Raw genomic sequence first — 288358 nt, forward strand, 5'->3', positions numbered from 1 at the left:
AGTCAAAATCTAACAAGCAGTTTGTCTACTAAGTTGCTTAATGAATTCATGTGTGGTGGAAATGTCCTTTTATGTATGATGACAGTAACTCTGTAATGACATTTTCTCTTTGTCTGAAAGAGAAAACTGCGATCAAAAAACGGAAAAGAGGAATGGTTTTTAGGAAGGAAGTTTACCTCAACACTAGCTAGTAAGGTGATGCTAGATGGAACCTCTAATTTAAATGTAAAAAATACGTAAGATTTAAAATACTATAATCCTTCGTAAAAATGTCTGTATGTAAAGCTTGTTTCCAACAATTTTGTAATTAGCTTTAAGTTTCATGTGTTTGTATACGTATGCAAATGTTCTACGTGAAAGTGCAAACATGACTGATCAAAATGTGTGAATCAGAAAAGTCATGACGCAGTATAGTGGTAAAGTGCAACGCAATTAAAGTGTTACATAGCTCAAATCAATGAGACACCCACCTACTGAAAAAATTATGTGCTCTGTACCGTCAAAAGTAGGCTCTTCGAGAGCACAAATTTTATCTGCAAACTGGGAGGAGTCCACTGAATAACGAGGCCAAGACTTACTAGTGGAACAATAAGGCGTCGATGGCGAGGGCATGCGGTACTCACCTCAGATACTGGGATAATTACGTCGGGCGTGGATGTTCCGGCGGGTTCTTGAGGCGACGCATATCCGTGCTGTCATCGGAATCTGCGTATTACATAGGCAACATTAAGAAGAACCTGTCTCGGACTTCGAGCTGTTGCAAGAGCAGTTGGTGTGCGGGCTCGCACGGTACCGTGAACGAGTAAAGACAATGAGACGACTACTCGAACGATGAATAATAGCTGTGGCCAGGTATACTGCAAGTGGCAGTCAAATCCAGAAGTGCACCCAACCAGTGGCGCCAACAAGAACAATCGATTTTTTCCTTTCTGCTGCAGTCAATAAGGACCTTATATAATCCAACAATATTAATCGCTTAATTTACAAAACTTAATAAAGGAAGAACGAGAAATAAAAATGTCCTATACTCCTTTTTGTTATCTACTGACCCGAGAAAGGGAAGTGAAAATTTCACATGTATTTATATGTCTAGGTACTGTAACATTAAGATAGTTTCTCAAATATGTAGCAGGTGGAGTGTTAAACTGTAACGAAATATCACACTTCCACAAGAATTGGATAATCTATTTATGTAATTTATATCTGATTCTCATTTGTTTATTTTTGTCTTAGTGGTAGAAAGCAATATTAGGAGCTAAGTTATGATCAAAGCGGCTCCCATCATAATTAATTAAACATATCACCAGATGTTCCGAGAGAACAGATTAAGATAACAAAAGGCTGAAAAAAGAGGCTCTGCCCGTATGACCTTAGTAATTATGACACACTGCCTACCCGGAAGTATCTGCATTCGTAAATTTTTAGTGATAACGAAAAACTTTATCTGTAAGTACTATGTGCTTCATATCGTTGTATACATTACACAGTATGAGGCAGATGTGGCAGTTATTTTTAAGTTGATTCAAAGACGCGCTCTCTGGCCGTTACATAGCGATAACATCTATGACAACGATAAAAGAAAGCGAGACCAGATATGATTACAAATGAACAATCCAGTACGGTCTAATTAATTAGTAGCTCTCTGTATGTCTGTGTCGTGATCTGAAAGGGACTAGAGGCATGTGTAAAAACTGTATGCTCGCCAAGTATTATTAACCTTGTGTGAATGTATTACGTATAAAGGTTGTGTGTGAAAATATGTTCAGGACAGTTTTAAGAAGTTGTTGAATATTTATTCATTAGTCCGAGAAAGCGTATCGTAACAAATCTTTGGACGGTCGTGACGACTTGCAGGAACACCAGTAATAATGGAGGGGGACACCGACGTGTCACCGCAGCTTTGAAGAGGTATAAGAAATTATCTGAAGAAGGGGCATAAGAATATTCTTAACTTTTATATCTGTTTTTGTTGTCGTGGTCTTCAATCCTGAGACTGGTTTGATGCAGCTCTCCTTGCTACTCTATCCTGTGCAAGCTTCTTCATCTCCAATTAACTACTGCGACCTACATCCTTCTCAATCTACTTAGTGTGTTCATCTCTTGGTCTCCCTCTACGATTTTTACCCTCCGCGCTGCCCTCCGATGCTAAATTTGTAATCCCTTGATGCCTCAGAACATGTCCTACCAACCGGTCCCTTCTTCTTGTCAATTTGTGCCAAAAACTCCTCTTCTCCCCAATTCTATTCAATACCTCCTCATTAGTTATGTGATCTACCCATCTAATCTTCAGCATTCTTCTGTAGCACCACATTTCGAAAGCTTCTATTCTCTTCTTGTCTAAACTATTTATCGTCCATGTTTCACTTCCGTACATGGCCACACTCCATACAAATACTTTCAGAAACTACTTCCTGACACTTAAATCTATACTCGATGTTAACAAATTTCTCTTCTTCAGAACCGTTTTCCTTGCCATTGCCAGTCTACATTTTATATCCTCTCTACTTCGACCATCATCAGTTATATTGCTCCCCAAATAGCAAAACTCCTTTACTACTTGAAGTGTCTCATTTCCTAATCTAACTCCCTCAGCATCGCCGGCCGCGGTGGTCTCGCGGTTCTGCCTCGCGCATGGATGTGTGTGATGTCCTTAGGTTAGTTAGGTTCAAGCAGTTCTAAGTTCTAGGGGACTGGTGACCACAGCTGTTAAGTCCCATAGTGCTCAGAGCCATTTGAACCATCCCTCAGCATCACCCGACTTAATTCGACTACATTCCATTATCCTCGTTTTGCCTTTGTTGATGTTCATCTTACATCCTCCTTTCAAGACCCTGTCCATTCCGTTCAACTGCTCTTCTAAGTCCGTTGCTGTCTCTGACAGAATTACAATGTCATCGGCGAACCTCAAAGTTTTTATTTCTTCTCAACGGATTTTAATACCTACTCCGAATTTTTCTTTTGTTTCCTTTAGTGCTTGGTCAATATACCTATGTATTCATATCGAAAACTTATTACTCATTTTTTTCTGCATTAGCTACGGTGACTTCAGGTAACCGAAACCTCTCCTTTATCCGATAATATATTTCTGAATAATCTCTTTAAATAATATTTCTCTTATCATTCCCAATAATTTTCCTACTAATGGCGACCGAACAGTGACCGTGATCCCCCAAAACTTTACGTGTAAGAACAACAAAATTAGAAAGCAAACTGACTGAAATTCCGTGACGCTGTTTGCACAAACTTCAGGTGTCTCTAATTTCGGTATGTGGCTTTTTAAAATTATTCTGAACTCCGGTTATAATGTTAACCCTGTCCACGGTTTCCTTTTGGTCTTAAATTGTGGACAAAAACTTCTGAGCTAGCTTATTTAAGTCAACAGACAAGTCTGTGCATAGATATCTCTCCAGATCGCCACACAGATCCGCGCGTAACTTTGCGTTCAAATCGTCAAACTTCTCTGTTAAGTCATTCTGCAAATCTATGGGCAAATTATGCATCTTCCGCTATTACTTTGGGAAAAAATGCTCCTTGGAGTCGCTTGTGAGTTGATTTCATCTACTTTGATAATGTTACATGGCCCATCAGTACATTTCCCTTCCCACATTGGTTGAGTTTTAATAAAATTCATGACTAAAACTCATTGTCGGATACAGAAAATCCTTAAGGAGGGGGCGCTAAATAGATTTTGAGTTAATTTCACCGTAATAAAAAATAATCAAGTCACTTGCAAAGCTTAAGAAAGTTTCATTTAAACTGATTATACACATATACATGACAATGCCATCTTATGGTTTTAAAAAGTTACAAATGTGGTTCTCTTCCTTAAATGACGAATTCTATGCGCCTATTCTTCCTGGCAAATTGGTTAATTACGGCGATGGTGGCAAAGCGGGTGACCCCCACATGTATCCGCCACTGCTAAAACCGCGGATATCCAAGAGCTTGTGGTTCACTAGCATTTGTCGCCTGGCTACGCACAGCGACGTTTTCTATATCTATGGGTATTTCACTATTCTGAACAACAACTTTACTGACTGGTTCCATATTGACATATTTAAAAAATTCTTCGTTAAAGTATATTACAAGACTTTTAAAAACTATTTACACTTTGCCTTATGCTCCACGTAATATTGAAGCAATTGTTTAGATCAACAATACTACCTCTGATAGAAATAATAACCACAGTTCCACAATTTTTAGAATAGGGCATGGTCTGGATTTAGTACTGATAGAAACGCTACCAAACGTAATTATGCAAGCTTAATAACTGGATGGTTCCTACCGTTGTTGCAAAATGATTGTGTGCATATTTTTCGCAGTTTGCCTCCAGTATATTATTAGGATAATTTTCTTCTGCAGCTTTTTTTTACGTACTTGCCTTTACTACTTCTTTTTTTTTACGTACTTACCTTTACTACTCGTCTCATTTCATCCATAGTAGTTGCAAACATGAAACTCAAAAATAAAGTACTATTAGTACATTTGCGTTGTATGCAATATAACACTTTTATCTACTCACTTATATGTAGCCAGCTGAAGTTGAGGCGACGTCATTTAGTTATTTTTTCCTTGCAGTTTGTACAGATAACGGTAAGTCTTTGAAGATATGTGGGAAGGTAAGTCTTTGAAGATATGTGGGAAGGGCGACAAACCGGACAGCAGCTATTGTTACGTTCACATGTAACACTATCAGTTATGATTAATGTCTGGTAAAGTAATGTTTGCAGAAGTTACCGCTTTGCCTCGTTTCTTGTTAATAGCAGGAGCTTCGGAATCGTCTTCTGCGGCCTGCCTTTTACTATATAAATAAATTTCTTCTGAACGTGTTACGTCGATAAGCCATCGTCTTCGTGATACACAATTTGTGTAGAAGGAATGATAATGGATGTTGGTTTTTCCTTGTACTAAGTAAAACCCCACTCCAAACTTGTAATAAACACTGTATTGAATACTTTTTGATAAAAGTTTACACTTTTCTCTTCACTTAAAAGACGGAGCATCTCCAAAAAAACATCCTACCATGGATGCATCCGAAAGAAGAGAAGTGATTAATGAAAGAAAACTGTTAACAAATGAAGATAAAAAAATTGAAATTACTGAGTTACATTTATTCTATACCACATGTTATATGTATAATCTTGTTGGCTTAAGAAAGAGGGAGACAAACAATTAAAAAAATTAGTCTTTTTGGTATCCCAGTTTATGTACACTACGAAACACAAACACATTCTAATCGGAGAAATGGTTCAATGCCCATTTTGCAACGCGACAAAAAATTCCGTAGAAAAACGCCAGGATTCTGTTGCATAAATTGAGACATTCGATTAGCACCACTGGAAGCTCCTTCGCAGGAATTTTTACACTAGATGACCGGTGAAATTCCAGAATCAGAACGATTTCTTCAAAATATGTAAGTGTACAACGTCTACTTCCAAATGACATCTTTCGGTGTCACTTCAATCAACAGTAACAGAAACGAAATCGATTATGTTTTGTCTTTTTTTCATCCCAGGACAAATCTACCACAACTTGGTCTGTTACTACGACTACTCAACAAAGATCATAAATTTCTGCAACTACATTTCATCGGAAATGAAGAAACAGAAATTGATCAATGATGCACAAATACCAGTAGATTGAGATGAGGAGTAGTCCAAGGTGTAGAGAGGATCTCACACAAATGCAGGGTTATTACAAATGATTGAAGCGATTTCACAGTTCTACAATAACTTTATTATTTGAGATACTTTCACAATGCTTTGCACACACATACAAAAACTCATAAACTTTTTAGGCATTCACAAATGTTCGATATGCTCCTTTAGTGATGCGGCAGACATCAAGCCGTTAATCAAGTTCCTCCCACACTCAGTGCAGCATGTCCCTATCAATGAGTTCGAAAGCATCGTTGATGCGAGCTCGCAGCTCTGGCACGTTTCTTGGTAGAGGAGGTTTAAACGCTGAATCTTTCACATAACTCCACAGAAAGAAATCGCATGGGGTTAAGTCGCGAGAGTGTGGAGGCCATGACATGAGTTGCTGGTCATGGTCTCCACCACGACCGATCCATCGGTTTTCCAATCTCCTGTTTAAGAAATGCCGAACATTATGATGGAAGTGCGGTGGAGCACCATCCTGTTGAAAGATGAAGTCGGCGCTGTCGGTCTCCAGTTGTGGCATGAGCCAATTTTCCAGCATGTCCAGATACACGTGTCCTGTAACTTTTTTTTTTTTTTTTTGCAGAAGAAAAAGGGGCCGTAAACTTTAAACCGTGAGATTGCACAAAACACGTTAACTTTTAGTGAATTGCGAATTTGATGCACGAATGCGTGAGGATTCTCTATCGCCCAGATTCGCACATTGTGTCTGTTCACTTCACCATTAAGAAAAAATGTTGCTTCATCACTGAAAACAAGTTTCGCACTGAACGCATCCTCTTCCATGACCTGTTGCAACCGCGCCGAAAATTCAAAGCGTTTGACTTTGTCATCGTGTGTCAGGGCTTGTAGCAATTATAAACGGTAAGGCTTCTGCTTTTGCCTTTTCCGTAAGATTTCCCAAACCGTCGACTGTGCTACGTTTAGCACCCTGCTTGCTTTATTCGTCGACTTCCGCGGGCTACGCGTGAAACTTGCCCGCACGCGTTCAACCGTTTCTTTGCTCACTGCAGGTCGACCCGTTGATTTCCCCTTACACAGGCACCCAGAAGCTTTAAACTGCGCATACCATCGCCGAATGAAGTCAGCAGTTGGTGGATCTTTGTTGAACTTCGTCCTGAAGTGTAGTTGCACTGTTATGACTGACTGGTGTGAGTGCATTTCAAGTATGATATACGCTTTCTCGGCTCCTGTCGCCATTTTGTTTCACTGCGCTCTCGAGCGCTCTGGCGGCAGAAACCTGAAGTGCGGCTTTAGCCGAACAATACTTTATGAGTTTTTCTACGTATCTGTAGTGTGTCGTGACCATATGTCAATGAATGGAGCTACAGTGAATTTATGAAATCGCTTCAATCATTTGTAATAGCCCTGTACAATCAACTGATTCACATTTTCAAAACAGCACTAGACCTAATGATTTCTGATGACTATAAAGTTATAATTCGAGACGACAAAAGACCACCTGGAGAACACAAACGTCATTTTCATGCACCTCAGATAGACAAATTCGCCATTGTAATTGTGGACAATGAAAACACTAGCCGTAATAGTACAACGAAGAAGAGAACTACAACGCATTGCAGAATCAAACCATTCATATAATGCTCTCCAATACGCGTTAATATTTCTTCACGGAGAGAGCAGATATCATTTTAATGTGAAACAAATCCAAGTGGAAATAGGTGTACAAACAAACAAAAAAGTCACCTCCAAGGAGTTGTATGTCTACCACTTAATGATCAGAGGCAATGAAACACACAATTAAATTCTCAACACTCGCCGTTATTCCAACAATTCTTGGTAGATACATGTGCAAAAATAGAAGCGGACGGATGCTTTACATATGACTGATTAGAATAGATTTACTTTCATTCCAATTGAACCGTAGTGAGGAGGTCCTCCAGGATGTGGAACATGTCAGAAAAACAACAATACATGACAAGTATTTACAGTTAAAACAAATAAGCCAATGTACCATTCCACAGGTCCACGTTTTTAATGAACACTATATGAAACAGTCATTTTACAAATACCAATGCACTGAATTTAAAATAAAGAAGTTTTTTATTTATAAGCTAATAATCATGTAATACAACTACTATAATACTTATTTACAATGTACACATTACTGCACTGAAATGGTGCAGAAGTTAGATTGTACTTACACACACACACACACACACACACACACACACACACACACACACACACTGAATCAGAAGAAATTACGCACGGAAGAATACATCCACTTCCAGATGCAAACGTAAATTACGGAAACATTGACACATTGGAAAAATGATAATCTTGCCCTCAGCATACATAGGACGTTCGCGACACACGCACGAATACAATCAAGACGCCATGACCTACACAAGAAAACGTGGACGACCTCACCTCTTCAGAATATTCACAGGAAACTCAACTCGTCATGGGCACAAATCGAAGAACAACTAAGACACGGACAGGCCTCCATGCATCGAAGCGTTGTAATATCCAGAGTTTTCCGACAAGAGCAAGTGAGATTTATTGAAGTCATCACAGAATACCACATCTTTTGAACAGTTAAAAAGAGGACTCCTTTGCTCACACAATCTCATACGCCTACACGACGGAATTCATCCCCCGGATATCGACAAAATCATCCAGTCTGAATTTCCCAATCCACAAGAAGATTGAAACTGTACGACATTGTAGTGAAAAACATAATTCGCTGACAGTCCACCATGTATGAGTGAGGTATATGTAGAAAAACGTACACAAAATCATACTTGGACGACACAGAAACCGGAGTTGATGGCTATCCTAAATACAGAAGACGATCACACGAAACGGTGGCTTCACAGCAAATATCCGAATACGAGGCAGCACTTAACTGTAAATAGATACTCAATGGATAGTACCATATAACACACTACTTTCCAAAAGGTTTCAGGTACACATAAACGTATAATACTGTAATGCAGTGAAATCCACCAAATATGTAAGTATGTGAACAAAGGCAGAACCAGGACAATATTTCAAATAGCCAAGGACATCGAATACCAAAAGAGAAATGACGAGATCCTTATGTACTAAATGGAAAGATACATCAACGGTAACGAAGAAGTGTGGTGGATTTCCTTTTTCCCCAAACGCGAACACAAATCATCTTTGCAACATCTAGTAATACATTTGGAGAATGGACAGAGAATTTACTTCACAAAAGACGCCACCAGAAAAATTGCAAGCTAACCACCTCAGAACACAACATTAACAGCTCTCTACCAACTGTGCCAAACAGATCCATTCGTGAAAACATTACTATATGTCGACGCCCTAACTGTTATACGCGAAACACAAGAAGAAAAATCTTTCAACTGCGAAAACAAGGAATTTCAGTAGAAGACCGTCTAGGAATCATGAAACCTGGCACACTGGGCCGAGGATATACCATACAGCCAAATAACGCAGACTGTTTCTATCTCCAGATGTTGCTACACGAAATACGTGAACCAACAAGTTTCACTGATCTCAAGAGTGTTGACAGTTATCTATGCCTGCCGTACAGAGAAGCATGCCAACGCTTAGGAGCACTGGAAAGCGAGAACCACCGGGAATTAACACAAGAAGCCTCACTCACAGCCTCATTTGAACAAATGAGAGATTTATTCGCCATAATTCTAACAACATGTAACCTACCGAATGCAAAACAGCTGTGGGACTTCTTCAAAGAAACTATGAGTGATGACATACTGTACCAAATCCGATCAAGTCATCCTAAATGTTTAACAATAAACAACCAGACTTAAGTACAGCTTGCGCTGAAAGCACCACGAAAAGATGCCATCAGTATGTTTAGCTTCGAAATTCGAAAGGAAAAACTGGATCGACGGACTACTTCAATACATTGTTCACAACAAACCACTCCTGAACTGCAATCAAAAGGAAATTTACGTCGTTATTATCAATCGGATCGACAACAACACTGTCGGAATTGCTCGAACAGTGCGCGGGTATACTGCCGGTTCATATTGTCCAACGGACACAATATTTCGGCGATCCGACATGTCGTCATCGTCAGGTGCGCTGACGAACTGAGCTCCTGAGGGCGGGCGGCCGATTTAAAACCCCTCCCCCCGGGGGCCACTCTCTTCGCCGTCCGCGCCCGCGCGCCAGCGGTCGCAAAGGCGTACGCGTCGGAATCTGTTGTAGCGTCGATGTGCTTGCTACATCCGCCCTGGTCGCCAGTTCGTACTTCTTGCTGAGAGTCTTGCCTGACGATGGCGACATGTCTGATCGCCGAAATATTGTGCCCGTTGGGACCCTATGAACCGGCAGTATACCAGAGGGCTGTTCGAGCAACAAATACGCCGGGAGAAACTGAAGAATCACACTGTCAGAATTGTTTATTTTTACGCACAAGGCAGTACCTGGAAAACGTTTCTAATAAATCTATTGCCGCCGGAAATACCTGCTAAACAACACATCGTACTTCTACTGACATTATCAGGCATTGCTGCCACACTCATGGAAGGAGGACGAAAAGCCCATTGCGCCCTACAACTACCGTTGAATATCCGGAGAACAATTTCCGCGCATGTAAAATCTCAAAAGCATCAGGACGGGGTGAACTTCTAAAGCAACCCTAATTTATCTTCTGGTACAAATGCTCAATGACACATAAAAGTCACTCGAAGCCATGGACAGAACGTTACTGGATTTGCGAGGAAACTCTCATGTGACGGGAAGAGCTTTACTCATACTATCAGGAGATTTTCGACAAACACTTCCATCTATCCACAAGTCAACACACGCAGATGAAATCAATGCATGCTTTAAAAAAATCATATTTCTGGCCAAACACACAACTACTGTGACTAACAAAAGATATGAGAGCTGAACTATCGAAAGGCGAAACAACAGTACATTTTTCTCAACATCTTCTACAAATAGGTGAAGGCACATATTCTACTGATCGGACGACCAGCCTCATTAAATTCAACAGCGATTTCTGCAACATAGTTGAGCCGTGGCGCTTGTTACTGGCCCGCCAGTCTCTTGAATGTCCATTATCGATCCTTCGATGTTTCTTATCTTTGCTTGCCTTGTTGGTTTCCGCATTCGCGGGGCGATTGGCAGTTGACGTTTGCTCTGGTTAACTGCTGACACGCCGCGAGGTACGAGGTGGGAAGCAACCAAGTATAGGTTGAGTTAGTTGTATGCGGTCTACCGGTTCAGGATGGAGGATATGTGTTGGCTGCCTGCCTGTCTGCTCTCCTGATTTTGCTCGCCGTGCCTAGAGACCTCCTAGCTTGGGTTGCTGCCTTGTGTATCCTACACGAACCATACTGGACGTCCAGCAGAAGTTAAGCAGCCTTGTGTTTCTTTTAAACAAAAGGAGCAAGTGTATAAGACTTTTTGTAACCAATATTGGTGGCCTCGTAAGTGTGGCCTTAGCGTTTACACTGCCTTTGGGGAGAGCTAATTCTTTTAAATTTAAATAGTTGGGGTTCCCTGTCCTTATAATCTTTTGGGGTTTTATTTGAATTTTCTCTTTGGGGTTCCTTCCTTGTACTTGGTTAAATGTTTACTTGTATAGTGGGAAGTGACTCCTGGTCAAAAGTCGGAGAAGGTGTTTGGTGTCACTGCCGCCTCTGGCATTCGTCTTTTCAATTAAGTGTTGTCATTCCTTCGAGCGACATGGTGTCACTCCTCGTTAATTAATGCTGGCTTATGTGTACTTAATTTTGAACTGGTCATTTGAATTAACATTCCGGTGCGCAGTATAGCACTAAGGCAACCTCATTGTATACCACCTTGTGCCCCAGTCTAGTACCTTAATTTTCAGTGACACGAGTTAGCTCCACTACCAGTTTTACTGATGTGCTCCCTTCAAAATCTTGTCTTGTATAAGTTTGCCCCATGTGTGTCTGGGAACATAGAGAAGAACTTTAGAGTGACTTCAGTGCTAGTCAGTTAACGGAATCTTCATTTTGGCTTGGCTTCCACTGAAGAGTTTGAGTGGAGCGTAATGTGTTTGATATGTTATTCATTTAATTACTGTAAGTTTATTTAATAATGTGGAGCAAGACATTTAAAGACTGTTGGTATTAACTCCCCTAGTTGCTGGGTGTTGCTAATTTGTTCCAAATGGCCTACTACTTATTCAATGGCAAGGCTGTTGATTAGTTTGTTACTCTGAGTACAAATCCATGCTATTTATTTGTTGCTGAAATTGTTTAAGCGTCTGTGTCGTGATTCAATCACTAGCTACGTGTTTGAGCTAAACTGATATAAACCTTACACTGCCTCCTTAAAATTTGTTCCCAGAAGAAACCCTTAAGAGAACTAAGTTTTGTCACTGCTTATGTTAACCTTTACTGGGAGCAATATTCCATGTAGTTAAATTTTGTCTTAAAATGTGTATTTCTCTGATGTAATAAACGAGTGATAAAAGAAAAAAGCAAAGGGGCCTGGTCCTTCCTATTGTGTCCGTTTTGTAACACGTATCAATAGTCACTGCTGAAAACTAATTCATCGACCAAATTTATCCAGACACTGTTCACAACCATACCAATCCAGACTGGCTATTTGAAAGGGTAATTTTGGCAACTAAAATAATATTGTCGAGGATATCGGCTTTAATATTCAAATGAAAATTTCTGGTGAAGAGTGATTGTACAAACCGATCGATGTGGTGGTAAACGTTGAAGGAAGCGTGCAGTTCCCTATAGAATATCTTAAAAGATCATAAATGTTCAGGAAAGTGTGATCTTCGATACAGAATACCTACATTCTTTGCAAGTACCAGAAATGCCATTAAACTGTCTTCAACTTAAAATTGGGACTCCGATAATACTACTCAGAAATCTCAACTCAACAAAACTATGTAAAGGAACAAGGATGATAGTAAAACAGTTATTGAATGACACAGTCGAAGTCAAACTTATGACTGGAAGGTATGAAGAACACATTATTTACATGCAGAATACCACTGATTGTTACTGAACTGCCATTCCAATATAAAAGACTGCAAATTCCAATCAAATTATCCTACAGTTTTACAGTAACAAAGTGCAAGGACAAGCTTTAAAATATTGTGGCATCAGTCTTAAAGACTCCTGCTTCTCTCATGGTAACTATATGCAGCTTGCTCCTGAGTAGTAAATTCCTAAAATTTGTACATACATACCCCAGATAACAAAATGAAAAATGTTTTTCATTAACAGGTATTATAAATACTCTGAAGCGCCAAAGAAACTGGCATAGGCATGTGTATTCAAATACAAGGACATGTAAACAGGCAGAATACGGCACTGCAGTTGGCAATGCCTATATACAAGTTGTTAGAGCGGTTACTGCTACTACAATGGCAGGTCATCAAGATTTAAGTAAGTTTGAACATGGTGTTATAGCTGACACATGAGCGATGGGACACAGTATCTCCATGGTAGTGATGAAGTAGGGATTTTCCTGTATGTCCATTTCATGAGTGTCTGTCAATATCAGGAACCTGATAAGACTTCAAATATCCGACGTCGATGTGGCCAAAAAATATCCTGCAAGAACGGGACCAACCACGACTGAAGAAAATCAATCAAAGTGACAGAAATGCAACCCTTCCGCAAATTGCTGCAGATTTCAATGCTGGGCCATCAACAAGCGTCAGTGTGCAAACCACTCAAAGAAACATCATAGATATGGGCTTTTGGAGCCAAAGGCCCACTTGTGTACCCTTGATGACTGCACGACAAAAAGTTTTACGCCTCACCTGTGCCCATCAACACTGACATTGGACTGTTGATGACTGGAAATATGTTGCCTGGTAGGACGAGTCTCGTTTCAGATTCTATCGAGCAGATGGACCTCTATGGGTATGGAGACAACTGTATGAATCCATGGACCCTGCTTCTCAACATGGGACTGTTCAAGGTGGTAAAGGCTTTGTAATGGTGTGGGGCATGTGTGATCGGGGTGATTTGGGAAGCCTGATACATCTAGATATGACTCTGATGGGTGACACCTATGTAAGCATCCTGTCTGATCTCCTACATTCAAATTCACGTCCATTGTGCATTCCGATGGTCTTCAGCAATTCCAGTAGGACAATGCCACACCCCAGACGCCTGGAATTGCTACAGAGTGGCTCCAGGAACACTCCTCTGAGTGGTACTCTCCAGACATGATCATTATTGAGCATATCTGGAATGCATTGCAACATGCTGTTCAAAAGAGATCTCCTTTTGTACTCCAACTGATTTATGGACAGCCCTGCAGGATTCATGGTGTCAGTTCCCTCCAGCACTACTTCAGACATTAGTTGCGCCCATGTCACATTTTGTTGCTGCACTTCTGAATGCCCGCAGTGGCCCTACACGATATTAGGCAGGTGTCCCAGTTTCTTTGCCTCTTCAGTGTAGTTACAAAATGTTTTCAATAAAATTTTATTACCTCTTATACATTAACAAGCACTGTAAATAGTTAGAATATGTTTTCAATAATTTTTTTACCTCTTATACTTTAAACTTTATCCTTTTATTTCAACTACCACACAACCTCATATCAACTCCTTGAACGAAGACAGGTACCCCAGCCAGTTTGTTATAAAAAAAAGACACTTCCTACAACTTCTGCCTGTGCTGTCCATCTTCTGAGTAAGCCGTCCTACTCAAGTGTACACTTCTAAAAGCTGGAGGTGTGCAGGAGGTGATCGATCCTCATTATTCCAGAGGGTAGGGGAGAGGGAGAAGGGGTTTCCACTATTTTTAGTACATGTAACACCTATAGAGTTATGACATTGAATATAAGTCTCACAGTTGCCTATAGGGCTTCCCTTGGGTGATCTTGATTAATTCCCAGTGGTTCCCTGAAGTAGAGAGTGGGGTACCAATGAGCCCAAGTGTATGATCTGACATCAGTCATGTAAAATGACACCAGATGTGATTAGAGTGTTATCTCATGCTGTACATTAATTGTAATCCTATTAACAGCTATCGTAGCTGTGATCACATTTTGGTCAACAACTTTTACAAATACGCGATAGCGCGTATTCCACTGACCAGAAAACTGCCCTCATTAGACTCAACATTGATTTCTGAAACAGACAAACAAAACAGAATTCTAAAATACCTTCTTTCGCAGTCTCTGTGTATAAGACAAATGTTCAAGTTATAATTTCCTGACAGAGACAGGATCGGATGCTTCCTTTTATCCTCTCAGCATCCTGTGTGTTCGAAGACAACCAACACCAGTACAGTTCCCCACTGTCAACAACTCAGTAATTAAGACGTTTGGCGAGAAAACTATATAACTATTATTTCGACTGAGTAAGAAGTAACAATTAAAGAGAAGAAATGATGTCTGTGTACTCGCCAGTGAGTCCTGTGACGTCACCTTAGAATTCGCCGACCCCCTGTGCTTATAAACTCGACTCATGAGTCCCTGCTGCAACCCAATTGTCACTAGAGTCTGTTGGTGGGTACAAATGGATTCCACTTGATCATAATGGAGAGTGAGTACATGAGTTTGCAATTATAACTGCAGACTTACAGCATTCCCACTGCATATGGAACCATTTTGAAAGAGATTTCCGTCATTAGACTAAATGACTATTCATTTATTTCACAGAATCACGATTTCGCTTTAAAGCTATTTTCAAGTGCAAGATGAAATCGCTTTCACAGAATCACGATTTCGCTTTATAGCCATTTTCAAGTGCAAGATGAAATCTCGCAAAAGTCTGATGTACTGAATGACGGAATCAAAGTATATATCAGTGTAATGACTGATTGGTTAGCAATAAATATTTTTCTATTGATATATACATCTACATAGATAAAACAGCTTTGAAGTATGCTATAAATTTATTTTAATATTTAATATCTATTCAGAGAATGTAGAACAATAACATTGACATTGAAAGGGTACAGTATCGCCCAACATTGAAATTGGTAAAACATTCTTCGTTGTTCTTGTCAGAACAACATATTTTTTGTAATAGTAACTCAATTTCACTTAATACACCGAAGCCGGATATCAATGTAGGAAGGAAGGACAATTTATTTATTTAATTGATCACATCTGCACTCCCACAAAATAAATCCCTACATCCAATTTGGTGAGATCTGTGAAGTGAATGAATGTATGGTAGTATGCTAACAGCAGATGGTGAATGTGCAATATATGATCATCTTTGAGACGGTCCTTTGGTCACCTTTGGTGGAACCAAAGATGTGAAATTTACCTGAGCTTTGAGCACCTGAAATGTGGCTGATCAATACGGGAGCAAGGTGCTCCCCCACCTCGGCAGAGGTGCGAGATGACCTGAAGAATGGCAATGTTTCAGCACTCTGACGCTGGATCTTGCGTTGGTAAGACCTGTCTTAGGTGTTCTCCGTGAAGACACAAGGGTGGAGACAATGGTACACATGTGAAATACTTAATAGTAGTTTGGAATAATTATTTCTCTCTTTCAGGAACTTTTGGAGGGAGAATTAAATGTCAGGCAGGTAATATTAAGGGGATCGTAGTACTCTTCAGAAGTGAGCAACAATCACAATGAAACCACGTGTAGCAATAAGTTGAAATACTTGCGAGTGCTAGTAAAAAGTTGAAATACTTCCGAGTGCTAGTACTAAGTTGAAATACTTCTGAGTGCTAGTACTAAGTTGAAATACATCCAAGTGCTAAAGTTAAGCTGAATTACTGGCGTATTTACTATAAGTTGGAAATATTTAAGAATTGGTGTGTACAGGACTTGATATTAGAGACAAGCACTTCCAAAGCTGAAAGTGAAGTGATTCTAGCGTTGTGACTATTCTCTGTGATGTATTCTATGTTGCCAGTGTGATGTATTTTATGTAATTTAAGTATGTGTGGTTTGCATGGGAGAGTAGCAAGGGAGGTTCAGTGGCAGTGGGTTATGCATGTTCCTTTTCGTACCGCTCGGTCTGGAGGAAATTTTCGTGATGATGGGTGTAAGAGTCGAAGTGTGAGATATTGCAAAAGATCCACCATCCTATCCAGAAAGTGCACTGTAGCGTTAGATAATTGTGAGACCATAAGATAGAGAATCACCAATGTAAAGCCATGCCCACTGGGAGGAGTTTCTCATGTGTAATTGTTGTATAAAATGTAATGGTGTGTTTAGATTATCTTTGAATCATAATAGAATTTATCGGAATAAGAAAGATAGTGAAAAGAAAAATATTGGTGGCCTTGTTCTTCTAATAGTGTGTAGTAATGATATCCAGAATTTATAATGTGTGCGCCATTCATATTCAGTGCGATGGCCACGTGTTGAACAAAGCCGTTGGGTAAGAAAGAAAATGTGGTATTGCCAGAGCGTAGTGGGCAGTCAGAGTTGTGTAAATTACTAATAGTCAGATGTGCGTTATCCGTTTCCATTGCGTAATATTCAAACAGGAGAATAATTTGTAGCATAGTTGTGGGTACTAGAGCTCATAATCAGTCATTGATGTTACTTGAGAAAAAAGAAATCCACTCGCTTGGTAGACCACTCATCTTGCAGGCCTGACTGCTTGATGCCACAGTATGAGCAAGGCATGTCGGTGCCTCTCAACATATACACATTTTCGAGATGTTACCGATTTTATTACCACCATAAAACATGACATGAGGATGAAATACAATCTCTAAGTGGTGGTTCACTATTTAAATAAAATATAGAAACGTATCATAAGCTATACAACTCGCCGTTAATCCATAAAAGCAAGTTTGAATGACCAAATGAATATAGGAGTAGTGCACTTTTTTGTTGCAGTGATGTAACAGTGACATTGCTCTGTGTCCACTATTTGCTTGTTGCAGCACATATGTTTTCTCGTGGTGGGATGGAATAAACAAGAATATAATTATGTTGTTTGCATTGGACGAAATTTATATGCTTTCCATCTGCATCAAAAACTATAGTGTGGAACGTATTCCAGATATCACTCCACCAGTTATATAACACATTTGAATTTGTGTACATTGTGTCAATTAATTTTCATCTTACAAACAACAGTTTTGCAAAACAGCCTAATTCTAGATTACTAAACCTTTGTAAAATTTGTGACTGCAGTTGGTACTGTAAACTGAGTGAACTTTACTCCAACTTGTGCAACACACAGGAAAAAAATTATCTTACTCCGGAAATTATGCTGAAGATGCTTAAAATCCAGGTGCTCTTTACTCTTTGCTAGTAATCTAAGTCGGTCACATTGGTTTCCAACTTTGTTTTCGTTGTGGGAGCATTGTTACAAGTAATACTCCCTCTCTTCTCATGGTAAAGTAGTGTAACAACTTTCTTATCTGTGAATCTTATTTAAAATAAAACAGCATTATCCCTTTAATAAAACTTAATTTCTGTGTTGTTTTGTACAACATTTCGAACTTACATTTCATATTATGAATATGTTATCTCGGATAATTTTGTCCCACGTCAAAATTGTTCCAGATTCAATTAAATACAGTTAGGCACGTACTCATGGTGCAAATTTCAAGTGCAGAATATTTTAAGACACTGCCTAAGGATGTGTTTCCAAGCTTGCTTCAAGGCAACAAAGAAAACATTTTAGAGTTTAGATGTGGTATATATCCTTTTGATACAAATGGAGTTCTGAAAAAATTGCCTGCTACTGAAATATATGTGAATGTTAAGTGTAACAGTGAAGCACTCCTTGAAATGGTAATTAGTAAGAGAGCAAAGGATACACCTTCTGTAAGAATAAAAATGATATTGGTAAGAGTGGAGTCTGAAAAAGAAATCACCCTTGCAAATTTGGAACTGCAAGCTCTTGACTCGCCTGTAAATAAGTAGAGGACAAAGGTAAGAAGGCTAAGAAAAAATAACAGGTGTATCAGCTCCTTTAATGAGGAGTCTGACTTCAGTGTTCATAATTATACAAGTGATGAAGTGGACTGTGGTGAGGAAGTCTGTGACTGTAGTGAGAACCCTACACAAAAAGCCTATGAATCATGGAAAGAAGACCTGAAAGAAAGTAGCTATATTGCTGTCAGAGGTATACTTAGTTGTTGGGTACCACCTATCTTCTTTGACGCATGATTTAGTTGCACTGTGCCACAGTGTGTTGTACACTGTCATCGAGCCACAATGTCTTTGTTTTCAAGTGAAAGTGAAATGTTGTAGAGAGCGCAGTGTACAAAGAGGTGGCATGGTCTAGCAGTTCAGTTATGTGGTGGCAATGTGTTTGTGAAGTATGTTATTTTGTAACTTAGTATGCTACAGTTGTCATGATGTGGAGTGCACGAAATTTTGTGGTAGCACAATGGAATGTATTGTGCAGGATGTATGTAAAACAAAATATTTTATAAAATTTTAAGTGTACTCTTAGGTACCTGCATAACCACTGAGTAAGTGGATAAATGTTTTTAGTTAAATCGTGGTAGAAGGTAGGTGGATAAATGTTTATTAATATATCAAACATGTAACTCAATTATTAATAAACGCTGATTCACCTATCTTCACCCATATTTAATAAAAACTTCAATCCCTCTAGCTTCTCCCATGTTTTAATCAGAAACATTGATCCACCTACCTTCTTCCATGATTTAATTGCAAAAAACATTGAACCATTTGTCATGTTTTATAGAAAACTGCCTTTTTCTGGGTTCTGCCTTCTTGTACTACCCGATTCATCATTCCTCATATTAACTTCCCACCATTAACTATGCATACAATTTCTAACTGCAACACACAACAGAAAAGCCACCGACACCATAAATGCACTTTTACTGTACAGTTAAGGTATACAGGTGAACTGGAAATTGGAATACCATTTTTAGTAACTGGATGGGGAGGATGGAAGAGGGGAGATTTACTGGCATCCTGGTGTAGGATTGAGCTATGGAGGTGAATTGGAGATGGGGATACTGGCTTTTGTAGCTGTGTGTGGGTGTGGGTGTTGAGTGTGATTATTGGTATCCTGGTCTAGGATATAGCTATGTATGTGAACTGGTGACCGACATACCGGATTTTGTATTTGTGGGGAGGGTTTTTTGGCATCCCAGTTTGTACTAGGGTTGAGATGTATAAGTGAACTGGAGAACAGGATAATAGATTTTGTAGTTGTGGAGGAGGGGGTTTTTAGTATCCTGATGTACGGTGGAGCTATATAGGTTAACTAGAGACTGTGATACTGTGTTCATATAATGTTTTTGTATGGTTTGTCGTTGTTTTCGGAATTTCGAAAATTTTGTTTTTTTTTCAGAATGTTGCGTATTGAAAGGTGTTGTTACTGTAAATGAATTTTTAGTTTTCCCCTGCCCATAACCCCATTTTTTTCCTGCAGTTGTCCCGCAAATTTCATAGCATTTTGTCAGTGTGTTGGTTCACGTGGTATTTTTTTAGGTGTTATGATCGAGGTTTTGATTGCCATATTTGATATTCTTGAAATAGGGGTTTTTCGCATGGTGATAACTTCATTGGTCAAGACAGATGGGTGGTTTTGTCACAGAAGATGGAACCAAGAAAGTTAGAATGATGTGCATTGACAAAACTACAGAGTTATGGAAGTGGCCAGCAAAAGTGAAACAAGATGCAATGACAATGATTTTTCAGATATAAAAAGGAGAATAAATCAACCCAGACCAATTAGGAGAGGATATTACTCTGTTTTGGTACTGGCTAGCTTTATTCTTTACCAAACTCATAACGATATTTCCCCTGTTTATGTTACAATTCTATGTATAGCATTTTCATTCAATAAAATATTCAGTGAAGTTCAAGCACATGACATTAACTGATCTTTTCATGCTTGACCTTATCTTAAGGAAATTGCATTAATGTTACTTCCTTATAGTTTATGAATAAGTTTGATGAATAGATCAAAAAATATTTTCCAAAAAATAAAAGTGTGAAAGTGCTGAAGTTGTGCTACAGTGGGGCAGCATTTGCCCATTTATGAAAAAACAGGTTTTTTCCAAACAATAATTATTAATTATGCCCTCTGAATCAATACATATACAGAAAACCCTCTGTATCATTACATATACAGAAAACCGCCATTTTTACCAGAGAATTTTTTGCAAAAACGAAGAACATAAAAACTCCTCTATTTAAAAACCACAAAAAGTGGGCCAAAAGTCGCATAGTTTATGTCACCAGTTCACAGTTGTCACCAATCTGCTTTGTTAATACAGGGTGTAACACAGAACATGTAGTTATTTTGTAAGTGACATACTATCAGAAACTTTATAATATTAATCAACTAGAGCATAAGTTATAAACTATGACTTCATTTGAATAAAATATAGAGTGGTAAAAGTTACGATGGTTTAGTAGTAATGTAACATTGCCTCCTTTCCTCTCCTCCTTTAGTGTTCCAGGGTTAAAGGCCATCTGATTCCAATAATCAATCATTTCTCCTTGTCAGTGCTATTTCACTGCAGCAAGATCGTGTACTCATCTACAACACTAACAATAAGTCACAACTGCAGTAAGAATGAGTCGACGAGTATGAAGCAACTGCTTCGCCACAGTTGTCAGATGCATCTTTCTCGCAGACTGAAGGGAATGCAGCAAGCCTGTTCGCATTGCTGCAATAGTGGCGCCTTGATCTTTAAAGTATACAGCCCGAACATCAGACTTCTACTCTCTCCCTTTCTGATCTCTTATAACTAGAGTTCGGGTTTTGCATATCATTTTATTACAGTACCTGGTGTTTTATCTCTACGAATTATGATGTTTTGGAAGTACTAGGTTACTTTAAATTCAAATTTAAAAAGCATACATTTGCATATTTTTGGCGTTTGAGCATATTAATGTTATATTTAGAGGAAATGGCCGTAAATATGTATATTTTTGACATTTAGAGGTCATAATGAGGTTCCTTTTGTTCCCTGACAACCGAAGGACTTGCCAGAATATTAGGCCAATAAATTTCCAAAATGAGGTAGTATGGGACAAGCCATCAGAATAAAAGCCTTTCAGGTAAACGTGGGTAGCTTATGGAGGGACATAGCCTTGTGTTTCCACTTAGGTAGTCTCTTGGATAAGAACCCTAAAGACTTGTGATGGTTCACTGTTGCAAGAAGGATTATCAGAGTAGAAATGTGCTTCGGTATTTGTTGCCCGCAGTTAATGTATGTTCAGGTCACTCATCTGATCTCTGCAGTGCGCCAACAATGTCCTACTGTAAGGTGTCAGGCAAATCCAACACCTTCCATGAAAACCCTGACATGATAAGCAAATCCAGTAGTATGTCACATAGCCCCGAATAAATCGTGACATTAAATTAACCAAAGTAATACGTGTAACGAGTGAGCAAATGGAATACCACAGACTAACACAAGAATGCCTAAATGCATGTTGTACCTTCCCACCATAAGGCAGACGCAGTTCCGAGGGGAGAAACGAGGACAGAAGCCGAGAGCAGAACCGTATTAAGCTAGAAGGCCCTACGATAAGGGACGGACTGGACACCCACGCCGCCAGCTAACCACTAGCGCCACACAACCCGCACGTTTTAGCGTGAGACTTTTTTGTGTCTCTGTTACGTCAAGGACCACCCCACAGCCCCTGTTAAAAGCTAGAGCCCTCCAGAAAAACAGTATAGATCTTACGATAACACAAAAAGGGCCACTACCACCCGCAAGTTTTAGTGTGAGACTTTTTCGCGTCTCAGGTACGTCAAGGACCACCCCCCAGCCCCTGTTAAAAGCTAGAGCCCTCCAGAAGAACAGTATAGATCTTACGATAACGCTAAAAGGACCACGCCAGCTGCAGGTTTTAGCGTGAGACTTTTTAGCGTCTCTGTTATGTTGCAAACTTTAAAAAAATTGCCCCACAACGAAAAGTATAACGTTTCTCATTGGATAGACAGAATCTTTGTAGACAGAATCTGATTGGTCAGATGAAAACACAGCCAGATAGTTTTTTTTAAAACCAACTTCGGTAAATTGTAGTAAGGAGAAGTTAGGAGAGTTAGTTCCGAGATGGCGAGGTGAGCGGAGCCGTGCTGCCCGCCACTGCCCTGACGCTGCCTAAACACCGACAAGTTAGAGGAGAGTGAGTTCCGAGACGGCGAGCTGGATGGCTGGTGCGCCGGCCGCTGTCGCCCTGACGCTGCCTAAACACCGACAAGGTAATGAACGCACGCGTTGCCGCATTTTTGAGCTCATAAGGCTTCACTCAGAACTGCAGAAGTCTCATCTGTTACACCCCTCTTTTTGCGTAATACTAGTGTCAATCGTAAATTAAAGCTCATGGTGTTCACATTTGCCACCTGAAGTAAAAATCTGAATCACGATGATTTCTCTGTTATATAGTTATTGAAAAGCCACATCAGCCACTGTAATTTACGACAAGTTAGATAAGTAATTAAAGATAATTGATGGTCACTGTAGACTATTTTGATAGTTTTCTCTTTTGTGAAACTTAAATTAAACCTAGATTATTGATGTGATGTGGCGTAGGTCATCCTTCGATGGATTGTAGAACTTGGAAACCCATTCAGGGAATATTCGTTCACATTTTTGTTGAACGCAGCTGGTTTTTATCATCCTGTATTAAAACATTTCCTTTTATCAATAGTGCAATTTATAAACAATGTTTTGTGAGTAGAATAAAATTTCCAATGGTAAATTTAACTGCTTTTTCGACGTTATTTTAAAAGCTAACTAAAAATAGGAAAGCCTTGAACCCTTTCCACTAAATTTAGTTAGTATTAAGATTCTTTTACAGGGAGTGCAGTGGAGCTGACGCTGAGATCATCTAGTATTTGGTTATATCATCGCTAGTCTCACTGAACTCTTCTGAATTCTACATGTCATGTGTGGTCTGGCGTCTCCTTACCAGCAACAGGTCCCAGGTTCAAACTAGTCAATTCCTTAAAAAAACACACTCAGAGCGTAGTTGCGCGAAAGTGGTAGGGAGACACGATATAGAACAAACAGACACCACCATGAATGATTAGACTACTAGTTACTGTTGACATTTCGGAATATGAATCATTCTTGCATGTGTCTCTGAGCTGTTCACGTTGGCTGTTTTCTACCTTCTTCAAATTACGAATATACACAGGCCAAGAACCAATAACTTATGGAAATAGATTGGGAGCGATTGTGCTTTCACAACGGATTGAAAAGTAATATTCTGCCAACTATGCGAAAAGAGGTAAGTTCAATTTTGTTTTTTTCGTTTTCTATAATTTTTCCAAGATATTAAGTTCATTTGTAAATTTTCATCCATGTTTTCTATGAACAAAAGGGAAGGAACAAAAAAACCTTTAGGACTTACTTTGGGCGTTCTGGCAAATAAAAAAAAGAAATGTTGAATGTTGTGAGAGGATAGAAGTTCCAGTTTTCAGAAACTTATTTGCAGTCTTAATTGACTTTTTTGAGAGACTATCTTGCAGGTACACACTGTCCTCTTACATTTTTGTACAATTGTACATACTTATTAATATTTATTTACTTCTCCAACGCTTTAGGTCACGGTTGAGAAAATTTTTTATCTGGATGAGCATAAAAAGAACAATGTAACCAAGACACGGTTTAGAACTTCACAGCAACCATTGATCTCCTCATTTTCGAAGCATATGGACCACAAAAATGAGTTCAATGGAGATCTTCAGGAGGCTTTAATAAAATCAAACATCCCCTTGAATAAGCTGGAGGTCCATACACAGGGAAAGATATTCCTCATGAGTCAACGCTCAGAATGAACTATGTGGACCCACTGTATGAAAAGGTAAGGTTTTCAGTAATTTTTATGAATGTAGGTATGTGAAAGTCAATGGATATAATTTAGTATATACATGGGCCAAAATAATTGTCGTTTAATTTGAAAAAACTCGAAAAATTTAAATTATGTTTGAGTGTTTATTTTGGTAAAATTAACACTGTTACTTGAATGTAAAAAAACTAAGTTTAAAGTGAGTGAAGTTTTTCAGGAAAGGAAAAGACAAATGAGGAAATGACTTGAGAAGGAGCATGTCATAGTTGGAAAACTCTCTGCTGATGAGGATGCACGAGGACACCCTCGTACTGTACAAAGAAGTGGAATGAAAGACACACGCCACAACTGCATACACAGTGCAGGAAGCAGTGTGTAAGTTACGCCAATATTGAATAGTTTCAAATAACAGTTTTTCACATCGTATCTCGAGCCAGTAATTAGTTTTTCACATCATGCCACGAGCCAATAATAAAATAACAAAAATTTTGTAAAATCTTTTGATTTTCTTTCGAGGCGCGCTCTGAAGAAGTGAAGATCTGAAACTTGGGGAGAACAAGGATTTGGGCATTGTGACAGATTGTATTGTATTGTATTGTATGGTAACCGGGGACCCAGAAACAACTGAGAGGCTTCGACCCCATCGCAGCTGCATTTGTCCATAACCCCACGACGACTACCACAGTCCAATTCATCCCTCTGCCACCCCACACCAAACCCAAGGTTATTGTGTGGTTTGGCCACCAGTGGACCCCCCTGGGAACGTCTCACACCAGACGAGTGTAGCCCCCATGTTTGAGTGGTAGAGTAATGGTGGTGTATGTGTACATGGAGAACTTGTTTGTGCAGCAATCGCTGACATAGTGAACCTGAGGCGGAATAAGGGGAACCAGCCCGCATTTGCCGAGGCAGATGGAAAACCGCCTAAAAACCATCCACAGCTGGCCAGTTCACCAGACCTCAACACAAATCCGCCAGGCAGATTCGTGGACCAGGTGCTCCTTCCCTGCCTGAAAGCCGTGTGTTAGACCGCACAGCCAACCGGACGAGCTATTGTGACAGATAGTGCTATATATATGCTGAAGGTCGTGGAGTGTCTCTGGGTGTTTGGCCCTAAAATTATTCACCTCATGTGTCTGGCTCATGGCATCTATTGAGTCGCTGAAGAGTTCTGAGCCACATTGCAAGAGGTCAACAGCTTTATATCTTCTTCAAAGAAGGTTATCATCAAGGCACAAAGTCGAGTGATAGACTTCTCACCTGTCTGTCATCTGCCACCTGAACCAGTCTTGACAAGGTGGGGAACATGGATTTCAGCTGCAAACTGTTATGCAGAAAACCCCAGAAAAGTTGAAGAGGCATGGATGCGTCTGTAGTTCTGGATAAATTAAATAAGCAAAGAAAACAAACAACACAGAATTCCAATATTAAGCTTATTTCTCCGTACACCAGTTTTCAGCTTGAAACCAACATTCACTAGATTACTACTTTATTGTTCCAGTTCCTAAAGGGCTTTGAAGATAGCGTAAATTAAGCCATACAAAAAGCCAAGGATGCTCTGAAGAATTCAAGCCTATTTTTCATGCTAGCACACTTGGGTGGCCTTCCAGACCTAATTGAGAAACGTGAGACTAGTAACATGGAAGGCAGTGGCTCTCATCGAAGGAATGAGGACACATAGCAAAAGTTGGCCAGGTCCGATTGCTGAGAGACTTAGAAGAAAATTGGACGCAGTTCTTCATAGAAATCCTGGTTGGCCTACGATTCGGAAGATCGCTCAGTTACTGGAAGGAGAGAAACACTCCGAAAATCTGAATGATTTTACGTCGTCTGATGCCGCAGCTCTTAAATTTCTATTTGTAGTGTCATGTGATGTTGAACGATCATTTTCAAGATTGAAAATATTATTATCTGACTACAGAAAAAAAATTAAGTAGAGAATATGGAAAAATGTCAGTAGGTCAAACAAATTCTAGTTTTTAGAGTTTACCAAACTGATCGTGGAAGTACATATATTATACTTAATTTTATTTATTGATTTATAGCCATTATTGAAAGTATTTGATGGTTATTCGTTAATTATCTCAAGTAAGATGCTTATTTTAAAGAATTTATCTAAGAGAAACTCATAATTAATGAATTTTATCTGCATATTGGAAGCCATATACTGGTAGTAAGAGCATATTTTAACGGCATATTTCGAGGTGTTTTGGCGCATATTTCGTGGGTGTTAAGTGCCTATCGATCCGAACACAACTTATAATAACGCAAATTTACTGTAGCAGGTAATCATTAGCAATATATCTAATGCTTATCTGAACATCAGCTGTTCTGTCTCATAAAACGATATGACACTCTCTTTCCTCCTGACTACCACATTGGGTCTTCTGCATTTTATTTTGGAAATGTTGGCCGTTTTTCAGCTTTACCTTTGATATCTATGTCAAATAACGTTGATGATAACAGCAACAACAAATTTTTTCTAATGTCTGTGTTTTGTGTTTACAGTCACTTTAAAATTTTGTTTTTACCAGAATGTAATTCATACCTATGATCAGAAATCTGAATTTCGAATCCCATGCTAAATCTGTGGTAGCTAGTTTGGATTTGTCATTCGATCACTGTTAATAAAAACTTATATTGTACCTAGAGTCTGTTCTTGTGGGAAATTCATTTCCCTGTTAAATTTTATTAAAGTAGATTTCGAATGACATAAAATTACAGTAAGGAAAACGATATATTCGTTTTCTTATTTCAGTTCGTTCCGAAGACCTTCCTACGAAATTTTGTGCTAAATCTCATGATTTTCGACATTTGACTTATTTATTATGTTTTACATCATGATTCAATGTTCAGTTCTGGTGATCTACGTTGATAAAGGGCAACAAAAACAGGCGTTACAAGGCGGGAAGCCGAATCTCGTTATCCCACTTTGCGACTATTGTTTCAGCTTCTATTCGTAGCTTCATGTGCAGCTATATTCATCAAGTTATCGTGTTACATGCCTCCAGAAATAAACAAGTTATGAGTGTACAGAAAATTAAAATTTTACTTAATCGTCGTATGTTCTTCGTAATTACAAAGTTACGGTAAAGAATATGGGGTTACTGCGTTCGTATTATCGTTATTGTGCTGTAAGACTTTTGAACAAACAATTACTTTAACACTTGCACTACGAAATAAAAATAGGCGTTTTTTTTCTTGCTGTTTATCTTGATTTCCACCAGTGATCGAGGAAGAGAACATTGGTGACGCAGGGGTATCATCTTTATTTATGACCTCTTTGAAGTGTGGTGATGATTGCTGTAGCGTTGTTGCTTGTTAGGTACTGCGGCGTAAGATTGTGATTTGTGTAAGTATTATCTAATTGATATAAACAAATACATCTTTGTGATGGAAGCGGTATAATTAGCATCTTATTAAGTTTATTATTTCAGCTTCTACCGTATAAGTCGACAGGTTGTATTGTGAATAGCAGGATCTGCGGATCCGGTGTCCTGTACATTGCTTGATTATTGTTAAGTTACAGGTAAAAATAAACAGTAAATGAGTACATCAGAAGTAAGCAGCAATGAGGGTGCGCCCCAGAAACTTACATCTAAGGTAATTATGTCAGCATTGAGTGGAAGGAAAACAATTTGATGCTAGCCGCTTTCGTGGATTACTGTAGAGGCATTGGCATGACTAACCGAACCATAGCTTATTTTTTTTCTGCCAGAAATTGTATATCCTTATGCTGTAAAGATTGTAAATATTAGCTGCCGTTTTTTAACTGTCAGACATTGTAAAAGGGAAGTCTTTCGCGTTGAAATTTAGAGATTTTTTTTACACCTTTGATACCAATGTTTTACTGTCTGCCAGGCATTACATTTAAAATAATCAGCCATTTTGTTGTGTTTTTATTGGAATGGGTATATTGGTGGCGGGTACTACTTACAGGTTTTACCCGTTGGTCTAGTTCCATTTCTACATAGGGCGAGGAAAAATGACTGTATATACCTAAATCTCACGTCATCCTCTAGAAACCAGTATAGTGCAGATCGGACAAACAGTAATTTGTGCATAATTTCACCTGGTCTCCAAATTTTACGAAAATGACACATTCTTCCAAAGATTTTATCTATCCGTCTGTTCACACTTTCGTATGAATTATATTATCTTGGTTTGTTTTGAGAACCATACTTAGTCATCTGCTGTCATGCATGGCGCTTTAAGAATCCAATCACTGTTGTATTCTATAATTGGTAGCACATGTGTCCAATGTGTGATTTAGCACTGATGCACTGCACTTTTCTAGAATATTCCCAACACATTGAAGTCCTTGATTCACCTTCCACACTCTTTCATACTATTTCATTTTTACTCTTTCATACTATTCCGTGTTGCATAGCATTGCATATATGAATCATGTCAAAAGTTCGAAAAGTTAGCTATTTCCAGTCTCATAATCGTGTAGAATTGTCTTCCTAGATTGATAGTGGTTCATCAGATTGAAGGCCTTCACCTTGTTTTTTAAAAAGAAATTATTTCTCACAAACGTATTCTATATAGACGATGTGTGTACTTGGAACATTTGCCGGAAGGTGTAATCTCAGATGTGGGCGTGTGTCTGCCAGCAACTATAGAATGCACTGAGTGGAAATGTATGCTTATTGTAGCTCTTGTTTGTATGAATCACGCTTGCCTCCTAGTTTCTGGCACGATCATATATTCCTTTTTACCTATATTGGCAATAACAGTTGTTAACATATATTTGTTTCATGGACAGCTATCACAGCAGCAAACAATAAGACGCAAGTTTGGCACTCCTTTCTTGTGTTCAATGTTGTCATATCTCTCTGATATCTCAAAAGTTTGTTACCATAGCCAGTTGCAGGCAACGGTAATGTAACAATGTGATTATGTTGTTGCTCTCTCTCTCTCTCTCTCTCTCTCTCTCTCTCTCTCTCTCTCTCTCTCTCTCTCTCTCTCTGTGTGTGTGTGTGTGTGTGTGTGTGTGTGTGTGTGTGTGTGTGTGTGTGTGTGTGTGTGTGTGTGTGTTTTGTGTGAGGTAAAGCCTGAAGCTAGTTGCATAAATGTGCAACAGATTGATTTTGGTAGAACCTTCCTGGCAAGCAAACTTCATACTGCGCAGTGACAGGAAGCACGTGAATTTATAAAGAACTGAAATCACAACTGTTACTGCTGCAACTGTATTGTGCTTACTGGTCAAGGCGAATATCAAACATCGCCCACTTCCATGTTCGACTGCCGATTACTTTCTTTTAAGCAAGGGATAGATAGATGGTTGAATGGGTGATGGTAGCTAACGTCATATGGTTCACTGTTTATGGCATCACACTGTGTATCGAATATAGACCTGTGGTTTGGATATAAGCATGTTTTAAAGAGGTTCAAATGATATTGTGATTACATCGGACACAATTTCTCAACGTGTAATTTTGAAGATCAGAGAAAGATTTGCCCTGTTACTCTTGGAAAAGAATGTATATTCTTGCAGATTGATATGATGTTGCGTTCTGTTACTGAAGGTAAATATGTTAAAGTAGGGGTAAACTGAATTGATGTGATACAACCCATTGGCTTTTACCAGTGATGTCATATTTTACTTACAGATATTAATGTCTTTATTCCCAAGCTGTAGATGATAAATCGTTCATCTTCTGTGGTATAGTGTCATTGAAAATAAAGATAGGGCTAGATGTTGTGTACAGTTTTTGTTGCTTGTATTAAATCATTTGTTTGTTCCAATTCATTTGGTACTTATTTTCATTCTTAACGAGTTTGATATTTTTGAAGAATTGTTTTTCATTCTGGACAATTTTTACTTTTGTGTTTGTTTGTCAGTATGGATTTATCCATTCCTATGAATATGGAAGACTTTAGAAGCATGGTTTGTCAACTGCACTATAGAATACAAATTTTACAGGTGTCGCTTTTTTCGACTTCCCTAGCACTGCTGTTGCTGAGATATCTTTCAGTCTAGTACTATTTGAGGTGAAAAGTCCAACATACGAAAAGTTTGTATCCCATACTTCAGTCAACCTATATAGATTGACAGAAGAATATTATACTATTGCTAGCAATGATGAAAAAAGCGACATATGTAACATTGGCATCCTGTATCTTAGTTGAACTAAGAAGGTAGTATCCTGTTCTTCATTTGACCTATATGGGTTAACTAAGGTACGAGACACAAATCTACGTATGTAGTTAGTTTCACCTTTGCTAGCAAGATGTAGGTCAACTGAAGTATGGGATACAAATTTTTCTTGCGTCGAATTTGTCACCTTCACTAGGACTAGTATCCTATTCTTCAGTTGACCGAAGTAGGTCAACTGAAGCACGGGATACATATTTAAATGTTGTAGGTTTTTATTTGCTGTCACTAGTACTACTATAATAATTTTCAGTTGATTCTATTAGTATCGGAGGTGGAAAAAAAATTGTGATATACAAACTTTATGTATGTCGCACCCCTTTCCCCTGCCGCCGCCTTCATTTATGTCAACTGAGGTATGGGATGTCAGTGTTACGTACTTCAATTTTTTTTTCTCTTTGCTAACTGTAGTATCCTATTCTTCAGTTGATCTATATAGGCCAACTGAAGTATGGGAGACAGATTTTACATATGTCCGTATTTTTGCCTTTTGTTAGTGCTAGTATCAACTGAAGAATATGGTGGTGGTAGTAGTAGCAGCAGAGGCCAAAAAAGCAACACCTGTAAAATTTGTATCCCATACTTCAGTTGACCTGGATAGGTCAAATGAAGAACGGGATACTAGCATTTGCGAAGGCGAAGAAGTTGACATACGTTAAATAAGTATGGGATACAGCTCATATGTGTCAACTAAGGCACACCATGCTAACATCACTTCTGTCCCTATTTTTTCTTTCTTATTTGCATTAATATCTCATTCTTAAGTTGAGCTATGTAGCTCAACTGAAGTATAGGATACTAGGACTCAAAGAAGCAATATACTTAGTGTTTAAAATATGAATGTACTTGATATGTTTCTACCATCTGATTTCTCTGTCCTGCGTTCTTTTGTTTCTCAACATTCATCCTTGCTGTTAAATCTGTACAATACATAATCTGTGGTAACTTCTGACATCATTGGTAAAAGCCGATGGACTTTATCCAATTCTTCAGTAATCCGCAAAGTAGGATAGCAGTCGGAAAAGAAAGCAGACTGAAACTAGAACTGAGTAGCAGGTCTCATTCTTGCATTTCTTGGGACATGTGTAAGATCCTGGTTGGATTGTGGCTTCCTTGTTTATGGATCCATACAAGCCTCATACCTCAAGATGTTAGAAGCTGTATGTCATGAGAGTATCAGGTTGTGATATGTGGCCCACAGTCTGGCCCAGTTTTGAATCTGTGTGTAACAGTTGTGTAATCTCCACCCCAAATGTAGTGATACCTCCTCATGGCAAGACAGGCCTCGTAGATACTAGCATTACTTTAATCATTGGTATTAGTTTATCAATTCTTTAGGCTTTGAGCAGTTAAGGAATAGGTCACATGTCACCAAGCCATTCAGGATCCATACTAAAGAATCAGGGTAAGGAGCCTGGGGTCAACAGAAGTGTCCGATCCCACGTGTTGGCTTTGACCCATGACATAAGGGTGTTTTGTGTGACGTCATGAGAGTGCGGAGTTTGGTTTGTGAATGTGGCGTGTTTGTAGATGTCATCGTGTTGTGGTTTGTTGTGCCCTCTGGTGGTATGTTCAGGGCTTTCGTTTGTGTAGTGTAATGGGCTCAGTTAGCTCTTGGCTCATTATCCAGAATTGTTAGTGTTGGCTGTGTTTGTAGTGGAATTCGTTTCATTGAGTTAACGATTTTGTGGTTTTGTGTGAAGGTTAATGTAGTGTTGTTCGCTGTATGTCGTGTGGTAATTTTAGAAAAATTAATCGGCTGTTGTTTTTGTTCAGGAATGGATATGACGGATAAAATTAATATTGCGTGTTTGAAGGATATGGTGGGGAATACTGGTTTGGAACTGAAAGTTTTTGCAGCTGTTCGGTTTAATTGCCGAGGTCATGAAGTGCTCTATTTATGGCGAAAAAATGAAGTTGGCTAAAGTTCCAGCATCTCGGACCAGGGGACGGTTATGTGTGGCGCTGTCTAAAGGATGACATTTGCCGTTCCATACGGCGTGGTTCCTGGTTCGAGAAGTCTAGGTTGGGCATGCGCGAGATTGTACTGGCGAATTATTTTTGTTATAGATCCCCACACAGTTTTCGCGCACATGAGACTTCTGTGAGTGAGAGGAGTGTGTTTGATTGGTTTTCTTTTTGCCGTGAAGTGTGTTCAGAGTTCATTAAGCACAGGTGTAAGGGGGGGGGGGGGCATGGGGTTGTTGTGGATGTGGACGAGTCGCATATTGAGAAAAGGAAGTATGGGAGGGATAAGTCTGTGGTTGGTGTGTGGGGGGGGGGGGGAGCTGTTGTACTGTGGGGTGGGTGTTCTGAATGTGTTTTTAGGGTTGTTGAAGGGAGGTCTAAGGCGGAATTAGTGGGGTTAATTGAGGAGTACATAGAACCAGGGTCCACAGTAGTTTCAGATGCATTTTCTTCATATAGGGGTTGGGTGAGAGGGGATTCAATCATTTAGTCGTTAACCATAGCTTAGAGTTCAAAAATTATGAGATGGGGGCTTGCACAAATACAATAGAGGGGATGGGGGGGGGGGGGCTGTTAAGTCAGTTCTTGGGAGGGGGAAGAGGCGCTCTTCCAACCTTCAGTCTCATTTAGATGGGTACTGTTCTCGGAAGAGTGCCCCTGAGGGCTTTTTTTTTTTTTTTTTTTTTTTTTTTTTTTTTTTTTTTTTTTTTTTTTTTTTTTTAAAGGGCTGCTATGGAAATGTTTAGGTCAAAAGTGGTTGGTTAGGGTGGTTTGGGTAGGTGGGTGGCTCAGGGTGAGGTGGGTGGTTTATTTCGAGTTAGTGTGTTTGTGGGGAGGGGGGGGGGGGGAGTGCGTTGGTTTGTGTTTTAGTTGTGGAGGATCTATTTTGTTGAGTTGTAGTGTATGATTGAGATTTTTTGTGTTGCATTTGGTTTTTGTTTATGGGTTTTTTATTTTGGGGTGAGGACGAAGGTTGGGTTGATTGGGTGGGGCTTGAAGTGTGGGTGGGTCGGGTCTTTCTTTTGGTTGAGTATTTTTTTGTTGGTGTGTGGGTGGGTGGGTACGCGTGCGTGCGTTTGTGTGCCTGTGTATGATTGTGGTAGCCAACCTATTTTGTCTCGCCGGAACTTTGTTGCGGTAAGTTTTTATTTTTTTGTTTTTAGTGTCTGTTTGTTGGGGTCTAGGGATGTGTTTTATTGAAATGTGTGGCTGTGAATGTTGGTATTGGTATCGGGAGATGTTTTTGAGCAACATAGGTTAAGGGAAGTGTTCGATCCCAATTTATGGGATTGGGAGCTGCTGTTGAGCTGTATAGGTCAAGGGAAGTGTTTGATTCCAGATGATAGTGTTTAGTGGTATTTGGGGAGTTTTGTGATGTCGGTTTTTTCGTCTTTTTGCGTGGTTTGGTATGGGGGTGGGTGTCAAAATTTGTTTATATTTAGTTTGTCCCCACCCAAAGAAACCCCATTTCCCGCGCTTGTCCCGTTAGTGTCATTAGGCTTTTTGTGGAATGTGTGTGTGTGTGTGTGTGTGTGTGTGTGTGTGTGTGTGTGTGTGTGTGTGTGTGTGTGTGTGTTTAAACTTGACAGGATGCAAGAAATTTTGTACTCCGGAATACATTTTTAAGCTACTTTTCTTCAATTGTAAGAGATTATCACTAGTTAGTTACGTGCATGGATGGGTCTAAGCAGGGGAATACACTCATTTAGTCAGCTGTTTTCTCTGTGTTTTCAAGAGTTTCCCCCCAGAACAGTAACACATGAGGAATTGTCACAGTGCAGATGAGGAGTCGTTACAATAGAAAGTTTCTCGCCTTCTTTTAATTTTTGGGTACCCTGCAGTTTGTATTAAGATATATTCAGTAGAAAAAATTCAAACACTCGGAACTTGTCTAATGGCAGGTGCAAAACAAAGACAAGGAGGTGGTGCTCTTCAGGGAACTGTGACTATCAGAATGTGAGGAATTGATGTAGCTAACATAGCAGACAAGGAAGTTCTGTAGTTAAGGTGTTTGTGATTCAGTGTCAACTGCTTGGACGCTGCCATCTCATTTTCAGAGAGAAGGATCATGCGCCGGGGGGTAAGAAACATGGTTGGAGGTGGTAAACCACTAACTGCAGTCGGTCCAATCGACCACTTGGATGTGGTGAATTTAAGCCAGCCACACCAATGGAAGGATGTGATGCTCACCAAGTTGATTGTAGGCCACTGTCCTTTGATAGTAGGGTGATTCACCAATGTGTGGAACACACTTCCTGTATAACATTTTTGACAGTTTAATATGCTGGCGTAACAGCAACCCTCAGCTTGCCTGGAGATCTGTCTACCATACTAAACAACAACAGAATAGCGTAAGAAATAATTCAAAATTTTGTGATATGTTGAGTACTTAATGTGCAGAACATAGGATGTACAATAACCATGAGTAGGGGGCTAGGCCTCTGTTTTTTTATTAAGTGGACAGCTATCTACATGTAACAAGTTGTTTTAGCAATTTTATGCTATTGATTTTTGTTCCAGTAAGTAGCATCTCATGTTAGATCAGTGCAGTTTTCTTCAGCAACAAAGACACTAGTGCGTGGAGACACTAATTAACTACCCTCTGTGATAAAGTGAGCTGAATATTTTCATTGTTACAAGACATACATTTGAATGTTTGGTGGTTACACGACAAGCTTACTGAACCTCACATTCATATCGACATAGCGTGGCATTGTGAAGGAAACAGCTTACATGTGCTTGTGGGGAATCGCAACAACAATTTGGCTTGCGAAAACAGCCACTGTTAAACTAAAAGATCTGTCTGTTGATATCTGTAAGGACACTGACCATGCTGTAGAGCTGTCATCAGGTGAATAGTAACAAAATATTGAATTCATATTGGAATATACAGTGTGTCAGTGACAACTGTTGACACTGTACCATTGTGACATAGGTGAAATCAAGACGAACAAATTGATACAGAATACTTGTGCTGTATCAAGCCAGGGATACTGTCAAAAATTGGCCCACTAAAGCCACGGTTATGTTTAAGTTGAATTGTAAATGTAATTAGTTTTTGCGTAATATTTACAAACATTATGTTTTCTTTCATTATACTCAGGGAAACTGTAGATGAATAATGTTAATGAAACAGCCAAAAAAATCTGGTTGTGTAAGATAGCAAGAGGATATTGAAAACCTTGTAGGTCAATGTGAGACTTGTTTCCCAACTGAATAGGTAGCAGGTCCTTTGCCTCTCCATTTTCTGCAATCCTTTGCTTCCTTCTTAAGGCTGCTGTATGTTGTACCGTCCATCACGTCATCCTGTATCTGAAATCTCTTCCTTTACTCGCTTCCTTTTCCTTTTTACATAACCTTCTAAAACTCTTTTTATCAGTCCGTTGTTATTTCTTAATATATGTCCAATCCAAATTCTTTTTCTCCTTTTTATTACAGCTAGTAACTGTCTCTTCTCTCCCACTCTTCTCAGTACTTTTCATTTTTTACTCTGTCCATCCAACTTATTCTTTCCATCCTCCACCATGTCCGCATCTCAAAAGTGCCCTATATCAAATTGTTCACCTCAATTTATGCTACACCACAGTTTTTCATTGTAGATAAGTTCTCTCTTACGTGCTGTATATCACTAGATACTATACAGGGTGGAGGAAACCACCTCGTAATATGGGCAAAGCAGGGAAGGAGATGTCAAAATATGCAAAAAAATTTCTGATTTCGCAGAAATGCACTGTTACGGAGCTACTTCCATAACACGACAGCCAATTTGCGATGAGTACTCAGAGGTGTGTGCATTTGAATAAAGTTGCTTAGGCTAACACCTATTGTGCTAAAGAGCATACTTGAAGATAATGGTTTCAGCTGAACAGTCAAGAGTAGACAATTTTTAAATTCTTTGCACAGTTGGGTACATTAGACACAAATTTCTGCGGTGTTTACCAGTTGAAGCTATAATCACTTTAATGCCATTAATTTATCTCTATACAGGTTGTTTCCGTAAGAGCACGCAAAAATTTAACAGGATGTAGAGGATGCTCCATTGAACACTTTGAGGCTGAGGACCAAGGGTTGTAGCAGCCAGCTTAAAGAGATAATAGGAATAAAATCACTTTACTGTGTACTTTTTTATTTATGTTAGTTACAGTTAACTGCAAATAACATCATTGACACAATGAATGTACCATTTGTGCTGTATCTTTCAAAATGTGCTGAAACTGATGGCCATCAACCTCAATGCAAGCAAGACATTGGCAAACAAGATTCTGATTTACCCTGACAAATATCCCTGGTGTGCTTCATATCACGTCACATGGAGCTCCCATACTGGCAATTAATTCCATCTCCATATCCACTGGTTTATCATGCACGAGTGACTTAAGATGTTCCCACAGGAAATAATCAAGGGGATTCAGGTCAGGTGACCTTGCATGCCATGGAATAGGATCTCCCCTTCCAATCTAGCGACTAGGAACTACAGCATTGAGATGGTTGCGGACATCCACATTGAAGTGAGGCAGTGCACAGTCATGTTGTATCAACACCCCTTGCAAACAGACAAGGGTGCATTCTCCAACTCAGATCACTGCTCGAATCTCTATTTTTTTTCTTTTTTCTTTTCTTTTTTAACAATTTTTGCAAACAACAGAGCCAGGTCACTGCCACAGCTCTCTTCCAAGAGCACTGACGTGGCACGTGCTTAACAGGCAACAGTCCAGTGAATATCACATGAACAACTCATTGCACTAGTGCTGACCTTTCATGGGGATTCTGAGAACTTTTCAAACCGCCCTTTTATATTAAGTGCGAAATTTTATACTGCAGCAGCTGAATACTATGATTTGCACACACCCATGAATTATTGGTACCGGAAGACAAACAATAAAACATTCCCTATATCATATCCTCGCAGTGGCTGTACTTCTTACCCTTCTGTCCCTCAGATAAACAGTCAACTTTACTTGGCTCATGGCTGAATTCACCAATGTCAATGAAAATTAAGCATGTCTTAAAATACACTACTGGAAAATGAAAATTTTATCAACCCGACAGAAATTGTGTTGAAGATGTGTACAGCAAATGATCATGCCAACATTCATATGCATCTGAGAACAGTCGATAGTGCATATGAAGTATCAGTGCTAGTAACCTGTGTATCCTCCTTTGCAATACTGCAGTAATGCGGGATACAGTTCTCCCATGGGGACAATCATGGTATGACAAATGTAGTCTTGCATAATTGCTTGCAATGCTATTTTCACCTGGTGCCTCAATTGGACCAGATCTCGTCTGTCTGTCTTGCATATGTTTCATGCAGTCCCAAACAAGCTCAATGGATACACGGATATGGTGATTGTGATGGAGCATGTTGGGTGGCATGGAATAACCGTGGACATGCAATGTCATCTTGGAAAAGTATCTCTCCTTGTTGCTGCATGAATGGTAGCGTGATGGGTTGAAGGACATTTTTGATGTACCGTGCACTTTTCAAGGTACCCTCTGATCACCAGAGGAGAGGGACCATTTTAACATACGGCTTCTGATGCTGGGTGTTGACTCTTTGTGCTTCTGTCGTATACACTCAGGATGATGGTGCCACACACATGTACAATCAGTATGGCACCAAGGGAAGTAATGACTCTCATCACTGAAGACAACTAGTCTCCATTTGTCCTTCCATAAGCACCTATTGTGACACCACTGGAGGCAGGCTACACTATGTTGGAGAGTGAGTGGAAGATGCCTTGATGCCATGCAGGATCATAGCCCTGCTTCATGGAAATGGTTGAGAATGGTCTCCCCTGGTACTGTACAAAAAGCACAAGAAGGCAGCATAGGTGTGTGTTAAATTACCAATTCCTGGCTGAATTTACTTACAAGATTATGATTTATTGCTGGTTATAAATGACTTCTCCAATCAATTTTCTTCCATTTTAAAGAAGTACAGTTGTCACCAGATGCATTTGAAAATCTAAACAATAATATATTATTATTCAGCACAAAAGCTGTTTAAGGATACACAAGCAGTGGCTTGTAATTTAAGAATACCTTTCATAAACATTATCCGAAGTTCGAACTTTGGCTAGGGCTTAAGGAGGTACAAACTTGGGGCCCATATCTCCTACAGGCTGTATAAATAGAACCAAGGGAGGTATCAAACAGGAACTTTGTACATGTCCGTTCAAGACATTGTGGAACCTTACCATAAAATTTAATTAGTTTCAGAAATGGTCAAGTGGGAACCCCAGGTCCACTTGCATGGAATGACCCTAATGTCACAATTTTGTGAAAACAAATTTAGTAAATTCAGACTACTTAGGATTTCTGGTCAGATTAGTTAGTTAAATTTTACTTTTGAATTCACTGAACATTTTTCACACTGCTCTATGTCCCAAATTTGTTGTCAAGTTATGATGCGGCCTGATGGCATTTGTGCCAAGTTCTTTTTTTTCATTTTCCAGTAATGTATCACTGTGTAGTGTATCACTGCAAGTATTTTTGTTTGTTACTGAGCAGGAAAACTACACTTACGAAGTTCTCAACATTAGTAGATGCTTACGGATTGAGCTGTTAGTTGCAAATATGGCTGCGAATTGTGGGCTGCTATCTTGGCAACCACTGTGGTAGCCAGTGGTATAGTGTGTAGTGAGGTTGTGTCAGTCTAAATGAAAAGGAATCTGAGTGTTGGAAGCATAAAGTGTAGGACAAACATAATAATCAGTTGGTTTTTGTAGACTATGTACCACAGGATCTGTAGTGGCAGAGTACTTACGAGGGAACTTAAAATACCATGGGTACATTTTGTGACAGTGCTGTTTTAGAGGGGTGTCCAGCGGACAAGCTGAAGAATGAGAGAGATAAGATCAGAACTGGCCCATGTGATGATATACTTTCTCCTGAAAAACACTTAGATCAGCTACACAACTGACTAGAAGGCAGCATCTTAAACGTTTCATGTAACTGACAAGGACTTTTTGAAACAGTTATTGGAGAGAAGATAATTAGTGTTCATAAGGCAGTTACAACGTAATTGTGAGTATAGGTGTTACAAGAAATGTTGAGGAAGATATTAAAATGTTTTGACTTAGCAAGAGTGGCAGGAAATAATTTGCAAAGTATCTGGGCGACACCATTAAATATTCAGTTGTGATAAAGATCTTAAGAACAAACAAGTAAAATTTGAAAGCTATGTGAAATGTGCCGTAGCCTGGTATATGCCAAGCAAAATTATCAGGGATGGGAATGACACACTGTGGTTCAATAAGCTATGTTAAAAATTTGCTCCAGTGCAATGGGACCTGTGTCAGGCTTTAGGCTAATCAGTTTGGTTGACAAACAATAGCCAAAGGAAAGCAAAGTAATCATAAGGAGAGCAGTGTGAAAAATGTTCAGTGAATTCAAAAGTAAAATTTAACTAACTAATCTGACCAGAAATCCTAAGAAGTCTGAGTTTACTAAATTTGTTTTCCCAGAATCGTGACATTAGGGTCATACCATGCAAGTGGACCTGGGGTTCCCACTAGACCATTTCTGAAACTAATTAAATTTTATGGTAAGGTTCCACAATGTCTTGAATGGACATGTACAAAGTTCCTTTTTGACATCTCCTTTGGTTCTATTTATACAGCCTGTAGGAGATATGGGCCCCAAGTTTGTACCTCCTTAAGCCCTAGTCAAAATTCGAACTTCGGATAACTTTTATGAAAGGTATTCTTAACTTACAAGCCACTGCTTGTGTATACTTACACAGCTTTTGTGCTGAATAATAATGTTATTGGTTAGATTTTCACATGCATCTGGTGACAGTTGTACTTCTTTAAAATGGAAGAAAATTCATTGGGGAGGTCATTTATAACCAGCAATAAATCATAATTTTATGGGCAAATTCAGCCAGGAATTGGTAATTCAACACACAGCTATGCTGCCTTCTTGTGCTTTTTGTACAGTAACCTCTGTCCTCTTCTGTGAAAATGTATGCACCTGCAGATTTGATGAAAACATTTTGAGTGGTTCTGGGGGCCCATATCTCAACTGTGTGTTTTTTCATCTTATATCCTGAAAGAGAATGATTTAAGCTTCAGTATATAGTTCAATTTTAAACGCATGTCTATTTATGGATGACATTACCCCCAAATGGTTTTGTAAATTCATTATTGAATTTTTTCTTACATTGACAGTGTTGAAAACATTGCCAAAACATTGTTGAAGGAATGTGTTTTCTTTGAACTTCCAAATCCTCTCTGGCATTCATGTGATTAGATTGCTCTTAGGAAGTTTTAAGTGTGCACTAATTTGTGTATTGTCGGTTTTGCCAAATGAATGGAGAAGTGCTGGATACTTGTTCTTTGGTGGTCAAGGTGGCACTGACTGTCATAAGTCTTTGGCATTTTACTTTGTTGCATGAAAATGCAGATGTAATTTCCAAAGTGAGTTGGTTGTTGGTGTGCTATAGATTGAGTTGACAGTAGATGTTGTGCATCTCTTCTTCACTGTTTGAAAAGGTAACAAAAATGGCATCTATCTACTGAAGACAGCATTTGGGGCAAAACAATACGAACTGGTGGTGTACTGATCATTCAGCTACTTCCACAAGGATTTCTACTGCTCCTGGTGGGAATGGTGATTCCATAGTTCCACCATTCCTCTGTTCATAAAAATTTTGTTTTCCACGTGAAATAGGTTGTTACTAGGCAGTGATGCTCAATCTCACAGATGTCAGAGGTTGTAAATTACTGTGGAGTATTGACAGTCTCCTCTACTGGTACATTTCTGAACGTGGATGTGATGGTGAAGCAAACTATCAGTCCAGGATTATAGTGGAGCGGCACAACTTAGCAGATGAAAGCTGTGAGTTGGCAGGTGCCACAGTGCTGCTTTATGCTCAGTTACAGTGGGGTCATGGAGCAGTGTGGCAGCCAGCAAGTTCACATCACTGCGTGACAAATGTGCAAGCCGGCCAATCAGTGGCCTTTCTCAAACAGTATTAATGACACTGCATGGTTAAAACATTAGTTTCTCATAGCTTTAATCATTAGCCTGCACGATGAACTGCATATCATTTTGTTAATCATCATAGTTACATTAAACTACTGTAAGAAAGCCAAATAGTTTGCAATGAAAAATAGAGGTTGGTGTGAATTTGCATGTGGTACTCATTACGTCATATGTTGCCATGTACCAAATGTATTTGAAATATTGAACCTATTCTTTAAACTGTGGATGAAATCTACAACTCACTCCATTCTGGAGAAAATGGATTGCATATAGCACTCCATTCACTCACATGCCCACACAGTAACACAAGAATGAAATAATCGTAACACTTTTGTATTTCATAAATGGTTTGAGGTACTGAAACAAGATTTTGGCAAATGATAACATGCAGTAAGGAGAGCAGATTGCTATATTGTTACTATGTGTAACTTCCTCACCTAGTGCAGTAAAATGCAAGATGCTGCAGATGTATTTCATGATAATGCATTTTTCTAAGGGTCATTGACAGCTGGTGAAATGAAAATTGTTACAGGTTCTTAGAAAGATTCACAATAGGATTCACAGCTGTTGTAAGAATTGTGGAGTCAATTACCAAAGCTTAGGATTGCCTCCACCCACTCTACATGAGTGTGTCTTCTAAAAATGGTTTTCCAAATGTCGTACATTATTTATATAGCATACAGAACTTTCCAGATGGAGTCAGTGAAGTTGACAGAAAATACATTTGTCTAAAATGCCCAGAAAATTCTGGTACAGTGTTATATAGTTATAAATGCTTTCAGTCGTATTACAGGCAGTTGCAGATTCCCACTGGCAATTAATTATAATCGATGTTGGGGGAAGGAAAGCGAAAGTGGTAGGTTTCAGTTTAGTGTGTATCATGTGATGCAAGAAGGGGAACTTTAAATATTCAGCCAGACTCCCCACTACCAAAGGCATCAGGTGTGTTGCCTTTTGTATACATTAGAGGTAAGGCATATCCAAAGATTAGGCAATCCATTGTTGAGGCATTTGTTTCAAATATTACAGTTGACATGGTTTAGATCTGGGAAAGAACGTCTCGCCAAATCATTTTCCATACTCCTATGATTAATTGAATGTCCCTTTGAACTATTGAGCACTCTTTTTTTGTCATCAGTCTACTGACTGGTTTGATGCAGCCCGCCACGAATTCCTTTCCTGTGCTAACCTCTTCATCTCAGAGTAGCACTTGCAACCTACGTCCTCAATTATTTGCTTGACGTATTCCAATCTCTGCCTTCCTCTACAGTTTTTGCCCTCTACAGCTCCCTCTGGTACCATGGAAGTCATTCCCTCATGTCTTAGCAGATGTCCTATCATCCTGCCCCTTCTCCTTATCAGTGTTTTTCACATATTCCTTTCCTCTCCGATTCTGCGTAGAACCTCCTCATTCCTTACCTTATCAGTCCACTTAATTTCAACATTCGTCTATAGCACCACATCTCAAATGCTTCGATTCTCTTCTGTTCCGGTTTTCCCACAGTCCATGTTTCACTACCATACAATGCTGTACTCCAGACATACATCCTCAGAAATTTCTTCCTCAAATTAAGGCCAGTATTTGATATTAGTAGACTTCTCTTTGCCAGAAATGCCTTTTTTGCCATAGCGAGTCTGCTTTTGATGTCCTCCTTGCTCGGCCCGTCATTGGTTATTTTACTGCCTAGGTAGCAGAATTCCTTTACTTCATTGACTTCGTGACCATCAATCCTGATGTTAAGTTTCTCGCTCTTCTCATTTCTACTACTCCTCATTACCTTCGTCTTTCTCCAATTTACTCTCAAACCGTACTGTGTACTCATTAGACTGTTCATTCCGTTCAGCAGATCATTTAATTCTTCTCAACTTTCACTCAGGATAGCAATGTCATCAGCGAATCGTATCGTTGATATCCTTTCACCTTGTATTTTAATTCCACTCCTGAACCTTTCTTTTATTTCCATCATTGCTTCCTCGATGTAAAGATTGAAGCGTAGGGGCGAAAGGCTACAGCCTTGTCTTACTCCCTTCTTAATACGAGCACTTCGTTCTTGATCGTGCACTCTTATTATTCCCTCTTGGTTGTTGTACATATTGTATATGACCCGTCTCTCCCTATAGCTTACCCCTACTTTTTTCAGAATCTTGAACAGCTTGCCCCATTTTATATTGTCGAACGCTTTTTCCAGGTCGACAAATACTATGAACGTGTCTTGATTTTTCTTTAGCCTTTCGTTGATTATTCAATCTTTTTCTCATGGTAACCTCCCCCTTGGTAGTCCCCTCACGGATATCCGAATGGGGGACTATTCCGGAATCTTTTGCCAATAGAGAGATCATCATGACACTTCTTCAACTACAGGCCACATGTCCTGTGGATACACGTTACGTGTCTTTAATGCAGTGGTTTCCATTGCCTTCTGCATCCTCATGTCGTTGATCATTGCTGATTCTTCCGCCTTTAGGGGCAATTTCCCACCACTAGGACAAGAGAGTGCCATGAACCTCTATCCGCTCCTCTGCCCTCTTTGACAAGGCCGTTGACAGAATGAGGCTGACTTCTTATGCCGGAAGTCTTCGGCCGCCAATGCTGATTATTTATCAAAATTTAGGCAGTGGCGGAGATCGAACCTGGGACCGAAGACGTTTTGATTATGAATCAAAGACGCTACCCCTAGACCACGGGTCCCTTAATGAGCACTAAGTGAAGCATATTTTGGAAGCCAGTAGAAACTTCACCAAATTTGCTGATGATATTGAAATTTGTATATGTTCTCCATTACACTGTCATTGACCTAGAAGGATCTGTCAGTGTTGATGAGCAACATATGGTTTAAATCGAGCATGCTATGCAAGGCACTTACCAGACAGAATGAAACTTTTAACAGGGCTTCTATGAAGCTGTCAGAATGACATGATTTTGAAAACTTTTTCTCACATAATGAAACATGATTTTCATGTGCATGTCAGCTATGCCACTGCAACTTTGTTACCACCTCTCATTTTAAAACAATGAAAGAAATCAGAGATTAAGGACATATATGTTATTGTAGTTTGTAATTCTGCTGCACCTCATTACATAACTTGTCCAGAATGAATTAGTTGATAATTTTTCCATGGGTTGCACAAAGGATGCCAAGTAAAAGCAGCTGCTATCAAGGCTTCGGCTGATTGCATTTTTTCAGCAGTACAACAAAAGAAACAAGAGTGCCACAATGGTAGTGACTTCAGCAAGAGCTGAATACTGCCGTTGTTGCCCAAATGCAACCAGAGTCGCCCTAATTCTCTGATCACCACTCTCAGAACTGCACTGCTCTGCTTACAGCACTACTGTAATAATGCACACTTAATAGCACTGACTTGTTATGCCAGTGCTGCTCTGGTAGTGCCATGCCTCTCCACTATAACCACAGTGTAAGGTCCATAGAGATGACATGCTTATCTTGTAGAATTAAAATGCAGTGCAGTCCCTAACAAAATGACTTTGTCGCCTACAGACCAAGAAATACATTTCTACAGGAAAGGATCCATCGTATACACTCCAATATTTGATGTCAAAATCAGATGCACTTTTTCATCACAGGAAGATGAAGCAGCAAAGTAGTTAAGTTAGACAAGCATTGGACGGTGGTGTTAACCTTTCTAGCTATACTCCTAGTGACATTGCCACAGAAATCCTGTCCAAGAGTGAGAGTTTCACCATAGCATCTAAATGTTTTTCTAAACATGATGATATGTTACCAACTGAATCTTCATTAAACCACCTCTGAAGCTGAGGTAGAAAAAGTTTGTCAAGACACTGTGATAATCATGACTCGCACAAATCTACCAAAGCTAGCCTCACAAAAGGAGGCCAAAATGCTAATGTGAAACTGACAGACAACTGTGAACAATATAAGGAGAAGATAAATTGGCACTTACTGTAAAAATGACGTGTTAAATTGCAGTCAGTCACAATGAAAAGACACTCGCACGTCAGCTTTTGGTGGAAGTCTTTGTCAGAAAAGGAAAAACACACACACACACACACACACACACACACACACACACACACACACGACCGACATCTCCGGACTGGAATGCATTCTGGTCCGAGTTGCTGCAGATAGCGGTCATTTATGTGTAAGGTGTGCTTACTCGTGTGTGTGTGTGTGTGTGTGTGTGTGTGTGTGTGTGTGTGTGTGTGTGTGTGTGTGTGTGTGTGTGTTCGCAACTTAATCTCTCATCTTTACAGTAAATAGAAATCTATCTTACCCTTATATTGTTGATATTCTGACTGGTTGTTTACTTTTTTGATATACAACTGTGGTATAGTTATGATGGAAGCAGACAAGGGCAACTCTGCCATTGTAATGGGCATGACTGATTACAACATAATTGGGCCTGGTGGTCTAGTGGTAGTGTGCGCTGGAAACCAAAAGGTCTCGGGATCGAATCCCAGTTGGACCACTTTTTTTTGTGTGCCTTTAACCTAGCATTCACTTCTCAATAATATGGAGATTTGCCAGAAAGGACATATGGTTCAAATTCCATGTTAAAACTGCAGGGCCTCTCTCCTCAAACGGTGACTGGGGTAGATTAGGGAAATGCAAGTTGCAAAAGGGAGACTTAAAACATGCCATTGACACGCATGACATTATTGTTAGACGACATAATGCGGGATCTACTCTGTGAACCTATCTGCAAGCAACTTAAGGGAGATCCCAAGGTTGAGATGACCGGTGCAACACAGGAGGCACCACCTAGAATATTGAACTAAAATCCAAAAACAAGAACACAGTAAGGTATTGGTGGCAGAATGATGTTTGAAGAGAAATTCTGTAATATTGGGCTTGAAAAAGAAACAGATTGAACTCGTGTTAGGTCTAATGACAAGCCATGGGAACTCGACACTTTAGAGAAATAAGCTGGTAAATGCAGACAATGTGGTGTGGGGGATGAAATTCCACCACATTTAATCTTCCAATGTCAAAAACTGGAGGTCAAAAGACAAAGGAATATTTTGGTCACTAATTCCTAAATAGAATGTTTCTAATAAAGACCGAGTATTGGGTTTCCTACTTCTATTAAAGGATACTGGCTGGTTTTAGTAGAATGGCAGTGAGTGATACCGTACAATAAACATAATTTTTGTGCAGGCAACATGGGGCAGAGACCACTGACGACTGTTTTGTGTCCTTGATTAAATTTAACCAAACAAATCTATCACATACATTTGGAGACCTACCTGCCGATGATAACACTAACTCAAAAACTCTATCATCTGGTAGGCCTCAATTATTTGTCTGGAACTTTGTCTACTTCATCGCACTTTTGTGATGAAAAGATATGAGAGGTGTTAGAAATTGTAAAGAAGCGTCTCAGCATGAGTCTTGTCAATTGGTATTGGCACCAGTCATCTTGGTTGCCAGCAGTAGCACGCCTGTGAGCCAACAAAATATGTGAGGTGCCCCACCAATTGCAGTATTATACATAGCATCCAAAGGCACATAACATACGAAGTTGTTTCAGATGCCAGCTGCAAATCACATTTGTAACACAGTAGTTCAGTGTGGTTGTAGACTTGCGGCTACCAGCCAATAAGAATTAAAATAAGTCACTATCATCAATTAAAGTTGTCAATTCCTGCCTCCATACAAGTCATCCAATCAAAACAATCGAAGTGATCTTTCTGACAAACTGACTCTACCAGAGGAATGAAATTACTCCTATATAAGATGAGCCTGGCACTAACCCAGTAGTAAAAAATTCCTGATGAAGGCCACTTGCATGAGTGGCCAGTATGTTAGTTTTATAGACATGACATAATTACCTACCTGGAAATGTTTTATTCAAGGTAACACATAATTTTGTGTTGGAGATCAAGGATCTGTTTCTCATTCCTCATCTTCATATTGACAATGTGAACTCACCAGTTGTTATAAATTTTTCTTCTACATAGATAACAGAGTATTCCAAACTGCATAAAATATGCCATTCCTTGACCTAATGCATGTTGCGGGGTCACTAGAAAAGAAATTGTTTCAAAACAGCATCACTTTAGTGAAATGTTCTTTCATGGCTGTAGTTGCCCTTGTTTATGTAAATACATACCTTCCCAAATTCTAGGAGGATCATATTTTCACACCAGTTAGAATTAATGGAAAATGGTCTCTTGAACATTTTAATATTGCAACCTGTCGATAAGACATGAGCTCAATTGTTGTTTCGTAGACCTTAGCATTGCTGCCTTTTTCTATGCTTTATAATAGATGCCTGTTTCTAAATAAATAAAGATTTTTTGTGGCATGAGTTAGGATCTTGTTGTGGTATTTTTTAAGTTTTTATAAGTCTATGAAAATTTTAAGGGTTTACAATTTGAAAAGTGTTCTTCGGAGTGTTTGCCAACAACGTGTTTGATTTAGAGCTGTGACTCTTAAAATGCTAATGTATTAACAAGTTCTCTTATGGCCATTGCAGATTTTTATGAAATTTTGTATGAACAATCACACATGTTCACTATAAACATTAGTGAAGTTTCATGATCATTAATTCAATACTCACAGATACATAGTCATTTGTTTGACCCCATAGTGCAGCCTATTAGCATTGAACCCACAAATTTTCAGCCACTGTGAGACACAATGTCTCCAGTTATTTTTTTTATAAAGAAACAAAACTAGGTAGTTTTTTACAACTTTTTACACTCTGTTAAGCAAAACAATGACAAATATTCCCTGAGCAATGTGCGTATGGATAATTTGAAGCAAAGTAGGCCACGAAATAATCATTTGAAAAAAATGTGAAATGTAGCTTTTCCATCTAAGGAAGTGATTGTGGGATAAACCTGAAAATTTGCGCACTTGCAGAGCTGAATGCTGTTGAGATGTCATTAAAAAAAAAAACCTCAAGCTTGTATTCCAGTCATCAGACCTTTGATATTGCCCTCCTCTGCCCGGAGTACTAAAGAGTTGCAGAAAATAATAAAAAAATTCAGATTTGAGTACCTATGGAATGTGGGCCCATTTTCAGCACACCTCCATGGCAGTGGTCTTTTTTTGGGGGGGGGGGGGGACTTCCATTCTTGCATTGCAAAACCAAGTAGCTTTTTAGGTGGTGTAGAACATTGTCTTTCTAATGAAAACTCTTTATAAGAGTATTATCTGTAAAAAATGGGCTAAAAACTGTCATTTGTGACAATTTTTAGAAAAATGTCATTTTTGCCTTCCAGTTCGTAAACTATCGGAAAACAGTAGGAGAATGAAATTTTATATTCTAAGACCTTGTATCAGTAAGTTGTTATATACAAAGTTTCGTGTGTCTCCCACAATTACTTCCAGAGATATAAAAAACTAAAGTTCTCAGGTTTTTAGAATGTCTGTTTTTTCAGCCGACTTTGCTTCTAATTATCCGTATGCAAATCGCTCATGAAATATTTATTATTTTGCTTAAGAGAGTGCAAAAAGTTGTACAAGATTACGTAATTTTGTTTCAAGAAAATACTACTGGAGATATTATGTCTCAAAACTTATGGGGGTGCTGCCAATAGCTGCGTTTTATAGTTAAAAATAATGGCTATATCTTAGCTGATATGAAATTGGTGAATGTAAAACTTTCCCAATGTTCATTGGGAACAGGTGCGAATGTTCATACAAAATTTCATCAAAATCTGTGATGGTTATGTGGGAACTTTCAGAAATTAGATCACTTGTCATGTAATGGCCCGGTTAGTTGATAATGATAAGCCATCAAATTTGTGTCACCAGGCTTTAGACGTAATTCAGTTTGAAGACTGCTAAATGTCTCAGTCTTTATTTAGAGTATTTGCGATGTTCAGCAGTAAACAGATTAAAAATGTGATATGTATGCTTATAGATCTTTAAAAATCACATTAGTGCTAGTATTGAATATCAACTTGGTGAAAAATTATTTTCTGTGTTTAAAGTTACATTCATTTATCTGTATGATGCATGTTTATGCATGCTAGTGTATGTGACATAAAAGAACAGCTGCTGGAACAGCTACATAATTTGGGTCATGATCGTTTCTAATCGTGCTTTCTCTCTTTTAGGCACTTAAGGCATCTGCAATTGCAACAATGGACATAAAATCCTTTCTTCATCATTTGTGCAACAAGCGAAAAACTGAACCTCAGTTTGAGGTTAGGTTAACAGGTACATACACTCTTTTTCACTTACGTTGTTTGTTGAAATTTGCAGAAGTACTTTGATTTGATATCCTGTAAAGAAAATAGATCATACGTTGCATTTTAAAGGTAAAGTCTCCTTGCTGCCTAGTAGTTTTATGTAATATTTTTATTAATTGTACTCTATTATATTGGTGTAAATCTGAGAAAGGGTTGCTCGTAAGCAAGTTGGGTGAAGGACACAGGTGATTGCTTAATTTGAACGTTAGTGTTATGTCTATACTAGTGACAGAAGACTGAGAATGCGTTAAAACAATGTGGGAAGAATAACGTTCAAAATGCAGAAAAACACGCATATGTTCCATAAATACAGCGGTAGTGCTACCTCCATGTGACCAGATCAGAGGAAACATCGATGCCAACTAAGAACAGGAACAACCATCCCACTGACCATGCCTTAAAGTAAAGAAGTCGAAAAACATCCGGGAAAATAAAACAAAGTACAGCGAAAAAAGGCAACAATCAGATTTATACCATAGAGCACAAGCTGGTTTGGTTTGTAAGTACAGTTTGAGGGCACTAACTATTTGAGTCCCAACAATATGACAAATATAATTATAAATTTTCTCACAAAATTTACCCCCTCAAGTGCACTGTACACCTCCGTGCCTCCGCCCCCCTCCGTACCTCTCCGACCCACTCCCCCCCTCCATACCTGCCCTGTACCTACCCCTCACTTGGTACCTCCTCCCCCCTCCGAACTTCATCCCTACCTCATCCCCCCATCTGTAACTCCAACCCCCTCGGTACTCCACCCCCCCCCCCATACCTCGACCATCTGTAACACGAACCCCCTCGGTACTCCACCCCCCCATACCTCGACCATCTGTAACTCCAACCCCTTCAGTACTCCACCCCCCCCCCCCCCCCCCCCATACCTCGACCCCTATTTGTACTGGATCCCCCCAGTACCTTATCCCCTCCAGTACAGGTTCCCCTCTCCCACCCCGTCTGCACCAAACCCCGTCTGCTGCCCAGTCTGCTCCACCCCCCTGCCCCGTCTGCACTGCCCCTCCTACCCCTTGCACCTTGCACCACCCCTCCATACCCCCGTCCCCCCTCTGCCACCACTCCATACCCCCGTCCCCCCTCTGCCACCACTCCATACCCCCGTCCCCCCTCTGCCACCACTCCATACCCCCGTCCCCCCTCTGCCACCACTCCATCAGACCCACGCCCTCCCCCATGCCGTCCCTTGCCACTCCTGCTCCCCCACACCTCCCATCGCTCCCACACCCCCCTCACTCCCCCAAATCTACCCTCACTCCCACCCCCGTCGCCCCCCATGGTCCCCCAAGCCCCCCATGGCCCCCCGTCGCACCCATGGCCCCCCCCCCCTCCGTCGCCCCCCATGCCCCCCAATCTCCTGCACTCCTCCCCTCATTCACTCACCCCATGCCCTCCCCTCACTCCTCCTCTGCTACACTCCCTTACTTTGGTCCAGAAAGAGGTTCAATGTTCAGGAGCATACTTTTTCAAAAAATTGGCAGCAACCATTAAAAACTTAGTTTCATGTTAAGCACAGTTGAAACAGAGTTTGAAACTCTTTTTGGTAGGCAGCTCCTACTGTATAGATGAATATCTCAACAGCAACTCTTAGACCAACTTAAGTAAAAATGTCTGTTGGCTATCAGTTTTTCAGCCCTTGGTCACAACAGTCAAGATTAGGTATTTTGTGTATGATAAATTTATTGAAAGTGCGTAACTGTATTTCATTCTGATGATGTATTACCTCTGTAAATATTAGCAGTTCCAGTTTATGGTAATGTATTCCCATATCTTTACTATCTTGTGATCAATGATCAGGGAAGTGTGTATTATATTCTGATGTTTTAAGTTTTTTCTGTTATACTTTCTGATGTTCCACAACCATGCAAATCATCTCACTTTTGGGTCTATAGAATTGAAACTGAATCTAATCTAATCTGCTTGATGTTTGATGTCTTCCAGGACCTAGGCACCGGCAAAGGTTTCTTTGTGAAGTTCGTGTTGAGGGATTTGATTATGTTGGTGCTGGAAACTCAACAAACAAGAAAGATGCACAAGTTAACGCTGCAAGAGACTTTGTACAGTACTTAGTACGTCAAGGAATTGTAAATGCAAAGGATGTACCTGCAGATGTAAGTATGAGAGCTCACCATGATATTCTTATAAAGAAATAATGAAACAGAGATCACAGTTTAACAACAACTTTTAAGAACAAGTACATGTGTGCCATTCAGGAGGTGGTAAGAATGAAACTAGAGAAGCACTGGGGCAGTGCCTTATTATAAGCTACGGTCGCAGGTTCGAATCCTGCCTCGGGCATCGATGTGTGTGATGTCCTTAGGTTAGTTAGGTTTAAGTAGTTCAAAGTTCTATGGGACTAATGACCACAGCAGTTGAGTCCCATAGTGCTCAGAGCCATTTGAACTTTATTATAATGTGTGTAAACACCACTACTCCTCCAAAACTAATGTAGCATTAGATAATACCTGGCTGAAGAAATTGAAGACATGGTGTGTTTACATTCTCGAAACAGAGAAGGGATCTAGTAATAGCATATGAGCCCACATTTTTACAAGTGGAATAGTTTCGCATGCACACATTTACATGCCAATGCTGTACATAACTAATTATAGATGGATACTGTAGTTTTACAATACTCACAGTATTACTTTGTCAGCATTTGCTGTGCCTTAAATGGGAATCCAAATTTTGTCTGAATAAACCACTGATAATTTTAAATCTTATGCTTAATTTTTGATACAAATCTGATGTAGTTTGCCTTCTTTAAAACTGATTCCTCATTCACACATGAGAAACTGTGTATTCTGGCACCTTTAAATAATTTTTTCTTACAGTGGGGGGGGGGGGGGGGACAACAACTACTACTCTATTCTGGGGATTGGAGGAAGAACTTATTGGTGGTTAAAGTGTTGGCTATCTCTCAGTAAAACCATTTACTGTGGTGGACCTTCATACAAGGGACATTCTCAAAAAGCAGACACAATGATTTACTGACCATTCGTTAAAATGGTATTTATCTTTGGAAAGATGAAATAGCCATGAAAGCACGGTATTAGACTAGCATGCTAGGGGTGCTGGGTTCGCCACAAATCGAGTGGCAATTTTTACTTCTATCAGTTGTGAAGGTATAAGGGCATTCAATGAAATAAACAAAATTTTGGACAGTAGTAGTTCCCTCAGCGGGTTTTATAATTGAGCAAGTGTATCGAGTTCAAATTAGGATTCATCACAGTGAAGTTACTTTTTATTAATTGAAATAGTAATAAGATTCTGGTTTCAGTTGGTCGTATATTTTATGTTTGAGATATTCCGGGAGCTTATTGTGACAACGCAAAGTTTCTATTCGACATGCTTGCATCATCACCAGTACTTCCTTAGTCTGTAATGACTTATGCTTTGTCATGGAGACCTTTGTGAAATTCTGTGGTTTGGGCTTCCCAACAATAATCAACATGTTTTTGATGTATGTCCCAAGACATGAGACAGTCTGCATAGAGACTGTACAGAATCACCAGATTGTAAGATCTAGTGTAATACTATAAATGAGTTCTCCTGTTGATAGTAAATCCAGTCAGTGTTTGAGATTTCGCCTTTCACGTTGTAGTCAATTTTATTCTATGGAGACTGATCCTCCGAATTTTTCATCCCATCTGAAAAATAGTTTCTGTTAAAATCGCAAAATACTCATTGGTTGCTACTATCACTTCTTCATTTAATGCAAATTTTCTTCCCAGGAAGCCAAAGTTTCAAATTTGGGAACATGAAGCAGTCACTTGGGGGCTGAGTGTGTTCAGTTCAGTTGGTGAGGAACCAGTTCATGCACTTTTCACCATTGTTATTGCTGATGTATGGGATGATGCATTTTCCTGGTGAAAAGTACTTTTTTGTGTACAAACCTTGGTCCTTTTCTTCCCCTCCAGCCAGTGCAAGTTTCAAATGATTCTGCAGTGTACCTTCATAGGGTCCAATAATTGTTCTATCTTTTTCCACATAACGCACACAGCTTCTTTGTAGCCAATTGTCTGTGCAGTGTATTATGCACTTGGGATTAGTTAAGATGCCTACTTTCTTAATAATCAGACAAATTTTTACTCGATGGTGTTGCATTACCATATCATGGACTTTGTTAATGGTTTCCTATGTGGTGACTGCAATTGAATGGCCAATATGGGCTTAGTCTTCAGTCCTTGTCTGACCTCATTTAAGTTCATTAACCCAAAAGTAAAAGGTGCAGAGTTGCACAAACTTCATCCAATTCACCATTCAGTCTGTTCTCCAATTCCCATGCTCAGTGTCGTGTGCTCTCGGTGTCAGAGTTTATTTGCTAGTCTTAAAGTCATGTTCTATGTGACAATCTGTGCATTTTTTGCAAAGTTAATATTTTCTTGCATTGTTATATCATAGAAATTGCTGCCTAGTAACACATTTATATTTCTCATCAATGGCATATTTATTGTGTGCACTTAGCAGCCTTTCAGTTCTACTCATCTCACCACCATGTCTCTCCTACTGTAGTTTGAGGAACATCAACTTACTCAGGTGTAACATTTTGCTTGCATGTTCCACGTGGATTCACATTTGCATTGTCATTGTTTTCTCCTTATAATTACCAATAAATTTATGTTCATTATCAGCAGGAGATGGGACTTGGATGAAATGACTAAACCAGAGGTTCTACAGAGTTTTCAGGAGAGCATTAGGGAACACTTGACAGGAATAGCGGAAAGAAGTACAGTAGAAGAAGAATGGGTAGCTCTGAGGGATGAAGTAGTGAAGGTAGCAGTGGATCAACTAGGTAAAAAGACGAGGGCTAGTAGAAATTCTTGGGTAACAGAAGAAATATTGAATTTAATTAATGAAAGAAGACAATACAAAAATGCAGTAAATGAAGGAGACAAAAAGGAATACAAACACCACAAAAATGAGGTCGACATGAAGTACAAAATGGCTAAATGGGGATGTCTAGAGGACACATGTGAGGATATAGAGGCTTATCTGACTAGGGGTAAGATGGATACTGCCTACAGAAAAATGAAAGAGACCTTTGGAGAAAAGAGCACCACTTGCATGAATATCAAGAGCTCAGATGGAAACCCAGGTCTGAGCAAAGAAGGGAAAGCAGAAAGGTGGAAGGAGTATATAGAGGGTCTATACAAGGGCGATGTATATGAGGACAATATTATGGAAATGGAAGAGGATGTAGATGAAGATAAAATGGGAGATACGATACTGCATGAAGAATTTGTCAGAGCACTTAAAGACCTGAGTTGAAACAAGGCCCCAGGAGTAGACAACATTCCATTAGAACTACTGACGGTCTTGGGAGAGCCAGTCCTGACAAAACTCTACCATCTGGTGAGCAAGATGTATGCGACAGGCGAAATACACTCAGACTTCAAGAAGAATATAATTATTCCAATCCCAAAGAAGGCAGGTGTTGACTGTTACCCAACTATCAGTTTAATAAGTCACAGCTGCAAAATGCTAACACGAATTCTTTACAGACGAATGGAAAAACTTGTAGAAGCCGGCCTCGGGGAAGATCAGTTTGGATTCCGTAGAAATATTGGAACACGAGAGGCAATACTAATCTTACGACTTATCTTAGAAGAAAGATTAAGGAAAGGCAAACCTAAGTTTCTAGCATTTGTAGACTTAGAGAAAGCTTTTGACAATGTTGACTGGAGTACTCTCTTTCAAATTCTAAAGGTGGCAGGGGTAAAATACGGGGAGTGAAATGCAATTTACAATTTGTACAGAAACCAGATGACAGTTACGGGTCAAGGGGCATGAAAGGGAAGCAGTGGTTGTGAAGGGAGTGCTACAGGGTTGTAGCCTGCCCCCGATGTTATTAGATCTGTATATTCAGCAAGCAGTAAAGGAAACAAAAATTCGGAGTATTATTAAAATGCATGGAGAAGAAATAGAAACTTTGAGGTTCGCCGATGACATTGTAATTCTGTGATAGACAGCTAAGAACTTGGAAGAGCAGTTGAACGGAATGGACAGGGTCTTGAAAGGAGGATATAAGATGAACATCAAAAAAAGCAAAATGAGGACAATGGAATTTAGTCGAATTAAGTTGGGTGATGCTGATGGAATTAAATTAGGAAATGAGACACTTAAAGTAGTAAAGGAGTTTTGCTATTTGGGGATCAAAATAACTGATGATGGTCGAAGTAGAGAGGATATAAAATGTAAACTGGCAATGGCAAGGAAAGCGTTTCTGAAGAAGAGAAATTTGTTAACATCGAGTATAGATTTAAGTGTGAGGAAGTCATTTCTGATAGTATTTGTATGGAGTGCAGCCATGCATGGAAGTGAAACATCGACGATAAATAGTTTGGGACAAGAAGAGAATAGAAGCTTTCAAAATGTGGTGCTACAGAAGAATGCTGAAGATTAGCTGGGTAGATCACATAATTAATGAGGTGGCACTGAATAGAATTGGGGAGAAGAGGAGTTTGTGGCACAACGGATCACAAATTTAGCATTGGAGGGAAGCGTGGAGTGCTTAGGTATCAGAGACTTTAACAATGGACACTTGAGCTTCTTCCTGTGGTATCCATCTCTTTAGTCGAATCCATGGTACCTCTAAAATAAAAAAGTTCCCACATGTTGTAACCCAGTTAATTCCTTCCCCTCCCCTCTTAATCCCCTTCGACTCCCCTCTTTTGAATCCCCTTCGACTCCCCTCTTTTGAATCCCCTTCGACTCCCCTCTTTTTAATCCCCTTCGACTCCCCTCTTTTTAATCCCCTTCGACTCCCCTCTTTTTAATCCCCTTCGACTCCCCTCTTTTTAATCCCCGTCGACTCCCCTCTTTTTAATCCCCATCGACTCCCCTCTTTTTAAACCCCGTCGACTCCCCTCTTTTTAAACCCCGTCGACTCCCCTCTTTTTAAACCCCTTCGACTCCCCTCTTTTTAAACCCCTTCGACTCCCCTCTTTTTAAACCCCTTCGACTCCCCTCTTTTTAAACCCCTTCGACTCCCCTCTTTTTAAACCCCTTCGACTCCCCTCTTTTTAAACCCCTTCGACTCCCCTCTTTTTAAACCCCTTCGACTCCCCTCTTTTTAAACCCCTTCGACTCCCCTCTTTTTAAACCCCTTCGACTCCCCTCTTTTTAAACCCCTTCGACTCCCCTCTTTTTAAACCCCTTCGACTCCCCTCTTTTTAAACCCCTTCGACTCCCCTCTTTTTAAACCCCTTCGACTCCCCTCTTTTTAAACCCCTTCGACTCCCCTCTTTTTAAACCCCTTCGACTCCCCTCTTTTTAAACCCCTTCGACTCCCCTCTTTTTAAACCCCTTCGACTCCCCTCTTTTTAAACCCCTTCGACTCCCCTCTTTTTAAACCCCTTCGACTCCCCTCTTTTTAAACCCCTTCGACTCCCCTCTTTTTAAACCCCTTCGACTCCCCTCTTTTTAAACCCCTTCGACTCCCCTCTTTTTAAACCCCTTCGACTCCCCTCTTTTTAAACCCCTTCGACTCCCCTCTTTTTAAACCCCTTCGACTCCCCTCTTTTTAAACCCCTTCGACTCCCCTCTTTTTAATCCCCTTCGACTCCCCTCTTTTTAATCCCCTTCGACTCCCCTCTTTTTAATCCCCTTCGACTCCCCTCTTTTTAATCCCCTCTCGACTCCCCTCTTTTTAATCCCCTCTCGACTCCCCTCTTTTTAATCCCCTCTCGACTCCCCTCTTTTTAATCCCCTCTCGACTCCCCTCTTTTTAATCCCCTCTCGACTCCCCTCTTTTTAATCCCACTCGACTCCCCTCTTTTTAATCCCACTCGACTCCCCTCTTTTTAATCCCACTCGACTCCCCTCTTTTTAATCCCACTCGACTCCCCTCTTTTTAATCCCACTCGACTCCCCTCTTTTTAATCCCACTCGACTCCCCTCTTTTTAATCCCCTTCGACTCCCCTCTTTTTAATCCCCTTCGACTCCCCTCTTTTTAATCCCCTTCGACTCCCCTCTTTTTAATCCCCTTCGACTCCCCTCTTTTTAATCCCCTCTCGACTCCCCTCTTTTTAATCCCCTCTCGACTCCCCTCTTTTTAATCCCCTCTCGACTCCCCTCTTTTTAATCCCCTCTCGACTCCCCTCTTTTTAATCCCCTCTCGACTCCCCTCTTTTTAATCCCCTCTCGACTCCCCTCTTTTTAATCCCCTCTCGACTCCCCTCTTTTTAATCCCCTCTCGACTCCCCTCTTTTTAATCCCCTCTCGACTCCCCTCTTTTTAATCCCCTCTCGACTCCCCTCTTTTTAATCCCCTCTCGACTCCCCTCTTTTTAATCCCCTCTCGACTCCCCTCTTTTTAATCCCCTCTCGACTCCCCTCTTTTTAATCCCCTCTCGACTCCCCTCTTTTTAATCCCCTCTCGACTCCCCTCTTTTTAATCCCCTCTCGACTCCCCTCTTTTTAATCCCCTCTCGACTCCCCTCTTTTTAATCCCCTCTCGACTCCCCTCTTTTTAATCCCCTCTCGACTCCCCTCTTTTTAATCCCCTCTCGACTCCCCTCTTTTTAATCCCCTCTCGACTCCCCTCTTTTTAATCCCCTCTCGACTCCCCTCTTTTTAATCCCCTCTCGACTCCCCTCTTTTTAATCCCCTCTCGACTCCCCTCTTTTTAATCCCCTCTCGACTCCCCTCTTTTTAATCCCCTCTCGACTCCCCTCTTTTTAATCCCCTCTCGACTCCCCTCTTTTTAATCCCCTCTCGACTCCCCTCTTTTTAATCCCCTCTCGACTCCCCTCTTTTTAATCCCCTCTCGACTCCCCTCTTTTTAATCCCCTCTCGACTCCCCTCTTTTTAATCCCCTCTCGACTCCCCTCTTTTTAATCCCCTCTCGACTCCCCTCTTTTTAATCCCCTCTCGACTCCCCTCTTTTTAATCCCCTCTCGACTCCCCTCTTTTTAATTCCCTCTCGACTCCCCTCTTTTTAATCCCCTCTCGACTCCCCTCTTTTTAATCCCCTCTCGACTCCCCTCTTTTTAATCCCCTCTCGACTCCCCTCTTTTTAATCCCCTCTCGAATCCCCTCTTTTTAATCCCCTCTCGACTCCCCTCTTTTTAATCCCCTCTCGACTCCCCTCTTTTTAATCCCCTCTCGACTCCCCTCTTTTTAATCCCCTTCGACACCCCTCTTTTTAATCCCCTTCGACTCCCCTCTTTTTCATTCCCTTCGACTCCCCTCTTTTTCATTCCCTTCGACACCCCTCTTTTCTATTCCCTTCGCTTCCCCTCCACACTTTTTCATTCTCATCCCCACCCCTCTTTTACCTTCCCCTCCTATCTTTTTGCTTCCCTTTTTTTTCTTCCCGTACCTTCTCTTTCTTCCCGTACCTTCTCTTTCATTTCCTCCCCCTCACTTTCACTATCCTCCCCCTCACTTTCACTTTCCTTCCCCTCTTTCGACTTTCCTTCCCCTCTCTTTCGACTTTCCTTCCCCCCCCCTCTTTCGACTTTCCTTCCCCCCCCCCCTCTTTCGACTTTCCTTCCCCCCCCCCCTCTTTCGACTTTCCTTCCCCCCCCCCTCTTTCGACTTTCCTTCCCCCCCCCTCTTTCGACTTTCCTTCCCCCCCCCTCTTTCGACTTTCCTTCCCCCCCTCTTTCGACTTTCCTTTCCCCCCCTCTTTCGACTTTCATTCCCCCCCCCCCCTCTTTCGACTTTCCTTCCCCCCCCCTCTTTCGACTTTCCTTTCCCCCCTCTTTCGACTTTCCTTTCCCCCCTCTTTCAACTTGTCCTCCCCTCTCTTTCTCTTCCTCCCCCTTTACCTTCCTCGACTCTCCTCCGCTCCCCGTGTTTCCTATCCTTCCCTGCCTATCTTTGCTTTACCTCCCCTCCCCTGCCGCTCTATTTCCTCTACTTCCCCTCCCCTGCCCCTCTATTTCCTCTACTTCCCCTCCCCTGCCCCTCTATTTCCTCTACTTCCCCTCCCCTGCCCCTCTATTTCCTCTACTTCCCCTCCCCTGCCCCTCTATTTCCTCTACTTCCCCTCCCCTGCCCCTCTATTTCCTCTACTTCCCCTCCCCTGCCCCTCTATTTCCTCTACTTCCCCTCTTTTTCCTCTACTTCGCCTCCTCTGCCCCTCTTTTCCTCTACTTCCCCTCCCCTGCCACTCCTTTTGCTTTGCGACCCCTCCCCCTCTTTTTCCTCTGCCTCCCCTCCCCTCCACTGCCCCTCTTTTTCCTCTACTTTCCCTCCACTGCCCCACTTTTTCCTCTACTTTCCCTCCACTGCCCCTCTTTTTCCTCTACTTTCCCTCCACTGCCCCTCTTTTTCCTCTACTTTCCCTCCACTGCCCCTCTTTTTCCTCTACTTTCCCTCCACTGCCCCTCTTTTTCCTCTACTTTCCCTCCACTGCCCCTCTTTTTCCTCTACTTCCCCTCCACTGCCCCTCTTTTTCCTCTACTTCCCCTCCCCTGCCCCTCTTTTTCCTCTACTTCCCCTCCCCTGGCCCTCTTTTCATTCCCTTGCCCCACCCCTTTTTGCCTCCCCCTTTCTCCCTTTAGTGATTAAACTTCCACAATTGATGAAATGTTCAGATATATTATGCCGGGTTTGAACGGATTTTGCTTAGACCCCAACATTTCGTCCCCATCTGTAGAAAAGGATGAAATATTGTGTTTTAATGTGAAATGAATTTAATTGTGATATTTGCGATGGTGAATGTTTTCATTTTGTACGTAAACTTCCTGCATTAATTTTTTGCCTCAAGGACACCTCACTTTAGAACACAAAATGTTGGTATACTCATAGAATTCTTTATTTCTCTTGATTTTTGTGATAAGCATGATTTATTTGTTGTGCAACATGCATGTCAGTTCACAATGCATGAGAAAATTAAGGAACCCAGAATACAGAAAATGATAAATATCTTACACCATAAGGCTGTCACTGACAAATGCTTAAATTCTAACAAAATCTACATGTGTGGTTTTTTACTGCATTCAGTTATATGCTAATATTTCCCCCCTTAAAACATTGCCAGATAACTTAGTTCTGAATATTACATACATAATAGGCCATCCTGCTTAGGTTTTCCGTGATTTCCCTAAATCGCTATAGGCAGATGCCGGGATGGTTCCTGTGAAAGGGCACAGCCGATTTCCTTCCCAATCCTTCCCTAACCCGAGCTTGCGCTCCGTCTCTAATGACTTTGTTGTCGACGGGACGTTAAACACTAACCACCACCACCTACATACATAATAAAAATCAAGGTTTTTCATTTTTCTTAAAGTTAGATGGTTTAAAAAGTTCGTTGTACTTTCTGAATTCACATTTTAATATTTCCAGTAAAGTAGAAACTACACACAGTATTGATTACCACAAAGTTAATTTGGTTGATGACATATAAACTACCAGAATCGTCATCAAAATTTATTTTGAATAGAAAATTAATGTATTCAAATATTAATGGGACACACTTTTATTGGTAAAGACATTTCAGAATAATTCTTTTAATTTCACATACCAGAAATACCATCTCCTTTTTTATTACTCATATGTCTTATTTCAAACACTCAATAATATAATGATGCTCTTCAATGAACTTAAATTTCATAATTTAATTTCGTTTTCTAATAGCTTTGACAATTTATTGATCAACTTTAGGTTGGCCTTCCTGCAGCAGCAGCAGCAGCTGCAGAGGTGAAGGAGGAGGCTGATGGACATAAGCAGCCTGCCGGTCCAGTTCACCAAGTTTTCCAGCCAGGAATGGGTCCAAGTGAGTTTGGAGAGGCTTACAGGCCTTACAACAGGGAAGGTCCTTTCACTGTAATTGACAGGATAGCTGAGCAGAAAAAAGTTGAAGAGGTGAGTTCATTTTCTTCATTGTCATGAAATAATTTTCAAGTGTCACAGATAATTTTATAAAAACCATTATTATTTTGACAAAAGTTTACAGCACACAGCTATTCTACACACATTGCAGTGAGTGATAATGTAATGATAGTTACTTAACAATGTGTGGTTACTATTGCGTGTGGAGGATAAAAAGACAAAGGATTTGCCAACTCGTGTGGAGCATGTGTCAGTTTCAAGTAAAAGAGGCCTCATATTAGAGGAGTTAATATATATGATGCTAAACAACAGTCTTAAAAGATTGTGAGGGTGCCACAGGCTAGGTTGTGCTGAGAAATAATATTACGAAAAAAATTTGATACACTGTGCCGTTTCCAAGCTGAAGTTGTTTAGCCACATCGGCAAATTCAAGTGGCTCTCCAGATACATGTAGTGTCAGGTGTTATCATAGCATAGATGATAGCATACTTGTCTTTTCAGCATCTGGTTCAGGTGTGATCCTTGTCTTCGTCCACTGTCGAATTTTTGTATCTTTTCTTGTTTGGTTTTAGAAAGCCAAGTACAGAACTTATTTGACGACGCTTTCTCTGACAGATTGCTTCTATCACAAGAGTACAGTCCACTATCCTACAATATCTGTCAGACCGTTAACAAGAATGGCTATTCAGAAAGCAAGTACAATGTGTTCTCCTGACAAATAGAAGATTACAGCACAAGGCAAACATAACATTAAGATTATATTCTTCGTTAAAGACCTATAAAGTCAACTGGCAACTTACATTTACAGTATTGGGTACAGACATTGCGACGGGTCAGGCTCTTATCGCGCAGTTTCCTTTCCCTGAAAGAAAATCCACCTACCTCGTTTCTTAGGTAGTTGCTGCACTCGCCTCTCCTGATAGCAGCTACTGGAAAAATTGCAGAAAAGCAGTGTTGAAGAAACTGCAATTTAATAGCCGCTCACCGGAGGCCGCGATACATGTTTGCTGAAATACAATCTATGAGCAATCTTCCTAAATAAATTGAGTTATTGGAATGGTAGTAATTGTTTACTCAAACGAGAACGCGAAGTTGGTAATTCTATTTAAGCTCTTTATTGTCTTTAAGCCTGATCATCAGCCCGCTAATCTACGTTTGAAGAAAGTTCAGTTCACAATTCTACCCACACTCAAACCCCGCCAGAATTAGCTTTCAAAGTTACGGAATTTACTTAACTGCAACACAGACGATTTTCTAACATACACGTTTGCAGTCGATGTTCAATAATAGTTCGTTTTTTAACGTTAATGCTCGCCATAAGCACTTAGTAAAAGTTTACGAAGTACCGCCACGCTTTTAATTATTAAAGTTACTCGCGTCTTTCGCGGAACGAAAAGTCACAACTCGCTCAAACTCACACTACGCGTTACTGGACTCTTCCAGTCTCAAATCGCACAGTACCGAACCGATGAAGCCGTTTTATGACTTCATTTTACACATTATTCGCGAGGACACATCAAGCATGTCTCTTCTCGATCACAGTTCCTTCGCGACTCCTCATCCACTCGCGACTCACTCTCCTAGTCTGCTAACCGTCCTCGCATCTCATTGGCTCACACATCACACAGCCAATCAGAATTAACTCTTTGGGTGCGCCTCGCGCCAAAATCTAGCACGCACCAGCCATGACTTCTGAATCATTTACGTCATGATTTCTTGTTACACAAAATTTACTGTATAATTTAACAAACCGAAAGGAAAACTAGACTTTACTTTATTTCCAGAAATTATTTAAATACTCGCGAACGTTCTGGCTGCTTGTACAATACCATACACTCTTGGACATCCGACATTCACTAAGATGGGGAACCACTGGCGACTCTGTTCCCACGGTTACATCGTCTGAACACTTGCGAGTTCCAACCTAGATTTTATACACTTGCAAAGAATGGCGAATGTCCCTCTTTCATTCACTCAGGCACACTCATTCACTCTCACCTACTCATATAAAATAACTGTTCACAAAAATTCAAAACATTTATGGTTTTAACAAAGTTATAGGTGAATTTCTAAAAGTAAAATTCTCAAAATAAATACAAAAGCACGGAAGGTGATTTTGTTTCATAGTTGGATGGTCACTGAAGGTGATCTATACATAATGGTATTTATTTAGACTCGAAAATTGTAGAAATTTGCGTTTTCTGTAAGATTTTTCTAATTTCCAAAATATGCAGGTTTCAAAGCTCAAATTTGGATGACTTATTTTTATTCATAACAGAAACTAGTATATTAACTTTTAATTTCCTCAGGTTCCTCAGTTAGAAGTTATTAAAGATGAAAGTTCCACGTTATACACGCGGCTAGTTAGCGCACAGGTCTTACATTCTCACGGTACAGACATGCCATATGGTCGTGACGTCAGACGAACGGACACCGGTAATCTGCCCGCTACAGCACATATGCTAATCTGATGGCTACTTTACAGTCTGTCTACATTTCACAGTAAATATTTGATAGAAAACTGTGCGCTCGCACTAGTTGCGACGCCACACACCTCCTGAGGAAACTAAATTTTTTCATTCATGACAAACTTTTAGTTTTCTAAAAAAATTTCTACTAAAGATTTACTCAAACAGCTATTTAACATTTATAGTTCCTGTACATCAATCATCCACTTATACCTAGGGCTGACGACCTACAAAACATCTTATATCTAAACATGCACTTTTATCATCATTCAAAAAAAAAAAATTTTCAGATTACAAAAATCTATTTACAAATTCCTGAAAGAGAAAACAAACCTAAATACTATCTTGATGTACGTCACACGCACACTAACACTACTATCGCTATGGTGAGCGTCACTTTTTTACCACTTACACTTAAGATTTTGATAGCACTCGTAGTTCGACCGGGTCCTGCTTGGGAGGTCCATTTCAAGTCTCGTGCTACCACCTCTGTTTACTTCGGCGCACCTGAAACATCAGCTGGCCTCAGTTCCCTTTCTAACTGCTACGTCTTAACCTACAGCAGCGATAAATGGCGCTATCTGCTTGACTCTAAAGTCTCATATTTTTGATAAAATTTACTTTACAGTATGTACAATTTTCAAAAAAATTTTTTTTTTTTTTTTTTTTTTTTTTTTTTTTTTTTTTTTTTTTTTAAGTGAAAAGTGGATTGACTTTCCTAATGCAGTACCGAAGTGGCACATTTACTCTTTAATTACTTCTTCATCTCATAATCAAACAAGTTATGGTTACATAAGAAATACTAAGAAAAACAATTCCTACAAATAGTTCACAAATACATAATAAATCTCCGCCAGCACTGGTGACTCTCCAGTTCCTGTACAATACACAACAATATAAAATATACACAAAATTATCAATATTACAATTCTGTCTCCAGGCAATCTCCTGTAGTCCTGTATCATAAATTAAACACTGAAAAATACATATTTACTTATTCATTTATCAACACTACAATCCTTATACTAATCTCTACGACAAACTTGGGGAGCTTTGTGTGTCTCTGGTCAAAAATGGAATCGATGTCATGGGTACTTTCCTCATCTCACATATCTGGAGTTACTTCAATTTCTTGTCAACACCAGGTTTTCTCTAGTCACATTCGGGTTTAATTTACAACTCTCATACTCATACTTCACACACTCAGGTTAGTATTTGTTAAAGCGTTTCCTACTAATCTGCGAAACCTCGTTACCTATACTTTCTAACATACATCCACCTCCTGAGTTACCAACGTCGCCTCAGCTCTGTTTACATTCGTAGCCTCACTTCCTTTTGTTTACAAACATCTCCTCTGTTTACCAACAAACGCCACCTCTGGTTACCAACATTAAGCTTTTTATTTACTCACCTTCGTAGCCTCACTTTTTCCTAATATCGAGCTAGCCAAACACTATGCTCATTCTTTCTCCTTTTCTCACATATTTCTCTTCATTTCACAGTCAGTCCTGCTGCACTGTCCCTTTAACTTAACTTCCTTTACCCCTTTGACAGTCAACCTTGTTGCACTGTACCTTTACTCATTTTACCACTAAATCACCTCCTGAGGCTCTGACTTCATTGAACAGACAGTTTTGCTGTACTGCTCCATTTCCTTTCCTAAACATTAGCTTAATGCTACGTCTTAACATATCGTTCTGTTACTTAACAAACAGCTTCAATGTTCGTCACCATATTTTCTGAGGCTCTTACATTTCTTAGTTATTTTACCTTTCTAAGGGCATTACTCACACCTTAGGCCAAACATTTACTTTACTGAGACTTATTACTTATCTGAGGTATCTTAATCCTTTTTGATTTTCTCTTACACTCATTCCTTACGCTTAACCTATACTGCACTGAGGTTCTTTCCTACTCATTACTTAAACACTTTATCACTTAAAAACTACGATAGAGAAGAAGGAAAGACGATAGAATTTTAGTTCTGAATGAAAGAAGAGGTAGGTTGACAATACGGAAAAGAAAGTGGAAGAAATATTGTCAAACGACTCGAGACCTAGTGCTCGTCACGCACTTAGCTCTGCAAAGAGTGCAAAGCTCTCTGAGGTATCTACTCACTCCTGGCCACGTCTCTCTTTTGAACATATCTTTTCAAATCCACAATGTTCCTAAGCCCTAACACCTTATGTGATTTCACAAACTCCAGTCTATAAGCATTTGGGTGAGGCTTCTCTACGATTCTAAATGGGCCCACGTACTCATCGGTAAACTTCTTTGTTTCTGACGTAAGTTTCTTAGATCTTTCCCTAGTTTTTACTAGCACTAGATCCCCTACCTGAAAACTAGTGGGATCAGCTCTTGCGTCATGCCTTCTCTTTCTTTCCAGGGCCTTCTTTCTTATATTAATACGTGCCAGTCTCTCCTTCTCTTCGATGGCTATGTCTGTGAGATTTGGAAACTCGACCAGGTCGAATAAAATATTATTCGGCCTAATGTCACACATTAGCTCTACTGGTGCATATCCTGTGGCTTCATGCTTCAGATGGTTTATTACTTCTTCGAAGTATTCAATATAATTGGCCCAAGCGGAGTGTTTTTTATGACAATATGTTCTACACAATCTGTTTAACTCCTTCATAATTCGCTCACACATGTTCCCTTGAGGAAAGTACGCGGAGATTTTTATGTGATCGATACCTCTCTGTTGTAAACATTCACTAAATTTCTTAGAGATAAACTGGGGCCCATTGTCTGACAATATTGCCTTTGGCACTCCTATCTTCCCAAAATAGTCCTTCTCCAACTTATTCACTAATACTTTAGAGTTGGCTTTCTTAATTGGGTAAAATTTTACGTACTTAGTAAACCCATCCACCATCACAAACACATATTCACATCCCCCTCTAGACACTGGTAGTGGACCAAATAAATCTACAGCTACTAAATCCAGCCGATTTTGTGGTTCTACTGAATACATCTGTCCTTGGATAGTTCTATTGTTGGCCCTAACTTTCTGGCAACGATCACAGGATTCTAATCGCTGTTGCACCCTTCTCCACATATTATCAAAAATTACCACTTCACTTAACTTAGCTATACATTTACGAGCGCCATAATGCCCATACTTACAATGTACGTAGTCTATAAGTGCATCTACATGTTGCTCCGGAAAACATATTTTCCAATTCTCCTCACTGTCTTTCCTGCGCCTAAATAAGACATCTTTATGCACTTTATAGTAGACCAGTAATTTTGGGTAGTCTGGATGACCTAATCTACTCTTTACTAATTTAATGTTGTCATCCTGGTTCTGTTCCCTCCGTAGGTTCTTACAAATGCGCTTAATTAAGCCATCGTCCTGGAGCTGCATGATGGCCAACATTACTTCATTATTATCGGTATTTCTTAAAGATTTCCCTTCTTGTCCTGTATCTTTCACACTTCTTGATAAGGCGTCCGCCACGATGTTCTCGGAACCCTTAATGTATATCATCTTATAATTAAATTGCTGTAAATACAGGGACCACCTTCTTAATCTAGCATGTTTTAGCTGACATGAGTCTAAATATGTAAGGGCACTATGGTCTGTGTAGATCCAAATTTCATGTCCTAAAAGGTACTTTTCAAATTTTTGCAGGCCGAAAATAACAGCTAATGCTTCAAGTTCAGATATACTATAATTTTTCTCGGATTGTTGCAATGACCTGCTCGCAAAGGCTATGGTCTTGTGGACTTCCTCTTCTCCTTCTTTTTCCAACTGAAATAGTTCAACTCCTAACCCGTAACCACAAGCATCAGATCCCAGACAAAATGGTTTCGAAAAATCGGGATGGTTCAAAATCTTACTATTAATAAGAGCTTCTTTCAATTCTTCAAACGCCTTCTGACACTCAGAAGTCCATTTATAAACTACATTTTTCTTTAAGAGTTCTCGCAGGCACGGTGCATTGAATAATTGTCCAGACACAAATTTTCTATAAAACCCAAACAAACCAAACATCCCCTTTAATGCTTTACGTGTTGTAGGTGCAGCATAATCCCTTATTGCTCTAATCTTTTCTGGATCCGGCATGATACCATCGCCACTCACTATGTGCCCCAAGAATTTAATTTCTTTCTTCACAAATTCAGTTTTGTCTAGCTTCAATTTCATACCCCCCAATTTTATGGCCCTCAATACTTCATCCAATAACATACAGTGTTCCTCCCACGTTGGTGTCGATATCAAAACGTCGTCTACATACACTGTAATTCTTCTTAGTAGATGGTCCCCTAATACCTGCGACATAGCTCTTACAAAGGCACATACACTTATATTTAAACCAAACGGCACCACCTTATACTGATAACATCTACCTTCGAATAAGAATGCCGTGTACTTTCTTGATTCCTTTGCTAACGGTAGGTTCCAATATCCACAGGTCACATCCATGGATGTAAAGAACTTAGCACCTTTAAACTTTTGTAGCAGTTCTTCAATATTCTCCGGACGGTCACTCTCAGGTAGTACTATTTTGTTTAATGCTCGAGCATCCAACACTAGTCTAATTGAGCCATCCTTCTTAGGAACTATGACTAGCGGGTTATTGTACACACTAACAGCCCTTTCAATAATTCCCCACTCTAACATATTTTGAATTAAGTCACGTACTGCCTCCTTATGTACTTCTGGGATTGCAAATGGTTTTTTGAAGAAATGAGCGTCTTTCTGCACTGTCAAAAAACACTCATAATCCTTTACTAGCCCTGGTTGATCTGAGAAAACCTCGGCATGTTTGACTAGTATTTGTCTTAAATCGTTTTTCCTTGCTTCATCAATATCAATTAATTCTAGTAATTTCTCCTCGATCCTATTTCTGACACTCACAAGCTCAGACGGATCCTCTACTTTTTTGCCACCGTACTCATTATAGCCCTCCAAGAATTTCTCTGTTTTACAAATACATATAGGAAAATCATTCTGCTCAGGATCCTCACATAGCTGCTTACCGATGAAAGGTATAGTAATTAGTTTACCCTTAATTTTTACCATAACATCATTGGTAGAAAAATTCACCCATCCTTCATATTTATTCAAAAAGTCAGCCCCCACCAATATGTCTACACTCAGTCCATTTATAACTAAGAAGTTCTGTCTTATTTCTACTTCCTTAAATGCTATGGGTAGAAACACTTCCTGTTTTACTGTCTTCTTAGTCTTACCGGTTGCTACTACAATGTTCAAGCCACTTACTGGCATCTTAACAATCTGTTTACTGTTAGGGAGTTCATTTACCAAGTTCTGGGATACTGCACAGACTTCCGATCCAGTATCTATCAAACATTTAACTGGTTCATTTAATACTCTTAGCTCTACTATCGGTTGCCCTAAGTACTCTTTATTTATTTTGGGTTCTGCTTCCTCCAATAAATCTTGCACAATTTCTCTCCTTTCGAAGCCTGTCTTTTGGGTGGCAATCACATTCACACTTACAGGGTTTATTTCATGCTTATTATCACCCTCAATTCTAGTGGCAGCTCCTATTAGCCTATCCACTATTGCTAAGTCAAAACATTTTTCCAATGTTTCCCCCTCTTTCTCATTAACCTCCTTTTCTACGACCCTATCCAAGGCGTCGTCATTAACCTCTACCTCCTCCTCTAATCTATCCTCTTCTTCGTAACTATCTACAACATCAATTATCTTATCAAGCACAGTCACAACCCTGCCATTATTACTGTTCTCACCCCTATCCGACAGCTCTTCATTAGTTTTACTGTGCATAATGTCTTTCTGATTATTACCCTTATAACTAGTACTTAGTTCTTCAATAAGTGGCTTCTTATGATTATTCTTACAGTTAATTGGTTCATTAACCTCCACTTGACTTAAAGCTACTATCTCTGTCTGTTTTACGTTATCCTCCCTAAATTTTGTAGCAACACCATTTATGTTAGGTGGTCGTTCAGGCTGCTTTCTTATGAATGGTTTTGCCAGCGGATTTAACTTTAAACGCTGTTGCCTACGATCGCCAGCACACTCGTAGACAATTAATGGTTTTCCGAGCGCGGTGCGTCATCACTATGCCTCCAGCTGACCGCCTCACCTCCTGACATCTGTCGGCCGCTGTCATACTGCTCGCGTTCATTGAACCTGTTAACATATGTTCTTCCTCTACCACGTGAACTGCCACGGTATCCGCCGCCTCTCTGAACACCCATCCTATTAATGTTTACATCCGCGCGATTGTCATTCTGCCTAGCAGGCGGGCGATGCTCCCTCCTCATGTTTTCTTCTTCTTTTTGGACGGATTCAACCCTTTCTAAATACTGTACGAACTTGTCAATGTTATCTCGGGGCGCAGATATGATCTTAGTTTTCCAGTTCCACGGTAGCTTATTTTCTACCCCTAATATGATCTGTTCTGTTTCTAACTTATTACTAAGGTAGGACAGAGTTGTTACCCACCTTTGAACAAATCGTTTGATGCCCTCTCTCTTGGGGTCATACTTCTCTCCCGACCAGAACCGATTAAGAACATCCATCTGCTTTCTCTTTCCCCAGTATTCCTCAAAGAACGCTAATTTAAATTCTGACAATTTCGCGTATTTTTCAGAGGCTAAATTCCCCCATACTCTGGCCTCTCCCATCAAATTTGAAGTGATAAAGCCTATCTTTTGTTTATCGCTCCATACTTTCGGCAAAACGTCTTCAAAATCGTTCCAAAATTCTCTGGGGTGCATGTTCTTACTTGGGTCAAATTTTAAAAACTGTCTGTGGGTAACATACGCAACCTCGGTAGATTCAATTATTCCACTGGAAATTATACTACCACTATGGTTAGAAACACACTGTTCTACTTTGGTTAGTCTGCATTCATGCCCACAAAGTTGCTCATTCACACTTTCACTGAAATGGCTTATGTGAGTCTCTAAATTATTGACCTTATTTACAACTTGCTCTCCAAGTTTCTCACACCGAATTTTGGTATCATTTACTTTACATTCTAAGGCGGCATGATTAATTTCATTGGAATTCTCTACCACTTTTATGTGCTCACATACTTTATCTAATTCTGCATCAACATGGGATTTAAATTGCTGTTGATCCTCAGTAACCTGTTCGATTCGTGTCGTCAATTCACTTTGCACTTGAACAATATTTTCTGTACATTCTAGTTTAACCTGCTGTATTTCAACATTTACTTTACTACTGAGCACTGCTAAATCTTGCTTCCAACAGTCTCTGAGATCGGATATTTTGGAATCTAAATCAGCGCCCATTTTAGTCATCTCATTACTTAAATCAGATCCTAATTTAGACATTTTTGAATCCATTTTACTTGACATATTAGTTTCCATTTGTGACATATTAGTTTCCAATTTTGATATACTGGAATCCATCTTACTTGACATATTGGAATCCAACACGTTCATCTTAGTTAATAGATTCATCAGCATACTGGCGACATTATCCTTCGCCCCCTCATTTGCTGATACAATGTCCCTATTAACATTAACTACCGGCATGGGTAACTGTAACTCACTGGGCACTGACATATTTGGATCTGACTCCAAACTATAATTAACATAGGATGAATCAGTCAAACTACTACTGAAATTGGGTTGAGACACGTCTAAACTAAAATTCATGGGGTCATTTTCCCCTGTCTCCATCCCACTATCACAACTTAGTTCCGCCTTTTTGTCACTTGGTTGAAACTCAGCCATTTTTCTCAGTTTGACTCCACAAACACACAAAGTTTTCAAAAGCACTGTACTTAACTTTGTGCTTCGGCGTGCTGCGTTGCTGCTAGATGAAACTGCGGGTCCGTTCACCATACACTGCAATGCTGTACCAGTTTCCGGGCCCCCGCTCGAATCAGCGCTGCCAACTGCCACTGCTGTCGTCGCCTCTGCGTAGTCTCCGTAGCTCGTCGTCTGCCAGACGCCGTCGTAGACTGCTATTCCAATCGGCGCGTAGTCACCGAAAAATTCTTCCGTTCCGTACAACACATTACAGTTCACGGACACTTTCACTGTCCTTCCTATTCACGTGGCGATATCAATTTGTACGCTACACAGTTCCTACACATAGCGAGCACTTCTGTATTGTCCGGTAATTGTCACTACTGTTTTTTTTGAAATTCACTGGAATTTACTATTTTTATTTCCCGGCCGATGCACCACTTGCGACGGGTCAGGCTCTTATCGCGCAGTTTCCTTTCCCTGAAAGAAAATCCACCTACCTCGTTTCTTAGGTAGTTGCTGCACTCGCCTCTCCTGATAGCAGCTACTGGAAAAATTGCAGAAAAGCAGTGTTGAAGAAACTGCAATTTAATAGCCGCTCACCGGAGGCCGCGATACATGTTTGCTGAAATACAATCTATGAGCAATCTTCCTAAATAAATTGAGTTATTGGAATGGTAGTAATTGTTTACTCAAACGAGAACGCGAAGTTGGTAATTCTATTTAAGCTCTTTATTGTCTTTAAGCCTGATCATCAGCCCGCTAATCTACGTTTGAAGAAAGTTCAGTTCACAATTCTACCCACACTCAAACCCCGCCAGAATTAGCTTTCAAAGTTACGGAATTTACTTAACTGCAACACAGACGATTTTCTAACATACACGTTTGCAGTCGATGTTCAATAATAGTTCGTTTTTTAACGTTAATGCTCGCCATAAGCACTTAGTAAAAGTTTACGAAGTACCGCCACGCTTTTAATTATTAAAGTTACTCGCGTCTTTCGCGGAACGAAAAGTCACAACTCGCTCAAACTCACACTACGCGTTACTGGACTCTTCCAGTCTCAAATCGCACAGTACCGAACCGATGAAGCCGTTTTATGACTTCATTTTACACATTATTCGCGAGGACACATCAAGCATGTCTCTTCTCGATCACAGTTCCTTCGCGACTCCTCATCCACTCGCGACTCACTCTCCTAGTCTGCTAACCGTCCTCGCATCTCATTGGCTCACACATCACACAGCCAATCAGAATTAACTCTTTGGGTGCGCCTCGCGCCAAAATCTAGCACGCACCAGCCATGACTTCTGAATCATTTACGTCATGATTTCTTGTTACACAAAATTTACTGTATAATTTAACAAACCGAAAGGAAAACTAGACTTTACTTTATTTCCAGAAATTATTTAAATACTCGCGAACGTTCTGGCTGCTTGTACAATACCATACACTCTTGGACATCCGACATTCACTAAGATGGGGAACCACTGGCGACTCTGTTCCCACGGTTACATCGTCTGAACACTTGCGAGTTCCAACCTAGATTTTATACACTTGCAAAGAATGGCGAATGTCCCTCTTTCATTCACTCAGGCACACTCATTCACTCTCACCTACTCATATAAAATAACTGTTCACAAAAATTCAAAACATTTATGGTTTTAACAAAGTTATAGGTGAATTTCTAAAAGTAAAATTCTCAAAATAAATACAAAAGCACGGAAGGTGATTTTGTTTCATAGTTGGATGGTCACTGAAGGTGATCTATACATAATGGTATTTATTTAGACTCGAAAATTGTAGAAATTTGCGTTTTCTGTAAGATTTTTCTAATTTCCAAAATATGCAGGTTTCAAAGCTCAAATTTGGATGACTTATTTTTATTCATAACAGAAACTAGTATATTAACTTTTAATTTCCTCAGGTTCCTCAGTTAGAAGTTATTAAAGATGAAAGTTCCACGTTATACACGCGGCTAGTTAGCGCACAGGTCTTACATTCTCACGGTACAGACATGCCATATGGTCGTGACGTCAGACGAACGGACACCGGTAATCTGCCCGCTACAGCACATATGCTAATCTGATGGCTACTTTACAGTCTGTCTACATTTCACAGTAAATATTTGATAGAAAACTGTGCGCTCGCACTAGTTGCGACGCCACACGACATGACTCCCAGTACATATGCCACACAAAACACTTCTAACAGATGAGTAGTGCATCTGTGAACAATATGGTTTGCAGAAACACCCATCTCACCCACTACCACATCCCAACCACTGATTATGACAGTCACTTTCCAAAGCAAGGTACACTCCATCTGCAATTCCCTTGGAGAAGAAGGGATGTGATCCAGAGTCCACATAAATGACAACCCACAGATTCAGCTGAATGTAAAAAAAAAAAAAAAAAAAAAAAAAAAAAAAATTACTGGAATAGTGCTTGGCAATGACACTCACCAGGGTAATATCCAGAGTGATTGCATCAACTGTTATTTGTTCTTAGATCAGACTTAGCTTGATGCTTCAACAGAACATGAACATAGAGATGATGATGATGTTGTTGTGCAACTGTATAGAAAATTGAGTGTAAATAAGATATAGACATGGAAGTTACGTATCTCGAAATAGAAATGTAGCTTGTTATTAAAATACAGTCAGAAATATCTATGAAAAATACATTTCAGAACTATAAATTCCAATGAAAACAAATTAAAGAAGTCATTGAGTCAATGGGTTTAGACAGGTACAGGTAATAGTCACTAGTTCTCTACCAGTAGTCCATGTTAAGTGTTACTGAGGTAACTTTAAATCATTTCATTACGTCAGTGAAATGAGATAAGTGAAATGAGTCTCCTTATTCAAGATCAAATCAAAACTTGAAAAAGAAGAAAATAGCAGTTATTCACTGTGCATTGGTCTTTTAATTTCACAGTCTGTAGTGAACTGGTTATCAAAAGTTATAAGAGGAAAAAAATTTTCCAAAAATTAACTCGAGCCAGTGGTTCTCTGCTACAAATATATGAGTTTCAATAAAAATATGTTATGGTCTTCAGTCCAGAGACTGGTTTAATGCAACTCTCCATGCTACTCTATCCTGTGCAAGCTTCATCATCTCCCAGTACCTACTGCAACCTACATCCTTCTGAATCTGCCTAGTGTATTCATCTCTTGGTCTCCCTCTACAATTTTTACCCTCCACACTGCCCTCCCTCCCCCACGCCCCCCCTCTCCCCCTGCGGGTCCGGGGGTTAGAATAGGCCCGAGGTATTCCTGCCTGTCGTAAGAGGCGACTAAAAGGAGTCCCTCCCCCCTCAAGGGGGTAGTTAGCGCCTGCGTCCGGAGACGGACGGTTTCACGACTTATATTTGCGTTCATTTTGGTTTTTCACTTCTTCTTGTTTCTTCCTTCCTTTGGTTGGTTCCTTTCTTTGTTCTTCTCCATCTCACTGTCTTACTTACTCTTCTCCTTGCCTTCTTCTCCTTGCCTTCTTCTCCTTGCCTTCTTCTCCTTGCCTTCTTCTCCTTGCCTTCTTCTCCTTGCCTTCTTCTCCTTGCTTGCCTTCTTCTCCTTGCTTGCCTTCTTCTCCTTGCTTGCCTTCTTCTCCTTGCTTGCCTTCTTCTCCTTGCTTGCCTTCTTCTCCTTGCTTGCCTTCTTCTCCTTGCTTGCCTTCTTCTCCTTGCTTGCCTTCTTCTCCTTGCTTGCCTTCTTCTCCTTGCTTGCCTTCTTCTCCTTGCTTGCCTTCTTCTCCTTGCTTGCCTTCTTCTCCTTGCTTGCCTTCTTCTCCTTGCTTGCCTTCTTCTCCTTGCTTGCCTTCTTCTCCTTGCTTGCCTTCTTCTCCTTGCTTGCCCTCTTCTCCTTGCTTGCCCTCTTCTCCTTGCTTGCCCTCTTCTCCTTGCTTGCCCTCTTCTCCTTGCTTGCCCTCTTCTCCTTGCTTGCCCTCTTCTCCTTGCTTGCCCTCTTCTCCTTGCTTGCCCTCTTCTCCTTGCTTGCCCTCTTCTCCTTGCTTGCCCTCTTCTCCTTGCTTGCCCTCTTCTCCTTGCTTGCCCTCTTCTCCTTGCTTGCCCTCTTCTCCTTGCTTGCCCTCTTCTCCTTGCTTGCCCTCTTCTCCTTGCTTGCCCTCTTCTCCTTGCTTGCCCTCTTCTCCTTGCTTGCCCTCTTCTCCTTGCTTGCCCTCTTCTCCTTGCTTGCCCTCTTCTCCTTGCTTGCCCTCTTCTCCTTGCTTGCCCTCTTCTCCTTGCTTGCCCTCTTCTCCTTGCTTGCCCTCTTCTCCTTGCTTGCCCTCTTCTCCTTGCTTGCCCTCTTCTCCTTGCTTGCCCTCTTCTCCTTGCTTGCCCTCTTCTCCTTGCTTGCCCTCTTCTCCTTGCTTGCCCTCTTCTCCTTGCTTGCCCTCTTCTCCTTGCTTGCCCTCTTCTCCTTGCTTGCCCTCTTCTCCTTGCTTGCCCTCTTCTCCTTGCTTGCCCTCTTCTCCTTGCTTGCCCTCTTCTCCTTGCTTGCCCTCTTCTCCTTGCTTGCCCTCTTCTCCTTGCTTGCCCTCTTCTCCTTGCTTGCCCTCTTCTCCTTGCTTGCCCTCTTCTCCTTGCTTGCCCTCTTCTCCTTGCTTGCCCTCTTCTCCTTGCTTGCCCTCTTCTCCTTGCTTGCCCTCTTCTCCTTGCTTGCCCTCTTCTCCTTGCTTGCCCTCTTCTCCTTGCTTGCCCTCTTCTCCTTGCTTGCCCTCTTCTCCTTGCTTGCCCTCTTCTCCTTGCTTGCCCTCTTCTCCTTGCTTGCCCTCTTCTCCTTGCTTGCCCTCTTCTCCTTGCTTGCCCTCTTCTCCTTGCTTGCCCTCTTCTCCCTGCCCTCTTCTCCCTGCCTTCTTCTCCCTGCCTTCTTCTCCTTGCCTTCTCTGGTCTCCGCCTCGGTGTTTGAGACAGTCTGTCCTTTCTTTCCCTCTCTCCTTTCTTTTTCTTCTTCCTTCCTCCCTGTGCGTGCCTGAAGGCCAACCCACGCATTCGTACGCGTAGCAGGTGACGGGGTAACGCGTAATTCCTCGCCCTGGGTAGACAAGTAAGGCATGCACATAACCCCTGGTAAAGGCCAGGCCCAGGGAGGGGTGATTGCCTGAGCTGACACCTTCCGACCATGCCGATTGGTCCCTCCGTCCGTTTCTCGGGAGGTGTGACCTGAGGTGTGAACAATCACCTAAGGCGGGAGTGCCCTCTGAGTGGGTCCCCACAAGGAAGGAGCGCGCCATCGGAGACGCTGGCAGTCATGGGGGATTCCTCCGCAATGGATTTCTCTTCTTCTTCTTCTTCCCTCTCGACTTCTGCCCACAAACGAAAACTTGACCAGCCACCAGTGACAAAAGTACTACCGCCTGCCCCACAGTTCCTCGTAGTTTCTCGATCTGAGGACAGAAAGGATTTTTCCTCTGTCAACCCTTTCGTTATCCAGAAGGGCGTAGATGCCATAGCTGGATCTGTCAAGTCTTGTACCAGGTTGCGTAATGGTACCTTGTTACTAGAAACTGAGAGCGCCTTTCAGGCACAAAAACTGCTTCGGGCCACACTCCTGTACACGTTCCCTGTCCGGGTGGAGGCTCACCGCACTTTGAATTCGTCTTGTGGTGTGGTCTATACTAGATCACTCAACGGATTGACTGACGAGGAGATTCAGTTTTTCCTCGCTGAGCAGGGTGTGACAGCTGTCCGTAGGGTCATGAAAAAGGTCAACAATGACCTTGTACCGACCCGGACACATTTCTTGACCTCTGATAGTGTTTAGCTGCCGTCGCGCATCAAGGCGGGCTACGAGGTTATTTCTGTTCGCCCCTATGTCCCGACACCTACGTGATGCTACCAGTGTCAGCGTTTTAATCACACTCGCCATTCTTGTTCCAATGCGGCTACATGTGTGACTTGTGGCAGGGATGCCCATGAGGGTCACTGTCCACCTCCGTCTCCTCGCTGTGTGAACTGTCGTGGTGACCATGCAGTGTCGTCCCGCGACTGTCCCGTCTACAAGGAAGAACGCTGTATCCAAGAAATTCGGGTCAAATAGAAAGTCTCCACCTCGACTGCTCGCAAGCTATTCGCTAGTAGAAAGCCCACGTTGCTCCCAGCGGGGAAGTACAGTACTGTCCTCGCCTCTCCTCGGACTACCAGGGAGGTGGCGACGCAGACATGCGATCTGACCTTCAGCACTACAGTCGTCCGTTCGGCCAGTGCTAAGATTGCCCGGTCGACGTCTCCTCTTCCTCCTGTCGCCCCTCCGACACAAGCACCTTTATCAGCTTCTGCCAGGACGAAGACCCAGAAGTCAGAAGCACGGGCCTTCAAGAAAGAGCCGTCTCGTGCAGACCTTCTACGTACCTCGAACCCTCAGCCATCGACCAATCCTTCCACAAAACGACCTTCCAAGAAGGCTCATAGGAAGCACAGTTCTCCTTCCCCACCACGGTGCATTTCTTCTCCTGCGCCCCCCAGCGGTTGCCGCCCCAGGCAGTCATCCGTTTCGCCTGGCCGCACAGCTGGTAGCCGACCATCTGGCCGTTCACCAGCGGAGGAAGCTCCCCCTCCCGGCCATCTTCACAAGATGGCCGATGAACCTATAGAACAAATGGACGATGACTGTCCGCCTTCTGCTAGCGGCGGCAGTGCTCGCTCGAAGCCGAGCCCTCAGCGGCCTTGGAGATGACCCCTTCTTGCATCTTCTTCTTCTTCTCACGATGGCACTTATTCACTGGAATATTCGCAGCCTTCGTTCCAACCGAGAGGACTTGAAATTGCTGCTCCGCTCGCACCGCCCGCTCGTCGTAGCCCTCCAGGAAACGAAGGTACGCCCATGCGATCAAATTGCCTTGGCACACTACACCTCTGAGTGTTTTGACTTACCCCTTGTGGCAGGTATTCCGGCTCATGGAGGGGTTATGTTGCTGGTCCGGGATGATATCTACTATGATCCCATTACATTGCACACCGGCCTGCAGGCAGTTGCCGTCCGCATTACTCTCCCCAATTTTACATTTTCCATCTGTACCGTTTACACTACATCGTCGTCTGCTGTTACCAGGGCAGACATGCTGCAAATTATTGCTCAGCTCCCTGCACCATTTTTTTAAACTGGAGACTTCAGTGCTCACCATCCTCTTTGGGGCTCTCCAGCATCCTGTCTTAGGGGCTCCCTGTTAGCAGACGTTTTCAACCAGCTCAATCTTGTCTGCCTCAATACTGGCGCCCCTACTTTCCATTCAGACACCTCTCACACCTATTCCCATTTAGACCTCTCTGTATGTACTACCCAACTTGCACGCCGGTTTGAGTGGTATGCGCTTTCTGATACATATTCGAGCGACCACTTCCCGTGTGTTATCCATCTTCTGCATCATAGCCCCTCTCCGTGCTCAACTAGTTGGAACATCTCCAAAGCAGACTGGGGGCTCTTCACTTCCAGGGCGACCTTTCAGGATCAAACCTTCACAAGCTGCGATAGTCAGGCCGCACACCTCACGGAAGTCATTCTCACTGCTGCTGAATATTCCATCCCTCACACTACTTCTTCTCCACGCCGCGTACCGGTCCCCTGGTGGACCGCAGCTTATAGAGACGCCTTATGTGCTCGTCGACGTGCTTTACGCACCTTTAAACGCCACCCTACAGTGGCGAATTGTATCAATTATAAAAGATTACGTGCGCAGTGTCGTCATATTTTTAAAGAAAGCAAGAAAGCCAGCTGGGCTGCTTTCACAAGCACCTTCAACAGTTCTACTCCTTCTGTTGTCTGGGGTAGCCTGCGCCGGCTATCTGGCACTAAAGTCCACTCACCAGTTTCTGGCTTGACGGTCGCGAATGACGTCCTTGTGGCCCCTGAGGATGTCTCCAATGCCTTCGGCCGCTTTTTCGCAGATGTTTCGAGCTCCACCCATTACCCCCCCCCCCCCCCCCCCCTGCTTTCCTCCCCCGAAAACAGGCAGAGGAGGCTCGGCCACCTAATTTCCACTCCTCAAATTGTGAAAACTACAATGCCCCATTCACCATGCGGGAACTCAAAAATGCACTTGCCCGGTCACGGTCCTCCGCTCCAGGGCCTGATTCTATTCATATTCAGATGCTGAAGAACCTTTCTCCTGCGGGTAAAGGTTTCGTTCTTCGTACTTACAATCGCATCTGGATTGAGGGACATGTTCCCGCATGCTGGCACGAGTCTATTGTTGTACCGATTCCTAAGCTGGGGAAGGACAAGCACTTGCCTTCCAGTTATCGACCCATCTCACTTACCAGCTGTGTCTGTAAGGTGATGGAGCGAATGGTTAACTCTCGTTTGGTTTGGCTGCTCGAATCTCGACGCCTACTTACCAATGTACAATGTGGATTTCGTAGGCGCTGCTCTGCTGTTGACCATCTGGTTAGCTTGTCGACCTTCATTTTGAATAACTTCTTGCGGAATTGCCCGACCGCGACTGTGTTCTTTGATTTGGAGAAGGCTTACGACACCTGTTGGAGGGCGGGCATTCTCCGCACCATGCATTCATGGGGCTTTCGTGGTCGCCTCCCTCTTTTTATTCGTTCCTTTTTAATGGATCGACAGTTCAGGGTACGTGTAGGTTCTGTCCTGTCGGACACCTTTCGCCAGGAGAATGGGGTGCCACAGAGCTCCATTTTGAGCATCGCTCTCTTCACCATAGCGATCAATCCAATAATGGATTGCCTCCCAGATGATGTACCAGGCTCCCTTTTTGTGGACGATTTTACCATCTATTGCAGCGCGCAGCGTACATGTTTCCTGGAGCGCTGTCTTCAGCGTTCTCTTGACCGTCTTTACTCCTGGAGTGTCGCCAATGGCTTCCGTTTTTCTGCCGAGAAAACGGTCTGTATTAACTTCTGGCGCTACAAAGAGTTTTTCCCACCGTCCTTAAGACTCGGCCCCGTTGCTCTCCCATTCGTGGAGACAACAAAATTTTTAGGTCTTACATTTGACAGGAAACCTAGTTGGTCTCCACATGTGTCCTATTTGGCTGCACGTTGTACCCGTTCTCTAAATGTCCCCCGTGTTCTCAGTGGCACGTCATGGGGAGCCGATCGAACCGTCCTACTTCACCTATATCGGTCGATCGTCCGCTCCAAGCTGGATTATGGGTGCTTTGTATACTCCTCCGCACGGCCGTCCATCTTATGCCGCCTCAACTCCATACAACATTGGGGTTTACGGCTTGCGATCGAAGCGTTTTATACTAGTCCTGACGAGAGTCTTCATGCTGAAGCCGGTGAATTGCCACTCACCTACCAGCGCGATATACTGCTTTGTCGTTATGCCTGTCGGCTTCTGTCAATGCCCGACCACCCATTTTATCGTTCCTTTTTTGACGACTCTCTCGACCGTCAATGCGGGTTGTATGTCTCTGCCCTGCTACCCCCTGGAGTTAGCTTTCATCGCCTCCTTCAACACCTTGATTTTTCACTCCCTGCAACCTTTAGAGTGGGCGACAGCCACACGCCACCTTGGCTCCAGGCTCAGGTTCGCGTTCACCTTGACCTCCGCTCGCTCCCAAAGGAGGTTACCCCTGGTTCAGTGTACCACTCCAGTTTTGTCGAACTTCGTTCGAAGTTCATTAATATGACCTTCATTTATACAGATGGCTCTAAGACCAATGACGGGGTCGGGTGTTTTTTTATTGTCGGGACACAAAGTTTCAAATACCGGCTACATGGCCATTGTTCGGTCTTCACAGCTGAGCTCTTTGCCCTCTACCAGGCTGTTCTTTACGTCTGCCGCCACCGACATTCTGCTTATGTCATCTGCTCCGATTCTCTGAGCGCCATCCAGAGCCTCAGTGATCTGTATCCGGTTCACCCTTTCGTGCACCGGATCCAACGCTCTCTTCAGCAGCTGGTGGACGACGGGTCTCCAGTTAGCTTTATGTGGGTTCCTGGCCATGTCAGTATCCCTGGGAACAAAGCTGCAGATGCCGCGGCCAAGGCTGCGGTCCTCCAGCCTCGGACGGCTTTATGTTGTGTCCCTTCATCAGATTGTAGCACTGTCATTTGTCGGCGCATTTTATCGCTGTGGCATGCCGATTGGGCTGCACTTAGGGACAGCAAGCTTTGGGCCTTGAAACCTCTTCCCGTAGCTTGGACGTCGTCCTCACGTCGTCCTCGGCGGGAGTAGGTCGTTTTGGCCCGGCTACGAATTGGACACTGCCAGTTCAGCCATCGCCATTTGCTGACGGCAGCGCCGGCGCCGTTCTGTCCATGGGGGCAATTGCTGATGGTCCGCCACATTTTAACGTCCTGTCCGGATTTTACTACGCTGTGTCTTGATCTTGGCCTGCCATGTACTCTGGATGCCATTTTAGCGGATGACCCAGGAGCTGCTGTTGGCCTTCTTCGTTTTATCAACTTGACACACCTGTCTAAGGACGTTTGATTATGCTGTAGTTTTTTAATCCTATGCCTGTTAATACGTCTTTTATAGTGTTGTCCCTTTTAGTTGAGAGCAATGCATGTGATAATGCCTACGACAGTTGATGCTATGACCACCAGGGTTTCCACAACCACCCATGGAAGTAGCATACCAGCCTTTTCCTGAATGGCTCCGAAGAGGAGAAGTATGCCACAGATAGCCTGGATAATAGCAAACACGAGTGTTACTATTAGCTGTGTCTTGGTAACTTTAGTCTTGTAGGGTAGCGCTTTATTCACTGTCCTGGTTAAACTGCCATCACTGTCCTTCAGTCCAAAATCATTGTCTAATTTCTCAGCTGTATCTCTAAGTTGCTTCTCAATATCTGTATGTACAAGGCTGTTAAAGTTATCTATGGCTAAATTTAGATCTTCATCATCATACTGATGGGTGTGCAAACTATTCGCTGTTGTTGCAATCTGCACAAGGCTCGCAATCACATACAAGATGACAATGATGATGGTGCCCGTCTTCAGGGAACACCCACAGCAACATTGGTTCAGAACTGCCATGTCTGCAACTCTTTCTGGTTTTCTGATGGGGACGTAGCTCTTGTCTATGACGAGCTCGGGATGTTGCAGAGGAATGGGACGAAGCCCAGCGTTCCAGACAGCACGGCAACGGAAACTGCCCTCCAATCGTAAATTGGTGATGCTTTGATGCCTCAGAACATGTCCTACCAAGCGATCCCTTCTTCTAGTCAGTTTGTGCCACAAATTTCTCTTCTCTCCATCTATTCAATACCTCCTCATTCGTTATGTGATCTTCCCATCTGATCTTCAGCATTCTTCTGTAGCACCACATTTCAAAAGCTTCTATTTTCATCTTGTCCGAACTATTTATTGTCTGTATTTCACTTAAGTACATGGCTACACTCCATACAAATACTTTCAGAAACGACTTCCTGAAACTTAAATCTATACTCGATGTTAACAAATTTCTCTTCTTCAGAAACGCTTTCCTTGCCATTGGCAGTCGACATTTTATATCTTCTCTACTTCGACCATCATCAGTTATTTTGCTCCCAAATAGCAAAACTCCTTTACTACTTTAAGTGTCTCATTTCCTAATCTAATTCCCTCAGCACCACCACCTTTCAAGACACTGTCTATTCCATTCAACTGCTCTTCCAGATCCTTTGCTGTCTCTGGCAGACTGGTTTCTGTACAAATTTTAAATAGCCTTTCGCTCCCTGTATTTTACCCCTGCCACCTTTAGAATTTGAGAGTACTCCAGTCAACATTGTCAAACGCTTTCTCTAAGTCTACAAATGCTAGAAATGTAGGTTTGCCTTTCCTTAATCTTTCTTCTAAGATAAGTCGTAAGGTCAGTATTGCCTCTTGTGTTCCAATATTTCTACGGAATCCAAACTGATATACCCCGAGGGCGGCTCCTACCAGTTTTTCCTTTTGTCTGTAAAGAATTCGTGTTAGTATTTTGCAGCTGTGACTTATTAAACTGATAGTTGGGTAATTTTCACATCTGTCAACACCTGCTTTCTTTGGGCTTGGAATTATTATATTCTTCTTGAAGTCTGAGGGAATTTCCCCTGTCTCATACATCTTTCTCATCAGATTGTAGAATTTTGTCAGGGCTGGCTCTCCCAAGGCTATCAGTAGTTCTAATGGAATGTTGTCTACTCCCTGGGCCTTGTTTCTACTTAGGTCTTTCAGTGCTCTGTCAAACTTTTTGCACAGTATCATATCTTCTGTTTCATCTTCATCTACATTCTCTATCATTTCTATAGTATTGTTCTCAAGTACGAGGGCTATCCACAAAGTACATTGCGTTTTCATTTGTGTCCGTTAGGGGCGGGGCTAGCGTGGCCATCTTGGTGTCATGGCATTCCGCCGATCAGTCTGCATCCTACCGTGGTATTGAGAGGTTTGTGCTGTACTCCGTTGAGTTACTGTGACAGTTTGAAATGTCAGCGTTAATTGAAAATGCCGCAAAGTGTGAAGTGCGTGCTGTAATGAGGTTTCTGACTGCAAAAAACTGTACACCGATAGAAATCTATTGGCAGCTTTGTGTAGTGTATGGGGACAACATAATCACCGAAGTTGGAGTGCGTCAATGACTCATAAAATTTAAAAATGCTTGAACTAACGTTCACAATGACGAGCGAAGTGGAAGACCCAGCATAGTGACCGCCGGACTTGTCAAAAAAAGGCGATGCCGCGGTCCATGAAAACTGTAATTTCACAATAACGGAACTCTCTAAGAGTTTTTCACGAGGTTTGTTGCACGAAATCATTACCGGAAAGCTTGGTTACCACAAGTTTTGTGCAAGATGGATACCAAAAATCTTGACAGAGATTCACAAAAATCAGCGAATGGCTGCAGCGTTAACGTTTTTGGATGCTTACGAGAAAGATGGCGACTCATTACTCGATCGCTTCATTATTGGTGATGAAACATGGGTTAAGCGTGTGAACTGAAAGACAGAATTGCAGTCAATTCATTGGGGGCACACAAATTCCCCCCCAAAACCCAAGAAATGCATGCAGACAATGTCGGCAAGGAAGGTGATGGCGACTGTCTTTTGGTATTTTTGTGGATTTCCTGGGAAGAGGCACTACAATAAACTCTCAAAGGTATTGCCAAACTCTGCACATCCTCAGAAGAGCAATATAAAACAAGCACAGGGGAAAGTTGGGGTCAAAGATCTTGCTGATTCATGACAACGCCCGGGCCCACACGGCAAATGCCACTCGTGAAGTTCTCGAATATTTTAAGTGGGGGTTGTTTCCTCATCCTTTGTACAGTCCCAACCTGGCACCGAGCGACTTCCACTTATTCCCGGCAATGAAGAAGTGGTTGGCTGTGCAGCGTTTTGATGATGACGCACAGCTTCAAGAAGAGGTAACTATGTGGTTGAAGGCGCAGGCAGCCGAATTTTACGACAAAGGAGTTTCCAAGCTCGTCCATCGCTACGATAAGTGCCTTAATTTAAATGGCAACTATGTAGAAAATTAGTATTTAATTGTGGCTTTCATCTTTATATAATAAAAAAATTTCCAATACTTCATTTATTTTTAATTCCAAAACGCAATGTACTTTGTGGATAGCCCTCGTACATCGCCCTTGCATAGACCCTCTATATACTCCTTCCACCTTTCTGCTTTCCCTTCTTTGCTTAGAACTGGGTTTCCATCTGAGCTCTTGATATTCATACAAGTCGTTCTCTTTTCTCCAAAGGTCTCTTTAATTTTCCTGTAGGCAGTATCTATCTTGCCCTAGTGATACATGCCTCTACATCCTTACATGTGTCCTTTAGCCATCCCTGCCTAGCCATTTCGCACTTCCTGTTGATCTCATTTTTGACGCGTTTGTTTCCTTTTTGCCTTCTTTATTTACTGCATTTTTACACTGTCTCCTTTCATCAATTAAATTCGATATATTTTCTGTTACCCAAGGATTTCTACTAGCCCTCGTCTTTTTACCTACTTTATCCTCTGCCGCCTTCACTATTTCATCTCTCAAAGCTACCCATTCTTCTTCTTCTTCTTCTTCTTCTTCTTCTTCTTCTTCTTCTACTGTAGTTCTTGCCCCCATTCTTGTCAAGTGTTTTCTAATGCTCTCTCTGAAACTCCCTACTGCCTCTAGTTCTGTGAGTTTATCCAGGTCTCATCTCCTTAAATTCCCACCTTTTTGCAGTTTCTTCGCTTTTAATCTGCAGTTCGTGACCAATAGATAGTGGTCAGAGTCCACATCTGCCCCTGGAAATGTCTTCAAATTTAAAACCTGGTTCCTAAATCTCTGTCTCACCATTATGTAATCTATCTGAAACCTACTTGTATCTCCAGGCCTCTTCCATGTATGCAACCTTCTTTCATGATTCTTGAACAAAGTGTTAGCTATGATTAAGTTCTGCTGTGTGCAAAATTCTACCAGGCGGCTTCCTCTTTCATTCCTTACCCCCATTCCATATTCACCTACTACGTTTCCTTCTCTTCCTTTTCCTACTACCGAATTCCAGTCACCCATGACTACTAAATTTTCGTCTCCCTTCACTATCTGAATAATTTCTTTTATCTCATTATACATTTCGTCAATCTCTTCGTCATCTGCGGAGCTAGTTGTCATATATACTTGTAATACTGTGGTAGGCGTGGGCTTCATATCTATCTTGGCTACAATAATGTGTTCAGAATGCTGTTTGTAGCAACATACCCGCATTCCTATTTTTTTATTCAATATTAAGCCTACTCCTGCATTACCCCTTTTTGATTTTGTATTTATAACCCTGTATTCACCTGACCAGAACTCTTATTCCTCCTACCACCGAACTTCATGAATTCCCACTATATCCAACTTTAACCTATCCGTTTCTCTTTTTAAATTATCTAACCTACCTGCCTGATTAATGGATCTGACATTCCACACTCCGATCTGTAGAACACCAGTTTTCTTTCTCATGGTGACATGGTCCTGAGTAGTCCCCACCTGGAGATCCGAATGGGAGACCATTTTACCTCTGGAATATTTTACCGAAGAGGACACCATCATCATTTAACCATACAGTAAAGCTGCATGCCCTCTGGAAAAATAACGGCTGTAGTTTCCCCTTGCTTTCAGCCGTTTGCAGTAACAGCACAGCAAGGCCGTTTTGGTTAGTGTTACAAGGCCAGATCAGTCAATCGTCCAGACTGTTGCTCCTACAAAAACAAATTGGAATAAAACTAAGGAGCACATAGTGGTGTAATCAAAAGTTATTGATAAATCAATAATCACAAGACATGCCATGTGAATATATACTGGGTGATCAGAAACAGTCTTAAAAGCTGATAAGTGTTGCAGGCTTGGTTGTGTTGAGAAGTAATTGTTAAGAAAAAAATGTGGTGTGTTGCACCATTTCCGAGTTAATTAGCATTGAAGTTAGCCTATCAGGCCATTGTGTACTCAAATACAAGCGACCTGCCAGAGACAGTGTCGCCAAACATGTTCTGTAAACTCCATCACCACCACCAGTTGTGCACCCCGTCACACCTACAGCACCTGTGTGAAACTGGTGGCAGTAATGATTGTGTGGAGATAACAGTGTAATGTCATAGCCATTCTTAATGTATACAATACTTATGGAAGAATAAAATTGCTAAGACCCTGGATTAACACATCATTGACAATATTTCACTGAAAGTGCAAGATCAAGGACAGCACCACATGGAAAACACAAGAAACATCTGCTTTTGCCAGATGGAGCCTGCAGTGGCCGAGTACATCATGACAAAAGGCGTATTTGAACTGTTTAAGGTAGTTTGTCATGGCAGTGGGGTGTGGAAGTCTGTGATTAAACAGGCTGTGGAAATAATGACAAACCTATATCTTATAACGGCAGCAATTTCCTCAAGAGTTTTACGTACAAAGCTGCATTGTCACTATTTTAACACCACTCCTACCTTACAATGCCCTCGAGGCATGACACCACTAGAAGTCAATGTCCATTTCCCCCTGTTCACCACCACCACCACCACACTTGTTCAAACAAAACATCTCCATAGGCTTGCAGTTGGTATGCCTGCTGCTGTATCATGAGACAGGGGCCTTGGACCAGGTTATGTAAAGGGTAACTTCCCAAAAATTGCCAGTACTTGAAGAAAAAACATTATGTAGAGGTGCCAATGTTACTAGACTGATTACGTAAAAAGATTTCGGAAGTAAAATTCAAACAGGAAGCCATCATTCTTGTTAATTGCATTGTTGTCTGTAGTAACTGAACTGTTGTTCTGTATAGCTTTTTGAAGCCACCTCCATAATACACACAAAACAGCATATTGAATAAATTTGTTACTTAAGCCACAAATAAGAAAATATGCATGTAAGGTGATTTGGGTATCATAAGACTAAAGAAATGGGAGTCTGTTTTTATTCAGTAAAATTGTGTGGTCTTTTCTGATAATAAAAATGAATTATGCGTGTATGTTCCTTCATCGTTTTCATGTTTAAATGCTTTTTTAAAGCAGACACAGTGCAGATATTATGTGCTATGATGGATCTTCCACTGCCACCTATCAAGTTGGAGGTGTATTATAAACGTATGCATAATTCCCTAAGAGAAGTTGCTGAAGCATTTATGCAGAAAAAATGGGCTGTAGGTATGTCGTTCTGCTGATACTGCTGCTGCATTGGGGGTTTCTTTGCAGAAGAGGCTACACGTATCTGAATGGAGGCGCTGGTCTATCAGTGGCTGATAAACCGTTGCCACAGTTGTTCCAAGAAAGTAAATGAACACAAATGTGACAAAACTTTGAAGGTTTCAGTGTTGATATTGAAAGCAATGGGCAGTCTCTTTTTAACTTGGTGTGTGATGCATTCTGTGTCTTGACTGGTGACTCAAAAGACTTTAATAGTGTCTGGTAAATCATATGGTGAAACTGATTTTTTTTAATGTGCCAAATAGAATGGAGGAAGACTTGGAAAACTATACAAGGGTATGGCTGGAATAAAATTCTCTGGTGGGAAAGCAACTGGTGACCAAGACACTCTCCAAATCAGAAATAGAAAACCTCACAGATTATTATGGTCTGGGTGTCAGGAGAAACAGTGAATGTTAGTGAGAAGAGAAAAGTTATTTGAGAAGCTCTGTTTCACAGAATATCCACTGAAGAGCATTCACAGCATGGTGTCTGCCCAAAAGGAAATACTTCATGGTGCAAGTAAAAAAGCTGTGAATCAAGTAGACAAAAACAGACACATGCACTCGACTGTGCCAGAAACTGTCATGATAGAACTAATGCCAATGTATAGAGACGTTTCACATTCCAAACATCTGTAAAAATGTTTACATGGCAAAATACAGAATCCAAATGAAAGTTTCAATAGTTGCATTTGAGAGCACTTGCCAAAAATTGTTTTTGTTGACATGTCAGCTTTTCAGATTGGTGTGATGGATATTGTAATATTTTTTAATGATATATTAATAAGCAGACTAGAAACCATGAACAGACTAGACATCAAAACTGGGGACAGCATGAAAAATGGGCTTCTATGAGTGGACAGGCAACGTGTTGCTGAAGCTGAAAAAGCTGCTGAAAGCACGACAAAGGAGGCCAGAATAGCAAAATAAAGAAACCTGAAGAAGATGAAAAGGACACTTAAAATCTACAAGATTATGGAACTGGAATGTTTTGACGTGTTTTTATTTAGAAGAAAATGATATGAGAGTCTGGTTTGTTTCCCATTCCAGTGTTTTTACATTCTTCCATATTAATCAATGTTTTTGCATACTTAAATATCATTATCTCATCCAATATTAGAACTATAAAAACAAAATTTTCCATGAATAATAATAAAGTTTTTGCCTACACAGTGCGCCAGATTATTCAACAGTGTATTAAATATGTCTTAAATTATTATGAGGAAAAAAAAATTAGACTTTCATAAAAATACATGAAACAAGATACTTGTAACTATTCCTGCTCTATTTTGTTAATGAGAGAATAATTAAAAGAATAAAATTCATTTTGAACTTTTATTTTGAACCGTATGGAATGACAGTGCACATAACTAAACTTATCCCAATTCATTGTGTAAGATGATAATCAGTTTCCATTCATTTATAAATTCCACAGTAGGTAATTTTTGTCACATAGAGGTTACAATGTACTGATTAACAATATTATGAAAGGGACAGATTGCTACTCAGAATAAAGATGACAGGTAGGCTCGATGAAAAGACAGTTACTCTCATGCATATCTAGGACAGGTGGCAAGGCTACACCAGATGCAACACTGGGAGGGGAAGGGAGTGGTAAAGGTGAGGAGCGCAGAAGGGAAAAGATTGACTGATGTGTTGGATGGGAGCAATGTACAATGAGGGTGAGGGGACATGAATTGGGAGGAGGTGATAGGTCAGAGGGGTTGGAAACTATTGGATTGAAATGATTGTAGGTTACTCTAGGTTGAAGCTGGGATAATTTCAGGTTCAGGGATGTGTCATAAGGATCAGTACTGTCTGCACAGTTCAGAAAAGTTGGTAGTGGAGGGGAGGATGCAGATGACCTGGGTTGAGAAGCAGCCATGGAAATCAAGCACGTTGCAGTTAGCTGCATATTGAACCACAAGTTGGTCCACTTTGCATTTGGCCACAGTTTAGCAATGGTCATTCATCCTGGTGGATGGCTTATTGCTAGTCTCTTCAGTACAGAAAGCTGTGCAACGATAGCAGCGGACCTGGTATATGATATGGCTTTACATGTGGTACAGCCGGTGATGGGGTTTGAAATGTTAAAATTTATTTGTAGTTCTTTTTATGAATCTGTGAAATTTAAATAATAAACTAGGAAGATTGTGTCAGGACTGGAATAGGAAGTGCTGGGTGGATAGATTGTGCAGGTCTTGCACGTCGGTCTTCTATAGGGATATGATCCTTGTGGCAATGAGTTTGGATTGGGGGGTGATGTAGCAATGGACAAGGATGTTGTGGAGGTTGCTTGGGCAGTGGAAGACCACTTTAGGAGAGGTGGTAAGTTTATTTGGTCAAATATCCCCCATGTAAATCAAAGCTCTGAAGTATGTGGTTCAGTTGTTTCAGTGTGGTGTGTTACATTGTGTCATAGGGGGCGCTCATTTGTGGCTGGTTCATGGCAGTGTTTGTGGACTAGATCTGGGGTATAGTGCCTGTCTGTGAAGGCTTTGGTGAGACCTTCAGCATATTGGGTGAGGGAGTTTTTGCACTGCAGATTTATTGTCCCAGGTGGACCGACTGTATGGGTGGGACTTTTTTGATATGGAAGGAATGGAAGCTGCCACAATCAAAGTTACTGTTGATGGTTATTGGGTTTAATGTGGACAAAGCTGTGAATGGAGCCATCAGAGTGGAGATGGAGAACATCCTGGAAGGGGGCACACTGGGTTGAGGAGAAGTAGGTGAATCGGATGGGGGAGCAGGTGTTGTGGTTGTGAAGGAATGCAGATAAGATGTCTTTTCCTTGAGTCCAGATCACGAAGATGTCAGTAGACCAGAAGAAGATTGGGAGTATGGGATTTGGGAGGGTAGGAATATTTTCTCTAGATGGCCTATAAATAGGTTGGTATAGGAGGGATTGCTGTAGGGTGCCCATGGCAGTACAGTATGGTGTACGTGAGGAATGATGTAGTGGCTTTGGAGTCTGAAGGACATTGGCAGAGGTATTGTTCAACATTGTGAGCATGAACAGTGTTGGTGTCCAGGGAGTAAAGGGGTGGAGATTCAGTGGAGGAAGTGCTTGGAATATTTGGCATATTTGTGCGTGTTCTTACATATTTGTAAATAAAATAGAAAGAAACTTCCACATGGGAAAAATATATTAAAAACAAAGATTCCAAGACTTACTAAGCGGGAAAGTGCTGGTAGACAGGCACAATAAAATAAAACACACACACACACACACACACACACACACACACACACACACACACACACACACACACACACACAAAATTTCGAGCTTTCGCAACCGGCGGCTGCTTCGTCAGGAAAGAGGGAAGGAAAAGGAAAGATGAAAGGATGTGGGTTTTAAGGGAGAGGGTAAGGAGTCATTCCAATCCCGGGAGCGGAAAGACTTACCTTAGGGGGAAAAAAGGATAGGTATATAATCGCGCGCACACGCACACGCACACGCGCACGCGCACACACACACACACACACACACACACACACACACACACACACAGTGTGTTATTTTATTGTGCCTGTCTACCGGCGCTTTCCCGCTTGGTAAGTCTTGGAATCTTTGTTTTTAATATATTCTTACATATTTGTGCATTTTTATGTATTTGTACATGTTTCTGCATGTCTGTACATATTTTTACATGTCTATTTCTGTTATCCAGCTCCACTCACAACCACCTAATTCTTTCATTTGCACATGTCGTACGTAATTTCCCTTTTCCCCGGTGCCATACCTGTCACAATGGACGTCTGCTCCAGCTTTCTGCACCAGTCCAGAAAAGGATCCCTTTCAATGGCTAAAACCAGCTCCACATTCTGTTCTTTTAATGCTGCCTTAACTGTTGTTAATCTTCTTACCAAAATCCTCAGGCCCCAGAAGTTTGTCATATTTAAAGGCCTCACTTACAGTCCTACACCCAGATTTATGCATATTGAATTGGTCAAAGACATATCCTTCTCCCGGTCGTTGCTGTGAAAACTTCTTTGCCACCAATACCTCCAACCAAAGCCAACTTAATCCCAATGTTAACCCCTGCCTGTCATGGTTCATACACCACCAGTCAACTGTGATTCTCTTCCATCCCACATGATAAATTCCTTATCACATTCCACTAATTCCTTACCTCCATCTTGTTCTCATCCTTCCCTGGGTCATGCGACTGAACTGCCGGATTGCTCTGTTACTAAAACAGGTATATTTTCAACCGACTTGGTTGTTTTGCCCCTTCCACTGACAGAATGACCCGCTTCCTAATTCTGTATGTGTATCACAAATACGGACTTGTAGCTATCAAGCTTTTGTGCTTACTGCTACGTGTATTAACAGTAATTAGCATGGTCCTAATGGTAAGAGATAGTGGTGAATTCAAGTTGTTAATATTTGAATACAGCAGAGCTGCCACACTCTAAGTTCACTTTTACTCCGCTATTACCCTCGCCTTTGCTTAACATTAACTATGTGCAGCTTGGACCTTGCTAAGCTATTGAATTCACTTGAGTGTACTTTTCGACTGTTACTCGCCAGTATTTACCTAAGGATTAAAGCACACTTCTAACCAGACTATGACCCAAAGAGCTGTGATGATCCATGGCCTACAGTGCCCTACAGTTCACATGGAAACACTGCCTACCTGACCCACTTAACTTTGTAGTGAGCTTAAGTATCTAATCATCACTGCTAGCAGCAGTGGGTAATCCTTCCAGCACGATGAGAACAGCAGACTTATCATCAAAGCCTCCTGAAAATATATAAAACTGCAGTCATCAGCTCTGAAGGAGCAAAACAATAAATCAATTTTGTGCTCGTTTCAAAGTGAAACGGCTTGAGTTAAATTTAAACTTAATTTTGAATATTTCTATTACTGATCAGTCAAGATGAATCAACAAAGCAAATACTCTTTCAATTTCTGCTTGTTGACTTTTGATAATTACTACCATGGAAATTTATACAGCTTGGCTTAGCAAAATTCTATCTTTCAATTTTATTTAATGATTTTGAATATTACTCTTGGAACAGTTAATATAGAATTATTTAAGAAAAGTTGCTTGAAAAGCTAGTCAGAAAAATTTAAGTTAACTATAAAGTGGCGACTATGGTTTACCCTTCCACTAGTTTATTAAAATAGTTTAGTGTTTAAGCAAATTATATCTATTACCCTGGAGTTAATACCAGTCGTAATGATTCATCAACTAGTGCTTAACAACATTAAATTATACAGTAATAACTTACAATTAACAACAAAAAGCATTAAGTCTGAGAGCTTACCGTATTTAGTCGAATCTAAGCTGCACCTGAAAAATGAGACTCGAAATCAAGGAAAAAATATTTTCCTGAATCTAAGGTGCACCTGAAATTTGAGACTTGAAATTCAAGGGGAGAGAAAAGTTTTAGGCTGCCCCTGCAAATCGAAACAAAGCTGCTACAGTAGTTTGCTTCGAGTCATAAGCTTAGCATTTAAGCTTTACCAGGTAGCCATTGCTATGCGTCAGGTGCTCCGTCCGTATTTATATGGGTACCCTTCCTTTTTCTCATGCTTCGTCTGGTTTGAATTGATTGCTTATTTTTCTTTGATCCGATAAGTGCCGTTGTCTTTGTTATAGGTGCTTACGTTACTCTAAGCTGAAAATGCATTACTGTACTGTGTCATGCATTGTTTGTCGCATTCTGATGATGAGTGTTTACGGGCTGTCGCCGCTCGCGGCATGGCTTGATTTTGTGCGCGCTATCGCCGCTTACAATAGAAAAAAGAGGAATTGTCTCATGAGCGAAACAATGGCAAGAGACTGCTATTTGTTGTTACTTACGCTGCTGCTTTCTTTGATACTGATCAGCAAGAACCAAGTAATAGACTGCGTATGATAGAAGATGTTCTGAACGAGAGTTCAGGGAAAATTTTTCTCAGTTGGAAAATCTTTGCAAATGCCTCTTTAGTACATTACATTCTGCACAGAAATTAGTCATCTCAGATTTAAAAATCTTGTCAATTGCCGTGCTTCATTTATGTCTGTATTACTATTAGGCATAAGAATAATACAAATATAAACACGACATGATATGTATATTCTTCCGCATTTGCTGTTGTCTCACTCTATAGTTTCGTAGTTTATTAGGCAGACAGGATTTAAATGAGATAGCAGCAAACACGAAAGAATACATGGCAAAATGTTTATATTTGTATTATTCTTATGGTGAAGAGAATACTGCATGTGATTCACAATTCATAAAATTTCCTATTAGCAACCATCTCTTCTCACGGGTAGGAAAAAATTCAGAATGTAGAGTTGGCCGTATTGACAAACATCCCAAACAGTCTTGCCAGTCGGATTTTCGTAGTACATTGAAATGCTGCTACATTCGAAGATGGACAATACGGGATTTGTATTTATTTCTTTGGATAATGTATGAAAATGCAGTGGTCGATACTTGGGGCAGAGAAAAAAGCTCGTCTTCCACCTTTATTTTTTTAATTTATTTACTGACGCAGAGGCTATGGTGCCAGTATTTATCTATGTGCCTGCAAAGCATGCCTGTGTAGCGCTACATATATTTGACAGCAGGAGTTAGTTGTGGCGGCACCTACCAACATTTTTTCAGAACTTTCGCTTACTTTTGCACTGAATTCAAAGCTGCAGGCGGTTTCTTGGATTACAAAAACCGGAAAAAATGTGCGGCTTAGATTCGAGTAAATACGGTAGTGTGTTGGCTGACAGATAGCGTGGCAATGCCTTTTTGCTTCTTCTTGCTGGCCTCAGCTCGCACTAACTCCAGGTTTTGACAAGAGATGGCATCAGGATGCACGCCCTGGCCGTCTCACGCCAGTGGACTCGCTTTTGATGCACGATACTCCAAATTACTGGTAGTCTACGATCATTTCAGTACTGTTAGCCACTTCATAAGAATGCCAACCTTTCAGTACAAGAAAGGACAGTCATACACAGCCTGAAAATAGATCCTGACCCAATCATCCTAACTGTAGACAAAAGTTCCAGCACTGTAATTATGAATCACAGTGACTACCTGCATGTAAGAATATTTTAACTTTAGTGATTAATATCAGTTTGGTAGTGAACTTTAAAAATCACGGTGCCTGCAGTTACAAACAGATTGTTTAATGGCAACATTTTTTGGATATTCAAACTCAGGTTTACTTTGTTTACTCTTTCTTTCTTCTCAATTTTAATTTGTGGATCTTTCTTTTACTCTTCTCGTTGTTCATTTTATGATGTAGGCTCTCAATTTAAAATTATTCAAATCATTAGTAATTCGAATAGCCACACTATTGATATTTGCCAGCTAATTTTATGTTTCTTGGGAATTCAAACTACCATGGCAACACAGTGTCCCCCCTCCCCAAACAAAACATATAAATTTGGCTGCACAAGTTGAAATAGGAAAGTTCCTTTTCATTTTAGCTACAGCCTTCAACTACATTATTTCTGAAAAATGAATAATAAAAGTATTCTATTCAAATGAATAATAACAGTATACTATTCAGAGCAGTACTTTTGCCCTACCAAACAAAGATTATATCTGTTACATTTCAACCTTGATCTGGCTAATCTCTTTTCAAGCAACATGACTCTTGTTCAAATGAAATTTCTCTTGTGTTATTCACTTAACTTGGGCTTGGAAAAATGCTATTATTTGGTATAATTTGTCCTAAAATGCAGCTGCTTTTTGAACATGTGCCAGTTCTGAATGGCAGATAAAAGCCAACTCTTCGTGTTACTAAGCAAAGGAACAAAACTTTTTTTTTCCCTCTTTACAATGGCAGACATAATTTCATAAGCATAAACAGTGATGTTTGAGGGCAGCTTTATTATTATTCTTCTTTTCATAGCAGGATGGATTATTCTCTGAAATTTGGAGGCTACCGTAATTACAGCACACTTTTCCCTACTTTAGATGGCTCTGTTGCTAGTCAGATGATGTCATCTCGTGTGCAGCTCTGTTCTTGTTTTCATCTCTAATTAAATACAAAAGTAACAAAATAATTTAACACTTATACATACTTTGAACATTACTGAATCTTTATGCATTCTTTTTCCATTACTGACAAAGAAACACTGAAGAGCTCTTTTAAAACATGAAAATGAGATGTTGTAACTTTCATGCAGATAAGATACTGGTATTTATCTGCCCAGCACACTTAAGCAATGAAAAAATACTGAAATAATGTTTCATGTTAGAATTTTACACTTTAATGGCTTCAGGAAATGTTTTATTTGCCAGCTTTTAAGTCGTCAGTTTTTAAATTATGTAAATAATATTTTTAGTTTAATTGTTAGGTATATTTGTAGGAAAACTTACTGCATTGAATAGTGCTGAAAACCATATTTGTATGTCACAGGCTGAGGAATTGGATGTCAATGCAAGCATACATGGGAACTGGACTCTGGAAAATGCAAAATCAAAACTTCATCAGTTTTTGCAGATGAATCGACTTCAGGCAGACTATAAATATACTCCTGTAGGACCAGATCATACAAGGTAATACATACATTATTTCAAGTGTTTCCTTACATAGTGTTCAGCAGGTTCAGGACTCCTTAATGACTAACTGCAGTGCAACACCATGATAACGAATTTATTTAAACATAATCCAGCAAGTGTAGAACTGCTGGGTCATGTTGCAATTTGTATGACATACTCATTGCATTTCCAGCCCTTCAGCAGAGTCGCTGGAGGGATGGAAACAGTCTCATAGATGTGTTAATTCTGTTTGTTAGCATGCAATGTAAATGAAAATTTTTCAATTGACACATGATGTTAATCATACACAATTTCGCAGCCTATAATGATCAGCTGTGACCATCTTTTAATTCTGATAGACCGGATATTAGTTCATTAAAAATTTGTGTTTGAATTGTCATTTGCTTCTCTCTCTCTCTCTCTCTCTCTCTCTCTCTCTCTCTCTCTCTCTCTCTAGCATTACTCAAACACTGTATCACAACCCTTAATAACTAACAAATAAATAGTAGGTGTGTCATGAGAGTCGTTTTATGTTCATGCAAGAGTAAGTTTCTTTTATTTCCTGGCCTATGTTCATAAGTTCCTATTGAAGAGTCTTACATAATAAATTTGAAAAATTTGTTTATCATACTCATTCCACAATAAAAAAATGTACATAATTCATGTGTTTGCTTTTTGCGTCTAGGGAAAAAATCATATGTAGGGGTGTCGAGAAAATTTGAATCATACTTTGATGTGCCTTAAAGGGGAAAAATTGAGATATTTGGCTCTCACTATTGCACTAAAAAGAGGAAAGAAATCTCCTACTAACAAACTTAAGTAGAAGCTGATTAAGGACCTTTGCTAATGACATTACAATGTTTACATTGGGTCAGTAGCTTACTGAGTGATAAATGCAACTGTAAAGGTTTGTAGTTTAATCTCATGTAGGTGCTATGATTTTTTTGGTCTGTTATTGCTTGTTTTATATGACAATAATTTGTTAATACGAAAAAGCCAGGTTGCGCACCGGTTTGGACTTCTCTACTTGTAGGTGCGTGAGCAGTCAGTTCAAAAGATTTAAGGAGAGAGGGAGGCAAAAGGCATACTATCTCCAATAGGATCATGCGTAGTAAAACTCTGCATTGTTCAAAAAAGTATTGGATCTAGGCCAGCTTTACTTTTACTTAATAGTAGTCAATTTATTGAAGTGTAGTTCATTGAACATAATAAAACTTTGACAACCAAATAATTTCATTTCAGCAGTATATGTGATCACTATTATGTCTCATACAGTTTATTATACTGCCTACCATACAATCACAATTAACAAAAGCACAAAGTAGTCCTTAAACAATATGTGTATATTTCAAAACCACTGAAACTGATTTGACAGCAGTTGAGAATATTGTATCATCAGTGCTTGTGTCATACACAAAGGTCACATAATTACTTGAAATCACCTTTATGCATATTAGGGGGCTGATGTGACTAGCCACATATCACAATTCAGTGCTCATATTATCTGTATTATTTTTCACTTTTCTTTGCAAAAGATTTCACTTGTAGCGGAAGAGCAGAGAGAAAAACTTAACAGAAAACAGCATTCACACTACCTTTTGACCACTAGCTTTTTTCTAGCAATAGTGGTACACACACACACACACACACACACACACACACACACACACACACACACACACACACACAAGTGTACACTACAATGGCCATGATAAGACTGAAGTACATGCATTTTTCTAGTAGTGCCTACAGAAATTGAGTTTCTTTATTGTTGGTAGAAAGCAGTCTGGAAAGTTTCTTGACTCTGCTCAGTAGTACGTTGAACAAGCAATCACATTAAATAATACAAAAACATGAATCCTAGTGCTTTGATTATCTACTTGGGAGAATTATTCATTGTAGAATATTTTTACAACTCTGGTTTTACCTGTACAGTTCGCGTTTTAAACTGGCTATAGTTTTTGACTTTTTCATGTTCTTTTCTGCATGGAATAGTTGCTGTTTGATCATAAATTGTTTGATACTTTCATATGTTGTTGCCTTTGTGATGTGTAGTCTCCAGAGTACTAAATGTGCACCCATCCAGCAAGAAGCCTACATTAAGTTGCTCAATTGCTTGATATACGATATGTAGCTTCCAACCATTGCATACTTACAGTCGTGTTCTTTCCATTCTCATTATTAGAAAAAAATTGATTGCATTGAAATGAAATTTAGTTGGCCATTAAATCTGTGGCAAAGTTGTGAAGGATATCATTGGTACAGTCTGTATGTGTTCATAACTACCCATAATCTTTCCACTGCTTCATGCCTTACGTGAAATTCATCACCACAGAGCTGGATATATACTGAGATATCAATACTAAAAATGCTGCATGCTGTCGCACAATAATGGTTTTATATTGCAATTATTCCACATGGATCGCAGCTGCAAAATATTTGTGTACAAGTAATCAGTAAAATATTTGCTCCAGTTTCTTCACTATCAGTATTTTTGCTTGGGGAAGTTGTGCAATACTTCATTACGCAAATCTACACCGCTGCAATTCTTGCAGTTCTTGTGCTTAAAAGATATATTTTCTTTGCTGTTTGGTAGTTAATTTTCTTGTTATTAAATGATCATCTTTGTGAGGTAGTTCTCTCCTAAATATGTTCACATGACTCCATAAAAAGATCTTCTGTTGTCTATATTAGTTTATTTCAGTTTCTCTTCCCATTTTTAAGTGAGTATTTTTCCTAGGCAATTCCATTGATAATGATTGTGATAGTGAGGATTTTGATCAGTGAATGATCTGTGAGCCAGCAAAAATGTCAAGGAGTTTGACATTGATATAAAAACTTTTCTTCTTGTATGTTGCCAAAAAATTAGGTCATCTTTTTGTACAAGATAATATTATGTCAATGTAAAGCTATCATCAACCTGAACATCTCTTTGAACTGTGCAGTGCTTTACTGGGTCTAATCCCATTAGAGGTTGTGATGCTACTGCTTCTTTTCTGTTGTTTTATTCATTCCAAATTAGTAATGGTGTTGACTAGACTGTGGGTCATCAGATAGAAACACTACTAATCACAGGTTGAAAAGTCATGCTACAGTAAGTATCGTATGTTAGAGTATAACAATATTGTGAAAAGGAAAATTGCATATCTCCATATAGCGGAGATGCCAAATCACAGAGACACAACAGAGAGACACTCTCAATATTAGCTTTCAGCCAACAAGGCCTTTGCCCATTCAACAATGCCCCCCCCCCACACACTCTCTCTCTCTCTCTCTCTCTCTCTCTCTCTCTCTCTCTCTCTCTCTCTCTCTCTCTCTGTGTGTGTGTGTGTGTGTGTGTGTGTGTGTGTGTGTGTGTGTGTGTGTGTGTGTCACATTGTCCTGCTGAAATTGCCCAAGTCTGTAGGAATGCACAATCGAATGAATGGATGCAGGTGATCAAGGCAGGATGCTTATGTATGTGTCACCTGTCAGAGCTATATCTAGATGTATCAGGAGTTCCATATCATTCCAGCTGCACACTCCATGCACCATTACAGAGCTTCCACCAGCCTGAACAGTCCCCTGCTGACATGAAGGGTCCAGTGAATCATGAGGTTGTCTCCATAGACAAACACGTCCACCCACTCGATACAGTTTGAAATGAGACTTGTCCAACCAGGCAAAATGTTTCCAATCAACAACACTCCAATGTCAGTGTTGATGGGCCGAGGCGAGGCATAAAGTTTTGTGTCGTGCAGTCAAGGGTACACAAGTGGGCCTTTGGCTCCAAAAGCCCACATCGATGATGTTTTGTTGAATTGTTCGCATGCTGAAACTTGTTGATGAGCCAGGATTGAACTGTGCAGCAATTTGCAGAAGGGTTGCACTTCTGTCACATAGAACAATTCCCTTCAGTTGTCTTTGGTCCCATTCTTGCAGGATCTTTTTCCACCTGCAGTGATGTCGGAGTTTGATGTTTTACCAGATTCCTGATATTCACGTTACACTGGTGAAATGATTGTATAGGAAAATCCTCATTTCATTGCTACCTTGGAGTTGCTGTGTCCACCGCTCTTGCGCCGACTATAACACCACGTTTAAACCCACTTAAATCTTGATAACCAGCCATTGCAGCACCAGTAACCAATCTAACAACTCCACCAGACACTTGTCTTACATAAGCGTTGCCGACCACAGTACCATATTCTTCCTGTTTACATATCTCTGTGTTCGAATACGCATGCCTTACCAGTTTCTTTGTTGCATCAGTGTAGAATATAGTCCAGGCAGAGGATTGAGATTAGTTCACTAATTGAAGAATACAGTCTGTTAAGTAAAATCATGGTGAGATTAATTGGTAGAAAAAATTTGACAACAAACTAAAATGTATACATAACGTCATATAGGAATCAAAGAAAAATACAATCACAGTAAATAGTACAACCAGTCAGCAGCAGCATCAATAATAGCTGACACCTCTGAGGGGTGCTTGAAGCCAAGTTTTCCCCATATTTACAGGGAAGAGACCTTCAAATGCCTCAAATTTACAGTGACAGCAGTTTCATAGCGAATTTTGCTTGTGTTCATTTTTTCCACATTCGGAGTCAATTTACTGATTGAGCCACATTCTTGAAAAAATCATCCACATTTTTAACCAATTTATAGTGTGTTACCAACTTTTATACAAATGACTTTGATTCCGCATATGTTTGGACACGGTGACATGACTCAGTTTTGGATCTTTGGGGTGGTTACAGAGAAACACTATCTCAAAATGCAATGCATAAGCTGCGTTCGTATGTTTTCTTGTGTATCTCAGTCAAGAATTCAAAGTAAGCTAATGCTTTATGGACATTGCAAGAACAACAAAGTTTCTCTCTATTGGACTGTGAAAGAACTAAGGCGATATCTTTTACCATCTGTGTGTAATACCAACCACACTCTTACTTGACAGGTTGTAAGAACACATAGCAGAAGCACTTTTCACATAAATAACAGTGGTCTGTAAAAAAGTTAATTGGCTCAATCATTTACAAAAATAGTTTCAACCAAATTGATTGATTGTTTTAGTGCATGTTAGATATAGTGTGTGTGTGTGTGTGTGTGTGTGTGTGTGTGTGTGTGTGTGTGTGTGTGTGTGTGTGTGTTTGGTCAGTTTAAATGCATGAGATTTTATCCGCATTCATTTGTTTCAGTGCATGTAAGGGCACTGATAACATTGCTGTTGTGTGCCCATAAGCTTTACACACTCACACACACACACACACACACACACACACACACACACACACACACACACACCAAAAATTGAGGTTGAAAAACGGGAATATGACACCAGGAATTGTGTGTTAGCTCTTGGTTCAAAATCATTTATATTTACACATTCATGTTTATAACATCTTGCCTTGGTCTCTCACCTATTTACTTATTCACTTGAGTGTTTCTGTGCTTTGTTTTTATTTGTAATCTACTTCTGAGACACATCTTACCACATTCCAACATGTCTGCTAGTGTAGGTGAGTTCCACTTGTCTTGATATCCTCTTCCCACCGGTGAAATGTTGTGACGAAAGTGCTCTTCATGCGCATTTTTCACAGCCTACAAATGGAAAGAAGTCAAGATGAGAGTTCAAGAAGTGGATCTTGAGTGACTTATTACAACCTAGCTCGTGGTACATCCTCAGAAGTTCATTAATAGCTGAAATGTAATTTTCAGTTCTTCTATTTTCCAAGAAATTGTGAACAACATTTTTGAAGGCTTGCCGAGCTGCTTCATTTTGTCCTTCAGTGACCCTATTAAAAATTCTATCTTTAGATAGTTCTCGGATCTGTTGTCCAATGAAGATTCCCACTTCGGTTTTAGCATCACTGAAATTTGAGAATTTTCTCTTTAGTGCTTAAGGGCATCTCCTTGATTCATCAATTTAAGTACATTCTTCGAAGTCCTAATTGCTTGTGTGAAGGTGGCAAGAAGATTTTGTCATGGGACAGGAAGTGTAGTGTGTATTCTTTTGCCCAGATTCTATCATTTTCCTTTCAGGCAGATCCTTTGTTTGTGGTGTGATTTTCTGTCACTACTGTCCCACTCCCAAAATAATCAGGAATATTTGGTATGTCCTAACCACATTTTGAGTATTATATTAATGACCTTTAGATCCTCACATTTCTGCTGTTGATAGATTTTATAATTTAATTTTTAAGAAGCAGTTTTTTTCATTTTCATAGCTCTTCTTCCTATGTACAGTTTGAGGTACAGGAACAGGTGTCACTGTTTATCCATTGTGAAACAAAACAGCTTTCAAGCTTCACTTAGAGGAGCCAGTGAAAAGTCTCCAGTCTTTCAGATTATCCTCCAGTCTCAAAGATGCTATCAGACCATTTTCATCATTGCACACAAAAATGTTGTTTTCCACTTCAAAGAAGGGTGTTATATCTCTCGCTTGATGTCTATATACAAGCATTTCACATTTTTTCCTAGTAGTTACCACTGCTGACACCTGGAGCCAAGAAGTTTGACCTTGCTTTTTGGTAACTTCAGATCATGAATTAAATCATTAAGTTGTTTTTGAGAAATTTTGTTTGGTCTACAGGGCAAGATCGATGCTGATCTATGGTCTGGATTTTGCTGTAGACTCAGGCTGTTATTTGCATTTACCCTGCACACCTTAATCATATTCTTGGACATAACGTCACAGAGGGATGGAAAGAGAGATCTGCTCCATGTGGTACTGATCATGTAGCTTATGTCCAACTTGGATATGCTGTTGTACACTTCTTCTTTTAAATCTGAGGTACCCCCACTCAAAAACAACATTCACTGATACGGTTTGAAGGTTCTCACTATGTCATGAGTACTGTGAGTGGCACTGAGTTTACTGTTTTGTTTTAACTAACAGAGAGATTTGCCTCACATGTATTACAGCAAATATTAGGTGCTCAGGATTTATCCTCATTTATTTTACAGTAAAAATAATAGTAATGTGCTCTTTGTATTGATGGAGTAAATTAAAGTAATTGAGAAGTAAGTCACTTCTGTGCACGTATAGCAAAAGTTATTCGCACTGTTAACATATGTGTGAGGCATGTTAAAGTTGAATTAACCTGAAATGTTAACAAAGTAAATTTGTTTAAGAAAATTAAGATTATGAATATGTTCTTTGCACCCATGAAGGTAAATGAATGTTTGTGTTTTAGTTCTTACTTAGCAGTGGAAATTTAATTTCAGACGCAAAAAATAGCTAGAAAGTTGAGCAGATAGGTTCTTGAAGCACAGCAAGGGATATTTTTGTAAATGCTGTGGCTTCTCTAGGAACAAAATATGGCACACTCACCATTGACAGCCTTTATATGTAGCAATAAAGAAATTACCAACATTGCAAAATTTCTGTCTCCCATAAAATTAATTTCTCTCTCCCCCCCCCCCCCCCCCCCCACACTCTCCCTCTCTCCCACCCCTATTTTTTTTACGAAATGACAGCTAAGTAAACATTTCAAAAATTATATTTGTTCATTTCACATCAAAATGAATAATTCTATTTTTAAACTAGGAGTTTTGCTATTTGGGGAGCAAAATATCTGATGATGGTCGAAGTAGAGAGAATATAAAATTTAGACTGGTAATGGCAAGGAAAGCGTTTCTGAAGAAGAGAAATTTGTTAACATAGAGTATAGATTTAAGTGTCAGGAAGTCATTTCTGAAAGTATTTGTGTGGAATGTAGCCATGTATGGAAGTGAAACATGGGCGATCAATAGTTTGGACAAGAAGAGAACAGAAGCTTTTGAAATGTGGTGCTACAGAAGAATGCTGAAGATTAGATGGGTAGATCACATAACTAATGAGGAAGTATTGAATAGGATTGGGGAGAAGAGACGTTTTTGGCACAAATTGACAAGAAGAAGGGACCGGTTGGTAGGACATGTTCTGAGGCATCAAGGGATCACCAATTTAGTATTGTAGGGTAGTGTGGAGGGTAAAAATCGTAGAGGGAGACCAAGAGATGAATACATTAAGCAGATTCAGAAGGATGTAGGTTGCAGTAGGTACTGTGAGATGAAGAAGCTTGCGCAGGATAGAGTAGCATGGAGAGCTGCATCAAACCAGTCTCAGGACTGAAGACCAAAACAACAATACTGGAGACCTGTTACCTTTTTATCTTGCAGTACAAAAATCTACCTGCTGCACCAGCTTCAACATTTATGAGTCCAGTATATGTGATTCCACAAAAGTCAATGTTTGCCTTATATGGTTAACCAGTAACTTGACCAGCACAATCTGTGGCGTCCATATCAGCATTGTGCAAGTTGGGTATTAAGTAATTGTAGGGTACTTGGTCACTGTTATAAGCAAGGATGACCTAATTCTGCATCAGTTCTGGTGGTACGAAAGTAGCATTTTACACAACTGTAGGTAAGATGATTCCTCCAAGAACCACCTCCATAATTGCATATTACACACACACACACACACACACACACACACACACACACACAGTTCCTGCCCTGCCCCCGCCCCCCCCCCCCTTCCTCTCTCTCTCTCTCTCTCTCTCTCTCTCTCTCTCTCTCTCTCTCTCTCTCTCTGAAACGTTTAGGTGTTTTTACAACAATATTTATTTGTTTTCACCGCAGTTTAAGTACTAAATAATTTCTCAGTTAATAAACATACTTTTATGCATAATAGTCTTTATGTAATAACGTTAATTTTAAGATGTGTACGTAGACTCAAAATTGGCAGTTTATCATTTACAGCAGTCGCTCATAGATGTCACCAGCTTAAGAGAGCTTAGAGCTCTCGTTTCAGACATTTGCACATAGTGTGTCTATTGTGGTACAGTAACTCGGTGGTTATGAATTTTATAGTGTGTGTGTGTGTGTGTGTGTGTGTGTGTGTGTGTGTGTGTGTGTGTGTGTGTGTGTGTGTGTGTGTGTGTGTGAGAGAGAGAGAGAGAGAGGGAGAGAGGGAGGGAGGGAGAGTTTGGAAGAATCTGTACAGCAGGGGCTGTGAAGCAATCATTGAAGTGAGGTTCACTATGACACTAACTATTCCCTCTACTGACTCTCCACAGTTCCCATCCCTGTACGTTCCGGTGTTTTGCTTGTCACAGTTGATGCCGTGTCTCTTTGTCCTAACGTCTATAATATCCATGGCGCTGCCACCTTTAAGCACTGCCTTTCCCATGCTAGTTCAATGTACGTGTAAAATATACGAGTAACTGGTAACCAAACATTGCTTAGTGTTGGCATGTATTTGATTTCAGTGAATTCAGTAGCATCATATAGTCTTAAGGGGTGCTTCAGCAATTTCTGTCTCTGCAATATGTGAGGGTTATTTGGATAGTAAGATATGAAACTAACGTCGCACACACACTGAAATGTGCATGCGCACAGACTCCCGGCATGCCTTGCTCGTCAATGCCATTTGAATTGGTATTGTTGCAGTGTGCTGTTCACAATGTCAGTTCAGTATATTTAAAACTATTGATCAACCCATTGACTGTGAAATTTGCTCAGTAATCTGGGCTTTGGCTGTGGCGAATGTTGCAACAGCAAAAATTGACAGATTAGTTAGGTGTATGTCACCATTGCAATGACAGAGCACAGTGCTTATGTGAGTGAGAGTTTCCAAGGACAGACAGGAAAATGTGCATGATGAACAGCAATCAATGATCTCAGAATATTTGGTCAAAGATGTGAAAACAGACAATGTGCAATTTCAGCTTTAGCACTGGAATATCTGAATGTGGGTAGGATAACATTACACAAAATTGTCTCAGAAAAGTTGCACTTCCACAATTGTGTGCATTTCGTGTTCCCAGTCTACTTATTGAAAAACCCAAAATGGAAAGAACAACTTGTGCTCTTGATCATTTAGACCCAAATCATAAGGAAGGTGATAAATTTTTAGAGAATATTATCATAGGGGACAAGATGTTGGTTTCCCGCATGACTGCAGAGTCTTAAATGTCATCAGTGGAACAGTCACACAACGTCATCAAAGTCAAGGTGAAGCAAACAATCACAACACACAAAGTTATCACAATGAAGTCTTGATAGACATGGAGTCTAGTTAGTAGAGTTTATGCTGCAAGGGATAACAATACCATTTCGCTTACTACACTGCGTTGATTAAACTTATTTGTGCAATGCGGAATAAGCACCGTGGCCTGCTGATGTCTGGAATTTGTTTGCTGCATGAAAATCCCAGATCCCATTCTAACATTAATCCTCAAAATCTTATCAGATGTTTTGGATGGGAACAGATTTTTCACTGATGATAGAATCCAGACTTGGTGTTGAGTGATTTTCACTTGTTCTCCTGCTTAAAGGTGGTTCTCAGCAGCAAGTGCTTTGCAACAGATGACTAATGAAAGTAGTAGTTACATACTGGTTATCCTCAAAAGAGAGAGACATATATGACTTACAGGTACAAAAGCTTTTAGAATGCTATGACAAATGTTTAAGCAACCATAGAAATTGGAACTATGTAGAGAAATGGAGATGTGAGGCATTAAATAAAAACTTCTTTTGAAAAAATCTGTGGTGGTTTGTTTTATAAGAAATTGGATCTTACTTTCTGAATAGCCCTTGTAGTTTATTATTATACTTTACCATTTTTTGTTTTTATCCAGCCTCCCACCCCCTCCTGCATAGCATTTTCAGATATTGTGGTCACGGGGCTGAAATGAGAGGTGAGTTGTTGAGATTAAAGTTAATTCTTCACAAGAACATTGGTCTGGCAGGTTCATTAAAAAATTATACATTGGATCTGTATTATAAAATCTGTTTCAAATAAACACTGTTGTGACCCTGTATGTCAACCAAACTTATAAGTACAGAAATTTACTGCATATAGCAATAGTAAATGCTGTATTATGCTCATTTCTGTTTGCAGTAACACGCTAACCAGGTCAGAATTTGTGACAGATTAGTAAGACAACTGTGTCTGGTTAACAAGCTACTAGGAGGAACACAAAGTATGGTAAATAGCTGGCTCTATTTTTATGTAATGCAAATAAGACCTTAGAGTGGATCTTTCCAGTTAAAAGATCTAATAATGTTAGCTCATTTTGTGAATTCAATAAATGTCTGCTGCTCTTGTCTGCCTGTATAAACATACATTACAATTGCCTGTATAAACATATATTACAATTGCCTGCATCTGTAATAGATTCCATTCAGCCACTTGCGTATGTGCAGTTTTACAGGTAACACGAGAAAATCTGTTGAACTCGTTGCTGAAGATAGCAGTTAACATTTTTGTTCATACCAAAACAACAAACAAACAAAAAAGTTACCTTGGAGCCAGTATATAACACTAAATTAAAGTGTCTAATAACTGAATAATGAAAATGGCACTTAAGAAATGGACCAATAAAAGTATAGGACCCAAAGGTTTTGAGCAAACTATGACTTCCAAAACAGTTCAGACTTCCATTGTGAGCTAAAGATAATGACTGGAAAAGAGTGGTAGTGTACTGCATAATACTAAAGTGAGTGAAAGTAAATTAGAGCTTGGTCTCTACACCGGTACAAGAAACAAAATTTTGGAGAGAAGAAAGATTGCTTCTTGTAATAGTATCCATTTGTGTGCGAGAGCTATAGTCAACATCTACTCAGTTAATGCTGTACCTCTTGTGAGACCAAGTTAGGGAGACATGGCTCTTCCTCTAGAGCGATATTTTGCACTAAAGCCCTCTTACGTAATTCCTGTAAAGCAGTCATTGTTGCTACCAATGCTTCAAAGTTTTTGAAGTCTGTGTCTCACACATTGCCAATAATGACACACATTTACATGGTTCTCACTTCGTAATTATGTGCAATTTTTTCATACATACCTAAGTTGACAGCCAGTCATAAAGTGTAATGGATGAACTCCACTAATATTGGAAACAGGATGCCATTCTGTGGTATTTATGAATTACTTAGTTAATTTTTTCAAAGATAAACATTTACTTCTCTGAAATAATAACCACCACCACCACCACAACCTCCTTTGCGTTTTTAAACTTTTGTCTGTTTCACAGATTTTCCATGAACTTCTCTAACCACAGTTTATTATTATAAAATTTTCCTACCAAAGTTTTTTCACATCTTATAGTTCAATTTTCTGGTGAGCAATTCTTGCTCACTCATTATCACTTCTTTTCACTTGTCTATAATCATGATTTTCATTAGAATTTTTCTACCGTTTTTTGCTTGGCTTCCTTTTTTCACCTTCTGCTTTATTTTTGCTGATGCAACCATCTCTAATACTCCAAACCTCCTTTCTTGCCACGATAGTCCTTCCTTCTCATCCCATCTGGTTAGTGTCCTTTTACCTAGAGTTCTGGGTGACTCTTCCAAACTCTCTCCATTTCCGGAATGTTGCCAGTCTTCCCCCCCCCCCCCCCCCCTCCCCCCACCTTTCACTTCAACCCTCTTGCTGGAAAAAGAAGCCACTGGCTCTGAAAGAGTGCAAATTTCCTTAACTTTTATACACTGAAGCGCCAAAGAAAGTGGTACAGCTGCCTAATATTGTGTAGGCCCCCTGCGAGCATGCAGAAGTGCCACAACACAATGTGGCATAGACTTGAGTCATGTCTGAAGGGACACCATAGATCCATAAGAGTATGAGGGGGTGGAGATCTCTTCTCAACAGCACATTGCAAGGCATCCCAGATTTGCTCACTAAATAATGTTCATGTCTGGGGAGTCCACTCTGTAGCAATTCTGGACGTGTGGGATGTGATGCAGGTGATCAGACTGGATGCTTATGTATGTGTCACTTTTCAGTCGTATCTAGACATATCAGGGGTCCCATATAACTCCAACTGTACACGCCTCATATCATTACAGAGCCTCCACCAGCTTGAACAGGCCTCTGCTTACACGCTGGGTCCAGGGAATCAAGTGGTTGCCTTTATTCACTTACATGTTCATACACTCAATACAATTTGAAACGAGACTTGTCCGACAAGGAAACATGTTTCCAGTAATCAACAGGCCAATCAGGAAACATGTTTCCAGTAATCAACAGTCCAATGTTAGTGTTGATGGGCCAGCAACGTATAAAGTTCTGTGTCGTGCAGTCATCAAGGGCACAAGAGTGGGCCTTTGGCTACAAAAGCCCAAATCGATAATGTTTTGTTGAATGGTTCGGACGCTGATACTTACTATTGAGCCAGCATTGAAATCTGCAGCAATTTGCAGAATGGTTATGATTCTCTTCAGTTGTTGTTGGTCCCATTCTCGCAGGATCTTTTTCCGGCCGCAGTGATGTCAGAGATTTGATGTTTTACTGGATTCTTGATATTCATGGTACACTCGTCAAATGGTTATGCGGGAAAATCTCCACTTCATCTCTACCTAGGAGATGCTGTGTCTCATTGCTCGTATGCCGACTATAACACCGTGTTCAAACTCACTTAAATCTTTATAACCAGCCATTGCAGCAGTAGTAACTGCGCCAGACAGTTGTTGTCTTTGGCATTACTAACTGCAGTGTCATATTCTGCCTGTTGACATCTCTCTGCATTTGAATGTGCATGCAGATACCAGTTTCTTTGACACTTCAGTGAATGTGTGTGTTTTTTCCTGCTGCGGCTTTGTGAGTAGAATTTTTATCTATCCAGTTACATTTATTTTCACTGTATCATGAAATATTTGGTATTGCAGCAATGTTTTGTAGCAAGTGTGTAGGATTCACTTCAGAATAATCACTGTAGCAATGCGAAAGATACTAGAGAGTAAGTATTGTACTTAATATCAAAAGAAAAGAATTTCTTGAAAAGCTAGTACAGATTTTTTTGTGTATTAATAGTAACAGTGTCCAGTTGTGAATTTAGAATGCACACGTGCATGTGCGCGCGCGCACTCACACACACACACACACACACACACACACACACACACTGCAACATCTTAAATTAACCAGTTGTCATACATTTGATATGAATCTGACAAGTTACATATTGCAGAAACCACACAGAATATTTCTTTATAAGTAAAACTTGTACCAATAAATGTTATTTTGAAATTGCAGTTAACTTGTAACTTCATTCTCTTTTTAAGTACAGTTAAATTTTCCAATATTATCCGTATGAAGATATACCAAGTATTTTCATGGTGTTGCACTGCAGTGATCAGGAGCTTCAGTGCTATACAGCCTGAACCTGGCTACTGATAACCACTCCAAAATTTATGGTAAGTGTTTTGTTTTCACTATATTTCTTCAGATGTTGATTCTTTCTTCAAAACTTTATTTCATCCCATTACAAATTATGAACCTGAATAAAATATTAATTTGCATTTTTCTATTTTTTAGGAGTTTCGTTGCTGAGATGAGCTTTTACGTGAAGCAGCTTGGCCGAAGTAAGTTCATTAAATTCTATTGGCTTAACTGTGTTTGCACCTGGGAGTGAGGCACTTTGATTGGCTTATCATTATTAGTCAGTGCGTAATTGGGATTGGTAGCATATGCACTGCAGGTCTGAAAGCATTGGCAGTGTGATGTGTTTTCCTTGTCCACCACTGTGCTTGTTTACTGTAACCAGGATGTTTCTGAAAATGGATGATGGGGAATAATATCATGATTGAGTGGTAAATGACACCTATTTTGTTATCAACTTTTGTTGATACTGCTAAGGTAGTTCAGTGATAGTGGAGAACCATATTAAGAGTGGACTATAGTGAAAAATCCCCTTTTTACACTTTTCAAGGGACTTTTAAAATTGTGTAAATATAGGAACATATGATTGGTGGAAATTAATTTTTAAGCATGTCCTTTTTAAATTATATAAATTGGGTTGACATTTAATTTGAAACTCGTAGTCTTACATAAGTGTTAAACTTCATGACTTCATGGTTAGTTCATACTTTTTTACCAAAAATCCTAGACATGTAGTTTTTCAATTTCCTGTGGTAATTGCATTCCAGTTTCTGTTTGTCAAGATTAGAAGTGTGGCCTTACTTTCATATACCTTCGCCAAAGGTGCATACCAAAAGTTTTTGGTACTTCTGTCTCATGTGTTACCTACAGTTCCTAAATGTATTCTAAAGATGCTCAACAAGGCAGAAGGTGTCAATAAAGGTTCTGCTGTAATTATTGCAACCTAGATTTTTTTTTTTTTTCAACTGAAAACTTAATGTTTATCATTGGCAACTTACCACCTGTTCAGAGCAAGCCCTACCCAACACCTTGGTCAGTGATGTAACTACGAACCACACTACACACAACAGTTGTTGCCAATGATGCAACCATGATCCACGCTACACACAACATAGTTATTGTTAGATATACAGTGTAAGAAGACAAAGCACTAATGGCATGAATTGTTCTAACGTTTAATGACTTCTAATGGTTCAGAACTAGGGGCCCAGGGTTCAAGAAAGCTAATCACATGATGTTTGTAAAGACTAATTAAAAGCCAATATCTTGCTAGTATCAGTTTAGAACAATTAGATTGTTCTTGTTTTCCTATCTCTCCATGAGAATTGTTTCAGTAAGTGTAAATGGCAGCAAATTTATAATTGTCATAATGCTGAAACATGTATGGATTAACATTATGAATATAGATGATTTGAAGGGACTGCTAGAAGGAAAACATCAATTTCAACATTGTAGCATTACAGATATGAGAGAACTGCATAATTGCAGCAAAAGAATCCATTAGCAGCAACAGTACTTCTGCTTGTTGGTGGGGCTGGGGTTTATGTGGGGGCAGGGGAGAGTGTTAGCAAGTACAAATCAGTTGAATTGGACTGTGTTAGTGGTACAACTGCTAAGGCTGTTTTCCTATGAAAAACTTTTATATGTGTTATATTGTAAAATAAGTATAACTGCTCAACCTGTAGGTATGTTGTTTGTATTTCACAGAGCTGTACTAGGGTGGTCCTATTGGAGGTAGTATGCCATTGTCTGCCTCATTCCTTAGAACTGACATGCAGCATAAGTAGGGGTGTTTACAGTTTCACATGAACATGGAAAATTAGTGCAACTAGACATGTTAAAAAAATTACTGTAGGCATAGTGAATAGAAGAGAAAGTGTGCACACCTCTAGTACACCAGTTCTGCTGTAAGATTTCAGTTACTCTGCTTGTGACCTGTGTTACGCAGCACACAGACTGACTCATTCTTGAAATTTATACAATGAAATGAAAAGTATGTGGACTTAATTAGCTTACCACATGGACATCAGTTGTCAGCTAGTTTAGATAATTTCCGCACAGTTTTGGAAGTTTTTGAAGATTTTGGCTCCTTTTGAATTTTTTTAATGCCCGTGAAAAAACAGAATTTCATGTAATGAAGAATCAGTTCGGGAACAGTGTCTGATGTACGATCTGTGCAGCATCCAATGTTTGATATTTCCAAACTATTTGAACATTCATAAAAGATGTTGCCCCATAAACTGCCATCAAGGAGCTTACAGTGCCAATATTTTCCACCTGCCTAAGGACATGGAAGGTGGTTACGTGAGCAATTTCTTTCAAATAGAATAGCCATAATCTCCAACAGATGTAAGCAAAGATATTGGCATGTCAGATGAATTCCCACTTCAAAGGCACGAACATTTGGGGCATTTTGTGACTCATCATACTTTGTGTACCACATAACCTGTCAAATATAAAATAAATATTACGTTGCTGTATATGAAGCATTTGAAAGGGAATAAAAGTGTTTAAAAATGAGATTGACAGGCAAAGCAAAATGGCTAAACAGAAAAGTCTAGAGGACAAATATAAAGATTCGGAAGCGTATTTCAGTAGGGGAAAGATACATACTGTCTACAGGAAAATTACAAGAGGCTTTTGGGGAAAAGAGAAGCAGCTGTATATCAAGAGCTCAGATGGAAAACCAGACCTAAGCAAAGAAGGGAAAACGGAAATGTGGAAGGAGAATATAGAGGGTCTATGCAAGGGAGATGAACTTGAAGGCAATATTATAGAAAGTGAAGTGGACGTAAATGAAGATGAGATGGGAGAAATTATACAGTGAGAAGAATTTGTCCTAGCTCTGAAAAATCTAAGTCGAAACAAGGTCTCAGAGGTAGACGATATTCCTTCAGAACTACTGATAGCCTTGGGAGAGCCAGCCATTGACAAAACTCTTCTGTCTGGTGTGCAAGATGTATAAGACAGACGAAATACTTTAAGAAGAATGTAGTAATTCAAATTCCAAAGAAAGCAGTTGCTGACAGGTGTGAAAATTGCCAAACTATCAGTTTAATAAATCATGGTTGCAAAATAATGAAAGAAATTCTTTACAGAAGAATGGAAAAACTGGTGGAAGCCAAACTTGGGGAAGATCAGTTTGGATTGTGGAGAAATGTAGGCACATGCAAGGTAACACTGACCCTGCAACTTATATTACAAGCACAACAAAAATAATGGAATACAGTCTAATTAAACCAGGGAAAATGAGACACTTAAAGTGGTAGATGAGTTTTGCTATTTGGGCAGCAAAATAACTGATGATGATGATGGTCAAAGTAGAGAGGATATAAAACATAGACATGTAATGGCTAGAAAAGCAGAAGAAAAATTTAACATCTAATATAGATTTAAGTGTTAGGAAGTCTTTTCTGAAGATATTTGTATGGAGTGTTGCCATGTACAGAAGTGAAATGTGGACAACAAAATAGTTTAGACAATAAGAGAATATTAGCTTTTGAAATGTGGTGCTATAGAAGAATGTTGAAGAGTAGATGAGTTGATCAAGTAACTAATGACAAGATACTGAATGGATTTGGCTAGACAAGAAATTCGTGGCACAACTTGGCTAAAAGAAGGAATCAGTTGATAGGACACATTCTGAGACATCAAGGGCTTCTCAATTTAGTATTGGAGGGAAGAGAGAGAGAGGGGGGAGGGGGGGGCGACGAATCATATAGGAAGATCAGTAGATGAATTCAGTAATCAGATTCAGAAGATTGTGGGTTGCAGTAGTTTTTTGGAGTTGAACTGCTCCCACAACTATCAGACTCAATGATATTTGTTATCATACTACACTAATTATTTTGATAGATCACTTGTGAACAACAAGGTCTTTTGGGAGTGTATAAAACATTATCTCATGGCACTTTTTTTTTTATTTAGTGTATCTATCTTACAGCAAGGATTGACTGGACACTCCCCACTCTGTGTAGTTAAGTAACTTGGTTCTTTTTTAATGTCATACAGCATTCAAAATCTTCCTATTTGTCTTATTTTGACTTGATTGGAGGTGATTTATTTGCAGTACTTGTCATAGTTATTTTCCTCATTCTTATCATTTTTTATCTCTTGCATTCTCAGAAATACTCTTCATTCATCACTCTGCCCGTTGATTTCATTTTAAACATTTTCCTCCACAACCACATTTCAGAATTACCCAAGTATTTCTCCTCTTTCTGTCAGCGTATGGTTCACTGTTGTATAATACTGCACCCTAGACAAAATATTCACAAAATGTCTTTCTTATTTCTGTTGGAATTCCTTTTGCTCTAAACAGATCTCTCACCCTCTCAGAAGCTCCTTTATCCATATACAGAGGGTGTACAAAATACGGAAACACCAACACCAAAACCACAACACATGACCATGCCTGTTACAGTGTAGGAAACCCGCTAGCATTCAAAACAGCTTCCAGTCATCTTGGAATGTATAAATACAGGCACTGTATGGTTCTCAAGAAAATCTTACACCATTCTTCCTGAAAAACAGTGGTAAGTTCAGGTAACAATGATGGAGGTGGATAGTGATCGCACATCTTTTTCTCCAAAGTAAACCACAAATAATATTGAGATCTGGTGACTGAAAGCTGGGATAAAAGCAACAATGCACACTCGTGTTCACAAAGTCAGTCCGGTACTATGTGAGCTGTATGAACACAGGCCATATTGCCTTGGAAGACTAGAGCCACAATTAAAGAACAAACATTGTACCATGGTATAGACCTGTTCAGCCAGAATGGTCACATAATTGATGGCAGTAATGCAGCCTTGCAGCACAACAATGAGGCCCATAGAATACTGTGATATGGCTACCCAAATCACCGAACGCCCACAATGTTTCACCCTTGGGACATAAACTCAGCCAGAAGTTGGAAACAGTGTGAAACAAAACTCATCCAACCAAATATGACTTCCTTCCGTTATTCCACAGTCCAGGATTTATGGCTTAGGTACCACATTTTCCCATTATAGGCGTTTTCATCTCTGGTGAGTTGTTTTGGATACCAGCTCTTCCTGCATTTCCATGCTTATGGAGGTTCCTGCAATTTGTTTTGGTGCTGACAAGGTTCCATAGTGCAATATTCAATACTGCAGTGACTCTTCCAGCTGCCACCCCCTTATTTTTCATTGCAATCCTCTTCAATGTCCAACCCTCATGCTCACTCATAAGAGACTTCCGTCTGTGTTGTGGCTTAGTAGATGTTTTTCTGCTTTTCCTGCATGAAGTTTAGTTCTTTGATTTAGTGCCTCTTGAAACACCAAACACTTGGGCTACCTTGGTTACAGAAGCACCCCCAATACTGGCCCTGACAATTGGCCCATATTCAAATTCAATTAGCACTAACGTAATGCACTCACAAAGACACAGAACACTATTCCAATAATGAATGACACTTGCAACGTCTTTAGGGCATTGCACAGGTGTCGTTTGTGTTGTGAACAGTAAATCCGGAAGGCTTGGCTTGCATCTGTATATAAAGTTCAGTTAAAGGAGTAACAGGGAACATACTACAGCCTGTTTGAAATCACTGTTTTATTGAGAATTGCAGTTACGTGAAGATATGCACGAGTCCACGCGTGACGACGTTCTTGGCTGATCTGGGTTTTTTCCCCAGTTGTCCTGAAGATCCAGTTAGCAGACGAATTAAGCATGGCTGACAGTCAGACATTTGTAGGAAGACTGGAGTGGAAGAGATGTATTCATGGAACAAATTTCCACTATTCAATTCTTGAGTGTGCTTAAAGCTATATATTATTCATTAACCCAGACCCAAAGAAACACTGCCAGCGTTCTCAGTCTGAGAAAAGCTAAGGACAGAGTATTGAGATGTGTAGAAATTAAGTGAAAATAATTATGTGACAGCTAATGGATAGTTTGGAACCCATGTTGTGGTGCAATTTACTGTCTCTCTAAATGCAGTGATATTGCTGTTGATGTGTAGGGTCATGTGTCATTGGGAGTGTGATTTGCTGAAAGTATGGGACTGAAGGCTGAAGATGATGTGAAGCTAACAGCCCAGCAATGACAAGCCTTCTTTCAGGTCCCCTCTGGTGAGATTAAGTCTTCTCTGAATAGGTACTGTACATCGAAGTCTCCCAACAAAAGGATCCATCAATGTACGAAGTTTGTATAACACTTTGGTTGAATACAATTGGGGATCAAAAGTATCTGGACACGTGGCTGAAAATAACTTAAAAGTTCATGGTGCCCTCCATTGGCAATGCTGGAATTCAATATACTGTTCGCCCACCCTTATCCTTGATGACAGCTTCTACCCTCGCAGGCATACATTCAATCAGGTGCTGGAAGGTTTCTTGGGGAATGGCAGCCCATTCTTCACAGAATGCTGCACTGAGGAGAGGTTTCGATGTCGTTTGGTGAGGCCTGACCTGAAGTCGGTGTTCGGAAGCATCCCAAAGGTGTTCTATAGGATTAAGGTCAGGACTCTGTGCAGGCCAGTCCATTACAGGGATGTTATTGTCGTGTAACCCCTACGCCATAGGCCGTGCATTATGAACAGGTGCTCGATCATGTTGAAATATGCAGTCGCCGTCCCCGAATTGCTCTTGAACAGTAGGAAGCAAGAAGGTGCTTAAAACATCAATGTAGGCATGTTCTGTGATAGTGCAATGCAAAACAATAAAGGGTGCAAGCCCCCTCCATGAGAAACATGACCACACCATAACACCACCGCCCACAAATTTTTCTGTTGGTCCTACATACGCTGGCAGATGATGTTCACTGAGCATTCATCATACCCACACCCTGCCATAAGATCGCCACCTTGAATACCGTGATTCGTCACTTCACACAACATTTTTCCACAGTTCAATTGACCAATGTTCACATTCCTTACACAGAGTGAGGTGTCGTTTGGCATTTACCGGCATGATGTGTGGCTTACGAGCAGCCAGTCGACCATGAAATCCACGTTTTCTCACCTCCTGCCTAAATTGCAGTGAATCTCGATGCAGTTTTGAATTCATGTGTGATGTTTGCCTATTACACATTATGACCCTCTTCAACTGTCGGCGGTCTCTGTCAGTCAATGGATGAGGTCGACCTGTATGGTTTTGTGCTGTACATGTCCCTTCACTTTTCCACTTCAATATCACATCAGAATCAGTGGACCTGGGGAGTTTAGGGAGTGTGGAAATACAGACGTATGACACAAGTGACACCAGATCACGTGACCCCATTTGAAGCCCGTGAGTTCTGTGGAGCGCCTCATTCTGGTCTTTCACAATGTCTAATGACTACTGAGGTCACTGATATGGAATACCTGGCATTAGGTGACAGCACAATGCACCTTATATGAAAAACGTATGATTTTGTGGGTGTCCGGATACTTTTGATAACATGGTGTATAAAAATCCTAAGCTGTCACTCTTACAGAAGCTGCATGAACAGAAATACAATTTTTCTTTATACATCATGATGTGGCCTCACACCAAGGAGTAGTCAGGAAATGCCAATTGGTGGCCAGTCCATAGTTACTTAGGGACTAATTTTTTCAGATGGCAGCACAGTTATGACAAGTATGTTATAAATAGTAAGTAATACAAATATGATGGCATGTAGTGTTTTCTCTCTTAATATCAATTTTAATAAAGGAAGAAGTAATACATTTATAATAACAACAGAGAATTCACGCTAGAACATATTACACGTGTGAAGATAGATTGATCCTACTCATCAAATAGAGAAGTTTCTGTGTGGTGGATGGACAGCAATGTTTGTTTTTGTTATTGGGCAAAAAGTTGTCATCAATCAAATTAATTTATTGTCATTTATACAAACCGGGTGACTGCAGCACTTCTTCAATTTCGTGACTGCTGATCGATCCTCACACACATTAGTCATTAATAATTGTGTATACTCATTATAATTCTATTAAATGTTTTAGTCAACATGTTTATTATGAATTAAGTCAAAATAACATCAAGTTGTACTGCAAGAATGTAAAAAGGGTTTTAATAAACTGATGTGTATTTTAGCTGTTACAGGAAGAGAGACAGGATCAAACAAACAGTCGGCTTCCAAAAGCTGTGCCTTGTCCATTGTGCGGCAGCTATTCCATTTGGGTGTGATCGAAGCATTCAGTGGGACACTTAAAAGAAATAAAGAAACAGAACAATTACCACCATATGAAGTTAATATCAGTCCTGAGCTGGAATCTCAGATATTTGATGTTCTTGATGGATTAAATATAAAACCAGTTAATTTAGTAAGTACTCATTATTTACTCAGTGACCAATTAATAACTACACAGAAAACTGTGAACTAGTATGAGCAGCATATTAAAGCATTATCATAGCCAAGATAGATACAAGTTGTTAGTAGTAAAAGCTTATACACTGATTAGCTCCACAGATGAAGAAATTGGAAGAAAGTATGACAAGATAGAAATAAAGTAGTCTGCCATGGTGGTGTACAGCATGTACTATGAGCAGGGGTAAGTGAAACAGAGGAGAAACTTGTGAAAGAAATTAAAGCTGGGGAAGAAGAAATAAGTCATTATACAGCAAATAGCTGCTTTTATATGTATTTTTATTTATGCTGTATGCATTTGGTTGAATTGGTGAAATGCATATTTAAATCTTCTGTTAGCAAATCATTAAAAACATCTGACTACAGTTCAATGTTCAGCTGCTTTCATATTCTCCTGCCCCAGTCTTCAGTGTTTATAATCGTGGCACAAACCCTTTTTCTTTATATTTTGTGCAAAACCAGCACAGTATCTGTTACTGAAAAGGTGTAAGGTTCCAGAATGAAATTTTCACTCTGCAGTGTAATTAAAGCCGTGAGGACGGGGCACGAGTCGTGCTTGGGAATCTCAGTTGGTAGAGCACTTGCCCACGAATGGCAAAGATCCCGAGTTAGAGTCTCGGCCCGGCACACAGTTTTCATCTGCTAGGAAGTTTCATATCAGTGCACACTCCGCTACAGAGTGAAAATTTCATTCTGCAAACATCCCCTAGGCTGTGGCCAAGCCATGTCTCCGCAATATCCTTTCTTCCAGGAGTGCTAGTTCTGCAAGGTATGCAGGAGAGCTTCTGCGAAGTTTGGAAGGTAGGAGACGAGGTACTGGTGGAATTAAAGCTGTGAGGACAGGGTGAGAGTCGTGCTTGGGTAGCTCACTTGGTTGAGCACTTACCCGTGAAAGGCAAAGGTCCCGAGTTCAATTTTCGGCCCGACACACAGTTTTAATCTGCCAGGAAGGTTCAAGTGCAAGGTTTTCTATTTGCATTCCATCCTGTCAGACAGTAAAGGATTTGGAAAATTAGTTGAATATATAGTATCTCTCGAAAAGAGATTATAAAATGACGATCTTCTTTCTTATTCTTTTACTTGAATTTAAACCCATGTCTTCACGCGATTTGCTTGTTATTCTTGGTTTTTCCTTTTTAGTGGCCTGTTGTCCCTTCTATCAGAATCAAGTGAGATGGTGCATGCATTGCTTAAGAACCTGCACTTGCATTCAGGAGACTAAGGGTTCAGATCCCTTTCTGCACATACAGTTGTAGGTTTTTTGCAGTTTCCATTAATTGTTCTAAGAACATTTTTTTTATTTTACAACTTTAATAGAATCTGTTCCTTTCCTGTCTAATAAACAATTAGGATGAATACATAACTGGGCACTATTGCATAAGCAACTAACCTGTGCTCAGACAACCAAAATTACTATAAATTATCTCAGAAAAAGATATTTGTGTATCCTGCATAGAATGTGGGTGCAACTTTTTTATTTGTGAACCAAATTTAATCAATTTGGTGTCATTGAAAAGATAAAATGGTCAACTATGATATAATGTGATTAAATTTTTTCCAAGGTACTTTTCACCAAAATCAAGTTTCTCTCTCTTAATTCGTGTTTCACTTAATCCATATTATCATATTATTCAACATCAAAAAATGAGAAATTTAGCAGAATTTTTGCTAAAGAAAAACTCCACAAATACTTATGTTAGCACCAACATTAGCATCAACTGCATAGAATATAGAAGAATCCTATATTTTTTATTCCTACTGAAAATATGATAAATAAGTTGCGAGAACTACTAAAAGATAAGATGATGGTATTTTGTCAAAAAGAAACTATAAAATGCGAAGCAGAATAGGTAAGGATGCAGAAACAAATATCCAGACTGTTCTTAGTGTGATGATAATATAAGTTGAATTTCTGTTAATAAAATGGACATCTATCTGTCCCTTCAGAAAATTGCAAAAGAGTGTATGAGACAAAAAGACTCAAGTTTCCTTCTGATGAAATTGCTTTATCAAAGTTTTTGTGAGCTGAGCCCAGAAGAATGTCACAGTAAGCAGTCACAGACTGCAGAGCATATGCGTATACATTTGTTGCTAAAATGTAAAACTGATTACGCACACTGTACGTGGAAAAGGATCATATACTGACTCTTTACAGAAATTTGTTTACAATCTGGAAAATGAGGCTCGTATGCTGCACCTCTGTTCTGAGTGCCGCAAAGAATGTGAAATGCTTCATTTTTTACTGGAGCTGAAATCCATACAAGATTTTGAAAATGTTACTGTCAAACATTGGACCCAAACTGTTTGGCCTATATTGGATGCATTAAAGAAGGCAACCAATGAATTTATTGAGTATGTTACCAGAAACAAAACTTGACACATCATTACATATTGAAATATATGTATGTTACTTTAACCCATTAAGCCCCAAATTAATTTTTTTTAAATTGAATTTTTTATTCCTTAATTATAATGTACATAGTGTATGAACCACATAAGTACAAAAACAGCCAAAGAATATTTATACATGCTGATATAATGGCCGTCCTCAAAATAGGACGCTGGGATCTAACAGTATCGTATAGCATACTAAACTGTATTCAAGTCTTAACTATTTATTTCTTGTGAAATGGTACAAAACACTTAACACACAGTGTTACACGGCATTTAACACAATGTTTTTGATTTCCCCATTGCATTTACCTCTTACCCATCTTCTTTGTGTGCTGTTTTTGTCAATCATATGACCAATTCCATAAAAATTGATGACTGGTATCACTCTCAACTTACTAGATTGGTATTCCATTGGACGTCCAATATTCAGTCTTCGTGTCCAATTTCAGGTATGTAACTGTAACAGCACGTCTGAAATCCAGTAAATCCAGTGCATTTTTCCCATTTACTAGTCTGTAGAAGAGCCAGGCGTTCATGAGGGCCATTTGCAGCATAAGTGTAAATAGGACCCAGTACCATTTTTTCCCTCTAATTACCGTCGCATATTTTCCAGCTGACCAGTCATAGTGGTCAACACCTCCCATGTACGTGTTATACGACTTCAAAACGCCAGGTTATTGCAATTGTGTCTTCTTACTTGCTTGTCTACTGTACCGTGTAGTTGCTCCCAAAGGTTCAACTTCGTCAAAATTTGTACCAATTGTAACGTATCTGTTGTCGTGCCATCGCACAAATAAGACTTCACCATTCCTGCCGAACTGGTAGCCATAGTTTCCTCAAACTATCGTTCATTACTGCTCAGTAGTGGACAGTCACCAACTCGATTCTCTCTGACAGTCCCAATTGCTTGAAAACCCAAATTTCTCAGATGAATCAGAAGATCGCTACTAGTGAAGAAATTGTCAAAGTACACACAATGATTCTCCGGTTTTTCAATGCAGTCCAGCATGTTTAGGACTACTCTTGATCCCAATAGTAGGTCATCCCTTGCAGTATCTTCTGGATCTTTTCCACAGTATAAATCAAATTTGAAACAGTTGCCACTTGCTCCACAAAGAGACCATAACTTATAGCCAAACTAATAGGCTTGCCTCGGATAAGCTGTTTCAGCCCACTTTGTCCATAGTATTTGACTATCATTTCGTCAATTGACAAATTTCTTCTATTTCTTCGTTAGTGAGGTATCTATCTCGTCTGAAGGCCATAATAATCTATATAAAATTAAATGAAATAAAATGTAATAAAATAAAGTGAAGTGAAAGAATAATACATTAGCACAAACTACAGAAAAGGGAATGTGTAAATACCTCTGTCCATCTGGAGCTGTATTATTTACTAATGGGTAACACATTCATAAATATACTTACATAATACGCTGTAAATTTCAAAGTAACTTCATATCCTGTAGTATATATATGTAAAAGAGGAGTCGTTACTTACCTCAGCAACAAAATATGGTAAAATTACCACGTTCTAAAAAGAAAATAAATCGGCAGTAACTGAGTTTCATATTCGAACGTGCAGCAATGCAAATAACTGAAATGATAACCCCAAGTCCCAGTGTCCTATTTCAAGTACACCAAATTATATAATAATGGAAAACAATGAATATAACTCCAATTGAGCTAACAATGCGAGTAGTTTAAAAGAAATATTGTTGACTATAAATAATCACAAAAATATTGTTGCCACATATTTCAAATATTACTAAATTGTCGATAAAGTAAATACCAGTAATAATGAAAAGTGTGCCTTAGTATTCAATAATTAATTAATGGTAGGATTTATTGCTTTTAATTTCCTGTAAGCATACATTTGTTATAAAAAGCATCAACAAATGACATAGAACAGTAATAGTTGCAAATTAATAATTTATTGTGTATTTATAAATAAATATGTGCCCTGTCCTCAAAATATGACACTGGTACTTAATGGGTTAAAATCAAGCAAGGAAGAAACACTTTTTGATAAATCATGCATCATTATAGTGGATTTTGCAGAAAACTGTGTTATGGTTGCTTCAGTATGCTGCAGGAGGATTTCATTGGCAGAACATTCAAGTTACCCTTAAGTCTTCTGGTGTGTATTATGAAACAGAGGTTTGCATTAAATCAGTGTTGTGCTGTTTAAGCGACTGTTTGCACTATGTTGCAAACACATTCCATGTTTTCTAGAAAACAGCTCTCGCTTAGAAATGGACCGAACATCACACATCCAACATGTCATTTACTTAAATTATGTTAGTTCTACACACTATAAATGCTTTAAGAAATTTGTGAATTTGTGACATCACAACCAAGATCATTAGATAATTGCAGAATGAAATTTTTTTGCCACTAGTCACTGCAAAAATGTGTGTGATGGAGTTGGTCATCCTGTTAAAAGTTTAGCAACAAGTTCAAGTTTACCTCATCTAAATGATAATCACATTTTAAGCCCAAAAGATCTGTTTACATTTGCCACAACTCGTGTTCCTGGAATACAAACATTTTATGTTAAGACAAAGATGATGATAGAATTTAACAAACTGGTTCTACCATTCCTGGGACAAGATTGATCTTTTTTTCTTAGCCACTGAATGAAATTAGGTTGGTGAAAAATGTTTCATCGTCTACTTAATCCATAAAAATTCGTCTTGAGCTTCAGAACGAAACCTTCATCACGCATAAAGAATAAATGTTAATTGCCGCTATCTGCAATAACCAATTCTGCTGTTGGAAATTTCTTGAGATCAGAGAAAATATAGAGATGCAAAGATCAAATCCCTGAGACCAAGTGGACTTTTATTAGTTTGTGTCCATTTCCTGGTGAGGGGTGCTGGATTCCATCTGAAAGTATTTTAATGACTTTGCCTGATCGTCGCACAAGCACTAATCATTTATATATTTTCAGATCAGATTCTGTATTCTCCATTGATAACTTCTTTAAAACAATGAACACTTCTTAGGATGTTACGGATATATTTTATGTGCACTGAAAGTAATTTCTTGTACACTAGCTAAGAGTCACAAAATGAAATGAATATTCTTTTATTTATGTTATTTGTTTGAAATTACTAAACAGAACAAACTACTTTCTCATATTTCTATGTTGAAAATGGCAATAGGCAGTATGTGAAACAAAAATTAAAATGGTGAAACTTGGCAAAAAAATTCCTGAAATTGCAAAAAAAAAAGGGGGGGGGCTGAAAGAAATTTTATAAGCCAACCCACCTTTGCTACCAACGCCAGTTCATGAAGACAAATTCAGGAAAAAATACTTTTAACTTTTGTTACTTCTTACACCAATTATTCAAAAACATCTGTGGTGTGAGGGCAACAAGATTTCCTTATATGCAATGATTTTCATATGAAATGAGCTGGAATGGAGCATGGCTCCCATTGTGGTGCCACATTGCAATTCATTCTCCTCTTCCTTAATAAGTCCCCATGTGCACATCTCTGTTGCTCACTGAATAAACCTCGGTTATTTAGTATTTCTTGCATTTAAATGTTTTACAACCACAAATCAAAACTGCTTACACTAATAATGTAAGCTTTCTTTCAACCATATCATAAACTTAGCTTTGAAAATCGTGTTCAGTTATCCAAAAGTACTGTATGCTATATTTACTCTTCCAGTTAACTCTGTAACTGCCCCTGTAGGGGCTGAGTTGAAATGACATAAAAGTAGATGCTCATCAATTTATCTATGAATACCTTGTTAACTTGTACACATTTTATTATTGTGTGTCAGCTGTAAATTACTTTAGTTTTACTGTAATTGATTTTCAGATATGCTTTCAAAACTGATTTGAGTTTCGGATATATTGTTGAAAGTTTTTCTGCAGTAGATGTAAACAGTAAAATGTTATCAGCAAAACAAAGGTAGTTCATGCATATTCCATTAACATGAATTCCTTCTTCTTTACAGCTAAAAGGTCTGCAAAATTCATTTACAACTGCTGCAAATAGTCTTCATGGTGGAACATCTTAGTCTGATTGTTCTTCCAGTTCTAAATTTCTCATAATTTTTTCATTTATTAGTGCAAAACTATACAATATAATCTTAAAACTATGATCTAATATTAATGATTAAGAGAATTCACACTTTGTGAGTCAAATGTTCAGCGGTCAGAATGACATGGTCATTCACTGAAAATGATTCTTTCACATCATAGGCTTCCCTTTGATTACTCCAAACCAACTAGTGTTCAGTCCTGCCTTGCCCCACATTCACAAAGTTCATTCCTCATACTTCAAAGTTAATTTTACACTTTGTCACTCCTATTGTCAGTTTGTCGAGGGTCTTTAAAGTCCCTTATTACAGATGCCAGCCGGTTGGTTGCTTCCTTTTTGCTGTTTGTAATCCTTCACAAGACATTTTCTCCACATCTGTTTGATGGGGTTCTGCTTAGTTGGAATTAGTACTGTTGTAAGAAGGAAGCTTTTTCTGGGTTTGTCATGATAGGAAAGAAAGAGTTCCACTTGCTACTTCCTTTTGATCTCTAATGCTATGTGACGTCATACGTCTTGAAGTGCTGCCACCAATTGAAAGATAATTATTGAGGGGACTTTGTCTTAGGCACTCTGTGACTATGTAGCCTTTCTCATAGAGCGCCATAACAACTTGACTAGAATGTGCAGAGTTCCTCCAGACAGGAGCGACATACTCATTCTTATTGTCTAATGAAACTCTTGCCATCTGTTTAATAGCTGCCTTGTTCTGGTTAGTATTTTATTTAACTTTGCTCTCTGTATATGTACATCATTTTTGGCTGTTTGCACCAATGCAGGGTATTTATAAATTACTTATACAAAAGTAACCATTAATTGTGAAAAAGGTAACTAACTTGCAGAAATGTTTGGTACAGCACTGAATGTTTTATATACAAATATTGTATGTGGCTACCTTTTGTAACACAGTAAATATCCAATCTGTGATCAGTTTCCTGCCATATCCCAAGAAGCAAGCCTTGATGTATGATAACTGCTTGTGTTACCCATTGTCACAGCGTATCGATATTTTCCGGAAGTTGAGGAACAAACACACTGTCTTTAATGTAACCCCCTACAAAGAAGTCCATTGGGTTTAAACGAGGTGATCATGGTTGCCAGGATATTATTCAACCATATCCAGTCAAAGTTGGCATATCCCTGTGGAGATGCATGACAACTTGATGATGATGATGATGCCGTCATTAATAACAGTTTGTCTTTGAGCTGGTGGCTTGTGATATGTAGTCCTGAATCGTCTATAAACTGTAGTAGTGGATTTGGATTCATGAAACTATAAACAACACTGAGCACTTCTGCATCATACCTATTTCTCAATTAAAGGCTTCTATTGTGTAACTACTTTAGAAACACACAGTGCTTCTGTTCAGTAGTAAACTTTTTGTTGTCTCTCTCTATAGGTCTTGAACTTGTTGAATATAATCTGGTACACCTCCCAACATTTAAATTATTTTCTGCACTTCTGATTTCCCAACTGATGAGTTTGATCTTTTGCTTTTTAAAAATGATTTGGGATCATCTAATTTTGTACAGTTTCTGTACTATTTGAAAATATGTATTAAGTTACATTTGTAGTTCTATTATATCTTTACGAAGTTCATGTGCGTAACATATGACCTCAGTTATTTCTGGTGTGATATACAAGTTTCCCACTAAAATATCATTCTCACTTCAGTATGCCCAGTAGAAATAAGCACCAAGTGCCAGCTTCAGTTACAACTAGAAATAGAATAATACTATATTTCATAACTTTCTATGTCTGGATTTAATAAATCTGTAATAACTTACAGCCTGCAAGTTCAGAAAATCCTGTGTCCTTGGTTACTGATCATGTTCTTGAAGAATTCATTACTGCAAAACCTCAGTCTGCTGGTGTAGTGCCTTGGTCTCCACCGCAACCAAATTGGAATGCCTGGACCAGCTGTAATATTGATGAAGGACCCTTAGCAACTGTAAGTAGTGTTGTTAAACTGTTACTTTAGCGAAATAGAAATAATGAATTCTGTTCTGACTAAAGAACTATTTTGATGTAAGTTTACAAGCATTTACTCGTGCATACCAAGGTTTTCATTTATCTTGCATACCAAGGTTTTCATTTATCTGCGTTAAGGATTCCTTATAGTCACGACAAGAGATGGTGCACAATCGATAGCAGATTGTGTTTCACAAATGAGAACGTTGATCCACTTTGGCTTGGAAATCAGTATGTGCTATTTATAAGGTGACAGTAAAACATTGGAAAGAAGAGAAAGAAAATGAAGACATTGAGTAAAGCAATGCATTAGAGAAAAGAAACAAAGGAAATCTGAGATAGTTTATGGAATGGAGGAAAAAGTGTTAGACAAAATCAAACCTCGTACAATAACTAAATTTATCACACCCTATGAAACTCACTCCCACCAACATCTAAAGAGATCTGAAACCCAGTCATGAACCTGTCCTCCAAAAGCCTCAGTCCCACAGAAAGGTCAGCTCTTTTCAAAGGCCATACCTTTTGCCCTACTCCCAAATTCAAATATGCTTAGAGACTATGTCTCTCCTTCTCCCTGCAGTGGAAACACTTTTTTTGCCACCAACTGTCAATTGGATTCAACCCAAAGCCAATATTGAACCCTGCCTGACTCGGTTCACTCCTCCATCCAACTGTAATCCGCCCTTTGTGTACACAAATCACTCCCTGTTGACATTCCAAAATTTCTTAACCTCAAACCTTGCCTCGTCATAATTCACCAAACATCTGAAGAAAGAACTACGCTCCACCACTTACAAACTGATCCCAACCTTGTAATCCTACCTGCCGACAAAGGCTCCACCGTTGTGGTTATGAACAACAGGGAGTACATGGCAGTGGGACTCTGCCAGCTGTGAGATATGTCCACCTACAAATCCTCCTACAGTGACCTTAAAGCCCATTAACCCTACCACTCAGGACACCCCATTGTGGCTGGCTACACTGATCCCACTGAGAGAATCCCTCATTTCACAGATCAACACCTTCAGCCTATTGCCCATAACTTATCCTCCTGCATAAGAGACTCCAACTATTTCCTCCACAGATTCTTCACAGTTCTGTTCCTTTATCACCCGGCACCATGCTGGTCACTCCCTCTACACTATCATCCATAATGCCATGGCCTTTGTGCTGTTGAACACTAACTTTCTCAGTACCAAACTGATTCCAAATGTACAACCTCCTTCCTGCTCACCATAAAGAGCTATATCCTCACCCACCATTATTTTACCTTTGAAGGCATCACCCACAAACAAATCTACGGTTCCGTAATGGGCACCAGCATGGCACCAACTTATGCCATACTCTTCATGGCTAATCTATAGGAATCCTTCCTAACTACACCAAATCCCAAACCCCTCACCTGGCTCACATTCACTGATGACACCTTTGTGATCTTGACCAAAGGTGAGAACACCCTATACACTTTCCACCAGACACACCTACTCCTCCATTCACTTCACCTGGTCCTCAACCCAACATGCCAGCTTCTCATTGTTAACCCCCACCTCAAGGATGACTCATCAATACCTCTAACCACATCAAACCTACAAACCTCCTCCACTTCAATGGCTGCCATCCATTCCAAAGTCCTTACATACATTTTAGCCATCCGAAGTTGTCACATCCGTAAAGATGAGCAGTCTCTGCCCAAATGTGTCAGTGGGTCTCACTGAGGCCTTCACAGACTGATATTACCCTCCCAACCCTGTCCAGAAATAATCTCCCATGCCCTGCCACCTCCTACATTCACACTGTAAGTCACAAAGGGGCGTTCCCCTCGTGACTCAGTACCATCCAGGACTGGAGCAACTGAAACACTCTCTGTGCCAGGATTTCGACTACCTCTTGTTATGCCTTGAAATGAGTAATATCCTGCTCACTATCCTCCCCATCCCACCCTCAGTGGTATTCTGTCGTCCACTGGATGCATGCAGTATGCTTATCCATCTGTATTCCGACCCCGTTCCCAACCCCTTGACCGAGCAAGGTGGTGCAGTGGCTACCACACTGGACTCGCATTCGTGTGGACGGTGGTTCAACCCCGCATCCGGCCATCCTGCTTCACGTTTTCCGTGATTTCCCTAAATCGCTCTAGGCAAATACTGGGATGGTTCCTTTGAAAGGGCACGGCTGACTTCGTTCCCCAACTTTCTCTAATCCCATGACACCAGTGATCTCCCTGTCTGGTCTCCTCCTCTCTCTCCCCCCCCCCCCCCCCAAACAACCCAACCTCTTGATTCATGGCTCACATCCCTTTAACAGATTTAGATGCAAGATGTTTCACATATATCCTCCCACTATCTCCTACACCAGTCTGGTCACAGGCATCTTCTATCTCATCAAAGGCAGGGCTATCTGTGAAAGCAGTCGTATGATCTGCACACTAAATTGCAACCACTGTGCTGCTCTCTGTTTGGGCAGGACAACTAACAAGCTGTCTGTCCACATAAATGGCCTCTGCAAACTGTGGCCGGCAGACATCTGGACTACCCAGTTGCCGAACATGTTACCCAACACAGTGTGCTTAACTTCAATGGGTACTTCACAGCCTGTGCTGTCAGGATCCTTCATAGCAGCACCAGTTTCTTTAATATGCACAGGTGGGGACTGTTCCTACAACATATTCTTCGGATGCATAACACCTGGCCTCTGCCTTTGCTAGTCTCTGCCCTCACCTTACCTATCTGCAGTTCCTTAGTTGCTATAAAAGTTCTGGCAACTGCAGCAGTAAAGTGGCTAGGGACATGAACTGCCATTTAGGAACATGAACTGCCATTTTCTCATTCATTTTGTGGAACAAACAGGGAGGCAAATGACTGTCAGTGAGTTTTAACGGAATTATGCCCCCCCTGCCCCCCTTCTCCAAAGGAAAAACAGCTGAAATAAGGTCTTTAAGTCGTAGTCTGGAAATGCTTGACTACACTTTGATTACTAGCTCCCTGATAACATTCAAGAGACTATCCTACATTACATTTCAGTCACTGATGAGGTCTGTATTGTAAGAATATATTAAGCCTGATTAACACTGAGCATACAAACATCACCAGTTATAATGCATTCTCTCGTGAGCGGATGGTGGACAGGTGTGAGCTAACGACATTGTCATGTTTGGTTTGTAGGAGCTCACTTGCTGTCCAGTGTGTGTCTTAACATTCCTGAAATTGATCTTCTCTTTGAAGTGTTTCTTCTTCGTAAGGGTAACATACTCTCTCTATAATGTTGCTTCCCCTTCAGTGCTTTGCCTACTCGGTGAGAAAAATTTTAGTGGTGAATGCATAATCTCAATGTTTGCAAGATAAAATACTTGTTCTGTTATGTTCCCTTCCATTCACGACTGTGTAAATGCTCTTCTAACTGGCAGTAAGTAATAGAAATGATTAGCAGAGGGCACTAACCAGTTGTTTGCTTTAGTCTGGTATGCAATGGAGTGAACATAGGTGAACATGAGTTCTCTCATGTAAGTAGTGGGCCAGTACAAGTAGAGAATATTTGGTCATGTTTGGTATGCAGTGGTTGGTGCTCACTCGTGTTCAGGTGGTGGTTGGTCTTCCAGTGAAGTGTTGAAAGGGGCTAATGCCCTCTCCATTTTGACGCTAACAGCACAGAGACCATTTTTCTGCTGTTTTGCATGCCAACTGCTTTACATTGATCGTTAGTAATTAATGCTTTGCTTTTAAAGTTCCCCCTCAAGTGTAAGAGGAGCCAGTGAAAGTCATAAACAGCCAAGTTTGAAGTTGTTTTCGAATAGTGCTAAAGAATGCCATAACTGCAGTTTTGTATTAAGTGCGCTACTTCCTCACATTTCACTCTTCAATATAAATTCAGATCCCTACATTCTTATTTTTCTGCTCCATTTCGCTTACTTACTAAAAAACAGCAGGAAGAATAATCCAATATCAGCAACAAATATTTGTAGCTACAGATAGTGCTTTTATGGAGTTAGGATAAATACCACAAAAATTTTGTTTAAAAATGCAACATCCATAATGTTAGCACTCTAAAACACATTATCTCATTTTTTCCCTTCCCTTCAATGTGATTGCTTGTTCACAGGTAAAAACAAATTGTAATGAAGTCTGGCGAATTGTCGGTCAAAGCTCATTTGCATTTGTTTGCTTCCATTCGCTGCAGTGTAGATGAGGCTTTACACTTATTCACCCATTTTTGTTTCTGTTCTTTTGAGTATATAGCATGCTTTTAGAACCTGGAAATGGTATCGTGAAGATTTTCTCTTTTTCGAAACATGTCTTAATAGACTTTTTAAATGAAATTATTGCCCCCATTTGACTGAAACTTTTTATTATTTACTTACTTCAGTATACCAATGTTGACTGTAGAGCCATTTTCAAGCACAAGGTGAAAATTGAAATAATTTTCGTTAAATTGCATTTATAAAATGTTATTACACTATGCTTTGCAATTCATTATCCATATGTTATATTGGTTTCAATTTTCACTTTGTACTAGATGGCTTTACAACCAAAAACATAAAAAAAAAAACTTTGAGGTTTGCCATTGGTATTGTAATTCTGTCAGAGAAAGCAAGGGACTTAGAAGAGCAGTTGAACGGAATGGGCAATGTCTTGAAAGGAGGGTATCAGATGGGTATCAACAAAAGCAAAACAAGGGTACTGGAATGTAGTCGAATTAAATTGGGCAACGCCAAGGGAATTACATTAAGGAATGAAGTACTTAAAGTAGTAGATGCGTTTTGCTGTGTGGGCAGCAAACTAACGGATAATGGTAAAAGCAGAGGGGATATAAAATTCAGACTGGCAATGGCAAGGAAGGCATTTCTGAAAAAGGGAAAATGTAGTGCTACAGAAGATTAGATTGGCATGTTGTGTAACCATTGAAGAGGTACGGAATAGAATCTGGGAGACAGATTTATGGCTTAACTCAACTAAAAGAAGGGAATGATTGAGATGATGCATTCTGAGACATCAAGGGATCACCAGCTTAGCATTGGAGTGAAGTGCAGGGGGTAAAAATTGTAGTGAGGCAGACCAAGGGATGAATACAGTAAGCAGGTCCAAAACAATGGAGGTTGCAGTAGTCATTAAGAGATGAAGACACTTGCATGGGGTATAGTAGTGTGGAGATTTGGATACAACAACAGCAATAAAAATTTAGTCAAGTGTTGGCAATAGTTTCATTTAAAAATGACTTCATGCACTTTATAATTTACTAAAAATGCTTAGATATATGTGGAAATAATGATATAAATTTTTCAGCGTGTCGGTCATGTACAATAAGCTGAGCTATGCCTGTAAATGGGTAAAGAATCTTTTCATAGTAGTTCCACATAAACAAAAGTCTTTCTCTTGTTGTAGATTTATGCTTACCAATTAATAATACCACATCTGATCGCTGTATCCACTTACAAAATATTGACCGTGTCCACCATTCCTTTTGTAATCTTATCTTAATAACTCCAAAGTACACGGGTGAGTTTCTTGGATTTTTATATATTATGTACTGCCTGGAATAACAACTCAGTTTTTTACTGGTGAATTACTATAATATTATTTCTTCTACACACATAAAATATAGACTTTTTTCTTATTCTCACGACCAAAATGGCTACTGCCAATTTCGCTGTAAAATAACGTGTGTCTACCTTCATTCATTAACAGAGAGCAAGATCTTTCTCGTACCGAAAAACAAGAAAAACATCTAAAGTTTTTTAACATTTGAAAATCAAAACTACATTGCTCTATGCTGGGCTACCACTTCACCTTTTCTCTTTGCTTTTGGGGGAAAAAAAATGAAAACATAAAAGCAAGAAATGCAAAAGGTACATAATAGCTTCCTGTGCAGGAAGCACAGTTACCCTGTTACACCTGCATCTAACAGCAACAAAATATAGTGAGGATCCCATACTTAGGATTCTTTATTAATTCTTAATTGCAATTTATGTATTTTTTCATCTGAATTCAAGCTGCACTTCTGTAACCTTTCTTCATGTTTGACAAGAAATCTGAACATTTTTAGTTCAGATGTTCTGTGTTTGTTCATATGCTTGCAGGCACTCAGCATGATGATCCGATTCACAGGTCTCTCTGCCTCTGAAACAGTTGTTCTTCACAGATCTGAGACAGTGGCAAGACACTTTGGGCTGCTTGTGCTCGGCATGGTTGCCACGTATTTCATTGAATGAAGTGCCATCTAATTGGTGATGTCACAAGTAAGGGCGTGATACAGTCACCACATTTTGGCTTTCCTCTGACGAGCGTTGTCTGTCAGAGGAATTGGACAGGCAGCCTGTTTCTGATGTGATCTAGAGTACTAGTCTTGAATCTATTATTTGTTGCAGTAGATAAAGCATCATGATGCTTGACTACAGAATCAGTAGCTCCGTAACTTAAACCGTCAGACGCTTTCAACATTGCACATGTCTCTGTCACTGATTTTTGTCTAATTTGCTGAAAATGCATTTTGAAGTGGACAAAGATAATCTGTCACTAAATTCAGTTACTAATCGTTATCAAAAAATAATCAGTTCTGTGAGTGGTATTCTTGACTCACCATTGTTCACAAAGTGCAAGTGATACCCTTTTACAATGTTTTCATATTGATTATGCATGCAAAACTACCGGCCCAGCCCAGCTTCACACAGGTACCATTATCTACCTGTGGCCAGACAACTTATCTGGTGCAGCATATTTTGTTTGCAGGACACTGCTTAGAGTCATAAATGAAATTCAGAGAACAACTTTAATTAAAGGAATATCACCGTTTCCTAACAGCTTATGGCGTGTGAACAGCTCACACCAAGAAATTTGTCCAGTGGCATGAACGTTTTGTCTTCTATATTGGTTAAAAATATTTGATTATTTCAAATTATAAGTCTTAAATTACAGTGGAATGATGAGGTGGTTATCTTTTCATTATTGGTCATATTCATTACAATACTTCAAAATTTAGTAACTCACTGTCCACTGTTCTAAGAATCTTAGGGAAACAGAAATTGGCAGTCATAAATTGTCGTCGTACTTCAAAATGCGTTACTCTACTGTCTGTGGAACCATTTTGAAATGCTGTCTGTTCATCCACAATAAATATGAGTCTCATTTAGAAAGATTGTGCCCATATGTTTACGATCTTCAAAAGGCCTAAATGCCTTTCTCACCAAGTGGAGATTCATTTACCAATCTACTGTACAATTTGGAAGTGTCTAAACAAATAATCTGTTTCCCCACCACACAATGAATCATATTCACCCCTATGTTTAAAGGAAAGCAGAAAGTTGGTCATCTATCACACTGCTTTAAAACTTTCTTTATGTAAATGAAGCAAAACCTGCATCTCACACTGACGTACATTTTCGCAAAATTATTTACTTAATGCATAAAGAATTGCCGCCCCCTCCCAATGAACCATGGACCTTGCCATTGGTGGCGAGGCTTGCGTGCCTCAGCAATACAGATGTCCGTATCGTAGGTGCAACCACAATGGAGGGATATCTGTTGAGAGGCCAGGCAAACGTGTGGTTCCTGAAGAGTGGGAGCAGCATTTCCAGTAGTTGCAGGGGCAACAGTCTGGGTGATTGACTGATCTGGCCTTGTAACACTAACCAAAACGACCTTGCTGTGCTGGTACTGTCAACGGCTGAAAGCAAGGGGGAAACTACAGCCGTAATATTTCCCATGGTCATGAAGCTTTACTGTATGGTTAAATGATGATGGCGTCCTCTTGGGTAAAAAATTGCTTAGGTAAAATAGTTCCCCATTCGGATCTCCGGGCGAGGACTACTCAAGAGGACATCGTTATCAGGAGAAAGAAAACTGGCGTTCTGTGGATCGGAGCATGGAATGTCAAATCCCTTAATCGGGCAGGTAGGTTAGAAAACTTAAAAATGGAAATGGATAGGTTAAAGTTAGATATCGTAGGAACTAGTGAAGTTCGGTGGCAGGAGGAACAAGACTTTGGGTCAGGTGAATACAGGGCTATAAATACAAAATCAAATAGGGGTAATGCAGGAGTAGGTTTAATAATGAATAAAAAAATTGGAGTGCGGGTAAGCTACTACAAACAGCATAGTGAACGCATCATTGTGGCCAAGACAGAGACGAAGCTCACACCTACTACAATAGTACAAGTTTATACGCCAACTAGCTCTGCAGATGAAGAAGAAATTGATGAAATGTATGACGCAATAAAAGAAATTATTCAGGTAGTGAAGGGAGACGAAAATTTAATAGTCAATACACAGACTGGAATTTGAGAGTAGGAAAAGGGAGAGAAGGAAATATAGGTGGTGAATGTGGATTGGGGGAAAGGAAGCTATCTGGTAGAATTTTGCACAGAGCATAACTTAATCATAGCTAACACTTGGTTCAAGAATCATAAAAGAAAGTTGTACACATGGAAGAATCCTGGAAATACTAGAAGGTATCAGATAGATTATGTAATGGTAAGACAGAAATTTAGGAATCAGGTATTAAATTGTAAGAAATTTTCAGGAGCAGGTGTGGACTCTGACCACAATCTATTGGTTATGAACTGTAGATTAAAACTGAAGAAACTGCAACTGCAAAAATGTGGGAATTTAAGGAGATGGGACCTGGACAAACTGATTAAACCAGAGGTCGTACAGAGTTTCAGGGAGAGCATAAGGGAACAATTGTCACAAATGGGGGGAAGAAATACAGTAGAAGAAGAATGGGTAGCTCTGAGGGATGAAGTAGTGAAGGCAGCAGAGTATCAAGTAGGTAAAAAGACAAGGGATAGTAGAAATCCTTGGGTAACAGAAGAAATATTGAATTTAATTGATGAAAGGAGAAAATATAAAAATGCAGTTAATGAAGCAGGCAAAAAGGAATACAAACGTCTCAAAAATGATATCAACAGGAGGTGCAAAATGGCTAAGCAGGCATGGCTGGAGGACAAATGTAAGGATGTAGAGGCTTATCTCACTAGGGGTAAGATAGATACTGCCTACAGGAAAATTAAAGAGACCTTTGGAGAAAAGAGAACCTCTTACATGAATATCAAGAGCTCAGATAGAAACCCAGTTCTAAGCAAAGAAGGGAAAGCAGAAAGGTGGAAGGAGTATATAGAGGGTCTATACAATGGCGACATACTTGAGGACAATATTCTGGAAATGCAAGAGAATGTAGATGAAGACAAAATGGAAGATGCAATACTGTGTGAAGAGTTTGACAGAGCACTGAAAGACCTGAGTCGAAACAAGGTCCCAGGAGTAGACAGCATTCCATTAGAACTACTGGCGGCCTTGGGAGAGCCAGTCCTGACAAAACTCTTCAATCTGGTGAACAAGATGTATGAGACAGGTGAAATGCCCTCAGACTTCAAGAAGAATATAATTATCCCAAGCCCAAAGAAAGCAGGTGTTGACAGATGTGAAAATTACCCAACTATCAGTTTAATAAGCCACAGATGCAAAATACTAACACGAATTCTTTACAGGCAAATGGAAAAACTGGTAGAAGCCGACCTCAGGAGAGATCAGTTTGGATTCCATAGAAATATTGGAGCACTGGAGGCAATACTGATCTTAAGACTTACCTTACAAGAAAGATTAAGGAAAGGCAAAGCTATGTTTCTAGCATTTGTAGACTTAGAGAAAGCTTTTGACAATGTTGACTGGAGTACTTTCTTTCAAATTCTAAAGGTGGCAGGGGTAAAATACAGGGAGCAAAAGGCTATTTACAATTTGTACAGAAACCAGATGGTAGTTATAAGAGTCGAGGGGCATGAAAGGGAAGCAGTGGTTGGGAAGGGAGTGAGACAGAGTTGTAGTCTCTCCCCGATGTTATTCAATCTGTATACTGAGCAAGCAGTAAAGGAAACAAAAGAAAAATTCTGAGTAGGTATTAAAATCCATGGAGAAGAAATAAAAACTTTAAGGTTCGCCGATGACATTGTAATTCTGTCAGAGACAGCAAAGGACTTGGAAGAGCAGTTGAATGGAATGGATAGTGTCTTGAAAAGAGGATATAAGATGAACATCAACAAAAGCAAAACGAGGATAATGGAATGTAGTCGAATTAAGTCGGTTGATGGTGAGGGAATTAGATTAAGAAATGACACACTTAAAGTAGTAAAGGAGTTTCGCTATTTGGGGAGCAAAAAACTGATGATGGTCGAAGTAGAGAAGATATAAAATGTAGACTGGCAATGGCAAGGAAAGAATTTCTGGAGAAGAGAAATTTGTTAACATTGAGTATAGATTTAAGTGTCAGGAAGCCGTTTTTGAAAGTATTTGTATGGAGTGTAGCCATGTATGGAAGTGAAACATTGACGATAAAGAGTTTGGACAAGAAGAGAATAGAAGCTTTCGAAATGTGGTGCTACAGAAGAATGCTGAAGATTAGATGGGTAGCTCACATAACTAATGAGGAAGTATTAAATAGAATTGGGGAGAAGAGGAGTTTGTGGCACAACTTGAAAAGAAGAAGGGACCGGTTGGTAGGACATGTTCTGAGGCATCAAGGGATCACAAATTTAGCATTGGAGGGCAGTGTGGAGGATAAAAATCGTAGAGGGAGACAAAGAGATGAGTACGCTAAGCAGATTCAGAAGGATGTAGGTTGCAGTAAGTACTGGGAGATGAAGAAGCTTGCTGTCCGTCAGTCAGCTATATGTGTGTGTCTGTTATTCCGAACTTATCACCATCTTGGAATGACTGTATTTTTTGCAGTATAAAACCACACTCATGTGTGCTCCAAATCCCTGTTCACAATGGATACTGGTTTTGGCCAAGCAGCTGACAGCTGTTGTAGTTTTTATTTTTCTTCTCACTAGGATACAGAGGCTCAGTCTGAAACCCAAACAAGGAAGCAAATTCTATGTGAATTTTTTTAGTGATTGTGCAGATTACAATGAAGTCAAGTTAATTTCTGTTATTGGCAAGAAACATACAGTAAATTTTATATTCTTGACATTACAGGCTAACATGGATGGAGTGAGTGAAGACCTACAGAAAAGTTTTCGGGAAAGAATGCAAAATGATACTGCTCTACAGAATATGGTAAAAGAACGTAACACATTGCCTGTTGCGTCATGTAAATCTCAGATAATGGAGGCCATTAATGAACATCCTGTGGTCATTATTAGGGGCAACACAGGTTGTGGAAAGACCACACAGGTGAAACGTTTTTACTTATTGTCGCAGTCATAAGTTTTTTTCCTTCTAATTGAATATTGTGTAACAGGTTTCCCCATTACCATTTAATTTCAGGTTTGTCAGTATATTCTGGATGACTATATTCAGGCAGGTCAGGGAGCATATTGTAATATAGTTATAACCCAGCCTCGTCGAATTTCTGCTGTTTCTGTAGCAGATCGTGTTTCTAATGAACGAGGAGAACCGTTGGGAAATAGTGTGGGCTATAGTGTGAGATTTGAATCCTGTCTGCCTCGTCCATATGGAGCAATTATGTTCTGTACAGTTGGTAAGTTTACTTCACTGAGTTTCATCAATGTTATTGTTTTCATGTACATATTAGCAGTATTTACCTACAATGTTTAATATAACATTCCATCCTTATTTTTCCATTGTTTGATATGTAATATATGTAATATTTAAAGACTCTGTTTCCATTAACAGGAGTTCTGCTAAGGAAGCTGGAAAATGGCCTGCGAGGTGTATCTCATGTAATTGTTGATGAAATTCATGAAAGAGATGTCAACTCAGACTTCATAATGGTTGTGTTAAGGGACATGATCCATACATACCCTGATCTCAGACTTATTCTCATGTCAGCAACGATTGATACAACACTTTTTAGCGAGTATTTCAACAACTGTCCAGTAATTGAAATTCCTGGGCGAGCTTACCCAGTACAAGGTAATATTAAAATATGATAAGATGGATATGATAAGATGGCTGCTAAGACATTTTCAAATAGTTTGAACTTGTAGAACCTGTGGGGAAGACAGTTTCTGATAGTTGCATTGGTTTTTTTTTCTTCCAGAGTATTTCCTTGAGGATAGCATACAAATGTTAAATTTTGTTCCACCACTGGACAATCGCAAGAAACGTAAAGACAAAGATGATTCTGAATTAACTGGCGAGGATCAGGATGAAAACTTAAATAAAGTGATATCAAATGAATACTCACCACAGACACGGAATGCTATGGCACAGCTTAGTGAGAAGGAAATAAGTTTTGAACTTATAGAGGTATGTTGGTTCTTTCATGATGTAGTTGTAACTATACTTAATGTTTCTGCTTAGAAAATTTAGTACTGCTTTGAGGATTACAGGGTAAGTGTAAGCTTATTGCTGTGTGAGAACTGCAGAATGATAATTACTGTGTGCTTACTGACCTACTTTTTTTCCCTTTTTTTTCACTTGTAAGAACAAAATTATACTTTATTATACTGTTATATGAGGAGAAGTCAAAAAGTGAAGGGGCCTTTGAGAAAATGAATATTTATTCTAATGATAGAAAACTGAAACGTACAGTATTTTTCAAAGTAATCTCTCTGCATTAAACGCTCTCCAGTGTTTCACAAATTTTTTATCTCGCCTGAACGAAAGTTTTTTGGTTTCTCCTGTAACCAATTTTACACTGCATCAGTGATTTCTGCATCGGTTGCAAATCTTCTTCCCCCGAGTGCTTCCTTCAGTGGTCCATACATATGGAAATCGCTTGGAGCCAGGTCTGGACTGTATGGTGGTGTTCCAGCAATTCGAATCCCAACTCCTTGATTGTTTCAGCCATACCTTTGGCAGAATGTGGCTGAACATTATCTTGCTGCAGGATGACACCTTTTCACAGTTTTCTGTGACATTTGGATGTGATTGCAGGGTTCAGATTAGTTTGCAGCACATTACAATAGTTCTCACTGTTCACAGTTTCACAGGTTGAACACCTTCTGCAACCAAAAAGTGAATCACTACCCTCATTTCTTTCTTTTTGGTGCAAATTGACAACGGAGCTGCAGTGTTTTGTGGTCTGCTACAGCAGGGTGACTAACATGGGAATAAGAATGATATGTTACATAGAATTGTTGTAGACAGCTGTACTTCAGTCTTGGATACCAGCAGTGTTACCAAACCCTACAGGGAGAAATTGCCAAAGTCCCTTTACATTTTGCTTTCCCCTCTTATATTGGTTGTGTTTTCCATGCTGCATAGATTTTACTTGTAGTTCATTGTTCATCCTTTGGTGGTGATATGTATGACTTGCAAGACCCACTGTTTTGAGGGCTATCTTGTCTTCAGTGTATAATGTTGGATCCACTCTGTAGTCACATGAAGGCACCAGAGATGCTTTGGATTATGCTTTGCCTTTTCCAGGCACTGCAAATTCCTTATGTGGTGCAAGACCTCAGATTCGTTACTTGGCAGGAGGTGACAGCTGGAATATATAGCTTGTATGTATTGGTATTGGAGGCGGGGGGGGGGGGGGGGGGGTGTTAATCTTTGCAGTGGACTCACATTGTCATGCGTGTGTTTAGTTGCATCTGCATAGAGAGGTGTGGTTTGACATTGATAGGAGTTAGACTTTGAAGGTAGCAACTGATAGACGAGGAAAACTATGTTCAAGAAGGAATTTTTGGGGAGGTCAGGCAAGGAATGTTTGAAAGAAATTAGTGGGCACTTTCCTTCAAGTCTTAGTTGAAAGTTCTTTCAGTGTGCCAGTTCAAAGTAGTTTTGTTTTCAAACGAGCTTTCGTTGTTGAGTCACTGTGTTACTTCAAGGACAAGGAATGATGTCATTGCCTTGGATATCACATTTGAGTGCAGAAGACTTAGGATGAGGGCAGACTGAAGAAGTCTGAATGACCACAGATCATATTCCAGATACTGATGTACATGAAGAATCCAAACAGAACAATATGTAATTTTAGGTGAGAACATTTCACCTCAAGAATATTATTTGTTCTTTCTATCATATTCTGTGATGAAAACATGAAGAAACAAGCTAATCTGTATTCCCAGCATTGCAGAAAGACGTTACGAAGCATGGAATCCCCTTTCCTTCATGTACATTGAACGCGCTTTATGCTTCGTGGTGAAACATTTTGTGAAAAAAAAATTGTTGCTTTCTCACAAATTTTGTTCCTGTAGACCAATTTTTCTTCTTTTTTTAAAAAAATGAGGTTATATAAACATTGCTTTATCGAAGTATATATTAAGTTGAGAACACATGCTTAATTGCTTTCAGCAGTTGATGCCTCTTCCTTTGATTGTTGTAACTGGCTGAAAATCAGATGTTGATAGAAGGATAATTCCATTAATGTAGCCCACACAGTATATAGAGTTGAATTTTTCATTTTTGATGTGATTAAAAAGTTATTGTTAGTGGCTAGTTACAGACACACTAGATTTTTTTAAATGCAAGCCAATGAATAGTTGCATACTGCACTTATTCATAGTTATTGCTGTAAAGTTCTAGTGCAGTAAACCTAACCTCAACCACATAATTAGTAATGTTTAGTATGGGATGATGATGATGAAGATCTTCGTAGTTCCAGAGTTAAATGCTATGTAAAGTGGCAGCACTGCCCCACTGGAATAACACAGTGATTTTCAAGTTGAGCAGACACACCAAAATTAAAGAATATTGTTGTGGTTGGCAGGAGAGCCAACACCGCGTTTCCAAAGGAGGCTGAAATGCACGCGTTTTTAGCTCACGAAGGCTGGCGTGAGGTTTGGAACATGACAAGGGAATTAGAATTGAGAAAAATGGACGTAGCTGGTGGAATACTTAACTTTAATCCATTAAGGACGAACGTCGCTCTTGACATTACGTGATGCAGTATCAATAACAACTGATAATGGCGCCTTGCTAGGTCGTAGCAAATAACGTAGCTGAAGGCTATGCTAACTATAGTCTCGGCAAATGAGACAGTATTTAGTCAGTGAACCATCGCTAGCAAAGTCGGCTGTACAACTGGGGCGAGTGCTAGGAAGTCTCTCTAGACGTGCTGTGTGGCGGCGCTCGGTCTGCAATCACCGATAGTGGCAACACGCGGGTCCGACGTATACTACCGGACTGCGGCCGATTTAAAGGCTACCACCTAGCAAGTGTGGTGTCTGGCAGTGATACCACATTCCTCCCCCGCAAATCGGCGTACGGTTGTGGCAGAAGTCTGTCGCCTGCCGCAAGGAGGACCGTCTGTTGACGTATGCGATGAGGTGGGGAGCCTAACAACAGGCGAGGCTGTGCCACACGCACCATGCCATTCGGACCGCGGGGAGCTAGAAAACGCCCGAAAACCTGCTCCAGGGTGCACGCCAACATGCGGTGTATGTGCCCGTAGAGAGACAGGAGGGGCCGAAGGGTCGAGCTCCATTGGGCCAGGGCACCCGATGGGCGAAGACGACATATGGTCCGGAGCGGGCAAGAGTTCCATGTCGGAGGACAACTGGTCACGGGAAGCGATCGGCGGTGCGTGACCCAGTGAGGCGCCCGGTGGTTGCAGCGACGCGTCCACTCCTGGCGTCGGCGGCGGGAGAACAGGTGGCGGCGGCGGCGCATCGCCATGGGGCAAAATGGAAGGCAGCGTCGGTAACACCTGGGGCTGAGGCGAGCCAGTAAATGGGTCCCCGTGGCGCTGACTGGACGGCACCGTCGCTGAAAGCAGACGGCGAAGGACAGATCCCGTGCAACGACAGAGGCACAGCAGATTGAGATGCCGACACACCTCACCAGAGGCCCCCAAAACCAGATACATAGCGTGGCCAAGGCAGCGAAGAATGCGCCCTTCGAGCCAACACCGTGAACCTCGATAGTGGCGATAGTAGACAACATCACCTGGAGACAAAGCAGGTGTGTGCCGCTGCACACGAACCTGATGCGGCGGATGTAGCAAAAACATCAAGGTTCGATGATGACGACCGTGGAGCAACTCAGCCGACGAGCAACCATCTCGGGGCTGAGAGCGATACGAGGACAAAAAGAGCAATAACGCGTCCTCCCGAGAATGCGACTCTTTCAACTTCAACATCTGTGACTTGAAAGTCCTGACCAATCGTTCAGCGGAACCGTTTGACTGTGGCGAAAATGGTGTGGACATCAGGTGTTGAATACCATTGGCCTTGCAGAATGACTGAAATTCTGCGGACATGAATTGTGGGCTATTGTCGGAAACAATAGTCTGTGGAAGACCTTCAATGCAAAAGATAGCGGATAACTCTTGGATGGCGGAAGATGACATCGTGGAAGACATCCGGACAACAAAAGGAAAATTACTGAATGAATCTACCACAACCAACCATCGAGCATTCCAGAATGGACCAGCAAATTCGATGTGTAAGTGTTGCCTAGGGGAAGTGGCAACGCAACAGCAAAACACCACATCATACAAAAAGTCTCTCCTTGTGAGCAAAAATCGGCGAAGCAACGGGTCCCCGATCCGTGACTTTGACAAGGGCCATTGCGTAGCAACAAAACGCAGAACGCGAGAAAGGACAGGGTCGGCAGCTGTGTCTGTAACTACACGACGAAAATCAATCGGAAAAGATTCGACCACGTCATCGGTTTCCGCATCAATGAACATGCAAGCAAGTTCTGAGGAATCGAATGCCCTATCCTCAGCAACAGGCAAGTGGGACAACGCATCGGCGTTTCCGTGCTTAGCAGTGGACCGATAAAAGATATCGTAGTGGTACTGCGAGAGGAAAATAGACCAGCGAATGAATTTGTGCGCTGTACATGGAGGTACAGGCTTGGTCGGATGAAAAAGCGATGTCAAAGGTTTGTGGTCTGTGATTATGGTAAAGTGGCGACCATACAAGAAATCATGAAACTTTGTAACACCAAATACGAGAGCCAATGCTTCTTTCTCGATCTGTGAATAATTTCTTTGCGCAGACAAGAGCAATTTGGACGCAAAGGCTATAGGGCGATCGTGCCATCCATCTTTGTGCACAAGCACAGCACCGATCCCGAATTCCGATGCATCCACCATCAACAAGACAGACTTCTGGGAATCGAATGGTGTAAGGCAAGTATTGGAAAGCAATGCCAGATTTCAACTGGCGAAAGGAGAGTTCGCATTCCGCCGTCCAGACGAACGGAACACCTTTACGGCGTAAGTGATGAAGCGGAGCTGAAATAAAATAGGCGTGTGGTATATAACGGTCATAATAATTAATTTTTCCCAGCACACTCTGTAGCCGCTTCAAATTATGCGGCTAAGGCAAGTCTTGTATGGCACGGAGGTGTGTGGGACTGGGATGGATGCCTTGGGCATTGAGTACGTGGCCCAAGTATGGCAAGTCACGAGCAAAAAACACACACTTGTCCTACCGCAAGCGAAGAAAATTTTGTCGCAAGACCTGAAATAATGTTCTGAGATTGGCCAAATGTTCTTCTTCCGTCGTTCCAGAGATCACAATATCGTCCAGATAATTTGCTGCAGTAGGGACCGACGCACAAACAGTTTGTAGATATTGCTGAAACAATGCACACCCGAATGACAGTCGTTTGAATCGACACAAACCAAGATGCGTGTTAACCACCAAAACGCTGGGATTCTTTGTCCACCGGTATTTGCAAGTACGCATCTGCTAGGTCCAAATTCGAAAAATATTTACCGGGGCACAGTTTGTCAAAAAAATCTGCTGGGCGGGGTACAGGATAAGTTGCAATCACTAGTTGTGGATTCACTGTTGCCTTGAAGTCCACACAAAGTCTCAATTTGCCGGAAGGTTTTGGCAAAATTAGTAAGGGTGGTGACCATAGAGGAGCCTGCACACGTTCAATTACACCTTGTGATTCCAAATCGTGTAATGTTTTTGCGACCTCATCACGCAATGCGTGGGGAACATCGCGAGCTCTGAAAAATTTTGGTTGCGCGTTTACTTTCAGTTTTTCCAAATGTGCATTATAGTTCTTAGCGCAACTGGGGCCCGGTCCAAAAATGTCTGCAAATTCTTCACATAAACGAGAAACATTGTCTGAAGGCACCGTCTGGTTCACTGATAGGACCTGATTTACTATAGACAAGTTAAACAACTGAAACAAATCGAAACCAAACAAGTTCACTGCAGAAGAAGAACGAAGGACGTAAAATGACACAAGTTTTGTTTGTCCTTTGTATGTTGCAAGAAGGCTGCACTGTCCTAACACAGGGATATCTTGACCGGAATAACTAGCTAACTTAACATTTGCAGCACGCAACGGACGTGTGCCCAGCAGTTTGCAAGTGTCTTGATTGATCAGTGAAACTGCAGCTCCGGTATCGAGCTGGAATGGTATCACTTTGCCGTTAATGGCCAAGTCTACAAAACGTTTATAGTCCTGCTGACGACAAGAGCGATTGTCTCGTGAAACGTGAACTGACACTGGTACACAATCACTTGCGACCTGACGGGAGTTCCGGCGATGTCGACGCACTCTAATTTCGGGACGAACACAGTCACTGTTAGTGAGAGCGGCACTGGGTGGAGTGGAATGAACTACATGAATTTCCATGGGCGAAGTATCGCGAGCCTGAGTATCCTTGGGTCGATTCTGATTCCGGCGCGAAGCAAAGGGCCTGGAACGGTTTTGAGCTTCTAATCTGAGCTTTTTCTGGCAAACACTCTGAACATGTCCTTTATAAAAGCAAATAACTTGGCGTGAATGGCAATTCTCATGCGAATGTTTAGCAGCACACCGCGGGCATGATTTGATCACTGCATTTGATTGCTGGCGCAGCACACGTGGCTGAGAGCCTGGCGCGGCCGGGCGCGAGGGCTGTTTACTGCTCCATGCAGCTCGCCCGGCAGGACGGTTGACCTGACACACTGCTGGCGAAGTTTCAAATGATTCCTGAGCAAAGTCAAGTATGTCCTACCGATCCAATATGTCCATCACTTGTTGAGGGGAGGGATTGACTAGTTTCAAAATGTGTTCCCTTATACGAACATCAGAAACGTTCTGTGCAATTGCATCACGTACCATGTCACTGGTGGTGACATCAGCAACTGATGGCAACCAGTGCTTCCAGTAGATCATGGGATGGTCTCTTCCAATCAGTAGGCACTCCTCCTGAGATACACACTGAGTACACATTTGATTCTTCGTCCTCTCATGGCACAATTGCTGTAGGAGGGCCCATAATTGGTCGAAAATTGGTACAGTCTACTGCTAAAAGCCCCTTTCTCCCATCTTTTGGTGCCCTGTCTTTGACAGAGGAGAGACTGTTACATTAGCAGGAGATGCAAATCTAAATGACTCTGTCTCATCTTTGGGAGACAATGCCTCAGATCTGTTTGTTAAAAGTGTAAGACTGTCTTGTTGGTCATTGGCCACATCCTTATTTGCGAAATAGCTTCATGTCTTGGAACAGTTCACTACCCACTATTGGCGTGATGACTTGGTGCCAGACCAATGTTCTCTGTGGAACATGACAGCTGGCAAGCTCTCTGGCATATTCGCAACAGGAGTTTGTTCTTTCCATCACCAATGCAATTGGTCAATGTAGCTTCCATCTACACTCCTGGAAATTGAAATAAGAACACCGTGAATTCATTGTCCCAGGAAGGGGAAACTTTATTGACACATTCCTGGGGTCAGATACATCACATGATCACACTGACAGAACCACTGGCACATAGACACAGGCAACAGAGCATGTACAATGTCGGCACTAGTACTGTGTATATCCACCTTTCGCAGCAATGCAGGCTGCTATTCTCCCATGGAGACGATCGTAGGGATGCTGGATGTAGTCCTGTGGAACGGCTTGCCATGCCATTTCCACCTGGCGCCTCAGTTGGACCAGCGTTCGTGCTGGACGTGCAGACCGCGTGAGACGACGCTTCATCCAGTCCCAAACATGCTCAATGGGGGACAGATCGGGAGATCTTGCTGGCCAGGGTAGTTGACTTACACCTTCTAGAGCACGTTGGGGGGCACGGGATACATGCGGATGTGCATTGTCCTGTTGGAACAGCAAGTTCCCTTGCCGGTCTAGGAATGGTAGAACGATGGGTTCGATGACGGTTTAGATGTACCGTGCACTATTCAGTGTCCCCTCGCCGATCACCAGAGGTGTACGGCCAGTGTAGGAGATCGCTCCCCACACCATGATGCCGGGTGTTGGCCCTGTGTGCCTCGGTCGTATGCAGTCCTGATTGTGGCGCTCACCTGCACGGCGCCAAACACGCATACGACCATCATTGGCACCAAGGCAGAAGTGACTCTCATCGCTGCAGACGACACGTCTCCATTCGTCACTCCATTCACGCCTGTCGCGACACCACTGGAGGCGGGCTGCACGATGTTGGGGCGTGAGCGGAAGACGGCCTAACGGTGTGCGGGACCGTAGCCCAGCTTCATGGAGACGGTTGCGAATGGTCCTCGCCGATACTCCAGGAGCAACAGTGTCCCTAATTTGCTGGAAAGTGGCGGTGCGGTCCCCTACGGCACTGCGTAGGATCCTACGGTTTTGGCGTGCATCCGTGCGTCGCTGCAGTCCGGTCCCAGGTCGACGGGCATGTGCACCTTCCGCCGACCACTGGCGACAACATCGATGTACTGTGGAGACCTCACGCCCCACCACGTGTTGAGCAATTCGGCGGTACGTCCACCCGGCCTCCCGCATGCCCACTATACGCCCTCGCTCAAAGTCCGTCAACTGCACATACGGTTCACGTCCACGCTGTCGCGGCATGCTACCAGTGTTAAAGACTGCGATGGAGCTCCGTATGCCACGGCAAACTGGCTGACACTGACGGCGGCGGTGCACAAATGCTGCGCAGCTAACGCCATTCGACGGCCAACACCGCGGTTCCTGGTGTGTCCGCTGTGCCGTGCGTGTGATCATTGCTTGTACAGCCCTCTTGCAGTGTCCGGAGCAAGTATGGTGGGTCTGACACACCGGTGTCAATGTGTTCTTTTTTCCATTTCCAGGAGTGTATTTGTGAACAGCAAGCGAAGTTTCATCGCAATCCCCCAGTGGCCACAATTGTAGCTATATCTGCTTGTGCACTGAGCTCTTTCAAAGAGAAAAGTAGATGATTTAAAGCCAAAACCAGATAATGCTTAAAAATGAGCACTACTAATAAGTATTTCACCACATAATGCTAAATTATCCTGTAGGCAATAATTTTTGTTCTTTGTGACACTGCTAAACAATATGTAGCAACAACAGTAATCTAAACCTGTTAAACTTGCACTGAGGCTCTGCCGTATGTCATACCTCAATTTGACATATGTTTTAGCAGTTGATTTGCACAAGAAATAACCAAGTTCCAGCAAGTAATGGTGTGGCATGGTTTCTTGGTTCCCATCGTGTAATTGTAGCTGCAAATCAAAAGGCTTATTATTCATTTTTGACCGGTTACTGAGGGTTTATTGCATACATAGCATGCCTTGGATGTCACCCATGATTCGTCCTGGTACTAAGATTACTTCTAGACTGTAAGAAATACACACTACGTACTCAAAAGTACCCAGACACACCTATATAATGTGGAATTTAGCATTATGTGTCATGAGAGGTGTAGCCAGTAATATAGATGGAAGTGGAGAGTATAACGTCTCTAATAGAGAAGCAGTAACAGCAGAATAAATTGGTCCCCAGAGTTCAGTGACTTCGAACACTGACTAGTCATTGGATACTGCCCAAATAACATATCCGTAACATTTTTGAATCCTTCTAAAACTATCCAAGTTGACTGTTGATAGTATGATTGGGAACTGAAAATTAAGGAAAAACCACAGGTAAACCAAGAATCACTCATGAGTGCCAAAGTGCTACCAGCAGTCAATCTAGCACAGTAATAGTGTGTATGGTGTGAAAAATACTGGAGTACCAAGGTCAAGCAGCTCCTTAAAAAGCCACAAATTTCCTTATTAGTTGTAAGCAAAGTTTGAGAGGGTTTAAAGGGTGATGCCACTGGACAGTGAAGACTGGAAATGGGTGATTTAGAGTGATACCATGTCACAAACATTAATAATTTAAGGTATATGTAAATTGCAGTTTAAGTTGCTGTTAAGAAATGTTTTAATTTTTACTTCCAGTTACATTCTGTGAACTCCCGTAAGTGGCAAGTCTTGAGGACCTTGCCGAGACTGTTGATACATGTGAACAGTTTCAGTAGCATGTGGTTTTTGGAAGGGAATAGTAGCACTGTCTTCCCCAATTGTTGATCACAATGCTGTTGAACTGTTGTCTCAAAAACTAACATTCCTTTCCATTTTTATCAGTTAATTCTGGTCACTTCTGGTAACATGGATGGGCATACTCTGTAGGACCTAGGGAATTGTCATGTGTTAAAGACAGTGTGTGGACCAACCATTTTACCATGATGTCTGATTTGAAGACTGACGAAATATTTTCATAATTCAATCTTTGTCAGCTGGTGAAATGGTTGCATAGTAGAGTCAGTGAAAGATCACCTCCCACAGGTGGCAGCGCTGTTGCCAGCTTTCAGCTGTGAATTGCAAATGGGGGCAGGCAAGGTGAAAGAATAGTCTTACAGAATTATGAAGATACTGAGGCAGTGCTATAGAGACTTATACTAGTTTGGTTGTTTGCTTAAGATAGACACAGGAAACAGCTACTTCAAGCCCACTGCTAGTGTCATGGATCTTCTTTCACCACCTGTGCTACAGAAAGCTTTAGTCAAGTTGAAGTAGTAGTAGTAAAAGTCAGTAAAATAAAAAATAAAAAAATAGTTGAGGCATTGGTCTTTGCATTGACAAACCCATGCTTCGAAACAGTTTCTTACCTGCCCTTTTCCATAGATTCACTGCTGTATAACATTAACAAGAGTCTGCCTCCTGTTCTTATAAAATTTTTGGGCAGAAAAAATTTTTGTCGTATTAAGATTCTGTTTTATTCATAGTTACAAAAACTGTAAATGCTTTTCTGAAGTAATAAAAAATTTGGATGTTGTAGAACCAAATGCATTGAGCTAAAGGATCTTTGGAGACATTTTTGTTTTTGTAAAAGATATTTTCCATACTTTACAAAAACTTGTCAATCCATCTTCACACCAGCACAGCCATTAATCTACATTTTTATAATGAGTATTGTATTACAATAAGAATCCTGATTGGAATATTGGAATGGATATACAAGGGGTCCCAGGAAGGATAGTCAATATTCAGGGATATGATACAAACAACAATTTGTAACAGAAAACTTCATATGGCATATGCCCTGTCCCGAATGGTTTCAGAGATAGAACACATTAACTGGGATATATGTTTTTATTTATTTTCTGTATTACTCAATACATTTTCAGGTGTACACATGTAAATTAGTGAAATGTTCAAATATCCCACTGACAATCTCAGTGCATATGTACACTCTTGTGAGACGATATTGCATTGCTTGTATGAGGGCCTCTGGACATTCCCTAATAAGGGCAGCACTTCAGTGATGCGACCAAGTGGTTCATCTTGCTTATTCACCTTTCATTTGTATGTCTTGGACTTCATCTGACTCCATGAACAAAAATCAGATGGCATAAAGTCTGGCGATCTTGATGGTTAGTTAATTATACTACAGTGACCAAGAGGTAGGGTGGGTAACACACAAACGTGTGTGCCAGTAGACAAAAAACAAATGTACAATAAGTGTTCTGTCTCAGAAAGCATTCAGATCAGGGCATATGAACATATGAAGTTCTTTCCTTCAGTTGAGCATTTGTGTCAGACCGGCTTTGGTGGCCGAGCGGTTCTAGGCGCTTCAGTCCCGAACTGCGCGACTGCTACGGTCGCAGGTTAGAATCCTGCCTCAGGCATGGATGTGTGTAATGTTTTAGGTTAGTTAGGTTTAAGTAGTTCTAAGTTCTAGCGGACTGATGACCTCAGATGTTAAGTCCCATAGTGCTCAGAGCCATTTTTAGCATTCGTGTCATATACTTGAATATTGACCATTCCTCCTGGGATACTGTGTAGAGACAAAACACAAACAGTGGGCACATGAATAAGGAGGGTTTGTGTACTCAGTGCTCTCAAGAAGTAATTTAAAATTGAAGTTGTGCTTGTTCGTAAGACTGTCATTTGCTTAATATTTCAACAAAGAATTTTCTTCTTTTATGACATACGGTTCGGTTGCTGATTGAGTGTAACTTGGTACCAATGAATCCTCACAAAGAAATTTAAGTTAATGCTTTGGATTGTATGATAATGTCATGTTTTGTTTAAAATTGCTGTTTCACTTTTCACGAACAGGGACTGCTGAAATACATTAAAGGACTGGATATTCCTGGAGCTGTATTAATTTTTCTTCCTGGATGGAATTTAATATTTGCTCTGATGCGGCATTTGCAGCAGCATCCTGTGTTCGGTAAGTGTCTTGAAATAAGCATTACATTTTAATCAATTTACAGCAATTAAAATGTTTCACAGTAAACATTTTTACAAGTACAAATAAAAATGTCAGTGGCAGAAGAGTAATGTGATAAAGGTGCAGAAGCCTATGTTAACTTTGACATCTCAGAAATTGATAAATTTTCTTAGAGTTCAGAAGGGAAAGCTAACCTGTGGAGCTGGTCAAGCTAGAACACGCGGATCAGATGGTGGTAAGCGGCTAAGCACAGTAACTGAATATTTATTGGTTTACTTAGTTTACACTGGTGTACAGAAAATTTATATTTTCTTTTTCTTAAAATATTAAAACCAATAATCCTTAAAACGTTAATATCATGCAAAAATATTATAACATAACATCTTTTAAAAAATTTAAAAGAAATTTCTGAAATACTAAATTAACCAAAATTTCCCTTCATTTTAACTTTAGAACTAATAACCTTTAAACAAAATATTATAGTAATCCAAAGTATTTAGAATAATCACTAAAATTGTAGATTGCTCAGGTTTCCTTTTCGTTTAAACATTAAAACCAGTATCCTTCAAAATTCGAAACCATCCAAGGTGTTCTTTCTAAACCTAGTAAGCTTAAGTTCAGAAGCTCTTTCACTTAGTGCCCCATAACTGGCCACAGGGATACTCAGTTGTGAATGACTTCATTCCAGTCAAGCAATCTGGTTGTGAGAAAGCAAAGGTTGCAGTAGTTACAGAATAACTAATAACAAATTTAATTGTAATTTTCTGAAGCATACACATCTCCTTTCATCAGTACATGGCTCATTTTACGGCATTCCCAAGCTAAGGACAAACTCATAAATAACAAATTATCACTTTCAGTCCTAACTAACTTTACGTTCATCGTGTCACTTGAACATGAGGCAATTTGGAGCAAATACAGTTTAACACCTTGATAGGATTGATTGTAGTCACAGAAATTAACTAACTCCCTCAATTGCAAATTTTGGCCAGTGGAACGTGCAAACTTGTACCCACATCACGAAGTGCTCTGAAGCTCACATCACTTCTCAAGAATATCATACATACAGTTCAACATGATTTACGCACCCGGAAAGTCTAAATCAGAAATGCATCCAATTTACCACATATACGTGGAAATTTGCAGATCAGTGCCAGGGTACAATGTTGTGACACTACAGTCAATGAGTAGCCCTACTTGCTCTTTGGCACAACATCCCACATGACGTGTCCCATAGGAAATAGGAAATATGCTCCCAAGACTTGCTAACCGAAAACAGCTCAATTCACAGAATAAAGCTGCATACAATTGGAGTTGCATACAATTGAATTGCTACATCTAGCCAAGGCGAATGGCCCAGTTTAAATTCAAATTTGAATGCTGACACCGACCAAAATCTGAAAGAGTCCAAAGCACTAATATCAATGTGATGTGCTCCTTGCCATCCACTGAGTAAACAGCAACCTCTGGGCCGCTGACCCCTCATTCGAACAATGCTGTATCATCCCCGCACTTGCAATCCACAACTAGCATGTGCCCGGCTGTTGCTACATGGCTTACTCTGCTCTCTGTCATCCAGTCAGTCAGTCACCACAGGATCGCCTGGTGCACACGTAGAACTGCTGTCCACGTTTGGCATCTCTGACCACAGAACAATTTTTCTTTGTGTAAAAGTGTGCTGATGCCAGAAATTGATAGTCACATGTATACGTCCCAGAAGTACGAACTGAAAATCATATGGCCGTATCAGATAATGTGCATTTGACAGTGTTGTATGCATTATTTATCTGGTGGATTTTAGCACCACCTTTTATGTGTGACGTTCAGTTGTGTCAAAAATCTTAGCAACAAATTAATGTTAATTTTGTTGACTGATCTGTGATCTGTGCAATACTGGTAGTGTCCATGGCAAAGTTTTTGGAATCATCACAAGTTCTTCAACATGTGAGAGAACGAGTGTGTAGGCTACAGAATAATAGATATACAGTAACAAAAAGCGGTATGAAAATTTTGAATGTTTGAAGTGGTTAGACATTCTCTAAAACCCAACAGGTTTAGTGCTGATCACTCTGTAAAAATAAATGGAAGATTTTCTTTTCAAACAAATGCTCAAAACATTCTGTTTGCACAACCAACCATTTTTCTTAAATTGACGACAAAATGCTGTGCCAAGTAGTGTTCTTTCTGACATTCTTTTCTACGTGCAACTGCCACTGCAACATTGCTACTTCTCAGCTCATCAGTTCACTGCCAAATGTGTAATTTTCCAGCTCTTGGGTAATATTTAAGTTTCATTGTATGTCTCAAATATTTCTCATATTAGAAAATAAAAAAACTACCCAGGAGCGAGTAGCACTTGTGCACTGAGGGTTCCGTACAAATTTAATTGTACACATAAACAGTTCATCCATTCTGGGAATCAAGAATATCCTTCTGTTTGGCCTATTATTGATATTTATACTGTCAAGATATTGGTCCCAGAGTTTTCAAGACTTGAGTATATATTAATGTCAATAATATAGATAAAGTCATGTGAAATGCAGGCAACACTTATTGTAATCAGTAGTTTTGAATTCAATTGGGATCCAGTCAGCCTGAATGCAGAACTACCAATTTTTTATTTCAAGTTCGGCATCAGATACCAAATGACAAATGAAAAAGTGTGTGTGTGTGTGTGTGTGTGTGTGTGTGTGTGTGTGTGTGTGTGTGTGTGTGTGTGTGTGGGTGGGTGGACAAATTCAGTCAGTTAACAAAGGACCACCCATGTGCAATATAATTACAGATTTACAGTTTTCAGATTCTTTGCCTTTGGTTGTAATGTGAATCCTACTTTTTGCCAAATTTCTTGATTCTAGACCAAAGGGAGGTACTCTACATGTTTCAATGAGTGAGTTTGAGAGTATCAAAATGTGACATAAATGCCCATATCCTTTTACTGCATTGACTTAGAAGCTTCAGTTTGTTACGCCATCAAGGGACTATAGAAATCAGAACATGACACAAATGTCAACTTGATATGTCTATCCATTCATGAGAAAAGGATTTTTAAGTCGGGCAGAAAGACAGGCAGATGGACAACAAGGTGATCCTATAATGGTTCCATTTTTTCCAATTGAAGTTTGTAACACTAATAAGTGAAAGTTGAGTGTCTGTCTCTAATTCTCTCACATTGTTCAGTTATGAGGCGTATTACAAATGTTAACACCTGTTATAGCATTACTCATAGGCATTGAGCAGGACTGAGAAGGGTAATTGTTCAAGTACACACACACACACACACACACACACACACACGTGCATGTTTCTGTACCCGTATATGGTGCTGGCTGGACTCAAGATTACAGCATTCAGCAGGTGGACTGGATTGAGATTGGTAGAGGGGAGAGAGGCAGGAGACAGGAAAAAGGATTGCAGATGGGTAGATGGAAGCTCAGAGAGAGGCAGCCAGTTTGCTGGTTAGGAATGTGAGAGGGAGGGGTGGCGGGTGCACAGGCCAGGCATGTGATGCACTGGTGTAAGTGCCATTGGGGAGCAGTGCACAATAAAGGTGACATGGAGGCATGAATTGATAGGGATGATGGGACACAGAAATGAGAAACTGTTGGGTGGAGGAACAGAGGGTTAAAGGAGATTGAGACCAGGAGAGTTACAGGAGCAAAGGACATGTGCAAGGATAACTCCCATCTGCATAGTTCAGAAAAGCTGGAAGTGGAGTGAAGGATCAAGATGGCGCGGGTTGCAAAGCACTCATTTAAACTGAGCCCCTTATGCTCAGCTGCCTGTTGAGAGTCTGGGTGGTCAATTTTATCCTTGACCAGTTTGGTGGTGGCCATCCACTCTGATGGACAGCTGGTTGGTTGTCATACCGACATATAAAGCTGTCCAGTGACTGCAACAGAGTCAGTGTATGGCGACTGCTTTCACAGATAGCCCTACCACTGATGGAGTGGGATAAGCCTGTGACAAGGCTGGAGTAGGAATTGTTGGGTGGGTGGATTAGGCAGGTCTTAGGCCTTGGTCTCCCACAGGGCTATGTTCCCATTGGCAAGTGGTTGGGAGTGGGAGTGACATGCAGATGGTCTAAGAAGTTGCATAGATTTGGTGGGGAGGATATTGTGTTGGATCTCAGTCATTTCGGGGTATGATGATACTAAGCTCTGGCTAAGGATATGATTCAGTTGCTCCAGCCCAGAGTGTGATACTGGGTGATGAGAGGGACACTGCTTTGTGACTGATTCTCAGGAGTGATGGGGTTATTAGGGAGTAGTGCCTGTCTGTGAAGGCCCTCATGAGACCTTCAGGATACTGGGCATGGTAACTCTCACCACATGCTGTTCCCAGGTGGTCAGGCTGTATTTGATTGCTTGGTGTGAAAGAGATGATAGCTGTCAACATGCAGATAGTGTTTGTGGTTAATGGCTTTAGTATAGACAGATCTGTTGATGAAGCCATCTGAAAGATGGAGCAGTGTCCAGAAACATGGTGTGGAGGGATTGAGGAGGACTGATTGAAGCAGATATGAGAGAAGGTGTTCAGGTTGTGAAGGACTGAGTATAGGTTATCTTGGCCCTGAGTCCATAATGTGAAGATATCAGTGAACCTGATTCAGACAAGGGGCATGGGTTTTGGGAAGCTAGAAAGGTTTCCTCTAGAAGGTCCATATAAGGGTGCAATGTGGGTGCACATGGATGGAAAATTGAGAGAGAGAGAGAGAGAGAGAGAGAGAGAGAGAGAGAGAGAGAGAGAGAAGTGATAATATGTGTGTATGTTAAACCCCCTCCCTCAAAAACATTTCTCTTCTTCATACCTTGTTCTCAATGGAGAAACATCTACAGACGTTAAAGTATCCTCTGGCATGCCACAGGGGAGTGTTATGGGACCATTGCTTTTCACAATATATATAAATGACCTAGTAGATAGTGTCGGAAGTTCCATGCGGCTTTTCGCGGATGATGCTGTAGTATACAGAGAAGTTGCAGCATTAGAAAATTGCAGCGAAATGCAGGAAGATCTGCAGCGAATAGGCACTTGGTGCAGGGAGTGGCAACTGACCCTTAACATAGACAAATGTAATGTATTGCGAATACATAGAAAGAAGGATCCTTTATTGTATGATTATATGATAGCGGAACAAACATTGGTAGCAGTTACTTCTGTAAAATATCTGGGAGTATGCGTGCGGAACGATTTGAAGTGAAATGATCATATAACATTAATTGTTGGTAAGGTGGGTGCCAGGTTGAGATTCATTGGGAAAATCCCTTAGAAAATGCAGTCCATCAACAAAGGAGGTGGGTTACAAAACACTGGTTCGACCTATACTTGAGTATTGCTCATCAGTGTGGGATCCGTACCAGGTCGGATTGACAGAAGTGTCAGACTCTGCAAGAGAGGCACTCTGCTTCGCTTTGTAGCTTGTTGTCCTGGTTTCGAGAGGGGGGTGTTTCTGGATGAGGTATCGAATATATTGCTTCCCCCTACTTATACCTCCCAAGGAGATCACGAATGTAAAATTAGAGAGATTCTAGTGTGCACGGAGGCTTTCCGGCAGTTGTTCTTCCCGCAAACCATACACGACTGGAACAGGAAAGGGAGGTAATGACAGGGTCTGTAAAGTGCCCTCCAGCACACATCGTTGGGTGGCTTGCAGAGTATAAATGTAGGTAGATAGACAGCTCCCCATGCGTACATACCTCCTCTGTGTTATCACAGGTGACGTGTCACTGATCTCATTTGTGCTAAGATTGCAGTACACTTGAGGTGCCTATTTGCTTCCTTCGCCCTGAGTGGAATGCATAAGTTCTAATAAATTTTCACCAACCTGCAGTCTTCTATAGTTGTTGCCCCTTGCACAGAAAACAGCATGTAGGCGGTGAATCCATAATCTTGAGGCTGTAAGACACTCTTAGCATAGAACTGTTATTTTAGAAATAAATTTCCAATCAGTTTGTTTATATGGGATGCCACTCGCTTTTTATTGGCAGAACACGAGAAACTGCAGAATTACATTCCGCTTTAGAGCCACAGATACTTTCTATTTTTCAACAAAATAATTAACTGTGTATTTCTGTAATTACGGTCACACGGTTCTCAACTAGACATTGTAGGTTAATTCTTAACGGATACAGCAGCAGACAACATGTTCATTCTCGGAGACTGCCGAACGAGCTCTAAATGTGCAGCCGAACCATTTCGCCCGCCATCCAAGTTGGACACAATCCGAAGATTGCCAAATTGCTTAGTCTGCCATTTTGTTTTGCAGTTTATTATTCTGCTGGTTATTAATACTTATAAAATAACGGAATGCTAACACACTATTGAAAGATGCTTTAATTTGAAATTCAAGTAAATATGCTGTTTAATTTTTCAAATATTAATAATAGAAGGTTGCCATTTTGGTGCCTAACTTCCGAACACAGCAGCCAATCGTGGAGCAGGGCCACAGTTTAGGCAGTCTGTCTCACTATACCTGTACCGAACAAACCATATGTCATCAGTACCTCACACCAACTGCTGCCTTCTCAGCTGCTCTAAAAAGAGCTGCTTGTGGCCGAATATGATGGTTGCAAAGCCAGAAATATTACATTGCTCGAAGGAGAATTTTTCAAGGTAGTCGGTAAAATGTATGGAGAAAGGGTGATGTGGTTTGGTGTCTGAAGTGCATTGGAGAGGTAGTGTTGGATTGTTGCAAGTCCATGGCCATGAGGGATTTCCTAGTATAGGGAGAGGCAGGGTGTATACATGGTGAAGGAAAAAAAATTCCCGGATGTTTCCTGGGTTTTCCAGTTGAAAATACACTTTCTCTCAGGTGAAAATACACTTTTTCCCGTTTTAAGGGACAGTATTTTTTTCCTTGGCACTGGAAAACTTATCAATCCTTAGAATGTTTATGGTTTTCTACACAGAGGTAGAAATTGCTGGCATTTTAGAAAACGAAACCCAGTGGGAAAAAAAACACGTTTTGGAAAGATCTTTGATGTGCAGCAACATGTACGGTGCATTTTTTCGTGTTACGGATGTATAAATTTGAATTCCACAATGAAATAGAGATTGCAATGCGCTTTTGTAAGCCAGTCATGGCTCATGTCACGTGATCTCGCCAGCTGATGACAGCATAGGACACGTGATGTAGTCAAGCAATAGGAAGATCACTCTTACGTAGTGCGAACACACAAAAAAGAAAAGTTAATGGTTTAAATTAATATACATACTGTTGCTACAAGAATAACAAAGCTTTCACAAATGATATTGGTCTCAAAGATTAAGCTGCAAGAGAAGCTAAGCATCCACATGTAATGCTGATCTTTTTGCGTGTGTTACACTTAAAATACATCGCACAAATGTGCCAGTAAAATTTGTAATACCAACGTAAATGTCTGATCTTCTGGGCTCAAAATTCTTCTAGATGGTTTTCCTCAAAGAGTTGATTTTTAAATGAGAGTTAAATGCTCTGTGATTTAAGAAATTCATCGTACATTCTCACGCATAGTTCAACTTGTGTAAAAGGAAATTTACTTTGAAAGTAAAACGTTTCAAGCCACCATTCGCAGTATTCACCAGTGACCTGTTGGAAATTGGTTTGTTTCAGTAGTTGCCAGAGAGCGCCAGATAACAAGCGTCACTGCGCGTGCGCAGCTATGATGACGCAGGAAGTTCGCGTCTTTGTACATGTAAAATGTTAAAAGATATTGCTTTATGTCATAAAAGAAACAAGACATCAAAGGATACTTCAAGAGCATCGGAATTGCGTGAACCATACTAAAATGCATAATTTGGCTTAAAGTCCACAATCGTTATGTCCAGATTCGGATGTAAATTTTCTTGAGTGCCAGTACTGTATTATCTCATGTTTGGTTCTTTATTATGGCATAATGCCATATGAGCTAGAAGATGGAAAACGTGCTCTTGAAATGCAGCGAACAATTGAAACTAGCCAACAGTGTGAAATTAAACAAATAAATTGACTGCCTCTGTGCAAAAGATTAATAAAAGCCAAATCTCTTTAGGAAACCGACAAAAATTTCATTGTTTTGCGAGACGATTAATGCTTGACTGTCAGAAAGGTGGAAATAAAATCTGAAACTAACAACATATTTTAGCCTTTCGTAATTATGTGAATGTATTTTAATTCATGTGGTAGCTCCCGGCCACAGAAGTCCGTTTTGTTTTCATTTAATGTGAGAGCAATAATCGAAGAGGAAACAGCAAAATCACTAAACGTAAACACAGGTCACATGGAGACTACCCACCTCCCCACTACAACTCAGACTGCTCTAGTGCTCTGTGAATCAGCCCTGGATCTACAATACTTCTGAACCGGAGAAATTTAGACAGTGGCACCCAGCCACACATCTGTAGCCAGAAGCGGGAGGAGGTACTACTCATACGCGACTCAACTGCGCATGCACAAGAGCCCACTCACAACTGCTCAAATGAATCTAATGTAAACAGCTGTCACGTCACGTTCATCGGAGGAAATTTGTTGTTAGGAAGCACTTCATAGTCTTCCTAAAGCCTTTGACACACTTTGGTTGACAGGCGCTTGTACGAGCACTGTATTTTGTTGTTCTATATGGCACATTTCCTTTGTGACTGCAGAAGCAGGATACAGTAATATCCTTCATTAGAGTATTGGTTCTTACCAGTCAAAATAACAAAAATTTAACTGGTAACTAAAACAATGACAAATTCCTGGGTCGTATACACCCTGGAGATGGCATCAGCAGTATTGAGAAGGGATCCAGATGGTAAAAGCTTCAAGATGGTGTAGAGTTGGCATTGCAATATGCTGGACCAAGTACATTAGTGTAGATAGCTGCAATCACTGAACAGGTTTTCATGTCGATATGATAACTATCTGTCCATCAGAGTGGATGGCCACGACCAAACTGCAGTCAAGAACAAAATTGACCAGCCAGTCACACAATATGTTGCTGAGCACAAGATGCCCAGTTTCAGTGAGTGCTTTCCACCTGGGCGATTTGGATCCATCACCATCCAACACATTCTTTGCTCCCATAGCCCTCTTGGCCTCATTCTCCATTAATCATCTGTTCCTCCACACAACTGTTTCCCATTTCTGTGTCCCACCACCCCTCCCAATTTGTGTCCCCATGTCACCTTTATTGTGCGCTGCTCCCCACTGGCATTTACACCAGTGTATCTGCTACCCATCCCTCCCACTTTCCTAGTCCGCAAACTGGCTGCCTCTCTTTGAGCTGCCATCTACGCACCTGCAATCCATTTGCCTTTCTCCTGCTCTCTCTCCCTCTACCAATCTCACTCTGGTTCACCTGCTGAATGCTCCAACTGTGAATCCAGCCAGCACCATATAGGGGCAAAGGAATATGGATATGTGCATGCGTGTGTATGCACTTTATCACAAGAAAGGATTCCTTCCAGAACATACCCAGTTTTTTTGTGAGCCTGTCTACGACTCAACGCTTCTGCTTTTTGGTTACCGGTTCAGTTGCCATCTTTGCTCCTGCATTCCTAGCTGGGAAATGGCGCCCCACCATCCCTCCAACCCACTAGTTACCCACCTCAAAGCCCTTCTTCCTGCCTCCAACTGCTCATAACCGACCTGGTGCTTTCATTTTGCTGTCACATGTCTAAAAGTCCTTAAACCGGTATTATATGACACGTCCTTCACTCTCATAACCTTCCTGGCTTCATTCTCCATTAACCCACTGTCCTTCCTCCCAACAGTTTGCCCTTCCTCTACCCTGTCTCCCCGTCCTACTTCACATCTGCACGTCACCTTCATCATGCACCACTCCCCACCTGTTGTGACATCCATAAATCACATACGTAACTGTTGCAGTTCCCACCATACCTCATGCATTCCTAGCTAGCTAAAAGGCTACCTCCGTCCAACCCACTAGCTGCTCACCCCAAATCCTTCTATCTGCCACCCACCACTCTCCCCCTGTACACACTCAACCCCTTCCACCCCAGTTCACCTGCTGAAGTTCAATCCTGGCACTGAGAGTACAGCTGCCACCACATTAGGGAACAAGTGTGTGTGTGTGTGTGTGTGTGTGTGTGTGTGTGTGTGTGTGTGTGTGTGTGTGTGTGTTTACTTTTGTTTTTCAGTGATTTGTCTTCTTTACTCCTAAATTATTCAGAAGTATTTTGATTCTGTCGTAACTGACCTGATGCTGTCATTATGTTGTCACATATCTGAAGGTACTTAAAGCCAGTATTAGACAACAGACCTATCGTTTACAAGTCTACACCAGCACCCCAAGAGTAAGTACTCGGAACCACAGACTAGTTTACATTGGTCACATCATTGAGTGTGAAGGTCGATATTTTTGTAAAACCAGTGCCTCAAGAATATGTACTCGGAACCACAGACTAGTTAGTTTACATTGGTTATGTCATTGAGTGTGAAAGTTGATTTTTTTGTAAAACTGCTATTTACTCACATTGAAACGTCTAAGAGGTTTACCGTCATACTTATTAAGCAGTTATTATTGTTTTGTGCAGTTATAATGAAATCATGTTACGATTGTACAGAATTATTGACTGATGTATTTATTTTATGTCATACTGGTACAAGCAAATTAGTATCGAATTTTACATTGCACAGTGTTTTAGACATGGATGTAATTATTTATACTGCATTTGTCATGACAGTGTCTGCCTTAGTTGTTAGGAGAATGGAAGAGTGATGACGTAATGCCAGTAAGGAATTGGATGACCCTGGCTGAAAAAAAGGGACAAAGGCAGGGAGGAGTTGAGGCTTGAAGATCCACAGGAAAATAGGAAGTTCGTCAGAATGATGGCGCCTTGCCGATCATATATGATGGGTTGTGACTGTGATGACACAGTAATAAGGGAAACTGTTTCATAGTAGTGTGACTTCAAAGATGGAAAATTGATTTTACAGTCCTCACTGGTCTCAGCCGACACAGCTGCCCTGGCTCTTGCAGCTATTCTGTCAATGCTGTATAAAACAAAAGATGCAATCAAATCAAGCACATGCAGTACTTTCACCAATTGAGCTGATACTTACACATAATGAAAGTAAAATTGTGCACACAAATATATCAAACATACAGACTCAGTATAAAACATTTGTAGACATACTTTATAGTGGAACAGGGTATTTAAAGGATCTGATTTAAGATTAAACATCTTTCCTTGCTGTAAATCTCAATAACCCCGTTTGTACCTTCTTTGTTTTATTCTATTTTTAAGATAAGTACCTATCATCAGATGGACAGCTTTTCTCACGGGCAATGCAAAAAACGAGAATTTTTGTTTTTTTATTGCCGTGTTTATAAAAATTTACAGAAAAAAATGTAGATTATATCTGTCAATAGCCAAAAGTGTCTTCAAGACTTGTCTACTGAGTATAAGTAAAAACAATAACAAAGCAAGCCTGCATGAAATACTGCTTTCTGGGCATGCACTCGTACATCTCTTCTACTGGTCATGCGCAGATCCACGACAGAATAGAATGGCTTCTGTTTCTCGCCAATGGATAAACAGTCTGCTGAAATGGCAAATTTTCCAGTTCACTCATTCTGCCACCAGGTGCCAGAAAATCTACACATGACTTGTACATAATAGGTGTGTCATGTATCACCAACTTAACCCCCTATCTGACTTCAGAAATATTCTAAGTGGTATTATTATTATTATTTCATATACAATACTGTAAGAAAAAGCAACTATATTCACAAATTTTTGTGTGTTTTATTTTCTTTTCATGTATTCATTGTTAAGAGATTTTTACTGTGTGGTATTTCCTGAAGTAAGGTGTTATCCAAATAGGAACGTTGGAGGCTTCACAAAAATTCTGTGTTTCTCTTCTTGTACATTTCTTGACAAATTCTCTTGCGTTTGAACAAGTATTTCATTGTTCCACCAAGTAAGATATTTTCTCCATTGACAGAATGGTTTTTGGGAAATGACATGCTGATAGCTAAATGTGTTGCAGATTTTGTTGTAGCTGCACGTAGGAGAGCAGTAAGTACAATCAAGCCAATTATTTGCGTCAGAGAACAGCCCAGAAACGTTTCTTCAACAATCATGCACTTTAAATACCAGCATATTTTCCAACAGTCAAACATAGGTATGTCAAGTTGATGAGAAACACTAGCTCAGAAAATTGCACAAAAATTGATGTGAACGAAATCTATACGCCCGACATGGAAGTTAGGTAAACTGCAGATGGAAATGGCTAACAGATTACGAAACACAGAAAGATAGATCTGTGCACTAGTTAACCAGGGATATAAGGGGCTTAATCCTTTGGTATATGAGATATGTATCCTTCACAGCAAGGCTGACCCTGTTGTGACATGCTACATATAATATTTTGTTGGAATGTTGTGTTAATGTCATAATATTTTGTTTTCCAGGAGGCTCTGCATATTCAATAATACCATTGCACTCACAGCTGCCAAGAGAAGACCAGCGCCGTGTATTTGAGCCTGTTCCAGATGGTGTTACAAAGGTAAGAAAAACATTTTCTGTGTGTGGGAGCTTAGAGAGAGTTGTGGAGGCTGCAGCAGATAGAGTCGGTTTTACAATTAGTGTTTAACAGATCAGTTCATTGTGAGTGAAAGTGGCTAAATAACTAAAGAAGCTTTTTAGGAAAAGCATAGATGGCTACTCACTGTAAAGATGACAAGTTGGTTTGCAGACAGACACAATGAAGAGGCTGTTACAGATTGAGCTTTTGGTTAAAGCCACCTTCAGAAAGGAAACACACATACACGCATGTGTGTGCACCCACATACGCACATGCACACGCAAGCAAGCAAGAACACTTCATGTGTCTGGCCAGAAGCCAGCCAGAGATAGCAGTCGTGTGTGTTTGCTTGGGTGTGTGCACTCGTGTGTTCGCGCGAGACCGCGATCGTGTGTTAGAGCGCGTGCGTGTGTTTGCGCATGTTCTTCCCATAATGTTGTTGATATCCCAACCTGAACTTTTCATTGTTTTAAGTAGCTCATTAACAGTTAAATTGGCTGAGAAATTGTAATCAAGAACAACAAAGGACATAGTGAAATTAAAAACTAGTGCAGTAACAGACAATAACAGATGTGTGAAACTAAGTCCCCATCAAGTAGCTTAATTTTGATGCAACATACCTGTGCAACCTTGTGGACTCCCTTCCTAACCTCGTCCAAGGGTGGAATTACATGGTATTAAATGAAGCTGGGTATGATTTCTCTAGCATGACTAATTATTTGTCCAGTGAGCTTAATAATGTGAAAAGATACACCCTGAAGAGGATACAGAAACAACAGTTCATTTGATAAAGCTCATCATGACTATTACTCATAATGTAAAGTGTGTGTAAATATTTGCATCAACTATGCAGGTGCCATCAGGTCACACACACAGTAAATAATGTTTTTTTTTCTTTTTTGTCTGCAGATAATTCTTTCAACGAATATAGCAGAGACGTCAATCACCATTAATGATGTCGTATTTGTGATTGACAGTGGCAAAGCAAAAATGAAGTTATTTACGTCACATAATAATATGACTAACTATGCAACTGTTTGGGCATCGAAAACTAATTTAGAGCAACGAAAGGGAAGAGCTGGTCGTGTTCGACCTGGCTTCTGCTTCCATTTATTGAGCAAGGTAATTACTAAATTTTTCTACAGAATTTAGTCTCATTCACTAATTGTCAATATTTTTGTTATTAATTCAGTTTCTCTTTTAAAATGATAAAGGCTCGCTTTGAAAAATTGGATGAGCATATGACGCCAGAAATGTTCCGTACTCCTTTACACGAGTTGGCACTGTCAATAAAACTACTACGTTTGGGAGCAATAGCACAGTTTCTTAGCAAGGCAATTCAGCCTCCACCTATTGATGCTGTAATTGAAGCTGAAGTCTTGCTTAGAGGTTGGTAAAAAATATTATAAATATAGTATAGGAAAAATATGTTCAGAATATTTTGATAACTGTCTATGATGTAGTTCCATAAGGCTATGAACTTCTCACTTTATGTGCAGAGATGATCGTGTTTCTTTAACTAATAAGTGAAATGTTGACCCTTTCATGTTTTGTCATTGTTCACATTGTTTTGTGAAGTCTTTTCCATATTATCCCCTGGAGAAAAATCTGAGGAATACTGACAAAAGCATATCATCTGATGAGCATCAAAATTGTGAAAAGTTCGAGTTGTGAATTATAAGAATTGTATTACTACCACCATTGTAGCTAGTATGAGGGGTAATCATAAGTCTTAAATGATGACATCAGAAGACAATAAACATACATAATTAAGTTTTTGTTTGCAAGTACATGCCTGCCGTCCTGTTAACATTGAAATCTCCATGCCACAGTACCGTAGCACACTTTTACAGGGGCAAAACCAAAATGGCACGACCCATTGATAAAGTGGATTATCATATGATAGTTCATTTTTGGCAGCAGCAGAAATATTGTAGTTATGTTATTAAGGCCAATCTGTTTGGGTAAAGGCACGATTTGAATGGATCTAACTCAGTTACAACGTTTTTGCTACTCCTGAAAACTAATTTCTCCACAATACAGCACTATATCGGTAGGTTGTGCTGTTTTATTTTGGTTCCTTGAGTGGCATGCTTCGTACTGCAGCATGTAGGATTCATTGTGCAGCAGGACTACAAAAAGTTAACTTGAAACAAACAAAAAATTTCATTGTGTAACTTCAGTTGTTCATGTCATAATTAAAACATTAGAGAAGATAAACTTCTTTGCCAAGATCTCTAATAATAACATTTATTCTTGATAACCGGTTTTGGTAATCAGTGTTACCATCTTCAGATCTAGATAGTGTTTATACAGTGTGACTACATACAAAGCAATTGTAATCCACAGTATTAGATACAGTATTAAAGAAAACAGAATAACCTATACCTATCTCATGAATTGGCAGGTATGTAACAGATGAGAAGGCTGATGCACTGGCATGTCAAAATTAAAACAACTATACACACAGTTATTAATCACATACAACTATATTGTCACACTTACAACAGAGTACACCATTGCAGCCAGGGTGCTGCTGGACAGGCAAGCAGTTACCAGTGAAGGATAGGCATTGACAAGTGGACTGACAGGTGTCACTAGTGTAAAATCATTTACGTGATTAGCTTACTATGTGCTAGTTAGGATAAAAATAAATCTAAAAACATGTTTAAAAATTATTGCCAATTTGTAATTAAAACAGAGTAAAACTTACTCCTGTAGCACTACTTCTACAAGGTCCCTATGTAGAAGCTGAATTTGTTTGGTAAAGTTACCACAAACTGATATACAATAGGTTACTTAACACAAGATTTAAGAGTTTACAAAAACGACAGACACAAGTACAAAGCCATTAAAATATTTAAATTTTACTTATCTTAAAAATTTAGATGTAAAATTCAATCTGTAGCAGTGTATGCTATGGTTACATTCAAAGTAACAGGAGTGTACTCAAATAGCAACGTAGTAAAAATAAAAATACGAAGTTTTAAAAAAATTATAAAGAGAGTTATCAGCACGGATTACTCACTTCTTTTGGGTAACCATCCATGCTGTAGAAAAACATGAATGAAAACCACATGAACCAAAACAGTAATGATAACAGCAATAATGGCAACACACTGATTTCAGCCACTGTAATTATATTATTACGTGAATGCTATTAATGTGGAAAAGGTTTAAAGGCATGTTTAAAAAAATATGTATATTGCCAAATATTTATTATTTGCAGAAGCTAAAAGATTATTCTTGTTGCACTTATCAAGTAATGTATCTATAAAGAGGCTGGATTAATATTTGATGCAGTTACCACAACTGATATCCAAGTGATTGCCCCCTCGAGATGAGTAAATGAAATGATAATTGAAGCTTTGACTACTTTTGTAGCCAGTGTAGTTTTCACTATACTATTAAGTAAAAATATGTTGTAGCAAGTCCCTTATTTCCTCACAGTATGCTTATCTTAAAAAGAGGCCATATTTTTGTTCCAGAAATGAAGTGCTTAGATAAAAATGATGAACTTACTCCATTGGGCCGAATACTGGCTAAGTTGCCTATTGAGCCAAGACTTGGTAAGATGATGATACTGGGGAATATGTTTTTCTGTGGTGATGCACTAGCAACCATGGCCGCCAACAGCTCGACCTTTCCAGAAGTGTTTGTTACTGGTGAGCCTCTTTTTTTTAAATATATATATAGGTAACATTAAAGTTTCTCATCTAATATTCACCTTCATCTAGCTTATTCAGAAGATTTATACTAATGTAGATATATTACAGTTTCCTTAGATCAGGAAAAATGCGAGACTTACTTCTCCATTACAGACCTGCCAATTATCTGCTCGTCCAGTTGAGCTGTTTCTGAAACTTCCTGGCAGGTTAAAACTGTGTGCCCGACCGAGACTCGAACTCGGGACCTTTGCCTTTCGCGGGCAAGTGCTCTACCAACTGAGCTACCGAAGCACGACTCACGCCCGGTACTCACAGCTTTACTTCTGCCAGTATCCGTCTCCTACCTTCCAAACTTTACAGAAGCTCTTCTGCGAAACATGCAGAACTAGCACTCCTGAAAGAAAGGATATTGTGGAGACATGGCTTAGCCACAGCCTGGGGGATGTTTCCAGAATGAGATTTTCACTCTGCAGCGGAGTGTGCGCTGATATGAAACTTCCTGGCAGGTTAAAACTGTGTGCCCGACCGAGACTCGAACTCGGGACCTTTGCCTTTCGCGGGCAAGTGCTCTACCATCTGAGCTACCGAAGCACGACTCACGCCCGGTACTCACAGCTTTACTTCTGCCAGTATCCGTCTCCTACCTTCCAAACTTTACAGAAGCTCTTCTGCGAAACATGCAGAACTAGCACTCCTGAAAGAAAGGATATTGTGGAGACATGGCTTAGCCACAGCCTGGGGGATGTTTCCAGAATGAGATTTTCACTCTGCAGCGGAGTGTGCGCTGATATGAAACTTCCTGGCAGGTTAAAACTGTGTGCCCGACCGAGACTCGAACTCGGGACCTTTGCCTTTCGCGGGCAAGTGCCCTACCAACTGAGCTACCGAAGCACGATTCACGCCCGGTACTCACAGCTTTACTTCTCCCAGTATCCGTCTCCTACCTTCCAAACTTTACAGAAGCTCTTCTGCGAAACATGCAGAACTAGCACTCCTGAAAGAAAGGATATTGTGGAGACATGGCTTAGCCACAGCCTGGGGGATGTTTCCAGAATGAGATTTTCACTCTGCAGCGGAGTGTGCGCTGATATGAAACTTCCTGGCAGGTTAAAACTGTGTGCCCGACCGAGACTCGAACTCGGGACCTTTGCCTTTCGCGGGCAAGTGCCCTACCAACTGAGCTACCGAAGCACGATTCACGCCCGGTACTCACAGCTTTACTTCTGCCAGTATCCGTCTCCTACCTTCCAAACTTTACAGAAGCTCTTCTGCGAAACATGCAGAACTAGCACTCCTGAAAGAAAGGATATTGTGGAGACATGGCTTAGCCACAGCCTGGGGGATGTTTCCAGAATGAGATTTTCACTCTGCAGCGGAGTGTGCGCTGATATGAAACTTCCTGGCAGGTTAAAACTGTGTGCCCGACCGAGACTCGAACTCGGGACCTTTGCCTTTCGCGGGCAAGTGCCCTACCAACTGAGCTACCGAAGCACGATTCACGCCCGGTACTCACAGCTTTACTTCTGCCAGTATCCGTCTCCTACCTTCCAAACTTTACAGAAGCTCTTCTGCGAAACATGCAGAACTAGCACTCCTGAAAGAAAGGATATTGTGGAGACATGGCTTAGCCACAGCCTGGGGGATGTTTCCAGAATGAGATTTTCACTCTGCAGCGGAGTGTGCGCTGATATGAAACTTCCTGGCAGGTTAAAACTGTGTGCCCGACCGAGACTCGAACTCGGGACCTTTGCCTTTCGCGGGCAAGTGCTCTACCAACTGAGCTACTGAAGCACGACTCACGCCCGGTACTCACAGCTTTACTTCTGCCAGTATCCGTCTCCTACCTTCCAAACTTGTTTCTGTTGACTGTGATGTTAAGAGTCTAAGATTTTGTCTTTAATGCTTTCTCTTGTAATACTTGGTCTATACTTATTCACTTGCATGGTGCTGCTTATCAAGTTCATTGAGAAGCTGAATGAGCAGTGGATCTACTCGGCTTTGGTTAAATTTTAATTGCAGCACTGTTACAAAGAAAAAAACATTGTGCATGTAAGAGTGAGGTCTTTGATTTCATTATGCAAGCTTTAGGAATGGTGGAGAGCTGTATAAAATGTGGAGTTCCAATGAGGAGCCCTTTACCACCTATTATTGCCAATCTCTTCATGGAAGATTTTAAAGACTGTGTACTGGAGTCACTGCCATTGAAACCTGTGTGGTGTTTGACATCATGGAAGTGAGAATTTAAACAGACTTTTGGAAAGTTTGAATTGAGTCCACCCAAACATTCACTTCATGATGCAGGTGGGAAAGAATGGCTACCTTGCCTTCCTTGTAGTGTTGATCAGGAGGAAGGTTGACAGGCCATTTATAAGAATCCATCTCACACTGATTTGTATCTTCTGGCCGATAATTATCACCATCAATCTCAGCATGACAAGATAACTACTATCATGATTTCTAGCAGAAAGTGGTTTTCATTGTTTCTTGTGAAATTTAGTCGGTAGTTTGGGATTTACTATTCAGTGTAAATGTCTTATCACAATTAATTAAAATTTAAGAGGGAATAGGTTTACATATGTGACAAGTCATATTTCCACAACTGTAGCTTGTGGGTGTTCAGTTAGCATCACTGTGACAATGAGTCCGCAAGAATATAAGACAAGAATGAAAATATGTATATCCCGTATAGTAATAAACTTAGCAATACACTTGTTGCAAAGAAACTGCAAATTTTATTCAGGAAGTAATAAGGTGACCTCTGTCTGTATAGATGTTCGGTTGAGTAAGAAGTTAGTTCAGTCTGCACAGTTGAAAGAAAACTATTAAACAAAGTTTTAGAAAGAAGTGGATGAGGACGCCAAACTCTATGGTATTTTAGGGACTAGTTCAATGAGTAACAACCTTTATGAAGTGTGTGCTTCTGTTTTGTTGAATTTTGTGCCTCATAAGTAATTAAACGGCTCTAAAAATGTGATGAAATTACATGTTTGTTGTTGTTGTTGTTGTTGTTGTTGTTGTTGTTGTGGTAGTCTTCAGTCCTGAGACTGGTTTGATGCAGCACTACATGCTACTCTATCCTGTGCAAGCTTCCTCATCTCCCAGTACCTACTGCAACCTACATCCTTCTGATTCTGCTTAGTGTAGTCATCTCTTGATCTCCCTCTACGGTTTTTACCCTCCACACGGCCCTCCAATACTAAATTGGTGATCCCTTGATGCCTCTGAACATGTCCTACCAACCAATCGCTTCTTCTGGTCAAGTTGTGCCACAAACTTCTCTTCTCCCCAATCCTATTCAATACTTCTTCATTAGTTATGTGATCTACCCATCTAATCTTCAGCATTCTTCTGTAGCACCACATTTCGGAAGCTTCTATTCTCTTCTTGTCCAAACTATTTATTGTCCATGTTTCACTTCCATACATGGCTACACTCCATACAAATACTTTCAGAAACGACTTCCTGACACTTAAATCTATACTCAATGTTAACAAATTTCTCTTCTTCAGAAATTCTTTCCTTGCCATTGCCAGTCTACATTTTATATCTTCTCTACTTCGACCATCATCAGTTTTTTGCTCCCCAAATAGCGAAACTCCTTTACTACTTTAAGTGTCTCATTTCCTAATTTAATTCCATCAGCATCACCCAACTTAATTCGACTAAATTCCATTGTCCTCATTTTGCTTTTTTTGATTGTCATCTTATATCCTCCTTTCAAGACACTATCAATTGCATTCAACTGCTCTTTCAAGTCCTTTGCTGGCTCTGACAGAATTACGATGTCATCGGCGAACCTTAAAGTTTTTATTTCTTCTCCATGGATCGGGGATAGACTACAGCCCTGTCTCACTCCCTTCCCAACCACTGCTTCCCTTTCATGTCCCTCAACTCTTATAACTGCCATCTGGTTTCTGTACAAATTGTAAACAGCCTTTCGCTCCCTGTATTTTACCCCTGCCACCTTCAGAATTTGAAAGAGAGTATTCCAGTCAACATTGTCAAAAGCTTTCTCTAAGTCTACAAATGCTAGAAATGTAGGTTTGCCCTTCCTTAATCTAGCTTCTAAGATAAGTCGTAGGGTGAGTATTGCCTCCAGTGTTCCAACATTTCTACGGAATCCAAACTGATCTTCCCCGAGGTCGGCTTCTACCAGTTTTTCCATTCATCTGTAAAGAATTCGCGTTAGTATTTTGCAGCCGTGACTTATTAAACTGATAGTTGGGTAACAGTCAGCACCTGCCTTCTTTGGGATTGGAATAATTATATTCTTCTTGAAGTCTGAGGGTATTTCGCCTGTTGCATACACCTTGGTCACCAGATTGTAGAGTTTTGTCAGGACTGGCTCTCCCAAGGCCGTCAGTAGTTCCAATGGAATGTTGTCTACTCCGGGGCCTTGTTTCGACTCACGTCTGTACAGTAATAATTTCGAAAGGGGATGCAACAAGTACTTTCTAATGCTTAGTATTTTTTAATGAAATGTTTCTGTTCATGGTAGTTGGTAGAGAAAGTATGAGTTACCATGTGTTACAGATAAATTTTGTATGCTGTATAAGTATTAAATAATGTGCAGTTTCCTATTACTGGCAGCCTGTTAGATTAATGGTCTTATACTTTCAGGCATGGACAATCGCCGTTTGACATACCAACAAAAAGCATTTGCTGGTGGTAGGCATTCAGATCATATTGCTATGCTCAATGCATTCCAAGCATGGGAAGATGTACGCATGAATGGTGAACAAGCTGAAATCGCTTTTTGTGAGCACAAGTTGTTGTCGATGCCCACATTACGTGTAACATGGGAGGCAAAGGTGAGTCTCTCTCTCTCTCTCTCTCTCTCTCTCTCTCTCTCTCTCTCTCTCTCCTCACACACACACACACACACACACACACACACACACACACACACACACACACACAAAATCATCAAATTGAATGCCATCTATGAGACCAATAGATGTGTATCAACTGTTGGGTTGACAAATTCTGAACTGTGTGTAAGACAGAATGTGGACATTGGTTGCACGTGTGTGTGTTTTTATGTATTAATATGATGTAAATTCATTGTGCCTTTCTACCGGCGCTTTCCCGCTTGGTAAGTCTTGGAATCTTTGTTTTTAATATATTTTTATGTTTTAACGTTGATTTAATTTTATTTGTTTCATCATCTTGTATTTTCATCCATGTGATTGCTTTATTTATTTCTATTTCTCATATTGCACCCCCCCCCCCCCCCACACACACACACACACACGTGCAACCAATGTCCACATGCGCACGCGCTAGTGTTATTTGTGAGTTGTGCTAGTGGGAGTGTGTGTGTGTGTGTGGGGGGGGGGGGGGGGGGGGGGGGGGTTGATGAAGGCTTTAATTGTGAGTCTTTTTGTTGTCCTATCTGTGACTTAGCATCTCTGTTATATGGTGAGTAGAAACTTTCCTTCTTGTAATATTGTTATTTTCCCTCTTAGATTTCCATTGTTTGGCTTCATTCAGTTAATTCATTTAAATAGTTTTTTTATTTTTCTTTGTCATGTAATTATAATCATCATATTAACTTTCCATTTGCTCTCATTTTTCTATCATTCTTTTTCCACATGGAATTTTTGTTCATGTGATTTTAATTATTTTTATGTATTAACGTTGATTTAATTTTATTTGTTTCATCATCTTGTATTTTCATCCATGTAATTGCTTTATTTATTTCTATTTCTCATATTGCTTGAATTTCATTATGCTTATAATCCATTCTTTTAGTTCAGTATTCATCTGCATTATTTTGTCCCTAGTGTGATAGGAATTTAATTGTTTGTATGATGATTACCATCCAAAAAAAACATACATATTGTAACTAAAAATAAATTTTGGCACCATTGCTTTGTCAGTATAGATAGGTTATTTGATCTTTGTGTTTTTGGCTGATAGATCAGCATTATTAAGTGTTTAAATATTATGATAGGTAAGTAAAAATAATGAAATTCACATGCACAAAACTACCAAGTGGAAAATAATTCTAGGAATAAAAATGAGGGCAGGTGAAAAAGTTGATATGACGCTTCAAATGATGTGCCAGTCAATAGAAATAATTTAAACCAATTAACTGAATAGAAATACGGATCATTGTCATTTCGATAAAAGTTTCAAACTAAAGAAATTGAAAGCACTTGATGAAATTCAAACCCAAAATGTTCTGCATGCAAGGACTGTACTCAATAGATTACTCTATACAATCAGTCCTTACAGCATTCCTTTTTTTAAAGCTGTAGAGCATCAAGCAAAATTATGATTTTTTAAAATTATTTGTAAATGAGGACCCACGAGAGTGAGCAGCTGCAGGATGTGACACATGGGGGCCTTAACCTGCATAACTGTAAAGATGGTTTCAAAACATCGATGGCACCACTGGGAAGTTCCCTGTTTAAGAAGGCAAGAAGAAGCAAATGGCACTGAGGATACGATTATTGTATGAGGGAAGTGTAAGTTGTTTGATAGTTGGAGGGAAGAGAACAGTATGGTGGAAGTGGACAGATGGTCTGAAACAAGAAGGAATTGCTCTACCTTTATTACTTTCCGTAGCTGTGGAGTATCGTGTAATACACACGGGGGCAAGAGAGATGGGAAGCAGCTTTGTTTCTGCTTGATTTATGGGTCAGTATAGAAAAAAATTGATGTTTGGTAAGAAGTGCAAGGGCGTGGCCTAAAATTTAACACAAAGAACTGTGAGTTGGTAGGCACGAAAAGGAAAAAAGGACAGACCTACAGTAAACGTGACATTGTAGGCAAGCAGCTGAAAATGGTGGAAAATTTAAAGTACTTGAGTAAGATAAAGTAGGAAAACGAAAGAAATGGCAAAAGTGAGTGAGTTTACAAGGCAAGCTGAAATCTTTATGAAGAGTTTGAGAGGAATTACATGGGACAAATAAGTGAAGTAAAATACTCAATAAGTCAGAAATGTGTTACAAAATAGAAAAGATGAGACATGAAAATGTTAGGAAGAGAACACATAAGGATCACCAGCAAGGTAATATTGAGTGAAAAAGTTAAATATTTAGTGAAAAAGTTAAAATTATTTGTGGATGTAAAGTGTGTTTGAGAAGAGGATGGCTAGAAAAATGTGTAAGATGAAGATGGAAGGCAAGAGACCAAAGGGAAGGCCAAGTTATAAAGTGAATGAAAAGAGTAGAAGGGGAAGCATTCATAAGAGAGAGGACTGGGCCATAAGATTGACAAAGATGTGGTCGTAAGGGCAGAAAGGATGTGGTCGTGAGGGCAGAGAAGGTGGCGAGTCTTGGGGTCTTAGCAAACTCCCCCACTATTGGGGAAATTAGGATGATGTAGGTTTGACTTTTCTGTTACATGTTTGTTTAACTCTAAACATGCCAAAACATTTTTTTAGGATTCTAATTTACTTCGGTGTATTTGCTTTTCATCAATCACTTACTAAATTTCCAGAATCAGCTTAAGGATTTACTGCAGTCAATTGGGTTTCCAGAGGAATCAATGGCTCCTCAGCCTCTGAACTTCAGTGGACCTGACCCAAAACTTGATATGGTAACAGCCCTGATGTGTATGGGGTTGTACCCAAATGTGTGCTATCATAAGGATAAGAGGAAGGTATGTTTAATTTGATTCACTTTCTGATGTCTGAAAAAAAAATAAATAAATAAATAAACACATTGTCTAGATAAGAGGAAAACTACCAAATGTGAATTCTCAATATATATATGACACACACATTTGCTTGAAACAGTATTAGTCCTAGTCCATCAAACTTATTGCTACTATTGTATTTCTACATTATCAGCAGCTCTATACTTTCCTGGAAGTTGGAAGTAACATTGAAATGGATTTACAAATTAAAAACTTGACACTTCCAATGTCATATGTATTTTTTAATGACTGTAATTATCTTACTTCAACCAGTATCTCACCAGGATTTAGAGTTCCTGGTTACATTTACATGGGATGCAGTAAAGGTACTGCAATCCACTATTTGTGATTTGATACTTGTTTTTCTATAGGAATAACATGTGTCCTTTAGTAATTAAAATACACCATCATAGGGATTCTTGTTGTTGTGGTCTTCAATCCTGAGACTGGTTTGATGCAGCTCTCCATGCTACTCTATCCTGTGCAAGCTTCATCATCTCCCAGTACCCACTGCAACCCACATCCTTCTGAATCTGCTTAGTGTAGTCATCTCTTGGTCTCCCTCTGCAATTTTTACCCTCTACGCTGCCCTCCTACACTAAATTGGTGATCCCTTGATGCCTCAGAACATGTCCTGCCAACCGATCCCTTCTTCTGGTCAAGTTGTGCCACAAACTTCTCTTCTCCCCAATCCTATTCAATACTTCCTCATTAGTTATGTGATCTACCCATCTAATCTTCAGCATTCTTCTGTAGCACCACATTTCTAAAGCTTCTATTCTCTTCTTGTCCAAACTAGTTATCGTCAATGTTTCACTTCCATACATGGCTACACTCCATACAAATACTTTCAGAAATGACTTCCTCACACTTAAATCTATACTCGATGTTAACAAATTTCTCTTCTTCAGAAACACTTTCCTTGCCATTGCTAGTCTACACTTCATATCCTCCCTACTTCGACCATCATCAGTTATTTTGCTCACCAAATAACAAAACTCCTTTACTACTTTAAGTGTCTCATTTCCTAATCTAATTCCCTCAGCACCACCCGACTTAATTCGACTACATTCCATTATCGTTGTTTTGCTTTTGTTGGTGTTCATCTTATATCCTCCTTTCAAGACACTATGAATTCCATTCAACTGCTCTTCCAAGTCCTTTGCTGTCTCTGACAGAATTACGATGTCATCGGCGAACCTTAAAGTTTTTATTTCTTCTCCATGGATCGGGGATAGACTACAGCCCTGTCTCACTCCCTTCCCAACCACTGCTTCCCTTTCATGTCCCTCGACTCTTATAACTGCCATCTGGTTTCTGTACAAATTGTAAACAGCCTTTCACTCCCTGTATTTTACCCCTGCCACCTTTAGAATTTGAAAGAGAGTATTCCAGTCACATTGTCAAAAGCTTTCTCAAAGTCTACAAATGCTAGAAACATAGGTTTGCCCTTCCTTAATCTAGCTTCTAAGATAAGTCGTGAAGTCAGTACTGCCTCACGTGTTCCAACATTTGTACGGAATCCAAACCGATCTTCCCCGAGGTCGGCTTCTACCAGTTCTTCCATTCGTCTGTAAAGAATTCACGTTAGTATTTTGCAGCTGTGACTTATTAAACCAATAGTTCGGTAATTTTCACATCTGTCAACACCTGCTTTCTTTGGGCTTGGAATTATTATATTCTTCTTGAAGTCTGAGGGTATTTCGCCTGTCTCGTACATCTTGCTCACCAGATAGTAAAGTTTTGTCAGGACTGGCTCTCCAAAGGCCACCAGTAGTTCCAATGGAATGTTGTCTACTCCGGGGGCCTTGTTTCTACTCAGGTCTTTCAGTGCTCTGTCAAACTACACGCAGTATCATATCTCCCATTTCATCTTCATCTACATCCTCTTCCATTTCCATAATATTGTTCTCAAGTACATCGCCCTTGTATAGACCCTCTATATACTCCTTCCACCTTTCTGCTTTCCCTTCTTTGCTTAGAAGAGCTCTTGATGTTCATACGAGTGGTTCTCTTATCTGCAAAGGCCTCTTTAATTTTCCTGTAGACAGTATCTACATTACCCCTAGTGAGATAACCCTCCACATCCTTACATTTGTCCTCTAGCCATCCCTGCTTAGCCATTTTGCACTTCCTGTCGATCTCATTTTTGAGACGTTTGTATTCCTTTTTGCCTGCTTCATTTACTGCATTTCTATATTTTCTCCTTTCATCAATTAAATTCAATATTTCTTCTGTTACCCAAGGATTTCTACTAGCCCTTGTCTTTTTACCTACTTGATCCTCTGCTGCCTTCACTACTTCATCCCTCAAAGCTATCAATTCTTCTTCTACTGTATTTCTTTCCCCCATTTGTGACAGTTGTTCCCTTATGCTCTCCCTGAAACTCTGTACGACCTCAGTTTGTGCAGGTCCCATCTCCTTAAATTCCCACATTTTTGCAGTTGCAGTTTCTTCAGTTTTAATCTACAGTTCACAACCAATAGATTGTGGTCAGAGTCCACATCTGCCCCTGGAAATGTCTTACAATTTAAAACCTGGTTCCTAAATCTCTGTCTTACCATTACATAATCTATCTGATACCTTTTAGTATCTCCAGGCTTCTTCCATGTATACAGCCTTCTTTTATGATTCTTGAACCAAGTGGTACCTATGATTAAGTTGTGCTCTGTGCAAAATTCTACCAGGTGGCTTCCTCTTTCATTTCTTTGCCCCAGTCCATATTCACCTACTACGTTTCCTTCTCTCTCTTTTCTTACTACCAAATTCCAGTCACCCATGACTATTAAATTTTCATCTCCCTTCACTATCGGAATAATTTCTTTTATTTGATCATACATTTCTTCAATTTCTTTGTCGTCTGCAGAGCTATTTGGCATATAAACTTGTACTACCGTAGTAGGTGTGGGCTTCAAAGCTATCTTGGCAACAATAATGCGTTCACTATGCTGTTTGTAGTAGCTTACCCGCATTCCTATTTTCCTATTCATTATTAAACCTACTCCTGCATTACCCCTATTTGATTTTGTATTTATAACCCTGTAGTCACCTGACCAAAAGTATTGTTCCTCCTGCCACCGAACTTCACTAATTCCCACTATATCAAACCTTAACTTATCTATTTCTCTTTTTAAATTTTCTAACCTACCTACCCGATTAAGGGATCTGACATTCCACGCTCCGATCTGTAGAACGCCAGTTTTCTTTCTCCTGATAACGACATCCTCTTGAGTAGTCCCCGCCCGGAGATCCGAATGGGGGACCATTTTACCTCTGGAATATTTTACCCAAGAGGACGCCATCATCATTTAATCATACAGTAAAGCTGCATGCCCTCGGGAAAAAGTACGGCCGTAGTTTCCCCTTGCTTTCAGCCATTTGCAGTACCAGCACAGCAAGGCTATTTTGGTTAGTCCAGATCAGTCAATCATGCAGACTGTTGCCCCAGCAAAGGCTGCTGCCCTTCTTCAGGAACCACGTATTTCTCTGGCCTCTCAACAGATACCCCTCCGTTGTGGTTGCACATACAGTACGGCTATCTGTATCGCTGAGGCACGCAAACCTCCCCACCAACGGCAAGTTCCATGGTTCATGGGGGGAGGATCATAGGGATACTCCCATACAAAAAGTTTTCTGTGAAAAATATGTTTTTGATTATAGATACTAAAAGCTTCCACAAGGTGTTTTGTTTTCTCTCTGTCTCTTTAAGTATTGCTCATTTAAAGTGCCTTTTTGCCGCATGGATGTACTGCCTCCTTGTCACAAGTTTACATGAAGATTCAAATGGGTAGAGGACCAATGACCGTGTAGTTTGTCCACTTTAACCCTTCAGAAAACTGCATAATATGTGTTCCCAAACAAACTTTTATTTTATTGCACTAATTTAACTAATTTTGTATTTATATTTCTTATTGCAGAAGTTGCTGTAAAGATGCCATAAACTGATTCCCATTTAAGACTTTTCCCCTTAATACATTCTTTACTCATGACCACCTCAAGAATGTTTTGGCAAGATGTTACAATATTGCTCATTCTTGTATTGCCCATAGTGCTCACACACTTCCGGTTATTTAACTACATTAATTCTGATGGTTACCTTACACTCCAATTCAGATTTTTAAAGAACCTAAAAGTTCATCATGAGCATTAATAAAAATAATTTTTGCTAATACAAATAATAGCTGTCTGAGCTCGTTTACAAAATAATTGACATTGTTCTTATGGTCACTTTTAGAATCTTCAAATTACATTCGAGTCTTCTCATGGTGAACCTTCTTTGTATTCTCTTTCTTCATGGGTGTGTGTCTCCACCTTCATCACTGTGTTCTCTTATCTCTGTCACACAGAGGCTTTATTTCATTTCTGTACACAATAAATCCCATTAATCTCACTCTGTTGGCACACCATTCCCACTCTAAAGAGGGACTACACATTCCAGACTGGGCGGGCAATCGGTTGCATTCTAGATAGTCATGCTTTTTGTGCAACGGTGTGCCTGGGGAATAATGATGCTAGTTTTATTTTTATTTTCCTAGTAATCTTCCTCTTCCATATAAATACAACCTGATGCCACCATGTTCTCATACTGAAGCCACTGTTACTCATTTCCTCCAACTATTTGAGGTCATCCTCTGTTTTTACAGAATTGCTATTAAGGAACACTGTTTTACATCTGTGGAGCAGTCAAATATTATACACTCAGTAGAACCAATCCCAGGATCAAAAATATATGGCACTGTACCTAATCCCATAAATATTATAAATGTGAAAGTTATGTGTGTGAGAATGTATGTTAGACCTTCACCCAACACCCAGGCTACCTTTTATTCGAAAAAGAAAAACTGTCTCCGTGGGAAGGGTAATACGAATAAAACATAATCACTGAAGCTTAACTGCCAAATGAATGCATTAGCGAAGAGATAGGTTTTTAAAAGTTTTGACAAATAAAATGTATTGGATTGATATTATTGTGATTCTTAAACAGTGACTTGATTTTTCTATTTGCATTTGAATAATTTATAATTTTTTGTGGATTTTATTTGCTTCTAGTTCAGAAGAATTAATGTTGAGAACTTGGATTGTGGAAGTGTATTGGATTGTGATACTATCATGATTGATAAAAATTGTTTTTATTTCCCCTTTGGATTTCAGTAATTTCTAGTTTCTTTAGTGATTTCAACTTTTTCTACATATCGAAAGTGAGCTTTTCACGCATTGAAGTCGCTTTTCTGTTACATTTGAGTTATTCGCAGTCTTTTTGGTTATTTTGTTGTTTCTTTCCTTCATTCAATTGGGCATTTGTTTTGGATTACCGAATGTGTCATCTATTTGGTTGTGTTTTTGCCGGTGTAGTTACTTATTATATTAGGTTGTTTGGATCAAATCTCTTTCGACATCAGTTTCTGTTTAGCAATTGCTGTTTGAATTTCTAATTACTGGCAACATAAGTCTAATATCTCACATAGCTCAGAAAGAGCTCAAGCTATGAAGATAGCTAGACAGCAACCATCATTTGTTCATGCTGAACAGCAGAGAATTCAGCAGGCGGAGCGTCAGGAAAAAAAGCGGCTGAAACCTTGGAGCAGGCTGCTGTTCGGCATCAGTAGAATGCTAAACGCATTTGCATCTCAGCGTGCACCTGAGGCATCAGAGAAGTCCTATCCTCAATGCCATTATACAGCAGAATGCGTAGCATCTTGGAATGCTTTGAGACAGCTGAAGATCCACCTTCTCTGTGTCAGGAGAATGAAACATGCATGGCAGTGCGTGCCCTGAAACAGTCGAAGAGGCATACGCACGTTTACTTGCTGTTGCCCAACGAAAAGTTCAATGTCTGCAAATATTTGCATTGAGTACCTGGGGATTTTTTAAAAAAAAGTGCTTTTGACTTTGATCCAACTATAGATTACACTAACCACAGGCTCATCAAAATTGACTATATGAACAAGGCACACAGATTTTGTGGAGAGGAAATGGTGGGAATGTGTTACTCTGGGGGGGGGGGGGGGGGGTATGGAAGATAATGAGGCGGAATCTGATAGACATTAGCAAATTATTCAGGGAGTTGAATGGGTAACAGTACTAAAAATACACAAAAGTTCTGCATCATCACATTGTGTTGATGTATGAGTTTAATACAGCTCTTGAGAGCTGCAAGGTGGTGATCCATGAGGATCACATGCCGAGTGAGCAGCACGCACGCCACTACAATGTGCCAGCCACAGCTGAAGTCATGACTGCATTTGCGAGTGTCGACTAGTATCCCATTATGTTTTGGAAATGAAAAGGAGGATATCATTTCTCAAACACACATGGGCACTGGGCAACCAAACCCGAACAGAAAAGTGACATGCAGGGATTTCTACATGTTTCACCTGATGGTCTGTGAACACTGTTTCATCTTACCTCCACGAATATACGCAGGAAGCATTCTCCTTTGTCTGGCGCTATGGCCAATCAGACTTTATCATCTTCACATACAAACCAGCCTCTACCAATATCAGGGAAGGACTGATGGACATACAGAAACAGACTGACTGCCATAGCATAGTGCGACTTTGAGCAGCAGTGAAGTGGCCTGATGGATATTGAGCTTGCTGCTTCACTAGAGGCATGTAACAATGACACATCTTATTTATTTACAGCCAGGATCGTGTATTGTATTCACAGCAGAGCTACTAGAAATCAACAGGGCCCTACATTTTGTTTCTCAGGCCTCCCCCCCCAGTTTTTTAAAATGTACCTGCTCAATGAGCTGCCTGCAGGCTATCAAGCAATCCTACTCTCGTCACCCTTTGGACTCTGTTATCCATGACTTCTCTGCCCTTGGCCATGCTGCCTGCTCAGTTGTCTTTCCTGGGTCCCCAGTCATGGGGTCATCCGAGGAAATGAATAGGCTGACCATTTGGCTAGAGATGCAGATACTTATCTTCATTCCCTTCCATGAATCCAACTGCAGATATTCGGGCCTAAGTCAGATCTCTCTTTGGTGAAAAGTGACATGACATTCGGTGCACTACCGCTCTCAGTAATCAACGAGTCTACTGTGATTTGATTCTCTTCTTTCCACTCCTCTCGGAAGGAGTCCACTCTCTTATGCTTTCTGTGCATTGTTTATACCAGGTTCACTCTGTTTTTCCTGTTGCACACTGAACCACACCTACAATGTGGTTGTGGTGTCCGACTAACAGTATCCCATATATTGGTGGAATGTCCCCTTCTTTTGGCCCTTCTTACTAAGTGTAGTCTTCCAGATTCCTTAAATTTAATATTAGCAACGATTCACAGATGGTTGAACTGGTCCTCAGTTTCCTCCGTATAAGTGGTTTTCATTTCAGATATAAGATTTGCTTTACTCCTGAAGTGGGGTCAGTGTTGTGGTGGTCGGGACCTCTCGGTCTGGGACCCATCACAACTACCCCTTGCAAAGACTGCTCTTTTATCCCTCTCCGTTTTCCCAATTTGTAACTTTGAGCTACCCTTTAATACCTTCTACTGTGTGTATTTTAACTCACTCATTTTATAGTTTGGCTCATCTGATTGGATCTGTCCAGTTTTAGGAGATCCTCTTTCTTCTGTATGTAACTTTGGAATTGCGGGACTGATGACCTCAATGTTTGGTTCCCTAACCCCTCCTCAATTAATTACCAGTCAGTCAGTTCCCAATGGTGAGTACGTTTACTGTATGGAGGCCAGTTTACGCACTCGAGTAGTGGCACGACTCTGTCATCCTCACTGCATTTTTGGGCCTGTGCCAGACGGAAGACTTTACCGAAGCTGTGTTGTACGGAGAAGTGTAAAAATACAGCGTGTGTAAATAAAGTTTCAACACAGATTTTTTTTCCTGTGTAGCAGTGTATAGCAGTGTGCACACACATTGGTCTTATCGCGTGCACCAAGCGGTGGTGGGTGTTGGCTAAGCGAGCCAAGCATCGTCATTCACCAGCGAAATGCTGGAGTGAAAACATCATGAGTGGAGGGAGTGTCTGTTCCTAAATGTCATCGAGAAATTGGAGTGTCCAAAATGCAGTGCCTCTTGGAGCAGCGGTGTTAGATTAAATTTTGTGTAAACTGAACAAGGCCAATGCAGAAATATTCGAAATGATTCAGGAGGCCTATAAAGAATACGCCATGTAACGTGCCATAGTTTTCATGTGGTGTAAAAGGTTCAAAAATGGCCGCAAGGACTTAGAGGGTGATGAACACTCCGGAAAACCTTCAACGGGCAGAACTGATGAAAATCCGGGCAGAGTGCATCAAGTTTTAAACAGTGACTGACGTCTCAACATCAGAATGATTGCAGATGAGGTGAGTCTGCCCAGAGAAGAAAGATGACTGGGTGCTCCACCATGACAATGCAACCGTTCACACCTGCTTCACCATAACTGAAGTGTTGACCCGGTTCAATGCGACAATGCTGCTGCAGCCACCCTACAGCCCTGACCTCACACCCAGTGACTTCTTTTTGTTGCCCCGGATGAAGAGAGACCTGAAAGAGTAGCAGTTTGATAGCATCACAGTGACCCAAAATGCTGCAACGAGGGTTTTGAACAGCATTCTAGTTAAGGAGTTCCAGGGAGCTTACGAGCCATGGGAATCTTATTGGCAGCGGTGTGTGTAGATTCTCAAGGCACCTATTTTGAAGAATTTTAGTCTGATATATGAAAATATTCAATAAATTTTGTTTTCTGAGACCAGCCTTGAAACTTAATTTACTCAGTCTGTATTATGCATGAAACATGTCACGGAAAGAGTGGAAGCTTTGTGTGTAGGGCTTCCGTGTCAAAGAGAGAGGTGGGCAGAATTTACACTGTTCATTGCTGTGGTGTACAGTTGCTGTTGACCTGTGTCAGGACAGTTTTCAGGCTCTGAAAACAGTCGATGGATAGGAAAAAGCCACATTCCAGGAAGTACATGGGGCAGTAGGACTTTTTTAAGATGGCCACTCAGATGCTACGATGGAGATGCCATATAGTGTTGGTCATCAGCCAAGATGAGAGAGCACTTTGCTATCATGATGAGCATCTGCAGTCTCTCAGATCCCATTACACTTTGGAACAAATATAAAACCACATTATCTGAAGAGATCATACACCAGTACTAAGGGACAGCACAATCCAACGACGACATACACTGACCAACCAGAACATTACGACCACCTACCTCATAGCTGGTACGTCTGTCTATGGCATGGATAACAGGGGTGACGCATCGTGGCATGAAAGCAAAATGTCCTGAGTTTCATCTACAGTTGTTACCCTCTACAGCTTCCTCTAGTTCCGTGGAAGTTAACCTCTGATGTCTTAATAGATGTCCTATCATCTTGTCTCTTCTTCTTGTCATCGATTCTTTGAAAACCACCTCATTCCTTACCTTACCAGTCCATCTAATATTCCAACATTTGTCTGTAGCACCACATCTCAAATGCTTTGATTCTCTTCTGTTCCAGATTTCCTGTACTTAGACTCACTGCCATACAATGCTGTTCTCCAAACGTACATTCTTGGAAGTTTCTTCCTCAAATTGAGGCCTATGTTTGATACTAGTAGACTGGATCAGGAATGCCATTTTTGCCAGTGATAGTCTGCTTTTTATGCCTTCTTTACTCCATCCATCATATGTTGTTTTCTCCATCCATCATATGTTATTTTGCCTAGGTGGCAGAATTCCTTAACTTTGTCTACTTTGTGATCCCCAAATCTGATTACATTTGGGAGGACAACTGTTCAATCCCGTCTCCGGCCATCCTGATTTAGGTTTTCCGTGATTTCCCTAAATCGTTTCAGGCAAATGCCGGGATGGTTTCTTTGAAAGGGCACGGCCGATTTCCTTCCCAATTCTTCCCTAGCCTGAGCTTGCACTCCGTCTCTAAAGACCTCGTTGTTGACGGAACGTTAAACACTAACCACCACCACCACCAAATCTGATTAGTTTCTGACTGTTCTCTTTTTTGCTACATGTCATTAGCCTGCTTTCATCTTTCTTTGATTTATTCTCAATCCATATGCTGTACTCATAAGACTGTTCATTCTATACAACAGGTCATGTAATTCTACTTCACATTCACTAAGGATAGCAATGTCACCAGCGAATCATTGGTGTTCTTTCACCTTGCATTTTAATCTCTCTCTCCACTTTCACTTTTATTTCTATTGTTGCTTCTTTGATGTATAGATTGAACAGTAGGAGCAAAAGGTTACATCCATGTTTACACCCTTTTTAATCCAAGGTCTTCCAGTCTTATCGTTTCCATCTTTGTTCATGTGCATATTGTATATTACCGGCCTTTCCCTGTATCTTCCCCTATCTTTTTTGGAATTTTGAACATCTTGCACCATTTGCATTGTCGAACGCTTGTTCCATCTCGACAAATCCTCTGAACATGTCTTCAATTTTCTTTAGTCTTGCTTCTATCATCAACCACATCATCAGAACTGCCACTCTGGTGCTTTTACCTTCCCTCAAACCAAACTGATTGTCATTTAACATATACTCAATTTTCTTTGCCAGTCTTCTATATATTATTCTTGTCAGAAACTTGGATACGTGAGCTGTTAAACTGATTGTGCAATAATTCTAGCACGTGCTGGCTTTTGCAATCTTCAGAATTTTGTGGGTGATGTTTTTCCAAAATTCTGATGGTATATTGGCAGTCTCATACATTCTACACTCCAACTTGAATAGTTGTTTTGTTACCACTTCCCACAATGATTTTAGAAATTCTAATGGAATGTTACATATTCCTTATGCCTTACTTGATCGTAAGTTGTCAAAAGCTCTATTAAATTCTGTCTAATGCTGATCCCCTATCTCACCCTGTTGACTTCTGTTTCTACTCCATCACTTCATCTGACAGCCCTCACCTCATAGAGGCCTCTAATGTACCGTTTTCATCTATTAATGCAAAATGAGGCTTGGTGCACAAGATAAACAATAAAACTTAATATGCAACTTGCAAAAGGTGTTTTTCCTTTGAACTACTGTAATTTATTTCTTCTTCACATTTTGCATGCAGCTATTTCACATTAGCTTCTCTGCCCTTCCTATTTATTTCATTTGTAAGTTTCAAGTATTTCTGTATTCCTGAATTTCCCTGAACACTTTTACCTCCCTCTTTCATCAGTCAGTTGAAATATTTCTTCTTTTACTTATGGTCTCTTTGCAGTTACCTTCCTTGTACCTATGTTTTTCTTTCCAATATCTGTGACTGCCTTTTTAGAGATGTCTATTTGTCTCAAATTGATCCACCTACAGAAAATTTATTATCTCAGTATCTAAAATCTCCAAGCACTTCAAGTGTCCCTTTTCATCTCTTAGTACTTCCAAATCCCACTTCTTTACGCAGTGATTCTTCCTGACTAATCGCCGGCCGTGGTGGTAGAGCGCTTTTAGACGCTTCAGTCCGGAACCGCGCAACTGCTACGGTCGCAGGTTCGAATTTTGCCTCGAGCATGGATGTGTGTGACGTCCTTAGGTTAGTTAGGTTTAAGTAGTTCTAGGGGACTGATGACCTAAGATGTTCAATCCCATAGTGCTCAGAGCTATTTGAACCTGACTAATTTCTTAATCTTCAGCCAACTCTTCGTCATTACTAAACTGTGACCTGAGTCTATCTGCTCCTGGGTACACCTTACAATCCAATATCTGACTTCAGAAACTCTGCCTGACCATGGAGTAATCTAACTGGAATTTTCCCATATTTGCTATTACCAGCTGAAATTTATTGCAGAACTCACTTAGTCTTTCTCCTCTCATTCCTGCTACCAAACCTATATTCTCCCATAATCCTTTCTTCTACTATTTCCCGTGCTACTGCATTCCAAGACCTCATGACTATTAGATTTACAACTCCATCTATGTGCTGAATATCTGTTCGATATTTTCATATACTTTCTCTCTCTTTTCATCCTCTATTTGAGACATCTGCATGTATACCTGAACTATTGTCGTCACTCTTGGTTATGATAACAACCTATCACCGAACTGTTCACATTAATTCACACTCTGCCCTGCCTTCGTGTTCATAACAAATCCTCCTCATGTTGTACCTTTTCTGCTGCTATTCATATTACCTTATACTTGCCTGACCAGATATCCCTGTCTTCTTTCCATTTCGATTTGCTGACCACCTCTATATCTAGACTGAGCCCTAGCCTATCCGTTTTCAGATTTTGTAGTTTTCCTACCATGTTCAGACTTACGACATTCCATGCCCAGATTTGTAGAAAGTTACCCTTTTGTTGGTTATTTAGTCTTTTTCTCATGGTCAAATCACCCTTGGCAGTCACTTCCCGGAGATCCAAATGGGGGACTAGTCTGGAATCCTTTGCCAGTGGAGAGGTCATCATGACACTTCTTCAGTTATAGGCCACATGCACTGTAGATAGACATTATGTGTCTTTAATGAAGTAGTTTCTATTGCCTTCTGCATTCTCACCCCATTGATCATTGTGGACTCTTCCACCTTTTTGGGGTAGTTGTCCATTCCAAGGACAAGTGTGTGCTGTGAACCTCTGTCCACTGCTCTACCCTCTTTGACAAGGCTGTTGGTAGAACAGGGGTGAATTCTTGTCAAAAGTCTTAAATCACCATTACTGGTGATTTTTATTCAAAAATTAAGCAGTGGCAGGTTAAACCCATGACCCAGGAGGCAGGAGGTTTTGGTTACCAGTCAAAGATGCTACCCCTAGACCATGGATGCCTGTCACACTGATGCATAACCTGGGTGCACCAAGGCTGTGCAGTGGCTCCTGGTTACACATGACAGAGCTAAGAAAGCATATTGTGCAAGCCACCATAACCATCAGTGGACCCAAAGGAGAGATGATGCTTATGATACCATGAATTATCATCATTCCAAAAACCCTGATTTTTCATTTCAGATGCTTGGCATTCCCTTTGAAAGTGGCCTTTTCAAGCACTGCAAATAAAGAATCAAGGACATGTTAAAAGTGGCAGATATTCAAAAGCCCACACCATGTTTTTTGCACAGGCAGCTCTACATTGGCTGCTTGCATGTATAGAGATTCAGAAATCTCTATATATACACAAAGAACAGGTAGTCTCAGAACTTTGTTTACAGAGTCTTATTACAGTAGATATCTGGCTTTCCATACACCAGAAACTGGGAAAATTATGATCTTTTCTGTGCTATGTCTGTTAAAAACAGCCATGAAATTATTTACTCCCTTTCCTTAAGTAAAAGACAGTCGTGCAGTTTGGTGTACCATAAGTGGGCCTGCCTCAGTACCTCAGAGAGATGACTTTTGAGATGGTGCGTACACATGGATAGTGAGTTTCAGCATTAATGGTGCGGGTGCAACTAGTTCCCATAAATTTCCGTTTTTGGTCTTTGAGTAAGTAAATAGGACACTCTTCCCACTCATCGGCTGTTAAAAATATATTATTTGTGATCTTATTTTCATGTCTGGACATGCACTAATTGCTTTCTTACCAAGTTTCAAGGATTCTATATTGTTGACCAGGTTATTGTTTTATTATTTTCCATAGCAACAAAACATTATGGAAATTAAGTTATGGATGTAGCAGATTGTTGACGCACAGACAAGAGATAGAATATTGAAATGAGTCTTTCACTCCTTTTGTAAGAAAAAATGCTGGTATGAGGTTATTATTTTGTGTATAGTGTTTCAGGACTCCCAGCCAGTGTGGACTTGCATATACTTTTCAGTGTTAGTGTAGTGCTAAATTCTCACTAGTCATGTCATTAAGATTCTGTAATGCACTGTTTTATATTTCACATGATCATTAAATTACATTGTTCTCATTTATTTTGCAGGTACTGACAACTGAATCCAAAGCTGCTCTTATCCATAAGACGTCTGTAAACTGCAGCAACTTTGAACAGAAATTTCCTTTCCCTTTCTTTGTATTTGGAGAAAAGGTGAGTGAGTACACTGGCATTGAATGATTTGTTTCTAAATATCATTGTACCTTACCATAGATGATCTGAGTTATTCTTGCATGTAATCATTACAGCATATCAATCATTACATCAGCAAATCATCATGAGTGGTCCAATTTACTTTTGCTTCCATGAGAGTGCTGATTAACTGACCAATTGGTACAGCCAAGTATTATTTAATTCCTATATGTTAAATATATATAAGAAATTGGTATTTTAATAGAGTATGGCCAAATAGTGAAAAATAAAGGATCTACAATGCCAGCAATTGTATAGCAACAATAGGGAATGGATAGCATTTTTGTTTTCTTTGTGCCTCTATGTGGTGAATAGCAATCTTCCCATACTGTTACCCCATCCTGGATTTTACCTTGGGATGGTTTTCATAAACACATTCTCAATCTTTACACAATACAAACAGGCAGTTAACCAATAATTCTACTTGCAGTGTTATGAAAAGAATAGATTGCTACTCAACATGTAGAGGAGACGTTGAGTAGCAAACAAGGACAACAAAAAGACTGGTACATGTTTAAGCTTTTGGCAAAAAGGCCTTCTTTTAAAACTGAAAATACGCAAGCGCAACTCTCACATGTGGCCACTGTCTCAGGTCGCTGAGGCCTTGGCAGCTAGAGACAGTTCGTGTGTGTGTGTGTGTGTGTGTGTGTGTGTGTGTGTGTGTGTGTGTGTGTGTGTGTTTCTACTTTAGGAGGAGGCCATTTGGATGAAAACTTAAGTGTATAGCAGTCTTTCTGTGTGTGTGTGTGTGTGTGTCTGCGATTCAACATATCCTTTATAAGTTGAGTTTTCATAATGTTGTCACTATTCCATCCTGAATTTTCCATTGTTTAAATTTACTTGAATTTTTACTTCATGTTACAATTAAACCTTTAGACTTAATAAATAGTGCTAATGAAATCATGCCTCATTATTTGCGGAAACTTTGTTTAAATATAAATTTTGATGCACTTTTCATCAAATGGAACTGGTACTTCCTGCTTTAAGTTGCCAAATCTGATCTTTTCTCTTAATAATTTCAGTATTGCTGGAAGAACTTGTAGCACAAATAGAAGATAAAATTTAATAACATTGTACTTATTTTTAATTGGCAGATTCGAACAAGGGCTGTTTCATGTAAACAGACGACCATGGTGACACCTATTCATTTGCTGTTATTTGGCTCCAGAAAGGTTGAATTCGTCGAGAACATCATACGCTTAGACAACTGGTAAGTTTTGTGTCCATCATTGTGAAACTTCCTGACAGATTTCAACTGTGATCTGGACAGCTACTTGACTGTGGATTCGATCCTATCACAGGTAATTCTGTGCCTGTGTCATATAGATATGATTGACAACACACCTTGATACCTCTATTCTGTTAGAACATCTCTTCTATTTTTTGAACTTTATAGATGCTCTCAAGCTTATCTGTGAAGTTTGGTGATGATGAGCTTGGCATATAATTTTAATCAGTAGCACACATCCAGCTGCATAGTAAAAGATACAACAGTTTGCAGTGCAGATGTTAATCATGTTTATTAAACTTTGACATCAAAATTTATTTCTATTAAGTATGTAATGTTAACATTTTTTTTTTCTTGAAGGTAAAATAAATATTGTTTGGAACTGTTTTCTTGTAGCATTAATAAAATAGAAAGAAACTTCCACATGGGAAAAATATATTAAAAACAAAGATTCCAAGAGAGAGACTCTCCCATCTACTCAATCTCCCACTTCCAGCTCCACTCCCCCCAACACCTCAAAATTCTAGTCAACACAATCTGGAACCACAACACCCCAATTCAGTAGTTAACCTTTCCTCCAAACCCCTCTCCCAATCCGAAACCTCTGTCCTATCCAAAGGCCTCACCTTCAGCCCCACTCCGAGGTTCAACCAAACTGCCCTTGTCAAGGATTTACTGTCCTACACTCGTAGTCTGTGCTGGAAATATCACTTTGCCACGAAGAAAAACAATCCTGATCCCACTCCTAATGATCCAACTCCCCAAGACACTATCCAAATTGAACCCTGCCTGCAACAGTTCCGTCCTCCATCACAGCGGGACCCACCTCCTCTTCCTCAAAATCACCCTCTCCAAACCTTCCAGGAATTTCTCACTTCCAGCCTTGCCTCTCAATCTTTCTTGAAAAACCTTAATCCTACTCCCAACATCACCACAGCCGTGATCTGAAAGCTGACCGATCCATCATCATTCTTCCGGCTGACAAGGGTTCCACGACCGTGGTACTTGATCGTCGGGAGTATGTGGCTGAGGGACTGCGTCAGCTTTCAGATAACTCTATATACAAAGTTTGCCGAGGTAATCCCATTCCTGATGTACAGGCGGAGCTTCAAGGAATCCTCAGAACCTTAGGCCCCCTACAAAACCTTTCACCTGACTCCATCAAACTCCTCACCCCACCGACACCTCGCACTCCTACCTTCTACCTACTTTCTAAAATTCACAAACCCAAACATCCTGGCCGCCCCATTGTAGCTGGTTACCAAGCCCCCACAGAATGTATCTCTGCCTACGTAGATCAACACCTTCAACCCATTACATGCAGTCTCCCATCCTTCATCAAAGACACCAACCACTTTCTCGAACGCCTGGAATCCGTACCCAGTCTGTTACCCCCGGAAACCATCCTTGTAACCATTGATGCCACTGACCTATACACAAATATCCCGCACGTCCAGGGCCTCGCTGCAATGGAGCACTTCCTTTCACGCCGATCACCTGCCACCCTACCTAAAACCTCTTTCCTCGTCACCTTAGCCAGCTTCATCCTGACCCACAACTTCTTCACTTTTGAAGGCCAGACATACCAACAATTAAAGGGAACAGCCATGGGTACCAGGATGGCCCCCTCGTATGCCAACCTATTTATGGGTCGCTTAGAGGAAGCCTTCTTGGTTACCCAAGCCTGCCAACCCAAAGTTTGGTACAGATTTATTGATGACATCTTCATGATCTGGACTCAGTGAAGAACAACTCCAGAATTTCCTCTCCAACCTCAACTCCTTTGGTTCCATCAGATTCACCTGGTCTTGCTCCAAATCCCATGCCACTTTCCTAGACGTTGACCTCCATCTGTCCAATGGCCAGCTGCACACATCCGTCCACATCAAACCCACCAACAAGCAACAGTACCTCCATTATGACAGCTGCCACCCATTCCATATCAAACGGTCCCTTCCCTACAGTCTAGGCCTTCGTGGCAAACGAATCTGCTCCAGTCCTGAATCCCTCGACCATTACACCAACAACCTGAAAACAGCTTTCGCATCCTGCAACTACCCTCCCAACCTGGTACAGAAGCAGATAACCAGAGCCACTTCCTCATCCCCTCAAACCCAGAACCTCTCACAGAAGAACCCCAAAAGTGCCCCACTTGTAACAGAATACTTCCCGGGACTGGATCAGACCTTGAATGTGGCTCTCCAGCAGGGATACGACTTCCTAAAATCCTGCCCCGAAATGAGATCCATCCTTCATGAAATCCTCCCCACTCCACCAAGAGTGTCTTCCCGCCGTCCACCTAACCTTCGTAACCTCTTGGTTCATCCCTATGAAATCCCCAAACCACCTCCCCTACCCTCTGGCTCCTACCCTTGCAACCGCCCCCGGTGTAAAACCTGTCCTATGCACCCTCCCACCACCACCTACTCCAGTCCTGTAACCCGGAAGGTGTACACGATCAAAGGGAGAGCCACATGTGAAAGCACCCACGTGATTTACCAACTGACCTGCCTGCACTGTGATGCTTTCTATGTGGGAATGACCAGCAACAAACTGTCCATTCGCATGAATGGACACAGGCAGACAGTGTTTGTTGGTAATGAGGATCACCCTGTGGCTAAACATGCCTTGATGCACGGCCAGCACATCTTGGCACAGTGTTACACCGTCCGAGTTATCTGGATACTTCCCACCAACACCAACCTATGCGAACTCCAGAGATGGGAACTCGCCCTTCAGTATATCCTCTCTTCTCGATATCCGCCAGGCCTCAACCTCCGCTAATTTCAAGTTGCCGCCGCTCGTACCTCACCTGTCTTTCAACAACTTCTTTGCCTCTGTACTTCCGCCTCGACTGACATCTCTGCCCTTACTCTTTGCCTTTAAATATGTCTGCTTGTGTCTGTGTATGTGCAGATGGATATATATATGTGTGTGTGTGTGTGTGTGTGTGTGTGTGTGTGTGTGTGTGTGTGTGTGTGTGTGTGTGTGTGTGCGCGCGCGCGCGAGTGTACACCTGTCCTTTTTTTCCCCTAAGGGAAGTCTTTCCGCTCCCGGGATTGGAATGACTCCTTACCCTCTCCCTTAAAACCCACATCCTTTCATTTTTCCCTCTCCTTCCCTCTTTCCTGACGAAGCAACTGCCAGTTGCGAAAGCTCGTAATTCTGTGTGTGTGTGTGTTTTGTTCATGTGCCTGTCTGCCGGCGCTTTCCCGCTTGGTAAGTCTTGGAATATATACGATTCCGTGTCTTTGTCTAACAAGGCTTGGCTTTATTGATGACTGCACAGAACTATACTGGATACACCGGCAGATGATAATGATTGACTAATGTAAGCTCATCATTAGGTTGAGGGATGACTACATGTCAATTTCCGTAAATTTGATGCTGAAGTTGAAATTATAAACAGTTTATGTCACCAAAAGTGAATGCCAACTTCCTGACTTAGGAATGATGACAATGAAATAGTTCAGTCTCTCATATAAGTAACTTAGAAATATGACTGCTTTGTCACATAGCAGATCATAAAACCCTGTAAATCAAGTCTTGTATCATAGTTCAGAAAGTCCCCTCTAAAGTTTTGTAACAATTCCAATGGCCAATGCATTAAAAATGAATCAAGTTTGTAACACTAATTAATTAATAATAAAATTAAAATATCCTCACACAAAATTACTCACAAAAATAATCAGTCCAGTGGCGAGCTGCCCAAAACTTATAATTCCAACTTTGCTCCAAAGAATCATAAGTTCATGTTGTCTGATGCAAACTTTTCTTAGTCTGTAATAAACAAACCACTCTTTCTCCGAGTATTCTCAATGCGCTGCATAATTAAATGAATCGCTGTACTGCCAAAGCGCCATTCATACCTACAGATTTCACACCATTAAATGACTACTATTGTTCTGCAGGACCAAACTGTTTGGTCATTGGTCCCTTTGACGGTGAAGTGCTCAAAATTTGTTGATGGTGTGAAGGAAAAGGAATAACTATTTTTCATTCTAGGAAACTGCCTGTGGTGGCTATATGTTTGAAGCAGGTCCACTGAGCAAAGGGATAAGTAGGATGCCATAAAACTGTGAAAACTGAACTATCATAAGTGTTATCCTCCACCTGTTACTATTTACAATGACAAACCTCATCAGTTCACTCAGGTTGTAACTGGCCAGTCAAAATTTTAGCCCAATCAGAAGCCATTACCTGAGAAGTCAAGTGCCACAAGTCCTACTTCTTCAGATTTGATGTAAAAAATATATTTTTAATAGTCAGATATTACTTCATTTGTTAAAAGTAAAACTGGTCCTGCTCCAGCCATGGCCAATTTAGACATGTACTCTCTTAACACTCTGTAAATCATACATGAGCTAGTGCAGGACTGATGCCCATTTTCCATAAATTAAGCAGTGTCTTTATATATAAAATACGCTTTTAAGTCAAAATTGTAGAAATTGAACTTTGCCTCTTTATTTTACATCTGAGGTACAGAATTATTTCTTGTAGCTCAGTACATTTTTGTAAAACAAGTAATACATGTTGTACTCCTTTCGGCAAGTATTAGTATGTTAAATAAGAAGCTCGAAAAAAAAACATCAAATGTATGTAATGTCATTCTGCGTTGTTTCTTCCTTTGTTCCTAATAAGTGTGACATCCTTATGTCTTGTAACATTAGAGCTTGATTTGTACAAAATGGTTCCAGCACTATTTAACTAGAGTTAGACATACAGTATTATAGTTTCATATAGGAATTGTGGAAGTCTGTGTTGTGCTGCTGTGATTTTACTTGCAAGCATATTAATTCTAGACTAATTAATTAGTTTTACTGACAACAATAGTAGCTTTATGTGAGAGCACTCCTAATACCTTATTTGTCATACCTCATGACTAAGGACCAGAAAAATTCACATTTTGCAATAAATGCAAAAGGGATGCGAATTCTGCCTCAAAATATGAAAATATGAAATACGTGATACACAGCAAATTGAATCCAGATGAACAATTTTTTCAGAGATAAAAATAGCGTTATTTTCTGCTTAGAAATATTGAAAGTGTAACCAATTGTTTATTACTGGTACTGGTTCGCCCAGTTTGGAAAAATAAAGTGCATAATAACCTGTTTGCAAAATGAAAAGTGTATGAACACAGTGACACATCTGTGCATTCGAAGCTCTGATAGTGCCACACCAATTGTGGGTGGTTGAATGATCTATTTAAGATTCTCACAATGCGATAGAAGTAGTACTCATCTGTGGGACCGTGCATTTTATAACAAAGAAACACGTACATCTGTTATCTACAATTAAAAAGTTGGTATAATTTGGATACGTCTAACATGGGGAATGTTTTGAACTAGGGTTGTCTAGAGTGCCACTAGATTCCTGAATGCTTTGTGTTGCATGTTTCACATTGTTCTCTTTTCTTATTTTGAAATGACTGACGAGACATCCTGAGCCTTCATGAATTTTGGTTATGACCATAAAACAACGGAAAATAGTGATTCATATGAAAGTGTGTCAGTTCTGATTTCTTAGGACACAGTTGAAGGTAGGTGCTCTGCGAAAGGGAAGCATGACTTGTTTCACCACACTGCTCCTCACTCCTCTGATGGGCAAACGCCTACTTGCAACTGTCTGCTACTATATAGCACTCTGTGCTGTAACGATTTGAAACACAAAGTTCTTTCCCTAAAATTGCAAGAATCACTGTAGACATAGTGGATATGTTGAGTCGCAGATAGACACAACAAAAGGACTCATAAAAAATTAAATTTTAATCCAAAAGGCCTCCTCCTGAAATAGCGGGTGCGTGCCCCCCCCCCCCCCCCCCCCCCCCCACACACACACACACACACACACACACACACACACACACACACACACACACACACACCACAACACACCTGTTTCAGTGGCCAGAGTGTGTGGCAGAGTGTGTGGTCGTATGTGCACCCACGTGTGTGTGTGTGTGTGTGTGTGTGTGTGTGTGTGTAGTCTATCTGTCCCTTCTCATAAGATTGTCATTATTCCATCCTGGATTTTCCATTGTTTAATAGTCACTTTAGGTTCTACTTCTACACCAAGTGCCTTTCCAGTTGTGCCTGTAGGCTGTCGAGCATAGATCGCACAACAACAAATGCCCAAAAAAGGTTAAAATTGATATTTTGCTGATTCTGTGATCATTGGATTGGGTAGGAAAAGACAAATGATGACCAGAAACATCTTAAATCAGGCATATATTTGGTTCAGCAATGGGAAAATTCAGAACAATGATTTGTTGAAAGCGTAAATGCAGCTGCACAAAAATGCAAAGATCATTTCGGGCTAAAAGAAGCTGTTGAAGTATCAGTCAAAAGCTCCCACTCAGCACTTTTCTTTAACAGCCAATTTCAAGGAGCTAAGGCGTCTTTCGTCACTCGCATAGTGTGACAATCTTTGAAATTTGCGCTTCTAATCATTAACGATAAAAATAGTGTGTGTTTCAACAAAAATTTATGCAAATTTCGCAAAAAATACTCACACATTTTACCAAAAATAATGCTGAATTTTCTGGTCCCTGCTCATGACATTACTGAGAAATATCAGTGCCACTGTTTTGTTAATTTCTCTATCACTGATGATATTCATAGTTATTGTAGCACAAAATAGACCACTGTTTTGTTAATTTCTCTATCACTGATGATATTCATAGTTATTGTAGCACAAAATAGACCAATGCATGAAAAATCTTTAAAATTATATATTTGAGTTTTCAATAGCTTATATGGATCTGTACATGTCTTCGTCATGAATAGTTATTTAAGATCAATTAGCCATCTTTCCCACCAAGCAGTCATCTCTTCAGTCATCATTATTGATACAAAATCTATTCACCATATGATGGTGCGCTCTTCACGTCTTGTGTTGCATTCTTTACAACTACCCACACAGCCCACTTGAGGTGACACTCATACCTATCGTGCACTGACATGCTGTGTCGCAGAGGCACATACCACCTTTATCTGCCTAAAACCCTCCATAATTTCAGACACCCGGTAACAGTATTCTGGCCATGTATAATCTAATGGAATAGAAAGACAGACCCAAGAAAGCTGTCATAGGATTGAAACAACACTCTGATAGGTTTTTAAGAAAACTTTTGTGAAGGAAATAAGAGAAACTTTACCAGATTTTTACCATTGAGAGTAGCTGCATGTAGTTAAATCAGTGACCATTGTGATACAGATTTTGAAGGCCATGTACAAATTTCATCCATACTTTGTTGAAATTATGCAAATGCTTGCTCTGAAGTACTTAGGCGTGTGGAAGTCTAATCCGGAGACTATATGGTATTCTGGTAAAATAATAAGGATGATCAAAGGTTGTTGCTGGTACAGTTGAGAAGTGGAATGTAGAAACACAATGATGTTAAAAGAAATACCTTTCCATGAAGAAATCAATAGTTACTTCCATATCTTGATAAATCAAAAAGTTAAGAATATTAATCATATGGCAAAATACACACCTCATTGTGTGCTATCATTTGCAAAAAGCCTTATTTTGTTATCTTTGGCCAGAACACTATGTGCACTGCATGCAACCCTCCCATATATATAAAAGTAAATTTTGAGATCGGTGTTAGATATTGCTCTGCTCTCAGCTTTCAATACACTCTTTATATGTTGTCAACATTTCATACACAACAGTGGATGACCTAAAATGAACCACATGTACAGTCTATGCATGTTTTCGTCACTGCAAAATTCTTTAAGTTTTGTGCACTGCTTCACTTAATTTGATGCAGCACAAAAACATAATGGAAAATGAAAAAAAAAAAAAAAAAAAAATCCTGTGACTCATCGAGCAAAGATATCAAGCTGTAAGATGTGGAAGAACCAATTTTTTCACCAAATAATTTCTTTAAAATCAGATGATAAGTATTTCATAGCAGCCAATATGTCTGCTCCGGCGCTTCACTGACAGTTTGAATGACACGGTTGTGCTGCGCACGCAGAACAGCATTATCATTTCACACCACTTATCATTAGATCATTTGGCAATCTGACCTCCTGTGACCAAAGGTTCAGTTGGTTATTGTATACGAAACAAATACATGAAATTATCAAAGACGTCTCACAAACAGAATCAACAAACTTGGAGCAAAAAAAGTTATTACTACCTTTTCCAACTACTATCAGCATATGAGAGCTATAACACAGATGATTCAGCCTTCCCTTGAGTTGTTATGGTTATGAATATATGGAAGACAGCAGTTATAATGGAAGAGTAACTATTAAAGAACCCTTTAATTTACTGAGGTGATTCCAGAGTGGCAACTTGCTATTGTCATAGGCTTCTAAAATTGTACTAAAGACTCCTGGAAAGATGTAAATCGTGATCGTGAAACAATATTTACATGACTGTGCACTTGTCTACGCAGTAATTCATTTTTAGAACAGATTTAAAGTGAAACAAAAACTTGTCAGCGTAACTATTTTCTGTGGGGGTGGTGGGACTGAGAGCAGCAGATGAAGTCGTCACACGCAGCGCTCCAAGAATGTTAAGGATGGGTAAGGCTACACAGTGAAGCTAAACAAATACACAGATAGCAGCCGCTTGTCGCAGGTAGAAGTATAAGGTGGTAGTAAAGCTGTGCTCACTATGGAATGCGGTAGCAGCCAGAGGGTTAAAATTGTGCTTTTCCAGGATTGATGTTACAATGCTGTATTCATTCCATAGTACACTCAAGTGAGTCCACATTTTGCCGTTTGTTACTGTCTATTGTTCAAAGAGAACATAATGCCAGTTTGGGAAATTCTTGAGTTACAGTTGAATTGCTAAGATACTATTACTGTAATGTAGCAGGTCTGTGATTGATTGCTCTTTATATATTGAGTATAGTTTTTCCTTTTTGTCTCTGTTCTAGGATTAATTTGAAGATAAAACCAGAGATAGCTGCTGCAATTGTTGCACTGCGGCCGGCATTGGAAGCCCTAGTGGTAAGAGCTGCTAAAGATCCAGAAACAATCACAGAATTGTCACCACTTGATGAGAAGGTGATGAATGTACTTAAGCAGCTGTGTAGGATGAATGCTGGTCGTCACAACATGGATCAAGTGTCAACTGGCGGGTATGTTTATCCTATTTTTTCTTGCTTCAGACACAGACGTGTCAGCTTGTATTCATGGATAATTAAAGGAAAAAATTCGAGTTCGTCTTCATGCAATATTTTGCAGTGAACAGAGTAAAAGATGTGATTTCACTTTTCTGATTCTGTAATACAGTTTTAAGATTCTGATGTTCACTGTCTCCCACACCTTATTTTAAAATCCTGTATTGTAAAGCAAAACTTGTATTGCCCACTAGATCTTCAGCTTATCCATGAAACAACCATGCCTGTTTGGAAGATCATTGTAATAGTTGTCAAAAATATGTAATTTCCCATTGCATTATACAGTTTGTTGGATGCATACTGTTGACACTGGCAATGCCCAAAATCAGTCATGGTATCATGGTAATAGTTTTTCCCTTTAAAACTTGCTGTGCACATCCTTTCCCCCTTCCAACTATTGTTCTTTGATACCTAGTATGAGGGCAACCATTCCGGATGTGATGTGATGCGATGTGATGTGTCCAGTTCTGTGTTGTAACAGTCAAAATTGAGGATCAGCGCTTTTGATGGTTAACCATACTAGTTGATTCATTGTTAGTCAGCTGTAAATTCCATTACATTTGCTCTCTTCCCGAAAGTTTGTAGTAAACTAAAACATTTCGAAATCCACTGTGTATAATGCCCATCTTGTGCAATACTTAATTGAGGGTTTCTAATAAACTGGGCAATAATCACAATATCGCATTTTAATTCACAATGTACTGCTATTTTACATGGATGTCTGGGCACTCTGGAAGCTGAATGTTTACATCACAGGTAACACTTAACACTGTATCCAATTGCATTTCACATCATTTGTAGCAGTTCGTTAGTTCTCTCTGCCTAAATTACGGTACTGTACTTGCCATCTAGATGTTTGTGGTGTTTAGTGTGTTGCAAAAAATTTTAAGCTCAACCAAATCAGTTAAATATGATGGCCGAAGGCAAATTTAACAAAAGGATTAAGAGAAACTGAACACTATTTCAGAAAAGGCTCCTCAATATCATTTGCCATATGTGATATGGAGCATAGACCCTACAGTATTAATGAAATTGTTCCTATATCTATCACTGTGTTGGACAGAATCTTGTAAAAGTAATATATTGTAGCAAACCAATATCCAAGACTGTGAAAAGTACTTACCAACAATGTCTTCATTGGCTCATATTGTAAACTAGAATTCTGGGTTCATGTGGAATGTACTCTTAACAAGACACAAGCCTAATGTTATGCAGAGGAAAAGCCTTAGTAATTATTTTTCTTTTTTCCAGGATGCCTTCCAGAAGACCACCTCGTGGTCACACATTTGGTTTTGATGGGCCACCACCAAAAATGATGCGTGGTAATTTCAACAATGGTGGCATGTCTAGAGGTAGGTTTCAAAATGTAGCTTGTTTACATGCTTTAATACAACATCCATCTGAATCCATAAGAATATATTAAATACGTACACTTCTTCTGTTGTGAAATCCCAAATTCCTTTATCTCATCTCTCACACTGAAACTCTTGAGAAACTAAAGCAGCATGCACATCACCATCTAAAAAGTGTCTCCAAACTGTTCACCACCTATTCCAACCTATTCCCACCTTGGTCTACCACTGTCCACCTTTACAATAGCCTTATTACATGTATCACACTCTCAGAAACACTCTCCCACCACCATAGAGAATCCGGTACCTAAACAGACCCAAAACACAGTTATGACCAAAAGACTTACTCCTACAGAAGTATCAGTCCATTCTAAAGGCCTTATCTTTTATCCCATTCCCATATTCAATCATACTGGACTTGTTAAAGACATTCTCTCCTCATTCCAGTCTCTACAGTGGAAACACTTTCCCACTGCAAACTGTACTAAGCAATGCAATCCAAAGCCAATGTTAAAGTCCAAAGTTTCTTAACCCCAAACCTTGACTCACCATCATTACCTAAATCCCTCAACATGGAAGCTAATCTTACACCTACAGAAAGAACCTAAAGCCACCAACTATAAATTGATGCCGACCTTATATCCCCTTGTTGACAAAAGCTTCAACCAATGTGGTTTGGAACCACAGGGATTACCTTGTAGAAGGATTCCTTCAGCTGTTAGATATATCCTCCTACAAAGCCTGCGACAATGACCCCATTCCAGAAATCCAACAGGATCTCCAGACTCGTCTCTGTTCCTTAGACCCTTCCCAGGACCTCTCCCCCGAGTCAGTCTTACTCCTCACTCCTACCATTACCCGCACTCCAACGTTCTTAATGCTCCCTAAAGTAGTTATACCCAACCACCAAGGATGTTACATTGTAACCAGTTGGTGTACCCCCCACTGAGAAGATCTGTGCTCTCGTGGACAAACACTTTCAGTGTATTGCCCATAACCTAGCCTCCTATATAAAATACACCAACGATTTCCTCCACTTGGTCTCCACAGTCTGTTTCCCTTTAGTGCATAGCATCGTACTCACCACAATTTATTCCATGTCCCTCTGCACAAACTTCCCCGTGTCCATGGTCTCACCTTTCTTACTGCCTAGCTGACTCCAGACCTACTACATCCTCTCCCACAATTAATTCACTTGTGAAGGCGTTGCTTCCACACAAATCTATGCTACAACAATGGGCACCCACATGGCACCATCTTACGGCAACATATTCATGGACCACCTAGAGCACTCCCTCGTAGCCACTCAGAATCCCAAACCCCTCTCCTGGTGATTCAAATAATTTGACATCTTTATGATCTGGGCTGAGGGAAAGGACACCTTATCCACATTCCTTCGGAATCTCAATGCCTTCTGTGCCATTCACTTCACTTGGTCCTCCTCAACACAATAAGGCACCAACTTCAATGTAGACTTCTATTTCAGAGATAGCTACATCAGTACCAATATTTGTCTCAACCCTATCAACCACAAGGAAAACCTCCACTTTGACAGCTGCCATTTATTTCATACCAAGAAGTCACTTCATACATCCCAGCCACCTGTGGCCATTGCATTTGTAGTGACAAACAGTCCCTCTCCAAATATATCAAAGGTCTCACCGAGGCCCTCACAGACCGAAACTGGCCTCCTAACCATGTACAGAAACTGATATCCTGTGCATTCTCTCTTCAGTCACCTACTATGTCCCCCATTCCCACCACCCAATATCCTTGCCACCCCTTCCACTCTGTTGTAGTCTGCATCCCACTGATTCTGTATAATATCCTTGTCCACCCTTACTCCACTACTGCTCGTAACCCCTTGCTTTATAGCTCACATTCTTGCTATAGACCTAGATGAAAACCTGACCCATACATCCTCCCTGTCCCTGAGTGGCCCCACAAGCAGCACTACACACACAAGCAATTAAAACAAAGGTGTTTCTCATTGCGGCAGGATCTTCTGACTAAATTTCAATTACCGTCTTTCTCCTCCAAATGTGAAATTTTTTTGTTGATGCTGACCTACATAGGAAGAAGCGATCACCAAAATAAAATAAGGGAAATCAGAGCGCACATGGAAAGATATAGATGTGCGTTTTATCTGTGTGCTGTTCGGGAATGAAATAATAGAGAATTATTGTGAATGTGGTTCAATGAACCCTCTGGCAGGTGCTTGTGTGTAGTTTATAGAGTGTCAATGTAGAGGAGTATTGGTTTAGCTGATAATTCACATTATTTTTTAGGAGATGATGTACAGGTAGTCGGAAAATATCACATTTCAGAAGAGGATGTGTGCTCTGTTGTAAATGAATCTGCTGCCAAGATGTTAGTTCTCTGGCTTGAATTCATAATGCTTTGTTATTGCTATTTGTAAACTAGAAAATCATATGAGAACTGCTAAGAATCAAATGTGCGTCACTTACAAACAAATTGTTCCTAATTCTCTTTGAGAGAACTGTTATGTTTCCTCTTTTTCCTTTAATGAATTGTTATTCACAAATATAAATGATTAATCATTATATCAAAAGTAGTATGAGGGTACTTCAAAAATAAGATGTGCATTATTATGGCTGGCCAAGAAACTATTATTAAATGCTGCACTGAACTCCAAATTGACACAGGCACATGACACTATTTTTTTCAGCGTATTCACAAATTCTCTTTAAACAACAGTCGTTCATCGATGATTGATATTTGCATCTTGGTCATTGAGCCACTGAAGAATTCTTGTGTGAATGTCGTCGTCTTCAGAAAATGTGATTTTTGCAAACCAGTTCACCGATTTCTTGGACATTGTTGTCTGTGTTCAATATTGATGACCTTTTTTCCCCAATCAGCATCACCCATGTCTGTGTAGCTGTGATCAAATTGTTGGCACCATTTTACTATGCCTGGATCTGACTTTGCAGTTGATCCCTATGCCAACTGAATTTCATGGTGAATGTGTGTGCAATTCTGACATTTTGCCCCCAAGAATTTTACTGTCTCACATATTTTAAAATTGGAGTAAGTTTCCAGTTGCTACATTGTTTTATCGCTTTTTGTGAAATGCCTTTTAACCGTACCACAGCACAACTGTCTCTACAGGAAACTCAGAACACATGCTCTCTTCTGACAGTGCACTATTCTTATTGTGCACCTTAGCATGGGATGACAAATGTAACTTAATTTTTTACTTTTCCTCCTGTGCATGGCATTTCTCTCTGTAACTACTTAAAGTTTGACAATACCAGCATCGACAACTGCAAATTGATTTTTTTTATAGTTACAGGATTTTTCTACTTTGTGGCAGTTTATACCATGACCACATAAATTCTAGGTCAGCATCACATTGTGTGTAACTTTATGGCATAAATTAAATTGCTGCCATAATTTACTTTTTGCAGATTTAGTTGAGTAAACATTTGATCCACATTCAACTGGAACTGGGAAACTAAGAAGGGAAAAAGTGTAGCGACACACAGGAATTTAGAAACAGTATCCTACTTGTATCTGATGACTGTCATATGTGGTGGTGGGTTTTGTGGTCAGAATGCACCTGAATGTAGGGAGGTATTCCCAAGTTTGTTGTCAGTAAATTTATTTTGATTCAGGTTTGAAGTGTGGACTGAAGTTATTTGGAATAAGCCTGTGGACTGGCTGAAGATAATTGTGTAACAAAATTCTAGTACAATCAGCAAACACAGTGAACTGCCTGTTACGCAAGACAAATGTAAATATAAATATTTGAGAAACAGCAGGGAATTGAGGACAGATCTCCGAGGTACTTCATGATGTGTTGGTCCCCAGCCATTCAACCCTGCCCTCCACACACACACACACACACACACACACACACACACACACACACACACACACACACACACACACACACACACAAAATCCATTTTCTATTATGAATATCAAATTGTAATTTGCTTATGTGAAAATTATAAACATAACTCCTAACTTCAGGTCTTGAAGACAATGATTCGAAGAACTTTAAATATTTTGGGCAAAGTTTTGCTTTATGTATCTATGACCATAGTATTTTCTCCCATCTTCAACCAGCTGGTCATCTCTTTCCTCTGTTGATTGTTCAGAGTCACTGCTGAGGTTTTCTTCTTCAGTAACTTCCCCTTCCGACTTAGATTCACATGAATCTGACAATTCTTGTAATTCTTCTTCTGTCAATTCTTGCAGTACTTTCTCAGGATGTACAATTAGACGGTGCCTGACAAATGCCTTCTTTTTTCTCTATTTCCACGTTTTTATGAGAGCTAATGAAACATGTTTTTGTAAAAGTAATATATTGCAGCAAATCAATATCCAAGACTGTGAAAAGTAATGAAAATTGCATGTGGGAACCTTGATTCGATTCGAATATTCATTACATACAGTAGAGCGTCGATTATCTGAACGTCGGTCAACCAAACGACCGCTTAACTGAACTGTCTACTCGCTTGCACCTGTTACTCTCCCACCCTACCGTCCATCATCCCCCTCACTCCCAAACCAAGTTTCCCACAGTAGTCGCCGCACTGGGCCACCGCTGGCGGAACATTGCTTCTAATGGGGCCTTCACAAGGCCGAATTCTCGGTATGCTAAAAGAAATAGATTGCCACGAATGTGATGAAGAAGACGTTCATGAATCGATGATGCAGATCCAGGACAGCGAGATTGTAAAAGTCGTCACTGATAAAGATGGTGCCGCCAGCATCTCATCAATCAGTGCTCCAGAAAGTGAAGATGAAAGTATACCAACAGCTTCTGAGGTGTTCACTTGTTTAGATACTGCCTTGCGATGGTTTGAAGCCCAACATGAAAGTGACCAGTTTCAGATATCTGTAATGAAAAAAGTATGTGACTTAGCTGCTCGTAAGCGTGTAGGCTTGCTTAGACAGACCAAAATAAAGGATTTTTTTTAAACCTTAATTTTGTATACTGTATGTATTGTTCACGCAAAATGTGTATGTAATATGTATATATTTTTGTTTAATAAACTGTGCCACATACTATATATTCCTACTGAAGTTGCCTTTGTAATACTAAAAGAGATTCCTGTTTTTATGAATAAATTTACTGTACAGTTCGATTTTCCGAACAAACTAGTTTTCTGAACACCCGTGTCCCCCAATTAATTCGGATAATCAATGCTCTACTGTACTAATATACAAGAGGGATTACCTTGAGGTGAAAGAAACACCCAAGTATAGAAAATACTTACATCACAAGGAGCGTAGCGGCAAACGCGACACTCACATTTCAAACAACAATAGCGACCAAACTGCTGAAAGCATGAATAGCGCAAATGTAGTAAGAGGTGACATCTGTTGAGAACAACAGATACGTATCTGGATGTGGACGCAACTGTAACGCTATCTGTGATACTAATAGAAAACTAAGTCTTGCGGCTATCTGCCACAGGCGTGCCCACCGAAGGGGTTAAAGAAAAGAAAGAAAAAGGCCATGGACTATTTGCTCAGTATAATTTTTTTCCAAACATTTTAGGTTAGGCTATACTGTGACTGTTACTGACATTAAATGAAACAGCAAGTTTACTGTTACTAGTCACTGTTCATTTATCTCCACAATGCATTCCAAGGGTTTAAACCTTCAGCATCTGGTGGATTTACATATGTTAGTATGACGTGTGTGTGTGTGTGTGTGTGTGTGTGTGTGTGTGTGTGTGTGTGTGTGTGTGTTAAGATTTTTTGAAGAAACTTGTGGCATTGTCTCCAGTCACAGTGAAAGGAACCTGTGTCCACTAGAGGCAGTCCCACAGGTTCCTCCAGAAACTCGTAATGTAAAACACACACACACACACACACAAATTTCATACTAACAAGTGTTGTTTCATTTGATTACCAGTGTTTAGTGTTCTGTCAGCAATTCATGGCTGCACATTTGTTTATCACCATTTAAAACAATGCATATGGTTCTGTTTGTGCCTATCTCATACCCTATTATACCCCAAATTTTCAGTATCATTGCAGGGCTTTGAAATCTAAAATATTTGAGGTTTCATTACTACTTTACGTAATTCTTATAAAGTTGTTTTCTTACCAGCATTAGAAGCCATTAATCCCTATTATCACATTGTGTGCCTATCCCAGTGTAAATATGTTGAACTTTTTACCTTATTAGCTAGCTCCAGTAAGAGGGTAGAATGCTTTCAATTGATGGCCAACCCTACTTGATTGAGTAGCACCTGTGCGTGGTTTTAAGGATGAAAGAGAAGATTTTTGCTGTTTTCAATGTCTTGTACTGTTATTTCAGTTTACCTCACTGAAGTACTTGAGAGTATCACAGTAGCGCACAGAAACAAAAAGTATAAAGATCTCAATGAGTGGCACACAGTTAAGGCATTCGAGTCATATAACTTACACACTTGGCTAGACTGTCATGGGTCAGTGGAAACTATGCACTTTTGTGCAAGATCAGTTTCTGCAACTGTCCGATACAGCACAGCATTTCACAAACAAATCTGGAATTGTGTTTCTTGGAGTTTTCTTTGCGGATGGGATATTCCATCACCTTTTGAGTAGGAATCTAGGACAGCAGTATTTCATCTTGTGATATTTCAATTGATTACCACGACTGAAATAAAAACAGTAGGTGCGGTGGTATACTACGGAGTAAGTGTGCATACATAAAGTAGTTACCGCACAAGTGTCAGTCATAGATAAAGCTTCATGCATCTGAGAATAAAACATTGCAATTGCTGTGTCAACAAATCCACAGTGCTTAACAATTACGTGATTATACCCAAGTCATTGAATGTATCATTTGACAGCTCAGTTGTAATTGGCTACACTGCAGTTGTGCAGTTGAGGCTACAATACCTTTCACTGCACACACCCACAACTGATAGTTCCCATGTTTGTTTTGTAAATGTAGGATATAGTCACCATGTACACAGCTTGTCACAACACAATGTATATGTAAGTGTAACAAAATACGTGTTCTGACTGTGGAGAAAACTACTACAGGGAAAAATAGGACAAAATAGCTGCATATAAAACCTCATAACATAAATTAAACCTAACATGCTATTGACAGTTGTGGAATGAAATAAACAGTTAGGCATATACTCTGTTGCAGAGTAAAAGAATTAATTCTTGAAACATGCTCTGGACAATAAGCAAATTTGTGGTGACTATGACACAATTGCATCCAGTTCCCCATCACCACTATCATCCAGATCACTGCCAAAACTCGTCTTCATCATCACCACCACCACCACCACCACCACATCATCATCATTGTCAAGAGAAATCATTAGTTGGTCATTCTAATTTATAACACCATCTGTAGTCTGCCTTTCTCTAATAAGCTTACTAACATAGTCTGCTCGCTTCTCCCGTGAGGTGACGTCTACAGTAGGAAGACCTTAATGTAATAGCCTTTTCTCTTCTGTTACCGTAAAAGGCTTGTTATTTTTAAAGTTTTCCACACTGAGCCATGTACACAAATTTTGTCTCTGTGAACTGACACTTCTCAACTAATTTTCTAGATTTTTGTTTAAAGAAGTCGTGAAAAAATATAAAAACTGTTTACATTAAAGGTTGGACCTTCCTTGTTCTAATGTTTTTATTCATTTTTTCCTGAAAGTAAATGGTATTTTCTCTACAGTTTTGAAAGTGGAACACTTTTCCAGAAAATAAAAACTTAACTTCCAATATTTTCAAGAAATAAGCATGTTCAGAAGACCATATTTTATTGAAATAAATATAAGCATACAATAAAAATTCAATACAAAAATGCAGTTTTTGTTTTATCAAGCAGCATTTATTCGAACATGATACTCCTTGAAACTGTCGTGTACACAGAGACCCACCTCACTCTGTTTACACCACCATTGCGTTTCTTTTCTTACTAATTTTCCCAGTTTCTTTGTTTCCCCTTATCTGCCCACAGACTTTACAGCACCAAGCTACATTTCGTTCAAATGCTGTAGCTGGGATCTTTTCTGGGAAGTGCCTCTCAAAAACTGTCTACTCTTGATGATGGTCCAACTTTTGAATACTGGAGCCCCTCCACACCACCACGACTATCTAGCTGTTTACCTAAGTCCTTGATGATGAAGCACACCAGAGACTTTTTTTACACACACACACACACACACACACACACACACACACACACACACACACAAATAAACTGTTCACGACTGCTAAAAGAAGCAAGTAAAAGAAAACCTCCTTCCACCATTTCAGTGTCTTCCAACAGAAAGCAAAATAGCTTGATAGCTGGTCAACCCTGTCTACTCCAGTTTTACCCTCGTTGCAGTCTCTTACAACATCTGGCTTACATATACTTGTTCTTTGCTTGTGGTACTAATTACAATTGAATTTGCTTGATATGTGGTTGAAAGACAATACACATCCCTGATTGGTTTCCATTTTACAAGAAGTAAATGTTCCATCCTCCAAAACATCATTTCCCATTCCCTAAACTTCACAGTCTTTATTTCATTAGGTAGGCCCTCCCTGGCTTTCATTACAGTGGCTGTGCCCAAGATTTTATTCTGCCACAGATAGTCCAACTCAGCAGGACTTGTGCAGAACCTGTTCATGTAAATGCTGTGCGCTTTGCCATAATGATGTCAACACTGCCTTCCAATTACAGACAAGACAGTTGTCTATGTTGTTGCTTTACTTGTGTAAATTTTATAATTAAAAGCATAAACGTGTTCAGTCGCATAGTAAATGGAAGTTCGATTACATATTTATTTGGTTTGTTTTTCATATAAGCTCTAAATCCTCTTCAGCCTCTACATCTACATGACTACTCTGCAATTCACATTTAAGTGCTTGGCAGAAGGTTCATCGAACCACAATCATACTCTCTCTCTACTATTCCACTCCCGAACAGCGAGCGGGAAAAACGAACACCTAAACCTTTCTGTTCGAGCTCTGATTTCTCTTATTTTATTTTGATGATCAATCCTACCTATGTAGGTTGGGCTCAACAAAATATTTTCGCATTCGGAAGAGAAAGTTGGTGACTGAAATTTCGTAAAAAGGTCTCGCCGCGACGAAAAACGTCTATGCTGTAATGACTTCCGTCCCAACTCGTGTATCATATCTGCCACACTCTCTTCCCTATAACGCCATAATACAAAACGAGCTGCCCTTTTTTGCATCCTTTCGATATCCTCCGTCAATCCCACCTGGTAAAGATCCGACAACGCGCAGCAATATTCTAACAGAGGACGAACGAGTGTAGCGTAAGCTGTCTCTTTAGTGGACTTGTTGCATCTTCTAAGTGTCCTGCCAATGAAATGCAACCTTTGGCTCGCCTTCCCGACAATATTATCTATGTGGTCCTTCCAACTGAAGTTGTTCGTAATTTTAACACCCAGGTACTTAGTTGAATTGACAGCCTTGAGAATTGTACTATTTATCGAGTAATCGAATTCCAACGGATTTCTTTTGGAACTCATGTGGATCATCTCACACTTTTCGTTATTTAGCGTCAACTGCCACCTGACACACCATACAGCAATCTTTTCTAAATCGCTTTTCAGCTGATACTGGTCTTCGGATGACCTTACTAGACGATAAATTACAGCATCATCTGCGAACAATCTAAGAGAACTGCTCAGATTGTCACCCAGGTCATTTATATAGATCAGGAACAGTAGAGGTCCCAGGACGCTTCCCTGGGGAACACCTGATATCACTTCAGTTTTACTCGATGATTTGCCGTCTATTACTACGAACTGCGCCCTTTCTGACAGGAAATCACGAATCCAGTCGCACAACTGAGACGATACCCCATAGCTCCGCAGCTTGATTAGAAGTCGCTTGTGAGGAACGGTGTCAAAAGCTTTCCGGAAATCTAGAAATACGGAATCAACTTGAGATCCCCTGTCGATAGCGGCCATTACTTCGTGCGAATAAAGAGCTAGCTGCGTTGCACAAGAGCGATGTTTTCTGAAGCCATGCTTATTACTTGTCAATAGATCGTTCCCTTCGAGGTGATTCATAATGTTTGAATACAGTATATGCTCCAAAACCCTACTGCAAACCGATGTCAATGATATAGGTCTGTAGTTAAATGGATTACTCCTACTACCCTTCTTGAACACTGGTGCGACCTGCGCAATTTTCCAATCTGTAGGTACAGATCTATCGGTGAGCGAGCGGTTGTATATGAGTGCTAAGTAGGGAGCTATAGTATCAGCGTAATCTGAAAGGAACCTAATCGGTATACAATCTACGTTGCATATTCCTTAATCAGTTGTGAGATTCAAGTATGGTTGAAATTATTCATACACTTTGTGACAAAACAATGAAGAAAGGTCTGATTTCGTGCAGGAGTGATGTCCTAGCTGACCTAGCTTTATGAATTTAATGCTGTCATTCAAGAGCAACATAAACAAAATGGAAGTGAATATGTCTCAACTCATCAGCCTGTATGCCACTGAAGTAATGAATCCTTTGACCAATAGTCACTTATTTTTGGCAGCTTCGCTATATTCATATGCAAAATGATAGGGAAAAAAGTATATTTCTTGTATCTTTTCTATTGACCATTGATGCCACACAGAATTTCTCTTCATAGGCTACTACCTACTCATTCCAAAAATTTTAATCCTGCATTCATGTTTGTTTCAGCTTTTTTTGTTTTGGTCTTCTCATTATTGAAAAATGCCGAGAATCATTCAAATTCAGTACACAGTGTTCATACAGTTGCAAAGTTACACTACTAGCACTATTGAACACTGGTAAATCAAGCTTATTGTCAACTCTGGACCATTTGGTCACACCAGTAATAATGTTTGGTGATGTGTCAGAACAAGCAGCAGTACTCAAACCCTCACCTTCATCTATTCATGTATAAAAAAACACACATATAAACAGTCAAAAGAACAGTATAAAATATTTTAGGCAATATTTACTTTTATAGTAACATAAATGTAATGTTGTAGCGATATTTTTCAATAGTATAAACCCATGTTTGTTGCCTGAACTTTTGGAATGTTCACAAAATACATCTGAAGGTTCGTAATCAATGTAGTCTGTTTTCCTTCTCTTACTCATAAGAACCATCGAAAAATCCATGTTGCTAAAGCAACACAAAGATGAAAACTTAGCCACAAAGTGAACTAAGCCCAAGTCAGAGGTGATCACGGTCACACAAATTGATTGTGTGTTTGGTACACTCAAGCTGCAGACTTGCAGTGATCTCTTCTGGAAAGTACATAAATTACACTTGCTGCCAGTTTGAATGAAGAAACCTATAGCGTACCTTTGATTGTATTAAAAAGTGTGGGAAACAGAGGAATGTATGGAATACGGGCTTTGTTCAAAGGGTTGTGTTTGCAAAAATGTATTGCGTACAGTCTCGGCGTAGAAAGTGTTAACACTACCCCAAACCAGTTCAGTTTGCTTGAAAATGGTAATTATAAGGCAGTAGTGTAATTACCATGTGAACCTGTTCGTTTGCAACTTCGCTTACAACATACGTAGGTGTCATAGGCTTATTTTGTTTCAAAAATGAATGTCTGCAGCATTGACTCTTGCCAACAATCACTGGACCATTATTTCTTTGCAGTCATTAGTTATAAGAGTTCATTATCCAGTAGAATCACTGTTGGAACCCTAAACTGGAGCAACAAGTTTTCAAACCATTGCAGAAATCCTGAATGGTCCATATCTTCATGACAGATGCAGCTCTTTTAAATTGAAAAACTAGAAATCCATCCTACCAAAGACCCTTTGAAGAACATGTAGGAGCCATGATTAATCTGGCTCCTCTTTCCATTGGCTGACAACCACTGCTGTTCGGTGTCTCCACTTTCCAGCATTTATCATCTCCATCTCTCTCTCTCTCTCTCTCTCTCTCTCTCTCTAGCATTGACCCAGGTTTCATGTAACCATGTTATTGAAATGATCTTTTCCTATAATTTTATTTAAGAAGGTACTACAAGCCATAGCAACATGAACTTTTTTGAGCAACAGTCATTGTCTAACTTTTTAAAGCAGAAGTCCATAGTTTTTGACACCATTTTAAGCGATCTTTTCTGCCTGAGAAAAGTTTAAAGAAATAACAAAATAAACAAACAACTTTGCTAATGTGGGATATTCTTTCCTACTGTAATATCCATAAATATGCTGACAAAATGAATTGGTTTGGAAAGAATAAAGATCCGTGAGTGGGCAAGGCAGCTTTTTTCTTTCCAGGAGTATTTTTTAAAAACAGTTTTCTCTGCAGGGGCATTTTTCCTCACTGGTTACTTCAGTGTCTTGTAACTCTTGAAGTAGCACCACTTTCCTTATTATAGTCACTGGGTCCTAAAGTTTTTGAGGTACACGCTAAAACTTATTTGTGGACATGGAAACCGGCAACATGAAAATTATGTTGGAACTGACTTACGTTGCTATACTATAATTAGTTCAAAAGGTGCAGCATATCGTGTTCCTTGTTCTTCAATCAAAACGTGAACTTAAAGGCGTTTGTAAATTGAGCTTGACGTAACGGGTTTCAGTGGCCCAGCTATAGTAATAAAAATTGATGACATCTTGGTATGACAGGCAGTGAAGACACAAAACAACAATTGCACTGAGAGCATGGACATGAAATGAGTAGTTTATATGATTAGATAAGCTGGAAATCCTCGTCTTGATTGAGCAAGTAGTCTACTGATTTCCACAGCTTCTTTGACCACTGTATCCCAATAGGATGAGGCAGTGGTTGGTATCTTGAACTTTCCCATAATCCATGGAGTGGTCAGCCACTGCAAATTTGTTGTGTAGATGTTAGAGGAAGGACTATAATATGTGCAAAGAATTATTGAAGGTCTGCCCAATGTAAAAATCTGAGATTAAAGAAAAATTAAAACATCAGATTTTCCCAACCATGCCAGTTAATCAGTTTACTTGTTGTACGAAACCCGCTGAAACTGATGTTAAATTTAATTTTAAGGAAACAGTCAGAGCTCTGGCGCGAAAATCAAAGACCCACAGAAGTGCTTTTGTGTACATTAGCTACTCAATTAAAGCTTCATTTGTAAAGTTACAAACTGACTAAAAATTGAATTGAAAGATGATTTTAAATATCTAGCATACTTTGACAAGTATTTGTAATATGATAAGTGTTCTTCCAGAATATAAAATTTTAGATGAAAGCTTAAACCTTACATTTGAAACTGTATGCAGTAAAACAATGGTAAGTTTAGAAGTATTCATGAGGAATGTAATTACATCTTTTGCACTGTAATATTTAATAAAGTAATGAGAGACCTTGGGTTGAGTGTAAACAGTGATATGGTGAAGCAACCATTCATCATATAGAGGCAGTGTTAAGTAGTAGATACTTTGCATGGTTGTGGGTGTTTGCAGAATTTTATCTGTAATGATCAATTCTTTGTGCATGTGCTTCGTTTCTGTTCAGATCTTACTTCTGTACTGTGAGTAGTTTTCTTATCGACCTTTTGAAACATTGTTTGTGGCCCATTGAAAATGATAAATGTTACATCTCCCTGTGTGAAAAAAGTATTAAGTTTTGCTAAATGTTTCTAGTGTAAAAACTATGCAGTTTTCATGTGTTGGTATGTGTAAATAAATCGGTTTGTTCACTTTCTATTTATTTTCATAGGTGGTCCGTATGGAGGTGGTTACAGAGGCGGCGGTGGTGGTGGTGGTTTCAGAGGTCGTGGCTATGGGTTCCAAGGCCCAGACAGAGGGGGCTTCAGAGGTGGACGAGGAGGATATTTTGGAAATCGTTGATCAGGCATCTGATGTAAACCAGCCAATCCATGTTTTGAAAATCAGATGTCAAGAATATTCTAAAATAAACATTCCCATGGATTCTTCCTCCCTCATGCTAATGCTGTTAAAGCTGCATTGCCCTTCGGTGAGGGGAATTGTCTGTATACAATAATAGTGTAAATGTTCATCATGACATTTCAAGAATTAACTGTGCTGTATCTGAACTTTAAGTTAAACTAAATTGCTCCATTGTGATGTAGGTTACTTAAAAATAATTTTGAACTGAAAGTTCCCATGAAAATTATATTTTATTTATTGACATTAATATCATGTAATATGACATTTAATTGTAATAAAAAAAATTACCTAATTTCATATTGTACCAAGTCTATAAAATTACCAGATTTTCCACTGAGGTTATTAACACAAATTGCTTTTAAACTATATATAACGATTACAGACTATATACATGTTCTTAATTACAGTCTGTAACACACACCTGACACCTATTTTGACAAACTAATAACTGTTGTTGCCTCTCAATCGCCCCATTTTAGACTTCATTTATTTAACCCACTACTACTAAATATGTAATATGCATATATTTGTACTATTCACACAACATGATTTCGTATTACTAGACCATTATCATATAAATAATATTTTTTCAGCTGTTGTAGCGGAATGGTAAACCAAAAGAAATTGTTATTGACTCATCTTTGATGATTTATGTGAAGCTTGAACAAAGGATAGTTGAACATGGGGTAAAAATCTCATGCAGCATAAGATTCATTGTAAGCTTGCTTTCTGGCTTTCGTGGTGGTTCCGTTGCGGGCTCTGTCATCTGCTAGCTGGTTGTGAAATCTCCAGTGCTGCTTTCTTTGTGAGTCTTTGTAAAGTTCCCTAAATGCTACATGTACTGGCCAATCAGGAGTTCTATTTGGCATCTGATGTCACAGTCTGCTGGGCAGGAGCTCTCAGACAACTCCAATTAACTCTAGAGATGAAATGGAATGTTACATGCCTGCCAAGTGATGTGCAATCTTTCTCACACAATTTTAAAATCTGATTCTCACACATCTTGTAGCTTCATTCGTCAACTTCATGAAGAACTACCTATCATTTCATTAATGGTCAGAGTCACTGTTATGTTTTTTGAGACTTTCCAGTACTGCAAAAAACTGTTGGAAGTTTGCAGTGGAAAATAAGAGTCACTATGAATTTGTGTTTGGTCCATGTTAGGTCGTATGTCTTCGTGTATGAAACATAGCCAACACACAGAATTGTTCTTTAAACTTGGAAGGATATTGCTGTCTGTCTCCAGTCTTGAGAAAATGGATAGTGTGTACAGCACCCCAGTGAAAAGTCAGTAGTTTCTTGGCTATCATGCTAAATATGGAAGTTTTGCATATTACTCGTATCCCAATATATTGTTTAGATATCATAAACCATTTGAGATATGAGAAATGGTATGAATATTTCATTCTGAATTTTTCCCTGGTGCGTTAGTTCGGAATGAAATGCTTTACCTACAAACCATTGTTCCTGGAGACAAGTGATAGTGATATCAGTCCAAGTTTAAGGAATAATTCAGTAGGTTAGCTATATTTTAGACATTACAACATATGACCTAACACACACCAAATGCAAATTCATAGCGACCCTTATTTTTCACTGCAAGCTTTAAGAATTTCTTGCATGACTTTAACTGATCTTTCACAATAACAATGATCATTAATGAAATGATAAGCAGTTCATCATAAAACTGATGAACAAAGCTACAAGCTGTGTGACAACCAGATTTTATTGCTGAATAGTTTCTTTACAATCGTTTGAGAAGATTGCAGATCAGCCAGAAGAGGCACCTTACCTTGTCATCCATGCAATCAAGTGAGCCTGCTTTCCTGTGCCAACCTATACACCATGTGACAGGTTCAGCATGCTAGGTAGCCATCATCCCACACTGCTAGCCAGCAGTGAAGCTCGCCATCCCAAAAACTTCCAAGAGCTTTCATGAGTTTTGGAAGAACAACATGGTGTAAAAAGCAGCAAGTACCAGGTGTAGAAGTATGAAACTGGAATTTCCCTCTAGATGGTGCTAGCCATCAGTGTAGAGCCTGTGAGACTGCAACACCATCCGCTTCCTGTGCTGACAACAAATGTCACACACAGTAACACGAGTTCCATATATCGATAATCTATGTCAAACCTGTAAATTGCTAGAGTTTTGCACCTACAAACTGCAATTTACAAACAGCATTGCTTTTCCGTTATCATTTGAAGAAAACTGCTGAAGAATCGCATTGAATACTCATCAAAGCTTTCAGCGAACATGCTCTTGGGAAAAAAGTGTTTAAAGTGGTTCAAAAAATTCAAAAGTGGTGATTTTGACATGAGAATTGACGACCCCGGGAAACCACCGAAAAAGTTCGAACATAACGAATTGAAGGCCTTGTTGTATGAAGATGATACTAACTCAACAGAAACTGTGGAACAATTGAATGTGATGCAGAAAGCCGTTTTTCTTCCATTGAAAGCTATGGGAAAGGTGCTGAAAGTGGGGAAAATGGATTCCACATGAACTGAATGAAAGACAGCAAGCAAATCGAAAGACCGCTTGTGAAATGCTGCTTGCCAGATACAAAAGAAAGTTGTTTTTCCATCGAACAGTGAGAAGTGATGAAAAATGGATATATTTTGAGAATTCTAAGTGTTGTAAATCATGTGAATCCAGACAAACCATCAACATCTACTGCAATACCAAACCGCTTTGGAAAGGAAACAATGCCCTGGTGTTCCATGGGATCAAAAGGGTGTCATCAATTATAACCTGCTAAAGCCTGGTGAAACTGTTAACACTGATCTCTACCAACCACAATCAATCTCTTTAAATCAAGCTTTACATGAAAAATGACCGGACTATGGAAAATGGCTGCATTAAGTTATATTGCTCCACGATATGTCCCATCACACTCAGCAAAACGGGTCAGGGAAACGATCAAGGCGTTCAGTTGGGAAATACTAGGTCATGTGGCTCATTCTCCAGGCTCGGCTTGGACTGATTGTCAGCTGTTTGCATCACTGGTACATGCTCTCACTAGACAATGCTTCAGTTCGTATGAAAATGTATGGAAAAGGCTTGCTGACTGGTTTGCTTCAAAAGAAGAACTGTTGTTTTGGTGTGGCATTCATAGCCTGCCGGAGAGGTGGTAGAAGTATATAAATAGCAATGGGGACCATTTTGAATGAAATATTGTTTGTCAGTTGCAAACAACATATGTGTAATTATTGAAACCAAATTTCGGTTTCATACTTCTACACCTGGTGTAGTACGGAGCAACTCATTTCTACCAAGAAGCAGGAAAGTACGAGATACATTAGAGTAAGTCTGTGAAATGTAATAATTGAAACTCAAAGTACAGTTGATAACTTTATGAAATAAGATGAAAAAACAAAGTTCTCTGCAGCATCAATGTAAGGAATTTACCAAAAACTGCTAATTGAAAAAGGGACAATATGACAGGTTTATTTTATTTATTTCTCGTGTTGTGATGCATTCTAAATACTTCATACAACTAAATGTATACATGATTACATAAGAATCATAATAGATTACCAAAAATAAATAAATTAACAAGACAAAGGAAATGACCAAATCTGTGTTCAGATAACATTTCTCCAAAACTGAGCCACACTTAGGGCATTTTCATTGGGAAGCAATAAATCTCGTTCTGAGCATAAAATTGGACTGAGAGGGCATTGGCACATACAGCTAACTGCTTGACTGCTTGTTCTTGGCAACAGTCAGACTTACTGTCCTCTGATGTGAAGCAGCATGACTTGAGCAACGAGTTAGCCCTGCTGCCACTAGTTCTTATTCAGTTAGGAACCTATAAACATCCCAATCCTTGTTGGCAGGTAGGTAACGTGTTACGACATGAGTGACTAGCTTCTGTATTAGTACAAGGAGCGATAGAGGCCATAAATTGTAGGGGAAGACAGACTGGAATATAAACAGCAAATAACTAAAGATGTTAGGTGTGTTACTCTGAGATGAAGAGATTGAGAATGTAGAGGAAATCGTCTTCTGGTGCATCAAACCAATTATAAAATGTATTAAAAAAAGTTACTGTGACTTACCAAACGGGAAACCAGCGCTTTCCCATTTGGTAAGTCACATCATCTTTTTTTAAATATATTTTTCCCATGTGGAATGATTCTTTCTATTATATTCAATTATGAAATGTGATATTTCTACAAGTTGAACTAATATAAAATTCTAGGTCTGGGCAGGTGGGATCATGTATGTTAGGACCCCCTTCAGTTTAAGCTCATTTCAAAGCCTTTCTTTCAACTTCATTGGCATAATTACTTAGGGTCCTCTTTCAGGTTGTGACCTTCAATTTTCTAAATTTCACACAAGTGCGGGCCATTAGATGAAGGACACCTTACATGTTGCACAGTATATCCCTCATGCGCTGTGAACTTCTGCATGTACTATTAGAGAGGACTTGTGTTCACATCCAAGTTCAGCACAGTAGCGTGAACGTTCATGGTTTTAGTCCATGAAGACACACGGTTTCCATTGCTGGTGCCTGAGCTGTGACCTCCCTAGATACACTGAGATGTAGGTGCCCGTCCAGTCTGGGGCACCGTAATGTTGGCAGTGGTTTGCCAACACAGCCATCTCATTGGACAGAAAGCTCGATTTTAATGCAGGGGCGTACAACTCCATAGTGTTTCCGCCTTTGAACACACCATTGGGTATAAGTCAAGCCAGGCTGAAGATATTGAGGATGCTATAGGAGAAGTTGCTGCAATAGTGAAGATGACAAATAGAACTTTGTTGATCAAAACATAGAATGCTAACCAATCACAGGCATGTGACAGGCTCAGCCCCATATCTATTACCTTATTTCTTGTAGTGTATTACATTGTGTGTTTAACTATGTTGCATTCCACACAATACACAATCTGTTAACCTGCTGATATGTATGCCAATTTTTACCTTATAAGTACCTTGCAGTTGCCTTTCTTGGAAGTTATGTGCCATAGTGGACATGCCATGCAGTGCTACTAGACGGTGACATGTGATTTCTTCACCTTTTATAATGGGTGGGTGCTGAAAGACAGCTCTGACCTATTCAAGCTACCAAAATGACATAATCAGTTTTGCGATAACACTTCTGTAATACAGTCACAATGTTTCCTCCATGCAATTTTGTTTACAACTGTGGGGTGATCACATCTCTCATAACTTGTAGCTCACAATTGATCGTAACATGCACTTCTGTACTTATTTGACATTAGAGAATGACCCTTTTCTTCTATCAGCTTCAGATGTTCTGGTGTTGACATTATCGCCTTTGCCCTAAGGCTTCCAAGGTTCCACTATGCTGAAGCATAAGTGAGCCACCACAGCCGGTGTAGGTACTTTCTCACCATTGCACTTTGTCAATGTTCTGAGCTGACCCACATCTGTGTGTATGGCAAACCAGAGCATGCACCCCGGGATCTTCCACACTTAACAACTACCTAACTTCATTTCCAGTTCCCACAAATGTATATTTTGGCATAAGTGGTTAGAAAAGGAACTTGTTATTCAGCAGAAATGACACGTTACATCACATATTCCCCCACCGAGATGAAAGATTAAATGTAACCCAACTTACTTGACTAATTATAGAAATCTCATAACATTAAAAATTGTTATTAAATAACAAGAGTTTTAACATTCATATTATTATTATTATTATTATTATTATTATTATTATTATTATTAACTAACTTGACTAATTATAGAAATCTCATAACATTAAAAATTGTTATTAAATAACAAGAGTTTTAACATTCATATTATTATTATTATTATTATTATTATTATTATTATTATTATTAACTAACTTGACTAATTATAGAAATCTCATAACATTAAAAATTGTTATTAAATAACAACAGTTTTAACTTTCATATTATTATTATTATTATTATTATTATTATTATTACTACTACTACTTCTACTTCTACTTCTACTACTACTCCTGGTTTATACACCCTGGGACAACCAGGAATTCTGAGAAAAACCCGAGAATTTTTCATCCAGGAGAAAACCAGGAAAAACCCGTGTATTTTTTAGAATTCCGGGAATTTTTCTTTGTTTTTGTTTTCAGTTATATTTTTTTTAATTCTGACTGGTAAAAACCGATACTCTAACAATGAATTTTACTATAGCCCACTACTGCAGCAATAAAACATAAACGAGAGAAAATAACTTATGTTGCGAAGGAAATACTCCATTTACAACAACAAAACACAGTGCACACACAAGTGTCTGTCAACAGCAGAATGTGTCAAAGGTCTTAGCACAAAGACTATGCAATACTTTATAACAACAAACTGCTTCTGATGAGTGTGACATTACAACTGTCTACATTAGGCTATTTGAAGTATGGGTGTTGGCTGTATCAGAAATAGCCACAAGCAGCCAGATGCTACGGAGCAAAATTTTTCTGGTGCACCCAAGCAGCCAGATTCGCGCATTCACATAGCTGTCTGAGTTGTATTGGGTACGTAGGTGACACGTTTTTGTTTACAGCTCTCACGTCAAATGGGGGGAAAAAATTTAAAAAAAATGATTTCTATGGCCAGGAGCTATCAAGTGAATTAAAATACCTCCTCATAATAGTGGAAGGCTAAAATATGTTGTTAGTTTTTCTGGTTTTATTTTAGTTCCACATTTTTGGCAGTCAAGCATTAATCGCCTTACAGAACAAGGAAGTTATTTTTGCTGATTTGCAAAAAACTTTTCCACAGAGGCAGTCAGTTTATTTGTAACAAAGTGTTTCATTCCACACTATTGGCTTCTTTCAACAGTTTACTGGAATTAAAGTGCACATTTTCGTTGTCTGCCATGTATGGCTTTATGCCATAATAAAGAATGAAACGAGATGATACAGTACTGGTACTCGAAGAAAATTTTCATCCCAAAAACCACACTTAGCTTAGTATCATGTTGGGGCCTACTTTTTTGTAAATCTGGGCAAATGAATGTGCACTTTAAGCCGAATTATTCATTTTAGTATGGTTTATGAAATTCCAATGCTGTTGGAGTATCCTGTGATATCCTGTTTCATTTGTGACGTAATATAAGATGTCTTAATGCTATATAAGTACGAACATATGGGCTTCCTATGTTATTGTAGCTACGCGCACAGTAACGCCTGTTTTCTGGCACAGTGACAACTGCTGAAATGAATTCTAACAGGTCATGGGACAATATTGCTAGTGGTGGTTTGAAAAGAATTACATACAAAGTGAACTGCATTTTACAGAAGATGAATTACGTTACGTGTGAGAGTGTACTTCGAATTTCTTAAATCGCAGAGTGTTTGACTCTCATTTAAAACTCAATACTTTGAGGGGCAGCCACTGAGAAGAATTTAGAGGCCAGACATTTATGTCATTACTTAAAATTTTGCTGGCACTTTAGTGTTATGTATCTTAAAGTGTAACACACACAAAAAAGACCAACATTATATGTGAAAGCTTAGCTTTTCTTGAAGATACTCTATGTATATTAATTTAAACTATAAACTTTCCCTGTTTGTGTGTTCATGCTACTGAACACTGATATTGCTGTTGGCTGACTACACCACGTGTCCTAAGGTCTGAATATGTGCTACCATCACCTGGTGAGGTAACAAGACATGAACTATGACTGGCTTACAAAACCTCATCATGATCTTGATTTCAGTGCTTCAGAAATTAATGTGCTCTGTTTGATGGAGTTTGAATATACACTTTTGTAATACGAAAATATGCAGGGGACATGTTGCTGCACATCAAAAAATTTTCCAAAACGCCCCCCCCCCCCCCCCCCCCCCTCTTGCTCCAATGAGCCAGGATGTTCTACACCGGTGTATTAAACCTTAACCATGCAAAGAATTGATAAGTTTTACAGTTCCGAGGGAAAGTATGCTGTCACTTAACATAGAAAAAGTGTATTTTCATCCGGGAAAAAGTTACTTTTAACTCTGGAACATGGGAATTTTTTCCATTGCCTGTGTATTACTACTACTACTACTACTACTACTACTACCACCACCACCACCAGTCCTTGTAATCAATGATTATTAGGTTTCCCATGATAAACTTGACAGTTACTGCCCACAGTGCTTCTTCTTTATCTATTTGTGCGCACTACAAGAATCACTTTTACTATTCCTTTTCTACATAACATATATTTTGACTAATCATTTCTTACGTACACTTTCTTTTTTCAAAATAGCTCTTTCCTTTGCGCTTTCTCTTTAGAAAAATATTTATCACATCAGTTAGCATGGTTAGATAAGACAGCGTCTCTTTAATTGTCTCATTTCATACTTAACATATTTCATTCAAAATAGTTGTGACAGTATTTGCCTGATTATAAGACGAAGTTCTCCCAAATCATCATTCAAAAAATACAGGGTTGTCGTATATTCGCAGGTTAAACTATCACTGTTGAGGTTAACATTTTTACATGGTTTAATAAAGTATATAGGGGCCGACTTAAATTCATAGATGAAGCTTTGGCAACTGAGATCATGTGTATATTTATTTTGAAAAATTCGTAAGAGCAGGGCTGGGCAATTAAAATTTCTGTTTGAAGAGGCTCAATATGCCAATATGTTCGATACAGTATCAGCATCTCTCGAACAATCGCATGGCATTTGACTCACATGGTGTTAGTGCAAGGGATATGCGAGTAGCTATGAACTAGCCACTACAATAATCTATTGCTCTGCTTAAAATTTCAGAATTTGTGAAACACAGGAGGAAATAGCACTAAATTCTATCATCTTGTTTAGCTGTGAGAGACTGTAATGATTTTCTAAGTGGGTTCAAATAAGAAATTTGATGACCGTTCATGTATTAGAATATTGGGCAAAAAACTTTACCAGCTTTAGAACTCGATGGTGACATTCAGGCGAAACAAGAAGGAAAATTAATCCAGTATGAAATGTCCCGCAAATCAAATAAATCATATTAAACTGAATGTAATTGTTGTTGTTAGAATAAATCTGAAGCCATTTTGTTCCCACTAATGTACAGGTGCTGTCCATCAGGTGTAGGCTCACCGATCTGCCCACAGGCCGGATCTATTTGTGTGTGGCGTAATGTAGCAGATTTTCAGGATTTATCCTTGGACGCAGGACTGCGGTACTCCTCAGCAGGCCGGAGGCCATGGGCAATGGATTTCAGAAATTGCGACTATCTTACTGCAAGAATGTCGTACAGTGTCGCATTTTATAAATATTATATTTGTTCTAGTACATTTTGGCACTTCAAAAGTTGTTTATATGTTTGAAAATATGAATGACAAGAAGAAGAAAATCGTGTCAGTCGCTGGCAGTTTGTACGCTAGGTACTCCTATATTCCTCAAAGGAAAATCACGAAGTATCTGTAAAATAATAGATATACCACAGTGAGTAATAACTGACAATAACAAACATAGTAGAACCAACATTTTATTGGCGGTCACCTATAGTGTTGGTTTACACAATTCTACCCCACCTTATACACTTCTTTCAAGAGGCCTACTTTTTCCTCGGGTTATTTCTGAAATAAGTGAACATATTGCGACTCCAAGGAAATGGGTGTTTTCATTACCAAGTGTGTTTTGTTTTGTTGAAATAAAATAACATCAGTGATCTTAATGAAACACACATACCATTTGGCTTGCTTTCTCCATCTAAAAACAGTTCATTACAAAACGTGTTGGTGTTAGTACTTCAGATTTTTGCTCACATCAGGAAATGCCGTCTGCTTGCAAGTTTTTTTTAGATACTTTCTCATTTGCACTATTGTTTCTTGTACCATAGCTGCAAAGACAGATTGTCAACTTACATCTTAACTTACCAATGAGATCTCAAAATGTGCCAGGGAAAAATACTAAAACTTGTCTGGAAATCAGGGGATTTCATTTGGGGAAACTTGTGGCATCTCTGTTAAGTGTTTCATGCTGCAATGCTGTGGACACTCACCAGTGACATGATGGGAGTAAAAGGTGGTGTGCCGACAATATGCTTGGAAGCAAGAGACAGTAACATTTTTGGATCATATAGAAGCAAACTATGATATATATAAGGGGCATTCAAATGAAACCCAGTCACTTGTGTAAAGTAATGGTAACGATTTTATTAACTCAAAAATGTAGTCATACACAGTAGACATACTCAAAAATAGTCACCAAAACTGTTGACACATTTATCCCACTGCCACCAGCAGTGGCATTGCCACCAGCCAGTCGATTCCATCCTTGAAGAAGCTAGTAGGTTGCTGTTGGATCCAGGCCTGGACTCAGTAACACACTTCATCATCCTTTGCGAACCAATGTCCGCAACTAGCTTGTTTTAGAGGTCCACAGTGATTCTGCGGTTGTCCAAGACTAAAGCATTCACTTCGGCAACCATTTCCCGTGTGACGACTTGATGAACCTGTCCAGGACAAGCTTTGTCTTCCAGTGACTGATGTCCCTCAGGGAATCCTTTGCACCATTCCACAACACTTGAACAACTCAGACTTTACTCACCGTACACAGCCTTCATCCGTCGATACATTTCACGGCCTCCAACTCTCTCCATCGCCAAAAATCGAATCATTCCTCGCTGTTCCTGCTTACTCACCTGCATGTTTGGTAGTGGACAATAGCTTGTGTGGCCACTTTCTCTTCGGCGTGAAACCACACTGGCACTGTGCAACATCAAACAGTGTGCACGTGCCAGTCTCTCTACCAACAGGTGGCGCCATCATACACGCAGCTTCATGGTGCCACCTTTTTCATTTGAATGAATCTCATATTTAAATAAAAACAGCTGTGATCTCAGGTCCCATGGTAACCACAACCTCAAAAATCGAAATGTATTTGGAAGAAACAGCCAACTGTTCGTGACAACAAAGATAAAAATTTCACAATGGTGCTTTTAGGATGACGACGATTAAAAATAGTGATACTACGGCAATACACACAATGAGTGTAGAGTACAGATCATAGATGTATGGTTGATGAAATATGGAAGTTTGGGTCTGTCCATGAGTCGTGCATGGATAGCCAAATGGTGCCCTCTGTAATAAAAAACTGAGTTAACTTAAAGAGGTGTCATGGGAAGTCCGCCCCGAACAGATGCAACAAACATTCTACAAAATGAAATTTTTGGAAAAAAAGAGAAAAAAAACCCCGGCACAGTGGCTTAGTGTGTTCAGTCAGAGGGTTAGCTGCTCTCTCTAATAAAAACAACTGAGTGAGTGGATCAACAATGAACTTGAACAAGCTTCATGGGACGCTCGCGATAAGTGGGAAATCCAGCACAAATTTTCATTGTCGTTATTCCATTTTACAGCCTATGGTAGTCATTATTCGCAACTGGGAATTCATCTGAGTGTTAAAAGCCTGCAACATTTGGAATACTTCATGTAGCCTAGTCACCCTTTGAGACCTTCAGCGACCACAGTTTGGCACTGCAATTGCATGACGAAGTTTTGACATATTGTCTTTGAGAAAGAGAAATTAACTGATTAATAAGAGTAATTGCAGGCTTATTTATTTTTAAATCCATTATGCAATATGATTCATAATCAGAAATGTTTATTAAAAGTTTTAATTGTAATTTTTTCTGTACTCACTTTGTTGTGTTGCAAACCCTTCAGTTTAATTTTCTATTTCTTAGTACAAATATGTCTTGCATTTGAAGATAGCCATCTTTATAATGTGCATTCGTGAATACGTTTGAACTTTCGTGTCGAAAATTATACCATAATAACTAATCAATACGACCCACACATGCCCATGAGGTGTCAGTGCTGGAAGACAAACAATAAAGCATTCCCTCTCTCACATCTCCTAACCCCGCAGTGACTGTGCTACTTAATCCTCTGCCCCTGAGTAAGTGGTCAGGTTTACTTAGTTCATGGACAAATTAACCAGTGTCAATTAGAATTAAGCTCAGCCTAAAAATTATTGTATGTATACATATTTTGTTTGTTACTGAGGAGGAAAACTACACTCTTAAGTAGCTCTTAGCGTTAGTTTTTGACAATGTTATGTAATTGAATAAATAAAAAACGTACTCATCCAGTCGCGGCAGGAGACTGCACGTATGGAAAAAGGTTTTACGTATTCAAACCTTTGGAGCCAGTAGCTCCTTCTTCTGGAGGAAGAGTTGAAGGGGAAGGAAGAGGGGTGAAGAAAAGAACTGGAAAGGTTTAAGAAAACGGGTAGAGTTCAGAAAAGTCCCGAGCACACTGGGTGAGGGGAGACCTACCAGATGGGACGAGACAGAAAGACTGATGGCTGGGGACTGCATCAGATGAGACTTGAAAACCTGAGAGCTGGTGCAGTGATTGAGAGAGAGATTGTTTAGATTCATCTTTACGATAAGGAGTTACATGATAGCAAATCCACACCATTCTAAAAGTTCAAATTTCAGACATGTAATGTGCGGGAACGTAAATGCAAAGAATCATCAGTGCCTAGGTAAGTCTGTTAAACTATTTTGGAGAGCACAACTACGCTGTAACAGACATTGTACAGCTTCCTACCTCTGTAAGAGCTCCACCTGCACCTTCTCCTGTCAGCAGATACTATGTAAATAACAGTTAAGGCCATTCTGTCTGTGGATTCATCTGAACACGAACTGGGCCGTCCCTTCCCTGGGTTGCCTTTCCTTCTTCTCTGCAATACCTATATAAAATAGGGTACACCCCATCCTAAATATTTGACAGTATATACAGCCTCTGACCCTTATCTTTATACATCTCAACAACGAAATGTCTCTGCAGCGTATTGATTCTACCCAGTTATTCCAAACGTATATTTTCTTACGCATTCATTTTTGCACCTTTTAACCTATGCTACTCGCTATGCCATAACTTACATATGTTCTGTTAAATCACCTAGTGATAATCCTTTTATGTTAGTAGACCCAGAGTCTGGTCAAGAAAAGGGATTGCACAATAAAGCATCGCAAACGTTCTGCAAGAATTTGCGTGATTTGTTGAAGAGTTAACCTGTATGTTTTGTATGAGGGATTTTTGTACATTTTCTTTCCCTTTAATAGAAATAGTGGTTGGGTTTATATAACGTTTATAGGGGAGGTTGGGTACTACCACTAGTTAAAAATAACATTCCTGCATGCTTCTCCAAGTAGTATTCACCTTCCAATAATTAACTGTTGCCTGGGATGTACTCACTCCTATTATATTTATTATCAAAGTGGTCACCTTCCGACCACAACCAAAACAAATTACAAAAGCACAGTGCCACGCGGGAAACCAGTGTCTCAGACATACTTTTCCTTCGTTTCCTTAGATGAATACTCACTATGGTGTATGTATTAAAAATTGGTTTTTCGAGTGCTATTGCGAATAATTCTAAGACTGCTCTTAATCTCTCCAATGTTTATAAGATCAGACACTTCTACTTAATGGCTCATCAGTCCGATTTTATACCTCTTAAGCAAATACAGGGTTGCCACAAGTTCTGGAAATCAGGGAATTTCACACGTTTCAGGGAAATTTGAAAGAAAGAAGAAGAAGAAAAAGAAAGAATGAAACCCTGGAGAAATGTTTTTGTCTCAGTGGATGAAATCGTTTGTTTACTGAGATGTCATGCATAGTCGCAGGCTGGTCGCAGCTGAGTACGTGCGCCGCTTTCCTAGTTCCTTATTTTTACCACGTAGACGTTCTTACGGCTTCTTCCCTTTCTACCACTCCCCTCAGCTTGCAGTCAGTACTGCCACCACTTCTTGCCGCTAGCGTAGCAGCCGCCGACCAACGGGTCGCGAGACGCATGTCCGTCGAAAGGCAGGGAGTCATTGTATTGAATCATATTAGTTTTTTTTCCCTATATGTGAACTGCATGAGTTATAAACCAAAGACAACGCCAAAAGTAAATTAACGAGTTGTTTTGTGGAAAGGATAATGTTTTGATACATCGTGAAATATAGGTATGAAACTAAAAAAAATGCTCTTCAATTTATTAATTTATGTATTTTCACCGTTTTGTTTCGGGAAGTGGTAGCGTACGGACGTATGCTTGGACCCGTCGTACCAGCATTATTAAAAATGTGTATTTTAACCGTCCATTAAAAGTATTATAAAAAGTTATTAGAAAGAGAATATTTATTCGCACGGTTATAAGTGCAACTCCTATCTGTTCATCATTTCACTCGCCGCCGAGATCCTGCATCAAGGCGTTCGGTACAGACAAGAATAATTAACGCCGTATCTGGAACAGCGTTCCTGCATCGATATTGTCACACTCAAGACTAAACAACACGGGATTAATGTGAAGATAATGACATAGATTTGATAGGCACCCATTAAACTTAGTTTACTTATACTAAAAATATTGTGCTCCGTGTGTTTAAGAACGTATAGACAGATCGACAATTTCAATGGTTGCGGTGATTATTTGGTACCGCACACTACTGGAAATAGCAGTACTAAATGCAAATTATATTTATGGACCTTGAGCGTAATGATATTAAAGATCTGTTGATAATGGTATCAGTTAAAGTTCACCCACGATTGTACACAGATTCATAAATTACCTTCATAATTTTCTCGACTATTCTTTCCAATCGGTTTTTCCAATTATTCAAGCAATTATTAATCCATTTCCACGTCCCTATACAGCACGAGGAGTCGTTTGTTTGGAGCTGATTCTCAGAGACAGTTGACGCAGCAGTCGGAGACGGCGGTCATGTGTGCATGAGTTGTGTTTGAGTGATTGTGACAATGCCTATGTCTCATTTTCTGACAAAGGCTATGCTCAAAAATTTAGATGTGAGTGTGATTGTGCCTGACCGCGCGGCTCAGCGATCATCTTCACGGTGAGTTTCTACATATCCTCATAGTATTGATTCTCCGAGTATTCGAGCAAGTTATCTGTTGCATGGATTGATCACCAGTCTCGTTTCATCAACATGGTGTCTGTGAAGTGAATAGCTGACCTCACGTGTGGATTTCCATGACAGGCCAGAACTGCAGGCTATTTCTGCGGGTTTCTCTTAACGGATCGGGCCTGCCGACCTATAGCCTATCGTTTCCCGCCAAAGGACGGGCCTGCCCGTCAGATCTGGTCTCACAGATGTGCCCATAGACCAGGTATGTTTGTGTGTGACATAATGCGGCAGATTTTTGTAGTTTATCCATGGAACCAGGACTGTGGAGCTCCACGGCAGACCAGTAGCCACGGGCAGTGCAAAAGGTTCAAATGGATCTGAGCACTATGGGACTTAACTTATGAGGTCATCAGTCCCCTAGAATTTAGAACTACTTAAACCTAACTAACCTAAGGACATCACACACATCCGTGCCCGAGGCAGGATTCGAATCTGCGACCGTAGCGGTCGTGCGGTTCCAGACTGAAACGCCTAGAACCGCTCGGTCACGCCGGCCGGCCACGGGCAATGCATTTCAGGAATTGCGACTGTCTCACCGCAAGTACATTGTACAGTGTGGCGTTTTATAGACTTTTATTTATTCTAGTACATTTTAGCACTTCGAAAGTAGTTTATATATTAGAAAGAATGGACGATCAGAAGAAGAAAATTCTGGCTGTCGCTGGCAGTTTGTACACTATGTACTCACGCATTTCTTGAAAGAAAAACCACACAATAGCTGTAGGATAATAGACATAACACAGAGGGTAATAACCGACAATAACGAACATAGTAGAACCAACATTTTATTGGCAGTCACCTATAGTGTTGGTTTATACAACTCTTCGTCATTTTATACATTTCTTTCAAGAAGCCTACATTTTTCTGGGGTTATTTCTGAAAGCAGTGAAGGTATTTTAAATCTGTCTTGTGACCCCAACAAAATGTGTATTTTTATCACCTAATGTGTTTTGCTTTATTAAAATAAAATAACGACAGTGGACTTAATGAAACACATATACCACTTGCTTGCTCTCTCCATCTAAAAACAGTTCATTACAAAAGATGTGGATGTTAGTACTTGCGATTTTTGCTCACACGTTTAGAAATATAGAGGTTCTTACATTTTTTTGTCAATTATGTCTTTACTGATCCTTGAGATCTCAAAATCTGTCAGGGAAAAATGCTAAAACTTGTCTGAAAATCAGGGAATTTCACTTGGGAAAACTTGTGTCAGCCATGAAATATATTAATGACTATAACCTTTAATTCCATTTGCTCCCGTCATTTATTTATTAGTGCTGTCTCAACACAGATAATTCGAGTCTTTTGTATCATTTTCGTGTGTCGCTTGTTAAACAACTTATCAGTGCTCTGTCACCAGATGTAACAATAGTCCCGGCTACGGTTCACTCGCCCTCCATGTTAGCATGTCGTCATCCGCTTAGGGAGTAGTTTCCTTTTCCATCCTCTTCCCCCTGTTTATGTGATGTGTTTAACATATTTTAATGTCAAACACATAGCCTGTCCCACGGTAACAACATGTGTGTCAGTTCCTCATATGTGTGTTGCTTCCTCCAGCTGTCCTTCGTTGTGTTGTTGTTGTCGTGGTCTTCAGTCCAGAGACTGGTTTGATGCAGCTCTCCATGCTACTCTATCCTGTGCAAGCTTATTCATCTCCCAGTACCTACTGAAACCTACATCCTTCTGAATCTGTTAAATGTATTCATCTCCTGATCTTCGGTTACGATTTTTACCCTCCACGCTGCCCTCTAATCCTAAATTGGTGATCCCTTGATGCCTCAGAACACGTCCTACAAGCCGATCCCTCCTTCTAATCAGGTTTTGCCACAAACTTCTCTTCTTCCCAATCCTATTCAATACCTCCTCATTAGTTATATGATCTACCCATCTAATCTTTAGCATTCTTCTGTAGCACCACATTTCGAAAACTTCTATTCTCTTCTTGTCCAAACTAGTTATCGTCCATGTTTCACTTCCGTACATGGCTACACTCCATACAAATACTTTCAAAAACGACTTTCTGACACTTAAATCAGTACTCGATGTTAACAAATTTCTCTTCTTCAGAAACGCTTTCCTTGCCATTGCCAGTCTACATTTTATATCCTCTCTACTTCGACCATCATCAGTTATTTTACTTCCTAAATAGCAAAACTCCTTTACTACTTTAAGTGTCTCATTTCCTAATCTAATTCCCTCAGCATCACCCGATTTAATTTGACTACATTCCATTATCCTCGTTTTGCTTTTGTTGATGTTCATCTTATATACTCCTTTCAAGACACTGTCCATTCCGTTCAACTGCTCTTCCAAGTCCTTTGCTGTCTCTGACAGAATTACAATGTCATCGGTAAGCCTCAATGTTTTTATTTCTTCTCCATGGATTTTAATACCTACTCCGAATTTTTCTTTTGTTTCCTTTACTGCTTGCTCAATATACAAGTTGAATAACATCGGGGATAAGCTACAACCCTGTCTCACTCCCTTCCTAACCACTGATTCCCTTTTATGCCCCTCGACTCTTATAACTGCCATCTGGATTTCTGTACAAATTGTAAATAGCCTTTCGCTCCCTGTGTTTTACCCCTGCCAACTTCAGAATTTGAAAGAGAGTTATCCAGTCAACATTGTCAAAAACTGTCTCTAAGTCTAAAAATGCTAGAAACGTAGATTTGCCTTTTTTCGGATGAATCCAGGTTCTGTTTACAGCATCATGATGGTCGCATCCGTGTTTGTCGACATCGCGGTGAACACACATTGGAAGCGTGTATTCGTCATCGCCATACTGGCGTATCACCCGGCGTGATGGTAAGGGGTGCCATTAGTTACACGTCTCGGCCACCTCTTGTTCGCACTGACGACACTTTGAACAGTAGACGTTACATTCCAGATGTGTTACGACCCGTGGCTCTACCCTTCATCCGATCCCTGCGAAACCCTACATTTCAGCAGGATAATGCACGACCGCATGTTGCAGGTCCTGTACGGGACTTTCTGGATACAGAAAATGTTCGACTGCTGCCCTGGCCAGCACATTCTCCAGATCTCTTACCAATTGAAAACGTCTGGTCAATGGTGACCGATCAAGTGGCTCTTCACAAAACGCCAGTCACTACTCTTGATGAACTGTGGTATCGCGTTGAAGCTGCATGGGCAGCTGTACCTGTACACACCATCCAAGCTCTGTTTGCCTTAACGCCCAGGCGTATCAAGGCCGTTATTTCGGCCAGAGGTGGTTGTTCTGGGTACTGAGTTCTCAGGATCTATGCACCCAAATTGCGTGAAAATGTAATCACATGTCAGTTCTAGTATAATATATTTGTCCAATGAATATCCATTTATCATCTGTACTTCTTCTTAGGGTAGCAATTTTAATGGCCAGTAGCGTATTAAACTGCTAACAGATTACTGTAAAGAGTAATAACTCTACGAAATGCCATATCCTGACGGAGTGTTTCGCGGCAGTAAAACGCCTGGCTGGGCTGACGTTTCGGACCGGAAATCGACATCACATAATCACAACCACCGGGCTTCAAGAACACCTGGCTGCGCGGAACCTACCGCTCCGAAAGTAGCTGCGAAGACGTGTACGGCTCTTGCGTACTTCCAGATCGCTTATTTGTTCCCATTTCGCTTGCTTTCTTTGCTTCTTTTGTTTCTGTTTCCTTTGTTTTATATTTGCCGCTGGAATTTACTCATTTTTCATATAGTTTATGTTAACAGTGATAAAATATGTGGGTTAAAAACGATGTAGGTTGCGGCAGCTATTCGGAGACGGGAGAGGCTTGCACGGAACGGGATAGTCTGGAGAGCTGCATCAAACCAGTGTTCGAACTGAAGGGAGTAGTAGCAACAAAAACAACTCTTGTGGTGACGGTTGTCGCTGTTTAAATAGTCTTTATCCCGTGCCCGTTTCGTTCGTTTTAAAAAACCCGTCTCCATAATGCAAATACATGATGTAGGTAGAATACCTGGTTAACTGCTGCCAAATTACCCCAGAATACGTCCCGGTATTTAAAGTGGGAAAGGAGGTGGGCATAATAGGTACTCTTCCTTGTTCTTTTCACGTGACACCTATATTTTAAATAACATTGAAGTTGATGCTATTTATGTTTCCCATTATAAACTCAGTGACGGAGTTAATTAGTGTGTTCAATCAGATGAGCAGCCATACACCTAGATCTCAAATTGGCATGTTAGGTACACACTCAGCAGCTATGTAGCAAGCAATTAAAAGTGGTTTTATCCTTCTCAAATAAGGAACAACTGTAAGTGAAAAATAGTTGCCTACATCCTGCGCTTCTGTCTGTTAAAATATTCTTGTATTAGTCTCTGTAGAATCTTAACCGTTCACCAACAGTGCGATTCTGGAAAAAGAAAACACTAGAGTTGTCAAAGGAATACTGAATATGTAACTGTATCAAATAGGCCACACTTCGCACTGATTTATAACATTAATTGTATTACCATTGTACGCTAAACAATGCCTTATTCCAAAAGCAAACAAAAGCTGATTCACTATCACAAAAATGTGATATATAGAGGCATGACACTGCTTATGGTAGTACTATAGATTTCGATTTTAGACTGAATAAATATTAATATTTTTAACTTCGTTGGTTTGGATATGTCAATAAACTGCCATTGACAGTGGTACTAACGCCTAGAACAGTATGAGAGTTTCGTGCCATACTCAAAGCACCAATGGAGAAATATTTATTAAAGGTTTTTTACTGCTTTTAGATAAATAATTATAAGTGTTAGAATTATTTATTGGTATAGAGTAATGATTACATTTAAAATATCTGTATAAATCTGTTTACAGTAATCTCTAACATGCCCGGCTGGTCCCGGCGGAGGTTCGAGTCCTCCCTCGGGCATGGGTGTGTGTGTGTTTGTCCTTAGGATATTTTAGGTTAAGTAGTGTGTAAGCTTAGGGACTGATGACCTTAGCAGTTAAGTCCCATAAGATTTCACACAGATTTGAACATTTTCCTAACATGCCAGTAGCATATGGTATGGTCTTTTATTAATTTTACGAAAAAAGCTTCACCGCCGCAATACGTTCCTCAATATTTAGTGCACAATGATAATTAACTTGATCATTTATGTTACAACAAATGTTGACTACTGTTTAACCTTCAGTCCACTCCTACAACACGGTCACACACGTGTTACAAAAACAGCAGTCGTACGGTTTCTTTCTGTCAGGCAAAAGTTCTTAAGTAATTAGTACTATATTTCCCCTTTAATATCCGTCAGCCGTTTTAGTATACTCGCTAATTTGTTTAGGGCATATAGATAACTCAGGGATCAAAACTGAGGGGCAGCACACGAGTTTTATGGCTATGAAAATACACTCATATTGCACTCGAGCGCAGAGTTCTACTTTAGCTGTTCATCTGTCGTTACAGCCAGGCATGTACAGCAGCTAAGAGATTCCTGTTTACAATCTGAAACGTCAATGCAGCCAGGTGTTTTACTGGCGCGAGGCACTACTGTGTCCTGTCTATTAGGGCTGAGGTATCGTGACTCTCTCTCGTGTTTGTTGCCCACGGCGATAAGGTATGAAGTCTCCAAATTGCTTTTTTCTTCAATCAGTCCTCTGACTGGTTTGATGCGGCCCATCATGAATTCGCTCCTTTGCCAACCTCTTTATCTCAGAGAAGCACTTGCAACCAACGTTCATGTCTTAGTAGATGTCCCTTCTCCTTATCAGTGTTTTCCACATATTCCTTTCCTCTCCGATTCTGCGCAGAACCTACTCATTCCTTACCTTATCAGTCCACTTAATTTTCAATATTCGTCTGTAGCACGACACCTCAAATGCTTTGATTCTCTTCAGTTCAGTTTTTCCCACAGTCCATGTTTCACTACCATAAAATTCTGTACTTCAGACATACATTCTCAAAAATTTCTTCCTCAAATAAGTCTATGTTTGATACTAGTAGACTTCTCTTTACCGGGAATGACCTTTTTGCGATTGCTAGTCTGCTTTTGATGTTCTCCTTATTCTGTCTGTCATTGGTTATTTTACTGCCTAGTAGCAAAATTCCTTAACTTCATCTACGTCGTGACCATCAATCCTGATGTTAAGTTTCTCTCTGTTCTCGTTTCTGCTACTTCTCATTACTTTAGACTTTCTTTGGTTTACTCTCAATCCATATTCTGCAGTCATTAGATTGTTCATTCCACTCAGCAGATCATGTAATTCTTCTTCACTTTCACTCAGGATAGCAGTTCCATCAGCGGATCATATCATTGATATCCTTTCACCTTGAATTTTAAGTCCAATCCTAAACCATTCTTTTATTTCCATCATTGCTTCCTCGGTGTACAGATTGAACAGTAGGGGCGAAAAACTGCATCCCTGTCTTAGACCCTTTTTAACCCGAGTACTTCGTTCTTGGTCGTCCACTCTTACTATTCGCTCTTGGCCCTTGTACATATTGTACATCAAAAAAAGCTTTGCATCACCTCGGCTCCAAGAGTTCCAGGACATGTACAGAAAATTGGAATAGAGGTCAACATAAACATCATTTCCGAATTTTTCATTGCTCATGAAAACCACACATTGCATTTTGTACTGCCATACAGTGAGACCTTCAGAGATGGTAGCCCAGATTGCTGTACACATCGGTACCTCTAATACCCAGTAGCATGTCCTCTTGCACTGATGTGTGCCTGTATTTTTCATGGTATACTATCCTCAAATTCATCATGTCCCTGTTGGTCCAGACTGCCCTGCTCCTCAACAGCGATTCGGCGTAGCTCCCTTGAAGTGGTTGGTGGGTCACGTCATCCATAAACAGCCCTTTTCAATCTATCCCAGGCATGTTTGGTAGGGTCTGGAGAACATGCTGGCCACTGTATTCGAGAAAATTCGTCATCCTGAAGGAAGTCATTTACAATATGTGCACGATGGGGGTACGAATTGTCGCACATGAAGACGAATGCCTCGCCAATATGCTGCCGATTTGGTTGCACTATCGGTCGTAGGATGGCATTCTCGTATCATACAGCCGTTATGGCACATTCCATGGCCACCAGCGGCGTACGTCGGCCCCACATAAGTATTGGAACAACACCGGTTGTGGCCCAAAGTACCGTTATCCAAGATGGCGGTGATGATGTCATCCAAGATGGCGGATTTTTTGTGGGAAGTTTGAATTTTGGCAGAAAAGTGCCACGTCCCCCTTGCCCAGAAAAATAGCGTGAATTTCAAATTCCAACAGGATAATGCGTCACACCAAGAAAAATGGTGGGAAAAATGGACTTGTCTTTATTATGTAACCAATTTCAAGCACATGTGTTCGCCACCAGGTCCGGACTCCAACTGACTTGGTTCATATCGTCGCTACCAGAGAGCTCAGAGTGATGTCACCCAAATGGCGACCGTGACGTCAATCAAGATGTCTGCACCCAGTGTATCCACCACATGGTGTAAGATTGGACACTTGGCCTATCTCCACTAACCTAATCCCCTCGCCGGCCGGAGTGGCCGAGCGGTTCTAGGCGCTTCAGTCTGGAACCGCACGACTGCTATGGTCGCAGGTTCGAATCCTGCCTCAAGCATGGATGTGTGTGATACTACCACCGTCATACCTTAGCAAAAGATCTTGCTGAAAACTCAAGGAAATTCTGGTCTTGCGTAAAATCGGTAAGCGGGTCGCAGGCTTCCATCCAGTCACTCACTGATCAGTCTGGCCTGGCAACGGAAGACAGCAAAACGAAAGCTGAAATTTTAAATTTGGCATTTGAGAAGTCTTTCACGCAGGAGGATCGTACAAACATACCGCCGTTTGAGTCTCGTACAGATTCCCGTATTGAAGACATAGTGATAGACATCCCTGGGGTTGTGAAGCAGCTGAATGGGTTGAAAATAAATAAATCGCCAGGTCCTGATTTGATTCCAATTCGGTTTTACAGAGAGTACTCTACTGAATTGGCTCCTTACTTGCATTTATCGCGAATCTCTTGCCCAACGTTAAGTCCCGACCGACTGGAAAAAGGCGCAGGTGACGCCTGTATATAAGAAGGGTAGAAGAACAGATCCTCAAATTACAGACCAATATCCTTAACATCGGATTGTTGCAGGATTCTCGAACATATTCTCAGTTCGAATATAATGAATTTCCTTGAGACAGAGAAGTTGCTGTCCATGCATCAGCGCGGCTTTAGAAAGCATCGCTCCTGCGAAACGCAACTCGCCCTTTTTTCACATGATATCTTGCGAACCCTCCCATGAACCACGGACCTTGGCGTTGGTGGGGAGGCTTGCGTTGCTCATCGATACAGATGGCCGTACCGTAGGTGCAACCACAACGGAGGGGTATCTGTTGAGAGGCCAGACAAACGTGTGGTTCCTGAAGAGGGGCAGCAGCCTTTTCAGTAGTTGCGGGGGCAACAGTCTGGATGATTGACTGATCTGACCTTGTAACAATAACCAAAATGGCCTTGCTGTGCTGGTATTGCGAACGGCTGAAAGCAAGGGGAAACTACAGCCGTAATTTTTCCCGAGGGCATGCAGCTTTACTGTATGATTAAATGATGATGGCGTCTTCTTGAAAAAATATTCCGGAGGTAAAATAGCTCCCCATTCGGATCTCCGGGCTAGGACTACTCAGGAGGACTTCTTTATCAGGAGAAAGAAAAGTGGCGTTCTATGGATCGGAACATGGAATGTCAGATCCCTTAATCGGGTAGGTAGGTTAGAAAATTTAAAAAGAGAAATGGATAAGGTAAGGTTTGATATAGTGGGAATTAGTGAAGTTCGGTGGCAGGAGGAACAATACTTTTGGTCAGGTGACTACAGGGTTATAAATACAAAATCAAATAGGGGTATGCAGGAGTAGGTATAATAATGAATAAAAAATAGGAGTACGGGTAAGATACTACAAACAGCATAGTGAACGCATTTTGTGGCCAAGATAGACACGAAGCCCACGCCTACTACAGTAGTACAACTTTATATGCCAACTAGCTCTGCAGATGACGAAGAAATTGATGAAATGTATGAGGAGATAAATGAAATTATAAAAATAGTGAAGGGAGACGCAAATTTAATAGTCATGGGTGGCTGGAATTCAAGCGTAGGAAAAGGGAGAGAAGGAAACATAGTAGGTGAATATGGATTGGGGCTAAGAAATGAAAGAGGAAGCCGTGTGGTAGAATTTTGCGCAGAGCATAACTTAATCATACCTAACACTTGGTTTAAGAATCATGAAAGAAGGTTGTATACATGGAAGAACCCTGGATATGCTAAAAGGTATCAGATAGATTATATAATGGTAAGACAGAGATTTAGGAACCAGGTATTAAATTGTAAGACATTTCCAGGGGCAAATGTGGACTCTGACTACAATCTATTAGTTATGAACTGTAGATTAAAACTGAAGAAACTGCAAAACATGGGAATTTAAGGAGATGGGACCTGGATAAACTGACTAAACCATATGTTGTACAGTGTTTCAGGGAGAACATAAGGGAACAGTTGACAAGAATGGGGGAAAGAAATACAGTAGAAGAAGAATGGGTAGCTTTGAGGGATGAAGTAGTGAAGGCAGCAGAGGAACAAGTAGGAAAAAGTACGAGGGCTAGTAGAAATCCCTGGGTAACAGAAGATATATTGAATTTAATTGATGAAAGGAGAAAATATAAAAATGCAGTAAATGAAGCAGGCAAAAAGGAATAGAAACGTCTCAAAAATGAGATCGACAGGAAGTGCAAAATGGCTTAGCATGGATGGCTAGAGGAGAAATATAAGTATGTAGAGGCTTATCTCACCAGGGGTAAGATGGATATTGCCTACAGGAAAATTAAAGTGACCTTTGGAGAAAAGAGAACGACTTGTAAAAAATATCAAGAGCTCAGGTGGAAACCCAGTTCTAAGCAAAGAAGGGAAAGCAGAAAGGTGGAAGGAGTATATAGAGGGTCTATACAAGGGCAATGTACTTGAGGACAATATTATGGAAATGGAAGAGGATGTAGATGAAGATGAAATGGGAGATATGATACTGCGTGTAGAGTTTGACAGAGCACTGAAAGACCTGAGTCGAAACAAGGCCCCCGGAGTAGACAACATTCCATTAGAACTACTGACAGCCTTGGGAGAGCCAGCCCTCACAAACCTCTACCATCTGGTGAGCAAGATGTATGAGACAGGCGAAATACCCTCAGACTTCAAGAAGAATATAATAATTCCAATCCCAAAGAAAGTAGGTGTTGACAGATGTGAAAATTACCGAACTATCAGTTTAATAAGTCACATCTGCAAAATACTAACGCGAATTCTTTACAGACGAATGGAAAAACTGATAGAAGCCGACCTCGGGGAAGATCAGTTTGGATTCCGTGGAAATGTTGGAGCACGTGAGGCAATACTGACCTTACGACGTATCTTAGAAGAAAGATTAAGGAAGGGCAAACCTACGTTTCTAGCATTTGTAGACTTGGAGAAATCTTTTGACAATGTTGATTGGAATACTCTCTTTCAAATTCTGAAGTTGGCAGGGGTAAAATACAGGGAGCGAAAGGCTATTTACAATTTGTACAGAAAGCAGATGGCAGTTATAAGAGTCGAGGGGTATGAAAGAGAAGCAGTGGTTGGGAAGGGAGTGAGACAGGGTTGTAGCTTATCCCCGACGTTATTCAACTTGTATATTGAGCAAGCAGTAAAGGAAACAAAAGAAAAATTCGGAGTAGGTATTAAAATCCATGGAGAAGAAATAAAAACATTGAGGTTCGCCGATGACATTGTAATTCTGTCAGAGACAGCAAAGGACTTGGAAGAGCAGTTGAACGGAATGGACAGTGCCATGAAAGGAGGGTACAAGATGAATATCAACAAAAGCAAAACGAGGATTAGGAAATGAGACACTTAAAGTAGTAAAGGAGTTTTGCTATTTGGGGAGCAAAATAACTGATGATGGTCGAAGTAGAGAGGATCTAAAATGTAGACTGGCAATGGCAAGGAAAGCGTTTCTGAAGAAGAAATATTTGTTATCATCGAGTATAGATTTAAGTGTCAGGAAGTCGTTTCTGAAAGTATTTGTATGGAGCGTAGCCACGTATGGAAGTGAAAGTAGACGATAAATAGTTTGGACAAGAAGAGAATAGAAGCTTTCGAAATTTGGTGCTACAGAAGAATGCTGAAGATTAGATGGGTAGATCACATAACTAATGAGGAGGTATTGAATAGAATTGGTGAGAAGAGAAGCTTGTGGCACAACTTGACTAGAAGAAGGGATCGGTTGGTAGGACATGTTCTGAGACATCGACTGATCACCAATTTAGTATTGGAGGGCAGCGTGGAGGGTAAAAATCGTAGAGGGAAACCAAGAGATGAATACACTAAGCAGATTCAGGAGGATGTAGGCTGCAGTAGGTACTGGTAGATGAAGGAACTTGCACAGGATAGAGTAGCATGGAGAGCTGCATCAAACCAGTCTCAGGACTGAAGACCACAACAACAACAACATCTCGCGAACCATGGATGAAGGGTATCAGACGGATCCCATATTCCTTGACTTCCGGAAAGCGTTTGACTCGGTGCCTCACTGCAGACTCCTAAGGTACGAGCATATGGGCTTGGTTCCCAAGTATGTGAGTGGCTCGAAGACTTCTTAAGTAATAGAACCCAGTACGTTGTCCTCGATGGTGAGTGTTCATCGGAGGTGAGGGTATCATCTGGAGTGCCCCAGGGAAGTGTGGTAGGTCCGCTGTTGTTTTCTATATACATAAATGATCTTTTGGTTAGGGTGGATAGTAATGTGTGGCTGTTTGCTGATGATGCTGTGGTGTACGGGAAGGTGTCGTCGTTGAGTGAGTGTAGGAGGATACAAGATGACTTGGACAGGATTTGTGATTGGTGTAAAGAATGTCAACTAACTCTAACTATAGATAAATGTAAATTAATGCAGATGAACAGGAAAAAGAATCCCGTAATGTTTGAATACTCCATTAGTAGTGTACCGCTTGACACAGTCACGTCGATTAAATATTTGGGCGTAACATTGAAGAGCGCTATGAAGTGAAACAAGCATGTAATGGCAGTTGTGGAGAAGGCGGATAGTCGTCTTCGGTTCATTGGTAGAATTTTGGGAAGACGTGGTTCATTTGTAAAGGAGACCACTTATAAAACACTAATACGACCTATTCTTGAGTACTGCTCGAGCGTTTGGGATCCCTGTCAGGTCGAATTCAGGGAGGACATGGAAGCAGTTCAGAGGTAGGCTGCTAGATTTGTTACTGGTAGGTTTGATCATCACGCGAGTGTTACGGAAATGCTTCAGGAACTCGGGTGGGAGTCTCTAGAGGAAAGGAGGCGTTCTTTTCGTGAATCGCTACTGAGGAAAGTTAGAGAACTAGCATCTGAGGCTGACTGGAGTACAATTTTACTGCCACCAACTTACACCGAGCGAGGTGGCGCAGTGGTTAGCACACTGGACTCGCATTCGGGAGGACGACGGTTCAATCCCGTCTCCGGCCATCCTGATTTAGGTTTTCCGTGATTTCCCTAAATCGCTTCAGGCAAATGCCGGGATGGTTCCTTTGAAAGGGCACGGCCGATTTCCTTCCCAATCCTTCCCTAACCCGAGCTTGCGCTCCGTCTCTAATGACCTGGTTGTCGACGGGACGTTAAACACTAACCACCACCACCACCAACTTACATTTTGCGGAAAGACTACAGAGATAAGATAAGAGAGATTAGGGCTCGTACAGAGGCATATACGCAATCATTTTTCCTTCGTTCTGTTTGGGAGTGGAACAGGGAGAGAAGATGCTAGTTGTAGTACGAGGTACCCATTTTATGCCAAGTGTCCAATCTCATACCACGTGGTGGATACACTAGGTGATGTTGTCTTGATTGACGTCACGGTCGCCATCTTAGATGACGTCACAGTGGCGCTCCCTGGTGGCGACGATATGAACTAAGTCAGTTGGAGTCCAGACCCAGTGGCGAAAACATGTGCTTGGAATTGGTTACATAATAGAGACTAGTTTTTCTTGGTGTGACGCATTATCCTGTTGGAATTTGAAATTCGCGCCATTTTTCAGGGCGAGGGGGGCGTGGCACTTTCCTGCCAAAATTCAATCTTCCCGCTAAAATCCGCCATTTTGGGTGACGTCACCGCCGCCATCTTGGATAGTGGCACTTTGGGCCACAATAGGTGTTGTTCCAATACCCACACAATGCCATCCCAAAAACAGCAGGGAATCTTCAGTTTGCTGCACTCGCTGGACAGTGTGTCTAAGGCTGACCAGGTTGCCTCCAAACACGTCTCCGACGATTGTCTCGTTTAAGGCATATATTACATTCATCGGTGAAGAGAACGTGATGCCATTCTGAGCGGTCCATTCAGCAAGTTGTTGAGCCCATCTTACGTGCTGCATGGTGTCGTGGTTGCAAAGATGGACGTCGGGAGTGAAGTTGTGCATCCACAGCCTATTGCGCTAAGTTTTAGTCTAACACGACGTCCTGTGGCTGCACGAAAAGCATTATTCAACATGGTGGCGTTGCTGTCAGGCTTCCTCCGAGCTATAATCCGTAGGTAGCGGTCATCCACTGCAGTAGCCCTTGCGCGGCCTGAGCGAGTTGTCATCGACAGTTTCTGTCGCTCTGTACCTCCTGTTGGAATTTGAAATTCGCGAACAACATCGCTTGGTTCACTCTGAGACGTCTGGACAGTTCCCTTCTTGAGAGCCTTTCCTGGCACAAAGTAACAATGCGGACGCGATTGAACCGAAGTATTGACCGTCTAGGCATGGTTGAACTACAGACAACATGAGCTGTGTACCTCCTTCCTGGTGGAATGACTGGAACTGATCGGCTGTCGGACCCCCTCCGTTAAATAGGCGCTGCTCATGCATGGTTGTTTACATCTTTGGGCGAGTTTAGTGACATCTCTGAACAGTCAAAGGGACCGTGTCTGTGATACAATATCCACAGTCAACGTCTATCTTCAGGAGTTCTGAGAACCGGGTGATGCAAAACATTTTTTGGTGTTTGTATATTACCTGTTTCTCCATATAGCTTACCCCTATTTTTCTGAGAATTTCGAACATCCTGCACCAGTTTACATTGTCGAAGGCTTTTTTCAGGTCGACAAATTCTATGAACGTGTCGTGATTTTTATTTAGTATTGTCTCTCTTGTGCCTTTCTTTACCTTTCCTAAAGCCAAACTGATCGTCATCTACCACATCCTCCATTTTCTTTTCCATCCTTCTGTATATATTCTCGTCAGAAACTTGGATGCATGAGCTGTTACGCTGATTATGCGATAGTTCTCGCACTTGTCAGCTCTCGCAGTCTTCGGAATTGTGTGGATGATATTTTTCCGAAGTCAGATGGTATGCCGATAGACTCATTCATTCTACACACCAACGTGAATAGTCGTTTTGTTGCCACTTCCGCCAATGATTTTAGAACTTCTGATGGAATGTTATCCATCCCTCCTGCCTTATTTGATCTTAAGTTCTCAAAACTCTTTTGAATTCTGTTTCTAATACTGGATTCCCTATCACTTCTAAATCTTCCCCCTCGTAGAGGCTTGCAATGTATTATTTCCACCTATCCGCTCTCTCCTCTGCATTTAACAGTGTGTTTCCAGTTGCACTTGGCTTTAATGTCACCAAATATTGTTTTCTCTCTCCTGTATGCTGAGTCTGTCCTTCGGATAATCATTTCTTTTTCGATTTCTTCACATTTTTCACGCAGCTATTTCGTCAAGGCTTCACTGCACTTTACTTCCTATTTATTTCATTCCTCAGCGACTGCCGGGGCCGCGGTGGTCTAGCGGTTAAGGCGCTCAGTCCGGAACTGCACGACTGCTGCGGTCGCAGGTTCGAATCCTGCCTCGGGCATGGATGTGTGTGATGTCCTTAGGTTAGTTAGGTTTAAGCAGTTCTAAGTTCTAGGGGACTGATGACCACAGCAGTTAAGTCCCATAGTGCTCAGAACCATTTGAACCTCAGCGACTTGTATTTCTGTATTCCTGAGTTTCCCGGAACATTTTTGCACTTCCTCCTTTCATCGATCAACTGAAGCATTTCGTTTATTATCCATGGTTTCTTCGCAGTTACCTTCTTTGTACCTATGTCTTTCTTTCTAGCTTCTGTGGTGGCTCCTTTTAGAGATGTCCATTCCTCTTCAACTGTACTGCCTACTGAGCTATTCCTTATTGCTGTATCTATAGCCTTACAGACCTTGAAGCCTTTCTCGTAATTGCTTAGTACTTCCGTATTCCACTTCTTTGCGTATTGTTTCTTCCTGACTAAAGTCTTAAACCTCAGCCTACTCTTCATCACTTCTATATTGTGATCTGAGTCTATATCTGCTTCTGGGTACGTCTTACAATCCATAATCTGATTTCGGAATCGCTATCTGACTGGTGTCGCCACCAGACACCACACTTGTTAGGTGGTAGCCTTTAAATCGGCCGCGGTCCGTTAGTATACGTCGGACCCGCGTGTCGCGCTCTATCAGTGATTGCATACCGAACGCCGCCACACGGAAGGTCTAGTCTAGAGACTCCCTAGCAATCGCCCCAGTTGTACAGCCGACCTTGATAGCGATGGTTCACTGTCTACATACGCTCTCATTTCCAGAGACGACAGTTTAGCATAGACTTCAGCCACGTCATTTGCTACGACCTAGAATGTATTCTGAACAGATAATATTGTGAATCATGTACCGTCAAGAGCGACGTTCATCATTAATGGATTAAAATTAAGGATCAAACTAATTACGTCCGCTTTCTGAAGTGTGATTCCTTGTCATGTTCCAGACCTCACGTCACTATAGTCCTCCCCTTCTCACGCCAGCCTGCGTGAGCTAAAACGCGTGCATTTCGGCCTCCACTCGTAACACGGTGTTGGCTCTTCTGCCAACACAGCACTGGCCATGATTTAATCTAACTGAAATCTTCTGTATCACCCGGCTTTTTTCAAGTACATTTACTTCTCTTGTGATTCTTGAACAAAGTATTCGCTATTACTAGCTGAAATTTATTACAGAACACAATTAGTCTTTCTCCTCTCTCATTCCTTTTCCCAAGTCCATATTCTCCTGTAACCTTTTCTTCTACTCCTTCCCCTACAACTGGATTCCAGTTCCCCATAAATTCATCTCCGTTTACGGTCTGTGTTATCCTTTCATCAAGATCCTCATATACTTTCTCTGTCTCTTCATCTTCAGCATGCGACGCCGGCATTTATATTTGAAGTATCGTTGTCGATGTTTGTTTGCTGTCAATTACGATAAGAACAACCCTATCATTGATCTGTTCACAGTAACACACTCTCTGCCCTACCTTCCTGTTCATAACGAATCCTACTCCCGTTATACCTTTTTCTGTTGCTGTTGATATTAAACCATACTCATATGACCAGAAATTCTTGTCTTCTTTCCATTTCACTTCAATGGCCCCTTACTATATCTAGATTGAGCTTTTGAGTTTCTTTTTTCAGATTTTCTAGTTTCCCTACCACGTTCAAGCTTCTGAAATTCCAAGCCCCGACTCGTACAACGTTATCCTTTCGTTGATTATTCAGTCTTGCTATCATGGTCACCTTCCTCTTGGCAGTCCCCTCCCGGAGATAAAAATGGGGGACTATTCCAGAATCTTTTTTCAATGGAGGGGTCATCATGACACTTCTTCAGTTACAGGCCACATGTCCTGTGGATACACGTTAGTGTCATTCCGGAATCTTTTCCAATAGAGAGATCATCATGACAGGCCCCATGCCCTATGGATACATGTTATGTGTCTTTAATGCAGTGGTTTCTATTGCCTTCTGCATCCTCATGCTATTGATTATTGCTGATTCTTCCGCCTTTAGGGGCAAATTCCCGCCCCTAGAACAAGAGAGTGTTATTAATTAGAATTACGGAGTCCTTCTGTTAAGTTATACTTCCCACATCATACTGTGTTGACGTTATTTATTTGTTTAACAAACCTAAGCAGGACTTTCTATGAAATTACGCAGAGCCAATGAGATTTTTTTACTGTCAAAAGGTTTTAACTTGTTAAATAGAAAATGGAACTTGCCTGTGAGTGAGCTTGATGCATTTAGAACTCCAGCGTTACTCTATATCATAGATAGACTCTATTTTGTCTTGGGTTTTGTTGAGATAGCACATGTATTTGTAATAGTCTCATTTGGTGTGATAATCATATTGTTGCTGGAAGCTCTAGTATGATAAAAGAAAAAAAACAAATAAGTTAAATATATTTCAATTCTTTCAATTTAAATCTGATGTCGTGTTCCCAGTTTAGCACAGCTTTACCACAGGAAACACGAAAGCGGTCGAAGACGTCCGTATTCTGCTCGGCTCCTGATCGTAGTCAGAAGGAGGCCAGTTTCTTCTTTTCTTTTTTTTTTTTTTTTTTTTTTTTTTGATTACGCAAAGGCTTCTATTATTTGGATAAGAGCAACCCAGATTTCTTTACGTAATCAGTCTGAAATTTATAATCACCTAAGGTACCTTTAACAATGAACAATAAAAAAATTGCATTTGCAAATGATATCATTAATAAATGGGGCAGCTATGAGTTGTATAGAAGACAAGGAGCGGCATTCTGTCTGCGACCAGGATGCCACAGTATTCTCTGCTGTAGTAAGGGCTGTTTGATATTTACAAAAATAATATAAAGGAAAAGAATAGAATAAGAAATCTGGTAAACACTAAATATATTCAAACAATTCTCGCAAGCAACTAGGGCTTATTTATAAACAGTATAGCTTACATAAGTACTTTTCTAACTGTATGGTGCGATCAGATTTCAGCCTGTCCGGTGCTAGCTCCTTGGTTCACGTTTTTGTCACAAATTACAGTCATTACTTTTCTCCTTCCTTCAGAACAATTCTTGCACCGTTCAACACCTTCATAACAATAACTTGCCGGTTTACAGAATCGAACACAAATGACTCGAATTTTATTAATTAATAACGTCGTCTGCACGCTGTAAGACCGCTCACTTTTATGGCTTAAAGACGACCTTCTTTACGATTTCACGTTACAAGCGGAAGTGCGATAAAATCTGAAGAATTGAAAAAAAAAGTTTTTACTGGCATCTTTTATTTAGGTCGAACCGGAACGTTCAATTCAGCTTCTGTTAAGATGTTTCTTTGACTGCCCAATCGATGTATTAGCGTCCGCGCTAGATGCACGTCTTTACAGTTACGTAAATTATATAAAACAAATGTCTTCCAAAGAATAGGTCCCATCTCATAAGTTGATCATTTAATATACAGGTAGGTGAATACCTTTCCAAGGGTATTCACAGCTTTCATACGACGGAAATCCCAATGATATTACATCGCTTCCCGCGTGAGGAGTAATGATTCAGAAAGATCGTTACGACTCACGCGCCGTCGTAATATTATTGGATTCACGTACTTAGTGAATGAAGTATTTGATGATCTCTTCTTGCAGGGAGCAAAACAAACATAATATAAGGCATATGGAAGTATATACGTTTCAGATTAAGTCGCCAAAGCCACTCACAGTTGCTTGATCATTAACAAACTTGGTTGTGGCATGATGCCATCATAAGTGTTCAAGGATTTAACATAGGTTCATTTTTTTTGCCTCTTCTCAAGAATTACTCTCATTCAATCAACAGAAACATTGAAATACTACCATAGATACAAATACAAATCAAATACACATACACATACACATAAATATTGACAAGAAGAAAAGAAATTGGATTAAAGGAATTCATTTGAAGTATTGGTGCATTTCCGCCAATTTTGAACAGAACATGAAACTTTTATCAGTCTTTCTCGCAACGACGCCACTCTTCACTTGGTGGTTGAGAGTATTTCTTATGAACTCGGGTGATTTTCACAGAAGAATTCTTTCATCACATTTCACTTTTCATTGCACTATAACTGGGGATCACCTTTTCACATTCTGGTGGAAAACACTGGGAATTTCACTATGTGAAAGGGAACTGATATTTCTTGACACGACGAACCATCGGGTCGTGTCGGGAACCAGGAAAGTTGATGACTGGTTCAATGACAAATTAGTCAGTTTGGTGACTGTCTTAATCTCATTGCAATTCATGTTTCAGCACATGAAAATACAGGAAAAAAATCTGTATTAGGATTTGCTCATTAACTAGCATCGTAATCTAAGGGAATATAGAGTAAGAATTTAAGACAATAAAAATTACCATACAGACTATGCACATATATATTATATATTATTCATGGTTTGTGTTTAGGTTTTATATTCTTTCATTAGCAAGCATTAGCAAAACACGTTTCGTCTTGTACAGGTCTTTCTTAAGCAATGTATTTGGCAATATTGCCGCAGCAATTTTCATAGTTAAGGAACACTCGTCATTAGTGTCCTTTTCATGTAAATATAGTAAAATCGTGCGTAGTTTATCAACGTTTTATTATTTTTATGTCTATTTTCGTCTCAAACCTGGAGCACGCTCGCTCCCGTTATGGAGAGGAATGCTTATTGTTGAGTGCGAGCCGGCGAGCAGTCATCGAATGTTGCCACAGCGCTTCACAGTCACGTGGTAACGAACTGGCGGTTTAACAGTGTTGGCAGACCGCGTCCTGCACGAGGCAGATAGTACACTGGCTACCAATCTTTTTTTTTTTTCTTTTAACTTGTGCATTTTGTTGAATCACGGGTACTGGAGCAGCTCGTCAAAGCGACATGGTCAACCTGGACGGTAAATGGACTGCACCAGCGACGAAGAACTGACGTCGATGAAAAATGACTAGTGTCACCTATTGCAGTGAGTGCAATAGCTTGTCTGTCCTTTGACTGATAGTCACTGTATCGTCGTTGAAACGTTAGAATACTTGTAATGCTATTTCACACGCGGAACATCACACGTGTCCATAAGTTTATTACAGTTTTGATTCACGCAAGAGATAGCTAGTTTTTCGTGTCCATACATGTGTAAGATTACGATTTTACACGCACCAATATCATTTTGTCGCTAAGTGAGTCACACGGACCAATCCATACGTGTCCATATAAGTGTCTTTATACTACAGAGGAGCACCGATAATGCTAAAATTACTTGTCATAAAAGGATCATGTTCAAAATATACATAGTTTTTTTTAACTACTGTCCAAGACCTAGCGAAAGTGTGTTTGCTATTCTGAATGGTGCTTCTGAAGCACATTAGATTTTATATGTATTTTAAATCTGATTCTTTTCGTTTTCTTATTGTTCTATAACAGCCTTCTTTTTAGTTTCTTTGTTCATTTGCTCGGTTACATCAATAATCAGTTCACGTTCAAAACTTCATCTAACAGAAATCGGGAAAATTATTCATGTTTCCTAGGATGCTTTTGCTCACAGCAAATCAGATTTACATCACGTTTCGATAAGTAACTGCAGATACGCATTAACCAACGAGCCACGATCGTCAATACACAATATACACACGTCAAGTCCTGTGAACCAATTTCCAAATTTCTTCTCCTACCAGGTAAGGCAGAAAGGTAAGAATGCTAAAGAAGAAAACTACAATAGGATAGTGCAAGGAAATGAAAGATACGAAGATAGATAATAGGTGAAATAATCAGTTTAGCAAATTCATTCTTCGGCTCCACCGTTTTTAGTGTCATCCACGCAGTATAACATGACTTCGGTATTAAAATGTCGTACAAATCCGCTTCGAAAGCATCTTCAAAAATATCTCAAAATTACGCCATGCTGACATAGCAAAGAATATAAGAAGATTATCTCAGTCCTCAACTAGGTATTTTAGTATCGAATGTTTTTGTATGATATTCGTGGCATAGGAAGAGTCTCTCTAAGTTCCTCCAATACAGGACCTAATTATCATTATACATGCATATTTCTTGACTGTTTGACTCATAGTAATAAATAAATTAAAGTTGCTCTCCAGCTGCGAGTACCATTAATTATTTCTTTGTACACTAACTATATGTTGCTGCTTACACTCGGTGTAATCAACAGATTACAATGTATCAGTTTTGCATCGTACATGGTTCTAGCGACTTAAAATATCAATTCTTTGAAAGCTTAACTTAGGTTATTACTTCATATATACGGACATTCTGGTCTGAATGAAGGATTTAAAGAAAACCTTTACTACTTGGTAAAAAGGAGATTGGCCATAACTGAAAACTAAAGCAGCGGGTGGCATTTTGGCACATCCCTTACTCAATTCAACGACTGCAGCCTTCTGTTGCTCAAGAAACTTAAAACTACCTTAAAACTAAGGCAAATCTTATTTTCCAAATACGTAGAGCACCTTCTTCAATCACTTAATATCCTTCAAGCTTCATCATTACTTTGTGTCCAACTCACTCAAATGATTACGTCACCTGCAGAATACATGTACACACTGTTGACTCACATACTTTCTAAAGAGATCACACTCTCGCTTCAGGTTGCAGCTTAACATTATAAATGATATTTTTTTAGATGTTTTTCATAGTAGTTCTTTAGGTCTACATGGTGGTAAAGTCCTTTTACTCGTCAACTAACTGGGTCTACCAACACATAACAGCCAATATGTGGCTTCCTGGCTATAACAAACGGTCCTTCGTATAGGTGTTGCCACTTACGATTTTTATGTAAAGTGAGTGATGGTTTGAAGTGTGTCCTCAGAAGAACACGCTCGTTCAAGCGATAATACAGAACTTAATTGACGTGCTTGTCAAATGCATTTTTTCTTAAATTGGCATGAGTTGTGAGAGAGATCTAGGTTGACTTCTGGATCTTGTATCTTGGGGATAGGATCAGTCCATTCATTGCTTTCCCTTTGGCTGGAGATTAGTTCTGAAGGTGTGAAACCGGTCGAAGTGTGCGGAGGATTATTTAAAATCTCTTCAAATAGAGTAGCTAAATCGACCCACCGTGTTTGCTGGTTCGGTACATAGGTGCGAACTTCGAAGACTCGTTCTGTCGGCTTACTTTGCGGTCTAAATCTTGAAATTAGAATCTGTCTAATACCATTATTGGCATGAAACTGTCTCCACTCTTTTCCAACGAAGTTTGAAGCATTATCACACAACATGGTTTCTGGCTTACCAAAAGGAGGAAAATAATCCTTTTCTATTCGTCTAATTAAAGATTTTGCACTGGAAGACTTCATCGCGTATAAACGCACGTGCTTAGTGAAGAGGTCTAGCAATACAGCAAAGTACTTCTCCTCTTCCTCTCGGAAGTGGACATGCATAGTCGAGACTGACTGTTCGGTTAGGACGCTCAGTGTAAGATAGGATTCAAAGGTATGACATTCGAAAGATTGAAGGGCTTTGCCTTCTGACAGATTAAACAAGTGCTTAGCAGCTTATGAATTCTCTTATGCAGATTGGGTACGTAGCAATAGGCAGAAATCTTTCTTTTCCACTTCTCAGGGCCATAATGTCCCCAGGATAGGTGAGTGCACCATATGAGATATTCAACATACTCCTCAGGAATACAAACACACCATTGCTCCGTCAACATAGATGTACGATGAAATAAAACACCATTGTGTGATTTATAAAATTTCGACAAACGATGATTGGGGTTGTCTTGTAGAAGCTGTTTGACTCTCTTCCATTTACGGTCACTTTCTTGCAGGGTACCCATCTGTCGGCAAAGACATAGAAAATAACTACGATTCAAGGGATCTTTCATAAGGAGTATCTTGTGATTAGAAATCTGTTCTACAAGTTCCATAGGCTTCCGGCATGCGTGACAGTGCATCTGCAACGATGTTGTTCTTGCCTTTCACGTAAACAATTTCGAAATTGTACTCCTTTAGAGATAGGCACCAGCGAGTAAGCCTCGGATGATAGAGCTTACACGAAAGGAGAAAGCTAAGAGCTTGATGATCGGAATACACTTTGATCGGATGACCATAAATGTCATAATTGAAACGGCGGAACGCCCACACAGCTGCCAGTCCTAAATCTGTAACAGAGTACGATCTCTCGCACTCCGTCAGTAAACGACTGGCGAAACTAACTATCCTAATTTCTTCTTTATCTCCAGTTTTCTTTAGCTGGAACAAACAAGCGCCCAAGCCTTGAAATGAGGCGTCACAAGAAATGCAGAATTCTGAGTTCATATCCGGATGACTGAGGATATTGCTATTCAGAAGAGCTTGTTTGGTTTTGTCAAAGGCTTGCTGACATTCAGAGGTCCATGTCCAATGAACGTTTTTCTTTAATAGATTGTGTAACACTGGACTGTTCATGGTTTGATTTGGTATAAAGCGACGAAAGAAAGACGTTAATCCTAGAAACCCTTTTAATTGTCTTTTGTTGCAGGGCACAGGGAAGTTCCTTATAGCAGACAGTTTGTTAGGATCGGGAGAAATTCCTTCAGAAGAGATGATATGACCAAGGAATTTTACTTCCTTTTTTACAAACTTTGATTTCTGTAAATTGGCAGTAACGCCAAAGTTAGCAAACCTCACGAAGATTTTCAGAATCAAGCCAAGATGTACCTCCCATGAAGTCGAGGCTACTAAGATATCATCGACATCGACAGTTATTTTGTCCAGTAAATCATGACCTAAGACATGGTCAAGTGCGGCAATAAAGACACCTGAACTAATACTCAAACCAAAGGGTACGACACAAAATTGATATGACCGACCCGCAAAGATAAAGGCCGTGTACTTCCTTGGAGATGGCGACAACTTCACTTGCCAATAGCTACTTCGAAGGTCGATTGAGGATAGAGATTTGATACCAAAAAACCTTTGCAGTTGCTCCTCCAATGCTTCCGGTCGGGTACACACAGGAACAATAATTTTGTTGATGTTCCTAGCGTCTAGAACAAGCCTAACACTTCCGTGCTGTTTAAATATAAACAATAATGGGCTCGAATATGAAGAGTCAGAGGGCTCAATTGTTTTCCAGTTTAACATTTTGCGGATTTCCTGTCGGGATTGCGGAACTGCATAGGTGGTTTTACAGTAGGTGCTGTGGGGCTTAACCTTCATGTCGAATACATAGTTGGCTATGCGTCCTGGTTTCTTAGAAAACACATTGATAAATTGTGTCAACAGGTCGTATAGTTCCTTTCTTTGTCGGTCACCTAATCCGTCAGATTCATTAGCCTTCGTCAGTAATTCTTCATGTGTCGGTAATAAGTCAAAGTCTTCATCCGCGCCTCCTAACTCGTCTAAATAATTGAAATATTGTTGTCGAGATGTGAGCTTGCGGAGCTTTTCTTTATGTTCTTGGCTGGACAACTTCACTTTGGTCCTCGAATCACTATACTCTTATCACTGCATCTGAGAGTACATGTATCTTCATACAAATCTATGATGACATGGTTCTTACGTAGAAACTCCATTCCTGGGAGGCTATGTACTGACAGATTTTTAACAACTAGAAAAGCACATGGTACAGTGTCTGATGCAAATCTCACTGGTACATGAATTTGTAGCGTCGCCTTTTGAACTAAAGACCCTACAGCTCCGGATACGGTACACCCTTGTACTGGCGATGACAGAACTTTTGCTACAGAACACACTTTCTTATATACCGGTAAAGACAAAACATTGATATTTGCACCAGTATCTATTATAACGACAAGTGGTACATCATGAATATGAATCATAGTGGTTGCCTGAACTAGGTTTTCCCATAAATCCTCACCATTCGAAACGTCGTTCTCCTTCAACAGGCCATCCCACAAGTCACCGTCACTGTCATATCGTATAAGGTTGATTTGCCCTCTAATGAAATGTTCCGCAGCTTCCCCAAGCAGGCAAGAAAAAGAAGCTGCTTTTAGTTTTCCGCGTGTTCATTAGGTTGAATTTCGCTTACAATTACCTTTGAAGTACCGGGTGGTACGCTCGGTACGAAGTTTGCTTCCGTATTCCACCTAAGTTGCGGGCTATTTGCGGGAATTTCAGCCGAGATGGTGTGTGTTGGCTGGTTTGCTCGGGCATAATAGATGCGAGAATTTTTAGGTTCATGATTTTGAACTTGATTGTTAGTAAAAGGTGGAGGACTATTCCTAAAGTTTGGAGCATACCGTTGTTTGTATTGCTTGGAAGGATCTGGAGCGTTTCTCCCTTGAGAACAGTGCTGGAATCTAGGCTGGTTACCATACTGCTGTTGACTGTTGGTGTTAATCTAACGTCCTTTTCCACTGGAATTATTGTTGCCTTGGCGATCGTTATTGTAGTGATAGCGATCATTGCAATTAACCAGTGAATTACCGTATTGCTGTTGTGTTGTCTGGTATATGGGGCGAACCTCTTTTGATTCTGGAACTTATGTTTCTGCTCCCCGTTGCGGCGATAGTAGTTGTTTTATCACACGGCACACCGTGTACTTTACTGTTGTTGGGTTGGTATGACATACCTGAGTCTGCGCCTACGCCCTACGGCTGTGTAGTGTGCGGGCCAAGATTACAATTACTCCGCGCACTTGCACGCACGTCTTCTTGGACCATGTCAAGGTTGTCAAGTACTGACAGAAAAGCCTCCGTGTCGTCGTCATTGACATTTACTAACTTCTCCCTGATTGATACCGGTAGCTTTGACTTAAGGATCATAATTACGTGCCGGCCGGTGTGGCCGAGCGGTTCTAGGCACTTCAGTCTGGAACCGCGCAACCACTACGGTCGCAGGTTCGAATCCTGCCTCGGGCATGGATGTGTGTGATGTCTTTAGGTTAGTTAGGTTTAAGTAGTTCTAAGTTCTAGGGGACTGATGACCTCAGATGTTAAGTCCCATAGTACTCAGAGCCATAATTACGTCCTTTGTGGAAATGGGCGTGTTCCAATATTGTATTTTTCGCAGGTATTTCTCAAAGTACCTACGGAGACCAGCACTTCTCGTATTAAACGGTTCAGCATTATATACTTCCTTTCTAAGACGTTGTTGTATGCCGGAACTCCAGAATTTGTTCAGAAATTGCTTTTCGAAGTCAGCGTAATTATTACATCTGTCAGTTACTTCTGTTCCCCAGACAGAACCCTCTCCTTGAATGTAACCTACTATAAAGCACATACGTTGCTTCAGAAAAACCATTGGGTGGATGTTGCGTTTCTCTGGCAGAAAATGCTGGAACACACGGAGCAATAAAGAAAGACTTAAATTATAAACTTAACTCTAAACCAAACGTCCTAAAACAGTAGCACTAAATAATAAAGTGCAACACAATTTTTTTGTAATACTGCTACTATGTACTCTTGCATTCATGCGTTAAAAATTACTCTGTTTTGTTTTATTGTTTACCTCTTTACCCCGTTCTTGTCTAGGTCACCTTGTTTAATTATCTCTGTCTCTAACTCCTTGGATAGAGATTATGTGGTTGTTTATAAACTTTTCAAAGCTTCCCCTATGATTGTAATACTATTAGATAGTTTCTAAACATTCATGGTGGTGTCTGTTTGTTCTATATCGTGTCTCCCAACCACTTTCGCGCAACGACGCTCTGAGCGTGTTTTTTTAGGGAATTAACTAGTTTGAACCTGGGACCTGTTGCTTGTAAGGAGACGCCAGACCACACATGACATGTAGAATTCAGAAGAGTTCAGTGAGACTAGCGATGATATAACCAAATACTTAATGATCTCAGCGTCAGCTCCACTGCACTCCCTGTAAAAGAATCTTAATACTAACTAAATTTAGTGGAAGGGGTTCAAGGCTTTCCTATTTTTAGTTAGCTGGTAAAATAACGTCGAAAAAGCAGTTAAGTTTACCATTGGAAATTTTATTCTACTCACAAAACATTGTTTATAAATTGCACTATTGATAAAAGGAGATGTTTTAATATAGGATGGTAAAAACCAACTGCGTTCAACAAAAATGTGAACGAATTTTCCCTGAATGGGTTTCCAAGTTCTACATCTGTTGAAGGATGACGTATGCCATATCACATCTATAATCTAGGTTTAATTTAAGTTTCACAAAAGAGAAAACAATCAAAATGGTCTACAGTGACCCTCAATTATCTTTAATTACTTATCTAACTTGTCGTAAATTACAGTGGCTGAGGTGGCTTCTCAATAACTATATAAAAGAAAAATCATCGCGTTTCAGATCTGTTCTTCAAGTGGCAAATGTGAACACCATGAGTTTTAATTAACGATCGACACTAGTATTACGCAAAAAAGGGGTGTAACAGATGAGTCTTCAGCAGTTCTGAGTGAAGCCTTATGCGCTCAAAAATGCGGCATCGTGTGCGTTCATTGCCTTGTCGGTGTTTAGGCAGCGTCAGGGCGACAGCGGCCGGCGCACCAGCCATCCAGCTCGCCGTCTCGGAACTAACTCCCTAACTTCTCCTTACTACATTTACCGAAGTTGGTTTTTAAAAAAAAAAAAAAAACTATCTGGCTGTGTTTTCGTCTGACCAATCAGGGTCTCAATGTTAACCTTAACCCTAGCATTACCAACGGGGGGGCCTCGTAGGCCCACTGACTCAGTTTTTCTATGTTGTATCCACACCCTTTGATATATGAACTTGAAAGCAAAGGTAATTGTTCGTTATTGAATGTACTATTGAGTCATTACAGAATTTCGGAATAAAAATGTAATTAAAATTCATTTACTTGATTTAACTACAAAAAGCACAGTGTTAGTAAACCAAAAACAAAGCACATGATGTCATATTTTTAACAATCAAAAGGACGACAGTAAAAGCACAGATAAATCCTACGAAGCCTATTGGTGCTAGTACCACCATCACTTCCGAGTAAGTGCGCACAAGTGTGTGGCTCCTTACAATTACCTAAATGCTTTCAATGGCCATTAAATGATGCCAGCGGCAGTCGTCCTGCGCATAAATGTCGCCCACCCTTGTGAACACTAGGCACCTCCATTGTGCCACTTTCCCAGGCGAAGCCCAAACAGTAAATGCCCGCAGTGATCATTTGGGCGCACAAGGCACAAAGATTTTCATGATGGCTCGTCTCTCAAATTCCTTTGCTTCAGAATGGTTACAATAAGCCATTTCGAGTCGTGACTGTCTTAAACTGCAACAGCCACTGATGAATCATCAAACTTAACTGCTATGTGTGCAAGAGCATCAGGTTTCTTCTCTGGACAAAATATAGCCAACAGATATTTGACAAAGTTCATGCATGTGCTGGGTGCTTATATGATAAATACGAGACGCCACTGCATAAACTTAATACCAGTTTGCGAGGATCCAATTCTGGAGGAGATGCACCTCGAATTTCAGACAAATTCAGCTGCCCCACGCACTTGGTGACCACAAATACAGAGAATAGGTTGTACGAAATCGTTCAAAAATTCACAAAGGCTTTTTGTTGTGCACATTGTATGAGGAGTAGTAGGACAAAGTACATTCTAGTGCACATTGCAGGTTGCCTACATCAGGAGCAACCATATATTCAGGGGGCAAAGCTATTGTCCTCTTTTGCCTGACAGCTCCTTAACCTACCATTCTGCTAAGTGAATTATGATCCCCTGGAGATAATCCTTCCTTTTGATTGACATATTCTTAACCTATTGTTCCCCCACCCCTTCACATCTGCCTCCTCCTCCTCCTCCTTCTCCTCACCCTATCCCTCTGGCAACTAGCCTGGCCAATGCAAGCACACTTTTGAAATCTATTTGATTGACTAAATAACTATACTGATTAATTAATTAGTTCCTCCTCGTCTGGTAAATCACTAAACTTTTCCCTCGCATCCCTACCCGAAAATTGGGGAGAAAAAGACTGTTGATAGGCCATTCATAGGGAAATCGTTTGGAGAGTATGGAATATTGTTTAAACAATTTAGACACTGTGTGGAAAACTGTTTATTTAAACAATTTATGGGATGGAAGGTGATATATGGAGCATTTAAACAACTGTGATGCTTTTTCATACTGATTGCGTAAGGAATATAGTTGTGAAACACCCATCACAGGTAATTACACCGTTAAAAGTCTTTCGATCGTGAAACTTGCTCCATCTGCTGTCCCCTGCCCACTGGACTGCACCAAATGCCTGTTCGCGTCACCGCACACACAGCTTGCTCGAGGTTCTGCAAAGCGATTCGCCATGCACATGTCCAGGAGTGACCACTCATGTGCTGCACCTGACAGACCAGATGTCACGCTAATTCCTGACAAAAGAATCTGAGTACACCCATTGAAACATGCACCCTTTCTGTATTTCACCTTCTGTAACGTGCCACTGCTGGGCCTGCATGCACCGTTGGTCACAGTCAGGCCAAACCACAAACAAAGCAGCATTTACCTAGTAAACCCCTGCAGAATACTGATGCACGTGAGACATCCTCCTTCCAAGGCAAATTCCTGATTGACAATGGATACCACCATGTGCTCTAACCTGCAGTCTGTGATGGACAGTAACGATTTATTTGGCGCGAAAAGCTCACGTCCAGCAACTACATGTACTAATCATGTAATTACACTGTGGGAGGTTGAAGGTGTCGTCTTACTGGAAACTTCTTCTGTGTGCAATCATCTTCACATGCAGGGTCGACTGAGCTAGTGCACAGTGCCACAACCAGAGGACCAACCACATCCCTTAACCCTCGCCCTCTCCACCCCCCCCCCCCACCCCCCACTTGTCTCAGAAAAAAATGGCAGGAGAGGGACTCACTCAGTCCTGGAGAAGAAGGATCTCACAACATGGAATTCAAATCAAAGTTGATAATATATTGATACATATTCTTCATTTAATCAGCTTGCGAGAGATGGAGTTCCCCCACTTAGCTATACATCATGACTGCACCCCTCATCCTTGCTCCCCATGACACAATACTTCTAATCACAATGGAATAGAATGGAAGTACCCACCATTTGGGATCTGCTGCATCTCTGCCTATCGTCAGGCCCCTGTTTCAAAGGCCAAAACAACCCAACGTCCTATTTACAGATCACATTACTAAATACTGTTGACCATGGATGGGGTATCAGCCTCCTTTGATCTTCAGGAAGACAAACAAAGCATCAAGTGGTAGCGTTCTGTTGATCGACAAATTCCAGACTTGCTTCCTCTCCCTCTTGCTCTCAAGAAGCCACTGCCTACTTGTCTATGTGAACCATCTCCAAACACGATGACGGGGGTTTTCATCTCTCTTCAGAATGCTCTATTCCTATTGGCTAATCCTGGAGACAAGGGGAAAACTGACGCAATTTCAATATCAAAAATAAAGTGAAATGATCCATTTGCACATCCTGTCAAATTAATTGTTAACAATTTACAGGAGGCAAATAGATCATGTAAAAGACTCATTCCCATCTTATGAAGATGATTCTTCATAACAAGACATGTTTTCAACATTTGACCATCACATGCAAATAATAAGCAAATCAAGTAATGAAATATCCATCACAAATAGATTTTAACGCTAAATATATCTCGGGTCTTGTATGTGCAGTCCTCCACCACACCTAGCGAGGTGGCGCACCAGGCAAATGCCGGGATGGTTCCTTTCAAAGGGCACGGCCGACATCCTTCCCCGTCCTTCCCTAATCGTATGAGACCGATGACCTTGCTGTCTGGTCTCCTTCCCCAAAACAACCAACCAATCCTCCACCACAACGTTTCCACTAAACATATCTAGTGAAAAAAAAATCCTGCCGATCACACAAACTCGCTATCACAAAGCACGTACCGCTGACAGCAGGGTAGCCCCATCCGTGCCAGCTGGGAGAGAGAGAGCCACACTCAAACGTATGTGTGCACGCAGTACAGTTATCAGAAACAATAAATTGATCAACTGAGTATTTGATGTCACGATTGGTTTTTTAAAAGTACTATGGACTTTCTAAATTGGTTCTCTCCACTACATTCGGAAGGAGGGAGGAAGGTGATACTGCATGAGAGAACAGGAATGGCAAATGCCGCTGCAACACAGAGTCCATTGCGATGTATTGAGAAATGCTAAACACGAGACACTTAATCCAGTGCGTAGCAATAAGTTGTCATGGCTAGATGTCGAAGACAGCTGAAAACACTCGCACATTCCGCTCACTTACCGCCCTTACCAACGTTCAGCTCAGACGTCCATCATTTTAAATCTTCTCTCACGCAACACACACACGTCTGCTTCTGTTGCGTCCTCGTGGCACACTGGTCACTTTGCCACCCCCCACTGTTGAGGGCAAGATCAGACAGGTAAGCGCATTCTTTGTACGCGTCAAAGGGCGAGCTAATCCATTACTTCCGGTTGCCGACTCCTCGTGACCGCCTTTGCAGGCAGCCACAGTGGACTGTGAAACGAGCAGCAGCTTGTATGTATACAGTGGCCCGCCCGGTTAACCGAGCGGTCTAACGCATAGCTTTGTGGAGTGGGAAGGAGTGCCTGGTCTCCGGTATGAATCCGCCCGGCGTACTTGCGCCGATGTCCCGTGACCCGGCCAGTCTGTGGATGGTTTTTAGGAGGTTTCACATCCACCTCAGCGAATGTGGGCTGGTTCCGCCTGTTTCACCTCAGCTACACTATGTTGGCATTGGTCATATTCCCTCGAAGCATTCTTTCATCATGTAGAAAAATATCTTTTCTTATCTGCCACGTCTTGCATCACAGGATTAGAATATCAAACACATTTTTGGTTCATGTTGGAGCGCTAAGATCTACCACTGTCACAGAACGCCCTCTCACTTTCGAACTCTCTCTTAAGGTAATCAAATCCTTTGCCATATACGAAGTCTCTTAAGGAAACAGCACTGAGATGTTGTAAATACTATGTATCACTTAGTAAATTCGGAAAAGCATCTGATTTTATTATAGTTGGTTGGAAGATTGAAATATCATTAGAAGATATCGCCGCAACGAAAAAAAAGAAGTGAAGAATCATATCCATAGTGCCTTATCCATCGTGTATACCCGCCAGGCAGCATGTTACTGATATCAAATTGATAGGCTAGTTAATTAAATTGATCATGAGAATCACTTTGCATGGAGAGTAATTTTTCTTTTTCGGTGGTTGGGCTACACTCACAGGTTAGTTCAAATGGGGATCCCTGGAAGGAAGCCGGTGTTCTTTTCGGGGAGTATTACTGAGAACCGTCACTTGAAGGTGATTGCGGATGGATTCTTCTAAGCGCAAACAGCGCGCTATTAAAACCATGATCACAATGACTATGTTATCATCACACTGCATAAAAAGTGGTCTCAATTCTACAGGTACACACAAGAGTCGCTGGTAGTGTTACGTTTTCTGATAGAAATGCTGTACGCGATTTGGAATCAAGTCTTTTCATTCAACCGCGAACGTGCGATGGATCCTATGGAAATGTTTTTTAATCATTACACCCACTAGTGGGTCATATTCGTGGCACTCTCATATCTCGAAACGAGTCACCTTTTTCGAACCTGTCTGCTCCAGTGAAACTGCAACATGGTTCTAGACAGTCCCGATGCATCTTGTAACTGCTCCTCAGTCTCCCCACGCCATCCCTGCACCTTTGCGCATGTGATCGTTCCAATTTAAGTCAGAACTGACATAAATCGTACAGTAACAGGGTAAGCAAAGTTATCTAGAAGTGGGAACATGTTGTAGCTCCACCAACAGCGCACGATGTGTAAGGTCAGCGCCCAAACTAAGCTTTCTCCTGCAACACGAGGTAGTATAAAAGACAGTAAGACCAGTTATGCTGGTGTTTCTTATTGGGAAAATTAGGAAGACTCCACATCATACAGGAACTGGAAGAAGGACGAGAATTTTGCTACTGCATTGCGATGCGTTTCCAAACTACATATGAGTACATTAGTCCGAAGCAGATCTGCATCCCTCAGGATGCATTCACGTCTGCCAAACAAACATTCTACCATCGTTATTTTGTACCATCCAACAGAGAAAAAAACACGAACAACAAAAGCTCTGCTAACTTCATCCGGCAGAGAACTTGATAAGATTTTTACTGCATCTCTCTCTTTCGATATAATGAAAACAAATACTGTCTGCGTGCCAACATTGAGCATATGTGGTGGTCCTATTAAATCTACAAAAATTGATCCATTGCAGCAGGTGACCAGTGATCGAAGTCGCTTGCACAGACCAGTGTAAAGTTTCATCGCCTGTACTATAGGAGGGCTTTGTCCCACAGACTATCAGTTTGCAAGAGAAGGTCCCTGTTTTATTCTATGATACATTTTTTCCCCTGTTGTAACACACTTTGCACACTGCCAATCATTTTGTGCTTTCCATCACAAATGTCTGTGTCAAGTTCTAAACTGACATTAACTCGTTTGGATCCACTGACTCTCGCAGAAAACTGGACATTGCATGGTGTAAATCATGTTGCTGCTGCTCCCACAACACACACACACTGGATGATTAAAATAAAAGACAATCACAACGTAAGGAAACTGGAATAGTTTTGTAGCATTGTGGAACGGTTACAAACTGCTGCCCTAAGGTGACTGACGACCTCTACATTTAAACTCATATTTCACAGTGATAAGATAGCTGATGTCTCAGTGTTCCATTTCGATTGATTCCTCACAGCTTTACTGCAAATTTAAACGCAGCCAAAACCTCTCAAACAGAAGCTAAACGATGTCAAAGTTAGCGTAAGGAGGGCTATGCGTGAAGCGTTCAGTGAATTCGAAAGTAATATTCTATGTACCGACTTGACAGAAAACCTGTGTACCGACTTGACAGAAAACCCTAGGAAGTTCTGGTCTTACGTTAAATCAGTAAGTGGATCGAAACAGCATATCGAGACACTCTGGGATGATGATGGCATTGAAACAGAGGATGGCACGCGTAAAGTTGAAATACTAAAAACCTTTTTTCCAAAGCTGTTTCACAGAGGAAGACCTCACTGCAGTTCCTTCTCTAAATTCTCGCCCGAACGAAAAAATGGCTGACATCGAAATAAGTGTCCAAGGAACAGAAAGGCAACTGAAATCACTCAACAGAGGAAAGTCCACTGGACCTGACGGGATACCAATCCGATTCTACACAGAGTACGCGAAAGAACTTGCCCCCCCCCCCCCCCCCCCCCTCTTGTAACAGCCGTGTACCGCAAGTCTCTAGAGGAACGGAAGGTTCCAAATGATTGGAAAAGAGCACAGGTAGTCCCAGTTTTCAGGAAGGGTCGTCGAGCAGATGCGCAAAACTTTAGGCCCATATCTCTGATATGGATCTGTTGTAGAATTTTAGAATATGTTTTTTGCTCGCGTATCATGTTATTTCTGGAAACACAGAATCTATCCGTAGGAATCAACATGGATTCCGGAAACAGCATCGTGTGAGACCCAACTCGCTTTATTTTTTCATGAGACCCAGTAAATATTAGATACAGGCTCCCAGGTAGATGCCATATTCCTTGACTTCCGGAAGGCGTTCGATACAGTTCCGCACTGTAAGAGCCTACGGAATATCAGACCAGCTGTGTGGCTGGATTGAAGAGCTTTTAGCAAACAGAACACAGTATGTAGTTCTCAATGGAGAGACGTCTACAGACATTAAAGTAACCTCTGGCGTGCCAGTTGATATTGTCGGAAGTTCCATTCGGCTTTTCGCGGATGATGTTGTAGTATACAGAGAAGTTGCAGCTTTAGAGAATTGTAGCGAAATGCAGGAAGATCTGCAGCGGATAGGCACTTGGTGCAGGGAGTAGCAACTGACCCTTAAGATAGACAAAATCGCGGTGTAGATCGCTGTCCAGGTTTCAAGAGGTTGCGTTTCTGGATGAGGTGTCGAATGTATTGCTTCCCCCCAATTACACCTCCCGAGGAGATCACGAATGTAAAATTAGAGAGATTCGAGCGCGCACGGAGGCTTTCCGGCAGTCGTTCTTCCCGCGAACCATACGCGACTGAAACAGGAAAGGGAGGTAATGACAGTGGCACGTAAAGTGCCCTCCGCCACACACCGTTGGGTGGCTTGCGGAGTTTAAATGTAGATGTAGATGTTGCAGTCACATACGCGATCACTGTTTCGATGCTAGCCATCCCCAGAAGATGCTACCCTTCCACCAACACTCTTTCTCCATCTCAAACGAGTGATGTCAGTCAATCATTACGTGGTAATCAACAGCGTACCAGTGGATAGATGAGATGGGAAAGACAGCACTAATGTACTGTAATATGTGCCACAGTTGATAGTACGATCAATTTCAGCAATTTTACCAGTTTAATATAACGCCAACCTGTGACACGGCACCATGTTTCCTAATTTCAGTATCAACACTAAACTGCCGCTCCTTTACTATGCGAGTACCATTGCAATGTAGGTAGATGACTGTGCAGTACTTCCATTCATTATTAATACTCGAACATATACACCGCAGTATACCAGATAGCAACCTACATACACTACTGGCCATTAAAATTGCTACACCAAGAAGAAATGCAGATGATAAACGGGTATTCATTGGATAAATATATTATACTAGAGCTGACATGTGATTACATTTTCACGCAATTTAGGTGCATAGATCCTGAGAAATCAGTGCCCAGACCAACCACCTCTGGCCGTAATAACGGCCTTGATACGCATGGGCATTGATTCAAACAGAGCTTGGATGGCGTGTACAGGTACAGCTGCCCATGCAGCTTCAACACGATACCACAGTTCATCGAGAGTAGCGACTGGCGTATTGTGACGAGCCAGTTGCTCGGCCACCATTGACCAGACGTTTTCAATTGGTGAGAGATCTGCAGAATGTCCTGGCCAGGGCAGCAGTCGAACATATTCTGTATCCAGAAAGGCCTGTACAGGACCTGCAACATTCGGTCGTGCATTATCCTGCTGAAATTTAGGGTATCGCAGGGATCGAATGAAAGGTAGAGCCACTGGTCTTAACACATCTGCAATGTAACGTCCACTGTTGAAAGTGCCGTCAATACGAACAAGAGGTGACCGAGACGTGTAACCAAAGGCACCCACGCCGGGTGATACACCAGTATGGCCAGTATGGCGATGGCGAATACACGCTTCCAATGTGCATTCAGCGCGATGTTGCCAAACACGGATGCGACCATCATGATGCTGTAAACAGAACCTGGATTCATCCGAAAAAATGACGTTTTGCCATTCGTGCACTCAGGTTCGTCGTTGAGTACACCATCGCAGGCGCTCCTGTCTGTGATGCAGCGTCAAGGGTAACCGCAGCCATGGTCTCCGAGCTGATAGTCCATGCTGCTGCAAACGTCGTCGAAATGTTCGGCCAGATGGTTGTTGTCTTGCAAACGTCCCCATCTGTTGACTCAGGGATTGAGACGTGGTTGCACGATCCGTTACAACCATGCGGATAAGATGCCTGTCATCTCGACTGCTAGTGTTGCGAGGCCGTTGGGATCCAGTTCGGCTTTCGTATTACCCTCCTGAACCCACGGATTCCATATTCTGCTAACAGTCATTGGATCTCGACCAACGCGAACAGCATTGTCGCGATACGATAAACCGCAATCGCGATAGGCTGCAATCCGACGAAACGTGATGGTACGCATTTACACGAGGCATCACAACAACGTTTCACCAGGCAACCCCGGTCAACTTCTGTTTGTGTATGAGTAATCGCTTGGACACGTTGTAGGTGTCGCCAACGGCGCCAACCTTGTGTGAATGCTCTGAAAAGCTGATCATTTGCATATCACATCATCTTCTTCCTGTCGGTTAAATTTCGCGTCTGTAGCACGTCATCTTCGTGGTGTAGCAATTTTAATGGCCAGTAGTGTATTAATGATGATGTACACCCCATTAACTCACACATTGTAAATTATGCTGGTGACACCTCTGTTTTATTTCATGGTAAAGATTGTGAGGAACTGAAATTTTCAGCAAGCACTGGGATACTACAGTTAAGTTCATATTTTCATGCACAAGGATTAAAGGTCAACGTAAATAAATCCCAGACGTTAATATTTAGAACTGGCAGCTCACACCACTCATGTGTATATGAGGTATACGGCATAGTGCAGAGGAAGCAAACGAGTGTAAATTTCTAGGGATCCTTCTGGACTCAAACCTCCGGTGGATTAGCCACATTAACGCTGTATGTAAAAAAGTCAGCAACAGGCTGTATCTTCTTAGCTAACTGTTAAAAAAGGTTGCCCACCCAGACGCTTAAAACTGTGTATTATGGCACAATCTATCCCCATCTTAGCTACTGTATAGAAATATGGGGTTGTGAGGGGTTGTTATGCAAACATTTATCTTGACAGAGTACTACTGCCACAAAAAAGAGGGTAAGGAGTATACATGGACGAGACTATAAAGACTCTTGTGGTGATGTTTTCTGACAACACAAGTACTTCACCATATACTCTTTGTATCTTTATAAATTAATTACTTATTTTCCCTCAAAGAAAACCGAAGTTACTAAATTTTGTGATATACATGACCACAACACCAGGACCAAAGAGAATTACTACCAACAAAGAACAAGATTAAAAATGATGTACCAGAGCCCATGTACTAATGGACTAAAATGGTGCACTAAACTGCCAGACTCCATGAAAAACAGCATTAAAAATCAATTCAAATCAAAACTAAAAGAGTTCTTAAGTGGAGAGTGTCTCTATTCTTTTAACGAATTTTAAATGGTTAAGTTTAAGAGCTGTAAAATAATGTGTAAAGAAATAATTAGCTGTATTAATATGTGTAGAATGTAATGTATTTTGACAAGCATCAATTTACTGTTAAAATACTATCTGTAAGGCTAAGATCTAAATGTATTTTATGTTTGTAACTTTACTTGACTTTTGCAAAAGCCATCATATTGACGACTCCACGTAAAAAATTTAAATAAATAAAGAAGACCACCAAAACACAAGGCACACAATGCACAGCTGAAATAATTAATCGATATATCGTGTACTGCACGCCAAACAATGAGCCTGTTGACTCCACACAATTGCTACATTCAACACTAAATCGTACCACCACACAGATACCGGACTTTCTTATCCTTGTGAACTCTGGAAGACAAATTTATGCCAGACACACATGGCTCACTGGTCACGAACGGATTAATGTTTAGTGATACACTTAGCTGTGAAGACAGTGGCACTACTTGTGACTGGCAGTGTGTTCACATGACTTATGAAAATATTTGCCGTTTCTTTGTTATCTGATATTATACTAAGGTGTCCAAATTTGTGAAACACTTTGTGTCATTTTTCTTGTTCGCAAATTACATGTGTGAAAGTATTCATACATGGAATGCCATTTACCATACCTCATTGGATACAAATATGTGTAATAAAAACACAACATAAAAATTACATTTATTACTTTTAGGGCTAAACATGCCATTCAGAGTGATAGTTGAAATGACTGAAACGGACTGGTTTCTTTGTGATTCTCAAACCTGCACACAGTGTGGACAAGGAACATGGTAGAAGGAAACATGTTTGGAATTTCTGCAACACATGTCAGCAGAGGTTGCAACTTTGCAAGTTTACAGTATTAAACTTGTATCAATAGAGTTAGGGTGGGAAAGGTAGAGATGATAGTGGAAGAGAAATATTGTGCTCCTCTATGTCAGAGGAAAATCTCTTTGGGAGGTGTGTGAAAGTGCATGAAATGCCAACAGCAGTGCAAGTCTCATTAATTATGTATGAGGTCAAAATTGCTTTGCAATTGTAGAAAAAAATAGTTGAACATGGAATATCAGTTTCAAAGAAAAGATTGTAACCACTTCGTTAATATATTCTGAATCTCTGTATTCAGTAACTGTTACTTAAGTTGTTGTGCTCTACAGCTTTTAGTGTTAAGGAGGCTGGAAAACCACTACAAGAGAAATATGCAAGTACAGCCAGAGATGGGTGGGACAAAGTCACAGTACATGTAACAAATAATTTGCGTTTGTGTACCCCTGTTGCTCCAGTAATAAATATGTCTCGAAAGGCGTTGTGCAGAATCCTGGTTTTGTGGGGAGGTTCTTGTTGCTCAGTTCCTGTTTGAGCTAGGGCATGGGGTGAAAACCGTTCGGTTTAGCCTGGACCAGAGTCTGTTTGTTTACCCATTCCAACAGCTGTCTTACTGTAGCTATTTTACAGTATATTAAGCAAGGTTTGAGTGACAAACTGGGGCTGGCGCCCAGGCAAATTCCCTGATTCGATTTATTCATTTTGTGAAAGATTTTAATTGGGCTGAAATTAATGCTCAGGCAATGGCAACATTTGTATGCACACCATTCGGATTCTACATGCAGAAGGTACGTTTTTCTGGGAGGCTTTTACAGCGCCCTACTTCTGTACTTTAAACTTGCAGGAATTGGTTAAAACTTTGCACAAACGTAGATAAATAGGTAAAGTCAAAAACGAATTTTTTATCCAATAATGATTATCCGTTGTCGAGGTACGATGGTTTAAAGTCGAGCTAAATGTAGCACGTAAAATAAGTTCTTACATGAACAGGATGTGCAGAAACAGTTTAAATGGAATCAAATAAATAAAAAATGCATTTTTATCATAAAATTGAAAACTCACTTTCAAAAATCTTGTTTCATTCGGATTTTACGTGCAAAAACATGCTTTTTGTGAGTTTTTTATGCACGCCACTTCTATGTTTCAAACTTGTGCACATAAAAATAGGGCAGTGAGCTGTCTCAGCTCCAAGGTGTTGGCACACCTGCATCTTGCAATTTATACGCTAAAGTCCCTGATTCTGTGTCCTATATCCAAAAGATTCAACCAGTCACAGTAAACAATATTGTTTATTTAACATCATATAGCTATAGAACCCACATGTAATTCCTAAAAACGTTCATCTGGGGCGGGGGCAACATTTATGGGCTTGGTATTGTTCCTCGTGGGACATTAAAACATTTTTAAGCTCATTTCTAGGTCGGGAGGTGGGTTGATTTTTTCCCCCTGAGGGGGCGATGTCTCCTCAAAACCTACTCCCTGTAACATGTATGGTGAGAGGTACAAGAGCAAGTAGACACTAGGTTATGTACCACGAGAGAATGTGGTGCAACAAGAATAGGAAGTACCTGAGAGAGGAGGTGCATGTATAACATGAAGTATCCCAGAGTGGGCACAGATTGCGTCACACTGCACGACATGACAAATGCCATTTTGGAACACATGATAGCATGTGTCCTGTTATACATACATCTTGTTACTTTTCTTGATACGATACCTTATACCGCATGACATGTGTACTAACACTGACAAGTAAAGAATCCCGAATATATCAAGATCTTTTGATTTAAATGTCTTTCAAGCTGCCAGATAACTCGAAAAGCTAATTTCCTTCTTTTTTATTCGTAACTCTACCCAGGACATATTCGCCTTTTTTGTGATGTGATAGGAACATTTTTAATTCTGGTAGAAATATGAATGTGATGTAAGAGCACCTACAAAAAAATTCCCAGACGCTTGGGTATTTCAGAACATTTCTACTTCCACCAAGATGATGATCTCAGACACATGGCAGAAACTGTGCTCTGTGACTGGTATTCCATACTGCATATACTTCCTCACAGACGACTCTACAATCCTCGGTGAAGCATTTGTGTGTAGAACTCGACAGGCCACTTAAGATGAACGTAATAATGAGCATTTCACAAAAGAAAGAGGTCTTTGAAAATGGAGAATTATGAATCTGGATGTCAAACACGGCCTTGTGTATTACATGCCAAAAGAAGGAACATAGATAGGTTAGAATTTAACACATCACCTATATTGCCAAGGAGTACTCTAGTTCATTTGTATAAGGAGTTATATTTCAGTGAACTATTATGACAGCTATCTAAAGTTATGCCAAAATATATTAAAAGAAATTACATACAGAAGATACAGGGTGTTTCAAAAATGACCGGTATATTTGAAACGGCAATAAAAACTAAACGAGCAGCGATAGAAATACACCGTTTGTTGCAATATGCTTGGGACAACAGTACATTTTCAGGCGGACAAACTTTCGAAATTACAGTAGTTACAATTTTCAACAACAGATGGCGCTGCAAGTGATGTGAAAGATACAGAAGACAACGCCGTCTGTGGGTGCGCCATTCTGTACGTCGTCTTTCTGCTGTAAGCGTGTGCTGTTCACAACGTGCAAGTGTGCTGTGGACAACATGGTTTATTCCTTAGAACAGAGGATTTTTCTGGTGTTGGAATTCCACCGCCTAGAACACAGTGTTGTTGCAACAAGACGAAGTTTTCAACGGAGGTTTAATGTAACCAAAGGACCGAAAAGCGATACAATAAAGGATCTGCTTGAAAAATTTCAACAGACTGGGAACGTGACGGATGAACGTGCTGGAAAGGTAGGGCGACCGCATACGGCAACCACAGAGGCAACGCGCAGTTAGTGCAGCAGGTGATCCAACAGCGGCCTCGGGTTTCCGTTCGCCGTGTTGCAGCTGCGGTCCAAATGACGCCAACGTCCACGTATCGTCTCATGCCCCAGAGTTTACACCTCTATCCATACAAAATTCAAACGTGGCAACCCCTCAGCGCCGCTACCATTGCTGCACGAGAGACATTCGCTAACGATATAGTGCACAGGATTGATGACGGCGATATGCGTGTGGGCAGCATTTGGTTTACTGACGAAGCTTATTTTTACCTGGACGGCTTCGTCAATAAACAGAACTGGCGCATATGGGGAACCGAAAAGCCCCATGTTGCAGTCCCATCGTCCCTGCATCCTCAAAAAGTACTGGTCTGGGCCGCCATTTCTTCCAAAGGAATCATTGGCCCATTTTTCAGATCCGAAACGATTACTGCATCACGCTATCTGGACATTCTTCGTGAATTTTTGGCGGTACAAACTGCCTTAGACGACACTGCGAACACCTCATGGTTTATGCAAGATGGTGCCCGGCCACATCGCACGGCCGACGTCTTTAATTTCCTGAATGAATATTTCGATGATCGTGTGATTGCTTTGGGCTATCCGAAACATACAGGAGGCGGCGTGGATTGGCCTCCCTATTCGCCAGACATGAACCCCTGTGACTTCTTTCTGTGGGGACACTTGAAAGACCAGGTGCACCGCCAGAATCCAGAAACAATTGAACAGCTGAAGCAGTGCATCTCATCTGCATGTGAAGCCATTCCGCCAGACACGTTGTCAAAGGTTTCGGGTAATTTCATTCAGAGACTACGCCATATTATTGCTACGCATGGTGGATATGTGGAAAATATCGTACTATAGAGTTTTCCAGACTGCAGCGCCATCTGTTGTTGACAATTGTAACTACTGTAATTTCGAAAGTTTGTCTGCTTGAAAATGTACTGTTGTCCCAAGCATATTGCAACAAACGGTGTATTTCTATCGCTGCTCGTTTAGTTTGTATTGCCGTTTCAAATATACCGGTCATTTATGAAACATCCTGTACATACAAAGCTTAGCAGGTGTAGTATGAAGAGATTTTGATGGATTTATATGAATATTATGCCCAGAGAATATTCTTGATTCTTGTCTCGCGTTCCATTAAGTTTTTCAGTTTTGGGTTCTGTTTATGAAAGAGGCTCAAATCTTTTATTTAAAATATTATGACAGAAGCCACTGAATTCTGAGCAAAACTTACAAGTTTATGAATACTTTTATCAGATTTCTGTGGTTGGTAGTATCATAAAGAGCCAAACAAAAGTATATTGCTAACATGAGTTAGATAGCAACAGGGGACCTGATTCACTTGTCTACATGGCTCGTTCATGTTGAACATGGAGCTCTTGCTGCTATGTCGTTTAAGGTATTATATATGTCAATCTAAATCTACATCTACATCATACTCCGCAAGCTATCTAATGATGTGTGCCGGAGGGTACTTTCGGTACCATTATCTGGTCCCTCCAACCCTGTTCCACTCGCGAATAGTGCATGGGAAGAATAATTGTCGATAAGCCTCTGCATTGGCTCTAATTTCTCGAATTTTCTCCTCGTGGTCAATACACGATATGGATGTGGTGGTATGTAATATGTTGTCTGACGCCTCCTGAAAAGTGGTGTCCCAAATTTTTAATAGTAAATCTCTCCGTGATGCACAATGCCTCTCTTGTAACGTGAGTCAGTGGAGTTTGTTTAGCATCTCTGTAATGATCTTTCCCCAGCTAAACGATCCCGTAGCAAAATGCACCACTCCTGGTTGGATTTTCTCTATCTCCTCTATCAGTCCTACCTGATAGGGATCCCAGATAGATGAACAATACTCAAGAATCGGGCGAACAAAAGCCTTATAAGCCACTTATTTCATGGATGAGTTACAGCCAGCCGGAGTGCCCGTGCGGTTCTAGGCGCTACAGTCTGGAACCGCGAGACCGCTACGGTCGCAGGTTCGAATCCTGCCTCGGGCATGGATGTATGTGATGTCCTTAGGTTAGTTTGGTTTAAGTAGTTCTAAGTTCTAGGGGATTGATGACCACAGCAGTTGAGTCCCATAGTGCTCAGAGACATTTGAACCATTTTTTTGATGAGTTACATGTCCTTAAGATTCTTCTGATGAATCTGAGTCTGTTATCTTCTTTTCCCACTATCTGTTTTATGTGGTCATTCTACTTAAGATCGCTCTGGATAGTTACACCTAGTTATTTTACAGCAGACGCTCTTTCCAGATGTTTGTCATCAATAGTGTAGCTGTACAGTAGTGGATTTCTTTTCCTATGTGTGCGCAAAATGTTACATTTATTTACATTCAGGGTCAACTGCCAGAACCTCCACCATTCATCAATTCTCTGCAGGTCGTTCTGCAAATTATTACTATTTTCTGGCGTTGCTACTTTGGTACAGACAACTGCATCATCTACAAATAGCCTCAAAGAGCATCCGACGCTTTCTACTAGATCATTTATAAATGGTGTAAACAGTAACGGTCCTATCACACTTCCCTGTAGTACTTCAGTTATTGCCTTTATACCTGTCGAATTTGTTCTGTTAAGACGAGATGTTGAGTTCCATCTAGAAGAAAGTCCTGAATATAGTTGCAAGTCTGCTCCGATATTCCGCAAGCTCGTATTTTTTTATTAAACTGCAATGCGGGACGGTGTCCAATGCCTTACTGAAATCAAGGAACACGGCATCAATCTGAGCGCCATTGCCCATTGCAATGCGGATTTCATGGAGGAACAGAGCGAGCTGAGCTTCGCAGGATCTGTGTTTGCGAAATGCACGTTGATTTTTACAGAGATGTTCATTTTCCAAAAACGTCGCAATTCTTGAGCATAAAACATGTTCCATAATTCTACAACAGATTGACGTTAACGATATAGGTCTATAATTGTGTGGATTTGCCTTGCAGTCTTTCTTAAAAATGGGAATGACTGCGTTTTTTTTTCAGCCGTTAGGTAACTTTCGTTGCTCAAGCGATCCACGATAAATTACTGCTATAAGGGGAGCAAGCTCTTTCGCATAATCCCTATATAATCTTACAGGCATGTCATATGGTCCTGACGCCTTTCCATTACTAAGCAGTTATAGCTGCTTTTCAATTCCACGATCGGTTATCTCAATGTCTGCCATTTTGACGTTCGTACGACGATTGAAAGGAGGGACACTGTTACGATCTTCCGTTGTGAAAGAACTTCGGAAGACCGAATTCAGTATTTAGGCCTACTCTTTGTTGTCTTCCATTTCGGTGCCGGTGTGGTCGCTGACCTAATGAATAGATGATTTTGACTCACTTGCTGATTTTACATACAACCATAATCTCTCAGGGTTTTTACTCAGCTCGGTTGACAAAGTCTTACTTTCAAAATCATTGAAAACTTCTCTCATTGCAATCCTGATGCTCATTTTCGCTTTGTTCAGCTTTTGCTTGTCAGCTAGGTTTTTACTTATCTTAGATCTGAGATGAAGTTCTCTTTGTTTTCATAGTGCTTTTCTAATACAGCTATTAAACCATGCTGCATTTGTCCCATCCCTTAGAACCTTACTCGGAACATACTTGTCTAGGGAATATTGAATGATGCCTTTGAATTTTTTCCTTATGTTCTCCACATCTTCTTCCTCATCACCAAATATTTGATGCTGACTGCTGAGATATTCTGAAATTTGTATCCTGTCACCCTTGCTGAGAAAATGTATCTTGCTACCTTTCTTACAATTTCTTGCAGGACACATTGTCATATATGCTATTACAGCCTTATGATCACTGATATCTTCCTCTATGTTAACTGATTCGGTAAGTTCAGGTATAAGACGTTATCCTCTTGGATTGGTTCTCTAACTATCTGCTCAGGATAATTTTCGCACAGGACATCTAGAACAATTCCACACGAATCCCTGTCTCTGGCACCGGTTTTGATGGCATAACGCTCCCAATCCATACCTGGCAAGTTGAAGTCACTCCCTGTTACAACGGCATGATCAGAAAAATTACTAGTAATATTCTGCAAGTTCTGTCTGAAGTGCTCTACAACTGCAGATCTTGACCCAGGTGGTCTATAAAAGCATCCGATCAACATTTTAACCGTTCTTTGACACTCAATTTCACCCAGATTAATTCAAATTCGGAATCCGTGATAACCTCGCTAGATTTTATCGAATTTTTTACTGGTGTATACATGCCGCCACCATTGGCGACCAACCTATCCTTACCATAAACATTCCAATCTGAAATTGGGATTTCGTTGTCAGTGACATCTGGTTTCAACCAGCTCTTTGTTCCCAATACTTTCTGTGCATTATAACCTTCAATAAGTGATACTAATTCTGGGATCTTTCCGTGGATGCTGCTGCAGTTTACTAAAATCATATTAATCTTTTCTATCTCTGATCTGCGAGGACCAAAATTCTCTGACGTCACTGTGGCCGATTTAACAGGTTCAAAAATGGTTCAAATGGCTCTGAGCACTATGGGACTTAACTTCAGAGGTCATCAGTCCCCTAGAACTAAGAACTACTTAAATCTAACTAACCTAAGGACATCACACGTATCCGTGCCTGAGGCAGGATTCGAACCTGCGACCGTAGCGGTCACGCGGTTCCAGACTGTAGCGCCTAGAACCGCTCGGCCTCTCCGGCCGGCGATTTAATAGGTAAATCGTTTTTTATCCCAAGAGTAACAAAGTGAGTGAGAAGTGGTTGTTTACAGAGCAGCTACTACACCCAATCATAGAACCCCCTCCTCCCACAACTCCCGCTGAAATCTGGAGTACAGAGTTTGAATTCATTGCAGAATTCTCTTACACTTCTGGAAGGGATTCCATTAAACTCCTCGTTTAGGCAGTTGTAGCATTATGTGACTCATCACAGTGAGACAATGCTATGGTCTCTCGAAACTGACCGACTCACTTATGTAAGAAATGGCAATTTCATAGTCTTGCCTCCAACTGGATAATTTTCTGCGGACACACATGGTCGCACCTGTTTGTGCACTGATGTCATACCGCTCTGCTACCTCAGTTGCCGGTTGTACACACCTTGCACTTCTACGACACTGGTTCCCCTCTCAACAAAAACCTTGCAGTTGAGGCGCTTCTGACAACGCTCTCAGCTTTTCGCACCGAGAGGTGGCTTATGTCGCTTGGGCCTTAAACCGACCCTGACCGCACAGCTGCTACCAATTTATTATTGTTGTGTGCTGCTACCGCAGCCACATTGCGCGTAACAGCGCTGCGAACCGAAAACACGTTTCGTCCTTCCATGCTCGACGTCAACGACCTTGTTTTTCTGACCTAGGTATAGGATGCCAAATGTCGGAGAGCGGGTGTTGAAGCAAGTACAGAGAACCGACTAAGCAGTTTTAAGGAGTAAAAAATAGTAAATCTGGATTTGTAGAGAAAAAATGTTTTTCTTTTCTAAATTAATACAATATACCATTTTACATTCATTTAGTTTTGAAAATAATGGCCTCAAGATGGCGGTCGTTAGCATCAATATATTGTTGTAGACGATCCCTGAAGTTTCGAGCACCTCTTGCACACGTATCACGGAGTATGGCATTCACTTCGTCAGTAATCCGCCCTTTTAACTGTGGTAGAGTGTGAGAGCGGCTTTTGAAAATCTTTTCCTTCAGATATCTCCAAAGAATGTAGTCGCAAATGCTCAAATCTGGTGAGCGCGCAGGGCACCCGACATCAACCCCCAAAGAGACCAGGAGTCCCGGAAACATTTCTCTCAAAACATTAAGTGAAATTCGAGCTGTATTTACCACAAGTCCCCCACTCCATCTTCCTCAACAATCTCATCCATTCTGGGTTGTAAAAAATTCTGCAACATTGAAACATAAAGGGTGGAATTCACTAATTCCTCAAAAAAGTAAGGGCCCACCACCCCAAATTGTGATATGGCACACCACATTGGCAATTTAGGAGAATGTTGCGGTTTTTTGATGAATAATTCGGGGATTATTTTCAGTCCAATAGCGAAAGTTTTGCTGATCCACGCATCCACTAAGATGAAAATGTGCCTCATCACTAATGAAGAAAGCTGCATTCGGAGGTATCTGAGCAAGCATTTGCCCACAGATTTTGACGGTTGGCGTTGTTTGCTGGGGGTAATTCTTGAGCAATCATTATTTTGAAAGAATGGAACTGCGATCTGAAATCCCCAAAACAACAGCATGTCGTCGAGCAGAACGTTGCGGCGATTGTTGAACTGCTGTTCTCACCCGCTGCACATTTCCTGCGTCGGCCATGTTCAAATGGCTCTGAGCACTATGGGACTTAACATCTATGGTCACCAGTCCCCTAGAACTTAGAACTACTTAAACCTAACTAACCTAAGGACAACACACAACACCCAGCCATCAGAGGCTGAGAAAGTCCCTGACCCCGCCGGGAATCGAACCCGGGAACCCGGGCACAGGAAGCGAGAACGCTACCGCACGACCACGAGATGCAGACGTCGGCCATCTGTATCTATTCTTAGTGTGCTACCAGTTTCCTGCAACTGCCGAACCCAGGACCAAATTGTGTTTGCATTAGGAACGGCACTGTTGCGTGGAGTGTTGAACTGTCGCCGGAATGCTCGTTGCGTAGCGGTCACAGATCTGTTGTTTTCATTATAAGCGCGAACGGCAAAACCACGACGTGCGCCGGTCTAGACTATGTTGGCTACTGAATGGGGCCAACGACTGAACAAAGGCAGACCACAGCCTGCCCCCATCACAGCCCCAGCAGTAATCGATAGAAACTGCTTAGTCGGTTCTGCCGCATCCTGTATGTTATTTGACGTAAGGTTTTCGGTTTTTGCAGACTTCTGCTGACTGAGGACTGCAGCGAGGCGCAACGATGGAGGAGCAGGCAAAAAGTTAGACTGGGATAGGCAACTTACTTGCCCTTCCAGTGGTGCCAAATATAGCTCAAATATCGATACAGCGAAACTATAGTCGGATTAAAGTTAATTGATAGTTGATCTCTGTCACTTGCTGCTACATTGTTGCCACAACCAGTGTTGCCACAACCGCTGCCGACTACTGCTCGGTTATAGGCGACACGCAACCACGGCAGGTCAGTTCACAAATGCTGTCACTATGGAACATGGAGCAATGTTGGAAACGGCCGCCACGAGGCACGACGGACAGCAATTGGAGATGCTCTGTTGACAGCAGATTGTAAGTGGCCAGTAACTGAGCTGCCGCAGAAGACGCGTATTGTAGCCATAAATGTAAACTCATGTCCTTAGCTAAGCATAATCTCATGATGTGTAGTGTATCCGTGAAAACAGCATCAGCAGCTTCTGGCAGAACTAAAATCACGATCGCTTTGTTCACGGCGATTAAAGCTAACTTCGCCGGCCGGGGTGACCGAGCGGTTCAAGGCGCTACAGTCTGGAACCGCGAGACCGCTACGGACGCAGGTTCGAATCCTGCCTCGGGCATGGATGTGTGTGATGTCTTTAGGTTGTTAGGTTTAACTAGTTCTAAGTAATAGGGGACTGATGACCTCAGAAGTTAAGTCCCATAGTGCTCAGAGCCATTTGAACAATTTGAAAGCTGACATCCATGAGAAAACACAAGGTAGAAAATTTTCAGTTTCAGCGCCAAAAGCGAACGACACTACTGGCCATTAAAATTGCTACACCAAGAAGAAATGCAGATGATCAACGGATATTCATTGGATAAATATATTATACTAGAACTGATATGTGATTACATTTTCACGCAATTTGGGTGCATAGATCCTGAGAAATCAGTACCCAGAACAACCACTTCCGGCCGTAATAACGGCCTTGATACGCCTGGGCATTGAGTCAAACAGAGCTTGGATGGCGTGTACAGGTACAGCTGCCCATGCAGCTTCAACACGATACCACAGTTCATCAAGAGTAGTGACTGGCGTATTGTGACGAGCCAGTTGCTCGGCCATCATTGACCAATCGTTTCAATTGGTAAGAGATCTGGAGAATGTGCTGACCAGAGCAGCAGTCGAACATTTTCTGTATCCAGAAAGGCCCGTACAGGTCCTGCAACATGCGATCATGCATTATCCTGCTGAAATGTAGGGTTTCGCAGGGATCGAATGAAGGGTAGAGCCACGGGTCGTAACACATCTGCAATGTAACGTCCACTGTTCAAAGTGCCGTCAATGCGAACAAGAGGTGACCGAGACGTGTAACCAATGGCACCCCATACCAACCCGCCAGGTGATAAGCGAGTATGGTGATGACGAATACACGCTTCCAATGTGCGTTCACCGCGATGTCGCCAAACACGGATGTCACCATCATGATGCTGTGAGCAGAACCTGGATTCATCCGAAAAAATTACGTGGTGCCATTCGTGCACCCAGGTTCGTCGTTGAGTACGCCATCGCAGACGCTCCTGTCTGTGATGCAGCTCCAAGGATAACCGCAGCCATGGTCTCCGAGTTGATAGTCCATGCTGCTGTAAAAGTCGTCGAACTGTTCGTGAAGATGGTTGTTGTCTTGCAAACGTCCCCATCTGTTGACTCAGGGAACGAGACGTGGCTGCACGATCCGTTACAACCATGCGGATAAGATGCCTGTCATCTCGACTGCTAGTGATACGAGGCCTTTGGGATCCAGCACGGCGTTCCGTATTATCCTCCTGAATCCACCGATTCCATATTCTGCTAAAAGTCATTGTATCTCGACCAATGCGAGCAGCAATGTCGCTATACGATAAGCCGCATTTGCTATAGGCTGCAATCGGACCTTTATCAAAGTCGGAAAAGTTTCAGTACGCATTTCTCCTCCTTACACGAGGCATCACGACAACGTTTCCCCAGGCAACTCCGGTGAACTGCTGTTTGTATATGAGAAATCGTTTGGAAACTTTCCTCATGTCAGCACGTTGTAGGTGTCGCCACCGGCGCCAACCTTGTGCGAATGCTCTGAAAACCTAATCATTTGCATATCACATCATCTTCTTCCTGTCGGTTAAATTTCGCGTCTGTAGTACGTCATCTTCGTGGTGTAGCCATTTTAATGGCCAGTAGTGTAATTTCTCGCTGTCATTTGTTACCTGAAACTTTCCTCATTCTGGCTGCACAAGCTGCCGCGTCACCAACTGGTGAGCAGTCCTGGTTGGCACTTGGTTACAGAAATAGGCGACACAAGCAGATTCCAAACGAAAAAGAGAACGATAGAAAGATAAATAAGAGCAAATAAAATAGTCAATACGATTCTGAAAATGACTCAGTTGCAGTATTAGAAATGAAAAAAAACTGCGGTTAGTCAATCAACTGAATAAAAATAATAAAGTCTTTTGGTTACCTTTAGGAACTAGGAAAATTCACTACATTTGAAAGGTTTTGCACCAATGGCCTGCTACACGTCGCGTTCATACGCTAACCACTGCGATACACCACCACGCCATGGAAGATTCTTATACAGGTTGTTCGGAAATTCTCGTTACAAACTTGTGGGAGGCTTAGCGGGGTGTCAGTAGCTGAAGCTAATGTCTGGAAACGTATAATTTCCGTGCAACAATAGTTGGAAAACGTCGGTAACGCAACCACTTTTACGAGTAATTGATTGGGCGTGACCCAGTACGCCACTGTTTTACAATTCCACTTATTAATAGGCAAAGCAATTGGCTCGTTAACGGGTTCTCTTCAACCTGATGCAGTACGGCCTCTTCTAATTCGTGTGTGTGGCATACCGTTGACGCACCACAGTCATGCTTTGCTGGTGGTGAAGCTACCCTCTCTTGAAGCCGTTGTGAAATTGTGGCGAAAAGGGTGCGCGATGGAATCGGATATTGTGGTCAACGACCTTGCTAAATGCTGCGAGCAGCTCTTTAATTACAGTGTCGGAAGTTCCATGTGGCTTTTCGTGGATGATGCTGCAGTATACATAGAAGTTGCAGCATTTGAAAATTGCAGCGAAATGCAGGAAGACCTCCAGCGGATAGGCACTTGGTGCACGGAGTGGCAACCGACCCTTAACATAGACAAATGTAATGTATTGCGAACACATAGAAAGAAGGATCCTTTATTGTACGATTATATGATAGCGGTACAAACACTGGTAGCAGTTTCTTCTGTAAAATATCTGGGAGTATGCGTGCGGAACGATTTGAAGTGGAATGATCATATAAAATTAATTGTTGGTAAGGCGGGTGCCACGTTGAGATTCATTGGGAGAGTCCTCAGAAAATGTAGTCCATCAACAAAGGAGGTGGCTTACAAAACACTTGTTCGACCTATACTTGAGTATAGCTCATCAGTGTGGGATCCGTACCAGATCGGGTTGTCAGAGGAGAAAGAGAAGAAGCAAACTCAAGTGGCAGACTCTGCACGAGAGGCGCTCTGCATCGCGGTGTAGCTTGCTGTCTACGTTTCGAGAGGGTGCGTTTCTGGATGAAGTATCGAATATATTGCTTCCCCCTACTTATACCTCCCGAGGAAATCACGAATGTAAAATTACAGAGGCTTTCCGGCAGTCGTTCTTCCCGCGAACCATATGCGACTGGAACAGGGAAGGGCGCTAATGACTGTGGCACGTGAAGTGCCCTCCGCCACACACCGTTGGGTGGCTTGCGGAGTATAAATGTAGATGTAGATGTAGAAGGATCATGCTGGTGTATTCTGCAAACATGTACTCAACCACGCTGGTCTAACGCTCACAGACACGTTAATGAAGCTGGAAGTAGGTCAGAGAGGTAAGATAGACATCAAATGAGATCAGTCGAACCTACATAACCACCCCTCCCCCCACCATGGCTACCCAGTTGCGTACCTACTTAGCAAACATGTTTTCAAATGACAGTAGCACGGAAACGGTACGTTTCTGGGCTTGGGGTCCTACTCAGAATGTTATGTACTCACACCCTTCTACAAGTCGTAGAAGTTTGTAACGGGTACTTCCGAATACCGTATATTTTTGACTCTGGTGACCTCGTTGCAATAGTCAATTGCGGCCTTAAAAAATTCGGCTTCTTGCAATGTCGTGCAAACCTTATGTAAGGTAGGCCGGTGTCTGTGATTATAATGACTGTAACGCTGACCCGCGTTTTGTGTGGAAGAATCCGTAGTGTTTGGTTAGTGTTGTGCATGACATTGTTACGTGTGCTTGCTTGCGTGCGCGTGTGCATGCACGCGAGCTTGTGTATGTGTGTGTGTGTTTGTGTGCGTGCGTGCGTCTGTGTGTGTGTGTGTGTGTGTGTGTGTGTGTGTGTGTGTGTGTGTATTGTTTTTGGTATGGTTATTATGTAGCCATGAAATATGAAATAAAAGGACCAGAACCAGCATTTGGGATCCAAACACATGAAGAAAGGCGGACAAGGAACTGGACGTGAAGTGAGTAAACTGTTGTGGCAGTTTGGCAGTGGCGAACGGTTCGAGCGCGAACTTTAGTGCTCTGATTGGAGGACACCGCCTCCAAATCGTGAAGTGTCAACTATCAAGTAATTATAATCGGACTATAGTTTATAATCGGACTATAGTTAATAATGTGGCTGCTTTTAGTTCCAGGTGAGAAACCTGATGATGTGCACTGACATGGCTTCACATTTGGGTTTTATGAAGGTTTTTTTAAGGTCTGGGTCAAGACATGTTTATCTAAATATCGAAGTACATAGCTTTGAGGGTACGTGACACTTCTAGTGACTTTAACAACTTGTGCAGTCTCGTATGGGTTAAAGAAGACTGTCGAATTTAGATATCTTGTTCACAGAACAAGACAGCCGCTAAACTTGACTTCAATGACATAATGGATGAGTTTGGTTCGCCCAAAGCAAGGAAATGCAATATAAAATTAAAATGAAAACACGATTCCTGCAGAGGAACGTATTCTCAACTCTTAATTATAGCCTTTTTTCTTTTATTTCCGGCCGAAGTGGCCGTGCGGTTCTAGGCGCTGCACTCTGGAACCGCGAGACCGCTACGGTCGCAGGTTCGAATTCTGCGTCGGGCATGGATGTGTGTGATGTCCTTAGGTTAGTTAGGTTTAAGTAGTTCTAAGTTCTAGGGGACTAATGACCTCAGAAATTGAGTCCCATCGTGCTCAGAGCCCTTTGAACCATTTTTCTTTTATTTGTAATTAATAACTGATGAACAGCAAATAAAATCTGTTCTCTTTTATACATCATACAAAAACTGTCATAAACAGCAAGATATAGAATTTGTTTTCCTTTCATCTTTTTAGAAACTTCGTTCAATTCGTGATTTATTTACTGCAATGACGTTTAATTTGTTGTGCTTAGCATTTTTTATCGATATACTTCGTTTGAGTAATATTTTTCAGTCATACTTATTTTTATTGAAATTACAAAATTCGCTAGGTTGCAGAAAGGAACATCCGCGAGAGAGAGTAAGACGTAGGAAGAACGAAATCGAAATGGAAAGTAGGATTGAACTTTACCGTAAGATCTACTTTTCCCTGTTGTTGGTATATAGAATCTTGTTTCTTGCTGTCGACTACTACAGCCAAATCAAAGAAAGAGCATTTTTGTGTTTGTTATTTTCCTTGCTAAGAATTTGCATTGATCGATACTGGAACAGCGAGACGTTGCATTGTCGTAATCAGTACTAGGTTGGACTGGTTGTTGTCCCAGGTTTTTAACTGTATATTCAAAGATTGGCTATCGAAATAAGTACCGCACCTTTTTACTTCATTTTGGAGTCATGTTGACCTGAAAAATGGGCTAAGGGGCTACGAGAATTATGCAGACAAATAGAGAGACAGCGGCAGAGAGGTGAGCAAAAGTCGAAGTTTTGTCTTGGGAAGTAGTTATCTCCCCCCCCCCCCCCCGCCACCTCCCCCCCCTCCAACACCCCCCCCCCCCCCGTATGTATATATGTTATATGGCCAGTGCAAGAACTACCCTTATGTACCGACAATTTGCAAAACTGCAGTGCGACGACTTCGCTGTACGCGGGTGGAGGTGAACGTCCTCCGCCTGTGCACAGCTGTGCTGCCATGTGCTGTACGACGCGCTGCGCTCGCATCTGGCAGAAGCGGCCGTGAGCCTGCGCGTCACGCCATATCTGCCTACTCCGTGGCGAACACGTTCTCGTGGGCCCGGCCCTCTCAGCGTGACGTGTAGCGGCGGTGAGAGGTCGCCGGTCAGAGTCTGCTGCGAGGAACGCGCTTTTTAACGCTTTGACTGCCGCTCGCTTACCGACGGATGTTTCATCGCCACGCCAAGCACGGCACTGGCGTTAATCTGGATTTCCAAATGCCATTCAAGGGCGACACTTTTAGCCACGTCAAAGTTAAAAGACCCTTAGCGTATTTCGTACTGCCATATAATCATCATCATCATAAGTGTTCCGCCTAAAGGCAGGCAGGTGGAACTCTCCACGCTCTCCTGCCTTCTGCCATCCTCTTCAAGCCTGCGTAGTTTCCGCTTCCCTTCACGTTGTGTATCATTTTTCTCGTCCCTTTGAATCTCTTCCCTCAAACCAGTTCTTCCAAAGCCTCTGTTAGCAAGCACCCTCGTCTCAACGAATGTCCCTTCCACTTCTTTTCTCTTCTCTTATAACCTACAGCAGCCTTCTCCCCTCACCAACTCTCCAACACACTGCCGTCACTCACTCTTTCCATCCAACTTATCCTCCCCATTCTCCTTCACATCTATTTCCGTCCAGCTTAAGCTCCCCATTCTCCTCCACATCTCAAATTCTTCTACCCTTTGTGGTGTCAGAAGGCTTAGGCCTTTCACACCCCTCATTAAATCGACCAAGACTTATACGAATAATTGTACGAACAGTCATTATTATTATGTTCTTTAAGTTTGTTTTTGGGTTTTTAGAAATACTGTGGGAAGAAAGTTTATTTATGTTGCAGATAACGTGGAACATGTTGCCCAACGATCACCACGAAAGTTCGACGTAGCGGCAAGTGGGCAAGGAATAAAACGAATGCTGCAAACTACCGCGAGCCATGGAAGAGCCTGGGCCGCGAGGGCGTAGAGCTTCCTAGGTCGTTGTTGGACAACGTCAAAGGAAGAGATACTCTGCTTTCTCTTTGTAAACAGATCGATCGAGTCTTAAAAGGTTCATGTAAAACGTATAGGCGGGTGTCACATTAGGTGGGATCCGATTCCTGTAATACTTCCACAGTTATTAAAAAGTTGTTAAACGGCAAAACCAATAGTTCATCATTTATATAGATAAAAAGTAGTAAAGATATAGGAAAGGAAGAGTAGCGGCGGCAGAACGAAAAGTGATACATCGCTCAGCAATGAAGAAGGAAGTAAATAGCGGGCGCTACGTGGTGAAAACAAATCAACTGATAAAATAGTAAGTCTGTAATTAAGCATAAAGCCACGTAACACTGCACCTTCTTTCACCCTCTCGTCAAAGTGTCGATGTTTCTGCCCATAGAATCCCACACTTCACGCAAAACACTTGCCAAGCCTTTTCCTCCAGAGGTTTATCTAGCAGGGTCATTTCAAAAGTTCTGCTCACTGTAAGACAGACTTGAGGAAATAATTTATTTTTCAAAATAAGTTTACCGGTCGGGAATCGAACCCGGGAACCCGGGCGTGAGAAGCGAGAATGCTACCGCACGACCACGAGCTGCGGACTTCGGATAGGGAATCTTCGTTGTTGAGCTGTCTGATTACTCGGGTCACCTCACCGGAAGTTACATCAGTTGTATCGGACCTTTCCCACGGAGCTGTTCCTTCAATTTGTGAAATAAATCAAGGTCTGATGATCTCGTATTAGGACTATACGAGGTGCATTCAAGTTCTAAGGCCTCCGATTTTTTTTTTCCTAATTAACTACTCACCCAAAATCTATGAAACTGGCGTTACTTCTCGACATAATCGCCCTGCAGACGTACACATTTTTCACAACGCTGACGCCATGATTCCATGGCAGCAGCGAAGGCTTCTTTAGGAGTCTGTTTTGACCACTGGAAAATCGCTGAGGCAATAGCAGCACGGCTGGTGAATGTGCGGCCACGGAGAGTGTCTTTCATTGTTGGAAAAAGCCAAAAGTTACTAGGAGCCAGGTCAGGTGAGTAGGGAGCATGAGGAATCGCTTCAAAGTTGTTATCACGAAGAAACTGTTGCGTAACGTTAGGTCGATGTGCGGGTGCGTTGTCTTGATGAAACAGCACACGCACAGCACTTCCCGGAAAGTTTTTGTTGCAGTGCACGAAGGAATTTGTTCTTCAAAACATTTTCGTAGGATGCACCTTTTACCGTAGTGCCCTTTGGAACGCAATGGGTAAGGATTACGCCCTCGCTGTCCCAGAACATGGACACCATCATTTTTTCAGCACTGGCGGTTACCCGAAATTCTTTTGGTGGCGGTGAACCTGTGTGCTTCCATTGAGCTGACTGGCGCTTTGTTTCTGGATTTAAAAATGGCATCCACGTCTCATCCATTGTCATAACCGACGAAAAGAAAGTCCCATTCATGCTGTCGTTGCCCGTCAACATTACTTGGCAACATGCCACACGGGCAGCCATGTGGTCGTCCGTCAGCATTCGTGGCACCCACCTGGATAACACTTCTCGCATTTTCAGGTCGTCATGCAGGATCGTGTGCACAGAACCCACAGAAATGCCAACTCTGGAGGCGATCTGTTCAACAGTCATTCGGCGATCGCCCAAAACAATTCTCTCCACTTTCTCGATCATGTCCTCAGACAACCCGAGGTTGTTTCGGTTTGTTGTCACACGATGTTCTGCCTTCATTAAACTGTCGCACCCACGAACGCACTTTCGACACATCCATAACTCCATCACCACATGTCTCCTTCAACTGTCGATGAATTTCAATTGGTTTCACAGCACGCAAATTCAGAAAACGAATGATTGCACGCTGTTCAAGTAAGGAAAACGTCGCCATTTTAAGTATTTAAAACAGTTCTCATTCTCGCCGCTGGCGGTAAAATTCCACCTGCCGTATGCTGCTGCCATCTCTGGGACGTATTGACAATGAACGCAGCCTCATTTTAAAACAATGCGCATGTTTCTATCTCTTTCCAGTCCGGAGAAAAAAAAAATCGGAGGCCTTAGAACTTGAATGCACCTCGTATGATGAGTGAGGAAATATTTCCATCCCCATTTGTCGATCGTTTCTCGCACTAGTGAGGAACTACGTGGTCTTGAATTATCGTGAAAAATGAGGACACGAGCTGCATGCATGTCTCGCCTTCTTTGAATAATTTTCGGGCAGAAAATAGCTTGTAGAACACGCGGTTACAGACGTCCCCTGCGGCGCTCTGTTTGCAGCTGTGACTCCATTCGTGTAATACGCAAAGATCATAATCAGTTTCACCTTTGATTTTTGGCAGCGAAATCATTTCGGACGTGGAGTCGGAGCTTGTCCATTGTGACGACTGAAGCTTCAGTTATGTCTCAAAAACACTTATCCCGGTTTCATCGAGTGCAATACCCCTCTTCAGAAACTGTTCTCCTTCCTTTCGATAACGATGAAGCAGTTCTTTTGTGATTTTTTGCGACCTGCTTTGTGCTCTTCACTCAGATCATACGGAACCCATCTAGCAGCAACTCTTCTCATCTTTAACTTTTCAGTTATAATTCTATGTACCGAAATCACAGACACACTAGCCTCATATGCAACTTCTTGATATTTTTCGTCGATTTTCTCCCAAAATGTCATTAACAGTAACCTTACAGATGAAAACTGTTGCAGTTGACGGTCTTCCACTTAATGGGTTGTTCTCAGTGCGTACCTGATGTTCACGGAAACAAGCAGACCACCGTGATACTGTGCTACGATGCGCTACACTATTCCCACACACCTCTCTCAAAGCGTTGTAAATTTCCGTTAGTTTCTTTCCAAGTAGGGATTCGATTTTAGTGTAGGAATGCTGATGACTACATGTAATCCGACCAGACTCGGTTTTAGCTTCCATTTTATAACTGAACTACTCACGACATAGCCACACGAACCAGCAAACAAATATACGAGCTTCACGGCTAAAGTCTCGTTCACAAGTGATAGGAAGTTCAACTTGATCACGCCACCGTAAGGGTCGCACATGCGCAGTGTGCAGAACTTCTGAAACGATTCTCATAGTTTGCCACATTATAAGAATACATGACCACGTAATAATCTTCTCTTCCTATTGAATGCTTTCCCCGCTATACCAGTGCGAGTTTTCACCTTGTAACATCTCAGGTGTTCAGTGATCGTGCTTTCAAGATATTTAATGTTCTTATCTAACGACTTATCC

General features: G+C 40.6%; 2 protein-coding genes across 4 annotated transcripts; one reads left to right on the forward strand and one right to left on the reverse strand.

Moving 5' to 3' along the window:
• Nucleotides 1-27568: 27568 nt before the first annotated feature.
• On the forward strand, nt 27569-215400 carry LOC126365821 (dosage compensation regulator). Of its 3 annotated transcripts, XM_050008431.1 has the most exons (25): nt 27569-27688; nt 27774-27939; nt 49506-49608; nt 51591-51760; nt 61266-61466; nt 96570-96709; nt 110973-111019; nt 118859-119088; nt 127372-127533; nt 138511-138708; nt 138802-139015; nt 139171-139410; nt 139538-139746; nt 151696-151810; nt 164185-164279; nt 165207-165419; nt 165512-165686; nt 167786-167962; nt 172586-172776; nt 175415-175576; nt 189411-189515; nt 190649-190764; nt 199682-199885; nt 201179-201279; nt 214913-215400. In XM_050008431.1, the coding sequence occupies exons 2-25, from the start codon at nt 27883-27885 to the stop codon at nt 215041-215043; spliced, it is 3756 nt and encodes a 1251-aa protein (XP_049864388.1). In that variant the 5' UTR covers nt 27569-27688; nt 27774-27882; the 3' UTR covers nt 215044-215400. The 3 variants fall into 3 exon arrangements, with proteins under 3 accessions (XP_049864388.1, XP_049864399.1, XP_049864409.1); XM_050008442.1 differs by lacking the exon at nt 27774-27939 and having other exon boundaries at nt 27585-27688; XM_050008452.1 differs by lacking the exons at nt 27569-27688; nt 27774-27939; nt 49506-49608; ... (1 more) ...; nt 61266-61466; nt 96570-96709 and adding an exon at nt 110696-110851.
• On the reverse strand, nt 82076-82653 carry LOC126365832 (uncharacterized). Its single transcript, XM_050008463.1, has one exon. It carries the CDS (start codon nt 82577-82579, stop codon nt 82091-82093), a length of 489 nt encoding a protein of 162 aa, XP_049864420.1. The 5' UTR covers nt 82580-82653; the 3' UTR covers nt 82076-82090.
• Nucleotides 215401-288358: the final 72958 nt, after the last annotated feature.

This window comes from Schistocerca gregaria, chromosome 1 (genome assembly GCF_023897955.1).
Source record: "Schistocerca gregaria isolate iqSchGreg1 chromosome 1, iqSchGreg1.2, whole genome shotgun sequence".
In the NCBI taxonomy this organism is placed as follows: domain Eukaryota; kingdom Metazoa; phylum Arthropoda; class Insecta; order Orthoptera; family Acrididae; genus Schistocerca; species Schistocerca gregaria.

Coding starts and splice junctions, on each gene's coding strand:
- LOC126365832 (XM_050008463.1), bottom strand. CDS start 82,579: ATGGCAGTTCTGAACCAATGTTGCTGTGGGTGTTCCCTGAAGACGGGC.
- LOC126365821 (XM_050008431.1), top strand. CDS start 27,883: ATGAGTACATCAGAAGTAAGCAGCAATGAGGGTGCGCCCCAGAAACTT. Junction 111,020..118,858: donor CGTGAAGCAGCTTGGCCGAA/GTAAGTTCATTA, acceptor TGTGTATTTTAG/CTGTTACAGGAAGAGAGACA. Junction 167,963..172,585: donor TCCAGAAGTGTTTGTTACTG/GTGAGCCTCTTT, acceptor TTATACTTTCAG/GCATGGACAATCGCCGTTTG.